Raw genomic sequence first — 288,358 nt, forward strand, 5'->3', positions numbered from 1 at the left:
ATTGTGATTACTAGTATAGTGAGAAAATATTAAAAAATATGAAGCAATATTAGTAAAACGTAAGAATTTATAGAATAATCTATGATGGCACTGTCTTAAATAGTCATCAGGAACACTTAGGCATTCCAAAATAGCTGAATTCTCTATACATATTTTGTAAGAAACAAACAGCTTTTACATAATATACAATGATATATTAGATATACAAGTTAACTGAAGTCAAGCCACAGAAGTTTCTTATGCTAAAGTTCATTGGAAATGAAGTTTTAATATCTTAAAATTAATTTGATGTTAAAGGAAGGGGAGAGGAAGAGGAAAATAGGAAGAGGATAGGAGATACTCCCGATACATTCCATACTCTCATATTAATAATCGATCGTACGCATTACTTCATATCGATATTTCTTTAAGTTATTACCAAAAATTTCAATGCTGTAAAATTTTGTATTATATTGTGCACATATACGAGGAATTGGGTAATTTTTTCGAATTTTTGTTCTACACGAGGATAGATAAAATAAATCAGATTTTCAGGTTGATCTAGACGGAATATGAAGATTTATTAAATTGGTAAGTTCTGGTGAGTCCAGACCATTATTTAGGATTTTAAACAATAAGATTTGATCAAAAATTAGACGTCGTATTTGGAGGGAGTAAAAATTATGAAATTTAATGGATTCGGTATAATTTGAGAAGTGTAAGTTTAGTTTATAATTTATGCGTTTAATTTTTTTTTTTCAATTCTTTCCATTCTTTCGATATAGGCTTGGTATAAAGGAGTCCAGATCGGTGTACAGTGTTCCAGGTGCGGGCGAATATATGAGGTGTAAAGGGAATATAGAGTGTTTATATTGTGGAAGGGTTTTGCTATGCGAATTATAAATCCCAGCGTTTTATTGGATTTGTTAATGATGTCATCAGTGTGTTGGATAAAGTTTAATTTAACATCCAGTGTTACCCCAAGGTACCTGATATATTTTACTTCATTGATGTGTGTGCCGTACAAAATATACAAAGGATATTTTATTTTTATTACGTGTAAATGTTAATTTATTGCATTTTGCGATGTTAATAACAAGTTTGTTTAATTCGCAATAGACAAAAAGACGATTGAGGTCCTCTTGAAGTTTAATGCAGTCGTTGATTGATTCAATAAATAAGTATTTTTTTTTATCATCTGCATATGCTAGGTAATTAGCATGTAAAAAACATTTGTGAATATCGTATACATACACATTAAATAATAATGGGCCTAAATAAGAACCTTGAGGTACACTGGAGGGCGCAGAGAAGATTATTATACAGCCTCGCAGCAGTCTAAAATGGGGATACCGATGTACCCTGAGTGGAATCCGAGCCTACCCAGAAGAAAGTTTGTTAGATATAGCAACGAACCATAGACATTCAAATTGATGTATCAGCCAATAAAGGAAAGAGTAGTTAAACCCTCCTGGTGCCAAAAATATGGTAACGTTCTTTGGCTTCAGCTGGTTGAAATGATACACAGATTTTACGTTAGGGCAAGTCTCCCAATCAAGATGTCTATGCCATGGATTATTGACAAAATTCAAATGGATGATGATTTAGCGAGCGGAGGATGGAACCTCGAACGTCTGGGTAGGAACAAATAGTTTTGAACCACTCAGATAATTAACCGCACAAGAGTTCCAACTGCTCGGAGTAAGTGGAACTGTGATAGAGGGCCGTTAACCTTTTTTTTTTTAAATATTATAGTTTTATACAGACATAAATTATCTTTTTTTTTCAGAGTTCGCATTCATTCACAGCGGCCCTTGCGATCCAAATATTGATAGTTAAAAACAATTAACAAAATAAAATCATTTTAGAAATTTCATATGTGTTTACACTGAATGTTTCATTTTATTGAAACAAAATTTATATTTATTATACTGGTATTATTTGATGAAATGACGTTATAAAACTTCTCAAACCCATTTATTGCAATTTTTCAATAAATTCATTATTATTTACTATTTTAAAAACCTATTATTTTTTAAATTGTGCTACTTCTTTTGACCACACTTTATAATCTCTATAGTGTTCTATTTAGTCATTGTGATTGATCGACACTCATCTACCACGATTATGGACACCGTAAATCTGCCTTAAACGTTAGCTGAAGGAGAAGTAATAATAAAATACAATCACGACGTCAAAGAACATTTATGGATTTAATTAGGACATAATAAATAAAATATTATATAGTAGTTATTTTAGTGCATTTTGTGCAGTACCTACGCCGCGTACATTTTTTTGACATGGCTACGCCAATGTTTCTTTGTTGGTATAAATTAAATTACTATTTCTTTTGTTGGTAGTTGTCAATTGTCATTCTGTATAGTGAAGTTGGTGACAGTAGTGCGACGAAGTTTGTGACGTGTGGTATATTAAGTATTTTTGTGAACTTAAAAACGTTTTTAATTCGTTTTATTTGTGAAAGTAAAATCATTTTGAGATACACAACTGATTTCCCCCGTATTTACATCGTTTTTGAACAATTCAAGGTAAAATCTAAAGATTTTAAGTTAAAATCTGTTAAAACAATATCCATGTTGTCAAGAATTTGACAGTTTTATTTCAATGTTTTATAAATAATAACATGGTTGTTTCTTTCTATCTGTAATACTTTATCAAAGTTAAATGTTTTGAGAACAATTGTGGTTAATTTAAAGCGAAATTGTGCAATTTGAAATGGTTTATTTCTTAATTTGCTCCACCGGATATTTGACAGCCATTATTTTGTTACTCCGTGGGTTTTCGAGTGGGATTTTAGTCGTAAATTTAACGTTTGGTAAGCTACCTAGCTATTTAGATTTGGATTCGTTAATATAATAGTTGACGATTGTGCGGACTTCACTTAGCCCTTGAAATTAATTGAATTAAAGTTTAATTTGATATAGTGGTGTCCAAGAAACCAAACAAAAACAACAGAACACATTGGTTGTTTTTGTTTTATAGAACAGATTTTATCATATTTAGTTATAATAGTTAGAATATCATACATAATATTATAGTATGCATATATTTTGTTTGTACTGCTCTAATCAAATAAAATACTTATTGTAAATTACTCGAACTTAACCTAAAAATTAAAGTAAACCATTCCTTCTTATGAATAAATTTAAGTTCACTGGCTAATTTTTTTAGCACAATTTTCGTGAAATATCACATCAAAAGCTTTTCACAAAGCTACCAAATAATTTTTAATTATTGATATAATAATTACAGCAATTTATGAAATAAAAGGTCAATTTAAAATGAAAATAAAATATTGGGTAAATATTCGGGATCGCTACACTTCATACGATTTAAAAAAAATTAAACCTTTTGATTCACGTTAATTATTATTCAAAGGCGACTATCTGCATTTGGGAAAACAATATTTTAATATTCTAATTTTTAATTACGTAAAATGAAAATTCGTAAAATGGGATGAAAACCGCTAACCCAATTTTCTTTGAATGGGATGACAACCATTTCCATTAATTTCTGACCACAATATTTTCATATCTGATACTACACGACGGGCTAGAAGAAACTTTATTAATAGCTTATTATCATTTTTTCATGCATATCAGGTAGGCACTATTTTGGCCGAACTCTGGAAATAAAATTAAGTAAAGTGTTTTTTTCAACAATCAATTAATGATTTTGTATGTAAAAAAACCTAACCTATAACATCCTAACATAACATGACCTAACCTTAACTAACCTAACTTTATTTTAAATTTTGTTTTAATTAAAAAAATATGTCTAAATACTTTTATTTTATTTCCAGAGTTCTGCCAAAATAGTACCTAACTAATTTGCATATAGAAATTTAGAACTATATTTAAAAAATTGGAAATGTTTATCCGAGACACTATCTAGGTTAAAAAACAATTATTTAGAAATTTGTGATAATTCAAAACTATAATGGTCGAGTTGATAAAGACGTTATCCCACTAAGACAGAGATATTGGGTTCGATTCCCGGTTGAGACCGTTATCATTTTATTTTCTGTGTCTTGTTCTGTTTCATGTATCGTTTAGATTTGTTAGTATTATTTTCTTCTTTAATAATATTTAATGTGTTTGATTTATTTTAGGCGAATGGTGTAATGAACAACCCAATAGGAAGACCCAAATTTTTGAGGCCAGGTAATTATTCGTTTTATTTTAACTGAAACTTTCCATATTCCTTTACAAAGAGCGAATGTTTCGACTATATAACATCCACTGTAGTGGTAAGGTTCTGGACATAATTAGCGATAGCCGCCACAACTTCATTAAATTTCTTGAATCTCTCGTTTTCACTTGACCCAAATTTAATTATCCCTCCTTTTTTCCTGTTGTTGTTTACATTCTTACAGCCTTACTAATAAAGCTTTTGTTCATTTTATTCAATTGATAAACAAGCATGTATGTGAAAACCTTACTCATAAACTAAAATTGTCTAAACTGATGTTCGACAGCCATAAAAGTTGTTAATATTGTTTATACAGCGGAAGAAGGTAGTTGATTCGTTGAATAACATTTTGGATTCATTGTTTGCGCAATATAAACTTTTATTTCTGATACTAGTTGTACCCCGCCAAGTGTTGCTGTGGCTCAGTCTTTATGTGCAGATAGAGAAACAATAGTGCGTTTTACTTTTACCTTCAACAGATGGCGCTGTTTTTCAAAAAAGCATGTTTTTACCTGTCTATAATATAGGTATATATAAACACATGCGTATTTTAATGCAACATTGTTTCAAAATTTCAAAGCGATCCGTGCAAAAACTTTGAACAAACGAACATTTATATTTTTATTTATTTACACATGCATAAGACATTTATGTTATTAAAAATCATCACTTTCACAGAATTCTTATAAAAGTCACGCGGTAACAGTCAATTAAAAAATAATATGTTCGAAATAACCTCACTTTGTCAGTCTGAAATGCAACATTTGCCAGATCTTACGGAGCACAGTTAAAAACATTTTTTATTAGTAACAAATTGAATCTGAGCTATTATTGTCTTTATTCAATGTATATCGAAAACACCATTCTGTATACATTTGAAATTAGTTTTTTAATTCTTACATATTGTTGTTAGTCCTCCATCATTGTACAAGCAACATTTTTCCACCATAATGATTGCAGTAGGAGGAATACAAATGTTGTCAGGTTATTCATAACTTGTCTTAAGTAAATAATTAATGACGCATTAATTCTAATTTATAATTTTGTCTTCCAGATGACATTGAAGACCTCGTATTGCCCATTACGGATGACTTGTCGCTCGGTCCCGATCGCCCCTTGGCCCCTGCAGTGCTGTACAACCGCCACTCTGGACTGGACTTGCAAACGCAGCGAGCGCGGCTGCCTATCGCCCGACGGCGGGATCATCTGCTGTACCTGCTGCAGAGGCATCAGGCGGTGGTGGTGATTGGGGAAACTGGGAGCGGGAAGAGCACGCAAATACCTCAGGTAGGATTCATTAATTATTATTAAAAAAAAACAGTTTTTAACATAAAAAACGTACTCTGCACATCTCACTAGGGCATTCCTGTATCAAGATGTGCAGCTTTACAATTATATCATTTAAAACAATACATATATGTAAACTTAATATAATAATAACATTAAATTTAAACCTAAAAAAGAAAAGTTTATGACACGGTCGTTTCGTGACCGGTAGACAAAAATAAACAAAATTTTAGTAACAAATGTACGAAAAATAAAAACAAAAATGTCAACAAAAGAAGCATTGGTAAGTAAGTTGACAACAATAATATTCTTCTGTTAACTAAAGTACAAGGTACCTGAGCTGGCTTATCAGACACAAGCATAGGGTAACCATACTAACAATTACAACATGGATAGTATGAATAATAAATTATAAGAAAAAATAAAATAACTAAATAAAAATAGGTAAATAATAACCGATAGGTAAGTAAATAATATCAATAATATTATATAAAAAAGTAAGTAAGTAAATAAATTAGCTAGATAATAATTAAAGTAAATAATAATACGTGAATTAAGTACATATATAATAATAATAATAAGTAGATAAATTATTGTTATTATTATTCACTTATTATTATAATAATAAGTAAATAGTAATAACAATAAGAAAATAATAATAACAAAAAGTTATTTTAGAAGTAAATAAGTACATGCGCAGTAAGTAAATAAGGATTGTATCGAAACATTATTATTCTTAGAATTAGTTAAACGTTCTTGAAAAAGCATTCAATAGCAATAGACTGTATACGCTCCACGATTGGTCGAAAGAATTCTGACGTCACATGTGTCGTGACTTGTACGTACAACGGATCACCTATGGTGCATCTCTTTCTATTACATGAGAGATGGTCGGTTTAGATGAGAGAGGTGTATAGGCCAAAGGTTTATTTGGGTTTGTCAAATATATGTACGTATTTGTTGTTATTATTATATGAAATGGATTTCTAAAGATACATATTCGTATAGTGCTTTATAATAATATGTTGTTTATTGCATAACTTAGAAGTTTTTATTATTATACATGTCACATAACATGTGATACACTTCAGGCCGCCGGCCGCCCAGAAAAGTCTCACAGTGAACTGGGCTGTAAACCGTTATTTTACTTTTGGTCTTTACTTTTCTGAGCGGTGGTCCTGAATTCGCGCGGGGAACGTCAACAAGTAGCGACGGCAATACCGTACAAGTACCGTACCGGGCGGGAAAAGCAAATATTCTAACTTAAAATATTAATTTAACTATGAAATCTTAATCAATTTTCTTTTTTTTTTTTTAATAACATCAATTCTAATAGACGGTTAACATTGGTAAAAAAATTACTGGAATTCCTTGTTGAAGAATTAAAATTTTTTCCATACAAAATGCTTAAGCGACGTGGTTTTCACAGTTCGAATGACGTCACACCACACCCCGCCTCTTACCGCTCGGATTCCTCTCGTTTTGGCGGGCTTAATAAAATTTAAACTTTGAGAATTAATTTAATTATGAAAACAAACTTTAAAAAAAAAAAAAAAATACCAGTATTTAAGTTTGAATGCGAACATTGATAAAAAAAAATAAAAAAAATAGACTCAACTTCCTTATTACATGAGCTAAAATTAAGCCTTATATAGTAAAAATCCCTTTCACTGCTATAACTGACGAGTACTGTCTTCCGTTGAACTCCAATATTTAGTCTAATTTCCATCGCCCTCTGTCGAAATCGTTTTCATCAGCGAACTTTGGAAATTTCTCCATCCTGGTGATAAGCAGCCACTGGTTCATCACCCAGTGAATTTAATAAATAGCATATTGGTTGTCATTGGCTTTTTGTGTTCCATGAATTCTGTACAGCTTCCTATAAGTGCATGTACACCGATACTCGTTTATTGACCTCCTCAAGTATCTCCAAATAGAATAAAATAAAGTCGCTATCCGCTTCTGTCTGTTTGTGCGCTTAGTTCTTCTAAACTACGCAACGGATTTTAATAGGGTTTTCACTATTTTTTTTATTTTTTTATTTATTCACATTTAAACCCGCTAAACTACTTATGTAGTTTGTCAGCAGGGACATAGAGACAACATTTATACATTCATAAGATACAATTTGAACGGTACATAATTACATAAATTGGTTACATTGCAGAAAAGTTTAAATAGTAGCATAAAAGCCTTATATAATAAGCAAGTAAAAATAAATGTATGAACAAATTAGTATTATCAACAAGTACATCAATAGTTTCATAAATAGAGGTAGGTAGTCAGGTATTACAAAATAATTGTTTTTCCATTTTCTAAGAATATGAATTCCATTTCAGGGGCATCAGTATAGATCATTATTATCCAATAACCATTTCCTTAGATTATATTTAACATTAGCAGTATACATGTTATTATTTTTAATTGTCATTGGTAATAAGTTAAACATTTTGGGTACTATATAGTTTAAAGTTCTTTCACCATATTTATTAGTACATTTCGGAACTACCAGTCCTTCATTTTGAGTGAATCTTGTGTTATGTTTATGGCAAACTCTTTCCCTATACAATGAATCAGACAATATAACATGTTGACTTACAATATTATAAAACAATAATCCTCTGACAGGTAAAATATTCAGAGACTTGTACATTAATTTAATGTTACTTCTGTGTTGATTGTCATATTTATGGATTAACAATTTTATAATGGAGTTTTGTAATGTTTGTATATAGCTTACATTAGTTTTACAAGAATGTCCCCAAGAAGTAATTCCATAACGTATAGTGGATTCAGCCAGAGATAAGTAGATTAACTTTAAAGTACTTATAGGCACAAAATATTTTATTTTATAAATCCTACCCACAATAGCTCGTAGACGTTTACAAACATTAGCAATTTGTACATCCCATTTCATGTAGCAGTCAATAGTAACACCCAAATATACATAACTTTTGACAAAATCAATGGTTTCACATGAACAGGGCTGTGCAACATTTTTATGTATGCAGGCAAATGTGTGTGTATATAATGAAGGAATTACATTACATCTGGCGTGTGGAGATCTGATGTGCATAATTTTAGTTTTTTTGGCGTTTATAAAGAGGCCTGCATCATGCGACCATTTCAGTAGGGCAATAAAATCATGTTGCATAAGGTTCATTGCAGTAACCAGATCTTCGTGCGATATTACGAGCGCCGTATCGTCTGCATATACAAAATGTTTAACAAATGAAAACAATTTTCTCATAATTGAGACATAAATAATATAAAGGGTTGGCCCTAGAATTGACCCCTGTGCAACACCTGTTGAGATATATTTTCTTTTGCTAAATTTTTTAAGAATTTTTACTCTTATTTGTCGATCAGTTAGTAAATTTTTTAATAAAACTAGCAGCTTTCCTCTAATTCCTATTGCCTCCAGTGTTTCTAATAGTTTATTTGTATCAATGGTATCAAATGCCTTAGAGTTATCTATGAATAAAACCAAAACTTGTTTTTTTAGATTTAATTCATAATTTATGTGATTTGAAAATTCCTGAAGCAGCATTTCCGTACTTTTTTTCTTTTGAAATCCATATTGGTTTGGATCCAACAAAGAGAAAGATTCTAGATATTTATTAAGTTTTATGGAAATGTATTTTTCAAGTATTTTTTCTAGGGCTGGCAATATGCTTATTGGCCTATAATTTTGAATATCTGTATGTTTGCCCCCTTTGTAAATTGGCCTAATGATGCTACTTTTTAGTTCATCTGGTATTACTGCTTGCGATAAAATTAAATTGATAAAGTGTGTTATAACAGGCCCTAAAATATTAATATGTGTCTTAATGTCAAACATTCGAATGTTGTCAATCCCTGGTGACTTTGAATTGTTTAATTTGCTAACAATAATATTGATTTCTTGGCAGGTAGCTCTGGGTAGGTACATACTATGTTGCACTTCATTCGGCCTGACGGTCGATGCTAAATAATCACATTTATGTATCATAGAGTTAACACTATTTGTAAAATATTCAACAAACTTATCTGCTACGGTTTCTTCATTATTCGTATTTAACATATATTTCGAGATTATTTCGTCACAACTACTTTTGGACTTGCGTCCTAATAATTTATTTATTTCATCCCAAGTTTTTTTTGTATTTCCAAAATAATTTTTGAATTTATTGTTAAAAAAGGTAGACTTACATTTAATAATTTCTTTTGTCACCTTATTTCTGAAAGTTTTATATTCCAATTCAAAGAATTGATTGCTAGGAAAATTCTTCCACCTTCTGTACAATGAATCTTTTTTTTTAATGTTTTCTAAGATATTAGAAGTTATCCAAGGTTTTATTGACAGAGGTCTTTTTTTGGGTTTATAATTCATAACGATTTTACTCTGTTCATACAAATTCTTAAAGTTGTTTTTAATTTTACTATATAGTATATTGCAATCTTGTTCCTCAAGCAAGGAGTGCCACTTAAAATTATGAATGTTTTTGTCGATTTTGTTTTGCGATAAAAACGAAATTCTTTCCCCGTGTTCTGGGGCTTCTTTCCTTGCACTATATTTAATATTAACTGCAGTTAAAAAGTGATCAGCTATAGTAATATTATTACATACACATGAGGAAAGAGAATCGCTTTGTTTACATCCACTGTTAAATCGGACAAATATGTGGTCTAAACAAGTACGAGTAACTTTTCCTGCTAAAACTGCTTCTCTAGTTACGTCACAAATACATTTGATTAAATAATTATCCGACATTATATTTTCATATGCCATAATAATAGGGTTTTGACAATTTAACAAGTCTAGATTAATATCTCCTATAAGTAAAACATTTTCTTTGGGGCTTATAGTATGCAGAATGGCAGATATTTCATTAAGAAATTGTGGTTGGCTAGAGTTGGGGGGGCGGTATATTGCTATGATGTTTAAAATACTCTTGTTTGGAAGTGTCATAGAGCCAAGCACACATTCAAAATGATTTGTTTCTATTGTTTTCTGTTGAAATGTGAATTCATTTCGAACATATAGCAATATACCTCCTCCAGATTTTTTAGTTCGGCAATAGTTGTAACAATTAAATCCAGGAATATTATACAGACAGACAAGATTCGGTGTTATAGCCGTTTCACATAACATTAACACATGAATATGCTTCCAACAAGTATTTAAGTAGACATTCAAAGTATCCCAGTATTTATAAATCGATCTAACATTCAACTGAACAATATTAATATTTTCCATATTGTAGTTGCTATGAAACTTTAGCCAATCACAGAAATTGTGAGTATTTTCGTAATCTACCTCGTCATCTTCTTCAATGTAATTAGACGCCATAATCAATAGTTGCAAAGTCCTTGGCAAGGGCAGCCTTGTAGGCCGGGCAGGAGTCCTTGTCTCCAGTCGGATGTGCAGCGGGCTTCCCAAATCTTGTACAGGTGGCGCAGACAGGCTCGGCGGCGGCTTTTGGGCAGTTTATCCGGGCGTGACCTTCGCCTGCGCAGTGTCCACATCTTTGCTGGTCCTTGCAAAACTTGAAGGAATGTCCGATCATTTAGAGATTTTCTTCCGAAAGGTTCACATGTATATTAATTATGTGTATATTATATTTATAGAAAGTAGAGAAAGTCGATGTTTTATAATAACGTCGTAAAAATATAAATTCGGGCGCTTACATTGCTAACGCATCAAAAAAATGTACTACAGAATTGTATATCTTAAAAAGGCCTACAAAAAGTCCACGATAACTCTCAGAAACGCCAGGTACACATCAGAAAAAAATAAAAATAAATAGTATTCAATAGTTTCTGTTTTGTTTTACAATATAAAAGAGAGAAAGTCAATGTTTTATAATAACGTCGTAAAAATATATTTTCGGGCGCTTACATTGCTAACGCATCAAAAAAATGTACTACAGAATTGTATATCTTAAAAAGGCCTACAAAAAGTCCACGATAACTCTCAGAAACGCCAAGTACACATCAGAAAAAAAAAAAAAATTAGTATTCAATAGTTTCCCTTTTGTTTTACAATATAAAAGGGTTTCGCTACATTTTTTGTATCTTATCTTCTTCCCCTTGTCTTATTCGGGTCAGGGACCACACTCAAAAAAAAAAGAAAATAAGTACGTTAATGGAGGGATTTTAATTTTATTTTTAGATTGATAAATAAAATTACTACATCGTTTTAAAATGAGACATCTTTGATTTGCTGCCAAAATGACATGTGTGAAACACCAAAACGTTCGTGAATTTGGCGGCATTGTCGTCACGTCGGCCAATATCAGTGATAGCCATCTTTATTTATTTATTTATTTATTTAACGCCTAGAGGGCTTTTACATGGTGGTAGTATAATTTTAATTTGACAGATTTGAAACATAAAAAATAAGAATAAAATTACATTTGATAAAAGCTATGTATATTTTATATCTTATATCTTACCAGACATTGGTGTTTTCTACGTCGTAATGACGTTGTAGCCAGTTGGAACCGTATCGGAATGCGCGGTTTTAGATAGTTTTTTTAAATCAATGATGATAATGAAAATTAAAAATATTTTAGTTGGACGACTGTCAGAATAAAAAAAATGAACTTTATATCGTCCGCATATTTTTAACATTATCCATAGTTTTGTGAAAATAACCCATTACTAGTGTTGAAAAAAAGACTTATTAATGACTTCACCATATTGAACAAATTACCATTAATAATAATCTATTAATCAACTCAATTTTGTTGATTAATTAATATGTGTGATATTTAACGCGTCGCATATCCTATAAATAATCGCTTACAATTGATTACTCGCAATTATTCATAACAAATTACTTACCACTAATTGTGTATACTTTACAAGCAAGTAGGTAATGTTGATTACAATTTTAAAAATTCAAACACTTGCCTATATTAAAGTAATGAGAAAGTTCCTACTTCCAATAATTTTTGATTGATTTTTTTTGTTCCTACATTGCCATTTTCTGTTTTTTATACGAATTATTCTTTTATGAGTTTTACCGCAGGATCTATGTTCTCTTTGAGATTGCTATGTGGAGTAACTATGCGTTGTTCATGAATTAGCTAGCACTTTTTGTCCGTATTCGTACGACTCCCGGTAAACTGTACCACGGGTCAATTGAACGATTACTCTTTTTTTTCAGGAGATATTTTAGGAAAATAGCACCATTAAAATTATCCAAGTATTAATTGTTATTACATACTAAGAGTCGTACAATCATTCATATGATTATGCTGGGAGCCATATTGGGGGAACTGTTGTTGCTTACACGCTTCCGTTCAATTTATTGAGCCGTCGTTCAATTTATTGAGCCGTCGTTCAATTTATTGAGCCGTCGTTCAATTTTTATTTTATTTATTTATAAATAATAATAATAAATTCTTTATTCCAGGATGTGGGGAGGTTAGTGCAATCCCACACATCCCATAGAGGATATAAGTACAAATAGTATTTACATATATTGAAATAAATAAAAAGAGATTGAAAAATTAAAAAATACATTACAACATTTATTTATATATGATACATTAAATCACCATACTAGGCGACTGCCTGTTTCATGGTGACCAATAGAAAATAGTTATGTCAGGTCTAGTTTGAACATATGAACTAAATATATAAACGTGTTGAAAATAGGAAGGATTACAGTAGAAAATTTACAACGGAAATAGAAAATATGAAATATAAAATAGAAAACAGAAAAACGAAAATAAAAATGAATAAAGAAGAAGAATGCTATTATAAAATAGAAAACAGAAAAACCAGAAAAATAATAAAAATCAGATTGAGTCGACTCTTTTAGTACATTTCATGCAGTGAACCGGTGCTAATATGAACAATCAAATTAATTATTCTTCCAACCACCTTCCATTGAAATACCACTCAAACCAACACAGCATTCCCACATGTATTCACAAAATCTCTAAATGAGAATTGAGTAAGGAAATTATTTTATTATATATGCGGAGCCAATGGATTTATGGCATACCCAATTTGAAAGGAGATGGGAAAGAGAAGGATTGGAAAGTATCTGGCTATCAGAACTGGTCACTAATTTTTATATGATTACTGCACATGGAGAAAAATGAGTATGGTTAATTTATTGAATGGTGTCCTTTTTCCTGATAAATAGAGTGTGTATCGGCACGTACCCGACAAACTTTAACCAGCTATTTCTTAGCACATTTGGAGTAAAAAATGTTATGGGCACTTTGCTGTCCGGTAACATTTTTTTTTAATAACAAATTTATTATTAATATTTTCACCACATGTCACCAATGTTTTATCCTTTGTCAAAGTTTGAAAACCCGTCTGGCAATATTTTGTTCGAGTTTCGTTGAATGATGTACGTACGTACCTACGTTGGCGCGCTTTTACAATCACAACGAAATGGCACGGCACCATTCGTCTCATTTTTAGCTATTATTATTTAGTGTGTACGAAAGAGCGAGGACACTTTTTGACACACTTGCTAATAACAGCTGTTGAACACGAGAAACAATGCAAATGACAGTGACGGAGTGTGGATTTTTTTATTTATTTTTTGTTTTTAATGGAAAAAAAATGTTACCGGACAGCAAAGCGCCCATAACATTTTTTACTCCAAATGTGCTGAGGAATAGCTGGTTAAAGTTTGTCGGGTACTTGCCGATACACCCTGTATAATGACAAAATGCCACAATATTAGAATTTTTACGAACACATTTCCGCCGTCCACATGACACATTCGCATTTTACTGATACTTTGTTAGAAAATCTGTCAATTCATTCGTTAAAGGTCTGCAGTCCCGTTTTCAATATATTTCAAGGAATACGGATAATTTGACTGAGACTTTTAATAAATTATACAATATTTATATCTGTAAGTTTTCTCTGTGCACAAGAGTCCCAACTGCTCGCAGTCAGTGTGACCATGAATTGGGGAGACTCGAGGAAGTGGTAAAGCGAAAGAGGACGGTTAATAAATACCCGAGAACAGTCTGTTGGCAAAATATAAACAAAGCTATTTAAGCGTCGTTTTGATTCTGTACGGTGGTGTCATACCAGGGCCATACTGACAGTATCTACTTGTACCACATTAAGAAAAGGTCTTCTAAAAATAATATCCCATAAAAAATAATAATAATTTCTTTAAAGAAATAATATGTATTTATGTCTTTACCAGGTTACGAACCCTCGACCTTTGTATCTCTGCATTTGTTATTGTGCTGTTTGATGTCTCACAGTTACAACTAAATCATATTTCTTATCAATTCCCATCATTACACAATCAGAATGCCAATGAAGTCATAACATTTTATTCTTACAATAGAGTTTTTCGACCCAAACCAAAGGTTCTCAAAATTTTACTATTAATTTTTATTTTTATTTATTTTAAACATTTTGTTTGCTACCCGGTTTCGCCCGAATTTCGATACTTTTCTTCCATATTCAACAGTAATCTCTAATCTCTGAATAATAATAATAATAATAATTCTTTTTTTTATCTTCTTTTCTTAGTAACATATAGAGATAATGATATCCTCACTGGGATCTCCCGTGCTGAGGATGTCATTTACATATTATAATTTAATTATAAGAAATTAATATTGCAACAAAGTAACATACGAATTTAATTATAAACATAAATCATGTACCTATTTTTAAATAATTTAAAAATAAGTAAGATAGTTTTTTTTTTGTATGGTTCAGTTTAGTAGATTCGGTTTAAAATAAAACAATGTTTAGTATAAAACAATGTGGCTATCCGCATCTGTCCGTTTTTGCGTTTAGTTCTTCTAAAGTACCCAGCGGATTTTGATAGGGTTTTCACTATCATTTAGACACAGACATAGGAATTAATAGACGAGAAGATAATGGCGAGGGGTAAAATCAACTGTTGAAGAACGAAGGGGGTAAGGCTGACTGTGATTCGTCAATAAATCAATCTGACAGTAAATAGGCATCTCGCATTATAATATCACCATTTAGTTCTTAAAAGTAAAATCTGCTTTTGAATGAATAGACATTTTTACATGGGAGCGCAAATTACTCGCCACGTTATGAACTAATTTGCGAAGTCCAAATTCGGCAAAGTAAATTTCTTCTGTTTGCAGAGTCGTAGTTAGTTTCAGAGTATTTAGTTAAGACACTTTTACAAATGTTTCATAATTTACTTACCCCAGTAAACAACGATGAGCACACTTGAGAATCGCTACATTGTGATGTGATAGTATATGTTTCTAAAACTGATCCATATAATACGGTGTGAATAAGCTTAAAATAAAGTAAAATAATGCTTACTTATGGAATGTAATACGAAAATTGGGTTTATTCTCTTTTTCACATCTATTTTTACAAGTTTTCATATCACAAGTCAACATTTTGCAGTGTTATTTCGTAAAATGAACCGATGATGCCTCGACCATAGTTCGCACAAGAATGATGACGTCACGTTTTCAAATTTCACTTGAGGCCATACGCGAGCACAGCCGGCTCCAATGGAACCGGTATGGGGAGTGGGGATAATACGCTTTTAATCACTTAGGGCAGGTCTACTAATATTCATATGTCTATGCATTTAGAGAATTTCTTCCGGAAGGTTTATATATATAATACATGCACATAAAATTTATAGAAAGAAGAGAAAAGTGGATGTTTTGTAATCAAGTCCGAAAAACAATATTTTTGGGCGTTTACAATTGCTAACGCTGGCTAAACCTTATGATATACGGAATTGTATATCTTAGAAAAGTCTGCGATGGTATATGTCTATCTCTTAAGTATAATCCCCAGCGACGCCGGCTACTCGTCAGCTTGTTGTAATATATGGAACAAACAACACCTCATCTTGCCTTTTTTTTTTGCAAATCGGTGGACATTTAAAAGTTCCATAGCTCATGACGTAAATGACGTTACAAGCTAAAAGCAGTTGCTTTGTGCCAAAAATTACAATTAGTCGGTAAAATATTTGTGCAAATTTGACGACGCTACAGTTCACCGTTGGAGCAAAGCAACGTCAACGCAAACTACGTTCAGTTCGCGATTATTTCCATCGTGAGCTGCGGAGTTTTGAAATATAAATTTAAGAGCTCAGAAATAACACGAATTTCTTAGTCTCACATTTTTCAATTGTTGTTCAACTTACGCAGACCCGTGAAAAATCACGGGGTATTATAATTACAATTTTGAATTTTCTGTTAAAACATTATATTATGGGTGGGTAGCTAGTGCCTACTTTATCGCTTCTGGGTGTGATGTATCGCTTAATTTTTAAAACGAAATTCATGAAAATATTTTGTTATTGGTAGGTACTTTATTGTTTGTCTAAATTATTAACGTGGTTATTTCCAATTTTGAAAATGACACTTAAATTTAAAGCAAATTCGATTTCATTGAACCAGAGTTACACGGACAGACACACAAACGAAATTAATATTTTGATGAAAAAAAAAAAAGATTTCAAGAGTGTATTATTTATTTATTTATTTATTCCATAAAAATGGAAATCAATAGAAAAATTAGTTTTTGTGTAAGCTGAGTTGTATTTTCAATCCAAGGCGATTTAAAGTATAGCTTACATTACAAGAATTCGGTAGCTAATATGGAAGGCAGTCAATGTAAATAATTCGGTTTGCCGCCTAACCTAAAATCATCATTTTCTATTTTATATGGTTCCATGATAACTCAACACAGTGACAATTCAACACACTTTTAAAAAGTGATATAAAGTCATTAAAAACGATGAAAAAACATTTTTTTAACCTAACCCACATAACCTAGTTAATAAAGTTTTTATTTCATCACTTTCCATGACTTTATATAACTTTTTAAAGATGTGATGAAATATCATTTTGATGATTTATCCGGTCACCACTTTATAGATAAATTGAAACGTTGCACGTTGCTTGAAATCATTTTTGCCGTGCTTAATGACCAGATCTGAATAGTCGGGTACTTCCCGACCTTCCTCTTTCCCTCCAGTCAGCCTCACAACATGCCAATTGTGGATGCCGTAGTCCCACTGGTTCGGACTGTTCACACACGGAGAAAATTTACTGATAAAAATATTGATAATTTATTAAGAATCTCTTCAAACTATTCGTGTTCCTGTTAAAAACGGGATTGTAGGCCATTAACAATGAATTGATAGGTATTCTGATAAACTAAGCAAAATACCAATGTTTTTTCATGATGTCCAAACACGTGTTTGTTTGTTTTTGCATTTCGTCATAAAATATTATTAAGACAAACGCAGGTGGATGAACACGTGTTCCGATAGAGGCTTGCAGTCCCGTTTTTTTAATAAATCAGCTCACTCATTTTTCTCCGTGTAAAATAGGCCGTATTGAAGGTCACAACTGCTATAAAATTACCGAATATAGAACACAAAATGTCACTTTAAATTGTATTATTCCCAAAACGCAACAAGGGTCGTAATAGTTAATAGGATCAAGGTCATCGCCGCTAGCTATAAGGTCAACAATAGGTCACGGTTGCTAGTGGAACCAATGCGAGACCTCATCACAGCGTATCCTTTTTAACTACGTGTTGACCTCTGTCTATTGCTTACTAGACCAGTGGGCTTGACGTTCTATAGTGGATTAATTATATAGCGTAATTTTGTGCTCGCTTCGTTGATTTCTTTATGGCAATGAAAAGTTAATAGACAATAATAATGATTTGCGAAATTTTTGTAGCGTTGTATTTGCGAAATGTCACCTCAAGGGCGCTTAAAAAACAACAAAATAACTGAATTTACGAATTAAGGCGATACACTACATCGTGTAATATTTTAAATTGAACCGCTATCAATAACAACCCTTACGCGTAGATGGCGATAAGGTTTAAATTCCCGCTTAACACCATCCGCCTGTTTTGATTTATGCAAGAAAAAAACATGGCCAAAAAGTGCCTTTTATTTTATTTTGTGGATGTTCAGGCATAAATATTTAATTTTTTTTCGATTATTTTATAAATAACTTAATTTACCACATTATACAATAAAATCATAACCGAAAATGTGTTCGTAAGTAGGAGATTTTGAAGCAGTGTTCATAGGCTTTATACATTATTTTTTCTGGGCTTATAAAAAGACTTATCTAAAAAATACTCGATTATTTCAAAGGCCAAGATGTATTCTACTCGCAGTATTTAATTAAAGCATCTGAAACATTTCTAGGCGACCAAATTTTCAAACCAAAAACACGTGATTTAGCATTACTACGTATGGCATCGCCTTAAGCTTTATTTTATTTTATATAAGCGTCCCCGACGTTTTTGAAAATAGTTTTTGGAAATCAGATGTAGACAATAATTTTCCTCTTTTTATTTTGAACAACGTCAAGTGTTCAAAATTTGATCAAGATGCATAAATGATTTAGTTGATAGTCCGGTATTGCTAGAATAGGAAATTCTCTTCACACCAAAAAACCACTTATTATTAATTATTCACATGTAGAAACGCTTCAGACACAAGAATACATAGTTTTTATAATTTTCAAAAATCATTTATTAAAGTTATAATGACTTTAAAAACAGGCGCGAACGAAATATTTCAATGCAGCTAAAAACGCCCGGTGATTGATCAAGCGTTCAAGGGCGAACGATGACGTCACTGTTGACCGGCCCGAGTAGATCCTGCAAACCGATGGCGGCGGCGGCGGCAAAGGTGTGACGTAGCACTTGTGACGTAGCGGTCAAAATGGCGCATGACCGTTTTCAGAGCCGAAATAGCACGCAATTATTAATACAACTACAAAAAATTTAAATGCATTAAAAAAAAAAGAAAAAAAAGAGGCACATAATAAAATAATTATCTTTCTTTAAATAAATTATTTACAAAATACACGAGAATTCCCTATTGATAAGCTTCCGGATTCAACAACGTAATACTAGAAGTCCGGATTTATTTCAGTGCAGAAATTCTGGGACTAACTACCATATGTATTCCTCTTTTCCCAGAATACTAATGGAGGGAATCAATTATACCAAGTCAGTGGAGATCTTCAATTTATTTTAAATGTTGTTAATGAAGCAATTCGGTTATGTACAATAAATAATGTATATTTCTTAATATTCATATTATGTAAAAGCACCGAAAAAGGGCGTTAATTAATAAATATATTAAATTAATAAACAATCTGCTTTTTAAGCGATGGAAAAAGGGGATTGGGGTGGTTTTACGAAATCTCGGTCAGGTCTGCAAAATTTCATCAATCTCGGAATAAAACTGTAGATTTGTATAAAAATAAAATCCAAGCCGCCCGCCATAGAAACACTTTATTAATATAGATAGGTAGATAGAAGTTAATAGCTGAAGTCCCCGGCGTTGCCCGTAGAGTTTTTAGAAATCCAATTTAGATAGTGTTTTGAAGGTATAAAACTGTAGATGTGTATTTAAATCAATCGGTTAATTCATTAAAATCAATCCACTCTTCTTTATATAAATAAATAGATTTGTTCCACAGACATAGGAATTAATAGACGAGAAGATAATGGCGAGGGGTAAAATCAACTGTTGAAGAACGAAGGGAGTGAAGCTGACTGTGATTCGTCAATAAATCAATCTGACAGTAAATAGGCATCTCGCATTATAATATCACCATTTAGTTCTTAAAAGTAAAATCTGCTTTTGAATGAATAGACATTTTTACATGGGAGCGCAAATTACTCGCCACGTTATGAACTAATTTGCGAAGTCCAAATTCGGCAAAAAAATTCGGTTCTATTTTGAGAATCGAATATTTCGTTTAAGTATTTAGTTAAGACACTTTTATAAATGTTCATAATTTACTTCCCAGCAACCAACCAGCTTTGTGTTTCGCGTCCAGACGTTTCTCGGTGTGATAGTATATGTTTCTAAAACTGATCTATATTATACGATGTGAATATGCTTAAAATAAAGTAAAATAATGCTTATATATGGAATGTAATACGAAAATTGGGTTTATTCTCTTTTTCACATCTATTTTTACAAGTTTTCATAGTACAAGTCAACATTTTGCCGTGTTATTTCGTAAAATGAACCGATGATGCCATAGTTCGCACAAGAATGATGACGTCACGTTTTCAAATTTCACTTGAGGCCATACGCGAGCACAGCCGGCTCCAATGGAACCGGTATGGGGAGTGGGGATAATACGCTTTTAATCACTTAGGGCAGGTCTACTAATATTCATATGTCTATGATTTGTTCTCTTTCTACCATTCTAATTCGCGTCATAGACGATACACTCATTCATTCTATTTCGCTCTTTATGCCGAAACCATCAAAGCGTCTTGCATTCTCTCGTACATTGTTTTACCACACATTCGGCTTAGGGATCTCACTTCAACAGCATTCAGGCCACTTTCGCACGGAGAAAACTTACTGATAAAAAACATTGCTAATTTATTAAGAAAGAGTCTCTTCAAATTATTTGTAATCCAATTAGAAACGGGATTGCAGGACCTTAACGAATGGATTGATACGTTTCCTTACAAACTTTTAGTAAAATACCAATGCATTATCACGATGTCGGAACATTAAATATTATATATAACGAATTGGTGTACATTATGAATACCAAAAAATATGCTTTAGATAAATTGAAGGTTTTCCTATCGCTTCGCTTGAGTAGAATACAAATGAAAAAATGAATTCCTCAATAAAAAATATAAATGCAAACTACTAAAAAAAATTTTTTTCTACAGAAATGTATGAACGCATACAGGAAACAACTTTTAAAAAATACAGTATTATAGCTAAGATTATCTGTGACAGTTTCACTTGATTAACTTTTTTGCTTTCTTATAAAATTATTTACAAAATAAATAAAAAACAGTTTTCTGCTTTAAATCGAACGTATCTAGACTCCGTTTGTCAAGCGATTTTAATGCCTATTACCTACGATATAAGGTATACCAAGAATATACACATTTTTGGCTTGTAGCTTCCTCTTAAGACAAACGCAGGCTCAAGAACACATGTTTCGATATTATTACGAATTACTAAAGGTTTATTGGGAAATGGCCTGCAGTCCCGTTTTTAACCGGTTTACCAATATTTTTAATAAATCAGCAATACTCAAATTTATCTTATGCTTGTTACATGAATCAAATATCTATCCACTGCAGACATATATGAAAATGCAATGTTATACGAAGCGATATAATTATTTAATAAATAAATTATTGTAATTTATTATGTTAAATGAGAATAGTTTGAGAAAGGCCTCTAAGGTAAACACGACTTGTTGACTAAACCTGTGCCGGTAATGTATGGAATAATAATGGCTAATGGTGTCGCGAGTCAGTGTCAGACACTGAATACTAAAGTTTCAGAAAACCACCGGTGATTTTGCTATCGCCAACAAACAATGACTGTAAAGTCAAGTAAATTGCTAATCACGTATTTACTTGATCACGCCATCTGCCTCAATCGCGTGCCTGATTTAATATATATGTTTATTTATTTATTGTATTCGCGAATGTTTATTAAATATATTCACAAAAAATATTTTTTTAAGTAAATAAATAATTTTATGATTATTAATGTTGTGTGGCTGACCATAGTGGAGAGGGGAAGATTAAGGGAAGAGAAAGGTTGAGAAGTTCCTAGTTAGTCAGATCTGGCTACCAAACACAGCCAAAGCCATTTCAAACACGTAACATTTTTTAAGCACGTAACATTGTTCAAGCACGTTAAATTTTTTAAGCAAGTTACACTTTTAAAATACGTAACTTTATTCAAGCACGTTACATTTTTAAAGCACGTAACATTTTTTAAATACGTAACATTTTTCAAGCAGCATTACATTTTTCGTGCACGTTAAATTTTTGAATTTCGTAACATTTTCCAAGCACGTAAAATTTTTCAGTATGTTACATTTTTCGAGCACGTCACATTTTTCAAGCACGTAAAATTTTTCAGTATGTAACATTTTTCAAGCATGTTAAATTTTTCAAGTCCGTAAAATTTTTCAGTATGTAACATTTTTCAAGCACTTTACATTTTTCAAGCACGTAAATTTTTTCAGTATGTAACATTTTTCAAGCACGTAACATTTTTAAAGCACGTAACATTTTTCAAGCTTGTAAATTGCAGACAATTAGACAGAGGACGGAGAATGCAGGAAGTCGGTGACGCCTAGAGACTGAAGTCATGACATCATCAAATGAATCTTATTTTAAAATAGATACTGCTCTGCTAATCTAAAATAAATATATACATATACATTCGCTAAACCTTGTATTAATTTTTACCTAATTCAGTCAGTTAACATTATGCGTGCGGCCCTTGGCTTGATTTATTAAATTAGGCAGCCCTCAGGCTAGCTCCGATTGGACAATGGACAGCCCTAGGTAAACGGTTATTATGGCAGTCGCGCCATATCACACGTGTATTCTCAGCGGACTCGGGTCAGTCGTATGATCTCCAGGGCTGGCACACAATACCAATGGGGTGGGCTCCTAATTTTTGATTTGACGAAAATGTGTTATATGAGTTAGAATAAATTTTTTGAAATGTCTAAAATGTCCAAAAATGACGAAGCTGCGAGCTTTCAAAGTGGACTTAGGTAAAAACATGTGCAATGGTGTCTCGTGACGTCATACGATTCACGATTAAAATGGCAGTTCTGCAGTACACAGTCGGTCATTTTTTAGCACTTAACTATGTGTCCGACAAAACTTAAGCAATAGACAGACAGCTTCTCTAAGATCAGCAGATCTAGATGTTAGTTATCGTTTAATCGAACTTTCTAGGTCAAATCGAGCCGTTTACTATGATCGTTTCGTGTAACATGCCCGCTCATCTGGAATAGACTTCCCTCAGCTCTTACTAATCTCCAGAATTTGACTGAATTTAAACGGGCTTTAAAAACAAAATTATTTAAAAAATCTTACCATTCATAAATCTTAACTTCTTTTCGATTTTTTATAATAAGCCATATTCTAAAAGTTCCGGTAGTTGTTTGGTTTCGGTTGCCTCCTTATTGTACCTTTTAAAATGTCTGCTCAGAAGATACTCATTTCTGAGTACAAACTGCCTCCTGTTTTATATTATGTTTTTAGTTTTAATATTATTGTTTTGTCCTTTCCTGTTGTTATTGTTATTCTGAGTTTTGTCATCACTTTATCTAAACAGTATATTTAGTGTTATAATATTAGATCTGTAGTGGGTAAGGCACACTGTAGGAATAATTTTAAGAACATGACCACTAATACTAAATTACCGTTTTTAAGTTTGTTATAGTTAAGCGCACTTGAAGTGAAATGACATTAAACTGCGCTGTATAAATGCCATGTTATTATTATTATTATTATTAACTATTCAATATTTTTTAAAAGTTTGGTCCTTAGCATGCTCTAATTAATATGATACGTACCTAAAGGACATGAAATTACTTTGTAGGAGACAACCTCATAAAAAAAATCCACATAAATGTAGCTTAAATTTTGTCGTAGTAGTAATTATTAGACATCGGGTTATTTGTGAACATGCATTATGCATTTTTGTTGTTTGTTTTTGGGGTGTTATGCCGTGTTGCGCTAACTCCTTCTTTAGCCGACGTTTCGGACAGCGTTGCAGTGTCCATCATCAGGGCAGATCCGGTAGATCCGAAGATGTGTGCATTATGCATATTTATTACGTAATTAAATCAATATGATTATTACAAAATAATTGAGATAATTTAATGAAATTACTTGTTTTAACCGACTTATCTTGCAGAAGAAATTGCGATTTGGTAGTTTTATAAAAAATAGTTAATGGCTTAATAGATGCACCTGACTTAACTAAGCCAATAACGTTCCGAGTACCAAATTGTAACACGAGATTTCCTGAGTTGTTTTTTGTTTATTCATCTACAACACATTATTTTATTAATTCCTCCGTCCAAAGGAAACACAAGGCTTGGAAATAAATTTCGTTCCGTTTATATTTTAATTTATTCCATACTAAAATGTAAATCAGAAATCTATTGTTTCTATAGTGCCAATATGGATTAATTGAATTTCAAATCCCGTTCGTGCAGCTGGGCATAAAAATATTATTACGTTAATATGAATGCATTATGTTATGTAATTGTTAAAATACTTGCTCTTCAAACAAGGAATGGTAAATATTTTTGTGTTTTCTGAGAAAACGGCAATCGAAACGGCCTTTTAGAATTATTGTGGCAACCCTTTTCGGTGGTTCGCCAACCTCGCTAAAGTGGCGTGATGGTTTTATAATAAATCTGTGACGTCACTACTCGTCTAGCCAAAGCCTATTGCTGCTAGATTTTTTATCGACACAGCGATAGGCCCGATCTACATGAACCTTATAAAATTTTGTATCTACGACATATTTATTATTACACTGTACCATTTTTTTGCTGCACTATTCTACTTATTCTAAATATCTAATTCTATTTTACTACAATAAAATCGCTATCCGCGTCTGTCTGTTTGTGAGCTTAGTTCTTCTAAACTACGCAACATATTTTGATAGGGTTTCACTATCATTTAGAGAATTTCTTCCGGAAGGTTTATATATATAATACATTAATTTTATATGTATAGAAAGTAGAGAAAAGTTGAACAACGCCGGGTACACGTCAGCTAGTTAATATCTAATTTAAAAAAAAAAAAACTAAAAATTGTATGGGAGTGTGGTTGTTTTTTTTTAAATGTATAAATTAACGTTTTTTTATATTAAATAAATACCCATGCATTACATGTTATTGCTTAAAATGTGGACACAACCACCAGCATCAATGTTACAGACCGCGTTACTTGGAAGAATTTACGGAATTGGGTTATTGAATCATCGAAAATACGATGGGTCTTAACTCTGTACCTTGTGGTACGCCGCGTCTGGTTCTCAAGTTTTCTCAGGATGTGGTTTTCCTGATAAGTGATAACGAGGGTCATCCTGCTCCTATCACAAGTTTATGTTTATTAACTTGCCGGAAGAACTGAGTTGCCGATTCCTGGTGATTAGATTATATTTGTATTTTGGTAAAACTGAGTGACAAAACGCTGTACAATGTGCTTAAATAAGTTAATAATAATAATATTGCGATGATTTGTTTACAATAAATATGTAATATATATCCACAATGATCACATTGCTCCATTATATTACTTATTAACGAGTAGAAAAACTATTATCAACTTAATGGCTAACAGATTGCATCCACCGGTTCCAGTCGACCACTAATACAAAACTGTATGTACTCGTACAATGCATTCAAACGTTGCTACCTTAGAATGTACATAATATATTATAGTTTATTTAGATCTTTAAAGGCAGATAATATACAGGACAACACTAACCTGTGATGTCAATTGAGATTAACACTGTTTAGTGTTTATTGGATAAATTTAGGTACAGTTCGAGTGCAGAGGGCGTAATTGGAACATATTTACTATACTACAACAGCCTATAGGTTGCTGAGAGGACAAATGCGTCGGATCCCCATCTAGGTGTCGTGGGTCCAGTTCCTTTGCTAGCTAAATCTTCCATCATGGTACAAGTAGTGTAGGGGAAGGAGATAGGGAGAGGAAGGTGGTGAAGAACCTGGGTCTTCAGAGGAAGCTACAAGGCAAAAATGTGTATATTATTGGTATACCTTATATTGTTGGTAATAGGCATTCAAATCGCTTGACGGAGTCTAGAAACGTTCGATTTCAAGCACAAAACTGGATTTTATTTATTTTGTAAACAATTATGAGAAAGCAAAAAAGTTAATCAAGTGAAACTGTCACAGATAATCTTGGCTATAATACTTTATTTTTTAAAAGTTGTTTCCTTTACGCGTTCATCTATTGAAAAAAAAAATTTTTGGTAGTTTTCATTTATATTTTTTATTGAGTAATTTATTTTTTATTTATATTCAACTCAAGCGAAACGATAGGAAAACCTTCAATTTATTCTAATCATATTTTTTGTTATTCATAATGTACACCATTTCGTCATAAAGATTAATCAAAATAGTGATTTCGCCTTCAGACCTGGTCATCAAACACGGCTGCGTTTCGATTCTGAACGGTGGAAAACGCAGACTTTACAGAAAAATATGAATTCTCCAATCATTCTATTGGCTTTTGATGGATTATTAATTTAATATATGATTTTGAAATGGATCGCAAATATGGCCATCAATAAATGTAACCCAATTTTTAATCCATATATCAATAAGCTGTTTGTAAATTTCTATCCACCTGTAGATTAGAAACGGCCCCGAAATATGCGACGCTCGGCCTTGTGTATTGGACTGAGTTACTATTGAATTTTCCCTTGCAAATAAAGTGGGAATCTTAACGACATAAGTGATGAAGTCGTGTAAAAACAATATTCGCCGCGCGGCCCGGCGTAATGTAAGGACATATCTTCGAATTTGCCCTAGCAGGCCTAGAAAATTGATCTTTCCGTGGGGTTTATTTTAATTATTTTTGATGAACGTATTACTAAAATCTCAGATGTTTCTAGAGGGATCCCTCGGGAAGTTACTAATTCATCGTCTATAAAAATATGTTCTGGTGCTTACCATTGATTTTAAAATGTTTTATAAAATTTTCAAACCGTTTTAGATAAAATATTTTAATGGTTAGGTACTGTTTTTATTGATCTTAAATATAAATAACTTACATCCGTAGGGATCGCTCTAAAATATATATATATACCTACATGTATTATCATTAAATGTGAGCCTAGTGCGAATTAGTGTCTTGTGTCATCTTAAATAATCATTTTTCGAAGAAAACTTCTTCTAACTGCTTTTCACTTTGTGATGGCATTATTTATTTTTTATTAAAACACAAATAACTTAGTTTACATCACTTTATTTCGATACAAAATCTCAACATGTTTCGTGAACCAAGTTCACATCATCAGGAGCACAAGTATACTAAAGTTATAATTAAAATTAGGTCTAGAAAGAAGAGGTAGAAGGAGCGGGGAGGGTTTAATAATAAAGATATTGATAGTCAAACTAAAAAATCAGATGTTTATAAACTCAACTGTAATGACTGTAATTCCTTTTATATAGGAAAAACTAATAGAAACTTTGAGATCAGAATTAAAGAACTTCTTAGGGCTTTAAAGGGAAACTGTGAATCAGAATTTGCGGATCATTTATTAAATAACGACCATACTTTCGATATTAATTCAGGTTTTAAAATACTACGTTCTGGTTACAAGGTATCTCAAATCAATAATTTTGAAATCTTAGAAATAAGAAAATACGTGAATATGAAAGCAGATATTATTAATAAACAAAAAAATTTTATAAACCCCATTTTAAATATTTTCCCAATTGCCCGGTCTTTCCCGTCTAATGACATTTTAATTCCTACTTTGAATAACCCTCCCCCACTCTTACCCCTCCCCGCTCCTTCTGCCTCTTCTTTCTAGACCTAATTTTAATTATAACTTTAGTATACTTGTGCTCCTGATGATGTGAACTTGGTTCACGAAACATGTTGAGATTTTGTATCGAAATAAAGTGATGTAAACTAAGTTATTTGTGTTTTAATAAAAAATTAAATAATCATTAAAAAACAAACCTATTTGATTTGTAACTAATACGGTTATGAGACGTATTATAGTAATAGCTGGAATTACCTTTTCCCGCGGCGATTACCTCATTAATTACCCTGTTTACGGCTAGAACTAGGTAATTAAGTTCTGCCTGTTATTTGTCTGAAGTAAGCGATGGACTGTGTCAATTTTGATGTATTTTTAAAAATCCGGTTATTAACTGAGTTTACAAGTCTATCGTGTTCCCATTCTGGCGTATTTTTTTACACTAAACAAAATATTATAATAACGGGGTTTTTCTTAAGGCGATGCCATACGTAGTAATGCAAAATAATGTGTTTTTGGTTTGAAAATTTGGTCGCCTAGAAATGTTTCAGATGCTTTAATTAAATACTGCGAGTAGAATACATCTTGATCTTCGAAATAATCGAGTATTTTTTAGATAAGTCTTTTTATAAGCCCAGAAAAAAATAATGTATAAGGCCTATGAAAACTGCTTTAAAGTTCAAAATCTCCTACTTACGAACCCATTTTCGGTTAAGATTTTATTGTATAATGTGGCAAATTAAGTTATTTATAAAATGATCGAAACAAATTAAATATTTATGCCTGATTTTTTCTTGTATAAATCAAAACAGGCGGATGGTGTTAAGCGGTAATTTAAACCTTATCGCCATCTACGTAAGGCTTGTTATTGATAGCGGCTTAATTTAAAATATAACACGACGTAGTGCATCGCCTTAATAATGATTTGATTAAAATTCATTCCACGTCTTCGATTCCATCTTCCGCTTATGTTAAGGCCATTTAAACGCCAAATTTATTCCAAGGCAAATAAAATAATAGAAATACGTCACCTAGCCACGGTTTATGTTAATAAATATTATTGATAAGATTTCGAATGGACAATAGAGTTGTCTCGCGATATCCAAAAAGTCCTATACACAAGAGGAATATACAATATGCAAATTATTAGATTTTCCCTAACATGAGATTTGGGTATCGTTTCAACCAGCTGGAGACAAACCATGTGACCATATTTTAGGCTCCAGGAGGATTCGAGAATGTTTTGAATAAACTGTGATATCAGTCGTGCATTGACCAACGATGAGCGCACTTTGAATTAACCTGACCATACTCATAAAAGTAAATGTTCGCTGACGCAAGGCAAGGCAAAGGTTTGCATCGCTGTTCATTGTGGAACTTTTCTGCGTGTTGAATGTTCGTTTTTAAACGAATCACCTGACGTAGTGTAGCTAGAGTTGAGCGAGGTAACCAAATTTGTAAGTGTCTTAACTAAATAGTGTGACAAAAATTCTCAAACGTGACATTTAAAAAAAAATATATTAAAGAAAATTGTAATTTTTAAAATTTTTCTTTTATTTGAAAAAAAGACTTTTTTTTAAAATATTTAATTTTAAAGAATTTCTGCTGTAAATAAAGCCTACACTTATATTAATAACTATAAGATTGTTTTTTTTTAAATTTTAATATCCTATCTGAAAGAAGGGCGCAAATTTGAAGCTTTACAAATCCTACAATTAATATATCCCGTGATTTTTCACGGGTTTGCGCTATTATCAATAATACATTATTGTAAATCCTTTAAATTTCAAACGAAATTCTTAAAATGATGAATTTATGAGATATATTTTTGTTTCAGATGCGGTCGTCGAACGCTCTGAGAACCATTCGTCAGTCGCGTTCCGCCGGTTTCCGTCGCGTTCCGTCGGGTTCTGTCGGGATCCGTTGGGTTCTGTCGGGTTCCGCCGGGTTCCGTCGCATTCCGTCGGTTTCTGTCGGGTTCGTGTGATTCGACCCTAAACGAAAAAGTTATGTGTTTCTTGACGAATTATAGTAAAATATGCAAGTTTCTGTCGCGAGTGGCCAAAATTTCGTTTACTGTAATGTGATGAAAAGTGTTTTAAATCTCAAGTGAATTTAGTTTTAATGATGTTTTTTTTATTGAGCTGTAAATCTTATTGGTATTTATATCAAAATATATTCCTTTGAAAGAATTTGTTTGCTGGTGGAGGACAGTTAAATAAAATACATAGTTTTGCTATTTATTTACTTTAACTTTACTGCTAACCAGTAGAACTATGACATCCGTAATTAATTAAGTATGTGAGGTTAAGATTGTAATTTTTTGTAGCTTAGTATTAGATGTTCTCTGCATTGCCCTGATGATAAAACCATCATTCAAGCGCCGTCTTGTTGAAAGTAAACGTTGTCCAGATCAATACCATCCAATTCCGGCCATAAAAAATCATTAATCATCTCTCGATAGCGCAATCCATTCACCGTAACTGTTGCTCCAGCCTCATTTTCGAAAAAGTAAGGTCCAATGACTCCGCCGGACCATAAACCGCACCAAACAGTCACACGTTGAGGATAGAGAGGCTTTTCAACAATAACTCTTGGGTTTTCCGAGCCCCAGATGCGACAATTTTGCTTGTTGACGAAGCCACCGAGGTGGAAATGGGCCTCATCACTCAAGATGATTTGCATTTGATTCACTCAAGTGAATTTTAATAATCAATGCGTTGTTGAAGCGTGTATCGTTCCATTTTTAATAATGGCGTAGTTTCTACTTGTCAAATGTGAAACAATGACAGCTTCAAAAGTAACATCTACCGAAATAGCGGGCTATTCAAAATAACACCTCTTATTGGAAAACCCTGTACTTTCATCCTTTCATTGCCAGTTCCATGCCTCACTTCCATACATCAAGGTAGGTACCAGCACTCCGTTGTGGACTGCTAACTTCGCTTCTTTGGACAATTTTTTGTTAGCGCCAACTGCGTTCAGTTATATAAGGTATACCAAGAATATACAGATTTTTGGCTTGTAGCTTCCTCTTAAAGTAAGTTAAGTACGTTCCTTAACACTCTGTATATATAGATATTATCTTTAATATCAAAATTCATTATTTTTTTTGTCATTTCGAGCAACGAACTAAGTATTAGATTTATCAGAGTACAATGGTACAATTTATATGAAGCCTTTCTATAAAGCGGTGACATAAATATTTTATACAGTTTGCTAATCTCATTAAGGCTTCTGTGCCACGTCCATGCCTCGGGATTTACATCATTTAACACTATACGGTATACGAGGGAGATAGTGCATGATCAAGTGAATGAAGAATAATAGGAAGGGTAAGCATGTGACGGTGGTATCGAAGACTTTTATTTATGAGGTATACAAAACACAAAATACAGACAGTTAACTTAAATATTTAAAAATTGCAAAAAAATAATAACGTCAACAAGACAATATCATTAACTCTTGACAGGCCAAGATGCCAAACAAAACGTCTCTAACCAATGGGGTCTTCCGACGACCCCAACATTTTTCCGTCTTATGGGCTTTTAAACTATAGAAATCCCAATTATTCAGTCAATTAAAATGATATGTCAAGTATTTAAGCTAATATAAGGAGGATAGTAATTTTGGGTACTACCTACTCCCCCACTTGGCTGCGGGATAGTTAAAGATGCGAAACAGAAAATACAGTAAAAGATTCAGTCGCATCTAGGAATCGGACCCAGGACCTCTTCCTTGCCGGAGAAGTGCTCTGACTACTGAGCTTATTCGACCATATCAACGTACGTGATTTTACTGTGTATGAAACAGTTAAAAATGACGTAAGTCGATATGGTCGAATTAGCTCAGTGGTCAGAGCATTTCTCGTTCGAGAGTCGTTAATATTGTCTGCAATGTATAAATATTACATTTTGAGGTTTTAGTCATTAAGTTATTCCAAAAAATAAAAACATTGAAGAATTATTACTAACCGTCCAATAACTTACCCTTACTAATAATATAAACGCATTTTATATTCGCCCGACTGATGAACAAAAATTTACCATAAATTTATGATTGTTTATCAGTTGTGTAAAATTAAAAAACACTTTTGTTAGTAAGGCCTGTTAAACAATAATATATAAAAAAAACAGGAGTCCATAAAGTTTGAGTAAAGTGAAAAGCAGATATTCGAGAAATTTCGTAGGGTAGTGAGTTTTGGGGGCTATTGCTAAACGTCCGAAATCTTGCCACTACAGTGAATGTTATATACTCAATACATTTGCAAAAGAGGTTGGGAGAAGCTTAAGTTGCTTCTTTGTAAAGGAATATGGAAAGTTTCAGGATTTATTAAAATACTGTGATTGCTATTGCTTTTGATTGTGGCAAAGAGTGAAGATTCTACATTTTGTTCCTTCTTCGTAAAGGAATATGTAAAGTTTCCGTGTTTCTTAATAGACTGTCATTGATATTGGTTTTGATTGTGGCGAAGAGTGAAGATTCTACATCGATCTACATTTTGTTCCTGCTTCGTAAAGGAATATGGAAAGTTTCCGGGTTTCTTAATAGACTGTGATTGATATTGGTTTTGATTGTGGCGAAAAGTGAGGATTCTACATGGTTTTACATTTTGTTCCTTCTTCGTAAAGGAATATGGAATGTTTCCGGGTTTCTTTTTTTTTATTTTTATTTTTTTTTTTATTGTGTTTATTTCTTGCTAGAGCAATCCCGATGAGTAACAGAACTCATTTTAGGACAGGAGGAACTTACAATTCATATGTAGGAGGTAGTAGGAACAATTTTACAACGGTATTTTGATATCAAATATAAGTTTCACATTCAATACAGCATAAAAATTAAAAATTAAAATAATGACACTTTAAGTAGAACAAACAACAATAGAAAACAAGTACAGAAAGAAAAAAAAAAACATGGATAAGATACAACAAGAAATGACAACACAGTTACATATTTTCATTTTTAAATGTAGTTAAAAAATATTCTTTTAAAGCATTGCTTTGCAATTTTTTATTGTGGTGGATGTGTTTGTACATATCTGGAAGCGAATTATATAGTGTATAGGCAATATAGTTCAGTGATTTTAACCCATATTTTGTAGTGTGTGTTTGAGGAATGCGGATTTTATTGTTATTTCGAGTATTGTGGTTGTGGATGTCTTGATTGTAAAGTGGCTTGATGTTGGTGTGAGTTGATTTTTGGGTAATTTGTAGGATGGTGCTTGTGATTTCATATTTAGGAAGGATTGTAATTGGAAGGATACCAGAAACTGAATAGATGTCCCTAACATGAGTGTCCCATGGAAGTTCAAACACATTTCTGAGAGCTCGGTTTTGAGCCACCTGCAGGTCAGCTATCAATTTCTTTGAGGCAAAACCCCAGATACAGCAGAGATAGGAAAGGTGTGAATGTACCATGGCATAGTATACTGAAGTTAGTAAAGGAATGGGTAGTAACCCTTGAAGCCTATATAGTACACCAGTTATAGGGGTAATTTTCTCTTTTATATGATTTATATGGAGATCCCACGTGAGTTGGGAATCTACGATCAGACCCAAATATTTTGTGTTCATTTTCTTTTCGAGGCAGTTGTCTCCAATTTTAATATCGAGGCTGAAATTTTTCTTGTTACCGAAAAGAATATAATGGGTTTTTTTTACGTTAAGAGTTAGTTTGTTTATTCTCAACCAGTTTGTGAGATGGGAAATATCAGCATTCATCTCCGTTTCAAGCTCCGCTAGGTTCAGTTTATTGTAAAAAATTACCGTATCGTCAGCATAAAGTTGTATAGTTCCTTTAATACCCCACTTTGTTATGTCATTCACGTAGATTAGGAATAGCAACGGTCCAAGAATTGATCCCTGTGGTACTCCACATGTTATTTAACTAATTCACTCATTTCTCCTCCAAATTCTACTGCCGAAAAGCGATTTGATAAATAAGATCGGAAAAGCTCCAGAGGTGTACCAACAATACCCAAATGCTTCAGTTTTTCGATCAATACGTTATGATCCACCGTGTCAAACGCCTTCTTTAGATCAATAAATATTGCCGCCGTAAAATCACCGTCATCTATATGTTTCTGCAGATTTGATATAAAATCGAAGGCTGCACATTTAGTGTTAGATCGTCGTCTGAAACCATATTGTTTTGACGTGAGAATTTTGTTGTGTTCGAGATATTTCAATAGTCTTTCTTTAATGACACTTTCAAAAATTTTAGAGATAGCTGGAAGTATAGAGATTGGACGATAATTTTGGACATTTTTTTTACATTCATCTTTATGTACAGGAATAATTTTTGCAATTTTTAGTTTATCTGGAAATATACCCTTTGATAGAGAGAGATTTATTAAGTGAACGAGGTCATCCACCAGTTCACCCTTGCAGTTTTTGAGAAGGAGAGAGGTTACACCATCGGAACCAGCTGCTGCTTTAGACTTAAGGTTAGATATGATCCGTAAGATTTCCTTTTTATTTGTCCTGATCATGTTAAAAGATTGTTTTGCTTGAGGTTCCGTGTAGATCGTATTTACATCAGTTTTTGAAGATTTTATGACTGATGCTAAACTTTCCCCAACTGAGAGAAAAAATGTGTTAAATGCAGTTGCAATCTCTTTTGGTCCCTTTACTTCTTTGTCATTTATGACTAGAGATTTACAAGCTATTGTTGGGTTTCGCGAGCTATTTGATAGAATGGAATTGATTGTTTTCCATGTTCGTTGTGGCTTATTAATGTTTTCATTAATCAATTTCGTATAATATTTAGATTTAATGTATCTTCTATAGTTGGTGACAGTATTACGAGCTTTATTTTTTTCTATTGTCAAAGGAATACTTTCTTGATTTTGTTTCCAAAGTTTAAATATACTATTTCGTTTTTTAATAAGTGTATCAAGTTCAGCATTAAACCATGGAGTATTGTTCAGTCTTTTGTCGCCTGTATTTGTTTTTACTTTTGTTTTGCTTGAATTTATAGCATTCTGGAGATAGTCAGCGAAATTATTATAATTTTTGTTTACATCATCAGACGAATGATCAAATTTACAAGTTTTAAGTGAAGTATTTAATTTTTGATAATTTATTTTGTAAGCATTTGTGAGGTTTATTGCGGATCTGTTATTGGGAAGGTTTTTCAAGGAATTTTCATAATCCAATATAAGTATATTGTGGTCACTAAGGGGATCATCAATGTTTGAAATTGTGCCGGAAACATTTGTCCTATTTGTAATGATGTGATCTATCAACGAGCTAGTGTTATTAGTTACCCTTGTGGGAAACATTGTGTTACATAGATAAAAGTTATATGATTTCAAGGTGTGAATATATCTTCGTGTAGTATCAGTGTCTTTTGAGATATCGATATTGAAATCTCCAAAAAGTAATGTGTCTTGTTTGTTATTGTTTAATATTATTTCGAAAGATTCAAAGAAATCTGTTATATTTGAGTTCGGCCTACGGTAAAAAACATACAAATTTAGAGGTTTAATACTTTTTGACGTGACTGTAATTCCTAGAAAGGTATTTTCGCTGCAGCATTTTTCGATCTTCTTACTGTTGAGTGTATTATGCATGTAGATGGCGACCCCTCCTCCTCGGTCCATCTCGCGGGAAGCAAAGATTCCAGAATAGTCAGCAATATTGAAAAAAGTTTCCTCTCCTTTACGTAGCCAGGTTTCCGTAATCACGAGAATATGTACTGTTTGTGTAATGTTTTTGAGGGTTTCTTCGATTTCGTCTATTTTGTTTCTGATGCTTCTAATAGACTGTGATTGATATTGGTTTTGATTGTGGCGAAAAGTGAAGATTCTACATGGTTTTACATTTTGTTCCTTCTTCGTAAAGGAATATGGAATGTTTCCGGGTTTCTTAATAGACTGTGATTGATATTGGTTTTGATTGTGGCGAAAAGTGAAGATTCTACATGGTTTTACATTTTGTTCCTTTTTCGTAAAGGAATATGGAATGTTTCCGGGTTTTTTAATAGACTGTGATTGATATTGGTTTTGATTGTGGCGAAAAGTGAAGATTCTACATGGTTTTACATTTTGTTCCTTCTTCGTAAAGGAATATGGAATGTTTCCGGGTTTCTTAATAGACTGTGATTGATATTGGTTTTGATTGTGGCGAAAAGTGAAGATTCTACATGGTTTTACATTTTGTTCCTTCTTCGTAAAGGAATATGGAATGTTTCCGGATTTCTTAATAGACTGTGATTGATATTAGTTTTGATTGTGGCGAAAAGTGAAGATTCTACATGGTTTTACATTTTGTTCCTTCTTCGTAAAGGAATATGGAATGTTTCCGGGTTTCTTAATAGACTGTGATTGATATTGGTTTTGATTGTGGCGAAAAGTGAAGATTCTACATGGTTTTACATTTTGTTCCTTCTTCGTAAAGGAATATGGAATGTTTCCGGATTTCTTAATAGACTGTGATTGATATTAGTTTTGATTGTGGCGAAAAGTGAAGATTCTACATGGTTTTACATTTTGTTCCTTCTTCGTAAAGGAATATGGAATGTTTCCGGGTTTCTTAATAGACTGTGATTGATATTAGTTTTGATTGTGGCGAAAAGTGAAGATTCTACATGGTTTTACATTTTCTTCCTTCTTCGTAAAGGAATATGGAATGTTTCCGGGTTTCTTAATAGACTGTGATTGATATTGGTTTTGATTGTGGCGAAAAGTGAAGATTCTACATGGTTTTACATTTTGTTCCTTCTTCGTAAAGGAATATGGAATGTTTCCGGGTTTCTTAATAGACTGTGATTGATATTGGTTTTGATTGTGGCGAAAAGTGAAGATTCTACATGGTTTTACATTTTGTTCCTTCTTCGTAAAGGAATATGGAATGTTTCCGGATTTCTTAATAGACTGTGATTGATATTAGTTTTGATTGTGGCGAAGAGTGAAGATTCTACAGTGTATGTGTGAGATGACGCCAGAATGAGATGATATTTCACAAAAATGGCGTAAATTCGTGTATTATTTATGAAAATGACAGTTACAGATTTTGGCAGAGCGCCAGTTTAGTGACTTTAGTCGGTTGAGCGGTTAATGTTTGTTATGGGAAACTACTATCGGAAGAAAAATTGACAAATAAATAATATTCTCCGGTTTACCCTTTTAACCAATGATTCGATTACATCAGGGCTATCCAAACTACGGGCCACGACTTGTTGAAAGTAAACGTTGTCCAGATCAATACCATCCAATTCCGGCCATAAAAAATCATTAATCATCCCTCGATAGCGCAATCCATTCACCGTAACTGTTGCTCCAGCCTCATTTTCTAAAAAGTAAGGTCCAATGACTCCGCCGGACCATAAACCGCACCAAACAGTCACACGTTGAGGATAGAGAGGCTTTTAAATAATAACTCTTGGGTTTTCCGAGCCCCAGATGCGATAATTTTGCTTGTTGACGAAACCACTGAGGTGGAAATGGGCCTCATCACTCAAGATGATTTGCATTTGATTCATTCAAGTGAATTTTAATTATTTCAATGCATTGTTGAAGCGTGTATCGTTCAATTTTTGTTAATGGCGTAGTTTCTACTTGTCAAATGTTAAAAAATGACAGCTTCAAAAGTAACATCTACCGAAATAGCGGGCTATTCAAAATAACACCTCTTATTGGAAAACCCTGTATAAAATAACTAGTTGACCCGCAATGCTTCACTATTGTTAATGTTTTTCTCGGATTGGTTCTACCTAATCCTCGAAACACGGTCATTTTTGCATTTCGAATTTAGTTGCTAACTCATTGACCCGGTCTGCTTTGAATTGCATCGAAATTTGTTTATGCGTTCCGTATTTGCTTTGGTAAATCGATATTTCGATTTAAAATATTCCTCTGATAGTGCTGCCAAAGGGTATTACTGCTTTTTTCTACATTTTTGTTGCGCGACCGATCGATGTATGACAAAACAACAAGATTTTACCGGTATTGCGGCCGGTATACGTAGTACGATTATGCGTAACGTTCTATACTAACCTGTTCCCTCCGTATTATCTATTATGAGTAAGATGGTTGAAGAACAAGCTTTTAAAATTTCAGCGATATCGGTCGACTATTTTTCGAGTTTTGCGAGCACAAACGTACGCAAGCTGAATTTTTATATATTAATATTTATTTTGCCTAATTTAATTGTTCTTTTACTAATTTAATTTTTCTTTTACTAAGCAATCAATCATCGATTTTTATACAGAACAAACGTCATCGTGTTCTAGTCTAATTTATTTGAAAACAGCTTTTTGTATCAAAACGTGTACAAGACCATTGTTATGGTGGCAGCTGGTTTAGAGTTTAAACATAAAAAAAAAACTTTTCTTATTGAGCATTTGGAAAATGGTAAAGTGACAAGTGGTTCGCTACGTTTGGCGACTTAGCAGGGGAATTTGGATTCATGTGATGAGAATTGTATAGGTCTTGGCGGCGGATGCTTCTGCCTGCATACTGTGTGGCGTGCCGGATTTGGAGAGACTGGTTGAGGGAGATCTTTTTATCTCACCTGCAGGACTCTCTCGACCCATCGCCTTGCATAGCAGTGGGAGGGATGAAAAACGTCTGTCACTCCTGGAAACACTGACCCCCAGATTCCTACCAACCCTGCAAACCCTCTTCCTTACCAGATCTTCCTCTCCTTTATTTCATTAAATAAAACATCCACACAGCATCCCCAAAGATGAGGGAAATTATTTTTCTCAGGGCCTCCTGTGCGGAGCTCATGTAAAAAAGATTAACTAATCTCTAGATTCCAGACAGTTATATTTGTGTCAGAGTTATTGAAGAATTATCCGTGCTTCATCTTTGTGCCTTAGGGTTCTTTTTTTTTTTTTTTTTTTATAGTGAATACCTCACAAGAGTCCCAACTGCTCCCGTCTGGAGCCAGTGAGACTATGGCATCCCCAAGTGGGGGATGTTGTGAGGCTGAAGGTAAGTGGGGAAGGGAAAGAGGAAGGTGGGGAAGTACCTGGCTATTCAGATCTAGTCACTAAACACGGCTAAAGCCATTTGGAGCAACGTTTCAATTCTGAATGGTGGTCTTACACCAGGGCGATACTGGTAGTATCTTCCACTCTGGAACGTGCCGCAAATATACTATATATTATTTTAATTAATTAATTGTGAAATAACACAAATTAATCAAATAAAATTTATTTGCGCACGCCGGGTTCGAACCCGCGACCTTCGGAATGGCAGTCCAATGCGTTACCACTGGACTATGCCGGCCGTCTGCTTTATATTTAAGATTTCTAATGCGACCCCTCAGTTAAATTGTTTGACCTGCCCTGATGTAAACGGCCAAAGAAATTGGTAATTTAGTAGGCAACATATTTGGCAGACTTCCATTCCGTGTTTTTGTATGGGAATATTGAATATTGTTATATACTTATCATTGGTCCGGAAGAAAAACGTCGCAAGTGAAAAAATATATTACTAATATAAAATTTTCAATTTAGTTCTTGCTATTTATTGACAGAGAGAATTTTCTTTGTTTTTTTTGACTGGATAGTTTTTTTTCACATTTTTTTTACAAAACCACCACAAATAGAAATTATATGACTTAGAAGCTAAATTTAGACTTTGTTTTTACCTATTTCCTAGCCTTTTTGTGCGCCCTTGAAGTGATATTTCATACAAAAAGGGGCATAATAAATTTTCGTATTTTTATTTTTATCACGTTTTTCATTTAATCAAATTGAGATCAATTATTTTTTTAATAAAAACGTCGCAAATCAATGTTCTTACCTTACCTACCTCACAGGAAAGGAAAAGATTATTAAAACAAAATTACTTGCTGAAGTCCTGGTAAGAACCACAACCAAAAAAAATATTCAAAAAGTATTAAGCCACAAATTTTGAATGTTTTACGATAATTTTCTGAAGAACTTAATTTGCCACATTATGCAACAAAATCATAACTACAAAGGGGTTCATAAGCAGGAGATTCTCAACTTTCAAGCTGTTTTTATAGACTTGATACTTTATTTTTTTCTGGACTTATAAAAAGACTTGTCAAAATTTTTTTCGATCATTTCAAAGGCCAAGATGTGTTCTTCTCGCAGTATTTAATAAAAGTCTCTAAAATATTTGTAAGGGAACAAATGTTCAAACCAAAAACACGTGATTTTCATTTATTTACTTCTTTTGTCTGTATTGGACAATTAGCATGTTTGATTTGTGTCGTTTTTCTTCCGGACTAGCAATATGATGGGCGAAATGATATATTGAAATTTCGTAGTTTGTGGATTACATTATTTACGTTGAGTCATCATTATGAGTTATTAATTGTAATCATTTTCCATGGACTATTGAAATCTCCCGAACTTTGGCAAGGAGTTATTATATTGAGCCAAAACTGCTCAAATCATCAGTGATTCAAATATAGAAGGGTTTTGAAATACCTGACTAATAAGGGCTATCATGAAATAATAAAGAAACATTTTTTGGAACAGCATCTGACCACCATTACAAATCTCTTCCGATATTGGCATATGTTTAATGTCTGATAACGGATAGCTTTATTCGGGCGCGCGCGTATTCCCCTAGAATAACTTAAATAATATTTTTATATTAAAGTTGTTTTATTAACTTAATATTTTAATAAAACACAGAGAAAATCTACTGATTTCAAATATTTCTAATTTATTAAAAATTTCTTCAAATTATTCGTATTCCTGTTAAAAACGGGACTGCAGGCCTTTAACGAAATAATTGACAGATTTCCTAATTAAAATTGTCTAAAGAAGCGAAGTTAGCAGTCCACAAGGGAGTGCTGGTACCTACCCTGATGTATGGAAGTGAGGCATGGAACTGGCAAAGAAAGGATGAAAGTAGATTGAATACTGTTGAAATGAGATCCCTGAGGCGTATGTGTGTTAAAACCATGTATTATCGTGTGAGAAATGCGGAGATCCGCAAAGAGTGCAAGGCTGATGTAAGCGTAATGAGTAAGATTAAGAAAGGGACGCTTAGATGGTTTGGGCATGTGGAGCGAATGAGCGAAGAAAGGAGTGTAAGGAGGATATATGATGCAAATGCGAATGGTAGCAGAAGTCGGGGACGCCCGAGGAAGACATGGCACGATTAAGTGAATCAGATACTCGAGTCGGGCCATGTCAAGAGTCAGAACAATAGAAGATGTGAATGAGGCAAGGAGCGTGTGCCAAGACCGAGTTGTTTGGCGGTCCGTCCTCTCTGCCCACCCCTGCGGGGAAACGGCGTGACGGTTGGTTAGTTAGTTAATGACGATGTCGGAACACACGTTCATAAAAATTCTGATATTTTCGCATTTCGTCATTATAATATAATAACAAGATAAACGCAGCTACATGTACACGTGTTCCAATATATTATGAAATTACTACAAATTTATCAGGAAATGGCATGCTGTCATGTTTTTAACAGGATTTTAATAAATCAGCAATACTCATTTTACTCAGTGTAATATTAGGTACATCGATTGGATTCTTATTTTTCTTTTCTTTTCTCTTTATAAGTTAATTAAATACTGAAAACTTAATTATTAAAAAAAATGTTTTCATCATAGACATTCAAATTAATAGACTTGCCCTAACATGAAATCTGGGTATCATTTCGACGAGTTGGAGGCAAACCATGTCACCATATTTTTGGCAAGAGGAGAGTTCAAGAATGCTTTGAATAAACCACGACATCAGTCATATATTGACCACCAAAGAGCGCACATTGAAATTACCAGACCAAGCTCAGAAATGTGTAAAGTTCACTAAAGTTAGGCAAAGCAGCGCTGTCCATTGTGGGACTTTTCCGCGTTGGATCTGAATGTTTGTCCTTAAACGAAAATTGAGTGAGGTGGGTAAATTATAACACTAGCTGACGTGTACCCGGTGTTGCTGGGGGTTATCCTTAAGAGATAGACATATACCATACCAGACATTTCTGTAAGCCTTTTCAAACTATACAATTTCGTAGTAGATTATTTTGATGTATCTCATAGGGTTTAGCCAGCGTTAACAATGTAAGCGCCCGAAAATATATTTTTTCGACTTGTTTACAAAATATCGACTTTTCTCTACTTTCTATAAATATAATATGCATGTATTATACAGGGTGTATCGGCACGTACCCGACAAACTTTAACCAGCTTTTCCTTAGCACATTTGGAGTAAAAAATGTTATGGGCACTTTGCTGTCCGGTAACATTTTTTTTCAATTAAAAACAAAAAATTATAAAAAAATCCACACTCCGTCACTGTCATTGGCATTGTTTCTCGTGTTCAACAGCTGTTATTAGCAAGTGTGTCAAAAAGCGTCTTCGCTCTTTCGCACACACTAAATAATAATAGTTACAAATGAGACGAATGGTGCCATGCCATTTCGTTGTGATTGTAAAAGCGCGCCAATGTAGGTACGTACGTATGTTATTCAACGAAACTTGAATAAAATATGGCCAGATGGGTTTTCAAACTGTGACAAAGGATAAAACAGTGGTGAAATGTGGTGAAAATATCAATGATAAATTTTTTATTAAAAAAAATGTTACCGGACAGCAAAGTGCCCATAACATTTTTTACTCCAAATGTGCTAAGGAATAGCTGGTTAAAGTTTGTCGGGTACGTGCCGATACACCCTGTATATATAAACATTCCGGAAGAAATTCTCTAAATAATAGTGAACACCCTATCAAAATCCGTTGCGTAGTTTAGAAGAACTAAGCGCACAGACAGACAGACGCGTTTTATTATATTAAATTTTGGACAAGTCCGAACTTTTGCTTACTCGATTTCGGATATGTAGTCAAAGTTTTTTACGCAGCTAGTAATTCGTAAGTAGTTTTTTTTTTCGAGGACCGAATGGTGATATTACAATGCGAGTTGCCTGTATACTATCAGCTTCATTTATTGAGATCTATATATGTTATTACATAAAACATCTTTATATCCTGTATCTATTGATTGTATCTTATTAAGATTAATAAATATTAAAAACAATGAAAACCGGTCTGCTATGTCTTAAGTTCAAATTATAGCAGCTGGCTGTGCATTACTTTCTTTGCGTAGTCACTTTGATAATCCGTGCAGTTTGGTCTTAGTGGATCTTAGATTTTATCTCCCCTTGTTTCTATTATCCATATTGTTATATAACCTGCTTTTTTACAACTCATCCAGTTAGACATCCCTTCCCGTAGATTCCGAAATAATGAATTGCTGTTCCACAATCAACATTCCACTAATTGTGGTTACCATTCTCCTTTGTCCAGAATGTCGAGACTTGTAAACTCACTGTCAATTCAAAGCATTGAATTTTTTGGTGTAAGCCTAAATGAATTACGACAGTCGATACGTAATGTGTAATTTTTAAAGCCCTTTAAACCTTATTCATGCACTGTAATTGTAATTATCTTACATCTGTACTTTTTATCTCTGTTTCTTATTCGTGTAAAAAATATTATATTGTTTATTTATATTTATTAATCTTAAGTTAGCTCACATCTTCGTGTGTGCTAATAGTTTTATAAACATATAAACATGTACATTGTTTGGCAAACATAATCTTTCTTTAAATATTTCAATAAAGTCACAAAAAAGAAACATTAATAATTGAGAAGACATATTTTCTTAATTCATTTTTGAACTTATTAATATTTTCTATCACAGCAATTTCCTTCGGGATTTTGTTATAGAGTTGAACGGCCTGGTACATCAGAGATTTTTGGGTGCTTGTTTTTTTTCTTGTTGGCAATCTAATTTGCTTAGAATTTGTCGTCCCGTGTCCGTGTATCTCGTTATTGTAATTTATTTTTCTTTTCAGTTCCTTAGACATCATCCCTAAGTTAATTTTATGTATAAAAAATAAGTACATTCAAATACACAGTTTGCTTCACCGTCAAAATATTCAGCTCCTTTAACATGTCTCTTATCCGTGTGTATATGTTGCGCTTAAGTATTATTCGCATTGCTTTATTTTGCAGTATGTTGATGGACTATTTTTCCATAAATAAATAAATAACCTATGAAGACGAATACGTGGAAGTGAAAATGACTATTAATTGCAGCCATGTCTAGACCGTATATTTGTCAGTTTGTTCAAAAGTTAGAGAGGAAATTAAACGATAAGGACAGTAAAAGGGCAACGTTACATTTCAATTTACCACTGCCATTTTCAAAGGTCATTTCCATGGTGACATTTATATCTACCACAAAATTTATAGTGAATTAATGAATACATTAATTTATTTATACGCCATAAAATGGCTTTTACAATAGATTGATTCATCTGATTATAAGCATACAGTAGTACACAGGTAAATATTAGTAATAAATTACAGAACAAGTAATGTGTGCACAAAAATATTATTGCAAGTGATACAGTTAAGGCGAAGCTTAATGCCAAATCACTATTTTGATTAATCTTTATAACGAATTGGTGTACATTATGAATACCAAAAAGTTGATTTAGATAAATTGAAGGTTTTCCTATCGCTTCGCTTGAGTAGAATACAAATAAAAAAATAAATTACTCAATAAAAAATATAAATGCAAACTACTAAAAAAAAATTGTTTCAATATAAATGTATGAACGCATAAAGGAAACAACTTTAAAAAATACAATATTATAGCTAAGATCATCTGTGACAGTTTCACTTGATTAACTTTTTTGCTTTCTTACAAAATAAATAAAAACCAGTTTTGTGCTTGAAATCGAACGTTACTAGACTCCGTTTGTCGAACGATTTTAATGCCTATTGCCTACGATACACGGTATACCAAGAATATACACATTTTTTGCTTGTAGCTTCCTCTTAATAGAAGTGCAGTGAGACAATTCATAATTAAAAGAAATATCTACTAGTTAAGTGTAATAATAGTTGAATGAATACTAGGTTTTTATAAGACCTGACATAAATCGAGGTATGAGGTGTTTATGATAATGAATAGTAATTATTACAAAGTAAATTCTATTAAGGTATAGAATTTTATAATAACAGAGAATGTTTTATTTGGACAGAATATTAATATGTATAAATAATAACAAAGTGACTTGTTAACATGTATAATCTAGCAAAATGTTATTATAATAAGAGTAATTAGTACGCTATATAAATAAAACGGCGCTATATAAATAATCCAATCATTATTATTATTAGTGAGTTTATTGTTACCTTCAAAATTATTTCTAATTGGAATAGTTGTGCAGGTATCGCAATTTGGCTTTAATAATTGAGGGCTGTCAGCGATTTAATTATACTTTTGGATAAGAAATAATAATTTTTAATAAAATAATACATTTGATAGCTAACACTATAAGATATCTGGAGTAACTAGTTTAGATGTAATAAAATATGATATTGGACCCACGCAGAATAATGTTATCATGCCTAACATTGATTATTGTGATTGAGGTATGTAATTATTGTAAAGTAAGAACCAGATAGATAAATTAAAGTTAACTAATGTAACCAATACTGAAATCAGAAACGCAATTGTATCCCTCAATGTTAATAAATCATCGGGAAATGATATAATCTCAAATAAAACAATAAAACAACTCCAAAATGAACTGACCTTCCCTTTGACATACTTGGTCAATCTGTCTATATCTACAAATGTATTCCCCTCATGAATGACGGCCGGCATAGTCCAGTGGTAACGCATTGGACTGCCATTCCGAAGGTCGCAGGTTCGAACCCGGCGTGCGCAAATAAATTTTATTTGATTAATTTGTGTTATTTCACAATTAATTAATTAAAAATTAATTAAAATAATATATAGTATATTTGCGGCACGTTCCAGAGTGGAAGATACTCTCAGTATCGCCCTGGTGTAAGACCACCATTCAGAATTGAAACGTTGCTCCAAATGGCTTTAGCCGTGTTTAGTGACTAGATCTGAATAGCCAGGTACTTCCCCACCTTCCTCTTTCCCTTCCCCACTTACCTTCAGCCTCACAACATCCCCCAATTGGGGATGCCATAGTCTCACTGGCTCCAGACGGGAGCAGTTGGGACTCTTGTGAGGTATTCACTATAAAAAAAAAAATAAAAAATAAAAGTGGTAACAAAAAGGATATATATAACTACCGACCCATAAGTCTCTTAAGCTCCTTTTCAAAAATCTTGGAAACTGTAATGAAGAAGCAAATTGTTCTTTTTCTTGAACAAAACAAATTATTATCACCATCCCAATATGGCTTTAGGGAAAATCTAAGCACCAATAGCCCGGAGTGAAAGAGGTCGAAAAAATTATTTCTTCGAATTTCAAAAATCCTATATCATTTAATGTTGCTGTAGATAAATAGCATGTGAAAAATATTTTTTATTTTTTTTTGACATATGATCTTCAGGTGGCGCAGAGGACCTGAAATTTTGAAAAAATGATCGATTCTAGAAATTTAAAAAAAAATTAAAACAAAATTATTATTATATTTAACATTATTATTTGCATTAAAATATAAGGAACATTAAGAAAATATATACTTTTTAATCATTTCAGCCTTCAGTCATGTCGTATGCGTATGGGGTAGCTCCCTGAATTCCAGAGGAAAAGTGTAATTTTGTTTCGAATTTCGGCATTTCTTTTCTCGATTTTATTCTTGCTCGAATATATCCATCGCGTGCTGTTCTTCCGCAAACAGCCAAGCTAGCTTCAGTGACCAGCTTTACACCTCTCTCGAAAGCCTGTGTGTGACAGGGAAAATTTTCAATCCGGATATTTATATCTTCGCTCATAATTTTGTCCCATAATTCACTGTCACCGTATTTTTTTTGTGAATGGTGGCTCGAATATTTTTTCTGTCTTCCAGTTTATCAAATCATAATAATCGTTGGCTTCGAAGTTTAGTTTTGGAGTCAAGAATGTCCTTACATTGTTCTCCTTTGCATTTTGTCGGGCTTTAAGAATTGTTCTTACTGCTAATTCTTTTATATGCTGTCTTTCGTCTTGTAGCATCGCTAATAAAATATTTTCAGAATGAGCGAAGAAAGAGTTCCTATTTAAATAGGAGCGTCTTTTTGAAGTGAAACTTCTTTAGGCGCGTAATGAATTTTCGGGGACGGAGTAAAACCGAGTCAGGATCGACACGAAAATGCGGGTACCCCCACCACCGCTCACCGTTCACTGTCCCTCTCTCACCATATGCGCTTGTTGAGGTGGGGGAGCCGCTCACGAACGTTCTCTCCCGACACGGGACAACAATCGATGCAGTTTTTGCACGATTCATTAAGGATTTAAGTGCTCATGTATATATCTCGCACTTTAGTTACCATAACCCAATTATCACGACATTAGGAAATGATATTCATGAAATTGACAATGAAAATGGCACATGATTGGTAAATTGTCATTGTAATTTCTTTGTAATTTTTAATTGTAATATTGTTATTTATGTAATATTGTATACTTGTGAATAAATTGAAAATTTTTGGAACTATACATTAATCGAACGTCATTCATCTATAAGAAAATATTAGAAAAAGCAAATCCATGCTTCGTCGTTGAATTATTTAACCTCTAATTTTCAAACTAACCTAAGAGAGAAAATAGAGATGATGAAATGAAAATAGAGAGAGAGGAATACTAGAAGTTTCACTTCTGTCTTGCGTAGGCTTGACACACCCACTTTTTTATCATACTAAGCACATGTTTCGGACCATCTTTACATGAAGTTTTTGTTTTTATGGTGAACCATATTGGCGCATACACTTTTATCACCAACGTAGCAATCTCAACCAGACTATGAGTTGGAAACTTTGTTGTTACATATAGTCTCAATATTCTATTTGCATAGGTTAGCCAACGAGAGTGTGCCAGCTTTCCTGGTTGCTTATTAGCCAAATCAGTTTTTACGCTGCCTTGTGTTACAGCTTGACAAATTTCATATAGATATTTTTGATCATTGCTTAGAATTTTCACGTCGATATCGGGTAAGACTTAATTTTATCAAATTTCACCACAGGGAGGTCTTCACAGTGCTGTAACATCTTGTCAATGACTCCTGCGAACTATTGGGACCTGAAATACTGCCATCCAAAGTATTAAAAAGATGACGCAGTTGTAATTCGTTGGCATGCAACAAACATATAAACCAGTGTAATGGTCTATTTTAATGTCTTTCAATCAATGCGTTTGTTCCATTCTTGAAGCCCGTGTTTACAGCCGTTCCATCGCATCCAATGGCTACAATGGTTGATAAATCTCCGAAGTGCAAATTTAAAAATTCTACAATTGAATCCTCAATAGAATTAGCGGTTCCAGAAGGAGGCGCGACGTGGCCAATGTACTGAGAATCTGGCTCGGAGAACAAAACAATATGTTCTTCAGTAATGGTTCTCCTGTGGTACTTGTTATCATGTTTTTCCTGCATAATGGTCTTGTCTTTCCGACCATCAAAATATAACCCACTTATTTTACCGTCACAACTCCCGAAGCTCGAAATCTGCCTTCTTTGCAACTCTTCTCGAACTTTTCGGCGCTCGCGTCGTAATTTACTTCTATCTATTACTTTTGAGAAATCTTGTTTACAAATAAAACCAATATCTTGAAGAACTGCACTGGCAATGGTTGATGCTGATCTGTCGGAGACACCAGTCCTGTCACAGGCAGTGGCAAGATTTTTTAATCGATGCCTCATCTGATTTGTTTGTGATTTCGATGTGGATGGCGTGGAGTATGCCGGAAAAAGTGTATAAAAGTCTGGATCTTGATTGCTGTCTGATAATCTTACACTTTCATCCGAGGTCTCTGAAGTCTCTGGTGAGGGGCTCAGAGGTTTCTCAACAGTCTTTTTTAGAAAGTAATTTATTTTGCCTCATCAGTCGTAATTGCCTACGCTCCAAAGCCTTGGTTGCCACTTTATCTTTTGAGCCGATATACATACATTTTGCGTCTACTTCTCTGATCTTGCAGGAATTCTAGCTCCTTCTTGGGTATTTTCACTAAACATTTACAAAAATCGACACAAATGCACTTGCAAACAGCAATATCAAAGAGATTTTTGGTTGCATCTTCATAAAATTCAGTTTTCTTTTTAGGTACTCGACATTTCTTTAAGCATTTGTACTTGTGATAATACCGGGTTAGTTTAGTTACAATTTGACGTTCAGTTACAATAGGAATAGACGCTTTATTCCACAACGTAATTAGATCAATTGCAATTATTTCACATATATCTTTCACAGAAGGATCTTTTCCATTTGATAACCACTGCAAGTCATTCTAATCCACAAATAATACTTTATTACATCCGAATAAGTTGGCAACACATTGTCTTTTAATTTTTCTGGGCCACCAAACATAGAACACATTGAATTTTTTCTTGTTTTAGGCATATTTCAAAGAAATCACAATCAAGTTTTAGCAGTTGTTCCAACGAACGTTTACTCCGCGCTAATGTCTGTTAATTAATGATTGACTGCAGCTGTTGTTACGCAAAATAGTGTCAAAGGGTGGGGAGAAGAGGGGTAAGTTAGATGGCTAAAACTAAAATACATTTCGTGACGTTTAAGCTGGATTAGATGATGTGCTTGTTTACTAACAAAATCTGAAAAAACACATTTTTTTGTAGAACTTTAGGGTCAGTGCGCCACCTGAAGATGAAGTTGGAATTTGATGATATTTTGTGTACTTTATAGGGTACTACCAAGGCACCCATTGGTAATATAGGAAAAACGAAATTTGAAAAAAAGTTTTTTCACTCCGCCCTACCAATGATGCCATAGAAAATCTAACAAGCATAGCCATAAAAAACATAGATGAAGGGAAAAAGTGTTTGGCTTTATTCATAGATCTTCAAAAAGCTTTTGACACAATAGACCATAAAATACTAAGCTAAAAAAAATAGGAATGGCCGAAACAACAATGAACTTATTAGAGTCATATATAACAGGGCGAGAACAACAAGTACAAATTGGCAAACAAAAGAGCAAACTACTATCTTTAAACTATGGCGTCCCTCAAGGAAGTGTACTGGGACCGATCCTATTCATTATCTATATCAACGATTTAACTAACCTTACCATTAAAGGAAACATAATCAGTTTTGCTGATGATACTGTTTTATTATTTCAAGAAGAAAATTGGACGGATACATTTAATGAGGCTGAAAAGGGGCTTAGTGCACTTCAAAATTGGCTTAAAATCAACTCGCTTACCCTTAATATAAGCAAAACAAAATATATAACATTTTAAATAAACGCAAGGAGCCAACCAATAAAATCACTAGAACTAAAACTACACGAATGCCATGGAAATAATATACAATGTTACTGCCCCGTCATCGAAAAAACACAAAACATAAAATATCTCGGAGTAATAATCGACGAAAATCTTAGATGGGACCTACACATCAAAGGTATTACGGAAAAACTCACAAGCCTTATATATTTCTTTAAAAATCTAAGAAACGTATTAAATAAAAAGGATATGAAAAAGGTCTACTACGTATTATGTCATTCTCGAATTGAATATGGAATCATAGGATGGGGATCTGCTACACATACGTACCTACACAACCTGAATACGATTCAAAAAGGAATCATAAAGACCATATTGAAAGTACCAATTAGAACGCCTTCAATTGAAATATTCAATTCCTTTGACGTACCAAATGTACAGCAAATATATGCCAAAAATATATTATTGAAGCTCTTCAAAAATAACAAATCCTCTACTAGACTGTGTATGCATAACACTAGATCGAACAAAAATGATATAAAAAATATTCCAAGTTATAAAACCACATTCGGACAAAGAAACTATACATACTTTGCAACAAAACTCCATAAAATCCTTCCCCAAGACATAAAACTAATAAAAAATCCTAATGAATACAAATCATTAATAAAAACATGGCTGAAAGAGGTCAATGAAAAAACCCTAATGAAAACACTAAAAACGATATAGAAGACACTAAAAACGACATAGAAGACACTAAAAACGACATAGAAGACAAATAAACCATATTTAAATAACTTTAGTCCGCCTCGGCACAGGACCCCCTAGTGAGGAGGACTAAGAAATACAATATTTTATACTTAATTTCACCATTATATTTTGTATGTAACAATTATTTTATATAGTCGCTAAAATAAAAAAAATAAAAAATATAGCCTTCTTATAACTATATTCAGTGCAGTTGAACACATCTACTACGTCTGAGAAAACATTGCCAACTGCATGTAATCTAGGTATAATTTAGTATTTTAATTGTACCCTTCAACTTACTCGTAATGCGAACCCGCAAACATGGTAAGTCAGCAAGTTTACCCAATTTGGGATGACATAGGCCCGGTATATCGGTTGATTTAAAGCTTGGTTTGGTTGGGATTTCGAGCTTAGCGCGGCTTGAGAAGTCTACATCAGGTATTACACGTATTGTCTATGATTTTGATAGAGAAATGTGCCTTATTTTTCTACGTAAAACCAAATTACTGTCGTGAGTGGTATATCTGTGCTCTCTGCAACAAAAATGTAATTTTTTTTAACACCTCCAGCTTTAAGGTCATATATGACCGAGCGTCAATATTTTATAAAATTATTTTAATCTTTTTTTCTATCATTCAGAAATGCGTACTTTTTAGATGTTAGAAAGAGAAATAATAATTCCATTGGATGCCATTAATAAAATCCTAAAAATAGCCAAATAGTCGCTATCGTAACAATCAGTTTAACTTTTAAAATTATTTACTTTATTTTATTATATGAACGAAATGAAAGTAACGTTTTTTTGTTTAAAAACAATTTTCTTACAAATTCCCCAAACAAAACAAATGTGTTTTCAAAATATCGAGTTCTCTCAATTTTTCACGTTTGATATTAAAATTTTATTATTTGGAAATAACAAAATTTATTTGAAATGCAAAAATCTCGAATGATGATATTTTATAGTTTCTAAAATGGTATTTCTTTTTATGACAACATCATACTGTCGAATTTGGCAGCCATCTCTGGTCTGGAGCCCCAAAATACCTGAAAAAAACCCTTGACTCTGTGCAGAAACGGGCGGTCCGTTTGATAGATTCCCCAATCTTAACAAACGGACTGCAATCTTTAGAGCACAGGCGTCAGGTAACAGGTATGCTGTCCTTGTTCTATCGGTATTACAATGGAAGATGCTCTGAGGAACTAGCGTCATTGATCCCTTCGGCACCGGTGCGTAGTCGGGATACACGCCAAACGCGCGCCCAACATTTGTACACGGTTGACACTTGTCACATGAGAACGGGTCGCTTCTACGATTCGTTCTTAAGTTCAACAGCTCGGCTGTGGAACGAACTGCCGGCCTCTGTGTTTCCTCCCTCCTACAACATGGGACTCTTCAAGACCCATGTTCACTCCTTCCTCTCCAAAAAAGACCCTCCACACAGCATCCCCAAAGATGACATAGGCCCCGAGGGAAATTATTTTCTTCAGGGCCTCCTGTGTGGAGTAAATATAAAAAAAAAAATTAAAAAAAAAAAAAATCAAAAATAATAAAAATATAGCACATTTAAAATACGTTAAAATATTTTATGGCCTGAAGGGTTAAGTCAGCGACCGTATTCACTGTTCAATACCAACAGATAATAGAAACAATAAAATATCTCCATGGCATGTCGCCGGGCTACGACCAAACTGCACCGACTATCAAAGCTATGCAATGAAAGTGATGCGTTTATTGTGTGGCCAGAAAGGGTGGCGGGGCGCTCCGCTATGCGTACATGCGAGATAGATTCCCCACCTTTCTCTTCCTCGTCTCCTTTCCCTTGGGGATGCCTTAGGTCCGCTGACTCCACTTTGCGGTATTCATATTTAAAAAAGGTAACGTAATGCAGTCTATTGTACAAATCAAACAAACTTATTAACATATCAAAAGAATCTTTCTTACGTTTTTCTTCTCAAATTTTCTATTTTTCTCGTAACTTTATGGTTAACTTGAAATCAATTTTCATTTCGACATTTGGACCGATTCCAAAATATGTGTATTAGGTATATCCCTTTTTTATTATTTTCTATTCTTCCTTCTTCTGTTTTTCTTTCTTTCCTTGCCTTTTATTTTTCTATAACTTCATAATAAATCTATTTTATACCGGTTTCTCTGTGGAAAATTCCCAGTTTCTTGAGCAGGTCCGAATTAAAAGAACTTTTATTTGAACCTAACAATGACATTACAAACTATAGACTTTTATTCTGATATGTTGTGAACCTCACAATGGCATTACAAACTATAGACTTTTATTCTGATATGATTTGAACCTTACAATGACATTACAAACTATAGATTTTGATTATGATATGTTTTGAACCTCGCCTTGACATTAAAAACTAAAGACTTTTATCCTGATATGTTTTGAACCTCACAATGACATTACAAACTATAGAATTTTATTTTAATATGATTTGAACCCCACAATGACATTACCAACTATATCCTAATATGATTTAGACCTCACAATGACATTACAAACTATAGAATTTTATTATAATATGTTGTGAACCTCACAATGACATTACGAACTATAGAATTTTATTTTAATATGATTTGAACCCCACAATGACATTACAAACTACATCCTAATATGATTTAGACCTCACAATGGCATTACAAACTGTAGACTTTTATTCTGATATGTTGTGAACCTCACAATGACATTACAATCTATAGACTTTTATTCTGATATTATTTGAACCTCACAATGACACTACAAACAATAGATATAGATTCTTTGTAGAGAAAGATACGCTACTTGTTGTGCTTTAGATTTAGTCTTCTCTGGTCGTCTTATCTCATCAGTCTGATTTTTTCGGTTTTGGGAATAAACAGCTATTACCCGTAGTTTCAATTTGTTCGCTTTTCGGAACAAATGGTCTGATGGAAATCGTTGTGTCTACATTACCGTCATAGTTAGAAATATGAACTGAACGGCGTTGGAAAGAAAAAAACACAAAGCTTTATATTAAAATATAGAAGTTGACCACAGAATAATTAAAATGTACACACTTCTATGAAACCAAAGCTTCCGACCGCAATTATAGGAAAATTTATGAAACTTTGTGAAGTTTTTATTAATTATTATTACATGAAACTACAAAAAGCGAGTTGGTGATAATTTTTATATTACAGTTGTCTAATAATTTTATAATTCATTTGTCTAACAATTTTATAATACATTTGTCTAATAATTTTATAATACATTTGTCTAACAATTTTATAATACATTTGTCTAATAATTTTATAATACATTTGTCTAACAATTTTATAATAATTTTTAATAAGTATTATTTTTTTGTTCGTTATTAGTTATTTAAGTACAGTACTCAGATGAAAAAACGTAGTAAAAGCATTTTATTAAAAAAATGCGTATTTTATCACCTTTTATAGTTTTTAGTTTTCGGATACGTTCAGAAATATTCCATTATTAGGATTTTATTGAGAAGCGAAAATACAAAAAAAAATTCTCCGACTTTCTGACAGCACCTTAAAGATATATGACGGTCAATATGCCAGAGGCCTGAGGGGTTATACAGCGTTCCATATTAGTTTAGTGTAATCGGGTAAGCACAGACATAGGAATTAATAGACGAGAAGATAATGGCGAGGGGTAAAATCAACTGTTGAAGAACGAAGGGGGTTAAGCTGACTGTGATTCGTCAATAAATCAATCTGACAGTAAATAGGCATCTCGCATTATAATATCACCATTTAGTTCTTAAAAGTTAAATCTGCTTTTGAATGAATAGACATTTTTACATGGGAGCGCAAATTACTCGCCACGTTATGAACTAATTTGCGAAGTCCAAATTCGGCAAAGTAAATTTCTTCTGTTTGCAGAGTCGTAGTTAGTTTCAGAGTATTTAGTTAAGACACTTTTACAAATGTTTCATAATTTACTTACCCCAGTAGACAACGATGAGCACACTTGAGAATCGCTACATTGTGATGTGATAGTATATGTTTTCTAAAACTGATCCATATAATACGGTGTGAATAAGCTTAAAATAAAGTAAAATAATGCTTACTTATGGAATGTAATACGACAATTGGGTTTATTCTCCTTTTCACATCTATTTTTACAAGTTTTCATATCACAAGTCAACATTTTGCCGTGTTATTTCGTAAAATGAACCGATGATGCCTCGACCATAGTTCGCACAAGAATGATGACGTCACGTTTTCAAATTTCACTTGAGGCCATACGCGAGCCCAGCCGGCTCCAATGGAACCGGTATGGGGAGTAGGGATAGTACGCTTTTAATCACTTAGGGCAGGTCTACTAATATTCATATGTCTATGCGGGTAAGCGTATCTTGTCATCTCAGTCACACCCGTTATGTAGAATGTAGTATTCGCCGCAACTTTGTTTGAAGTGTGCAAATGCTGCCCAGTCTTATATATATTTCTTTCATACACACATTCTTTGAATGTCTCTCTTTGTCATATATGAACAACGTTTCAATAAAAAAAATACTGGAAACATAACAGTGTTTCTTTATTTTTTACTGGAAACATAACAGTGTTTCTTTCTCTTTTTCTGGAAACATAACAGTGTTTCTTTCTTTTTTCTTAATTTTTTCAGCCAATAACGGGTCTAGATGTATTGTAATGTCATTGAATTTGAGATTTTCTTGTCCGAAAGTATTATCGTAATTTATTTTTGGGTTATTTATGCCGCGTTGCGTTTCTTCTTCTGACAGCGTTACAGTGTCCAACATCAGGGCAGATTTCTACATCTGTAATAACATACTTAACGCACACTGTAACGCGGTCCGAAAGGGTTGGCTAAATAAGGGGGAAGCGTAACACGGCATTATAACCCAAAAATAAATCACGGTAACTTTTGTTCCACTCGTTTCGAAGGACGGCAAGTAACAGGGTTATTTTTTTAACGTGAATACTGCACAAGAGTCCCAACTACTCCAGACACTCTGAAACCAGTGGGACTATGGCATCCCCAACTGTAGCATGTTGTGAAGCTGCAGGGAGTGGGAAAGAAAGGAGATGGAGAAGAGAAGGGTTTGTAAAGTTCCTGGCTTTTCAAATCTAGTCACCAAACACGGTTAAAGTCATTTCAAGGAACGTTTCGATTTTGAATGGTTGTCTTTCATCAGGTCTTTGACGGCTTCCGTGGTCGAGGGGTAAGGCTTTCGACTAACAATCCGAAGATCGCGGGTTCGAATCCCGGCGTGCGAAACTAAATTTTATTTTATGAATTTGTGTTATTTCACAATTTATTAATTAAAAATAATTGCGATACGTTGCCGATTGAAACATACTCTCAGTATCGCCCTGGTGTCAGAACATCGTTCAGAATTGAAACGTTACTTGAAATGGCTTTAGTCGTGTTTGGCGACCAGGTCTGAATAGCCAGCTACTCCCCCACCTACCACTACCTTCAGTCTCACAACATACCCTTATTGGGAATGCCGTAGTCTCACTGCCTCCAAACAGAGCAGTTGGTACTATTGTGCGGTTTTCATATTTTAAAAAAGGGCGATACTGAGTGTATTTAACACTCTGAACTGATTTGAAACCCAAAAAGCTGATCGTTTGTATAAATAAATTTATTAATTTTATTTGCAAGATAAAATTTCTCATAGTCTATATTATTCCCGGAAGTTTTATAAAACAAGGTATAAATGATCCGTATGAATAATATTATGTAATAATTCTTCTTCATCCAGAAGTCTGTGAAAAGTTCATGTGACACACATAACTTCCGATGCGAGACGCAAACTTAGTTCACAAATTCGGCCCCAAGCAACGAACGAACCCGAAATTGTTATTATGATTCTCTGTATCAGGGCTGTACGACCTTAATAATACGAGGTGAAAGTAATGATATAATGTGATTTGGCTGAATAAATCATTTTGCTTATGATCATTTTGTATACAATCATTTTGTATGCGATATTTTTGTATACTTTCATTTTGTGTACCGTCATTTTGTATACGACCATCTTTAAAAGGCTTTTATTTAAAAAAAATGCGTATTTTATTACCTTTTGATCATTTTGTATACAATCATTTTGTATACGATATTTTTGTATACTTTCATTTTGTGTACCATCACTTTGTATACGACCATTTTTAAAAGCCTTTTATTTAAAAAATGCGTATTTTATTACCTTTTGATCATTTTGTAAACAATCATTTTGTATACGATCATTTTTTATACGATCATTTGATTACGATCATTTAATTACGATCATTTTGTATACGATCTTTTTGTATTCGATCATTTGTTAACGATCATTTGAATACGATCATTTTGTATACGATCATTTTGTATACGATCATTTGTTTACGATCATTTTGTGTACCAATACTTTGTATACGATCGTTTTGTAAACGGTCATTTTGTATACGATTATTTTGTATACGATTATTTTGTATACGATCATTTGATTTCGATAATTTTGTATAAGATCATTTGATTACAATCATTTTGTATACTGCATTTCCCATATGATTATTTAATTACGATCATTTTGTATAGTACATTTTCTATAGTACATTTTCTATATGATCATTTGATTACGATCATTTTGTATAGTACATTTTCTATATGATCATTTGATAGCGATCATTTTGTATAGTACATTTTCTATATTTATTTATTTATTTACTAACGCCGATTATAGCGGCTTTTACAAAGAATAACAATTGTTTTACATATGAATACAGAATATACATAGATAAAAAATATAAATATTAAATACATAAAAGAGAACAATAGAAATAGTAGTATCAACATAAAAAAGTACAATGAGTAAGTAGGTTGTTATAAATACAAAACAACATATTATAAATGCCGGATATTATGTAATGAGTGTTAAGAAATTAATACTTTAAAACTGTATTTGATCATTTGATCACGATTATTTTGTATAGTGCATTTTCTATATGATCATTTGATCACGATTATTTTGTATAGTACATTTTCTATATGATCATTTGATCACGATTATTTTGTATAGTAAATTTTCTATATGATCATTTCATTACGATCATATAGAAAATACCCAACGAAAACTGAATAATATCTAGTATGTGTATGCGCTAGTTTATTTATTCTTTAACAACGCAATATTTCCTACAAATCGCCTAATATTATTGTAAATTCGTCTATATTTCTATTCTTGTAATATTTTCAAATCGTCCGAAAGCTTATAAATCTATCAATAAAAATTCCTGATTTAAGGAGACTCGTTCGCACACTGCCCGCGGGCCGCTTTCTGAACACCCCTGTCCTATGAACGCACTGACTTAATAATTCGTAAATAACCCAAACCCACGCTCGCCTTGCCTCAGATATCGTAATAGTAATTATTTTTAAATAGCAACACTCGACTTTGAATGTGACGTCACAATGTTATTTCGGAATGGAAACACTTGAGCTGTAAAAGTGACGTCATGATTTGTCACGGTTTTCTTTGAAATCGAAATTTTAACCAAAGCTTAAAATTTTTCGGGACAAAAATTTTAACACTCGGCGTTATGATATTCTACACTTCTTTCATGGTCAAACAACTATTTTAGTTATATTTAGATAATAAGCTAAGTAGCTTTGAGTTATCCATTTGACCGTAAAAAAATAGGCGAGACAACATATTGTTTGAGCCATGAGCTTTGGCGTGCTGAAATATGTACAGTGTGATTTTTCTGGGTCAACGCAACGAATTTTACTCTTGTAATTGGGAGGTTTAACTATCTATGGCGAAGCACTACGTGGTAATGCAAAATAACGTGTTTTTGGTTTGTAAATTAGAACACTAGAACACACATCTTCTTCTTTGAAGTAATCGAGATTTTTATAAGCCCAGAAAAAAATAATGTATCGGGTATATAAAAAAACTACTTAAATCAAAATCACCTACTTACGCACCCATCTTCGGTTATGATTTTATAGTAACTAACTAACTAACTAACCATCACGCCGTTTCCCCGCAGGGGTAGGCAGAGAATACGGACCGCCAAACAACTCTGTCTTGGCACACACTCCTTGCCTCATTCACACTCATACATCGTCTCATACATACTCTTCTATTATTCTGACTCTTGACATGGCCCGACTCGAGTATCTGATTCACTTGATCGTGCCATGTCTTCCTCGGGCGTTCCCGACTTCTACTAACATTCGCATTTGCATCATATATCCTCCTTAAACTCCTATACATGCCCAAACAATCTAAGCGTCCCTTTCTTGGCACAATTTTTGGTGATGTTTTTTTCTTGCATAAATCAAAATCGCTGGTGTTAAGTGGGACTTTAAACCTTATCGCCATCTACCTAAGGTGTGTTATCGTTAGCGTCACGATTCCAAACGTTACACGACGTGGTGCATCGTTTTAACTCTAATAAAATGAGATTTTATGTGTTGTTATTTCTTGATTTTTTTAAAGTTCTGTTATTAAATAAAATTTAAGGACAGATTTTTGAACAGAATTAACAGTAATTCACCAAATTTAAAAGTTGATTTTCAAGTTCTGTGAAAGTCCTATTAAATGTATGTTACTGTCTAAGTACTGTGAAACCCATCTTGAAATTATAATAAAACTTGAATTTTAAATTTTATTTGGAACCATTAATTGGATAACTAATACATAGCCATAGTTCATACCAAGTGGTATGCTACGTTTGGTGACTTTGCAGGGGTGGCAGGGATTGAGGTAAGGTTTGTCTAGGTTTTAGCGGGTGATGCGTTTACCCACCTACTGCGTGGCGTTTTGACCCGTCCAGCCGGACTCTCTCGACCCATCGCCTTGCGTCGGAGTGGGAGGATGGATTCATACATCAGTCACTCCTAGACACATTGAACTCCTGATTACTACAAACCCGCACACATTTTTCCTTCCCAGAATTTCCTATCCTTCCTTTTCCAAAAATGACCCTCATGACATAAGCCTTGAAGGATTTTTTTTCCTCACGGCATCCTGTATGGAGCCAATGTAAAAAAATATGTGTGAAATAACTCATTATAATTGTTAATTAAATTAATCTTCAATTTAATCTCAGATATCGCTATAATTTTACATGAAATGAATTTTAGTCGGCAATGTGGAGGCTATCAAATGCACAATTTTTCCCAAGCAGGCAAATCTAATCTCTCCGATTATATTGACAGATTATTATTACATTTGAATATGCCCAAAGTTAAATGTTAATTGAATAATATATTATCCTGACTTTAACTGCCCACTAAAAATAGACTCGGTCACTCAAATTACGGTCACCCTAGCTTTATGGTTTTACCATTTGAAGACGGAGCTGTCCAGTGACAGATAACCACAGAATAAAGAAAAACAGGAGAAATGACGTGTGGTCGTGTTTCGCCATCGAAAAGTATACACAAGCCAAAAATGTGTATATATTCTTAGTGTGCCTCATATCACCACGAATATACGTAACTAGCTGAGGTGTACCCGGTGTTGCTCCACTTTTATCTACTTTCTATAAATATAATCCAACACACCTAAATTTTTGAAGAATTTAAAGTATTAAAATTTAATGACCTTGTCCGAAAAAACATAATAATTCAAATAATAAAAGAAAAACAAAATTACAGCTTTTTAACTGAAAATCGTACCTACTCGTCAAAAACATAAACAGGGTTTTCCAATAAGAGGTGTTATTTTGATATTTTTCCCGTTAAAGATCAATGGTTTCGTTGCTTGTGTGGCACGTAGCGCCGTCTTGTTGAAAGTAAACGTTGTCCAGATCAATACCATCCAATTCCGGCCATAAAAAATCATTAATCATCTCTCGATAGCGCAATCCATTCACCGTAACTGTTGCTCCAGCCTCATTTTCGAAAAAGTAAGGTCCAATGACTCCGCCGGACCATAAACCGCACCAAACAGTTACACGTTGAGGATAGAAAGGCTTTTCAACAATAACCCTTGGGTTTTCCGAGCCCCAGATGCGACAATTTTGCTTGTTGACGAAGCCACCGAGGTGGAATTGGGCCTCATCACTCAAGATGATTTGCATTTGATTCACTAAGTGAATTTTAATAATTTCAATGCGTTGTTGAAGCGTGTATCGTCCCATTTTTATTAATGGCGTAGTTTCTACTTGTCAAATATCAAAAAATGACAGCTTCAAAAGTAACATCTACCGAAATAGCGGGCTATTCAAAATAACACCTCTTATTGGAAAACGCTATATTTCCAACACAAAAATGTAACACTTTTGCTCAACATCATTACATCTATCTAGGGAAAAAATACTTCAACAGCCTACCTGAAAACATCAGATGAATCGAAAACGATAAACACCCACTAAAAGCGACTAAAGAGAAGTTCTGTGTAAAAATACCACAATGATGAAACTATCTTCTTAATTAATTATAAATTTTAATTTTAATTTTTGTTCATTTACATATAGTATGTAATATTTAAATTTCCTTGAATCTTAATTACAAACATTAAGTTTTCGTCATCCTGATGCACAACACTCTTTTAAACACAAGCGCCAGCTTCTATAGAAAAGAAACATAAAAAAAACAAAAGCAGTGAAAAGTAGTTTTATGGATTATCTTAAATAACATACATTATTATACTTTCTAAATTGATTAATTATTTCATAAGTGAAACCCTATCAAAATCCGTTGCGTAGTTTAGAAGAACTAAGCGCACAAACAGACAGACTCGGATAGATACTTTATTTTATACTATTTATTAGAGATAGGCATGAAAATCGTTTGGCAAACGGGGTCTAGAAATGGTCGATTTTAGTTTTTTAAATTTATTTTGTGAATAATTTTATAAGAACGAAAAAAGTTAATCTATCATAACTGTCACACATAATTTTAGTATAAAATAGTATTTTCTTATTTTCGTTTCATGAAAAAATACGTTTTTTAGTAGCTTACGCTCGACATCGGTTTCCATTCAAATATACATGGAAAGCATTTCTAGTGTGTATCATCTATTCAGTGTAGATAACTGATAACTGATATCGCCGCCCCGCTCGCACTAAAATACTAGAGACTAGCTCGCTCTAATGATCTCCACGGAAACTAATTTACTGAATAGTAAAAGTTTCATTGTAAAAAAGCAAAGGTAAAGTTTTACTATTTTGATTCAATACACATAGATAATTGAAATAGCACTTTGTTTCAACTTAACGACTTAAAGAAACAACTATTTAAGTCGGTGGAGATGGAAAATAATGGATTTTAATTTTAATTTCGTAAATTTCAATGAACGTGTAATTTTACGCTTTCGGTTTACGCCATGTTGAATTTGGGTAGAGTAATATGACGATAGACAGTGATGCCAACCGTATATACACAATAATTTTGTACCATGAAGATGCTGGAGCTATGCGAAACTGGTCGGTTATAACAAATTAAATAAATAAAATTTCGTGGTTATAAACGGTTCCATGATAACTTAACACAATTATATTTCAACACACCTTTAAAAAGTGATATAAAATCATTACAAGCGATAAAAAGTAACTTATAAACGTAACCAATTTAACCTAGTTTTTTTTCGTCACTTTTCATGACTTCTTGGTTTCATTGTTCATATTTCATTTCATTAGTCAAAATTCACGTGGAATATAATTCACCTATTTGATCCCCTTTGTATAAAGTTCACTCTAACAAAATAGATAGAGTTCAGCACGAATTTCTTAGGTACGTATATTAGCTCAGAATTCCAATTGAATACATTGATTATGTCAGTTTGATGAATCAGTTGCATCTAATAACACTGTCTGACAGTAGAATTATGTCGGACCTGGTTGTGTTACATAGTCATTAACAGCTTAATTGACAGTCCTGCCATCGTTGCCACTATTAAATTCCATGTGCCGACTAGAAATACAAGACAAAATGTATCATTCTTCTGCAATATATACACAAGCAACTATCAGACACACTCACTAACCAATAGCACGCATGATCTGGGCAACATGCTTGGAGGTACTATTTATTGACTTCATTTATAGAATTGAGCGTAATCTATACACTTTGTTGAATCCTACAAATTATAGTAGCGTTGGCATAACTTAACTCTGTTATATCAAACTCCACCCGGGAGGTTCTCGAGAAATTATTTTCTCTCAGGTCCTATGTCATCTTTAGGGATTTATTTATTTAATATAAACGGTATAAATATACCATAAACAATGATAACATGTCACAGTTCAAATCGTAGAAATATTTTAAAAAAAGAATTACAAATATATGTGGCATTTGATTGTGAAATGACATTAGAGAGTAAGTAAGTAAGTAAACAAGAGATACAAGTACATAAGTTTCTATAGTGCAAATAAGGTAGAGTTAGATTAAATTAATATTGATTGAAAAGATTTGGTAGCATAGCCCTCTTGTACCTACCTTGCGTGCAGTTAAATAGATCTGCCACATCTGCGTATTTATTACTAACTTCACTAATGTTTTGTGAATGGTCCACTTTACGAGATGAAGCAGTGAACATGCGTTTTAAAAGGACAAACGTACCACAGCCGAGCTTTTGAACTCGAGAAGGAATCGTAGAAACGACCAGTTCTTTCACCGCTTATGATGCTATAGTTCCACTGGTTTCGGCAAATATTTTGCGTGGTACCTACCACAAAAATAATATATTTAAAAAAAAAAATCGAGGTATGTGGAGATCCGCAAAGAGTGCAAGGCTGATCTAAGCGTAATGAGTAAGATTAAGAAAGGGACGCTTAGATGGTTTGGGCATGTAGAGAGAATGAGCGAAGAAAGGAGTGTGTGGAGGATATATGATGCAAATGCGAATTGTAGCAGAAGTCGGGGATGCCCGAGGAAGACGTGGCACGATCAAGTGAATCAGATACTCGAGTCGGGCCATGTCAAGAGTCAGAAAAATATAAGAGTATGTATGAATGTGAATGAGGCAAGGAGTGTGTGCTAAGACCGAGATGTTTGGCTGTCCGTCCTCTCTGCCTATCCCTGCGAAACGGCGTGATGGTTAGTTAGTTTTAAATTTTTTTCAATAATTCATTAAATATTTACCTTTTTACTTATTGCCTTGTAAAGTTTTGTCAATTTTCTAGCTACTGATAGCAGCCTACTGATTTTCCTGCTTTTTATTTGTCAGTGAATTTTCCAGTATATCGCCGCGCGTTGTCGAGAACGCATGTCCAAAGCAAACATTTACCTTATCTTATATTTATCTTCGTAAAGATAAAAACAAACATTTATCTGTTATCTTAAGTATTAAGGAACATTGTATAATTTAAGTGTGCGGTGTATGCCTTAAGAATGTGATATTGAAACCGGTTCGTTGCCCAGAAAATATATTTAAAAAAAATTTGGAAAGAAATGTCAAAGCATTTCATTGTTTACATATAAAAATGAACGTGAATCTTATGTTATAAGTTTTAAGGAACATCGAATAATTTAAGTGAGCTGTGTATACGCGCCTTAAGAATATAATATCGAAAACGATTCGTTGCTCAGAAAAAATCTTTGGTTTTGAAAATTATTGTTATTATTGTGTTTAGTGAATAATAGCTTCGTTGTAACGTCTCTTTCCGTTACACGTGTTGTTTATGATGAAGAGGGAGAGGTTACATCGCAGTTTTCAGTAGCAAATTTATTTTCCGGGAAAACATCGAAATTTTATTTTATTTTTTTGTGAAAATTATTATTGTGTTTTGTGTTAAAATACATAAAAATTTCGGTTCCATGATAATTACTCAAAATGACAACTTTACACACCTTTAAAATAATTGATATAAAGTCATTAAAAGTGATGAAAATAAAAACTATTTTAAATAGTTACAAATGTAACCTATTTAACATAATTTTTGAGTCATCACTTTTCATAACTTTATAACACTTTTTATGGGTTTGTTGAATTGTCATTTTGATGAGTTATCCGGTCACCAAAAAAATCATATCAAATTTATGGTGAACGTATAAATCATCAAAATGATAATTCATCACATATTTAAGTCATGGAAAGTGATGAAACAATTTTTTTTTTAACTGGGTTAAGTAGGTTAGGTTAGGTTAGGTTTAAATTTTTTTTTCATCGTTTTTAATGACTTTATATCACTTTTTAAAGGTGTGTTGAATTGTCACTGTGTTGAGTTATCATGGAACCCAAATTTATACCCATGATAGATCCGTTGTAACTTTTCTCTCTTTCTCATAAACGACAAATTTAACAGAAAGTGAGATTACAATGTTAGACTAAACTATTTAGTTGAAACCAAAAACATCGAAAAAGGTTTTTTTTGTATTTGTGATATAATGTGAATTCTGAGTAGCTGAAGTTAAAACCACCCATTCCATGAAATTCTTTGCTTTTAAATCTCCTTTGAATAAAATAATAGCAGTTTTTGAGTCTAGCCTTAAATATGTGATCATAGTAAATATCAATTCATCTTGTTCAAACATTTTATTTTTATACTAGTGCACCTCGCAATGCTTCGCTATTGCTAATGTCTTATCTTCTTATCTTATTCTGGTGCAGACATATTGCGTTAAATATTCCTCGGACGTCACCGACTTTTTCTAGCATTCAAATCACTCTCTAAACACTCCTGACACTAAAAAGAACAAACTATGAAATTTTCAGCGATATCGGTTGACTACTTTTCGCGTTTTGAATTTTTATATATCAAAATTATATTTCGCAACAAAATGTTCAAGATTGCGTCAGTATCCGATATATCATGCAAGTAAAACAGTTTACTAGGATTAGTAAACATAAAATGATGATAGTTTTTTGTGGTTAGGATTTGTAAGGTTTGTTTAAGAGGAAGCTACAAGCCAAAAATGTGTATATTCTCGTTATACCTTATATCGTAGGTAATAGGCATTCAAATCGCTTGACAAACAGAATCTAGAAACTTCGATTTCAAGCACAAAACTGGCTTTTATTTATTTTGTAAATAATTTTATAAGAAAGCAAAAAAGTTAATCAAGTGAAACTGTCACAGATAATCTTAGTTATAATACTGTATTTTTCAAAAGTTGTTTCCTTTATGCGTTCATACTTTTCTATTGAAAAATATTTCTTTTGTTAGTTATAACATTTATATTTTTTATTTAGTAATTAATATATTTATTTGTATTCTACTCAAGCGAAACGATAGGAAAACCTTCAATTTATCTAAAGCATATTTTTTTTTGTATTTATATTGTACACCAATTCGTTATAAATATTAATAAAAATAGTGATTTGGCACTAAGCTTCGCCTTAATAATTATTTCTATGAATACGTAAAGCAAACAATGTAAAATTAATTTGATTTATTAGGTAGGTACTACAATATATTATTTTATGTATGCATAAAGTAAACAATGACACGATGTCGAGGGAATTTATAAATTTTCTTGCTGTCGAAACCGGTTAGTTGAGTAAGAAAACAAAGTAATCATATAATGTGCAATTTTGTATGCATACATTTTTTTAATGTGATTACCGCACAATTGTTGCAACTGGGACCATTGCATCCTCTTTCGGGGTATGTAATAAAACTGCTTGTTGGGGAAGATAAAATTAAAATCGAGTAGTTAAAGTATCATGTTATTACCGCAGGGGTAGGCAGAGAGGACGGACCGCCAAACAACTCGGTCTTGGCACACACTCCTTGCCTCAATCACATTCATACTTCTTATTCTTATAACATTCAAATTCGCGTTATATACTCTCTTAAGGCGAAGCTTAATGCTAAATCACTATTTTGATTAATCTTTGTAACGAATTGGTGGACATTATGAATACCAAAAAATATGCGTTAGATAAATTGAAGGTTTTCCTATCGTTTCGCTTGAATAGAATACAAATAAAAATATAAATATAACTACAATTTTTTTTTTCAATAGAAATGTATGGACGCGTAAAGGAAACAACTTAAAAAAATACAGTATTATAGCTAAGATTATCTGTGACAGTTTCACTTGATTAACTTTTTTGCTTTCTTGTAAAATTATTTACAAAATAAATAAAAACCAGTTTTGTGCTTAAAATCGATCGTTTCTAGAATCCGTTTGTCAAGCGATTTTAATGCTATTACCTACAATATAAGGTATACCAAGAATATACACATTTTTGGCGTGTAGCTTCCTCTTAACTAACTAACCATCACGCCATTTCCAGGGGTAGGCAGAGAGGACGGACCGCCAAACAACCCGGTCTTGGCACACACTCCTTGCCTCATTCACATTCATCCATAGGTACTCTTCTATTATTCTGACTCTTGACATGGCCCAGCTTGAGTATCTGATTCACTTGATCGTGCCAGTGATCACTTCTGCTACCATTCACATTTGGCTTGTAGCTTCCTCTTAAGACTCATTTTTTACACATACCCAAACCTTCCAAGCGTCCCTTTCTTAACCTTACTCATTTACGCTTATATCAGCCTGTATCCTTTGCGAATCTCCACATTTCTCATACGATCATACATTATTTTACCACACACACGCCTCATGGATCTCATTTCTACGGCATTCAGTCTATTTTAATCTTTTAGGGCCTCCGTGGTCGATGGGTAAGGCATTCGACTAGCAAAGCTGAAGGTCGCTGGTTCAAATCACGGCGTGCGCAAGTAAATTTTATTCGATTATTTTGTGTTATTTCACAAACTTATATTAGCAACGGTTCCATGATATTTCATCAAAATGTAAATTCAGCACACCTTTAAAAGGTGATATATAGTAAAAACAAAAGTGATGGAACAAAAACTAGGTTTAATAGTTACTTGTGTAACCTATTTTACCTAGTTTTTGTTTCGTCATTTTTCATGACTTTTGGAGCTGTGTTGAATTGTCATTTTGATGACATACCCGGTCACCATTAGCAACATTCCAGGGTGGATAAAACTCTCAGTATCGCCCTGGTGTAAGACCACCGTTCAGAATTGAAACGTTGCTTGAAATGGCTTTTGGCCGTGTTTGGTGACCAGATTCGGATAGCCCGGTACTCCTCCAACCCTCCTTCCCATCTCCTTCCCCTCCCACAACCTTCAGCCTTATACATACCACAATTGGGAATGCCTTAGACTGTCCGGTTCCAGACGGTTTGGGGCAATTGAGATTCTTCTGCTGTATTCACATAAAATAAATCCTTCCTCTGCCAGTTTCATGCCTCACTCCCATACATCAGTGTAGGTACCAGCACACCATTGTGGACTGCTAATACACTGATAGTATCTACCACTTGTTATTGTTTGCCTGAAAATATACTACAGGGTTTTCCAATAAGAGGTGTTATTTTGAATAGCCCGCTATTTCGGCAGATGTTACTTTTGAAGCTGTCATTTTTTGACATTTGACAAGTAGAAACTACGCCATTAATAAAAATGGAACGATACACGCTTCAACAACGCATTGAAATTATTAAAATTCTCTTGAGTGAATCAAATGCAAATCATCTTGAGTGATGAGGCCCATTTCCACCTCCGTGGCTTCGTCAACAAGCATCTGGGGCTCGGAAAACCCAAGAGTTATTGTTGAAAAGTCTCTCTATCCTCAACGTGTGACTGTTTGGTGCTGTTTATTGTCCGTCGGAGTCATTGGACCTTACTTTTTCGAAAATGAGGCTGGAGCAACAGTTACGGTGAATGGATTGCGCTATCGAGAGATGATTAATGATTTTTTATGGCCGGAATTGGATGGTATTGATCTGGACAACGTTTACTTTCAACAAGACGGCGCTACGTGCCACACAAGCAACGAAACCATTGATCTTTTACGATTGAATATCAAAATAATACCTCTTATTGGAAAACCCTGTGCATGTGTTTGCAAACGGATGTGTTGAAGTGTTTGCGTAATATCATTCTATGTAAATCATAGTTTTAGATAATATTTAAATTATATTTTGTCCTTTTAGTTCATATGTGATTCATTTGGCTATTTGGCGTTTTACAACGAATTTTAGTGGTTATGTGACGCTTTATTCGAGTACAAATGAGATCCCTAAGGCAAAACGTTGTGTGATCGTGTGAGAAATGTGGAGATCCGCAAATAATGCAAGGCTGACGTAAGCGTAATGAGTAAGATTAAGAAAGGGACGCTTAGATGGTTTGGGCATTTAGAGCGAATGAACGAAGAAAGGAGTGTAAGGAGAATATGTCCGAGAAAGACATGGCACGATTGAGTGAAGCAGATAATTGAGTCGGGTCATGTCAGGAGTCAGAATAATAGAAAAGTATAAATGTGAGGCAAAGAGTGTGTGGTGTGATCGAGTTGTTTTGCGGTTCGTCCTCTCTGCCTACCCCTGTGGTGAAATGGCGTGATGGTTCGTCAGTTAGTTTTCTTAGACATTCTGTGCTAAAATTCACTGAACATGCTGAAATACCTAGAAGTGTAATATACCAATTTTAAAGAAATTCTATGTCGTCATTCTGCATGGGACCTTTCGTCTCACAGGTCCCAGATAGACCGATTAAGGCGATGCCATACGTAGTAATGCAAAATCATGTGTTTTTTGTTTGAAAATTTGGTCGCCTAGAAATGTTTCAGATGCTTTAATTAAATACTGCGAGTAAAATACATCTTGGCATTTGAAATAATCGAGTGTTTTTAGATAAGTCTTTTTATAAGTTATTTAAAGTTCAAAATCTCCAACTTACGAACCCATTTTCGGTTATGATTTTATTGTATAATGTGGTAAATTAAGTTATCTATAAAATGATCGAAAAAAAATATATTTATGCCTGAACATCCACAAAATAAAATAAAAGGCACTTTTTGGCCATGTTTTTTTCTTGCATAAATCAAACAGGCGGATGGTGTTAAGCGGGGATTTAAACCTTATCGCCATCTACGTAAGGGTTGTTATTGATAACGGCTCAATTTAAAATATTACACGACGTAGTGCATCGCCTTAAATTGATTATCTCTTCAAGAAAATTTTGATGTTCATTAATTTCACCCGATGTAACGTAATATTGACATTACTTCTGCCTCTTAGACATGCCCATAGAACAGTGTACGAAAGTCAAATCAGACGAAAAATTTATCAAATTATCGTTAAACTCAGTTATGTTGTTGATTTTATCACAGTTGATAATTAGATGGTTTGAACATGTAGAGCAGATTGTCAGGAGAATTTGAGACGCGCAAGTGAATTCAAGATACTGTCAGTATCGCCCTGGTGAGGTGAAAGACCACCATTCAGAATTTAAACGTTGCCTCAAATGATCCTCCCCTCTATCTTCAGCCTCACACATACCCCAATTTGGGATGCCATAGTCTCATTGGCTCCACACGGTTGGGAGCAGTTGGGACTCTTGTGCGTTATTCACATAAAACAATGAAGGTATGACACCATCACAGTTGACGAAAGTAGACATTCTGTAGAATCTATTTTTTAAATCTATTAGAATTTCAAGTTTGTTTTCGGTAATGAATGAATGCAAATCTTGGTAGCGGAAAATAACCCACTTCCTGACTTTCGATAGAGCTAAAACTCGGCAGATATACTTCGTTGTCGATGACGATGCATGGTGGCAATCACGCACGCACGGACATATATTCATTTTTCTAAAATTCGAAGAGATTAAAGTACTTAATTGACGAAATATATGTCGGTCTTACCAACTTGGGATTTGGGCTGGTTGGTAGCGCGGTTGATTTCGATCACCAGATAGGAAGGTTCAAACTACATTCAATTTTTTAAGACATTTATAAATGTCATAGGAAAAAAAAACAATTTTTCGAGTTAAGTTTTCGTTAACCGGATAAATCATCACAATGATAATTCATCTTTAAAAAGTTATATAAAGTCATGGAAAGTGATGAATCAAAAACTTTATCAACTGGGTTATGTAGGTTTGGTTAGGTTAGGTTAGAAAAAAAAAATCATCGTTTCTAATGACTTTATATCACTTTTTAAAAGTGTGTTGAATTGTCACTGTGTTGAGTTATCATGGAACCGATTTTTCGCATTAAAATATCTTTTGCGTCAAAAGCATTTGCAATGTTTTTTTTAATTGTGGTTTATTGGTTTCCGCCTAGTGTAAATATATAGTCGCAACATATTTACTGTTGTCTGTTTGCATGCTACACAAGTTTTCTTCTGTCTGGAGCCGGTCATTGACGTATACTCAGGTGCTCTTTCCATCATATACGTGCCCATGAAAGTAAATTTAATTTGATAAATTGGTGTTATTTCACAATTTATTTATTAATTAAATAATATATACCTATGATGTAGAATATTTGCGGAACTTTATACAGTGGAAGATACTCTTAATATCGCCGTGTTGAAAGAACAACATCCAGAATTGAAACGTTCCTTGAAATTACTCGAACGCACTTGGTAACCAGATCTGAACAGCCAGGTACTTCCCACCTTCCTCCTCCCGTTCTCCTACCCTCCTCACTACCTTCATTATCAAAATATAACCCAATTGTGGATGACATGGTCTAACTGGCTTCAGAAGTTTGGGTGCATTTGGGACTCTTAGGACGGGTTGTTTCGGAGAATCTGAACAATTCATCAAATTTCAACGTTCATTTTCAAGTTCTGTGAAAGACTTTTTCAAGTTCTGTTTTTATTTCAGTTTTGTCAAGCAACTAGCCTACAATGATATAAAAACAGAACTTGAATAAGTCTTTCACAGAACCCGAAAATGAACGTTGAAATTTGATGAATTCTTCAAATTTTCCGAAACAACCCGTCCTTACTCAAATATAAATAAATATTTTTTTAATTATCATGAGGCAATAATAAACACATGTTTGGCTATTTTTTAATTATATTATGATATAATCACTTAACAAAAATTAATAATAAAAATGTGCAACTAAACTCGAAAGATAAATACATTTTCGTCCTATCGGGTTATCAGTTTTGCCCGTACTGTAGTACTGTAAGCCCACGGTAACTGATAAGACAAGTTACGTACTATTTTTGTATTGGTTATAATTCCACGTTATTTTTTACAGCTGTGTACCCAATGAATTTCAGAATGAAGTTGTCAGATGTTTTAAAAATTGTAACTTTTTTTTTTAATTTCTTGAAGTGCGCTGTACCTTAGCGTTCGGTTCAAAAACGTATTCTTTAAATGGCTACCCTTTTCTATTCGATGACAGTTGGCCCCCGTCAGTTGGCCCACGACAGTTGGCCCCCCGACAGTTGGCCCCCGACAGTTGATCCCCAAGACAATTAATTCCTTAAAGTGTTCTGTATCTACCCCGATTTAAAATAAAACCGATGTTCAGCAGACATACTTTAACAGTCGGTTTATATACGTATTCTTTGAATGGCTACCCTTTACTATTCAATGACATTTGGCCACCGACTGTTGGCCCCCCGACAGTTGGCCCGCCGACAGTTGATCCCATGACAATTGATTCCTTAAAGTGTTCTGTATCTACCCCGATTTAAAATAAAACTTATGTGCAGCAGACATACTTTAGCTGTCTGTTAATACGCGTATTATTTGAATGGCTACCTTTTTCAATTCTATGACGGTTGATCCCCTGACGGTTGGCACGCCGACAGTTAATACCCCTGACAATTGATCCCCAGACCGTTGATCCCTCTGCAAGTTGATCCCTCGAACATCCTTTAGGTGATCATGTGTCCTAGGGATCAACTGTGCGGTGGGTCTACTGTCCGGGGATCATATTTCGTTTCGGTCACCATACTTTTCATAAACGGTGCTACATTTTTTGTTCGATTAGTATGAACATTATGTGTCTTGTATTTTTACAATGTCATTTGATATATGTCACAATCACAACACAAGGAACATTTTCCGCTTACTGTGGTGGTAGTAGGAGATTTTCATATATTGTCAGGTTATTCGTAACCCGGGAATGTATGTCTTTCTTTAATTCATATATATTTAAAATGCGTTGTTTATCTTCTACAATGGGATTATATGCAAGTGCATACTAAGAATGATAACATTTTTTTACAATCACAGGTAACAATTTTTTGACAGACTTGTCTTGAAACGCACTCTGTCTCATTCACATTCATAATAATACAATAATATATGTTTTATTATCTTGCTTTTTTGGAACAAATGGAGATAATGATATCCTAACTGGGATCTCCCCTCTGATGATTTCATTTACATATTAAAATTTAATAGTATGAATGAATCAAGTAATTTCAAATATTATTATTTTTAATGATTTAATAGACGAGGTTTTTAAATATAACGTATTGTTTTAAAGCAATAATTAGTAGCCTGAAACACCCATATAATTAAAGAGAAAAAATTACATGCCGCCGACTGGAATTGAACCCGCAACCTTCTGATTGCCGGTCAGCTGCTCTACCAATTGCGCTACGTCGGCTTATTCAAAACCCGCCAAATTATTCAATATGCACATGTATTTATGAATTTGAGTTAAAAACCACTACGTAAATTACCATCTCAACACAGGCGTTACACATCTAGTGAGATGGGCAATACGTCACTATTGTAACTAAATGTAATATTAAAATAAAATAAATAAATTCTGACTTAACAATCCGTTTTCCCAATGACAAGTTTTTAATCATTGGCGACTATAACATGCCCAATATCGAATGGAATAATCAACAAATGCCAAGTAATAGAGATCAATGCGCACTCGCGTTACTTAACTGCTTATCTTTTGCAAATTTAACCCAATTTAACCATTTACCTAACAAATACGGTCGAATTTTGGACCTCGTCTTTTGTAACACTTCAGTTAATGTGTCGCTTGCCGACCACCCATTAGTTAAAGAAGATGCTCATCATAAATCATTGATTGTAGAACTAGAATTTCCATCCACTACTGCAACCCTCTCAACTCCTCGAACAATAAAATTATTCCATAAAGCAGATTATGCAGAGATCAATGAGAGACTGAAAGAAACCGACTGGTCAACCGTTATAAATGCACCAGATGTAAATACAGCGTTAAATTCGTTTTATGTTATAATTGAACAGATTATCGAAGCGTTTATTCCTAAGAAAGTTGTGAAATCTGGAAAATACCCACTATGGTACACGGCAGCCTTAATAAAAATAACAAACGAAAAATTAAAATTCTTTAGAAAATGGAAGCGCCATCGAAACCCCCTTGATTATCTCTCATTTTCATTGCTTCGCAAAAGGCAAAAAACAGTCGCTTCAGCAGCTTACAAAACCTACATTTCTACAATAGAATCCGGTATACAGCACAATGTTAAAAAAATTTGGTCCTACGTCAATTCTCAAAGAAAATCTCCTGCCATCCCTGATCATATGATTTACGGTGAAAAAACTGCTAATGACAGTAGAGGAGTAGCCAACTTATTTTCTGAGTATTTTGGATCTGTATTTTCGAATGCTCAACCTGCACATACAAGCAATGCCAGTCTTTGCTCTAATTCAAATAGAATAATCAACTCAATCGAGATCAATGAAGACATCACATTCAAATACCTCAAGTCCATTGATATCAAAAAGGGACCAGGGGATGATCAACTTCCAGGGATTTTCATAAATTATTGTAGTAAACAATTGACACCCCCCATTTTTGTTATTTTCAAACTATCGCTATCCGAAGGAACATTTCCCGACAAATGGAAAACAGCCCTGATTACCCCAATATATAAAAATGGCAGTAAAAATGATGTCTCGAACTATCGACCTATATCCAAATTACCGATACTAAGTAAAGTATTGGAAAAAATTGTTTACGATCAATTATATTCTATTATCTCACCCTCACTCTTAAATAATCAACACGGCTTCATGAAAAATCGCTCAACAACTTCAAATCTTGCATTTTTTACAAATTTTCTTCATGCTCAAATGGATATGCGATGCCAGGTAGATGCCATTTATACGGATTATTCTAAAGCATTTGACCGTGTTAATCATTATATTCTTTTACAAAAGTTATTAGGTCTAGGAATTCACGGTGACCTCTATAGATGGATCGCATCATACGTCAATAATCGGCACCAAATCACGGTTGTCAATGGTTTTGCATCTTGCTTAACGGAAATCATCTCAGGTGTGCCCCAGGGATCGCATCTTGGACCACTCTTATTTAATATTTATATAAATGACATTTCCGTATGCTTTAAAAATAGTTACTTTGTTTTATACGCGGATGACATGAAAATTTATAAAGCTATACAGTGTTTATCCGATTGTATGGAATTGCAAAGCGATCTTGATAATTTGTGCGTATATTGTGAATCAAATTTATTGTCCTTAAACATATCTAAGTGTCACTCGATTACATTTACTAGAAATAAAAACAAAATCATCTATCCATACAACTTGAATAACAAACCTTTACAACCTATGTCTACGTGTAAAGATCTAGGTGTTTACTTAGATAGCAAATTAATTTTTGACAAGCACATTGAACACATTATTTCTAAATCCTACAGAATGCTAGGTTTCTTATTAAGAATATGCAAAGTTTTCAAAAGTGCTAAGACTCTGAAAATTTTGTTTTGTTCATTGGTCAGAAGTCCACTGGAGTATGCTTCCACAATATGGAATCCTCAATATAAGGTATACATAGATTTAGTAGAAAGTATACAGAATAAATTTTCGAAACATTTACTCAAGAAATACAACAATACTACAAATAATATGTTAACTTTACAAAAAAGACGCACATTGTCAGACCTGTTGTTTCTACATAATCTGCTAAATAATAAAATAGATAGTCCCGAATTACTATCCGTCATTGGTTTAAATGTTCCAACGAGGCGTACCAGGCACACTACACTATTTCATATTGAAGCCAACAATACCAATGCAGCAAACAACTCAGTAATTACTCGCGCAATCACAACATACACCCATTACGAAAAATTACTACATTTAGACATCTTTCATGATTCCTTTCTAACATACAAAACTAACTTATTAAATTTCTTAGCATGACAAATTTCAAAAATATTTTCACATCATTTTTCAAAACTCCTATGTATTAACAGTCAATTACAATTCGTGAGCTTATTATAATTCTTATTTTCAATTCATTTATTATTATCTATCCACACACTTCCTTCCTTTTATAACAATCTCAGGCGAAATTACGTAATGACATTTTATGGACATACGTAATAGGTACTACAACTATGTAATAACTAAAAAATTTCTAACTGTATCTTATTGTACTGTGTATGTCTTAAATAAAAATAAATAAATTTGTAATTCAACAATTATTGCTGGATTTTTCACTCGAAAACAACCAACTTTATTTTTACATGAATGGCATTGATAATGCTAAATTTATTCAATTTTAAATATATTGTTGTGATTTTTGAATGAGAGTGGGATTTTTCTGTAGAGTTTAATGCCGTATTATAAGAAGCTTTTTTGCCCAAATGTTATATTTGTAGTTGCTTGTTGGATATGTTGGACCTGTGTAGATCCCTAGATTCCTACCACCCTTATGCCTTTTTCCTTCCCAGAACTTCCTCTCCTTTCTTTCCTTAAATATACCGTCCACACAGCATCCTCAAAGACATAGGCCCTTGGGGAAATTGTATCTGTTGACCCTGAGATGTAGTGTTTGTTGTTATTTCCTGTGTTTAGTGTTTATGAATTGTAAAGGAGTACTGTTTTAGAATAGAGTTGGTTAACTGGCGTGATTGTTGAAGATTTCGTCAGTGCTAGTTCTAACAGGGACTTTCAATTTAATTCAAAAGGTTTTAATTAGCGAATTCCGGATTTTGTCTTGTGCGCCGCCCCATCCAATGATAACCGCATTCTAAATTTTAACAGTGATTGGCAAGGAGCCACGTAGATCTTGATTTAGGACGGGTTGTTCCGCAGAATTTGAACAATTCTTCAATTTTCAAAGTTAATTTTCAAGTTCTGTGAAAGATTTTTTTTCAAATTCTTATATTATTTCAGTTCTGTCAAGCAATTAGCCTATAGTGATATAATAACAGGACTTGAATAGGACTTTCACAGAACCCGAAAAGGAACGTTGATGAATTTTGAACGAAATTTGATGATTTGTTCAAATTCTCCGAAACAACCCGTCCTAAGTTTTTTTTAATGGTGAACCATGCATTTTCAAGTTCTGGTTTCTTTCCGAGTTTTTACATCGTCCCATCGTAGTCTTCTGTTATTTTGACTCTTGACATGGCCCGACTCAAGCATCTCGTTCACTTGATCGTGCCATGTCTTCGTCGGGCGTCCCCGACTTGTTCTGTTATTCACATTCGCGTCTAATGTTCTCCTACACTCCTTTCTTTCATTCCAACGTGTGAACGTGTGGAACATGTGCAATGGATATTAGGTGAGGTTTCACGAGTGTTTAGATTGAGTGAACACGAATAAATGAATGGTTTAGGACAGTTACTGTTTATTATATGTTTGCGTATAGAATATGTCATATATTGAGTTTCGTCGACATCAAGTATGAGGAGGTATATAGCCAATGCTTTACTTTTATAAGGCCATTATTAATTTTATGTGTTACTGTTTGCCATGATTCATATTCAAATATTAATACTGTATCATCTGCAAATGATAATATCTTACCTCTAATATCCACGGTACACAGTGTGTTGATGTATATAAGAAATAAAAGTGGGCCTAGTAAAGTGCCTTGAGGTACCCCGTAAGACATAGATAATTTTTGCTCATATGTATTTTATCAGAGTTTGTTGCGATCGGTTCGTAAGGGTACGTATACATTTGCGAACCGAAACGCGAACCGTACCACGAATTACGGGAAAGAAACGAATCAACTGCAAGCGGCTTTTCGCGCCATTCATGCTTAGTTTCTTTCCCTTAAATTGAGGTTCAGTTCGGCAGTTCGGATCGCAAATGTATATGTAGCAAAAGATAGTTTTCAAACCATGAATAGGCTACTCCTGTTATTAAGCAGTAAGGGATGGGAGATCGTATCAAATACTTTTGCTAAAACGAGAAAAACAGTAAGTGGTTTGCGACCAACGTCAAGATTATGAGAGGTGAATTTGGTCAGAGCGGCTATTGCATCTGAAGTACTGCTACCTTTTCAGGAGCCGTATTGATCCGATAATATATTGTTATCCTCAAAATAGATATTGTTTATATAGATATAATATTTGTTTGTATAGATGTAATATTTGTTTGTATAGATAGATAGAATATAAACAAAGGTAGATATAACTGAAGTCACCGGCGCTGACGTTATATTATATTTATTTTATTTATAATTTATCCCTCCGCTCTTGGATAAATAAATTCATGTAAATAAGTCGTCTAAACCTGGCTCAACCACAGTTCGATAATGGCCTTAAACGCCGAAACAGCTGTTAAGGCGAAGCTTAATGCTTAATCACTATTTTGATTAATATTTATAACGAATTGGTGTACATTATGAATACCAAAAAATAAGCTCTAGATAAATTGAAGGTTTTCCTATCGTTTCGCTTGAGTAGAATACAAATAAAAAATAAATTACTCAATAAAAAATATAAATGTAAAGTACTAAAAAAAATATATTTTCATTAGTAATTTATGAACGCGTAAAGGAAACAACTTTAAAAAATACAGTATTATAGCTAAGATTATCTGTGACAGTTTCAGTTGATTGACTTTTTTGCTTTCTTATAAAATTATTTAAAAAATAAATAAAAACCAGTTCTGTGCTTGAAATCGGACGTTTCTAGACTCTGTTTGTCAAGCGATTTTAATGCCTACTACCTACAATATAAGGTTTAAGAAGAATATACGAATTTTCGGCTTGTAGCTTCCTCTTAAGATAATAAAAACTAAAATTCTTAAAAACTTAATAATAACATAATTAAGTTTGATTTACATTAATAAGAACATTAAATTGAGTTCTTCGAATTTGATTGGGGTATGTTGTCAGACTTTGATGTGGAGGGGAGGTGATGGGAAAGAGTAAGGTTAAAACTTCAGATCTGATCACCAATCATGGCTAAAGCCATATAAAGCACCTCTACGATTCAATCCTGAATGGTGACGGTGCTTCACTCGAAAATATAATCATCCAAAACGAATTCTCTTCTAAAAGTAAAATCTATATCTGACTTCAGCGGCAACAATTATTATCTCAAGAAAGATCTTCCGCGGAACATAAATTTCTCGCGAGAAACTTAATATCTGAACTTATTTACGTCACAGTTATATTTGACTTAACTTCGTATTTATTTAAACTGTAGATTTTCCTAGAATCGTAACCGAGTATATTTCAGGGCAGACAGCTAGACGAATGTTACTAGAAGAACCTGGCTGTTAAAATCTAGTCATTTGTTGTTCGGTTTAACCCTTTAGTGGCGTAAGTATATTTGAGAATTCACAGAATGTAAAATTTGTTCTTACTTCTCTATAGAGTAAATAAAAATTGACGGTTTTCGTTTTACAATTATTTCTGGCAGTACTGGCTTTGTGCTCTATTTTATTTCATTGTGTTTCAAGTACTCTTTCAGGCGATGGCCATGTTTTTACACGGTGTCCGGAAACTAGTACCTAGTACCAGCGGGCAACTGGTAAATAGCATTGATTAGCAGAATTTCCATCGAGAAAAGTCTCGTCAAATTTTAAAGATGTTTATAAACAAACTGTTGAAGTGAAAGTAATTTGAAATTATTTCAAATATTATTAATTTCACAAAATATTTTTTACAATTTATGACGATTTTGAAACAATTATAACCATGTACATTCAGATTTAGAATAATGCTTCAAATTCGTGTTTATTTTTTTTTTTGTAAGCAAACATCAACGTCCAAAGAAAAAAAACGACAAACTGGTCTGTGATTTTCCTTTTCTATTAATTTTATGTAATATAATTCCACGTAATCAGATACTTGCCAAGCGTTATATATAATCAAAACAAGTTGCCATAGAATATGATGTAGAAACATTAGGCCAGTGCAATTAGCGATTCGCGATCGAAGTAATTCCGGTAGTCCCAATTTTTTTATATGTTATATAAACTGATCCCCTGATGTAAAATCTGAGTTTCCGACCTTGGCGCACCTGTGCTCGCGCCGCCATTTTGAAAAAACTGGCCGAAATCGGGCCAAAATCTAGTTTTTCCCAAATATCTCATTTCCAATGCAAATTTCGGCTAAAGTATTTGAACAAGTATAATAGAACATAAAATAACCTACAACTTTTGTGAAAACAAATTTCTTCTATCTCTAATAGGTACCGAGGTAGAAAGTCGTAAAGGTGCGTATATTTTTTAAAAAACAAGTTTTTTGCGCGAGTAGGTTTGGTTTTTTATAAATACCTCGTTTCCAGTACAATTTTGTGAAAAATTTATTGATAATAATTTTGTAGAAAATAAAATTTCGTTAAAGAAATAGGTATATAATTTATATTTTTTATCTCTATTACGTATCCAAACTCTAATCCACCAAAACCAGGCCAAAAATTGAAAAGAGGTTAGGTGTTTTAAACTTGGCATTCCTTGATTTTATTTTTCTTTAACAATTATTGTTCTATGAACATATACGTTGACAACAATCGTCATGCCTGTGTCAGACCTAGCTATAAATATAGTAGATAGACTATTTCAGCATATCGGTCGCCATACATTCCCAATGGGAAGACCACTAAAATAGGCCAAGCCACTACATTTGTGCTCGCAGCTTGGTCTGACATGCCTATCAACGTAATCACAACATACATTTAAGATTATTAATACAATTAAGATGATAAGGTACATAAAAAAGATAAGGCCCAATTTTACCAGTCCAGCCCAGAGAATCATTTGATATACTTCTTAGTATACATTATCCAACGCCATAACCATAATTAACGTCTCATTGTAAAAAAAAATTATGACATAATTATTTTTTTTTTTTTTTAAGACAACTACATTTTTTATGTAGTTCATTGGCTGGATTCCACAGAGGTTCTCTTATAAAAACAGATGCAATTAATATTTCGTCCATTTTTCTCTTCAAAAATGCATCGCGCCTAGTGACAAAAAACCAACACGTTCGTTCACTTCGATACCCGCAAAGCGACTAGCATAGCGACTAGCTAGACGCCAAGCGCGCAGTGCGGCCAGTCGCGAGTGTTCTAGAACGTTTGTTTTACTAAGCTACTCGCTAGGTGACTCGCTAGACTCTAGGCGCTAAGCAAGCCGCCTGCCTGTGCGGACGTGGCCTTAAGGTTTATCATAGCCCGCCTCACTAGGCTTAGCCTGTGTTGAGGCAGCTATCTACCAAGTTTATTATAGTACTATAACGTACCTACAATTATATAAAAATACGAACACTCAATAGTTAGGTAGCATCAATATCAAAACATCATTTACCAAGTTCTTTTGTAGTCCTAATAATGTACCTACAATTATTTGAAAATACATACAATAATTAGGTTGCATCAATAACTGCGAATTTGGATGAGTGCACCGGTTAAGGCCCTATCATTACTTTTGATCCAAATTTTTACGCTATCATTGAAATTTTTTTTGCGAATGACATGTTTTTATTTGATCAGAAAGAATGTTGTAAAGTCTTGACGCAAGATATCTAAAGTTTCGTTGTCCAAAAGTAGTATGCGTTACAGGAATTTGAAGTAAGTCTTTGTTATTGCTTCGAGTATAGCGAGTATTAGATCTTTTTTCGTAGTATGTATGTATATATAGACCGGTCAGTGGTTGAGTGGGCATAGCGCTTGGGTCTCACCCGAGCGTCGCGTGTTCGATTCCTCGGCTGGCTAAGTCCTCCATCACAACACAAGCAACATTTTCGGCTTTCTGTGGTGGTAGTAGGAGATTTTCCAACATTGTTGGGTTATTCGTAACCCGGGAATGTTTGTCTTTCTTTTAAAAAAAAATAAAAAATATTTGTGTATAGGTGAGTGAGTATTGTTTTTGCGTATGTCTGCCGAACATCAAACACATTCATAATATTAAAGATTAAATTCGAGTCAGTAGTTAGAGGAAGCCTAAGAATTAGTTTTATAATAGCTTTCTGTTTTATGCAATAAGTTGTGCATGAAGTTTTCCTATCGCTCCCCAAATGATATATAAAATGTCCCCCTAAAGCACTTTTAACTCTTGATCGTCCCACGAGTTGCTTAAATCGGCCATGGGCGATATTACCCAGTTTGGGAGTCGCCGATTTAAGGCAGAGCAATACCAAGTAACGCAAAATCATGTGTTTTTGGTTTGAAAATGCCTCAATTTAATACTGTAAGTATAACACATCTTGGCATTTTTATAAGCCCAGAAAAAAATTAAGAATCAGGCCTATAAAAGCGCTTTGAAGTTCAAAATCTCCTATTTACGAACCCAATTTCGTTTATTGTTTTATGTGGCGAAATAAAATTTTACTTATGAACTTAGGATATTTTAATTAAAAACTGCGACCAGAACACACCTTTGAAATAATCGAGATTTTTATAAGCCCAGATAAAAAGAAAGTTTCAGGCCTATTAAAAACTACTTTAAAGATAAAAATCACCTACTTAAGAACCCATCTTCGGTTATGGTTTTATCGTATAATATGGCAAAATAAGTTCTTTACAAAATGATCGTAAAACATTTAAATATTTGTGCCTGAATATATAAAACATATTTTGGCGATGTTATTTTCCTGCAAAAAATCAAAATAGGCGGCCGGTGTTAAGCGGGAATTTAAACCTTATAAATTATAAAAATGCAGAACATCTCTTTAAATAATGTCGTCTCGCTTGACAACAATGAACTTAAACCCTTGCATATAGAAAGAAAGGGCCTTAGTTTAAATTTACTTAAACAATTAGAAATCAATAAAAGAACCAATGACCCTAATATTACATTTATTAATCAAGTAAGGAAAATTATTTATTCCCCTCTTCTAAGTATGTTCACAAAACCTAAACAATATAACACATTTAAATGAATTAACAGCAGCCACATCATTATTAAACAATTAAGATAACATTCTCAGGTTCTCCTAGTGAGGTGTTCACGTAACATACAATATCACCCACACACAGTTTTACCTATATCAACCTATGTTCTTTATTTTTTATACCTTTTTTCTGTACTTTTTTCTCTGTACTACAATATAAACCACTGTAATCATTTGTAAAATGTGTATTCAAGAATAGACATAAATAAATAAAATAAATAAACATTAATATGGGGAAAACAAACTCCGAAATACCCCCACAGGATATGAAATCTATTGTCACAATTATTTTATCAGTAAATCGGTTTAACCGGTAATAAATCATTTTAAATTGGAAGGGGTAAAATAGAATCATATAAATAAGTCGTCTAAACGTGGTTATAACCACAGTTTGAAAATGGACTGAAGAGCCGAAACAGCTGTAACAATAACAAAAACCAAGAAATACTTGCAGAACTTAATAATTATATTATTACATTTAATTTACATTAAATTTAAAAATAAATAAAATGGAGTTCTACGAATTAAACACAAAAACAATAAATACATAAGAAGTGTTATTGTTAGTGGCCCGATTCCAAATCCCCTGAGATGATTTTTTACGAAAACGTCGCTGTAGAAATGATCCAATCATTATTATTATTACCCCAAATATGTACAAATTTCTATATTGGAATATTATTTATTATACATCAGTGAGAAATTAACGTGTATGGAACGATTTACATTATAAATACCACGCTATATAAAATGTGTCTGTCTAATGTGTATAATATTATTATTATTTGAGATGAGTCTGCTTTTATGTAGTTTATGCGCCGCAATTTCTCATACGTTTTCCGCCATTGCTATATTTCAATGACTCGTTAAGACGAGACAATAACTTAAAATAAAGTCAGAATCTTAGTGAAGAAGCATTGCACACAAAGATTTGACGTGCGACCCTGGTGTATTGGGTTATTGGTTACTGCGCTTGAATTTGCCCTAGAATATCTCTAAATTAAAGTGGGAATCTTATATATACATAATAATTTTATGGGAAACCAAAAAAGTTAATCAAGTGAAACTGTCACAGATAATCTTAGCTATTATAGTGTATTTTTTAAATGTTGTTTTCTTTACGCGTTCATACATTTCTCTTGCAAAAATATTTTTTTAGTAGTTTGCATTCATATTTTTTATTGAGTAATTTATTATTTTGTTTGTATTCTACTCAAGCGAAACGATAGGAAAACCTTCAATTTATCTAAAGCATATTTTTTGGTATTCACAATGTACACCAATTCGTTATAAAGATTAATCAAAATAGTGATTTGGCATTAAACTTCGCCTTAACGACATAAGTGATGAAGTCGTGTAAAAATAATATTCGGCGCGCGGCCCCAGCGTAACGGACGGGACCTACGGTCGACTTTGCCCTAACAAGCCTAGAAAATTGATCTTTTAATGAAGTTTATTTTAATTATTTCTGATGAACGTATTACTAAAATCTCAGAAGTTTCTAGAAGGATCCCTCGGGAAGTTACTAATTCATCATCTAGAAAAATATTTTTAATTATTTCTGATGAACGTATTACTAAAATCTCAGATGTTTCTAGAAGGATCCCTCGGGAAGTTACTAATTCATCATCTAGAAAAATAAAATCTAGTGCTTACCGCTAACTTTTTAAAAACCTTTTACGTAAACTATCTTAATGGTAAGGTACTGTTTTTATTAATAACTTACATTCGTAGAGATCGCTCTATATCTATAATATTATCGTTGCGAATTCGTCGGAATTAATTATAATGAGAGCCTCGAGCAATCCCCCGTTATTAGAGTCTTGTATCGCCTTAAGAGGAAGCTACAAGCCGAAAATGCGTATATTCTTCTTATACCTTATATTGTAGGTAGTAGGCATTAAAATCGCTTGACAAACAGAGTCTAGAAACGTCCGATTTCAAGCACAGAACTGGTTTTTATTTATTTTTTAAATAATTTTATAAGAAAGCAAAAAAGTTAATAAAGTGAAACTGTCACAGATAATCTTAGCTATAATACTGTATTTTTTTGTTGTAAGTTGTTTGCTTTACGCGTTCATATTTATAAAATTATGAAATATTGAAATGAAATTCTTTTTTATAAAATTATTTACAAAATAAATCAAAACCAGTTTTTTGCTTGAAATCGAAGTTTCTAGACTCTTGTTTGTCAAGCGATTTTAATGCCTATTGCCTACGATATAAGGTATACCAATAATATACACATTTTTGGCTTGTAGCTTCCTCTTAAACAAACCTTACAAATCCTAACCACAAAAAAACTATCATCATTTTATGTTTACTAATCTAGTAAACTGTTTTACTTGCATGATAAGTCGGATACTGACGCAAACTTGAACATTTTGTTGCGAAATATAATCTTAACATATAAAAATTTAGACTGCGTATGTTTGCGCTCGCAAAACTCGAAAAGAAGTCAAACGATATCGCTGAAAATATTATAGTTTGTTCTTCTTAGTGTCAGGAGTGTTTAGAGAGTGGTTTGAAAGGTGTAAGAAGTCGGACACGCCTGAGTAATACTTATAGCAATTATTTAATCTTAAATAATTGTGTGTTTAATTAAAGTTGTTTCCTTTACGCGTTCGTACATTTCTATTGAAATTTTTTTTAAAGTTTTATACATTTATATATTTTATTGAGTAATTGATTTTTTTTTTTTATTCTACTCAAGCGAAACGATAGGAAAACCTTTAATTTATCTAAAACATATTTTTTGGTATTCATAATGTACACCAATTCGTTATAAAGATGAATCAAAATAGTGATTTAGCATTAAGCTTCCCCTCAATGCAGTGAATGCAGTCTCTCGTGTGTAGGAGGAACGGATAATGTACGCAAAATGATTTACTGATGAATGATGTTAGTAACTTCAAAGTCATCGCGTACCTCAGTTGGACAGGGTTCTAGCTTCACTTTACCTCGTTATGAGATATGAGGTGTCAAAATTTTCTTATTGACTATTTACCTTTATATATATATTTAAATAGAACGTATTATACTCGTAACTTAACATTATAGGACATATCTAAACGTGCAGATAGAATCATATGCAACCAGTTAGGGCATAATAATTAATTGTATGAGGTTCTAACTTCATTTTCCTGATGCCATTCCAAGATAGGGTTACGTTCTAATTAAATATTTTCCTAAAATGCTTTGAACAAGAATGCACCTCAAAATCAGAAAAAAGTTAAATATATTATAATAAATGTTTTTGATAACTTTGTCACCTTAGAACATAATAAGGCAAAGTTAGAACCCTATCCAACTAAAGTGAAGAACTACACTACTGCGCCCCGTAAAAATAACCAACTGTTAGATACAAACAAAATGTTCAAAGTATGTTAGAACCTCGTAAAATAAATGGAAACTTTAAAAACTTGATGTTAGAACTTCGTATATGGAAATACAACACAGATAGCTCTGAAAGTTATTTTGGTTTTACCAATGAGCAAAAGAATGGTTTTGCATAATATTGTCAATTTTGAAAAAAATGTCAATTAGAACCCTGTCCAACTGAGGTATCTGTAGCGATATAACATAAAACATAACATATATATGATTCATGTAGTTGTGAATGATGAATACTTGGTGAAAATCTTTGTAAAGTTTGTTTGAGAGTTCAGCGAAATATTAATTTTGGAGTACTGAATGAAAAGTTGTTCAAATTAGCGAAAAATACTTTTACAGAATTTGAACAATTCGTCAAATTTCAAACGTGATTTTCAAGTTCTGTGAAAGTTCTTTTCAAGTTCTATTATTATTTCAGATTTGTGATACAACTGGTCAATAATGATGTATTAACAGAACTTGAATAGAACCTTCACAGAACTTGAAAATCAACTTTGAAATTTGAAGAATTGTTAAAATTCTGTGAAACAACCTACTTAATTAATAACATTTCAAATGAATTTCTGACTTTAAAACTAATAATTGTTTTTTTTTATTACAACAGTTTCACATTTAACATTAAAGTAAATAAATAAAAATCAGAAGTATAAATAAATGATTTAAAAATAAAGTGAAGTAAAAAAAAAATAAACATGCTATTCAAACTTGTGATAACAATTGAAAGACGTAATTGTTTGAATAGCCATTGTTATAATACGTCTCGTCGCGTGTGATAAATTGTATTAACCACTGTTCATTGAAAAACAGTGCCGTGTCTTGGCCTCTGACGTGACTAGTGAGACAAGATGACCGTAATCTATTGTTTGTGAAGAACCAAGTGTTTGTGTAGTCAAGAGTTGCTACAGTTTCAAGATGATTGGCCCATCTTCCCACATCAGCAAGTTCTTGCTGAGTCTCTTCTTCCTGCTTCTCGTCTTCTTTGTCTTTATGGATGTCAACATGATTTTGAGGATCCAGAACTATCCAATAAGCAGAGATAAGCAGAATGCTCCGACCAGTTCAGAACTGACAGGAAATTGGACTGCCTACTCCAATGGATCCAAGAAAGACGACCTGACAGAGCTTTATAAGAATCTGCAAGAGTCTGTCAGTCATTCAGTATATTCTTCCACGCAGCAAAATTTGAAGAAACCTTTTGAACCACGAGAATACGAGCAAGATACTTGGGTTACTTGTGATATTAATCCATTATGTTACCCCACCGTAAAAGCTCTAATGTTGGATCACACGAATCACTACATCTTTGCTCCAGTAGTGTCGATCTTAGATAACCTAATTGGCATATCAGCAAGAATGCCATACATCACACCAAATTTGATATCGTATACTCACGTTGGTATAGCGATAATTGCCGGTAAACTGATTTCCATCGATTCTCTGGCTTATAGAAGGCTCGGTGTTGTATTGTTCCAAGTTAGGACATTGCTGGATGATTTGGACGGTCATGTAGCGAGAGCAAGAAAGCACGTACGCGGAGAAAGGTCGGAAGTGGGAACAGCAGGATTTTACATTGATGGATTCTGTGATCTTTTAGGATGCATCTGTCTTGTTATCGGCATCTTTTGCTTCTTGAAAAACAATCCCCCTAGAAGAGGCTACGTGAAAGTACACACTGTATTACCCCATTACAACGAAAACATCACAACGAAAGAAGCCACAGACACAAATGGAGAAGTTGGCTTTGTGTACAAGCCTAAGGTATCAATGGAGAGGATGTTGAGAAAGCTCTTCCTGTTTTCTGGTCAATTATTGGTATCGTCTATGGCGTGGAATCGCTATATCGATATCTACCAGCAGACTTTGGAGCGAGAAGAATCAGAGATCAGCGAAGCCCAGCTGCAAAGACAGACGATTGCCTTTCGGTCTGGACTTTTCTTCGCAATTTCCTGGCTGTGGAAGATAGTCAACGTCCACAGCTTTCTTCACTGCATCGTTTTCGCCATCTTCTGCGACAAGCTTTGGGAATTTTTAAGATTCATCCAATTCGTCGGTTATGGCCTGTTGGTTGCGTCTATAGGACTGACCGAAATGCACGTTATAAAAGTGCAAAGTTATGTTTTTAAATTGGTAAATAGTCAGGCACCATCGTAAAGTGAGTTAGTTCATTTACAAATACATTTTAAGTCTCTTTTATCAAAGGTAAACGAGGCTTAGTTTTTATACTACTCTTTATTTCGTATTAGTTTTTTGTTACTTTCTTTTGTAAGTGAATCGATTGATTTTTTAAATATGTTTTTTGTTAAAACTTTGTGATGAACAATTTTAGTAGTATATTTTCTTTACTTGAACAAATGTTTCATTTTTATATTTTTAAACAGTTTTCGAAGTGGAATGTCGTCGTGATGAATAGTAGCGATGATTGCATATTATACTTAATCATTTGAGAAGATAACATCAGCAACTTTAAATGAAAATAAACGGTCGCTACTAGGACTCGAACCCAGAATCTTTAGTCTTTGTCTGGCGTCTCTAGCAATTGATCTATTTCCATACTCTATCACGTTTTCGTTGAAAGTTGTTGATTATCTACGTCGATGTTTAAATAATATAACAATGAGGTTTGTAAGCTTCAATGTGTTAGTCTTAATAAATTGAATACTGTACTGTTGATTTTTTATAATTTTTTTCGTGCTTTGATGAAGGACATCAGAATTGGTCGTTTGCAAACAGTGTTGTTATGACTTGCCATGATTCTAAACTGAATTTAAATGCAAAAGTTATACTTTTGTTCTGGAGATAAAAAGGGTGCTTCCGAAATGGGACGGCATTTTAATATATTATTATTAGTAGTTTAAACAAAATATAACCGTTTGGTTTATCGGACAATTTGTTTTTTGAAAATCGAAATTGTTGTGATGCTTTTTGAAAGCAAAAATTAAACTGGCCAAAATGAACAGTATCATGAATATTTTTTATCGATTGTTATTTACAAATATTCAAACTAAAATCGAAGCATTTTTTAGGAGCGCCATTATTTAATTTCCTCAGTGTTTCTTTTCCTTGTCAGATAAAATATATTAATTATTTTAAAATATTAATATTATTTTGACACGGTAAAAACATCTGATACTTGATAATTTTAGTTTGGTTTTTCATGATAACTAAGCAAATGTAATAATATTTATTACCTAGAGTATTTTCTTGCCAATTTAGTATTTTAATATCAGTTTTTTTCTATAATTTATTTTTAACTTAAATTCCCTGTTGCTTTCTATTTAAAATAATGTTTTATTAAATATGATAATATTTCAAATTTTTTCCGATGCAGGATTTATTCTATTAATTAAAATGATGCATTTATTCCTACTGAATAGAATAAATTTTTCTCAAAATATCTTTAATAGAATCAATTTTTCAACTTTAAAAAAATCCTAAAAATTTATTTAAAAAAATTTTCTTCAATTTATGTAGCCAATTCATTTGTAACTCTCTCAAATTTTAATTTTCTACTAATTATTATTACAAAACTAAAATATCTACATATTTGTAAATTGTATTATGAATATATAATTAAGTAATGTTTGTTAATATCATATTACATTGAAAAAATGTATCATTTGTCTTTCGTCAATCTTTAAAGAACAAGTTTAACTGTAATATTTACATTAATAAACGAAAATCCACCTCTTTTTACGACTTTTAAATAATATTTTAATTTTTTTATTTAGGTATGGCTTTAAAGTTTTGAGAATTTTTTTTTACTCCGAATATTTAAATTTTTTTTTGTCATATTCATCTTATCCTCTGCATTTTTGGCGTGTCCGTAAGTCTGATGTAAGCTCTATTTCCACTTAATTATGTTGTAATAGATCAAACATAAAAAAATGAGAAATAATATTTTTGAGCTGATTGGCCTATTGGGGTCGAAAATTCTTATATAAATTGGCAAAAAATATAACACCTCCAGGGATTTTGTTTTCAGTGTTTTTAATGTATTATTTATAAGTCGCTGTTCATTGTTTTATGTAACATCACTCGAGAAAATCATTGGCAGAGCCTGGTTTCTGTTACGACGAAAAAATAAACTTTAATTTGATAAGTTTTAAGTACATAATTATTTTGCCTTGTTTTTAATATTTCAAGGAAGTCTAGAAATTTAATGAAATGGATTTTTTTCTATGGCAACACCGAGTAACATCGATTTTAGAACAAATTTTAATACGTTGGTGTGTGAGGTTATGTTTAACTCCCGATTATAACAGATGGACATTTACCGAAAAAAACGCCAATTTCAAAAATATTATTATTATTTTTTTTTATAAGTGTGTGTTTCTTTCGTTTTATTTACATTTTAATATCCACATAGCACAGGACGCGTGAAAAATTACGGGATATAAAAAAATTGCCACGTCCGAGAATCGAACCCCGATCAACTGCAGACCATAATGCCACCAACTATTGTAAGAACGGCGGCATAAATTCATTTAATGTACCTAATAAGAATTATGTATTTTAGAATGTTATCACATCACATCCGAAATTATATTGTTTAATAATGAGTGGCTTCTTTGATGTTAAATTAAAAAAAAAATACAAAAACAAAAAAAGTTTGAATATCAAATTTCTCAGAATATTATCATCACTTTTCGGGTAGTACCTACACTAATTTGTGAACCGTTTTTTTATTTTAAAAGTAACATCCTTTTACTTTTGAACCATCTTGGTGTTACCATTTAGAACCATTTAAACGACCGCTCCGGCCTAATTGTTTTCTAGACTTTCTCGAAGGACTATAATTACTGTGACGTACCTGTTTTTCGGTCTGGCAGAAATGCCCTCAGACTGTACCTAAGGTTTAAAGTAAAAATAATTATTAATACTTAATTAAGCAACACTGTACAAAAAAATGTTGTTACATTATGTTATGTTATGAATATTACGAATGTCTATACTTAATATTTTAATGTAAAAAAATATGGTATTTAATTATTATGTTACTATGTACAGTCGAAGTATGCGACACTTAAAATAATCAATCGGCCCTACTTGTAAAGATGTTTTTTTAAAGAAATAGTTGACTGAAAATTGCCAATAATTTTTTTATTGTACGTTTTAATTTTTTTCATGTAACGGCCGTTGTCACAAATCTAATTTAGCGACCGCTGAGCTATAATTTGGCTTAAGAGGAAACGCGAGCGCCGAGAATTTTGAATAATAGGTATTTTACAAAACTGTCGATGTCCCTTGCCCCCGAATACTGAGCGAAAGGGGCAACTACACTTTTAGACTTATTATACCTAAATTAAATTGTAAAAATTGAGGTTTTGTATTCCCCTGTTTTCTCCTTCAAAAATGGATCGATTTTTAAGATTTTTTTCACCAACTGTATCAAAAGAAAATTTTCTATGTCTTTAAGTTATGCTTTTTTAAAAATACACATGTCAAATTTGTATGCTGAACGTCTGTTGATGGCGTTAAATACTAAGCAATTTTAATTATTTTAAGTAACCTGTCAAATAAGCAGAACGTAGGGCTTGAAAATTTGGCAATAGTTTCAAAATCCAATTTTCAAAATAGGGGAATACGTTTGTATGGACAAAACGCCTCTCGAGTTTCCTCTTAAAACGATGTCTTGACAAAAAAATTTAAAGCAAATTGTGTTTTCAGTTAGAAAATTTGATGACTCAAATTAATATAGATGGTTTATTAATACTGTGAGTAGAACACGTAATCTTTTACTTTGTTTTAACTGGTAATATTAACAAGATAAGTCTAGAAAAATGAAAGTGATCGGAAAGCATTTTAATATCAATTGGTGTAAAATTAAATGAAATATGGGAATATAGGTGTATTATTGCCACCAGCACAAGCACCAGACAATTTGACTTTTATCGGGTTATTCATGCATCGCATTTATCATTAAAATGTCAGTATCCTTGGATAGTTAGTTGGTTGAGCCGTTCTCAGCGTCGGGTTCCCACACAAAAGTCTGTGTTCAGTCTTACCCAGCTAAGTCCTCCACCATTGTACAAGATTTCAGCTTATGGTGATGAAAATAGGAGAAATTCAAATATTGTCAGCTAATTCTTATCTTCGCTGTTCGTCTTTCTTTTCGGCATTGCCAAATATCCGACACTTACTTAACCATGGCTAACGATAGATTGCATTATAGTACTGTGTCGATCGTGATCGACCCGATCACGAACCACAGATGATCAATAGGGTCACTATAAAAAAAAGATTCGATCATCCGTGATGGTGTGACGAGCAACTATAGATATATGGATTTTGTAAACCGGGCGTCTCGAATCGTTCTTGCGACAGAAAAAAATAGATTGTACATATCTGAAACTGAAATAGGCTATTGCTGGTGTTCCAGCCAGAAATCGCAGTGACAGTCCATTTCAGATTAAGGCGATGCACTACGTCGTGTAATATTTTAAATTGAGCCGCTATCAATAACAACCCTTACGTAGATGGCGATAAGGTTTAAATTCCCGCTTAACACCATCCGCCTGTTGTGATTTATGCAAGAAAAAAATATGGCCAAAAAGTGCCTTTTATTTTATTTTGTGGATGTTCAGGCATAAATATTTAATTTTTTTCCGATCATTTTATAAATAACTTAATTTGCCACATTATACAATAAAATCATAACCGAAAATGGGTTCGTAAGTAGGAGATTTTGAACTTTAAAGCAGTTTTCATAGGCCTACACATAATTTTTTTCTGGGCTTATAAAAAGACTTATCTAAAAAATACTCGATTATTTCAAAGGCCAAGATGTATTCTACTCGCAGTATTTAATTAAAGCATCTGAAACATTTCTAGGCGACCAAATTTTTAAACCAAAACCACATGATTTTGCATTACTACGTATGGCATCGCCTTAACCATATCTATTTCGGTTTCGCAAGAACGAGACTCGAGACGCCAAGTCTGCACAATTTATATATCTATGGTCTGCGTCAACACGCCGACATTTTTTCTATGTTCAAAAGTGCCCGATTAAAGATCGGATATTTTTGACCCGATCACTTTGCCGGTGGATCGCGATCAACCTGGGTCATATAAAATGATCGATCGACATATGGCTAACTGGTTACAACGGCCTATTATGTGAAGTATTTTTATACTATACTATATTTTATACTACGAGTGCGTGGCGGTAGTTCTAACTACTATTTTTGATATCTAGTTAAATCACTATAATGTTATATTGACGCTATAAAACTAATTATTTAATTAACCTATTTTTTTGTTTTCATACAATTGCCATTTCATTTATTTTTCTTTTGTTTAATTTGATTATCTCAATATCACTTATTTGGAGTTGTTACTGTATTGAAATGGTAATGATGTAACAAACAAAAGTAATTATTTTTTTAATGATAAACTTATGTTTATAAGACAAGGTTTTTATGCATAGCACAAAGGATAACAAATTATTATAAGCATTTATTACTCGCCTGAAATATACCCATACAAATTGAAAATATCTCCCGTGTAAAAATAAATAAATAATATTTCAAAATATAATAAGCAGTAATTGTCAGTTAAAGTACTTGTACATATTGAATTATTTGGCGTGTTGGGAATAAGTCGACGTAGCTCTGTAGTCCAGAGCACCTGACTGGACATCAGAAGGTGCGGGTTCTATTCCCGTCGGCGGAATTTATTTTTACTAGGGACATATTTTCAATTTGTATGGATATTTCACGCGAGTAATTTATGCTTATAATAATTTGTTAAAACTAAGTAAAATCAGATTTACATGTTTTGGTCGAATATTTAAAAAAAAAAATAGTTATACGTGGTTTATTTAGATTTTTTGTTTCCAACAGTAAATAAACTCTTAAAAATAAATTTCAAAGCATTATAAATTTAGAAGGAGCATGAAGTAATAAACAATGTTAGTTTAAAAGTTCTCTAGATTTTAAAGTTTTCAAATTCAAAACAAAGTGTGATTTTTTTTGCTTAAACTTTTTGGTTTACCTTGTTGATGTAAAATAATTGCGATATTTTCCATGTTTTTTTTTGTTCTTGAAAAAAAATAAAACATTAATATAATTAATATATTTTTATGTTTAGGAATTAATTTTGTATAACGATTTTTGATTTGCCGCCCAAACGACATGTTCGTTTTTATTCGTGGATTTGGCGGCGTTGACGTCACGCCGGGTGACAGCCGTCTTACCAGCCAGTGGCGTTTTCTCTGTCATAATGACGTTGTAGCCAGTTGGAAACATTTCGGAATGTGCGGTTTTTTTCAAATCGTTAATTATGAATGAAAGTATAAAAATTACACATTTTTAGTACAATTATCATAATCAGAAAATAAAGTAAATCTTCCACATAAGTTAACGGCGTTCTTAGTTTGCGAAATACGCCATTATTATTTATTTGAGAAATTGAGTGAAATAGAGTGCACGTAATTTCGATTTTATATTTAATTTTTATCAATTTATTTATAATTTCATCATCTCGAACGGGTGTGTACAATCGCTTAAAATAATAATAACAAGATAATTTTTTATATTTTTGTTGAGAGAATTGTTTAAAAAAATTTAACTTAATTTGAAATTGTGATTTTTTAAATTCATGAAAATATTATTTGATTTTTAAGTCACTTTTGTGTTTTATAAAAACATGAAAAAATACAACCTGTGTCTTCCAGATATGTTTTTTTATATTTTTAAAATTTTATATAAATTTTTTTTTTTAAATACATTCTTATTTATACTTATTATTTTATAAATTCCCGACGTTCCGATGCTAATACGTGTATTTCTAGTATTATTGAATATAAAATGATTTATTTTAATTATGTGTACAACGTGTCGAACTAATTTCTAAGAATTATTAAATTATAAATTTAATTTTTTTTATTTGTACGCAGAAAAATATATTAGTACGTTTTAGTTGCGTCAGAATAATTTGTATTTTTTATTTTATTTTAATGTATTTCTTCAAAAATGTACAATAACAAACTAAATATGTTACCGTGGAGTTTAAGTTTAGCGTGTGGATGGAATTACTGTAAATATGTCGGGGTGGTCCAAAGAAACGCTAGCATTTACAAATGGAACGGTTTCTGAAAGAAATGTATGTATATTATAATGTGTCAAACGTTTTCCGAATGTATTCACGAAATATGTTTTAAATTAATGCACAATATTATATATAAACATACAGCGTAATTTCACTCGATTGTTATATATAGGGTGTCCGGGGGTAAAGTTCGCTAACTTCAGGGGGTGATTCTACTTGGTACAAGTAAAAAAGATTTTTTTCGAAATTTCAACGTTTTAAGGTAGTTTTTAGGTTAAAAAAGTTGTATTGTTTGTATGGGTATATAAATATTTTTCTATATTTGTGTTTTGGAAAATAAACATAAGAATTTAAAAAAAGTTTTTTTTTTACTAACCATTCCGGACATCCTGTATGCAGTATTTCATGCTGCGAAACAAACCAATAAATGTCGATATAAAGCGATGCTTAGTTTTTTTCCTACATATTTAAATTTTTTTTTTTTAATTGAACGTAGCAAAACGGTTTTAAACCAGGCTCAAGGCCGGCTTTACCACACCAACGTTGAATGGGCGTGCGAGAATCTAATTAGTAAGAGAATGAAATGAATATATACGTATACAACAGACTTGCCACCGAAGTAAGCTTTTTTTCTGTTGTTTCTGGCTTTCACCCTTCAAGGTGTCCTAGGCCATCGTTTTAAATTATGAAATAGAGGGAGGGTGAATTAATATATCAATTTTGTTTGATTGGGCTTTTTCAAAATTATATGGAAGATTGTAGTAGAGTTCAGACTTAGAAGAAAGGATATTTGTTTAGAGAGGCACAGCCGAAAATATGTGTTCTAAAGTTTCCACTTCTATACTACAGAATGTTCAATCTGAGGAGTCAAGCACGTGAATTTTAAAAGTGTGAGAAGAAACGGAACAATGTCCAATCCTCATTCGAATAAGTGAGGAAATTTAATTTTTGGAGAAATGGGGGAATTGTTGAAACCACGGTTTTGATGGGGTAGTCTTTTGTATTGAGGCGCAGCAGGCAAGGCATTGGATTGACTAGAAATGTGCCAATACTCTGACCAAACATTGCGGGATCTATCTTTGAGGATGGACGAATATATCTGATAGAGAAATGTGGTTTACGAGGGTAACAATAGGGTTGGATACTCCATGTATTGCCGATTAATCCGCAATATCATTACGCACGATCTTTCTTATTTTTCCATTTCTCCTGTTGAAACTCATCTGCCACTATCACACATCAAAATCCTTTCTAGAGTGGATAATCTGTTTCACAAAAGTCGAAAGGTCAACAATGACGACAGTAAAAGATAAGTAATTTTTACCGTTTTTTGCGTTTTACATTTGATTTTCCGAAAACAACATGATAATCCATAATATGTATTTATTAATATCTGTTATTTAATCCGTGTCGCCTAATTAATATTGTAAATTGTGACAAGTTTAAAATCAATTCGCCAGAGTATAAAATCGTTGTTCCTTATCATGTGAAGGTTATCTAGAAAATATATTACATAGTGATTGTCTTTAAAAAAATCTATTTTTACAATGTTCAATATTCGTCATCCGTCCCATTTTTTCTTATAATTTGTATTATCTAATTCAATTTTAATTCGTGTCAGAAATATGTCTGCAGTTCCAATTTTTACAGAGTGGTTAAAAAAGGTTTTGTATTGTTCCGACAACTATGAATTATTATTTTTTCTGCCAAGTTTCGTCTTATTTCTATGGCAAGTATCCAAGTTCCTTCAATAAAGGTTTTTTTTTAAATTAATTTTTTTTTTATTAAAAGCGAGACGGTTTACACGTAGTTCCCAGGAGCACTTAGGCCATAGGCCCATTGTGCTATCTCCCACTTTACCTCAATCCTTTAACAACAACCCAGTCCCTTTAATAATGTTCACCAGGATTTTCATTGGGTATGTGGCTATGTCTTCTGGTTCTACTGTTTGTCTCCCCAGGTATCTGAGCCTAGTTCCCACCAGGGCAGGACATTGGAACCATAGGTGAATTGGAGTCTCTTCATCCTCTTCACATTTCCTGCATCTATTGGTGTTTTCCACTCCCAATATCTGCATGTGTCTCCTGAGATGGCAGTGTCCCGTTAGTAGTCCTACCAGTTCCCTCAGCGAGTTTCACTCCACATCGAGTAGTTTCTTGGTTCGTCTAGGGTCTGGTCCTTTTACGAGTACTTTGGATTGTCTCATTCCAGGTGCCCTCTCCCATTCTTTGCGGTGCTGGGATTTGACCAACCTATCAATATGTAATTTAGTGTGGCAAGCTGTTACTCCTACGGCCTGCTCGGATCCTACAAGTGGTGCTTTCGCCCCTTTCCTTGCTAGTTCATCAGCCCGCTCGTTGTCCTCAATACATCAATACCAATAAAGTTTATCAGATGTGTCAATGTGTGTTTGGTCTATTTCCTGGTTCCACAACATGGTTTTTATTTATTTCTTTATTTATGCTTTTCTTTTTATATAATAATTAATATTATTACTAGACAATTTACAAAATAACGGTTATTTGTGAACAGGTTCTGCTGAGAAATTATTTTTACGTGTGGCAGCTGTTTCGCCTTCTGAAATCATTACACAGTTTGATTATACCTTCAGAAGGCGAAACAGCACGCGTAGAACTTTTTTATAAATAATCATTTTCATTTCGTTAATTGAATATTGATTCTATATAAATAAAAATGTTAATGTTCGTTTGTTCAAAACCTTATATCTCCGAAAGAAAGTTCTTCACCATTTGCTTTGATAATTTGTCACAACGTTGCATTCGAATACACGTGTTTTGACACCTATATTATATAGATCTCACCTGTAACAGTTAAAAACGTTTTTAAAAAAACAGCGCAATCTGTTGGACAAACATGCTTTTTTGAAAAACAGCGCCTTCTTTTGGACATAAAAGCAACACGCGCTATTGTTTTTCTATCGACACAGACAGACCGAGCCATAGCAACGCGTTGTGGGGTACTGCTAGTTTTTAAATAAATATTTCGAGTATCGCGAAAGATTTATACGAAATTACTTAACCTGGATATGAACAAAAAAGAAACAAGAAAGACGATCAGTTTCTATCTAAATTAAGGAGCTGGATGCAATAACAATGGAAAAAATGTCGTTTAGGTCAGTTTTACTCTGGATAGACGATCAGTTTCTATCCTATCTAAATTGAGGAGCTGGATGCAATAACATCGGAAAACATGTCGTTTAGGACAGTTTTACACTAGATAGATGATCAGTTTCTATCTAAATTGAGGAGCTGGATCCAATAATATCGGAAAACATGTCGTTTAGGACAGTTTAACACTAGATAGATGATCAGTTCCTATCTAAATTGAGGAGCTGGATGCATAGCAATGGAAAACATGTCGTTTGGGACAGTTTTACTCTGGATAGACGATCCGTTTCTATCTAAATTGGAGCTGGGTGCAATAACATCGGAAAACATGTCGTTTACGACAGTTTTACTCTGGATAGACGATCAGTTTCTATCTAAATTGAGGAGCTGGATGCAATAACAACGGAAAACATGTCGTTTAGGACAGTTTTACACTAGATAGATGATCAGTTTCTATCTAAATTGAAGAGCTGGATGCAATAATAACGCGCACAAGCTTTTTGCTCCCATCGCTTTTAAGGTATCTCAAATCCCTTCTTACACAGACGGAGTTACAAGTGAATACCACGCATTTAAAAAAAATTTGAATGTTTTTCACTCAAAACCACAATAACAAATTATTATAAGCAATAATTAGTCGCCTGAAATATCGATACAAATTAAAAATATCTTCCGAGTAAAAATAAATGCCGCCGACGGGAATTGAACCTGCACCTTCTGATGTCCGGTCAGGTGCTCTGGACCACTGAGCTACGTCGACTTATTCCCATTCAATAATTAAATTTGACCGGTCGGTGGCCGAGTTGACATCGCGCTTGGGTCTCACTCGGGCGTAGTGTGTTCGATTCCTCGGCTGGCTAAGTCCTCCATCACAACACAAGCAACATTTTCAGCTTACTGTGGTGGTAGTAGGAGATTTTCAAATATTGTCAGGTTATTCGTAACCCGGGAATGTTTGTCTTTCTTTAAAAAAAAAAAAAAAAATTTCACCTGTAAACAATATTGTTATCTTTGTGCTATTCGTAACAACAAACCTTGTCTTATAAACATTAGTTTATCATTAAACAAATAACAAAACTACAATGTTCATCATATGTTATTATTGCATCCAGATTATAAATAATTTAGCGAGTTACCTAATATTTACAACAGTTATGAGTAGGTACATTGGAATATCCCATTTTTGGTCTATTTTTGCTGCAAATAAAATACAACTTTTTTTTTTTGATTTTATTATTGTTTTTGCACCTAAATCGGTAGATTAAAAAAAAACAAATATTCCGTCGCATTTTTCTGTTATCGTTTTATCCGAGTAGGATTTTTCTTGGTTTATAACTAACGTCAATCATTTTTTATCGATTAATTTGCTGATAAAATTATTTTGCTATCTATATCTAAATTCTGATAAAATTGTTACATCAGTAACCGCTGCGTCGATTGTTTTAAACACAATTCTCTTATACCAAACCTCTCAAAACGAAATATTCTAAAATCAATGAAAGAAGAGTGCAATCATCGGTTTTGGAATTTTGGAAAACCGTTTCAACAAACTTATGCGGGCGAAAACAAGGGTCCCATTCGAGAAAATGGATTTTGTTTTAAATAGCTATATTTTTTAAAATAATACAAACCTATATGTTTTTACATAGTTCTCACTACCAGTGGCGGCTCGTAGAATGCTAAGTTCGACATCATTTATTTATGTTGTTTAGTCCAAAACGAGTATTTATTATTTTTGAAAATTAAATTTTTTAAAATGAAGATTTTCAGGATATTTCAGTATGACCGTGCGCCGCACAAATTTCCTGAAAATCTTCATACAAAAAACTGAATTTTCGAAAAAAAATAGAAAACGTTTTCAGCTACAACAACATTAATAATGCAATTTTTTGAAATATTAGCAATCTAGTACACAGAGAAGACACGAGCAGCCACTGTTCAACACACCTCAACTATAAAATTATTGTCTGAAATTAAAGCCTACCTTTGTGATTCGACCAAAGATATTAGAAGAACGAGATATGCTATGTTGTCTGCCGGACCGTAGCCGGAGTACTACCTTATTAGGGTACTTTGAACGGTATCGGGACGTGTACGCACAGAAATCTGTTCTCTGTATTAGTGCGGATACCTTGGCGTAAGCGAAGGTGTGCAGTAGTATTGGTGAACAAAACCGGCGACACTGGGCACAACAATTCCACACAGTATGAACTGCTCATAGCACATTTCGTTCTTCTAATATCTTTGGATTCGACTCTATAAAAAGTCAGAGTCTGCGTTGGGACATTTAGTGATGTTTTATTTGTAAAAAAATGTAAGTATTTTATTGCACAATTTTTATTTTTGTCGATTTTGATCAAATCATTACAAAAAAGCTTCCGCATCTCCGATGCGATACTTGCAAGGATGACACGTTCTTCATGCCTAAAAATAAAGTTTCCTTTTGATGAAATATTCTTCCATACAAAATACAAGAATTTGATGATTTTAAAATACGTATGCATATAGTTGGGACCCTCACAAAGAGATTGATATAAAATATATATAGAATTGTCTGACAGCAATGCCCAAAGATATTAGATTCTAATATCTTTGGCAATGCCTTATACAGCCATTCAAGTAGGACCGACGTAGAAGGTACAACTACCCTTCTCGTAGAAAGCGCGTAGAAGGCATTTATTTCCAATTAGCAAGGGTCATTCTTCAGATAAAAAAAAATATTTTAATCTAACTTGGTCATTTTGTATATTTTATTATACAATTTGTCCGGAAACCAGTGTTACAAGCAGAAAAATGGGGAATCTACAGTATCTACACCACAAGAATCTAACTCAAAAAACATAATATTTTCAATTTTAAAGGTAATTTTTTTTGGAGCTGTATTTATGCTTTTTAAAAGACAATTAAAATGGCTGATATAAAACTCCCTAGAGGTTCCATGCTAACTCAACACAGTGAATATTCAACACACCTTTAAAAAGTGATATAAAGTCATTAAAAATAATGAAAAAAAAAAAATTATTACCTAACTTACTTAACCCAGTTAATAATGTTTTTGTTTCATCAATTTCCATGACTTTATATAACTTTTTAAATATGTGATGAATTATCATTTTGATGATTTATCCGGTCACCCTACCTAGTTATTGATTTTTTCTTCATATTTGAGATAAAAAATTCTTTGCACTCGAAAACAAAATCTCAATAAGTTATACTACAAAATCGACCTCAAATGTGACGATGTACTTATATGATTCACCAGTTTCCCGCTTATAACACTAGTTTCCGGACACCGTGTATTTCTGTTTAGTGAGAAAATCCACCTTTGTTAAAAATTGTTCATTACACACAATTATACATGTCCATTTTAATTCGTTTTTATATATCTGTACATACGTATATATATATTTGAAATTTATTATAATAAAATTGTAGCAGGTTGCCTATAAGTTTGTAAGGTGTGTGGTTTTCCTTAAAGTATTGAAATTTTATCAAACTTCCAAATTATATTACATTTAATATTGTACCTATGTTTTTGTTAGAGTTGTATGTAAAAATATTTTGTATTAATTAACAATAATTTCGTTAACAATGTGATACTTCAATAAATATTCGATAAGTTACCTAAAGTGTTTTATTGATATTTTTTATTATGTTCATCAATGTTTCATCAGAAGAAGTCGGGGACGCCCGAGGAAGACATGGCACGATCAAGTGAATCAGATACTTGAGAGGCGTAGCTATAGCTTTCACATGGGGGCTGATGGGGAGAGTTGTAACCCCCAAACCCACCTTTTGTATGCGCCCTTGGTACGAATGTATATGACTATGTTGTGAGATATATACTTTCAAAGTTAATTGATTCCAGCACTTCAAAAAATATTTACTCCAGACGGAAAAGCTGGCAGTCCATAATGGAGTGTTGGTGCCTACCCTGATTTACGGCAGTCACGCATGGAACTTGCAGAGGAAGGACGAAAGTAAACTGAATGCTGTAGAAATGAGATCCCTGAGGCGTATGTGTATAAAACAATGTATGAAATGTTGAGATTTGCAAATAATCCAAGGCTTATGTTAGCGTAATGAGTAACATTAAGGCGAAGCTTAGTTAAATCACTATGTTGATTAATCTTTATAACGAATTGGTGTACATTATGAATACCAAAAAATATGATTTAGATAAATTAAGTTTTTCTATCGTTCCGCTTGAGTAGAATACAAAGAAAAAATAAATCACTCAATAAAAAATATAAATGTAAACTAGGTACTAAGAAATATATTTTTTCAATAGAAATGTATGAACGCATAAAGGAAACAGCTTAAAAATACAGTATTATAGCTATGATTATCTGTGACAGTTTCACTTGATTAACTTTTTTGCTTTCTTATAAAATTATTTACAAAATAAATAAAAACCAGTTTTGTGCTTGAAATCGAACGTTTCTAGACTCCGTTTGTTAAGCGATTTGAATAACTATTACCTACAATATAAGGTATACCAAGAATATACATATTTTTGGTTTGTAGCTTCCTCTTAAGAAAGGGATGCTTAAATGGTTTGGGTATGTAGAGCGGATTAATGAAGAAAGGGGTGTAAGGAGAATATATGACACGAATATGAATTATTGAAGTAGGGGACGCCCGAGGAAGACATGGCACAACCAAGTGAACCAAATGTCTGAGTGAGAATAATATAAGGGTATTTATGAATGTGAATGAAGCAAGGAGAGTGTACCGAAACCGGGTTGTTGGGCGGTCTATCTTCTCTGCATACCCCTGCAGGGGAATGGTTAGTATGACACGTTAATTTTTGGAAATACAGGGTGTATCGGTAAGTACCCGACAAACTTTAACCAGCTATTCCTCAGCACATTTGGAGTAAAAAATGTTATGGGCACTTTGCTGTCCGGTAACATTTTTGTTCCATTAAAAACAAAAAATAAATAAAAAAATCCACACTCCGTCACTGTCATTTGCATTGTTTCTCGTGTTCAACAGCTGTTATTAGCAAGTGTGTCAAAAAGTGTCCTCGCTCTTTCGTACGCACTAAATAATAATAGCTAAAAATGAGACGAATGGTGCCGTGCCATTTCGTTGTGATTGTAAAAGCGCGCCAACGTAGGTACGTACGTACATTATCCAACGAAACTCGAACAAAATATTGCCAGATGGGTTTTCAAACTTTGACAAAGGATAAAACATTGGTGACATGTAGTGAAAATATGAATAGTAAATTTTTTATTAAAAAAAAATGTTACCGGACAGCAAAGTGCCCATAACATTTTTTACTCCAAATGTGCTAAGGAATAGCTGGTAAAAGTTTGTCGGGTACGTGCCGATACACCCTGTATATTTATTCAACGTGAAACGTCCCATCTGTCCAGTGAGACTATGGCATCCCCAATTGGGGTATGTTGTGATGCTGAAGGTGGGGAAGGGAAGGAGATGGGGGAAGTTCCTGGCTATTCAGATCTGGTCACCAAAGAAAAAAAAATCCCATTCTGAACGGTGGTCTCTCACCAGGGCAATAATGAGTATATCTTATATATGGTAACCGGTTAAATCATCACAATGATAATTCATCACATCTTTAAAAAGTTATATAAAGTCATGGAAAGTGATGAAACAAAAACTTTATTATCTAGGTTATGTAGGTTAGGTTAGGTTAAAAAAAAATTGCTTATATAATGCACTTGCATAATGTGGATTGACTAGATGATCATTTGTGGAAAAGTGTGTGGAAGGGTTTAGTTTTTCCTATGGGGAAGATTTAACCCGGACATAAAATCGGAAAAAAGTAAATTAATTGAACTACGCAACAGATTTTGAAAGGGTTTTCACAATAAATGGTGGCCGGTTACATCATCACGATGATAATTAATCACATCTTAACAAAAAGTTATATAAAGTAATGGAAAGTGATGAAACAAAAACTTTATTAACTAGGTTATGTAGGTTAGGTTAGGTTAGGTTAAAAAAATATTTTTTTTTTCATCGTGTCTAATGACTTTATATAACTTTTTAAAAGTGTGTTGAATTATCACTGTGTTGAGTTATCATGGAACCCTTATAGTATATAACCCTTGAGGTGATTTTTCACGAAAACGGCGCTATGTAGATTAGCCAAATATTGTTATTATTATTATCTTCCACTGTGAATAAAATAGAACGTGCCTCAAATATACTTTAACTGTATTATTTTTAGTGAATTAATTGTGAAACAACTCGGATTAATTAAATAAATACTACTTGAGGACGCCTGTATTTGAACCCGCCACCTCCGGATTTGTAGTCGAGAGCCTATGGCATACTCAATGGCGGTATTTTGTGAGGCTGAATAGAGTGGGTGGGTGAAAAAGATGGGGCAGAATAAGGTTGCGAAGTACCTGGCTATTCAGACCTTGTCATCAAACACACCTATTGTCATTTCAAGCAAAATGTTTCTATTCTGAATGGTGTTCTTTCACCGAGGCGATAGTAGGAATATCTACCACCTGTTATTGTGACCAGTCTTGGTTTTTTAAGTGTCTGGGAAAAAATTGAACAATACTATACTATAGGTTTATGAATTCAAACACGTAAAATAAACCGTGTATGTACAATAAACCACATCAATGTATCTGTGGAACCGTAATTGTAAGAAGTTATGGTTTTCGTTGTCAAGTCAACGTGAAGGCGATACAATGGTTAGCATCTCGGAACTGTTAAACCTATAGAAATGGCGTTATGGGCGTGTCTGGTATATATAAAGTAAGGTCAAATAATATCATTTGCATCTTCTTCTCCTTGACCTATTATATTACTTCGCCAAGGTTTCTCCAGGCGTCCCCATCCCGCGCTACTTGCAGCTTCTGGAGTTGCTTTGCCCGGTATTTTGTCCTGTGTCTTGTGTCATTTATCCCATATCCTGTGTCCTGTGCCCTGTGTTTTGTATCCTGTTACCTTTGTCCTGTGTCCTGTTAACTGTTACCTGTGTCCGTGTCCCTTGTCCCTTGTTCCTTGTCCTGTATCCTGTTACCTGTGTCCGTGTCCCGTGTCCCGTGTCCCTTGTCCTGTATCCTGTATCCTGTACCTGTTACCTGTGTCCTTTGCCCTGTGTCTTTTGCCCTGTATCCTGTTACCTGTTACCGGTGTCCTGGGTTCCTGTTACCTGTGTCCGTGTCCAGTATCCGTGTCCCTTGTCCCTTGCCCCTTGTCCCTTGTCCCTTGTCCCTTGTCCCTTGTCCCTTGTCCTTTGTCCTGTATCCTGTTACCTGTGTCCGTGTCCCGTGTCCCGTGTCCCTTGTCCTGTATCCTGTATCCTGTACCTGTTACCTGTGTCCTTTGCCCTGTGTCTTTTGCCCTGTATCCTGTTACCTGTTACCGGTGTCCTGGGTTCCTGTTACCTGTGTCCGTGTCCAGTATCCGTGTCCCTTGTCCCTTGCCCCTTGTCCCTTGTCCCTTGTCCCTTGTCCCTTGTCCTGTATCCTGTTACCTGTGTCCGTGTCCCGTGTCCCGTGTCCCTTGTCCTGTATCCTGTACCTGTTACCTGTGTCCTTTGCCCTGTGTCTTTTGCCCTGTATCCTGTTACCTGTTACCGGTGTCCTGGGTTCCTGTTACCTGTGTCCGTGTCCAGTATCCGTGTCCCTTGTCCCTTGTCCCTTGTCCCTTGTCCCTTGTCCTGTATCCTGTTACCTGTGTCCGTGTCCCGTGTCCCGTGTCCCTTGTCCTGTATCCTGTATCCTGTACCTGTTACCTGTGTCCTGTGTCCTGTGTCCTGTGTCCTGTTACCTGTTACCTGTGTCCGTGTCCCTTGTCCTTTGTCCCGTGTCCCGTGTCGTGTGTCCTGTGTCCTGTTTATATTATATTAAGTAATTAGATTAGGCTAGAATGTGTGAAGTTTGGTTTGGCTATGTTAGGTTAGATTAGATTAGACAAGGTAAGGTTAGTTTAAATTAGTTAAGTTTGGCAAAGACAATAGAAACACTGTTATTATGGCATGGAAGCACGCCGACTGTCGCCGAACTATGACCGAAGTGCATGACTATGGCCATCAAAGCGGCTGTGCAATGAAAGGTTTGCATGTTTAGCGTGTTTAGTAGAATGGATGAGCCCACCTGGATGCCTAACTCCAATCCATGGTTTAGTGGATTGGCTGGTTACAGACGACACTTCTAGCTATTATCCATCCAGTGTAATGGAGTTTGATGGGCGTTGACAGCCAGTGTACTTGTCAGCCCTAAGTATAGCAACATGGTCTTGATTCACCGCGGGTCGTAATCGATTTTGTGATTAAGTTGTTTCCAATGTATTCACGATTATACTTATTTATATTGTGGACGTCATTAGTCTACAAAATGTAAAAATAATTGATGTGACTTACCCCCCATCGCTTTGGCAAATCTATGTTTTATAGATTGTAACGCCCATTTATTTATACATGGTCAGCAACGGGGCGCCACTCGCAGCCTAGCAGACATATAAGACGAGTAAGGGTTTCCAGTTGCAATGGCAATACTACTTCCGCGGATCCATCGAGGAAGAAAACATATACCTGAACTACAGGGTTTTCCAATAAGAGGTGTTATTTTGAATAGCCCGCTATTTCGGTAGATGTTACTTTTAAAGCTGTCATTTTTTGACATTTGACAAGTAGAAACTACGCCATTAATAAAAATGGAACGATACACGCTTCAACAGCATTGAAATTATTAAAATTCACTTGAGTGAATCAAATGCAAATCATCTTGAGTGATGAGGCCCATTTCCACCTCGGTGGCTTCGTCAAAAAGCAAAATTGTCGCATCTGGGGCTCGGAAAAACCCAAAAGTTATTGTTAAAAAGCCTCTTTATCCTCAACGCGTGACTGTTTGGCGCGGTTAATGGTCCGGAGGAGTCATTGGACCTTACTTTTTCGAAAATGAGGCTGGAGCAACAGTTACGGTGAATGGATTGCGCTATCGAGATGATTAATGATTTTTTATGGCTGGAATTGGATGGTATTGATCTGGACAACGTTTACTTTCAACAAGACGGCGCTACGTGCCACACAAGCAACGAAACCATTGATCTTCTACGGGAAAATTTTCTTTGAATATCAAAATAACACCTCTTATTGGAAAACCCTGTATTAGTTAGGTCTTAAGTTCGAATTATTATTTGACATACTCCTGCATAAGATACCGAGACGTTATATGTAAATATACAGGCTGCTTATGTGGAGGGTATTTTTAGCAAATGAAGGAGAGGAGATATGAAAAGGATAAAGTTATGAGGGGTAGCAATCTGAGAGTCGATTTGTCCAGGAGTGACAGACGTATGAATCCATCCTTCCACTGTGGTGCATGGAGGTCAAGAGAATCCTGCTGGAAGGGTCAAAAGGTCTCTCTCGAGCCAAGACTGGACCTGGACAAACCCCACCCCATGAACCCGGGCACTAAAGGTGGGTCCTTTGAGTACTTTTCGTTACTGGGTAAAGAGAGTACAGGTACAAACAAAATAACGGTTACAAAATACTCAAAAGTATTTTATACCGACCTGAAGATTGATTAAGAATAAGTAATTTGTTAACTGTACTCACATAATTTCTACCCACAGATTCCCCACAAATTTTCTACGAAAAATTGATTCCCCGAATAATTATGGCTACGGGGTGGCTATGAAATTCCCTGTCGAAAAATTCCCTACATTTTTCAAAAATGCCGGTTGAAAATACCTATTAAAAGTACCCATCAAAAATACCTGGTAAATGTACCTATTAAAAAGACCCATCAAGTTACCTATTAAAAGTATCTATCAAAAATACTTGGTAAAAGTACCTATTAAAAATACCCATCAAAAGCACAACCTTGTAAAAGTACTGTTGTGTTCGTACCAACAGGTCTCCAAATCGTCTTGGAAGGAGTTTATAAATAATGGTTCTTTTAGTTTAATCAGGGATTTATTAATACTCCGCGTATTATAATGGTGACTCGATAGTCGACCTAACTAGTAGCTGGCTAATTGTAATCTGAGACAGTAAGTTTCTCTGAGAGCCTTACCACTGGCCCTGGCGACTACTGGCCACTGGCTCCGTCTTGCGGACTTTCACGCAAGCTCTATGCACTGCCATCTGTGCGTGCATCTAGGAAGCTCTTCCCAACAAGTACCTACCTATTAAAAATATTTAGTCGCAGTATAAAATACTTGTGAGTATTTTGAAACCAGGTATTTTGGAGATTTGTCACAAGTACAAAGTCGCGCATTAAAATACTCGGTACTTTTACTGGGTGCCATAAATACGCCTCACCTCTACCGTTGGTTACCCTCCTCCCCAAAATGTGTGCTGTGCGTTGTGTGTACTGTCTGAACAAAGCTTATTGCTACGTAGTAACAGGGTACACGAACAAGTTGCCGTGCAACTCCGGGCAGCACCAACAACAGCTGTCAATCGGTATTTTCAATCTATAAAGCTACCTGTCAGAAATACAAACATGTCACGTTGATTGGTAACACGGGACAGGTGGGAACTTACATTGTATTTTGTAGTAAATTTAATGAATGACAAGGATTTTTTTATCTAACTAGTGACCACTTAACTTCGAGTGGTAAATACTCTCAGTATCGCCCTGGTAAAATAATTCATAATCAGTTACTTCAAATGGCTTTGGTGAACAGATTTGATTAGCCAGGTACTTCAATACCTTCGTCTTTACTTCTCTGAAACATCCCTGGGTTTTCAGATGACAACATTTGAATTCCCTTCACTAGCGTCATTAGATTGGGAAAATGTGGCTTGTGCAGTGATGGAGGCTAGCAGAGGACTGAACCCATGATGCCCCAGTGGGAATCCGATACATTTGTCAACACAGCTACTATCTGTATCTTGTTTAGACTTTCAACTTAAACCAAAAGCACCCTGGAGACCCTGAGGAGATATGACCGAAAGGGACAGAGTCGAATTAGCTCAGTGGTAAAACAAAGCCCCGGCAAGGCTGAGGTACTGGGTTCAATTCCTAGATGCTGCCTAATCTATTTCTGATTTATCTGTTTGAATTTTTCGTTTGAGAGTGGTTAATATTGTCTTCGATGATTAATAATTACAATTTGAGGTTTTACTACTTAGGTTATTAAAAACAATGATCCTAGACTTTTTATTTATTTATTTATTAACGCCCTTTATCGGGGCTTTTACATGAGAATATTAAGAAATATACATTATTTATTGTACATAACTGAATTGCTTTATATTTGTTTAAAGATAAATTGAAGATGTCCACTGAATTGGTATAATTGTTTCCCTCCATTAGTATTCTGGGCAAAGAGGAATACATATGGTAGTTAGTCCCAGAATTTCTGCTCTGAAATAAATCCTGACTTCTAGTATTACGTTGTGGAATCCGAAACCTTATCAATTCTTGCAATACCGGACTATCAACTAAATCATTTAGAATTATATAGAAATACCAAGTCAGTGAAAATTCTTCTGTCTGACAATTTGAGCATATTCATATAATTTAACTGAGTGTTGTAGTTCAACATAATTGCTGGAATACATATTGTATTAATACCCTTCTAGAAAAGTCAATAGATGTCGCATATTAAAATAAAAATTGAAATACGAATCCAAGACACTATCTAGATTACGTTTAGTTCGGGAAGCATTTTGCAATCAAACATAATATAGCACACAATAAAAATATGCGTTAAGAAAATAAAGTAAATAATATTGGTAGTTCGAAGTATGATATAGTTAAATATGTCCGAAAGAGACATGGTTGAATTAGCTCAGTGGTAGAGTAAAGCCCCGGCAAGGCTGAGGTTCAATTCCTAGATGCGGCCGAATGTTTTTCTGTTTTTTGTTATACCCCCTTAGGGGGTATTTCACTATGTCGGGCTAAATATCTGACTAGATATCCGTTGGCTGGCTTTAAAGATCAGAATAACTTCGTTATTCAACGGCGACCGTTTCACCATTGTTTCCGAGCTTCCGGATAGATAACACTCGAAATAGTCTGGCAACATCGCAAAATGTTTGCAGTTACTCCATCTACTGCCACGGCTGTCATGCGTCACAGTCCGCACACCGCGAAGTGTGCATTTTTTTGGTTATGTTATGTTGATTATCAGGTCATTTTAGATAGATTCGTGTCGAATTAATACATTGTTTCTTATTTTGAACACAATCAAATAATTCAGGATGGATCATACAAGCATTCAAATTCATTCAACAAAATTCGACTCACTTCTCCGCTGTCAAACTCGGAATGTTTTGACGCCATCTTTGATTCGAGGAATAGCGCCTAACGTGAGGTTCGAGCACTGATTAGTCAAATCGAACTTTAACCCGAGCGTTAGCGTTATTCAGATATAGTGAAAACGAAAAAATGACTAATCCGCGGATTAGTGCTTAGTCAGAACATAATCAGAGATAGTGAGTCGCTAATATTGTCTTTCATGATTAAAACATAATTTCCCTAATGACCTTATTTCTCATATTTATGGATGCTGTGTGGAGGGTAATTTTGCGGAGAGGAAGCAGTTAACATATGGGTCTTGAAGAGAAGAGAAGAAATAGCTGATAAACTGATGAAAGGAATAATTGAAAGCTTTTACTAGATTCTTTCTCTTTTAATAAATATACACATTCAGCCAGCGTATGTTTGGGCTCGCAAAACTCGAAAATTTAGTCAACCGATTTTGCTGAGTATTTCAAAGTTTGTTCTTATTAGTGCCAGGAGTGTTTAGAGTGAGATTTGAATGTAGAAGAAGTTGGACACGTGAGGAATACTTAACGCCATATCTCTGCAACGGAATAAGATACGGAGTCGAATTGAAGTCTATGTAATGTAGTTTTTTATTAGTAACATTGTGGTATACAGTAGTGAATGCTGGAAGAAGTCGGGAACGCCTGAGATAGACATTAGCAATAGCGAATCATTGCGGGGACCACTAGTTATAAATAAAATATGTAACTAGGTTCAATCGATAAAGTACGATATTGGCAGTATGTAAACTTGCTTTAATATGTTTTTTTATGGATCGATCAGTACTTTTATGTAACGCTGGGACGTACAGTACACTTTGAGTGACACATAGACAGTATGTCAGTATTTAAAATGGTTATTGATTGTATTTTTAATTTACCAAAATAACCCTTTGTCAACTTTACAATACTGTAACTGTCAAATGTCAATCCAACAAAGTGCTTGGTTTGGGTTGGAAATTGTTCGAAAAGCTTCTTTTCTTTTATAGAGCCTTATTTTTTGACAGTAATAATTCACCAATTTTTTCTGCATATTAAAGTTAGCATAGCAACACACTTGGACTGATTTTTGAAAACATTGTTTTCGAGTATTTAATTGAAATAACGACAGTAAATACTTTTTATTATTTTTTAAAAAGAAAGACAAACATTACAATATTTGAAAATCTCCTACGTCTGGGTAGGAACTAGACGCGATACCAATTCAGACACTGACCGGTTGTATGTCCGTCCTGTGTAACTCAGGTTGAATGAACTTTAGGATTTGCTTTGAATTTAAGTGTTATTTCAAAATTGGAACTGTTTGAAGAATTCAAGCAAGCTGTAATGTAATATTTTAAACAGAACATTATTTTAAGGCGATGCACTACATCATGTAATATTTTAAATTGAGTCGCTATCAATAACAACCCTTCCGTAGATGGCGATAAGGTTTAAATTCCCGCTTAACACCATCCGCCTGTTTTGATTTATGCAAGAAAAAAACATGGCCAAAAAGTGCCTTTTATTTTATTTTGTGGATGTTCAGGCATAAATATTTAATTTTTTTCGATCATTTTATAAATAACTTAATTTGCCACATTATACAGTAAAATCATAACCGAAAATGGGTTCGTAAGTAGGAGATTTTGAACTTTAAAGCAGTTTTCATAGGCCTTATACATTATTTTCTTCTGGGCTTATAAAAAGACTTATCTAAAAAACAATCGATTATTTCAAAGGCCAAGATGTATTCTACTCGCAGTATTTAATTAAAGCATCTGAAACATTTCTAGGCGACCAAATATTCAAACCAAAAACACATGATTTTGCATTAATATGTATGGCATCGCCTTAAATAAATGATTTAAGTCACTTTACTGATATATTTTCACGGTACGGAGGTACCGAAACCGGTAGACAGTAAAATAAATTAATAAAGTGACTTAAAACCAAGTATTTTCGTTTCATTTATTTCAAATGTGTTTGCTCCTTTTGAAAAAAAAATCAAAATTAATTGCCATTTTCAAAATTGGAACTGATTTGTCTAGAATTCGGATTACCCGTGATTTTCATGGGTCTGCGCTAGTATATACATACATATTTCTTGGTTCAATGATAATTCAACACAATGACAGTAATAATAATAATTGGATTATTTGTATAGCGTTTTCGTGACCAAATCACCTCAAGGGCAAAGGACACACATCAATACTCATTATAGTGATTTGTTTTTGGGGTATTATGCCGTGTTGCGCTCCTCCTTCTTTAGCCAACGTTTCGGACAGCATTGCAGTGTCCATCATCAGGAAAGATCTAAGTTTGTGGTGGTTACTTTAGGCCGTGAAAATCTCAAATCATACCAGCAATACTCATTTTTCTCCGTGTGTTTGCAACATTTTATAGGTTATCGTCTTACCCAGGAGTAGTTGACAATAGCTGATGATCTTATATCTCTACCGTTTCTTCTAGTATTACATCTCAAATCTCATCCCTTATCTGATGCCTACCCCTACCTACCTTACCCTCGCCAGACTAGGGAGCCCCTTGACATCATTTCTGTTCAATTCAAAAATCTTCCTGTGACGATACTCACTCTACAATCTATACTGCACATCTACAGTCATCTAGAATACAAAATTGCAGATGCTATCGGAATCTCCCTGATATTATTTCATCATTTTTATTTTAGTTTATTTAGGAAACATACAGTTTTACAAAACAAAAAATTGAACATAATATATAGAACATGATTTAAACCAGTTAAGTTCCATTTATAATATTTATAAAAGCAATAAAGTACATATTCTGTGTGAAAAATGATTAAAAAGAGAATACTAAACAATGCAGAAGCAATATTTTTAACTTAGGTACATAGTAAGGTTAATTTGATTTTAAACTATTTAAGGGTACAGTGGAAAATGTCAATATCGCTTAAGGCATCATAAGATTTGCAGATACGCCCGAGCAAGGAGTTTTGTGCGTATTTCGATTTGAAATGTTGTATAATATAAAATAAGGTATTTGATCTGGTATTGCGTTCAGGACAATGAAATGCAATCCTTTCTAACAGGGCTGGGGAGTCAATGAGGCAGTTCGCAATTTTGTACAGAAACAGTACGTAAAATTTTTTTCTTCGTTTGTAAAGAGTAATAGGATTACATTGATAATTTTCAAAACGATACGACAGGTGTTTCATAAATTTTGTTTGAATATTTTCAATTCGGTTAATATAAGTTTGGTATTGTGGATTCCAAATGACAGATGCAAATTCGAGATGAGATCTCACGTATGCCATATAAAGTAGTTCAAGTGTAAAATGTTTATTGAATGGTTTTGTGATTCGTAGAATGAAGCCCATTTGTTTGTAGGCTTTTTCTAAAATGTTTTCAATATGATCTTTAAAAAGTAATTTCGAGTCAAGTAATTCTCCAAGGTCTCTGATTTTTTCTACTCGTTGGAGAGGGACATGGTTTATTATTTATTTGACATTTTCACGTCTTATAACTTACAACTAAAATTTATTATTACCCTAGCTGACGTGTACCTGGTATTGCTCGACTTTTCTCTACTTTCTATAAATATAATATGCACTTTGATAACTCAACACAGTGACAATTCAACACACTTTAAAAAAGTGATATAAAGTCATTAGAAACGATAAAAAAATTTAAACCTAACCTAACCTAACCTACTTAACCCAGTTAATAAAGTTTTTGTTTCATCACTTTCCATGACTTAATAAAACTTTTTAAAGATGTGATGAATTATCATTGTGATGATTTATCCGGTCACCATTTATGATATATAGTGATAACCCTTTCAAAATCTGTTGCGTAGTTCAATTACTTTACTTTTTTCCGATTGTATGTCCGGGTTAAATCTTCCCCACAGGAAAAACTAAACCCTTCCACACACTTTTCCACAAATGATCATCTAGTCAATCAACATTATGCAAGTGCATTATATAAGCAAAATAAATACAAAACAATACAAGAACAACACGATAACTCACCAGAGATCAAATGGGAAAATAATTCACCGACTCCAGATATTTTCATATCAGAGGGTTCGGCTCGGTAGAACTCCTAACAGGGCCTATAAATCCTACTGATCCTCAATATAAATATTTTAAAATCTTTCGTTATCCTATATGTATTCAAAATGACCGACTTTTGCATCTTTGTATATATTTTTTTGAGCGATCTAATACGCCAAAATTTTGAATGAGAGAGCTAGGTATAATGCCAGTAGCCGAAATAACGAATGGTAATATTTTTATAGTCTGAGAATGCCAAATTCTTTTTATCTCATTTCCTAAATCTGTGTATTTTCTTATTTTTTTCATTAACAGAGCTTTGAACATTATAGGAATTTGGAATAGCGACATCAATGATATAAGTTATTTTTTAAATGTTGTCATGTAAAACTATATCGGGTCTTTTTGTTATTTGTTTTTGGGGTGCTATGCCGTGTTGCGCTAACTCCTTCTTTAGCCAACGTTTCGGACAGCATTGCAGTGTCCATCATCAGGGCAGATGTGTTATTTGTTATCAAAATAATACATCTGCCCTGATTATGAACACTGCAATGCTGTCCAAAACGTTGGCTAAAGAAGGAGTTAGCGCAACACGGCATAACATCCCAAAAACAAATAACAAAAATACTTTTGGCCGTGAAAATCTTAAATCATATTTATATCGGGTCTATTATGACTAATCGTTCGGTCTGTTAGTATAGTTTTATCATAATATATTTTATAAAATTCGTTTTCTAAAAATGAATTTGGTTCGTATTCATAATATGGTACTACATTACGGCAGTCAATCAAGTTATGTTTAATTACCAAACTTGGGTGAATTATTTTAAAAACTTGATTGTGCCTAAATGTATACTCGGACGGTGCTAATATAGAAAATCTTAGTGATTTATAACTATTAACTTAAATCTAAAACTTATTACAACTATCCAAGACTTATAAGTTATAACATTAAAAACTATTACATATGATCGTGTCCCCGTCTTATTACACAGAGAAAAATGAGTATTGCTTATTTATTAAGAATCTCTTCAAATTATTAGTAATCCGGTTAAAAACGGGATCATTAGCATTATTGAGTGTATAATTTTTAATTAACTAATTTTGAAACAAAACAAATTAATTAAATTAAATTAAGATGGTTTAGATAATACCTTAGTGATATAAAATACTGTTAATTTATTAAAAATCTGGTCAAATTATTCGTTTTCCTGATAAAAACGGGACTGCAGGTCTTTAAGGAATGAATTGACATAGTTCCTAACAAAGTATCAGTTAAAAGCGAATTTTTTATGAGGACGGCGGAACACGTGATGGTACAAATATTGATACTGTCGCATTCCATCTTGTTATTTATTAGGAAAATAACACGTGTTCTTGATATATTCTGAATAACTCATATTTTATATGCAAATTAGCATGCTATCATTTTTGAACAGGATCATTTTTCTCCGTGTACCTACTTGCACACGCCGGGATTTGAATTCGCGACATCCGGATTGCAAGTCGAGAGCCTTACCCTGAAAACACGGAGGCCGACTAATACTGGCATTTGACATTAATAATAAATTGATGCTTATTTTTGGAAAATTCAAAATCAATTGGGATTTAAGTTCATAAACGCGTCATTATAAAACGGACGTTGTTAACAGGAAATCCGGTGTACTGTACAGGATGTTCTGTTTATCATGCAAACTAAATAATGTTGTATTGAACATAATTATGCTTCTCTGTAATGTCCCTCAATAAAATAAGGGCTTAGAGTTGGGAGCAGAAGGGGATGGGAAGTACCTGACTATGCAAGTCTGGTCAACAATCATGGCTAAAGCCATTTCAAACACACTCTTGCTTCATTCACATTCATTCATTCATATCTTAGATGGATACCTCACATCAAACAAATCACAAATAAACTTCTCAAAAGAATACATATTTTCCTAAAAATAAGAAACATATATAAAATAAAACAATTGAAAAAAATATATTTTGCACTTTGCCAATCAATAATAGAATATGGAATTATTGCTTGGGGAGGAGCAACGAATTCGGCTATCAATTACATAGAAACCGCACAGAAAACGATCTTAAAGGTAATACTAAAAAAACATAGACTGACTGATACAGACCAAATATTCAACAGCTGTGACGTACTAGATATACGCCAATTATACGTTAAAGTACTACTAAACTACATTTTTGACAAAAAATAAATTTTAACACACACAAAATAACACTAACAGACCAGTTAGACAAGCGTACAAAGAAAACATAAAAACTCCGATAGTAAATTCAAGCTTTAAACAAAGACACTACCAATACCATGCTATAAAAGCTTTCAACAGTGTAAAACATGAAATTAAAATTGAGGAAAAAAAAAAAATTCACACACAAAATTACAAAATGGATTAAGGAACGAAAAAGACAATATTACCAAAATGTCATAGCATAAAATAAAAATAAAACCTACACGTAACACACAAAACCAATATAAACACACATCACTCACAAACACACAAGATTATTTTAAATGTTATTATTTTAAATATATTATTATTTATTTTTTAATATTAAATGTATTATTTTCTCTTTAAATGTATTATGTAGATTATATTTTCATATTATAAATTGAAGGCCTCAGCATGGGCAAGCCACCCAGTGAGGCCTACATTACTGGAAAACTTAAAATGTAAAAAATATTGTACCAAATAAAATAAAATAAAAAAATTCGTCATCTCATACATGCCCTTCTATTATTATATTACTCTTGTCATGGCCGGACTCGTATTTGGTTCACTTGATCGTGCCATTTCTTCCTCGGGCGTCCCCGACTTCTACCATTCACATTTGCGGTATATGTTTTATTTTTTTACGTGAATACCTCACAAGAGTGTCAAATGCTCCCAACCGACATGTTGTGAAGCTAAAGGCAGTGGGGAGAGGAAGGAGATGGGGAATAGGAAGGCGTGGGAATACCTGGGTATTCAGATATGATCATCAAACATGGTTAAAGCTATTTCCAGCAATGTTTAAATATTTAATGGTGGTCTTTCACAAGGACTATACCGAAAGTACCTTCAACTTTGCAACGTACCGCAAGAATACGAAATATACATAGACATATGAATATTAGTAGACCTGCCCTAAGTGATTAAAAGCGTATTATCCCCACTCCCCATACCGGTTCCATTGGAGCCGGCTGGGCTCGCGTATGGCCTCAAGTGAAATTTGAAAACGTGACGTCATCATTCTTGTGCGTACTATGGTCGAGGCATCATCGGTTCATTTTACGAAATAACACGGCAAAATGTTGACTTGTGATATGAAAACTTGTAAAAATAGATGTGAAAAAGAGAATAAACCCAATTGTCGTATTACATTCCATAAGTAAGCATTATTTTACTCTATTTTAAGCTTATTCACACCGTATTATATGGATCAGTTTTAGAAACATATACTATCACATCACAATGTAGCGATTCTCAAGTGTGCTCATCGTTGTTTACTGGGGTAAGTAAATTATGAAACATTTGTAAAAGTGTCTTAACTAAATACTCTAATAATAATAATAATAATAATTGGATAATTTGTAGAGCGCCGTTTTTGTGAAAAATCACCTCAAGGGCGCTGTACAATTTGTTTCCTAGGATCTACATTTGTTATTTAGACCAACTGTGCCAACACAAGTTTCGTCATCCGTTCAGGTATGTGTCTGCGGCCAATATAGCGCTGACATGTGTCTGCTGCCAATGAAGAGCGCTGACACAACATCTTCACATAGATAAGAAACCTTGGCAGCACCGCTGTGACGTTCGACGAAGACAGAAGATGGAGACTCTGCTGCAAGAATCCTAGGTAGCGAAGGAACTGTACCAGCTGCTGCAGCGAGAGGGACTACCCCGTCCACCAACTGTGCCAGCACGAGGTTCGTCATCCGTTCAGGTATGTGTCCGCTGCTAATATAGCGCTGACATGTGTCTGCTGCCAATAAAGAGCGCTGACACAATATCCTCACATAGATACCAGACCTTGGCAGCACCGCTGTGACGCTCGACGAAGATAGAAGATGGAGACTCTGCTGCAAGAATCCTAGGTGGCGAAGGAACTGTACCAGCTGCTGCAGCGAGAGAGACCACCGCGTCCACCAACAGTGCCAGCACGAGGTTCGTCATCCGTTCAGGTATGTGTCTGCTGCTAACATAGCGCTGACATGTGTCTGCTGCTAATAAAGAGCGCTGACACAATATCCTCACATAGATAACAGACCTTGGCAGCACAGCTGTGCAAAATCACCTCATCCTAGTCTATTTTAGTCTCTCTAGTCACTTCCTAGCCATTCATGCCACTTAGTGTATCCTCTCGACCCTTTTAGACTCTTTCCTGGCTCCAATACCTAAATAAAATCCAGCAAAAAAATAATTACAATTCTTTCAATTGTCGTGATCCAACGATTTCACACCTCTGTCTCAGACCTTTAGGGCTCGCTTATCGCAGGCTATCATAAGCAAAATCTTGAACCAAAGTCAAAATGAAGTGTATGTTTGTCATATGTAACAAAATATATAAACAAAAACAGAAAATAAAAACAAAAACTTTAAATAAAATATGGCTTATCTGTTTTCTAGGTAGATATCCTCGATTGGAGAGGTCCCGTAAATCCCGACCCCACTTGACACTTGAGGGGTCAGGTATAAAATCTTCGACTGCATTGAGAATCTTTGTTCTAGCTTCACTTTCAAAATTTAATCGGTTTAAAATGCTATAATAATTTCAAATTCCGGCTAAACCGTAGAAGTTACGAGCATTTCGCGAAATAAGAAGGCAAACACTATATAAAACACGGATGCTGAACATTTTTCAGCGATCTCTTAACAAGGGAAACCTTCTGAAAGGATTAAACAAATCGGAGCGGTTAAAACACGTCCGCTCTCGGTCGATAATTCTGAAACTAACTACGACTCTGCAAACAGAAGAAATTTACTTTGCCGAATTTGGACTTCGCAAATTAGTTCATAACGTGGCGAGTAATTTGCGCTCCCATGTAAAAATGTCTATTCATTCAAAAGCAGATTTTACTTTTAAGAAGTAAATGGTGATATTATAATGCGAGATGCCTATTTACTGTCAGATTGATTTATTGACGAATCACAGTCAGCCTTACGCCCTTCGTTCTTCAACAGTTGATTTTACCCCTCGCCATTATCTTCTCGTCTATTAATTCCTATGTCTGTGGAAATACACTATTTTAAATTAATACATTGTGAAATAAAACAAAATTGATCAAATAAAATTTACTTGCGCACGCCGGGATTTGAACCCGTGACCTTCGGATTGCTAGTCGTGAGCCTTACCTCTCAACCAATTTTGGTTCTACGCCATAATATTTATTTATCTTTTGTTTTATTTATTTATTACTAGTTGACGTGTATCCGGCTTTGCTAGATTTTTCTCTACTTTAAATAAATATAATTTCCATGTATTATATATATAAACCTTCCGGAAGAAATTCTCTAAATGATACTGAAAACATTATCAAAATCCGTTGCGTAGTTTAGAAGAAATAAGCGCACTAACAGACAGACGCGGATTGTGACTTTGTTTCATACTACAGGGTTTTCCAATAAGAGGTGTTATTTTGAATAGCCCGCTATTTCGGTAGATGTTACTTTTGAAGCTGCCATTTTTTGACATTTGACAAATAGAAAAATGGAACGATACACGCTTCAATAACGCATTGAAATTATTAAAATTCACTTGAGTGAATCAAATGCAAATCATCTTGAGTGATGAGTCCCATTTCCACCTCGGTGGCTTCGTCAACAAGCAAAATTGTCGCATCTGGGGCTCGGAAAACCCAAGAGTTATTGTTGAAAAGCCTCTCTATCCTCAACGTGTGACTGTTCGGTGCAGTTTATGGTCCGGCGGAGTCATTGGACCTTACTTTTTCGAAAATGAGGCTGGAGCAACAGTTACGGTGAATGGATTGCGCTATCGAGAGATGATTAATGTTTTTTTTATGGCCGGAATTGGATGGTATTGATCTGGACAACGTTTACTTTCAACAAGACGGCGCTACGTGCCACACAAGCAAAGAAACCATTGATCTTTTACGATTGAATATCAAAACAACACCTCTTATTGGAAAACCCTGTATTTAGAGATAAATCACGTAATATTTTTTTTTAAATTTATTTTTACTCGGGAGATATTTTCAATTAGTATGGAAATTTCAGGCGAGTAATTGATGCTTATAATAATTTGTTATCCTTTGTGCTATGCATAAAAACCTTGTCTTATAAACATTAGTTTATCATAAACAAATAAGATAAAAGTTTGACTAGTCTATAGTTAGTAATAAGACATATAATCGTAGAAATGTGTCATTCTCATACAGCGCCATTGTGGTGATTTTTGTGCAATATTTTGGCAGCGTCCCTTTATAAAGATAACTGAAAAATTATAGCTGTTGCATACATTTCAAAAACCTGCTATTTTCATGGTAAATTTCGTTTCGCTTAAGGCCCGCCCTGTTTGCTCTTAAATATATAATGTTCTCCTCATATTTATATGTAAACATTTCATTATTATTATCGATTAAATTACTTTTTTTTAACTCGGCAATCACACTAATGGCTCTCACTGTTTACTTATGAACAACTTATGGATTTTTACTGTTTGCCCTGTCTGTTTGTTTGCTTATGGGACGTTTGTTGTTAATATTTAATGTCGCTAAGCACAAATCACTGCATCACAGTATAGATATATTTTCCACTGAAGAGAAAAGCGAATGAAAGTGAGTTGTGGGCGTGTCACTGTATCCGAAACAACTCGATTTTGCGTAAAATTAATGTGAATACCTCAAGAGTCCCAACTGCTTCCGGATATTGAAATCCAATTGTGATTCTGAATGGTGGTTTTTCACCAGGGCGATGCTGATAGTATCTGTTACTTTGGAACATGCCGCAAATACACGGTTTGGCAATTAGAGGGTTATAAAACCTTTTTTTGCCAAGTCTACGCTGTGCCCCATTTGAAAAAATTAAAACTGCTGATATTATTAATGCACTGTTTCTTGAACTGATGATCCGTTTGATTGGCCCTGTCGGAGCCCTAGGAGTCTAAAGACCTTTTGCAAAGAAAGTCTTCCTCTGTGCTGAATCAATTTACCCCTGAAATACGTCCCCCACAACACTTATCACGTAATATATAAAATCATCTAGAAAAAAATGTATTGTCGACATGATTTTTCTTTCAAATCGGCGTATATCATAAAAACTAACTAACCCTCACGCTGAAGGCAGAGAGAATGAACTGCCAAATAACTCGGTCTTGACACACACTCCTTGCCTCATTCACATTCATACATCATCTCATTCATACCGGTCTGTTATTCCGACTCTTGACATGGCCAGACTCAAGTATCTGATTCACTTGATCGTGCCATAACTTCTTCAGGCGTCACATTCGCGTCATATGTTCTTCTTACAATCCTTTCTTCGTTCATTCGCTTTACATGCTCAAACCATCTAGGTGTCCCTTTCTTAATCTTACACATTAGCTTTGAATTCTTTGCGAATATCCACATTTCTCACACGATCGTATTTGGTTTTACTACACATACGCCTCAGGGATTTCATTTCTACATCATTCAGTCTGCTTTCATCCTTCCTGTGCCAAATCCATACCTCACTAGGCCCTAAAGAAAATATGCCTATGTTATCTTTGGGGATGCTGTGTGGAGGGTCTTTTTATGGAAAGGAAATCTGCGAAAGTACCAGCCTTCCATTGTGGACTGCTAGCTTCGCTTCTTTGTACAATTTTTTGTTAGCGCCAACTGCGTCCATGCATTTACACTTCTTTCACTTCTAGGGATCTTCTGTTCGGTGGTTGTAATGTTTGTAGGTACGTACGTGCGTAGGTATGTCCATTATCTAATGAAGGAAATCGTAAAGACTTGTAGGTACTAACTTATTCAGGGGAGATCGGGGTGCAAAGCGCCCATAACATTTTTTACTCCAAATGTGCTGAGGAATAGCTGGTTAAAGTTTGTCGGGTACTTGCCGATACACCCTGTATAATACAAGAATATTATATTTATTGTAAGTAGAGAAAGCTCGAGCAACACCGGGTATACGTCAGCTAGTATTTAAATACACAAAGTACCTGTTACGTGGAAGGTATCATGTTTATTAAAAAAATATTGTTGTTTTCAATGGAAACTTGAAAGGATCGTAGCTCTCTCTCTACGAATGATATTTTGGGTGGAAGATATTGCAGTTGACTATTATAATATTCGAATGTACCTAATCAATGCATATTTAAAAATGGTGGATTTCTTCTCAGGTTAATCGAGCAATCAAACTGATTGTAACAGAGTGGTAACTACTTTTAGTATCGCCCTGGTGAAAGATCACCATGGAGAGTAGAAACGTCGCTTGATATGTCTTTAGTCCTGTTTAGTGACAGGATCTGAGTAGTCGTAGTATTTCTCCACCTTCTTTGTACGGTACTCGTATAAAAAATGATAATTTTTGTAATACTTATACATTGTGAAATGAATTACCAAAATAAAGGTTTATAACGTAAAATAAGCTAGCAGCTACTCTAGTACGTCAATCAACAATAAATTACTGCTTGTTATATTTTTTCACCTGTAAACAACCAACTTTATTTTTGTAGGAAAGGCTTTGTTAGTGCTAAATTTCCCACTAGATGGCGTCGAGACATATTATATCTACATTTGTTGGTGAAATATTTTGACTTGTCAAATATTATTATGTTTTTAAAATAATAAAGTTATTGTGTTTAATATTAAAAAAATAAACTTCTTTGGAAAGAATTCATTTTCAGTATTATATTTTTTAAACTAATTTAATACAGCGAAAATTATAGAATTATAGCTACGAAACGCACATCCAATTATTTAATGTGACTTTTTACCTCAGTGGCAACTTGCCTCTATCTCCCCCACAGTTTAATGTTGTGACCCATTTGTTCCTGTCGCACTTAAGCCCCCCTCGCGATACTAAAAATACCCACTCGGCCACTCTCACTACTGTCCTCACTGTCCCCACTGTCTCCTCCAGGGTAGGCAGTTAGGCAGTTGGACCCAGAACGGACATGATAACAAGTAGATAACTGGGTAAATCGATACATTTTAATTTGGCTAAATGGTCAAATATGGTACTTTTATCAAAATTATATCGAAATGAGTTAGTGAGTTCATGAATAAATGACACTTAGAATCCCGGCGTGCGCAAGTAAATTTTATTTGATTAATTTGTGTTATTTAACAATTTATTAATTTAACGAATAATTATATAGAATGTTCCAGAGTGGGTAGATACTTCCAGTATCGCCCTGTTGAAATACCACCATTCAGAATCGAAACCTTGCTTGAAAACCAGAAACCGTTAAAAACCAGATCCTTAACAAATAAAACACTAAACATACCGATAACACACCACACACGGACAAAGACACTTTCAATACTACGCTACTAAACTGTTTAATTGTATGCCCATTACTCTGAAGCAACTACTAACTGCAAATACATCCGAAAACACTCACAAAAAAACATATCACAGCCTGGATCAAAAACCATGATATTTTATTTTTTCAAAACATAATAACTCCAAACCAAACATAACTAAACCATAAAACGTGTATAATAAATAAACACGATTTTCGAGATTTTACCAACTATACTCACACTTACAATACAAATATATGCACTTACATATATGTTAATAAATATTTTTTAACATATTTATTATGAATATTCAATTTACAAAAACCAAAAAAAAAAAAAAAAAAAAATTAAAACTTATAAAAAAAAAAAACTTTCTTCTACAACACATAAATACTTGTCACACCTATATATAACCACATAAACACCTCAGCACAGGTTCTCCTAGTGAGGTGTTCACGAAACATACAATATTACTCACAAACAGTTTCACCTTCTCAAACCTACCTTACACACAACGTATTATAGTTATTAGTTTGAAATATATCATGTACAAATATAAATAATTATGTGAACACTGTAAATATTATATAGAAATAAAAAAAAAAAAAAAAAATAAAAAATTGGTTTTAGCCGTGTTTGATGGCTACATCTGAATATCCAGGTACTTTCCCACCTTCCTCTTCCCTATCTCCTTCCCCTCCCCACTATCACTAGCCTCACAACTTAACCCATTTGGTGATGCCATAAGTCTCATTGGCTCCAGACGGTTGGGAGCAGTTGGGAGTGTTGTAGGGAATACAAAAAATAAGGTTAGCAAGACCACCATTCACGTATTCGAAACATTGCTTGAAATGGCTTTAGCCGTGTTTGGTGACCAGATCTGACTAGCCAGGTACTTCCAAATTTCATTCCCATCCCCACTTCCTTCAGCCTCAAAACATACCGCAATTGGGTTACCATGGTCTGACTGCCCCCAGACGGTTATTTTTTAAATTTTTTTTTATATTAACTTCACACAGGAGGCCCTGAAGAAAATAATTTCCCTCAGGGCCTATGTCATCTTTGGGGATGCTGTGTGGAGGGTCTTTTTGTGGAGAGGAAGGAGTGAACATGGGTCTTGAAGAGTCCCATGTTGTAGGAGGGAGGAAACACAGAGGCCGGCAGTTCGTTCCACAGCCGAGCTGTTGAACTTAAGAACGAATCGTAGAAGCGACCCGTTCTCATTTGACAAATGTCAACCGTGTACAAATGTTGGGCGCGCGTTTGGCGTGTATCCCGACTACGCACCGGTGCCGAAGGGATCAATGACGCTAGTTCCTCAGAGCATCTTCCATTGTAATACCGATAGAACAAGGACAGCATACCTACCTGACGCCTGTGCTCTAAAGATTGCAGTCCGTCTGTTAAGATTGGGGAATCTATCAAACGGACCGCCCGTTTTTGCACAGAGTCAAGGGTTTTTTTCAGGTATTTAGGGGCTCCGGACCAGAGATGGCTGCCAAATTCGACAGTAGGGCGCACTTGCGATTTGTACAGGGTCAGCAGTTGTGTACTATTAAAGTATCTGCGGGCCCTGTACAGTACGCCCAGCTTCTGAGAGGCCAACTTTACTCTGGCTTCGATGGAGCCCCCGTACCTGAGCTGGTCACTTATAGTTACACCAAGCATATCAATTCGAGATGTGTTGTAGGCTCGGTAAGCTGCGTTTTTTCGTGGAACTGCTTCGGAGCATTGTCGACTGAACCACGGCTTTGAGCCCACACCAGTTTCTTTAGTAGTCGATTGTATGAAGCCATCCATCGCCGATTTGATGACTTCACCAATCTCCTGGGCACATCTTGTAGGGTCCGAAGTCCGAAAAAAAGTTGGGAGTAGTTGTGCAGAAATTACAATAAAAATAATAATTTAGTTTTGTTGTTATTTTCAGTATCTGGTGGAGGCTGGCTACTGCCAGCCCGGCAGTTCGGTGCTAGTCACTGTGCCACGCGTGGCGGCAGCAGTGACTCTAGCCCAGCGCGTTGCTTTGGAGCGCGATACAATATGTGGGGCCGAAGGAACCGTGGGATACGCAGTCAGCTTTCAGAGTCAGTACGGAACTTCCACGCAGATCAAGGTAAGTTCTTCTTCATTTTTTGTTTTTCCAACTGAATTTATTTATATATACGCCTAAAAAGGCTTTTACATAGAAGTGATACATGATGCAGTGTACATAGGAGAATATGTATTATACAGGAGATACTGACAGTAAATAGATGTAATCCATTGTAAAGAAGGTACAAAATACACAATTTTAAAATTGTGATTACAAGTATAATGAGAAAATATTAAGGAATAATTAACAAAAAAATACTAAATGAAAAAACTATACAGGGTGTATCGGCACGTACCCGAAAAACTTTAACCAGCTATTCCTTAGCAAATTTGGAGTAAAAAATGTTATGGGCACTTTGCTGTCCGGTAACATTTTTTTTTTAATAAAAAATTTATTATTCATATTTTCACCACGTGTCACCAATGTTTTATCCTTTGTCAAAGTTTGAAAACCCGTCTGGCAATATTTTGTTCGAGTTTCGTTGAATAATGTACGTACGTACCTACGTTGGCGCGCTTTTACAATCACAACGAAATGGCACGGCACCATTCGTCTAATATTTTTACTATTATTATTTAGTGTGTACGAAAGAGCGAGGACACTTTTTGACGCACTTGCTAATAACAGCTGTTGAACACGAGAAACAAGGCAAATGACAGTGACGGAGTGTGGATATTTTATTTATTTTTTGTTTTTAATGGAAAAAAAATGTTACTGGACAGCAAAGCGCCCATAACATTTTTTACTCCAAATGTGCTGAGGAATAGCTGGTTAAAGTTTGTCGGGTACTTGCCGATACACCCTGTATATGAAGCAATATTGGTAAAATGTAAGAGTAACTTATAGTAAAAAAGGAATTACAAAAAACTACATATAAGACAAAACATTAAAACTAATTTAACATTTAATCTACTCTAATTTGTAGGATTCGACAAAGTGTTTGTACAGATTATGCTTAATTCTATAAATGGAGTCCATAAATAAATCAATAGCACCCCCATACTTGTTGCCCAGATCATGCATCCTATTGGTCAGTGAGTGTGTCTGATAGTTGGTCATGTATGTATTGTAGAAAAATGTTAAATTTTGTCTTGTATTCCTAGTCGGCCCTAAATTTAACAGTGGCAATGATGGCAGGACTATCAATTAAGTTGTTGATGACTCTGTGTAAAACAACCAGGTCTGAAATAATTCTCCTGTCAGACAGTGTTATTAGATGCAATAGATTCATCAAACTGACATAATTAATGTAATCGATAGGAATTCTGAGCTTAAAATTTACGTACTTAAGAAATTTGTGCTGAACTCTTTCTATATTATTGTCCGGAATTGGAAAATAATGTATATAAAAACCTTGCTATTTAATTCTAATCAAAATTAATATTTTACTTATTTAGTATGGCGGCCATCTTTAATGTCGATAGAACTATATAACCTATAATTATAGTGATTCATTTTTGAGGTATTATGCCGTGTTGCGCTGCCCCCTTCATTCCGGACCGCATTACACTGTAATGCTTTCCGAAATGTTGGCTAAAGGAGTTAGCGCAACACGGCATAATACCCCAAAAATAAATTACTATAATACTTTTGGCTGTGAAAATCTCATATCTTATAACCCATAATGAATAGTAAAAACGGTTTTTAGACGATTTCTATTTCTTTTTTAATAACCCAAATTAAGAATCTAAAAACCTATTTTGTTAAATTGGTACTTATTTTGGTACACTAGTTTGGGTTTTTTAAAAAGAAACATTGTTTTTGGTAATTATGAGTAGGTACTAAGAGTGTGGCACAGTTGTAATTAGATGCCATAGTGCCACTGGCTCTGGATAGTTGGGACTCTTGTACGGTAATCACATAAAATAGCGACATCTAAGGCTTTTCTTTGCGATAAAAAAAACAATTTTAAAACTTTATGGAGAACTTTTGCTTAGTCATGCAATCGGTTATCTTGCTTCCAGTTTGTGACCGAAGGCATTCTCCTTCGAGAGATGTTCTCCGACCCGCTGCTGACGCAGTACTCCTGCATCATGCTGGACGAAGTGCACGAAAGGAATCAACTCACTGACGTCATCATGGGATTGGTAAAGAAGATATTAAAGGTATGTTTTCATGTTTATCGTTACATGTTTGTCTTTTATATTATCTGGATTCACGCCGTTACCAGTTTGTAACCCGGGGTAAATGGTTTGTAACAGGGCAAATAACGTTAGTGATCATTAATTATCTCTGTGGGTATACAAGAAGGGTATACTTTGCATGATGATGTCGTCTCTCACCCTGCATGTCTTGAAGTCCCGAAAACCCTTCTGGATGGAAGGAGAAAGGTTCTTCTGATTACCTCTCACTCCAGAAGATAGGTGCAAACTTGAGTGGCAATCGGCCGACGTGAGAAAGGTCCATCTCGTGCACGACCCCACTGAGAGACAGCCTGAATATTCACTGCCTCGTAAAGTCTGGTCTGCCATCAATAGGATAAGATCCTTTCACAGCGTCTGTGCCCACATGATGCACAGGTGGTGCCTTAAAGAGTTGGCGATGTGTGAATGCAGTGCGGTGCAGACCACCGAACATGTGGTTAAAGAATGTCTGCTGCATTCATTCCCCCTCGGGATTGATGAGGGCCTTAGGCCGTAGACCGGCTCATTGACCTAGACGTTGTTCCTTCTGATCCCCCCACCATACAAAAGAAGAAGAAGAATGATCTCATAACACACTGTTATCCTTGTTTCCTCTTTGTGAATGAATGACAAATTATTTTTAGCTGTGTTATAAACGATACCTATTCATGGTAAATTAGTAATTATAATTTGATTATTTATACATCACCGTTTTTGTGAAAAATCTCTTAACTCCCACCTGAAGTCCACTGCTCTCTGCACAGAAGTGCCGAGTTCTCTCAACTCAAGTGCATTCCCGCTTCCCCTCCTGTTTCGTCTCTCCCCCTCGTCCGTAGTTAATCATTCCTTTGATTTTTGCATTAGCGCTTATTGCTGTTTATCATCGATCACTTTGATGATCCTTCTGATCGCACGTGACTAAGGCATGGTTTAATGTGGTGGTGTGTCCTCTATGATTTGTAGTCATAGGGATGCTTGATTAATGGAGGATATGGGCAACTCATAACAATGTATACATACAATGTTATAATTTTCCAGTTTGTGAAACAAGCAATCCGGATGTGGTTACGTCGTAAAGATATATTATGTCTATGCCTAGTGAAGGTATTTAGGTTACCTGAAAACAATCCACGTTTTCTGTGTAGGCCAAATAAATAACTGAGGATGCTACTAAAGGTTCACATCAATTTTGAAGCAAGATAACATTTTTTAACCTGTATTGTTTTATGATTTCAGAAAAGAAAACATCTCAAACTGATCGTATCCTCTGCCACCATGGACGCAGAGCACCTCTGTGACTTCTTCAATCTCAGCAGCAGTAGCAAGAAGAAGGGAAAGGAAAAGGTTGGTGGGGAGAAAGAAGGCCCCACTGCCGCCATTCTGTCAGTGGAGGGGAGAATGCATCCTGTAGATGTATTTTATAGCAAAGGTAATTTTAGTTTTTGTTTTATTGGCAGTTTTTACTGTATCAAACATACCAATTTAGGTTTTCTGTGCGTACATCAGTAATTCCAGCGTGAAGTCTGGTTCACAAATTTGCTTTCAATTCGAGTCTTTGGAATCGGTTGTGTGAAGAATTCAGATAAAGAACCTACCGAAAAATTGTCAAGAATTCAGAATCAAGAAAGAGGGGAAGGGGATGGAGAAGAGGACGGTGGGGAAGTACCTGGCTATTTAGATCTGGTCATCAAACACGGCCAAAGCCATTTCAAGCAACATTTCAGTTCTGAATGCATGTCTAACATTATGAAAAAAACACAAATTGAACCTTGCTAGTCGAGAGCCTTACCCCTCGACCATGGAGGCCGTCTTATTAAAATACTGACTGAAGTCACCGCTGTTGCCGGGCTTTACGCAGAGTTTCTCGAAATCTAATACAGACACTGATTTTCATCCTGTTTTCAGTCAATCTCTGAATAAAATCGTACATTTGTATTTAAAAAAAAAACCACACCACCTGCCACAGATATATAAATTTCCATGCCTCAATCGAATGTTTCTTCCATTACTGTTTTCCCAATATTATTATGGTTCAATTGATTGTTCTGCCAATATTGACAGTGTTCAATACATTGTACTGCCAAGATTAACTATTAGCTGTCCAAACACTGTTAAAAAAATGTTTCACCAGTTATGACACCATAGAATAAAGAATAACACAAGAAGTGCCTTGTGGGCGTGTTTTGTGATCCAAATATCTGCCTAATCGAGGCTTAAATTCCCAATACAAAATTGTGTTTACAAAATTCAAATGGGATGGAGATCTACGATGTCAAGCGAGTGTAAGTGAGACTGAGCGCTGAGCTATTTGTTTTCATTTGAATTTATATGGATGGCACTTCTAGTGGTATTCTTTATTCTATGTATGACACAGAGCAATTGAATATTACCCCAAGGTTACCAAAATTTACGTGGTTCTATGGAATGTTCTGCCAAAATTTACGTGGTTCTATGGTATGTTCTGCCAAAATTTACGTAGTTCTATGGTGTGTTCTGCCAAAATTTACGTGGTTCTATGGTATGTTCTACCAAAATTGACACAATGCCCTGCCAGTACCCATATTAATAAACTCCCCAGGCTAATTTGTTCGTTTTTGGAAAATATGATAGAAATCGTTGTGCCTCACTTACTGTGTATGTGAGGAATATGAACATTGTTAGAAAGAGAAAATACCACACTTTATATTCAAATCTAAAAGGTAACCAGAGAAGAATTAAAATGTAAACTTTTATGAAACCAATGATTCTAACCGCAATTTGAGGAAAAAATATGGAATTTTGTGAATTCAATACTACTTATATTTATATAAAATGATAAAAAAATGTGGCGGCAATAATCAGTAATTTTATTTCAGTTTTTTTTTTATCATTATCAGTAATTTTATTTCAGTATTTTTTTAACATCATCAGTAATTTTATTTCAGTATTTAGACGAAAAAACTTAAGGTGACCAATTTTCTAAAATTTTTAATGTTTGATTTAGAAATTAGATGTTGATTTTTATGTGAAAAAAAAAGTGTTTTATGTATAGTGAGATGCAATAAATAAATAAATTGATGTGTTATAAATAGTACATTAGAATTTTGTATTTTATTGTAATATTTTTATTTCCAGAGCCAGTACCTGACTACATAAAGGCAACAGTGGACACCATCATTAAAATTCACGAGAAGGAACCTTTCGGCGACATCTTGGCTTTTCTCACTGGACAGGCAAGGAACATTCCACCATTATTCCTCCGTGCCAAAATCAATATTTTCTTTATTAAACGTGATGTTATATCCATTTACCATCTCTTAGAAGACTACAATAAGTTCATCGCTGGCGGCCATCTTGAATCCAAAATGGCGGCCTACATGAATGAAATAAAATTTGTAATAGGAATTGATACTTGCCTTATATTTTATTTATCCAGGATGGAGCTATTTTCGATTACCGTATCTTAGAAGAACACAAAAAGCTTATCACTGGCCGCCATCTTGAATCCAAAATGGTTGCCTACATGCATGAAATAAACTTTGTAATAGGAATTGATACTTGCCTTATATTTTCTTTATCCAGGATGCAGCTATTTTCGATTAAGTACCGTATCTTAGAAGAACACAAAAAGCTTATCACTGGCAGCCATCTTGAATTTAAAATGGCTGCCAATGAGAATAACATAAATTTTTTAATGAATTTTGACATCTGCCCCTTGTTTTATTTGATGTTGTTATTTCTCCCTTTTCCCTTTATTCCCCTTAGAAAACTATTAAAAAACTGACTGGCGTCCATCATGAATCCAGAATAGCGACTACCACAACGACTTGTTCGTCTTGTGTTATTCTAGTTCAATGAAGTTAAATTTGCTTTGAATTTAAGTGTCATTTTCAAAATTGAAACTGATTATGTGAAGAATTTCGACAAGCGAAAAAGTACCTATTTGTGTATATATCTGTAATAATATGTTTTAACAGAAAGTCATTTTCAAAATTGGTTAAGAAATTTAACTATCCCGTGATTTTTCACATGTCTGCTCTAGTTGACTTATAATAAAATATTGTTACCTCTTATTTTCTGTAATCAGGATGAAGTTATATCAGCCACCCGTCTCCTGGAAGACTATGCAGCCGACAACAACAAGCGCGTCACGGGCCGCCATCTTGAATCCAAGATGGCTGCCTACGAGTTGTCAGTTTTCCCGCTATACGGTGGGCTGCCGGCCTACAAGCAGCTGAAGGCGTTCCAGAGTGTTAAACAGGGATGCCGGAAGGTTGTCATAGCGACTAATATTGCCGAGACTTCAGTTACCATTCCGGGCATTAGCTACGGTTAGTTATTTATTAAATTTGTTAGTATTTTAATTTTTACACTAACTTCACACAAGAAAGAAATGAACTTGAGTCTTGAAGAGGCAAATCTTCCAACGCCGAGCTGTTGAAAATGACGAATGTCAATTGTGTTTGAATGTTTAGCGCTTGTTTGGCATATGTTTCCCGGCTGCGCCGGTGTGGAAAGAATCAATGACGCTAGTTCTTTGGAGCATCTTCCATTGAAATACCTCTTAAACAAAGACAGAATTCCCATCCCACGTCTGTGCTCTAACAAGTTTGTTAAAGTATCAAAAGAACCTCCCGTTTCTGTACAGAATCAAGTGTTCCTTTCAGGTGTTTTTGAAATTCGTGTTCATATCACGAAATGAAAAACAAAAACCTCAAATCTAAATAACAATGTTGTATCACCGGCGATACTTACAAATGTTGTATCACCAGGGCGATACTTACAAATGTTGTATCACCAGGGCGATACTTATAAATGTTGTATCACCAGGGCGATACTTACAAATGTTGTATCACCAGGGCGATACTTATAAAAATGTTGTATCACCAGGGCGATACTTATAAAAATGTTGTATCACCAGGGCGATACTTATAAAAATGCTGTATCACCAGGGCGATACTTATAAAAATGTTGTATCACCAGGGCGATACTTACAAATTTTTGCATAAACAATTAATAAATAAATTAAAATTGAACTTTTTTAACTTTGTTACCACTTTATGTGGTGATCTGCCGTGCCGATCACTCAGATAATTTGTAAATAATATACGGTTTGATACTCCATATTATTTGGTTTATTTAGTATTTATACAAATGGACAGTATTCGAGATGTTATTGCAAAGAGAGGACGAGTTACAACAGACACGCCTTTTTATACGTCTCGGTCATGCTGTCTCACTCAGATATGCCTGTCTCTTTCATACCGACAGACATACGTTCACCACATCCCTCCACACTTAAATCAGCAGACAGTAACACAACATGATTATCATAATAATAATTATAAAACATACATACACATATTTAATTATTATTTTACAACATTTTCTTTTTTTATTTATAACCATGTTGATTCGGGAGTTGACTGCTGCTTATTATGATTTCTCTGTCCTTGGTCGAAGGCGCTCCTTCCAGTTCCCCGACGTTGACGCCACGGGTTCACTGGAGCTGGAAGGAAAAAGAGGGTCACCCGTTAGATTGTCATCCGAAACAAAGTCGGAGACATCGTACTCATCGAACGATAGCCTCCTCGTCTCAGACTCAGGGATTAAAATACTAGGGTTCTTTTCCCATGATACACACAGTTTGGATAATTGATCAAAATGTCCTTTCCAGTACATGATTTTATCATTCAATTTAACCTCAATTAAATATAGTTTATTTCCCAAACGTTTATGTACTTTCCCTGGTACCCACTTATCATTGTTTTGGTCTCTAAAATCTCTAACCATAACTTTCTGATTAATCTTAAAATTCGTAGATACTTTGTTATTCCTTTTATAATAGAATTTCTGATTTTCCTGACATTTTGACATTTTCATTTTGGTATCTTTATCAATCACATTTTCCTTTACCTTCCCCCCTCTAGGTATAAAATTATTCAAATTTGACCTTAACCTTCTACCAAACATTAGAACTGCTGGCTCTAACCCTGTTGTACAGTGTGGTGCATTCCTATAATCTGTGAGAAAACATTCTAACTTCTCATTATAACCTGACTGAAATTTTTTTTCTAATAATATTTTCTTTAAAAATTTTTTACACGTTTTGACTGCATTCTCTGCCAATCCATTTGATTGAGGATGATTTATAGGTGTTGTTAAATGTTTAATGCCATTTAACTCGCAAAACTGTTTAAAGTCTGCTGACATGAATGCTGCTCCATTATCAGAAACTAAGGTTTGTACACTACCGAAATAACTGAATAATCTCTTTAAGATTTTAATGGTATTATCTGAGTTAGGTGAATTTACTTCCACGCAATTCAACCATTTTGAGGTTGAATCTATGATTACCAAAAAATATTTATTTCCGATAGGCCCTACGTAATCTATATGAACCCTACTCCAAATTTCTTCCGTTATCGGCCATGGAGTTAACTCACTCTTGGGTTGTGATGGTTGAATTTCCGCACAACTTCCACACTCTCTAACTAAAAATTCAATTTGACTGTCTATCCCTGGCCACCAAAAATAGCCTCTAGCTAGCCCTTTCATCTTGGCAATCCCTAGATGAGATCTATGCAATAAGCTTAATATCTTATCCCTTAAACTTATTGGAATTACTAACCTATGGTTCCAGAAAATACAATCATCAATTATTGATAAATCGTTCCTTTTTATCCAATAAATCCATTTGCAATCATCCTTATTGACTTTATTTGGCCACCCTGTTCTAAGATAATTTTTTATCTCTAATAATAATTTATCCGTATTAGATTCTGCTTTAACTTCCTCAACATCTATTGGCATCTCGCTATTATTTTTGAATAAACACAAAATTCTTGAATCGAAGTTATTATACTCCTCAACAGGATCTCCTACAGGTACGCGAGATAAGTAATCCGAACAATTTAATGTTGATTTTACGTATTGAACTTTATAATTGAAAGATGAGAGAATTACACCATAACGTTGTAATCTATTACAAGTTAAAACAGGAATTCCTTTTTTTCACCAAAAATTCTACATAAAGGTTCATTATCTATTTCTAGAATAAATTCCCTTCCGTAAATGTACTCGAAAAACTTCTTAAAAGCAAACACAATTGCACAAGCCTCGAGGTCTAAAATTGAATATTTCTTTTCCGCTTCTGTCAGTTTACGAGAAACAAAAGAAATAGGTCTTTGTAAATTATTTTCATACACATGTAACAATGTTGCACCCAAACCTTTCGTTGAGGCGTCCGTAACTACCTTCAAAGTAACATTTGGATCGTAATGTGCTAACACTCGATTATCACATAAAATTAATTTTATTTTATTAAAAACATTTACGCAATCTTGATTAAAATCAAAATTCGTATTTTTTTTCAATAATTTGTGCAAAGGATCTAATAACATAGACATATTTGGGACAAAAGATCGGTAAAAATTTACCATTCCTAAAAAACTGCGTAGCTCTGATAAATCTGTTGGTTGCGCGACTTTACTAATTGCGTTCGTTTTATCTTCCATAGGTTTAATCCCTTCCTTCGAGATTTCAAACCCTAAGAAACATACCGATGAAGCGTTAAAATTGCACTTTTGAATATTTACGCACAAACCGCAATCTTTTAACCTATTAAGAACTGCATTTAAATTAGCATTATGTTCCTCTATCGTTTCTCCTGTAACCATAATATCATCCAGGAAAACCGCTGTTTTCTTCAAACCTTGTAGACATGAAGCTATAGTTCTACAGAATATTGCCGGTGCACTGTTAATCCCAAACACTAGCCTAGTGAATTTAAATAATCCCAAATCACCGTCTTCTGGCTCCGTCCGGATTCCTGGTCGTCCTTCTCGTCCGCTCACCACCGCCACGCCTTCCCGTGTCGGCTCCCGGTACAAGCTGCCTGGATCCGTTTATCCTCCGGTTTCTCGGCTGCTGATTCCTTGAGCTCAGCGCCTTGAATCTCCTTGCCAGTTCCTTGCCTTGATACTCCTTCAATGTCCGATACTGTCCGTGAAGCTGCCCCCAAATTATTTTTTTTTATGCGAAAATAATCCCTTCCGCGGTGCTCGGTGGGATTATAACCAAACTATGGTTCTTTCAGCTGCGCCTACTGTGGTTCTTCCTCCAGGAAGAATTTAACGGCTGTTCAGCTTCCTTTTTTTTTGGCTGCTCCAACTGTAGTTCTTTCAGCTGCGCCTACTGTGGTTCTTCCTCCAGGAAGAATTTAGCGGCTGTTCAGCTTCCTTTTTCGGCTGCGCCAACTGTGGTGATCTGCCGTGCCGATCACTCAGATAATTTGTAAATAATATACGGTTTGATACTCCATATTATTTGGTTTATTTAGTATTTATACAAATGGACAGTATTCGAGATGTTATTGCAAAGAGAGGACGAGTTACAACAGACACGCCTTTTTATACGTCTCGGTCATGCTGTCTCACTCAGATATGCCTGTCTCTTTCATACCGACAGACATACGTTCACCACATATAGGTCGACCGATTTCGGTTGCATTTAATCTTCTTCAGGAAAATGGAAATATAAACTAAATAAAATACAAGGGACAATTACAAGGTAAACAGAAGGAAACGGTCAACCTATATAACTCAAATAAAGTGGTTTAAAATAAAGTAACGAAAAAATCATTTATATAATGTGTTACGTAATGCAAATAAGCAATAGTTACGGACTCTCAAAATGCCGGAGAAAACCCTATTAGTTTTTAGTTCCAACCCGCGCTGCAAACAAACGAGCCCGCGGCTATGACCCGTGACCCACAGAACAAAACCAACGCTCTTAGAGCTCGGGCAAGTCAATTGTTGTGCCGAGAGTTCCCGCGTCCTACTCGAACGCTTTGTGCTGAGGCCTCCCGCAGCATCGCGGTTGCCCCATTCAAATAAGATGGGAATCTTATTTGAATAAACCAAGGACGTAGCCGATACCAGACGACAGGTAGACCATTTTTACCTGCCTGGGCGACTCGAGAGATTGCCTAAATCACGACCAATGCAATATGCAAGATGCATGTGAGTTCGCTATTAACCTGTTTTCCCCTGTTGTGTCGTGTCTTGCGGTAATATTAACTTCAGTACCCCGGAGCCCAGGGAGAAATTAGATAGGATAATGCTAAGATGTTTATCACCTATGTTTTGTGTTGTTTAATACTACTAATATCTGTTCCATATTGTGACGCCATGTACTGCTGGATGTATTAAACCCGATGTATCACAATACTTCTTTCATTTGGTAACTGAATGCGACGTGAACCCTTTCTAGCAAAAGGTAGGTCCAGAACCATAAGTCCGATTGACGATCCACGCCTGAACTTGAGTAGTCCATCTCGCCAACCTACAGAGCTGGTCACCGGCCACTGTACACCCCCCCCTCGCTGGGGGCCCTCAACCCCCTGAACTAGCAAATGTCAAGCCACAAAGTGTTTGCTTTCTTCAATAATTCGATAAAAATTATAATGTACACAGCAGACAGATGGTTAACATAAAAAAATTACAAATAATAAATACCAACTGTGTGGTGTACAACCATTGTTATTATGTATGTAAGAATTAATATGTAACCTGCGAATGTTTGTCTGAAACAACAACACAAAAATAAGTTTGTGTTAAGTGAAGTCAAGTAAAAACAAGAGATTCGAGAAATTTATTAAAGTTCTGGAGGCTATCACTAAATAGGATAGCCATAAACTGTACCATTAACACATTTCTGGCGGGTATTTTTTGCGCTGGCGCTACGCTGTCTCCGGGCGAAAATAAAGGTCTCGCGCGAATTTCTTTAATTTTTTTAAAATCACTAATATCTTTGAAAATAATTAAAATATTTTGATAAAAATTTCTACGTAGACTTTTATTTACTGTGTGTTCCTTTGAGAACTGTCAAAACGTGATAATTTTTGTGTTATTTACGAGTTTTGCTAAAAGCTTCATAACTCACGTTTTGGGAAACGTAGCCTCATTCTAAAAAATGTTTTGGAAAGATTATGAAATCCACTATCGCATTGTGTTGTTATACGTAAATATTTGCGTTTCTAAATATACATTTTATGAAAACGTCAAAAATATGTAAAAATCGCTGACCATTATTTCAAAGCCGTGAAAAATGTACTTTTTTCTGAGTGTCATAAAGAAATAACACTTTATATATTGAAGAAATATAATTAAAAACTATTAGTCACCTCAAAATATTAACCGTCCAAACTAAAATATTTTTAATAAATTATTTAGAAACGCAATAAATTATGAACGAACAAGATGACAGATCCAATCGGCTTAGATAATGCACCTCTACGTTCCATAGATATTCTTGAATACAGACGCGTAGCGTTATTCATTATCGATACTCTGTTTTTTAAATCATAGCAATCCGTATACTAGTGATGGAAATAAATCGATTTTTGTAAAATCTCACGCGTTTACGTGAAAAGACGTTCTAATGTCTTGACCGCTATAATCATATTTATGTCTTTTGACGTTCTAATGTTCTGAGTGGTTAAACGAAATTATTATTTCAAATACAACTCAATTAATCTTGTAATATGTTTATTACGGTCTGTCATCGGTATCGCCCGACATCTCTCGCTTGCTTGCACATAGGAGTCGAGTGGGGCGGAACAGAGATAGAGATTGTAATCGGGTTTCACGGTCATAAAAATCCTCATTCCAGGAATTGAATTATTACAATAACAAATAATATACTATTCTTTTGTTGAAATACCGATGTAAACGAAAGGCACGAAGATAAATATAAAAAGAAAACTTGAATTACGATTCGATAATTATGTACATATAGTTGGGACCTTTACAAAGATATTGGTATGTAATATTCATGTAAAATCATTGAATAATTCCGTCTTTTCTGCCATTGAAATGAAACCGGCGCAAAAGGTAGAACTACCCTTCCCGCCTTTAAGCATCAATCGACCGAACGGGTAGAAATACCTTTCCCCCCCGAAGTGTGTTAATACTTTAACTACACCTTTTAACATAATTATAATCTGGTAAGATTTTAATTTTTAACTAAGTAAATACTATAGACTAAACGTTGCCACACACTTAATTGATAAGTTGGCATTGTATTGTTTTTATCCTAGTATATCTGCTACTGCATAATATAGACCTCATGTCTCTATTCTGAATTATGTCCATTCTTTTAACTAGTGTTTTATTGCTCAGAAAAATAACACTTGTGCAGTAATTCAGGTGAGATCTTGCCACTACAGTGTATGTTATATAGTCGACACATTTGCATAAGATGTTGGGAGAAGGTTAAGTTTATTCGGAAAGGAATATGGAATGTTTCTGGGTTCATTAGTAGACGATGGTTGATTGATTTTCTTTGTGGATGATAATAATATACATAATAATCATTATTATTTTACATATTTATTTGCAGTGATTGACTGTGGTTTCCACAAGGTGCGCTACTTGGACCCCAGTGCATCCTTTGAGAACTTGATCCTGTGTCCCATATCGAAGGCCAACGCCATCCAGAGGGCAGGCAGGGCAGGCAGGGTTGCACATGGGAAATGTTACAGGTACATTTCTAGATATAATTATTATTGAAAATATCCATTTTGCTCATCTTCTTTTTGATTTGTTGCTGACGATTGTGACCCCCACTCCAATTGAGCTGGTGGAAAAGGTTCTACCACTTCTCACGGTACTGCACTGCATGGAGAGCCACCGATACCGACTTTCTGGATATGATACATGATCAGAGATTTGCTTTATTTCAAATAAGTCCATTTCAAATGGAAATGCAAAATGCAAAATGGGTATTTTCCATTTTGCATTCTTTTGCTTTTCTCAAAGCATTTTCCATTTTAAATGCTTTTTTGCAACATTCTTCCTACTATCTCCACTCATCTTTTTTTCATAAGCCACAAATATCAGTCGGTCCTCAACCTCGCTATGAGAGATAATTGACATTTGTCAAGTTGCTCCCTGGTAAGAGCCCTGGATATTGAGTGATACCATTACAAAAAATACTGATTCTAATACTGAACATGGGGCCATGACGCTGTAATATTAAATAGCAGTTTCTATGTTTTTACTTTGGCAACATGTCAACATTAGTCCCGCGCAAATTTTTTGTGGTTTCATAATCTGTAGTCGTGGTGTTTTTGGATTTACCAACATGTATTATGTTTGTTCTACATTGATGTCCATTATTAAATGACAAAATTGTTTGACCTGAGAAACCATTTTGCATTTTCAATGCATTTTGAAAATAGGTATTTTGCATTTTGCATTTGAAATGCTTTTCTAAAAACCATTTTGCATTTTGCATTTTCAAATGGAAAAGTTTTGACCCATTTCCATTTTGCATTTCAAATGGTTTTGGGTACCCATTTTGCACATCTCTGTACATGATCAAGCATTGCTTTCTTTAGCTAGCAAAGCTAAATAATAAGCTTCTTCGGGTTCGAATTCCTGGTTTGGCGAACAATGTGTTCAAAGTATTGTTTTTATAATTTTGGAGGCGGGTATAGGTATCGGGAACCATTCGTTGGATTTACTATATCTAAGCCAATTTGTTTGTTATATAACTTGTCAATATCATCTGCTACTTTTCCAGACTCGTGGAAAGTTTCTTATATTAGACCTATTTTCAAATCAGGCAATAAGTCGAACGTAGAAAACTATAGACCCATATCGATATTATCCCATATTCCTAAAATATTTGAGTCAATAATCACGAAGAAAATCACACCTATCTTTAAAAATGTACTGATCGAGGAACAGCATGGATTTAGATCTGCTAAATCTACTACTACTAACTTACTATCCTTTACCAATTCCATCGTCAATGGTCTAGAAGATAACTCACAAATAGATGTTCTATATACCGACTTCTCTAAAGCTTTTGACAAAGTAAACCACTCAATCCTTATGGCCAAACTATATGCTATCGGTATTAGAAACCCCTTGCTATTATTCTTTAATTCTTATTTAAGCAATAGAAAACAAAGAGTTAAAAAACAACTTTGTGTCTACTATTATTGAAGTAACGTCCGGCGTACCTCAAGGAGCACATCTAGCACCGCTTCTTTTTAACTTGTTTATAAACGACATTATTAGTATTTTTTCTCATACACGCTTTTGGCTTTTTGCAGACGACAATAAGATTCTAAAGATAATAAAAAATCACGATGACTGCCTTCTTTTCCAATCGAATATCGACTCTTTCAATGATTGGTGTAAAATTAATTGCTTGAAACTAAATGTCGATAAATGCAAAATTATGTCCTTCTATATATCAAAAAAACCGATTGTCTTCGAATACAAACTTAATAATATTTGCTTAGCAACTGTTACATCTATTAAAGACCTTGGTGTCTCTCTTGATAGCAAGCTTTCTTTTCGGGATCACATAACTGCAATCGTTAATAAATCCCTCAAACTACTTGGTTTCATCACTAGAATCACTTCGGACTTCAAAAACGTAAATACCCTTAGAACTCTTTACTGCTCCTTGGTTCGCCCCCATCTTGAATATGCTTGTGTTATCTGGTCTCCTTTTTAAGCTGTCCACATTCGACGCATTGAATCTGTTCAACATCGGTTCTTAAGAGGGATTGCTAGGAGGCTAGGATTAGAAAAAGGCAAATACTCATATGATGAAATTGAACTAACTCTAAACCTCTCTCCTTTGGAAGTCCGTCGGTAAAGAAATGACCTCATTTGCTTCTTCAAAATTATAAATGGTATTATTGATTCACCTACTCTACTGCAACTCATTCCCTTCAATATCCCCTCGCAAAGACTCAGAAATAATGAACTGCTCTTCCTCAACCATCATTCGACAAATTATGGATATTATTCACCATTGTCCAGAATGTGTAGACTGGTCAACTCAAGTCAAAACCTTAACTTTTTTGGGATAAGTCTAAATGATTTTTGCCAGTCGCTAAACAAGTGACGGAATATTAAGTGTCCTGTGGTCCTGACCCACGGCGTATTCTTGACTTGATTCGACTTGTCACTTTATTTTCTAATATTATATCTACCATATGTCTTTGCTTTCATGTACCTTTGTCTACTCCTGTATTTTTCATTTTACTTTATTATTGTTATTATTTTGTAATTTGGACGATGTCCGTTAATAAATAAATAAATAAATAACCAATACCTCTGCTGAGGTCACCCCAAGTGGCAAACTACGGCCGATGACTTAGGAGGGGTGCCTGGGTTCATGGAGTGAGGTATGTCCAGGTCTTGGCCGTCACCCACCAGCTGTGTGGCGGGCCGGATGGGGAGAGGTCGGTTGAGTGAGATCATTGGACCTCTCCAGCCAGTCTCTCTCAGCCCTTGCAAGCCTATTTCTTCTTCCGTAATGGATATTTTAGCTCATCTGGATGTCATTATTCTCCAGCATCACATTTCTAATGCGTCTATCCATTTCATTTCCGTGACTCTAAATGTACTTATTTTGTCCACACCATATCACATTGATAAAGGACTCACTATACTAAGTTATATTTTGTACTATCATTGCTTGCGTTTAAAATATCTTTTTAATAAATTTTAACAAACTAGTCTTTTTATCAAAATCTATTTTTTCATTGCTAGTTTGAAAAGTCCTATGCAATTGTGTAATTTCTTTATCGTGATTAATTTTTGGGTTATTATGCCGTGTTGCGCTTCCTCCTTCTTTAGGCAACATTTCGGACAGCTTTGCAATGTCCATCATCAGGGCAGAAGTGTAGTTTGCGGTGAAGTGTGTATTTATAAATTATATGGAGTGTTACACGTGTTAATCCTCTTAGGGCCAGTATTTCAGTATACATAATAATTAGTTAAATTAATGTGGTTTTTGTGGCGTTTTGTTTTGGTGTAGCTGTCAAGTATATATATCTTATTATTAAATCTAGATACCGGATACCAAGAACTACAGGGTTTTTCAATAAGAGGTGTTATTTTGATATTCAATCGTAAAAGATCAATGGTTTCGTTGCTTGTGTGGCACGTAGCGCCGTCTTGTTGAAAGTAAACGTTGTCCAAATCAATATCATCCAATTCCGGCCATGAAAAATCATTAATCATCTCTCGATAGCGCAATCCATTCACCGTAACTGTTGCTCCAGCCTCATTTTCAAAAAAGTAAGGTCCAATGACTCCGCCGGACCATAAACCATACCAAACAGTCCCACGTTGAGGATAAAGAAGCTTTTCAACAATAACTCTTGGGTTTTCCGAGCCCCAGATGTGACAATTTTGCTTGTTGACGAAGCCACCGAGGTGGAAATGGGCCTCATCACTCAAGATGATTTGCATTTGATTCACTCAAGTGAATTTTAATAATTTCAATGCGTTGTTGAAGCGTGTATCATTCCATTTTTATTAATGGCGTAGTTTCTACTTGTCAAATGTCAAAAAATGACAGCTTCAAAAGTAACATCTACCGAAATAGCGGGCTATTCAACACGCTTAACACCTCTTATTGGAAAACCCCGTATTACGCTGTATTAATATTAACAGTTAATTAATTTTAATTAACCCCATTGTTTGTATTAATATTAACAGGGTTTTTATTCGCCACTCTATTTATGCATGCTTAATGCCTTTTGGGTCTTTCCAGGACTTCAGGAACAAATCCAAAGTAATGGCCAGTTTCAATTAATACTTAAACATCTGCCCTGATGATGGACACCACACTCTGTCTGAAACGTTGGCTAAAGAAGGAGAAAGCGCAACACGGCATAATAACCCAAAAATTTATCTTGAAAATACTTTTGGCTGAGAAAATCTAAAATCATTTCTTATAATTTCTTGTATTGAATGAGCACCGTTTGATCATTTCATGCCTTGCCTCAAATAATTTTGAGAGGTTATAAATCTAATATCGTTGATATTAGTATATGAGCTCACCCATAGATGGCCCTAGATTAGTCTCTTAGGTTACCCATAGGTGGCGGAAGTTGTCGAGAATAATAAAATGATAGATGTAAGTCAGATGCAAGTCTTGGATGAGAGTCACTAGTTTTAAGTAAGTAGTTATAAGCCTAAGTCGTCAGTGTAAGCCTTAAGTCACTAGTTATTATGAATCCCAGTTTTAAGCCAGTTAAATTTATTATTCAATTCATATATTGAATAATAAATTTACAAATATTATTATTAGTAAATAAGGTGAGAACCTCAAGGTCAGGGTCCAGATTATTCCAACCGCCTGCTAATTTAGATATCAGAGCCCATTGTACAAAGTGTTTTGGTGAAACCGGAGTTTTTATTAAGAGTTTGAGATAACGCCGTGACAACAAAATGTATGTTTGATTGCAGATTATATTCAGAAGGAGAGTACGAGAAGCTCATGGCCAACGTGCCACCAGAAATACAGCGAACCGATCTGTCAGGAATCGTGCTCCAGCTCAAAGCCCTCGGAATTGACAATATTCTCAGGTTAGTCTTTACGAATCTCCGCATTTATAACACTGCCTCAGGTATATCATTTCTATAGCATTCAGTCTATTTTCATCCTACCTCTCTCAGTTCCTCGCCTCACTTGGTGTACTGTAGTACCTCCCAACATAATACATATTTGCCTTTCTTCTCCAAAACACGCTTATTAACCTTTCCTTATCTGTGATGTGTATTTACGACACATTGCTTCTAATAACTTTAATATCTCTATAAATATAATATGATTTAAGATTTTCACGGCCAAAAGTATTTTTGTTATTTGTTTTTGGGGTGTTATGCCGTGTTGCGCTAACTCCTTCTTTAGCCAACGTTTCGGACAGCATTGCAGTGTCCATCATCAGGGCAGATGTGTTATTTGAGGTTGTGTTAAAATGTGAGCTTATGTATGAGGTTGTGATACCGTGTTGCCAGCTCCAACCCTCTGAGCTAACATTAACGTATCATTTTTTTTTTTTTTTAAATATTTAAAGTGGTTTTCTTCGTTTAGCTCTGGTGTAGCCGTCAATTACCGGATACCAAGAACTATTGAGCTTAGCTCCATCGTCTCTATTAATGTTTACGGGATTTTTATAAATTTCAATGGCTTCCGTAATCAGCCGTGCTCTATAAGTTTTGGGTCTCCCCAGGATTTCAGGAACAAATCCAAAGTAATGCCCGGTGTCAATCAAATGCTCGGCAATTGCCGATTTGTCAGGGTGGCCGAGTTTACAAGCTCTGAAGTGTTCTGAAATCCTTAGAAAAAGTATTAGCCGCCCGAGGAGTCTTAGGAAGATTAGGTTGCTAATTAAAAAAAACAACCTGTAAAAAAACCAAGTTCTTTTACTTTAGTACATCTATTTTTTTAATAGATTTTTTTTTTTTTTTATACTTCCGACTTTATGTCCGGGTTAAATCTTCCCCATAGGAAAAACTAAACCCTTCCACACACTTTTCCACAAATGATCATCTAGTCAATCAACATTATGCAAGTGCATTATATAAGCAAAATAAATACAAAACAATACAAGAACAACACGTCAACTCACCAGAGATCAAATGGGAAAATAATTCACCGACTCCAGATATTTTCATATCAGAGGGTTCGGCTCGGTAGAACTTCTAACAGGGCCTATAAATCCTACTGATCCCTCAACATAAATATTTAAAAAATCTTTCATTATCCTACATGTATTTAAAATGACTGATTTTTGCATTTTTATATATAAATTTTTTGATAGATCTAATACGCCTAAATTTTTAATGAGAGAGCTAGGTATAATGATATATATATAAAGATTAAATATATATATATATTGATTTAAAATGATAGTATTTAAAAAAAAATAGTTATAATTTTTTTTTTTATGAACCTTCTTCCGCAGGGTCTGGAGTCAACAACTGAGCCAAATCCCGTTGGGTAGGACTGAAATTTATTTAGAATATATATTAACTGCTGCAACGTCATCAAATTTCAGAGAAATGCGTATATATCCGTATATGTCTGCGTTTGTACGCGTGATAGCCACCAAAAGTTAATTGTCATCAACAACGAGTCTATCTGCCGAGTTACAGCTCGATTGGACGTCTAGAAGTGGGTTAATTTCAACTTCCAAGATTTTCATTAATTATTCAAACATGAAAACAAAATCGAATTTCAAATAGATGTATTTAAAAATATTAATAGTCTGTAAATTGTTTTTTTGGTTTTCTGAAAATTCTGTATTTTGTTTATTGTCTATTGCAGGTTCCCCTTTCCTTCCCAGCCCCCGGCCCGCTCTATGCTCTCAGCCGTAGAGATTCTCTATGCCCTGGGAGCCATAGACAAGAGGGGCTCCCTCACCTCTCCCCTCGGAGAACAGATGGCCGAGTTACCCCTGCCGCCTTCCCGAGCCAAGATATTGTGCAACAGTGGTGAGTTTCATTTTGGGGGATGCTGGTTGTGGGTCTATTTAAACCTTATAGTAGACACTGGCAGATTCTCACTCCAGAAGATAGGTGGAAACTTGAGTGGCAAACGGCCAACGTGAGAAATACCCACCTCATACAGGACCCCACCGAGAGAAAGCCTGGGTTCTCATTGCCTCGCAAAATTTGGTCCCCCATCAATAGGTTAAGGTACTCCCGTAGCCGCTGTGCCCACATGATGCACAGATGGGGCCTTAAAGAGTCGATGTGTGAATATGGTGCGGCGCAGACCACCGAACATGTGGTCAATGAATGCCCGCTCCATTCGTTACACGGCGGGATTGATGAGATTCCCCTGGCGACGCCTGAGGCCCTAGAATGGCTCGCAGACATAGAAGTCCCCCTCTGACTCCTTACCATACGAAAGAAGAAGAAGAATAGCAGTTCAATAATAGTAAGACAGTATTTATAGCAGTTCAACAATAGTAAGACAGTATTTATAGCAGTTCAACAATAGTAAGACAGTATTTATAGCAGTTCAACAATAGTAAGACAGTATTTATAGCAGTTCAACAATAGTAAGACAGTATTTATAGCAGTTCAACAATAGTAAGACAGTATTTATAGCAGTTCAACAATAGTAAGACAGTATTTATAGCAGTTCAACAATGGTAGGACAGTATTTATAGCAGTTCAACAATAGTAAGACAGTATTTATAGCAGTTCAACAATAGTAAGACAGTATTTATAGCAGTTCAACAATGGTAGGACAGTATTTATAGCAGTTCAACAATAGTAAGACAGTATTTATAGCAGTTAAACAGTAATAAGACAGTATGATAAACTCTATGGGTTCACTGAGGAAACAGGTTACGCCTGTATCATTCCTTCCAGAGGAACGTAATATGTTCCTTTAACCCTTTGTTTTACAAAAGGGTATTTTCCTCACTGGGTTAGCTGATCTCGAAGCAGACAGTTTACAAAGTGTCGCTGGAGTCAGTCCTGCCAGAGGTAACCAAAGTAAGGTAACTTATTTTCTAGAGCAAAACATGACCTTTTATCGGTCACCACAGCTGTGACATCCCCTCCCGGGTTCACATCTGTAAGCCAGAGCGGCGGGGTGAAAACATTAACCAATAGCATCCCTCACCCTAATCAGTAAGAGACGAAGCGATTCGGGAATGAGAAAGTATGTATTCGATCGAAGAACTAATCAATACACGCTCGAAATTTGCGTAATAACTAGACGGTTTGCTATACGCCTGTATAATTTCATCCTGACACCATGTACTAAGTACTATTATACTAAGTACTATTATACTATGTACTATTGTACTATGTCCTATCGTACTATGTCCTATTGTACTGTGTACTATTGTACTGTGTACTATTGTACTGTGTACTATTGTACTGTGTACTATTGTACTGTGTTCTATTGTACTGTGTACTATTGTACTGTGTACTATGTGCTATTGTACTGTGTACTATTGTACTGTGTTCTATTGTACTGTGTACTATTGTACTGTGTACTATGTGCTATTGTACTATGTACTTATTTATATGGAATTTGTATTATTATTTATTACTTTGAATTTTTAATGGCAGGAGAGTTTGGCTGCACCGACGAGATCCTCTCCATAGTAGCCATGATGCAAGTTGAGAGTGTCTTCATCAAACCAGCCGGTGGTCAGCAAGCTATCAACGCCAAGGTGGTCAAAAGAAATAACTTTGAGGTGGGTTACATCAACAAAATATCCTTTCTGTTCCTTCATGAAAAAAACATTTTAATTCACGACCACCACCCCCGTTTTACTAGTGGTTTTGTATACCGGTATTCATTTTTTGCCTTACCATGACATTATATAATATTTTTATTCGTTAACTCCACACAGAAGGCCCCGATAGGAAATTAGTTCCCTAACCCTTTCAGACCTGAAGAAGAAAAAAAGGTGTTTTTCAAGAATTTTAATAAAAAACACAATAAACCCATAGATTAACATGTTAGCTACAATAATAGCACAGCGAATTACTTAAATAATTTTCATTTATAAATAACTTATGAGGCAGAGGTTTCCTTCGTTGTTGACACAACATTTTGACAGCTTGTAATGATGCCCCTGGCGACAAATTTCATTGCTATGAAAATTGTACACATTGAGGACACAGGACTCGGAAAATTAATATGCGTATCAAATTTTCCATTTCCACCCAAAATTTTTAAATAATACTCAAAAAATTCCATTTAAGAAAATCCTGGAAGATTTCCATCTAAACATAGTTGGGAAGTAATAATGTAATGGTTTATATTCCATTCCCTTATCCTGAATATGCTACGTAAAAAATTACTCCTGCGGAGCTTTTCCGTGTCTTTGTGAATGTTATAACAATTTTTCCACTCCCTTGGCTCTCGTTACTTAACTCCTACAGTTGGGGATGCCATTGTTCCATAGTCTACGAGATTATTGAGGAAGTGGGTCTAATGTGCATATTAGATACTAGAGAGTTTCTTTCGAAAGGTTTATATATATATATTTCAAGCATATTATACTTATAGATATAAGAGAAAAGTCTCCAAGCAATGCCGGGTATATGTCTCAACTCAAATTACTGATAATGAGAAAAAACACACATTTTAATTCCTCTGTGGTTAACTTCAAGATTTGCATATAAAGTGTGGTGTTTTCTCTTTCTGACTCCCTTTAGATCATATTTCTCACCATTTTAGATCATATGAGATGTTTCCAAAAGTGAACAAATTGACTCTACAAGTAATAGTTGTTTGTTCCCAAAACCGAATAAATTTATATATTATTTTTTGGGTTTTAAAAAAATACACTGAGAAAATAACAAGTTGACTGATCACCACCCGACAGAAGTTTTGCAGTGTACCGGACAGACGAGAAGAACTGCGTACAACATTATTCTCTTTAAATGCGCACAAAGATATCTATGTAGTAAAGCAGGGAACAGGCTATCGTTTGAGCTAATATCAGAATGAATGGCCGATAAAACCTTTTTTCCACCCGTTTCATCAATTATAAGCTTAAGAATTTTTCCTATAGGTTGGTGAAGGGGATCTCATCACACTTCTCAACGTCTATGACGCCTTCAAGAAGCAGTCGGACCTGGCAGAGTCCTCGAGAAACCGAAAGCAGTTGAAGACCTGGTGCCAGAAGATGTTCTTGAACTGCGACGCTCTTAGGAAGGTCTGCGACATCAGGAACAGCCTGGAGAAGCTGGTCACAAAGAAATTCGGAATTGCGAATAATGAAAAAGCACTTGACGGAAGTAAGTTTAAATTTTTTTAAAGGTTTTCTTTTGGTTTTACGGCCTTACATGGACATTTAACATGCTTCATGTGGGCGAAAACAAGGGTCCCATTCGTCAAAAGGGATTGTCTTTTAAACTTTGCTATATATATGAAAATAATACATATATTTTTACATAGTTTTCACCACTGTAAAATTATTATTAGAAGAATGTAATACTAATAAATCAAAACGAAACATGATACAGAACAAGACACAGAAAATAAGAAGATAACAGTCACAACTAGGAATTGATTTTTATTGCTGCCTGGGGAACCATTTATTGGATAACCAACACCCCAGTTATAGGTCACCCCAAGTGGTTTGCTACGTTTGGTGATTCAGCAGGAGTGCCCGGGTTCATCGGGTTAGGTGTGTTAAAGATGCGCCTGCCCACCAGCTGCGTGGTGTGCCGTATCAGGAGAGGCTGGTGGGAGACCTGTCTAACGGTTTTTCTTGACCCATTGCCTTGCGTCGCAGCCAGAGGGACAGATCATTCTTCCGTCACTCCTGGACACAGATCCCTAGATTCTTACCCACCCCTCTTGCCTCCTTCCTTTCCTTAACCCTTAGGAGCCGGAGTCCTGCAATTAGAGTGTTGACATTATGCATTCATTTTTCCCTTACTTCTACAGGGTTTGTTAACCTCTCAGAAAAGGACTTTTATTTACTTTGTGTTCCTTTGCGAACTGTCAAAACGCGAAAATTTTTGTGTTATTCACGAGTTTTGCTAAAAGCTTCATAACTCACGTTTTGGGAAACGTAGCCTCATTCTAAAAAATGTTTTGGAAAGATTATGAAATTCACTATCGTATTGTTTTGTTACACGTAAATATTTGCGTGTCTAAATATACATTTTCTGAAAACGTCAAAAATATGTAAAAATCGCTGACCATTATTTCAAAGCTGTGAAAAATGTACTTTTTTCTGAGTATCATAAAGAAATAACACTTTATATATTGAAGAAATATAATTAAAAACTATTAGTCACCTCAAAATATTAACCGTCCAAACTAAAATATTTTTAATAAATTATTTAAAAACGCAATAAATTATGAACGAACAAGATGACAGATTCAATCGACTCAGATAATGCACCTCTACATTCCATAGATATTCTTGAATGCAGACGCGTAGCGTTATTCATTATCGATACTCTGTTTTTTAAATCATGGCAATCCGTATACTAGTGATGGAAATAAATCGATTTTTGTAAAATCTCACGCGTTTACGTGAAAAGACGTTCTAATGTCTTGACCGCTATTATCATATTTACGTCTTTTGACGTTCTAATGTTCCGAGTGGTTAAACACAAAAATCAAGTATGGTATTGTCTTCATGTTGGCCTTAACAAAAATGTTATTTTATTTTATATTATAGAAATAAACAGTACATGATTTACAGAGATGAAACAATATACAGGTATAAGATACTTCATGTTGGGTACCTGTGATATGTCTGCTAGGTGGTATGTTTATTCCTTTCACCAGGTGACGTGTGTAGTAAATAGGTGTGTGTATTGTATAAGTGAGTGTTTGTGTGTGTGTGTGTGTCTGTATGTATGTGCATTGAACAGTTTAAATTATTGACATGATGCCACATTTGAATTTGGGCAGTGAATCTGAAAAAAATCTCAATGTTAGAGTTTAGACAAATATTGTTTAGAGTATGAAGAGCTCGGTTAATTGGCGAATTAGATGCTGCATTTGTTTTATAATTAAGCGTGTGGAATAGCACTGTATGTCGTGTACGTCTCAAAGATATGTTAAAATTAATAAGGGACAGAAGTTTGGTACAGTCAATTTTATTGTTCTGTGAATAAGTATTGAGTCAGCCGTTACTAGTCTTTGCTGCAAAGTTTCAAATGTACGTTCAAAGTTATTGTTGAATTTGGAAGTAATATGTTTTATAAATTTGTTTTGGATACATTCTATACTGTCTATGTAAAGTTTGTATTGTGGATTCCAAATTGGCGATGCATATTCCAGTGTACTTCTGACTAATGCGAAATATAATATTACGATTGTACGTGGATTACTGAATACTTTACTTACACTTAGCATTATTTATTGAATATTCTTGCCGACTCCTACGGGTTAAATAGACCCTCTACACAGCATCCTAAAAGCCCCGGGAACCATTTATTGGATAACCAACACCCCTGCCATCGGTCACCTCTAGTGGTTTGCTAGAATTGGTGATTCAGCAGGAGTGCCCGGGTTCATGGGGTGAGGTTTGTCTACTTCATGACTTTATGTCACTTTTTGTAGGTGTGTTGAACTGTCATTTTGATGAGATTTGTAACTAACATGGTATTATATAGTGTAGACCTGATATATGTTACAGCACAAAGCGTTTGCTTCTTTCCATAAAAAACACCTGAATTCAGTTTACTGTCCGAGAAATCTTTTTTAGCACAGGAATTTGGTTGCTAGTTTGGAGAGGGATAAAGAAGAGAGAAGACCAGAAACCATATATTTTCTGATCAAGACGAATTAAATACTTATTTCTACATATTTTTCAATTGCAGTCAAGATGGAGAGAATACTTCGCTGCCTTAGCTCTGGCCTCTTCATGACAGCAGCGTTTCTGCATCACTCAGGATGTTACCGTAGTCTAACCGGCAACCAGACTGACCTGCATATCAGCCCCAACAGCTGTCTGCACAACGCTCAGCAACCGCAATGGTAAACATAACCTCACTTTATTATTTTATTAAGGTACACTGTGCCATTCTCCATTTTTTATCATGTTTTCACAGTTTTTCTTAAGTCGGTTCCTCGTTGCTGAAGATCGTGACCCCTACTCCGATTTCCATGGAGGACGAGGCTCCACTCCTCGCAGTTCTGCGCCGCATGGAGAGATAAGGACACTGACGTACCAGGTGCTAGTAATTCTTGGTCACTCCTGCGCATTGGTGATTGCTCCTTGCTCTGCTTCTCCTGCCTTTCTATGAGTTTCTCCAAGTTGGAGTTCTCAGTTTGGCGAGCATCGTGCCCAAAGTATCTTAAAACACGTTGAAGGCTGACATTTGACATTCACGAGATTTCTCTACTTGATCAGTGTGACTACTACCCCTGGCTCTATCCTACTGACTTTCTTTTGGATATGCTCCGAATGAATCATCTCCAGGTCAGAAGGGATGTACACATTGCTACGCATTTCTTCAGACTGATTCGTGGATGGTTTGAAAACTCGGTCATCATGGAGATTATTCATTTCTATGTTCCCGATGGTTATCTACGTCACCCACAGTGCAAACTGTTCTATCTCCAAGCCTACAGGACTAACTTGCCAATCAAAGAGCAATCTTGGTGTTGAACAGAATCAATTCGGATATCGACATTTCTATCATCAATGAGCTGCCTTTAAAAGGCAAGCTCTGTTATTACTGTTATAGTTTATATACCCACTGTCTATACAGGGTGTTTTTTTTTCCACACTAAAATATTTTTCCAAAGAAGAATATTTATTTTCCAATACAAACAATTCTACTTTTTTTTTTACCTAAAAACTGCCTTAACGTATTGCACTCCGATAGCCAATATTCTGGCTTCTGAGCATTTGGTTGCTAGCTCCGAAAGCCAAAATAGTGGCTTTCCCAGGCGGTAACTTTGAAGCTCTGTTTTCCCCATTTACCGATAACATTATGTGAATTTTATTTCACAATGGTGTACACAAAGGATTAAATATTCCTTAAAATGTATTCATAGTCAAAATACATTAAAGGATTAGCTTATACAGTGTTTCTTAGAATTTTTGGCTTTTTTGACCTACTTTGTGTTTTTCTGTGTGCCGTTTTATTTGGTCAGTCTGTATCGGTACATTGTTCGCGGCGGAGCTCCTCCTACTGTGGTGACCATTATTCTGTGAACGTTTCAAAACTGAAATAACATTAAATATTTTTAAATATATTTTTATCGTCATGGATCAATTTAATGAATATTTCGAAGAAAGTAATGATTACAATGTGTTTAGTAATATTAACGAACAAAGTGAAATAATAAATCAAAGTGTAAATAATATTGAATCTTCATTGAATAATGCTTTTGAAAACATTGAAGACTTCCAACCTGACTGTGATGACGACCTTTTGATATTTGATAACGTTGACTCTATTGTGAATAATTCTATGCTAAACGGTAACGAATCAGATAGTGGAAGTGATATCGAAACGCGACCAAGTAAAAGAAGGCGAGTTGTTTTTTCTGAAAGTGAAAGTGAATCAAACAGTGATAACTGGGAAATTTTAAGTAATTTAAGGATTTGTTTTAAAACTTGGAAATTTTAAGGATTTGTTTTAAAACTTATAATCCAAACAAACCAAATAAATGGGGCATCAGGATATACATTTTGGCGGATTCGGGATCTGGTTATATTTATTCATTTGTTCCGTATTATGGTGCCGTAACCACGAATAGGTTAATTAGACCTGATCTCCCATTTACTTCAAGAATTGTTTTACACCTATACAACAATTTATTAATTTCCATTCCTGAAGCTGAAGGCTTTCACATGTTTACTGACAGGCTATATACAAGCCCGCAATTAGGAGAGGAATTGATGAAGTTAAAAACTCATCTAACTGGTACAATAATGACGACTAGAAAGCATATTCCATTACCAGTAAAAAATGCTAAATTGAAGTCAGGTGAAACGATAACATGTGTCAAAAACAATGAATTGCTTCTTGCTTGGAAGGACAAGAGAATAGTTACAGTATATACCAATCATTATTCAAACGATTTTAAAATTGTAAGAAGAATAATGAGAGGTGGCGAAGAAGAAACCATAATGAAACCGAATATGATAATAAATTATACAAAATATATGGTAGGCGTGGATACTGCAGACCAGTATACTGCAGCCTATCCATTTTTGAGGAAAACATTAAAATGGTGGCGAAAATTATTTTTTTGGGGTCTTGAAGTTTCTGTTGTTAACTCATATATTTTATATAAGGAAAAACAAAATGAAAAGAAACTTAAGGCTATGACACATCTTGAATTTGTTGACAAACTTATCATTCAATTAGTCGGAAATCACAGAGGAGGATTAAATAGTACTAAAGGCAGACACTGTCTCGATCCAGAACAAAGGTTGGATGGAAAATTACACATACTAATGCCTCAAAATGAAAAAAATGTCGTGAGTGTATAGTGTGTTCGGATAAAAAACAACGAAAAAGGACCATATATTTTTGTAAAACTTGTGACAATAAACCTGCTATGTGCGTTGGAGTGTGTTATGAAAAATATCATACCTTAAAAATTTATAAGTGATTAATTTTAATATGAAAATTGACATTTATTTAAGTTACATTATTTATTTAGGTTATTTTATTTTTTTCAAATGTGTGTAAAACTGTTTACACTTGTCTCTTCAAAAACACCGTGTATCTGTTGAGATTCTTCTACCTACTGGTCCGCCTTCTTATTTTACCAGCTCCACCTCCTGGGACGATCTATCTTTTGTTTTCGGTGCCATTTTCAAGTAAGTAACACCAACTAATCCAAAACTAGAGCCAATGAATTCTTTAGGAGGGTAGATATTCCCGGAATACAAAGACCTAGTAAACCATTGATTTACAACCTTTGCCGGACAAGCAATAGGGTGCTCACGAAAACATCCTTACAAATATATTTCAAATCTTTCGAACAAAAAAGACACCTCTTTTACGAAATAAGTACCTTCAATTTTGTAAGAAATATATTACTCATAATTTAAATGTTTTACTAATTATCTTGACTTTAAATAATTGTGTTTTGTGACTTTTTTCGAATAATGTCGTTCTAATATATTATCCCGCTGCAATGGTCACCATATAGGAGAAACAGGTTGTCCAAAAAGAATGAGTAAAATAATGTATTTTTTTAATCTTCTAAGGAAAGTATGTTTATTTTTTTCAACCCCAGAGTAGACTACTGGTCATTAGCGAATCCAATAGGAGTGCAAAGTGTTAAAACGTTGGAATTTCGAAAAAAGTTACTTATCTTTTCTACTTCTAAAATCATGTAGAATCACCCCTCGAAGTTAGTGCACGTTACCCCCGGACACCCTGTGTTTATGTAACAATTTTTCTTTATAAATTTATTTAAAAACGTATCATAGAATGGACACATTTCTGCGGTTTTGTGCGTTTTGATAGGAACCCAGTGAAATATGTACAGTTGACCAGACTCTTTAATTTTCCAGTGCAGTCACAGCCGCTGTGATGAATTAAAGCTATGATGATGTGTTGACACCCATTCATAGCATTAATTATTTAAAAAATAGCCTTTATAGCTTTAATTTAGCGTTTTCATAGCGTTTATAGCTAAATAGGATAACGTCAAGGAATAGGAGTCGGCAAGAGGGGAAAAACAATTAAATTAGCAAAATCACTTGAAACATGTTTATTGTATTACATATTGATTGAAACTCAACAGGGCACATGTTTCTACAGTAGAGTGTGTCATGTTCATTCTACGATCTGTCAATAAAAGATTATAGCGACTAAAAAATCTCTTTTATTATCGCTAAAAACACCATTTATCGCTTTAATTCGCGAAAATATCGTTGTCTGTTATCTGTGAAAATGGGTGTCTCTAATGATGAGCAAATTGGTCCTAAAGGATTCTGAATTGTGTGAATGTCCTCTTAATCTGTTTCTCTATGGCACATCTGTGCTGAACCAGGCGACTCTCAATGACGGTGACTGGCTGAATAACCTACGTGTCCCACTTTGACCATCACCATATGAAGACGAACCGGGGTTGTCGTTAAGTGTTTGGCAATGTTTCCCGTTACCACAAAATGGTATTCAACTCCACAGGTAGCTGCGCCTTCTTCCCATCAAGGCTGGACATTTGGCACCATAGAAGATAGGAGTTTTTCTACATCCTGTTGACATTTCCCCCAGCTATTAGTGTTTGCTTTCTACTCCCAACAGGAGAACATGAGGCGTATGTGATGTGGCTGTGTTGTGTTAACCTTTCCTTATCTGTGGTGTGTATTTACTACACATTGCTTCTAATAACTTTAATAACTCTATAAATATAATAAATTCCGGGTTCAGATTTTAGGTATTCCTCCGTTATACATTTATGCACTGAATTCAAAAATAATATTTTACATAGTTTTCAAATTCAGAGATTTTTGTTAAAAATCGGAAACAAATACACCAATACAATCAACCGTGTGATACTGCTGCGCGAAGAGTGTGCGAGGAAATGACACGCTATTGATGTATCGCTTTAGTTCGCTACGCGGAAACATGAGAAATTCACACTTCCGCAGTTGTATTTTGATTTAGACCATTGATACCTACGACCGCACAGCTGTGTGTGTGCCAGCCGCCAGCCGCCAGCCGCCAACCGGTTGGACGCGGACCGTCGTTAGATGTGGACACCTCGCATGTTTTTTTAGCATCTGCCGATGGTTTTTTCATATTTTCAGCAATTAAATTACAATTATTATCACTTTTGAAATAAAATATAATAAACATAAGCGATTAGCTATGAATATTCATATTTTTCCGATATTAAATAGCTTATTTTGAGATGTGTATTGACTACACAACACCGGAACGCATGTTTTTTTTTAGCACAGTAAGGGAAAGGTTAATAGTTCTACTATCATTTTCAATAGTTACTCATCTTCCTTCAATATCAGAACAGATATTTGATATGGAAAGTATTTGCAGAAGATTATTGCAAGTTTTCAGCTGAACAATTAAAATTCAGATGGCAGCTACCTAACCTTTCAGAACTTTTTCATAGCTGATGTCATCACTATACAATAATTATATTGATATTTTGATAAACATAATAATTTAATATGATATTTTGTTTCAGGGTTGTATTCTGCGATGTCCAGAGCTCATCCGATAAAGCTTATATGAAAGATATTGTCATCACAAGAAGAGAATGGCTGACAGAATTGGCTCCACATTTTTACAGAGAAAATTAATAAATGTTGACTTTAATGTTACAAAATTCGCAATGATTGGTTAGTTGGGTATGGGTACCGCCGCCCCGAGAACCGTTTATTGGATAACCATCACCCCTGCCATAGGTCACCCCAAGTGGTTCGCTACGTTTAGTGACTTAGCAGCGATGCCCGGGTTCATGGGGGTGAGGTTTGTTTAGGTCTTGGCAGCGGATGGGTTTGTTCACCTGCTGCGTGGCGGGCCGAATCAGGAGAGACTGGATGAGGAAGACCTTTTAATCTCTTCAGCCGGACTCTCTCGACCCATTGCCTTCAACCGCAGTAGGAGAGATCGATTAATGCGTTTGTCATTCCTGGACACATTGATCCCTAGATTCCTACCCACCCCTCTTACCTTTTTCCTTCCCAGAACTTCCTCTTCTTCCTTCCCATCAAAAGACCTTCCACACAGCATCCTCAAATATGACATAGGCCAGGGCCTTTTGTGTGGTGCTAATGTAAAAAAAAAGAAAAAAAAGTTGATTGAGCTGTCCAAAGTTATGGTTTTCTACCAAGGCGTCGTGAGCTCAATCCTCTTTTAGCTAAGTCCTCCGACATTATGGTAATAGGAGGAATTCAATTGCAGTACCTACTACGTACTACCAACGTGGCAGAACGAAACAAACAGAAACATATGCGATAGTTGCTAGAATACACACAGGAGTAACCGAAATGTTCTAAAACAACAATAATGAACCCTCATCATCGGTAAAATAATGGTCAGCTCTAACAAGGCGAGCTAGACGGTTTTATTGTAAGTGAGTATGTAAGAGTACGATAACCCAACTCGTCAGTGTACTTGGTTTGGCTTGTACGAAGCTTGATTTTGTGCTTTCAACTAGTAAAAATAACGCCAGATAATATTAGTTGTTGGATAATCGATCGGCGGATTTCTGTATTGTCAGGTTATTCGTAATCTGAGAATGTTTGTTTTCCTTTTTTTTTAAATTATCAAACGAAGAAATAATAGCAATGAACCAGGGTAAGTCTCGGTGGACAATAAAGTGACAGGTGATAGAATACAAACCTTTAGGAGCCGGAGTCGTGCAATTGCAGTGTTGAAGAATTGTGCCCATGCACGTCACGAAGCCGATTCCAATTGCAGTGTCAACCTTGTACATTCATTTTGCTTTTGGATATTACTTCAACAGGGTTTGTCAAACACAAAAATCAAAAGTCACTTTATCAAGTAAGGTATTGTCTTCTTGTTGGCCTTAACAAAAACTTATTTTTATTTGTTGAATATTCTTGCCGGTTAAAAATGTTACCTTAAATAGGTTACCCTGTATTTAGTATTTACTTTCAAAAATTTTATGTTTCATGTTTTCCAGTAATTTGAGTAATTCTTGATGTTTTTTTCTCAAAAAAAATATTCTTGTATTTTACTGTAAAATTTTTAAGGAATCAAATAAACACTTTTTGTTTCAAATGTATGTATCAATATCCTGTTTTCTGCCTTTGTTTGCCTAGTGTGAGCTGTGCCAATTTGTAATGATCTGCTGCAATAACTTGTGGAGGACTGGATTCTCTTTGAATATACTTAGTATTCTTCTGGCAGAAATTACATAGTGGATAATCTCGTGTCATAAAATGATGGGTTGATTTAAAATAATACTGGAGTGTAGGCACACTTTTTACTCTTCTTTGTCGCACTACTGGTACATGTTACTTAGAACGAAGCTACTGGTAAAAAGACACTAACCAAAAGAAGACTAACTAACTAACTAACCATTACGCTGTTGCGGAGAGGACGGACCGCCAAACGACTCTGTCTTGGCACACACTCCTTGCCTCATTCACTTTCATGCATCGTCTCATATATACTTTTCTATTATTCTGACTCTTGACATGGCCCGACTCAAGTATCTGATTCACTTGATCGTGCCATGTCTTCCTCAGGCGTCCCCGACTTCTGCTACCATTCACATTTGCGTTGTATATTCTCTTTACACCTCTTTCTCTCCATATTTCTCAACCCATTTATACCAGTCGGCATAATCATGCTATCTCTTTAATACATTTAGACATAGATTCATTACATCCCTCCACACTTAAACCAAAAGAAACCACAACACAAACATGACTACACTCAATATTGCATTATAATTGTATGTAAGAATGCCTCCATTTGTTTACTGGTGTAATGGAGCGGAGTTATTAGTATCGTCCTACAGGGCAGACGGTGCAAAATGGGTTAACATTATGAATTATTGTTACACCCATAGACATATGAATATTAGTAGACCTGCCCTAAGTGATTAAAAGCGTATTATTCCCCACTCCCCATACCGGTTCCATTGGAGCCGGCTGGGCTCGCGTATGGCTTCCCGTGAATCTCGAGAATGTGACGTCATCATTCTTGTTCGAACTAGCGTCGAGCTATGGTCGAGGCATTTTACGAAATAACACGGCAAAATGGTGGCTTGTGATATGAAAACTTATGAAAATAGATGTGAAAAAGAGAATAAACCCAATTGTCGTATTACATTCCATATGTAAGCATTATTTTAAGCTTATTCACATCGTATAATATGGATCAGTTATAGAAACATATACTATCACATCGAGATACATCTGGACGCAAAATACAAAGCCGTTTGCATAAGAATCAGGGATGTGCCTTTGCCTTTTGCGCTTTAGGTACCACGTGTTAGGTACGCGCTTGTTTCGTATGTACGGTACTGCTGGAACGAGAAGGAGTGCATATCACGTAATGCGCTAGGTTATACCGAGTGGCGATGTGTGATAGAAAATCATGTTTTTTGTTTTTAATTGAAAAAATGTCATCGGAAGGCAAAATGTTGTCCAAATTTTTACTCCAAATACTCTTAGGAATCGCTGGTAAAAACTGTGTGTATATAATTTCATTTGTTTTTTTAGTTGTTTTACTTTTCTTTCTTAAAGATTTCAATATTTTATTATTAATAGGAACATAGCGGTTGTGACAACCCTCCAACATTGGTCGAATGTAGCGATTCCCAAGTGTGCGCATCGTTGTTACTGGGAAGTAAATTATGAACACTCATAAAAGTGTCTTAACTAAATATGTACCTAAACAAAATATTCGACTCTGAAAATAGAAGAAATTTTTTTTGCCGAATTTGGACTTCGCAAATTTGTTCATAACGTGGCGAGTAATTTGCGCTCACATGTAAAAATGTCTATTCATTCAAAAACAGATTTTACTTTTAAGAACTAAATGGTGATATTAAAATGCGAGATGCATATATACTGTCAGATTGATTTATTGACGAATCACAGTCAGCTTTACCCCCTTTGTTCTTCAACAGTTGATTTTACCCCTCACCTTTAATTTCTAGTCTATATATTCATATGTCTGTGGTTACACCACTGTTTACTCCTGTCAAATTACCTATCTGTAACTTCTGGTATCCTCTTCTATCATAAGTCAACTATCATCAGGGCGTCTTTAACCTGCGAACTGCAGTAGCTCAATTACCAAGCAGGACTACATGTGGACCAGCCATATAAGTTTAAAACCATGAGGTTTTTTGAGTCCTGCACTTCTGCATTCCTGAGCGGCAGATACTCTCAGTATCGCCGTGGTTAGAGACCACTATTCAGAATCAAAATGTTGTTGGTTCAAATAGTAATATTTATAAATAGTCATATTTGGTGATCAGATCTGAATAGTCAGGTGCTTTTCCATTTATTATCCTTCCAGCCTCACAACATGCCTCAATTGAGGATGTCGTAATCCTACCACCTTTGAGATAATAATATATAATTTGATAATTTGTTTGACACTTCTCATAAGAGCGCCCCTGTCGCTTAAGTGTAAAACGGTCACGGTATCGTCACCCAGTTGGACAGCTTTGTGAGGCAGGTTAAGGTTAGGAAGGGATTTATTAATGTGTGTCTTGAAGAAGCCCACATTATATGAAGGAAGAAAAACCAACATCAAATGTGAACTGATGTTCTGCTCATGTCCGTTGAGTATCGCAAATGCTGCCAGCTCCTTCGAGCAGGCTCCATTCAAATACTTGTAAAACAGACTCAGCATGCCAACATCGTGTCTGTGCATTAGAGATGGCAACTGATCTGTTAACAACGGATTGTCAATCAGACGAGTCTTACTATTGTTCATTATTTCAACTCAAGGCATTGCTTAGTTCAAGCATTTGATTCACTTGATCGTGCCATGTCTTTCTGGGATATCCCTGAACCTTTCTTCCATCTACTTCAGCGTCACAGGTAGGTACACAATATTTAATTAAAAATAGTAAAAGAATGTTTAAATTTTCAATGTTATTTTTTATTTTATACAAATATATGTAGGTGGTATAATGTTCACAGCCTAGATTAACATAAATAGGTAGTTAAATTTTATAATATCATTTTGATTACCCTACATATTATTACAAACAAACTAATTTAGTTGTTATATCTTTAATAGGAAGAATGCCAAAGTATAAAGTAATTCTTTTGCATTAGATTGTTCTAAAAAATACAGTGGACAAACACAGTTTAATATTTTAAAACACATAAAAAAATATCATGAAAAATGGAAAAATAAATCTTTACAAGAAAATAAATATAATATATATTATAACTACTATTTTCACAAAAATATATTGAATAAATATTTTTCACAAAAAATGCATGTTGAATTGAATGAATTCTTTGCGAAAATATAGTTTAAGAATGATTTATAAACAATTTTAACAATGAATTGACTTAAATAATGTTGAATATACTCTTTTCACAAACAAGGACAGTTGAATATACACATTTGACAGTAAATACAGGTAAAATAATAATAGCCAATGGAATTTTTCACAAAGAATGATAGTTGAATAAACAGTTTTCACAACATTATACTGAGCATATCGTTTTCACAAATAATTATTGCATATCATGTTAGGTATAAAGTTCAAATAAATAATAGAAAATTAAAAACATCAGAAACTTGTTATAAATCGGTAGAAATTGGGTATTCGGGGGCTTAATATTATGTGTTAGGGTGCGTATAAGCACGCGAGCCGAACTGCTAAACTGAACCACGACTTATGGGAAAGAAACGCCCGGCTCGCGCATTTAGTCTCGTGTCTATAGGCATTATATATAGTACCTACTTACCTACATCATGTTTTTACAATTGTTATATTTTTATCGTAAATGTTCAGATTAAATAAAATACCTTTACACCTAGCATGATATAGATATAAATAATATACATAATACATAAGCAAAATAATATAATTTATGGATTGCTTTATAAGACAAGTAGTGTCTCTTGACATTTGTATAATATTGGGATGTACTTGGTACATGGTCAGAGAATGATTAGCCATTGATATAAATATCTTGTGTAAATAAGAAAATATGTCACTAATTAATTGTTTTGGGTCATGCTAAGTGCTACTCTTATAAACAATTCCTTGACCAACTTTTCTGATTGTAAATAGAACATAAAAAATAAACATATTTGCCATATTTGGCAAGAGAAAGTTTCTAGGTAGCACTTAATTAATTTGCATATTGTCATCAAATGGGCAATCGGCGCCATTTTGATTTTTTTACATTTGAAAATTACTTGTAAAACGCCAATTCTAGGTCCTTTTCGGCTTTTGGTCAAATTATGATCAGCTGATAAGCATAATAACATGATAGTTGTGTTTATTGGGACCTTTAAAATGTATTAAAATAAACCAAAATGGCGTCGACTGACCTTTTTATGACATTTAATTTTATTCAAACATCCCAACCTAAGACAAGAATTTTATAGGAAAATATTATAATACATATTTGAAAAATTTGTTTGTTTAATTCACTTGAAAGTTTAGTTAAATTTGATAAAAGTTTAATTATGAGTTTCGAAGTATATTTTTGTTATCTGTATTAAATGAATAATAATTCTTATTATAATGTTTGATAAATAAAACACAAAAGAAATAATAACTTTTTTCGACACTATTTTAGAGTTTTAAAAATAATTTATAAGAAAGTGTAAATTTTCAAAAACAAAATAACATCTAAGAGACAATTTTAATATAAAATTCACAACAGAGGAACTTTTTACCGTCAGGAATAAGTATGAAATACATTTTTGAAAAAATGTCATCATTTCAGTCGTGATTATAATTTTTTTTTTTTTTTTTAAATTTTTATATTCTAAATGATTTTGTGAATGAATGACTATAAAATGTAATGAAACTATGTTATTTCGAAAACGGCGAAAACATGTTTTTGTAAACAAAATTGTTGCTGTTTTTATACAAACTTAAAAAATAACACAACAAAAACAAGACGAAACTAGGCAAGTATAAGCAGAGATCTGTTCAAAAAATGTTGATCTGAATTTTTCTTGTTGATAGAAATGAAATATGAAAAAGAGTGTTTTCGTTGGGTGAAAAAAAAAGCGAAAAATTCAGTTTGTATTCTTTTGTACAAACCTCAAAATTAAACTTAGTTTAAAATATTTCTAATACACTAAATCGAATAAATGCACGATTGCTGCCACATAGTAATAGTCCTTATATGAAAATATCAATGTTGAATATTTGATGATAAATCCAATAACGGATGATTTTAAGTAGATTCTCAAATTTTTGACTTTTTGCAAATGGTAATTAATGTATGAGATTTTGGAACGCTGTTCCGGTTATTGAAAGCTTACTAAATATTATTGAAAATCATTTAAAGCTGTCTTGGCACACTCTATTTGCTTCGTTCACATGCATACATACGCTTCTGTTATTCCGAACTTATAATGCGACTCTCGAAAAACTATGCTTAAAATAGTTGAAACGCCATTACGTTTCGGTTCGCAAATGGATACGTAACATTATATAGACACAAATCTGTATTTAATCACAAAATAAACACAATAAAATCGAGCTTAGTTCCGGTTGGTAAAATTGTCGAGTTCAATCACTGCATAAATAATTATATATTAAATTTATAAATCATTATTATTGTAATTATATCAATTAATTGTGCAAGTTTGCCCATGTAATTGAGAGGCTGGGCGCAAGGTTACACATTCTTGACATTCCTAACAAGGTTAATTGCTTTAAGATAAACCCTATTACACCAATAATAACAGTAATTACTGCTGCAAGTGATGGAATGTAACAGTCATTTCACTGAAACGACCGTGAACGTGATATTAGCTTTGGATGCAGCCGTCGGATGAGTGTCATCATGCAATTATTATGAAAACGGAGAGGATGGGTGGCGTACACGTTTTTTTTAGCCGGAACAACAGTCTATTTTTTGATAATAAAAAAATAATGTCAACTCTGGGAATGGCATACGACAGATCATCATATATAGCTTTCTAGAGCTCCTGTTTTATGTCAAATAGCAACTCTGGGAATGGCATACGGCAGATCATCATTTATAGCTTTCTAGAGCTCCTGTTTTATGTCAAATAGCAACTCTAGGAATGGCATACGACAGATCATCATATATAGCTTTCTAGAGCTCCTGTTTTATGTCAAATAGCAATTTCCTCATAGATGAACTATAATTATTTGTATATTTGTGGGAGTTCTCAAATAAGTAAACAAAACCAAACTACCGAAATTGAGAGATGAAGATTTGCTTTAAAAAACTTTGCTATATCCTCGAAAACAAAAATTACATTCTTTAAAAATTGTGTTTAGCAAATGTATACCTACTACCAGTAATGATGAGGTTTGGAGTTCTCAAACTGACTGACACTATGAATGTTGTCTCAATATTAACAACACGACTATGGATAAAGTCATGCTAGGTAAATAGTCTTGAAAGATGGAAAGACAAATGAGTGAATTAATAACTAAACATAATCAAGACAAATGTGATCGATATTATCATCACTTTCTAACATCGATCGGAATATTGTGGACATTTAGTTTGGACATTAAGTAAGGACTGTTGGAGTAGCACCATAAATAAACCACTCTCAGTTGCACGTCCCACAGGGACCCACTGCCTTGTACAGTTTTCGGATGTGTGAGACAAATTCAAGGGAGGTCTATATATATGCAAAGCTGGACTGAAATAATTGGTATAATGATGTGTCAAAGATGACAAAGTTCACCCAATATTACAACAAGAGAACTGAATTTACAACAGGAACAAAATGGTTTTGCACAGACTGTTTGGGTCTTATCAATGCAGCACCCTCTTCAATGTTTTGATTTATGGATTTGACGTAAGTAGAGTTTAAATAAACACTGAATTGTTATTTATTAATAGACATAACATTAGATAGGAGTACGTATCATTTACTACGCTCATGTTTGTGGATCGTAGTAAAATGCGAACTGGTTTTCGAGGCTATTTTAAAATTTGCAAATTGTGGTGGTTTGATATTAGAAATGTAAATATACATTGCGGAAAATTTTCATATGTTATAACACGGAATTTATAATTCTGACTAAACATACCGCATTCTCCCAACACCGACAGTATTAAAAATATTCTAAACTGAGAAAGCAGACTTAGATGTTTTGAATTTCACTAAATATATATCTTTACCTCAGAAGTAAAAGGTCGGTTGTCCAGTTTTTTTGTGAAAATGAGTTATGTCTTAGACCTTTTTAGTTTTTTCAGTATCTACAAAGAGGTATAAAGACGGTTGTCCTACGACAATGTGAAACTAAGTTAGGTCAACATAAAAGTACTGGTACATATCCCCACAATGTCCAAAGGAAAAAATACTATTTCCTGTCAGTATGTTTTTTTTTTAAAGAAAGACAAACATTCCCGGGTTACGAATAACCTGACAATATTTGAAAATCTCCTACTACTACCACAGTAACCGGAAAATGTTGCTTGTGTAGTGATGGAGCCAGTCAGCCGAGAAATTGAACACACTACGCCTGGGTGGGGCCCAAGCGCGATGTCAACTCGGCCACCGACCGGTCAATAATATACATAATATACTTATTTTAAAATGATTGATTGAAATGAAAATGTCGATTCGATATTAGATTCTTAACTAATAACCCACTTTGAAGATATTTTTTCGGTCATAAATGTCTAACATTTAAAAAAACGATTATAGGAACAACATTTAGCTCAACCTTAAATTAACTTAAATAAAAGCACCTACAAATTATGAAGATAATTATGTTTGCTATTGGAATTAAATATCATTGGATCAATTTGTACTGAATTCATTTTTTTCCATATTTTTATACTCTATGCAGCGATTGAATTTAAAACATTTCACACCCGGAAGGTAATCTCCTCATTTGTAGGTATCTTAGTTTACACCTGGTTTTACTTCATCTAAGAAATTTACGAACCGGAGCGCCGTTCTGGCTATATTCAAGCACTATGAACGCAAAAGCCGCATATTGTTATTGGTGCTTCACAATAACAATAATTTTTGATGAGATGACGAAATTGAACAATATTTTTTTCAGACTAGCGTTTTACTAATTTCATTTTTTGTATGGGTGTGACGTGAAAATATTAACTAAATAAATGCTCTAAAATTAGTTTTAATAAAAAAACCCTTTTTTACGTCATCACTTTGTACACATCTTTCTTCTTTATCTCCTTACACTACTTCGCATACTTTTCTCTCATTTAATACCATTATTCTCTCATTATTTCATCTTGTTCTTACATCCTCTACACTTCTTTATTATTCTACTTTATCTATAGTTTAAAAAATGTCGATTTTTTGTGTTGAAAATCGAATGTTTTTTGAATTACTGGTCAAAAGTCACGGATGAACTTTGTAAGGTATTTAATATTTGTGATTTTTAAAAAATTATTTCATATCTTTAGAAGTTATATTAGTTTGATATAAATATAGTTAAGGATACACTAAGGGCCGGTTGTTTCATAACTACTTAACTACAACAGCGCAGTGGTTAAAATTCGAGAGATGGTAATATTTCTGAAAAGTTTAAACTTATGTAATTTTATTTTCTTTTATCCCACAGAAAAATATAAAATACTTATTGCAAGCTCAGATAAATGTTAGGTATTTTATCGTACCAGTTTATTAATTATGGATCGGTAAGTACTATGTAATATTAAATTAACATTAGATCTCAAATGATTTTTCTTGGTTGCTTTAATGATTTATTTAGGTACTTTAAATTTCAACCACAGCTGTCATTAAACGATTGGCCTTTAGCATTAGATAATAAAGTAGATTTTCTTGACACAATAACTGCAGTGAGACATATTCATAGCTAGATCTATGTATTCCATCTTATCATGGTTATTTCTTACCCTAAACACCCGGTGAAAATAGTAGCAACTCCTGGAATCAGTTTGAAGTATTCACCAGCTGTTTAGTAGATTCCAATCTATCATGGTTACGCTTTATCCTTGAGTAATTTGCTGGCGCTGGTATGGAATGCTGCGAAGATCAACGGATTCCAAGCAATCACCTCTGGTTATTTCTTAGTAAATGTGTGGCAGTAATCCAGAAGTTACATAAATAAATGTTGCACAGATCACTTCCAATTTGTCATCTATAGTTACGCTTATCCATGAGTAATTATCCGGCACTGATATGAAAGACTGCGCAGATCATTGGATTCCAATCTATCATCTCTGGTTGTTTCTTATTAGTATATACTTTGAGTAAAGGTATGGTATAATGTAACCTGAAGTTTCATGGAAGCTGGATGGTGCACATTTCAATGTATTCCAATCTACCATCCATGGTTATTTCTTACTTAAAGCACCGTTTAATTCGTTTGCACTGGCACTGGTTTAAAGGTAGAAACTGGACGCTTGATATGGGCTGGATTCCAATTAATAATCTATATTATAGTGTGTTCAGAAGTTACGTATATACTGGATGTTGCATATTTCAATCTTTGTTGATCACTGATTTCTTTGAGCTGGACGCCGCACTGTTCAATGAATTCCAATTGATCATCTATGATTATTTCTTACTCTGTATTCTGAGTAAAATTCACTGTGGTACATGATATGTCCAGAAGTTACGTATTATATATTCCAATCTATCTTCGTTACGCACTGAGTGATTTCTTTGAGCCAGTAATAAGGTAGAAACTGCCCGTTTTGGAGTTCAATGGATACCAATCTATCATCTATGATTATGTCTTACTCTAAGAACTGAGTGGATATATGTTAGCGTGTCCTGGCGCCGTCCTAAAGGTAAACACAGACGCTGAGGAGTTCAATGGATCCCGAAGTAAACGTACGCCCTGCACCAGCGGATGGCATCTTCTTTATCTTCACAGCACATCGGGTAGGCGAAGTTGGACTTTGTAGCTTTGGCGCACCTTTGACATAGTTCCAGTATTTCGCTCTGCAAATAAAGAAAAACAGGTTGCTATAGTTATAGTTATTGTGGAAGATTTGAGGCTTTACAAAAATAGCGAAATACATCAAATACAGCTACAACTAGAGGCGATACTGCGTACTAATATCTCGTTGAAAGTTTTCGATAAGCGAACTTCTATTAGGCAGTAATTTAAACGTTAAATAAATATAAATTAATATAGACGGTGACAGATTCCGCTATAAGTTTAAAGCGTTTTATACAATTGTGTATTGCTTGCGATACAATCCCATATAGACCTGTCACAGTTAAAAAGATGACGTGTTATAAGGATGGGCTTTGTCGATATGTGCTGTGATCTGCTAGCCAGGCTATATTTGAAAATTATGCGACCCCCTCTCCTACCTACTGCAGGAGAAGGGGTCAGAACAATGTAAAGAGCGCCGTAATTACGCGGCTGTCATCTATCAAAGTGAAAGATCTTATACAAAGAAATGATATTCCGTGGCAGTTCCCAAATTGATCCGACCCCCTCTCTTGGGGAAGATTACATCGTAGGATATCAGCCCAACATAATGTGTAATGTCACACCTAAAGGATATTGCAACTCACGTCATGTGCGCACTGCGTCATCTGGTGGAACTTCTTCACAAAGGTGTCGTCGGGGAGGGTCCAGGTGGGTCTTGCTTCTCCGGCTTCTATATGAAGCCACACTACTAGAAGAATCAGCAGGACGCTCATCTGTAAACAAAGAAAAATTGATGTTTTAAAACTACTATAAAAATTATTTCATTTTAGTATATTTTCAATTCAGAACATAACTTTTCCAATTTTATAATTATTAATATTATAACTCGACCAGTAAAAAATAAAGTTTTTTTTCTTTCTATAATATATCTATCTAGTGTCGGTAATATGGTAAAGTTAGTTTTAGTGATTTGTCATAGGTGGAATTGCATGTACAGCAAGTGATGCGCGCGCGCGCCAGGATCTGAACGGTTCCGATTGACATTTCCGAACCTAAGCCGATCGTGGGGAGCAAAACGCAATCGTTCGTGGATATCCCGGAACATGCTAGATCATGATGAACTAGAAACAAGATTACAGGCTGTTTCTTGATAAACTTTTAGCAAATTCGCAATTGTGACAGTATATTGGTATCTCTAAATAGAATAAAATAAAGTCACTCTCCGCGTCTGTCTGTTTGTGCGCTTAATTCTTTAACGCAACGGAGTTTGACAGGGTTTTCACCAAAGATATTAGAAGAACGAGATGTGCTATGCGCAGTTCGTACTGAGTGGAATTGTTTTGCCGAGTGTCGCCGGTTTTGTTCACCAATACTACTGCACACCTTCGCTTGCGCTAAGGTATCCGCACTAATACATAGAACAGATTTCTGTGCGTACACGTCCCGATACCGTTCAAAGTACCCTAATTAGGTAGTACTCCGGCTACGGTCCGGCGGTCAACATAGCATATCTCGTTCTTCTAATATCTTTGGTTTTCACCATCATTTAGAGAATTTCCTACGGAAGGTTTATATATTTATTTATTTATTTTGTAAGAAACAAACAGCTTTTATATAATATGCAGTGATAGATATAAATATACAAGTTAATTGAAGTCAAGCCACAGAAGTTTCTTATGTTAAAGTGCATTAGAAATGAAGTTTTAGTTTCTTAAAATTAATTTGGTGTTAAAGTAATATATAATACATGGATATTATATTTATATCTTATGATTAAAAATTGTAATTATGTAGGCTACATTATATAAGCACCTACATGCAGAGGCTGTATTCCAATAAGCACGTAGCTACCGCCATATTGTACTCACATAAAAATATTAATAACATTACAAAATTACAAAATGTTTGCATGCATTCAATGTACACTTACAAAAATACGCGTGAAGACAAATCGTAGCGCCGCGCGTACCCTACCGAACGCCCTACTAAAATGTGTCAAAAGCAGGAACTAAGTATGCAAAATGACGCACATGTCATATTCAAATATTGAATAGTGAGTAAAATGAGTATTGCTGCTTTATTTAGAATCTGTGGATGCCACTGCCTGCATGAAACAATACCGTCAACATAAAACAATAATAAACGAAACTTGTCAACAATTTTTATTTTTACTATTCTTCAATTAATTGATAATATAATATTCCGTTTGTTTTTCATAAAATTGATAAACACTATTCCGAGAAAATGTATTATTTTCAAGAAAAGGTATTTTATTGACCTGGCAAACGTCAACTTTGTATGTTTGTTTTGAATTCTGCACAAATAAAATAGGTATATCGTGCTATACTAATACCGAGAACTTAAAAAAGTCACGTAATTTGTTTTACATTTAAAATATTCAATTACTGGAATTATTTTAATTTTTTTTTTATCTGTTATTATTATCGCATCTTCAACTCTTCGTGTACCGGGACTATATTATAGGGGTGCGCTAGCTGATTTTATTTATGTAATATCTTAATAGTTTTTTGCTAAATGATACTTTTGTAAATTGTACTGTGTTCCCAGATAATGCGTTTATTTATTTATAATAATGGTATTAATCTAACATAAGTAGTTTCCTCAGAATAGCTAGTTATATTTGGAAGAGAGGTTAAGCCCCCGCATTCCCAATTTCCTCAACACACGAGACACGTAAGAGGTTAAGCCCCCGCATTTCAAATTTCCTTAACATACAAGACACGTGAGATGTTAAGCCTCCGCATTACCAAGTTCCTTAACATACAAGACACGTAATAGAGGTTAAGCCTCCGCATTCCCAATTTCCTTAACATACAAGACACGTAAGAGGTTAAGCCCCCGCATTCCCAAGTTCCTTAACATACAAGACGCGTAAGAGGTTAAGCTCCCCGCATTCCCGATTTCCTTAACATACAAGACACGTAAGAGGTTAAGCCCCCGCATTCCCAACAAGACCTTCTCCTTAGGAGATTAAGCCCCCCGCTTTCCCAATTTCCTTAACACACAAGACACGCAGAAGTTTAAGCCCTCCGCATTCTGAATTTTAACCGATTTATTTTTGAAGATAATATCTGTACATTCGTAAAGCCGAAAGAGTAATTATTTGAAATTCCCTCGATAGAAAAAAAACCGCAAAGTAAGCTCCGAAAATTGTTAAAAAACACGTTTTGTTTTTTTGAAACTAATCGAGGCCACCAGAATCTTTCAATTTTGACACGACCAAAACAATCAAGTTGTTTTAACATTACGCAATTCAATTTATCTGACTATTCTACGAAACAGTATTTAATAAGTTTTCCTGTTTGTGCAGGTGTTTTAAAGATAGTCCTATCAGAAGTCTGTTATTTTTTCCACCTGACCACGAAGCACAAAGAATGTCAGAGTCGCAAAATAAGTACACATTTATTGACCTGTTGATCGATTGATCGGGTGTTTTTGAACTATAATCATCCATATTGTAGCAGTCAACAAATCAAAGTCCGTAATTTCTTCTGAGTGGGCAATAAAACATCAACACACCAATTGAAAAAGACAACCTCTGTCGTATTATCAACACCAGACGAACCCATTTTTATTAAAATAGTCATTTATATTGGCACATCTATATATAAATATGATTCCCACGGACAAGGAGTTTATTATTGTGAATCATAAATGTTAGGAATCAGAATAGTATGCTCTCATACTTAGGAACATAGAAGCATTATTTTAAATGCGAATATATATAGGCATTCTCAAAGTCTCTGGACAGACTATTGGGGTACATAGATAGAGCTAACATTAGCGTTCAAAATATGGGCCAAAAACATCGGTTAATTGGCCTCTTTGAGATATCACAGGCTTCAGTTGGTTTCGAGCGCTAGCCGGGTATGGGTCTCCAGCAATAACTTAAAAATGCCGACATGTACACTAAGACGCTGTACAAGCCGTTCTGGAAAGGTAGGAAAAATAATGGTGTAATATACAAAAGTCACACATCTTCGAAAATAAGTTCCCCTAGCCAATTATTTAATAACCTCTTGTCAGATAATAGTTTCATTTCATAAACCATACAATTTTTGAAGTGAAACTTCTTTAGGCGCGTAATGGATTTTCGGGGACGGAGTAAAACCGAGTCAGAATCGACACGAAAATGCGGGTACCCCCACCACCGCTCACCGTTCACTGTCCCTCTCTCACCATATGCGCTTGTTGAGGTGGGGGAGCCGCTCACGAACGTTCTCTCTCTTCTCTTCTTTCCTCTCTCTCAGACACCAGCGAACTGCGCCACGCCAAGCATCAGCTGCTTGGTTAGTATACTGCGTCGTGAGTGTAATACGAGTGAAATACGTAATTGATTGTGGTTCATACGGTTAATTTGAAAATAGAGAGAGAGGAATAAATTAAATTTGAAAATAGAGAGAGAGGAATACTAGAAGTTTCACTTCTGTCTTGCGTAGGCTTGACACACCCACTTTTTTTTATAAAAGTGTTGCATACACACTAAAAAAAAAAAGGTGTGCACTTTCTCTTTACAGGTGACACAACTTGTGTCATCTTACTGGGCTATAAAAGGAGCAGTGTAAGTCAAGGTTCAAAAGTAGGTCACTTATTATCCGAACGTTAAAGAGGACAAACGTGAATAATTCGCTCTAGAAAACAACCCCTTAAAATGGACACCACTGCTGACGAAGCCGCTCAAATGGTGGCACTACTGCAATCAGTGTTGCTCGGCAACTAAACTTTTACCGTTTTACCGTTCGACGGGTTTTCAAACGGTTTCAAGAGACTGGTGGCTTCATACAAAAAAAAATCGTAATAATCATAATAAATATTTGTTTAAATTGGCTATTTTAACCTGCAATGTATAGAGTGAAGGACTGCAAGTACCATGACGTTCGGGTGATTTGTCGGAATTGGCTTGTCTGTCTCTTTTGCTCTGCGCTCGGTCAACTGAGCACCATGGAGATGGTAGCTCACCGCTTGCTGTCGGCAAGCTATCCCCACACCCCTCCTACCCACTACCAGTGATGTTCAAATACGATCCCTGTTTTCGGTTAATGTTGCTAAGAATGCTTACTCTATTGTAATGCTTCAATGGGACAGATACAGTATTTAATCAATTTAAAGTAGCCCTGATGGTGGACACCAATGCCGTCCGAACTTTGGCGAAAGAAGGAGAAAGCATAACAGGGCAATTATTCGCAATTATCAAACCCAAAAAATAATCACGATATAATTTAGAAGTTCTTCGCTGAAAATCCGAACATTGGAAATTGTGTTAGCTAAAACAGAAGCAACACCAAAATCTTAGTTACATTACAAGGAACGCTAAAGCACGATTAACCAAGTGATAATCGAGTATTCGATTAAAACCCCTCTGGGACCGATAATTTATCCAAAATTTGATTATCAAAACGCTTAACTGATATCATTTCTTTGCTTTTTTTCGTAGCGTGAAAACATGGACATAAATAGTTATACTACGAAAACGACTCCAAATATGAAGTGAATTTATCAGTTGCCCGATTGTACCAGTTTGTACCACTAGTTTGTATAGACGCATTATCAAAACACCCTGGATCGACATGTTGACTCATGTAAAGGCTTTTTGTAAAATAATCAAATATAGCGAAATATTATTGTGCTGAAAAAAAATTAAGACAACTTTAAAATATTTGGTCACGTCGTTAAAAGCGACCAAAACAATTTTACTCATTTACGAAAATCAAGGGAAGTTTATAGAAGACGTGAGCAAGTATAGCCCAATACGACGATATAGGTTCTAACTTACAAAGGTTGGGATTTATAACTAGATTATCAAGAAATTTCAACAATATTGAGTGCATTGAACTGTTATATTTTGTTTTTGTTAAAAGCCAATCAAATCTTGAGTACAACAGTTCTCCCGTCTGGAATCCGCATTATAATATTCATATACAAGCTATTGAAAGAATTTTTAAGTTTTAAAATGGGCATTCCAGCAAATTTGTTGAACTACAACACTCATTTAAATGATCCGAATATTATGTAAGACAGAAGGATCTTTACTGACTTGGCATTTCTTTATAAAATTTCAAATGATGCATAAACATGCATTGATAAGTTATTAATAGGGAATTCTCGTGCATTTTGTAAATAATTTATTTCAATAAAGATAATTATTTTATTATGTGCCTCTTTTTTTTCTTTTTTTTTAAATGCATTTTCAATTTTTTGTAGTTGTTTTAAAAATTGCGTGCTATTTCGGCTCTGAAAACGGTCATGCGCCATTTTGACCGCTACGTCACAAGTGCTACGTCACACCTTTGCCGCCGCCGCCGCCTCGGTTTGCAGGATCTACTCGGGCCGGTCAACAGTGACGTCATCGTTCGCCCTTGAACGCTTGATCAATCACCGGGCGTTTTTAGCTGCATTGAAATATTTCGTTCGCGCCTGTTTTTAAAGTCATTATAACTTTAATAAATGATTTTTGAAAATTATAAAAACTATGTATTCTTGTGTCTGAAGTGTTTCTACATGTGAATAATTAATAATAAGTGATTTTTTGGTGTGAAGAGAATTCCCTATTCCATAACGTAATATAGTAAGTCGTAGCTAATTTCGGTACAGAAATTCTGTGGCTAATTAACACGTGGAGAGAAATATGTAGTTATGTTGAGTCAATGGACATGTTCAATCCATCACAAAATAAATGCAAAAGATTGTTGCTGGGGCAGTTATATTATTTTCATGTAGTGTGTACATGATGCATTGTCATCGACAACGAGTTTATCTGCCAAGTTTCTGCTCGATCGGATGTCGGGGAGTGGGTTAATTTCCACTTCCAATATTTCATGATATCAGTATGATAAATAAAAAAATGGTGGAGTAAACAAGCAATTAAATAAATATACAGAGCTAGGTAGAATTTATGTGTTCACGAGGAAGTATTTGAAAAATAATTTGAACAGCCAGGTTCAAGGAAGGTTCACATCTTGTTTTGCTGCGATATCATTTAGTGTCCAGTTTTTGTTATGTTTTTTTTTTGGTAGCCTTGCATTCTGTTTTCAGTTGAAATACTGTTTTTTTAATCATTAGTATCATTAGACAGTGTTCTCAAGGTAAAGGATGCGCTGTCTGGATATAAGTCCATAAAGAAAGAATTTTTATTTTTTTTCAAAATGTTTCTGGCTTTCGTTCTTCAAGAGTGTTGCCACCGCAAGCCATCATTTCATATTATGGAGAGAGAGAAGAAGAAGACTTACATATTATTTTTGTTGGCAAATTTAAAAAGTATAAAGAAGATTTGAGTCGAATTCAGACTTATAAGAGATGAGATGTTGAATAGATGGGAGGCAATTTTAGATAAGACTTGATAGAAGAGTGAATATTTGTTTAGAGAGGGACAACCAAAAAATATGTGATATAAAGTTCCCACTTCTAGACTACAGAGGGTACAATCTGGAGAGACAAACACGTGAATTTTTAAAAATGTGAAAAGGAACGGAATAATGTCCAATCCTCATTTGAATAAGTGAGGAAATTTATTTTTTTGAGAAATGAGGGAATTGTTGAAATTACGGTTTTGGGATAGTCCTTTGTATTGAGACATAGCAGGCTCCCTTGGATTAACTAGCAATGTGCCAATACTCTGATCAAACATTACGGGATCTATCTTAGAGGATGGAATTTATTTATTTATTTACGGACAAATAGACCATTATCAATATAATATTTTTTACACGAATAAGAAAAAGAGATGGCAGTAAAATGAGAGCATATATAAATGACGAGCAATGACAATATACATATAATATAAAAAGTACAGATGGAAGACAATTACAAGTGTTACAAGACAATTACAATTACAATGCATGAAAAAGGTTTAAAGGGCTTTAAAAATTACACATTACTAGACATCGGATTATATGCACTAACAAAGTGCCAAAATAAGCATGCAAATATGCACTAAAAAAGGCCGAAATATGCACTAACAACTCTTGATTTGCCCAAAATATGCACAATGCAAAATCAAAAAACCATTTATATTTTTATTTATTTTAATTAAAGACCGTACAAAAACAGCGAAATATTCTTAAAATTATGCATAGTTTTTGTGACAATATACAACTAAGTATTTTTCCAAATTTTCGAGCTCAAATTTGTGACGTTTGTCACCCAGTATTAATTTGTACGCCGAAAACGACCTCTCTACGTCAACTGACGTCATTGGACAAAATTTAAAATTTGGCGCCATTTCTGGAGATATCTGTTTAATGTTCTTCATATCTTCAAGACTCGGGTTTTTAAGCAAAATAGAGTCTAAATTTTTACGAATCTTTTCTGATATTGAATTAGGAAGGGCGTTGGCGAGTTCTATCATTGTTTCCAGTATTTCTATTGCTTTAATTAGAGGAAGGTTTTTTGTTTCCAATTTTTTTATGGTATCTGGTAACTTGTGGAAATGTGTTGAGATGAGGGCGATATTCTGTTTAATGGATGCGTCTTCAAATGCTAGCTTGCTTGAATGAATTGCAATGGCCTCAGAACTGTCAAATTGCCCAACTACTTGTTTTACGGCCTCAAATTTTTCAGCATAGAATAATACTGCCTTTAGCCAAGTACCCCATCGAGTAATTATGGGTTCTGGCGGCAATGCTAGATTTGGCAATTATTGCTCTTTATAAGACTGCACACGCACCGTCACGTTTTAAAAACACTTTTTTTGTAGAGGAAATCAATTTATTAACATTCCCATACTCTTGCCGTATCTCTTCTGCAAGGCGATGAAACCCGTGAGCTAAGCAGGTAATGTGTAGTAAATTTGGATAAAAAGGCTTGGCCAGCTTTCACCATGTATGACGCAGCATCAGAAACAAACATGCAGATTTTTTCATCAGATGGTACCTCCCGCTATTAAACGAAATATGCACGATTTGGGAAAAAGGGCTGAAATATGCATTAACGTCGTAATTAGAGAGTTATATGCATTTGCATATGCAAATATGCAAATGCATATAATCCGATGTCTACACATTACGTATCGACTGTCGAAATTCATCTAAGCTTACACCAAAACATTCAATGCTTTGGACTTGACGATGAGTTGACAAGTCTCGACATTCTGGACAAAGGAGAATGGTAACCATAATTAGTCAAATGTTGATTGAGGAACAGCTATTCATTATTTACTACGGGACGAATGTCAAATGGGGGAATGTGGTTTACGATGGTAACTGTAGGGTTGGATTAAAGAAAGAATTCGTACTATTGTATTCCTTCTAACGAAGGTTGAATATCCGCATGTTGATTGGCACATGTTTGGCAAAATGTTTTATCATCTCTTGATTACATTATATTTTTTTATAAGCTATATAGCTATTTTGGGGAAACTACATAGGAAATAAAATATGACATTCTTTCTGCTTTTCGTGAACAAGCTTCCCAAGTAGATGTATCTTCAAGTATTCATCGTTCATAACTAATATCTACCCAGTGTTTTCATATCCCCTATTTAAAACAACTTCACAAGAGATGTCAATATGTCAAGATGCCACAAGAGAGATAAATATATAATGTTGTACCTATTTGAACGATTTGAATAATAATTGTGTCAATATCTCAGGTCTGTGAAAACTATTAATGCTCTTATTCAGTTCTATTTATATCTCATGACGCTTGTACCAATCCCCCCCCCCCAACTGCTCAAGTCTGACACCGACTTATCAACTAGCAGGACTATTAAAAGGACACTGCCACCTCAAACACACATGACACACACACAGCTGTTAGGAGCAGATGCGGATCTAACGGTCAGCATTTCATCAAATGCTGACTGGACTTCTTTACCCTATTGGAATTAAGGAACGAGCACAGGGCTCCCGGCCTGATGGAGGCCTGGAACTCATGCCCATAGACAGGTCCGAGAGGTGCCCGAGCAATCACAATACTAACCTAATGTTTAAAGCGCTTGAGATGATTGGCGGCCAGTGACCGATATTTTCTTTGTAACATTTACCCCACACAAGATAGGAAATACGTTCCTTAATGCATAATAAGTCAGCAATGGGGCTGTTGTGAAAACGGTTTAAATTGAGGACACATGACTCAGAAAATAATACCTATATGAAACTCTGCATGGGGCCCCAAAATCGATGTTGAAAATTAACAATGAAATTTGGTGAATTCGCCAAAAGTGTTATTGCATAAAAATCACAATCAAAATCAAAAAGTTTTTGCCCATCTCCCCTTAAAGAGCTTCTTGGTTGTGTTAAGTGCCTGTATTTTGAGTCTTAGATCCGTCCCTGGTTGGGAGTGAAAAGCAAACACTAATAGCTGGAGGAAAAAACAGTATGAAGAAATATATATATATCCATCTTTGGCGCCAATGTTCTGCCTTGATTGGAAGATGGCCCAAATATCTGGGAACCACAAGACACGGCCAAACACGCAAGGACATCGCTGCTGAACAGCATTAAAGGGACTGGCCTACTGTCAAAGGAACAAGGTTGCACATGGGAGATAGTGCAATGGACCTATGGCCTGAGTGCTTACGGTAGCTATGCAGAAGGTCTTTAGCAACTTTGTTACCATACATGTCATTGGTGTCATAATAATTCGAACTGTAGAATTTATCCTGATAACCCGGCTTTGGCGACATCGGAATACATCTCGGCGTATAGATTTAATGCTTTCTAATTTAATTATCTTGCATTTAATATCATCTGTCCTAGATTGTGCAGTTGTCAAGTATTTAATTCGCTGTAATTAAGTTGTCTGTTAATTATTTATTCAAGGGAAATAATCAAGGATTGTTGTGTTGATTTGCATTTATCAAAAGGTAGAACTACCCTTCCCTAAGAAAGAGTTTAAGATAAAGATATCTATCGAATGAAAAACCTGTTTTCGCACATTTTCAAGAGTTTTTATCTAGGTATCAAGGGACTCTAGACCAGAAATGGTTGCCAAACTCAATAGTGTGGCGCAAATATGGCATTCAACCTTTGGTGGAATCAATTGGAGCAGAAAGATGAGGATATGTTATCATCAAATTAGACCAAAAATCTTGCACAAAAATTCATGAACCTTTAACATCTTATGTATAATTTTGTAGGTACTATTACGAAATATTGCATTATTTGTATACAGAAAAAAATATTTTTACTTGCTCTTTGGCCTCTGAATTATCAATAGGCCTATTGAAAACAAAATATTTCACAACTAAATGAAACAATCAAGATGTGTCAGAAAAAGTAACACCAAACAAAATAATTTAATTGCCGACTACTGTCAAAAATTAGGCCTAAATTGACGTGTGTTGATATTTTATTTAAATTACGCATCCGTAAACAAAAATATATTAATAATCTCTCAAATAAATATTTTAACATTTTTTCCTAATAAGTACATGCTACCCGGCTGTGCCCGAATTTCGACACATTTTTTTTCTAATTAAATATTATGTACTAGAATGCCAAGTCAACAATATGGTTTTTGAGTAATTATCAAAGTTAATAGTCAACGTTTTTTTTATTAGTTATGCCACTTTCAAGGGTTAACTTCCTTTTCAGGGGCTTTTACATAGTGAAGAGTTTTATAATACACTGGCTGACTTGCACTGGCCGGCGTTGCTCGTATACTTATAAAGTTTTGAGCACAGACATAGGAATTAATAGACGAGAAGATAATGGCGAGGGGTAAAATCAACTGTTGAAGAACGAAGGGCGTGAGGCTGACTGTGATTCGTCAATAAATCAATCTGACAGTAAATAGGCATCTCGCATTATAATATCACCATTTACTTCTTAAAAGTAAAATCTGCTTTTGAATGAATAGACATTTTTACATGGGAGCGCAAATTACTCGCCACGTTATGAACTAATTTGCGAAGTCCAAATTCAGCAAAAAAATTAGGTTCTATTTTCAGAGTCGAATATTTCGTTTAAGTATTTAGTTAAGACACTTTTATAAATGTTCATAATTTACTTCCCAGCAACCAACCAGCTTTGTGTTTCGCGTCCAGACGTTTCTCGATGTGATAGTATATGTTTCTAAAACTGATCTATATTATACGATGTGAATATGCTTAAAATAAAGTAAAATAATGCTTATATGTGGAATGTAATACGACAATTGGGTTTATTCTCTTTTTCACATCTATTTTTACAAGTTTTCATAGTACAAGTCAACATTTTGCCGTGTTATTTCGTAAAATGAACCGATGATGCCTCGACCATAGTTCGCACAAGAATGAAGACGTCACGTTTTCAAATTTCACTTGAGGCCATACGCGAGCACAGCCGGCTCCAATGGAACCGGTATGGGGAGTGGGGATAATACGCTTTTAATCACTTAGGGCAGGTCTACTAATATTCATATGTCTATGGTTTTGAGGTTGTGTGGCCTTTTTAAGATGTACAATTCCGTAGTACATTTTTATATAAACCTTCCGGAAGAAATTATATAAATGCTAGTGAAAACACTATCAAAATCCATCACTTAGTTTAAAAGAACAAAGTGCAAAAACAGACTGACTCGGATAAAAACTTTGTTTTATACCATTTAGAGATTTCTGAACTGCCTCAATAACAATCTTTTGTATTTGTTTAGTGATAAATTGAAGACGTCCACTGACTCGGTATAATTATTTCCCCCCATCAGTATTCTGGGCAATGAGGAATACACATGGTAGTTAGTCTCAGATTTTCTGCACTGAAATAAGTGCCGACTTCTAGTATAACGTAGTGGTTCTTCTTCTTCAACCTCAATCTCATCAATCCCGCCGGGGAATGAATGGAGCGGGTATTCGTTGACCACATATTTAGTGGTCTGCACCGCACCGCATTCACACATCGCCGACTCTCTAAGGCCCCATCTGTGCATCATGTGGGCACAGCGGATATAGGAGCACCTTAACCTATTGATGGCGGACCAGGTTTTGCGAGGCAATGAGAAGCCAGGCTGTCTCTCGGTGGGGTCCTGTATGAGATGGGCATTTCCCACGTTGGCCGTTTGCCACAAGTTTCCACCTATCATCTGGGGTGAGAGGTAATCGGAGGAGCCTCTCTCCTTCCGCCCAGAAGGGCTTTCGGGACTTCAAGCGGCATGCCGGGTGGGAGACGACATCTTCGTGCAAAGGTATTGCGTTTTTTTGCAGAGCCTTCTTGTATTCCCTTAGTGTTGAAATTCCTCGCCTGATGTTTGGCGGAGTTATGTTTGCAAGTACGGGGAGCCAAGGGAGAGGGGTAGATTAAAGTTCCGCTGATGGAAAGTTGTCGCAACTGTTTTCGACCCATTTGGCTTTAGTCGCCAATTAAGGAAATATTCTTCAAAACATAACATAACGTTAATGTTTGTTAGGTTGTAACATTTTATTTATATTCTTCCTTCCCGTGTCTATAATCCATATATTAATACTTCTTTTGAAGTCGGTTATTTTTTTATAGTTTATATTGAAAGAGGGAGGATATTAAATAGTTTTATGGAGAATATTTCAAATTTCTTTTCCCAAAAGTAGTTTTAGTTGTAGGTTGGTGAAATGTATCTTGTAATGAGGATCTACTGTTGTTGTGGATCGACTCGAGTTTGTGTGTGCAAAATTGTCTTGGTTTTTGAATGCATAAATTAAAATATCTTTTGAATATAATTGTTTCAGATACATTACATTCAGGGAATTAAAAACATAGTCTGTAGGAATTCTGATGGGGACCGTAAGTATAATTTTCAAAATTGCCTTTTGTGCTGTGAGGACTGAAGAATGCAATCGCATGAACTTCCCCATCCGATATGACCATAATGTAGATGAGATTGGCCTAAGGCGTAATAAAATTTAATTAGTTGTTCTTTACCTAAAATGTTTCTTATTGTTTTGTAAAAATATGTTAGTTTTTTTTAAATTTGTTTCTTATATTTTCAACTTGGGAGTTTCAATTTAGGTTTTGATCAATAATTATTCCTAGGTACTTTATCATTTGAATTTGAATTTCAATTTTGGGCAGTTGCAAGGATCTTCTTGGTTCATGTTTAAACAATTTTTATGTTTAGGTTTGTATTAGGGTTATCTGTCAGTTTATTATGGGTTTTAAATTTAATATATTTAGTTTTTATGTCATTTAAGGTTAGTGTATTTGAGTCAAGCAATTGCTTAACCTTATTCATCCTTACTTCAGCTTTTTCGAATAAAGTTTCCCACTACTCGATATACAAGATATCTTTCGTGTTGTCAGGCCCCACAATGTAGTTTTATATATATATATATATATATATATATATATATATATATATATACTGAAGAAGATCTGAAGGACAATATTTCTATTAACCTCCTATGCCTAATATTGGCCTCCTATGTTAGGTTAATGTAAAATATATATATATATATATATATATATATATATATATATATATATATATATATATATATATATATATATATATATATATATATATATATATATATATATATATATTTTACATTAACCTAACATAGGAGGCCAATATTAGGCATAGGAGGTTAATAGAAATATTGTCCTTCAGATCTTCTTCAGTCATCTTTTGGGATGCTGTGTGGGGGTCTTTTTTAAGGAAAGGAGGGAGAGAAAGTTCTGGGAAGGTAATAGTTATGAGGGTTGGGTAGGAATCTAGGGCTCAGTGTATCCAGGAGTGACGGAGATAAGAACATATACCTACTACTGCGGCGCAAGACGATAGGTCGTGAGACCAGTTGGAGAGGTAAAAGAGTCTTCCCAAACCGGCCTCTCCCGATCTGGCACCCCACGCAGTTGGTGGGCAAGCACATCCTGAACACACCTCACCGGATGAATACGGCACCATTGGGGTGACGTATGGCAATTAGATTAATATATAGCATATTATTTTCATTGGTTTTGTTACAAATAATACAAATTTTCGTTGACAAAAGTGAAATTAAATTGAAATTAACAAAAGCAGAAGTTAATGTTTTACCGCCGTTAAATTAATATACATATCTACTTATATCCCCCCATTTGATTTATTTATTAGTGTCAAAGGTCGTATGATCACCAAGTACAGAACAATCGAGATGAGAATAAGGCGTGGTTCCAAAATCAGATTGATTCCTTTCTACTACTACTTCCTGTTTAAGGCTTATCTAGATTTGTTTATTCCAATGTAAAACATATATCAAATAATAGTAAAACAATTACTAAATTATTTGTGTATTTTTACTATGTTCTTAATTTGTATAAACATTGTGATGATAACGAAAATTGTGTTACAGAAAATAAAACATCATATTGAGATAACTGTTACACAACTAAAATACTAAATCATAAAGATACTTATGTGTGGACAAGATAAAATTTGGTTTATGATGCGTTATGTATTCTCGTGAATTGATAGAATATTGGGTTAACTACCTACCCAAAAAAATATAAATAATAAAGATTTTTTTGAAAGGAAGATTAAAATACAAATATTTGGATTGATAAAGAAAATTATGTCCTGAGGACAAACTGCTGATTATTAATTAATGAAGACTATATTAGCAATTCCTAAACGAAAATTTGAAAAATAAAAATAAGAAAAAGATACGCACGTCACATCTAGGACTTGAACCCAGGACCCTTGCCCTGTCCCGGCAAGGATGCAAGATAGCCGACCACCAACAAGGCTTCCCTGCATACGTTTTTTGATATAGATTAATGCATACCGTAGAGTCTAACAGTATTTTCTTGATTTCCTCTTTTCCTATTTACTTCTCCTATCGGTGGTTGGTTGCCATTAAAGCAATATATATTCTGCAGACTACAGATTGGAATGTAAATATTTTAACTGTACCAAGCACCGATCCTTGGGGAACACCTAAGTCTCTCAAGAGGCTTCTCTATAACACGGGTTATGATCTGGCGTTGTTAGACCTAAACTAAGGTGACTCCACGGTGTAGAGTTGTAGAGACAAACACCTTATTACTGGACAGACAGACAAAAGTCTTTTATCTCTGTAGTACGTGGTAAAGAGCTCTAATGCTTGTATTATCTACAGTCGTAACATAAAAACAACATTATTATTCGGTCAAAACTATAAAACACCGTGATTGTGGACGTGAGTCAACTTTCAAAACTTGGTAAAGAAAACCAAACCAGTGAATTTGAGAGAAGGAGATTTAGAAGGGTCGACTTCAACAAACTTAGCCCTACAAAAAATCAAGAAGATACGTCAATACCTAGTACTTACATTTAGATCTCAAAAATGCACTGTAATCAAGAACTGTGAGATGAAAAAGGTCACCATATAAAGAACCATGGGATGAACTATGCTAGGTATCTCCTTGCGAGAGAGATACTATTGAGTTGATAAGGAACAAGTCAGCCGACATCATAACAATTGTGAATAAAAAGTAATGTTTTCATCGATAAAATAAAATAATTCTCACGCCTACCGATTACCAAAGTAATTACTAATAACATTAATTACAATATTTTATTACAGTGTAATAAACTGATATATTATTTATACAGTAGTAATTGTAACATTTTACAATAGTCCCGTGACGCTTTTCGGAAGCGTCGATAAAATTAGTAGCACGATAGAGACATTAATTCATAATCGTATGCGAGGAAGGAGATAACTTTTGCCCGCTGCTAGAACTATTATCAAAAAGTTTTCAGTGAGTTAGATAATAATTAGTATTGCTGTATTTTACTATCAATCTTATGACTTCTATTTTTCTACCATTCACGAACAGTATTTTGATCAGTTATTTCGTAATCTAATTGAACAAGAAATCTAGCTAAAGATTTTTGGTAAATTTTTCTCATACCATACTAAGGTTGACCCAGTGTTAAATAAATAAATTGAGAATGCCTAAAAAATGGTAAATAAATGAGAGTGGCTGAATTTGCAATTATAAGGATGCAGGATAGGAGCGCCTAGTCGAAGCGACACGATTTGTCCACCGACCAGAATTAGACAAGGGGAAGAAGATGAATAAAGATGAGAACATAGATAGAGAGAAGGATAAATGAAAGTCACTTGAAAATATTGTATAATAGAAAAATCCCTGAAATTGGCAATGAATAATTCTTGATGGATATTTTAAATCCAATAAACATAATTTCCCAATCTAAAAAGGCAATCTTAAGAAAACCGTCAACATTTTCTTCTGAAACCCTCTTTACTTTATTCACTGTACCAACTGTAGATAAAATGTATAAAAATATTCAATCATACAATTTTTTATAGAAAAACTGTTCAATAACTCACAATCCATATCAACTCACTTCAATAACTCTATTCGCAAGGAAGAGTTGTTAGAAAAAATTTGAACAATTCATCTAATATAAAAGTTGTTTTCAAGTTCTGTGAAGGTTCTATTCATGTTCTGTAATAAAAAGGTCCCGGGTTCGAGTCCTAGATGTGACCGTATCCTTTTCTGATTTTTCTGTTTCAGATTTTCGTTTTAGAAATCGCTAATTTTGTCTTCAATAATTAAATATAACAATTTGAGGTTTTACTCAATAAAGTTATTCCGAAAAATAAATATTCATCCTAGACTTGCAGAAAAGTCAATAGATGTCGCACATTAAAAAATAAAAAATAAGATAGGTTTATCTAAAAAGACGCTGTCTAGATTGCATTTAGTTCGGGTTGAATCCTGCGGTCATACATAAAGATAGTTGCCAGTAAAAATGTGCGGTAATGAAGACAATGTTTGTAGTTCTTATTCGAAGTATGATACAGTTAAAAGTGACCGAAGGGGATAGGGTCGCATTAGCTCAGTGGTAGAGCGGTGCCCCGGCAAGGCAAGGGTCCTGGGTTCGAGTCCTAGATGTGACCGTATCCTTTTCTGATTTTTCTGTTTCAAATTTTTTTTTAGAAATCGCTAATATTGACTTCAATAATTAAATATTACAATTTTAGGTTTTACTCAATAAAGTTATTCCGAAAAATAAAAAATAAATATACTTTTTATTATTCTAATAATTATTACAAGTGCTTCAATTGTTTTAAGTGATAAAATGATAAGTGGGTGTGATCCCTCCGAGTATCAAGTCAACCTTTGTACTTTTACGTAAATCATTTAAATAATTATTTATACGAACGCATGAATATCTATTAAATACCTACTAATAAATAGGCTCGTCTAATATAATGATTTATATTCGTATTATGGATGCGAAATCGGCTAAATAATGGAATAATCCACTGTTAGCGCTCAGGTAAAACTAATATTTATTTTAAAAATGGTCTCAAATATACAATTTTAATAAAGCAGTTGTATAATTTTATCGTCCAAGAGAGTATCCGCATTTCTTTATCGTGTCTTATTGACATTACCTCTTTCATGTATTCTACAATCAAACTTAAATACGGTATGTCTGTTGATATAAACATATTGTATAATGATACTAAAAATAAAGCGAAGTAAAATCAGCAGGTCAAATTTTATGATAAGAAATAACGGTGGACCAATGGAGCAGCCCTGCAGGATACCAGAAAAGAAGAACCGGGAACATTTTAAAACAATACTTGGAGTTAATTGAAAATACCTTGGGTAGGTATATCTTATTTATAAAATATATTCGGCAGAAATTGAAGACCATAGAACAAAGAAGAACACGATAAACGCCTCGTGGACGTGTTTCGTGATTCGAATATTTGTCGATTCGGAGCTTAAAATTCCAATAAAAACTGTGTTTACGAAATTCAATGGATGGAGATCTACGATGTCAGGTGAATTTAAGTGATACAGATCACTGAGGTATCGGGCTAAATGGAACATTTGTTTCCATTCAAATTTGAATAGAGGCCCTTTTAGTTTTCTCCTTTATTCTATGTTGAAGACGAACATATATTATTACTACAAATTTTAATTACCTTATCTAATGAATAAGTGATTTATACTCTTAATAACAACATTATAATTACCTAAGCGAGCATTGATTAAAGTTTATTTAGGTGAAGGTATTATTTTAACAATATTTTGTTGTAAACCAATTAATATACAAATGTTTGCCTCATTATAATGAAGTAATTATTATTGATAATTAAAAACAATGCTTTTATCTCGAGTAATTACTCTTCTCGTATTTAATAATATTATTTGACGTAACTTTACCGGTTGATTTTGACGACAAAGTTGTTGACAAGTCATATAAATGTCGATAACATGTACGTGAGAATTCATTAATTTGTGATATAATATGGGCGTAACTGCAATGGACTTACGCTCCTTCAGATACAAATAAAAATATAAATTTTGACAGCAATGAATTTTATTGATACTTACTTTTGTGTACTTACGCTCCTTCAGATACAAATAAAAATATAAATTTTGACAGCAATGAATTTTATTGATACTTAGGTACATATTTTTCTTAGGTTTAATCACTCATGCACCGAGGCCAAAAACAATATAGCAAGTCTGTGAATTGAAGGAAGAAAATGTGATTAGACCATTTTCTTAATTGGGCAAGAGTAACAAGAAAGAACTAATGATAACATATTGTAATGAAGAGTGTGTAGGTTGATTTGTACAGGTGTTTATTCAAGAACAGACTAATGATCTGAGAGGACGGAACAGGCATATACATATACCTTTATATAACATTCTCTCTCGCTTGCACCCACCCCCTTTCATGCACACATTACAGGAAAGGTGAGAGAAAAGTTCAAAACAAAACGCTCACAAAAAAAAGAAGCAATCAAAATACTCGAGGAGAAATAAACATTTAAAGAAATGAAATGAGACGATGAAAAATATGGTCTACTTTAGAGAGGAACCTGGAAGTAAGAGATAGAACGGTAAAAAAGATATGTCTGGAACAAGTTTTCGGACTTGGCGGAGTTAAAAAAAATAATTTTAATTATGTCGTCATAAAGACAGACGATAAATTCGGCATAACAACTCAGATAACGCGATGATTCCTTCAAAAAAGTCGACGAATTGACGCGGAATCAGACACAACAGGGTTGTCCATTTTAAAATTAATTTTTCTTTTACGATGTTTTAAATGTAGCCTTCGTGGAGTCATGGTAAACATGGTAAACACTTGCAATGAACCCAACTACTAAATTACCAGAGATCGTTGTAGGCCTCAATAAGTCGAATCGCGTAGTGGCTTGAAGCTTAATTAAAGGACTCTCAATTGTGTGAATGTGAACTAATTTAAACCATAGAACATAATGTCATAGAAGAATGTGTATTGTTCAATCCACAACCTTCCCGGAGGCTCATGTATGCTGAACCAAATGACTTGTGATGCCGTTGACTGACTGAAAAACCCCAGCACTTTCCTAAACCATACGAAGAAGAAATATATTATAAACGCAGTTGAAAAATACCTATAAGTCTATCAATGAAATTATGTCGATGAATTTAGGTAAATTTATCGAATATCAATTCTTTGAAATCAATTTTTTGAAGGAGATATTTTTCGAATAGCAGTTCTTCAAAATACACATTTTTCGTAGTCACAATGCTTAGAATACCAAAGTCTACGAATTATTCGGCTGCTTTTGTGAACAAATTACATATCAGAATTATACGTACGTTACTTGTGCTTTAACCCTTAGAATCCGACTAGCTGCAATAGCAGTTCAGTGAAAACATGAGTACCTTCATGTGCTCTGCAATGTGTAATGTGTAGAACTATGTTTTACAAGTTTTCAACGCATCTCAATACTGCCCAAAAAAATTATTTAGTAAAATGTTGATATTGTAGATAATAAAATAATCGAGGTTTATATTAGTATCATCGATGACATATTATGGAAGTTGATTCCGTGTATCAACTACTCTATATTTGCAAGGAAGTGTTTCCTAGTATTGGACGCAAAAAAATGTTTTGTTTATTTTTTTGATTGTCCACCGAGATTTACGTTTTTGACGGTGGTGAAGATTTCTTAGAAGACAGGGCAACTGATTGTTGGTATTATTATGTGGAGCATCCAGTTTAAACCATTGTTGCAATGATAATCTTGCATATTAAGTAATAAATAATGTTGAGAAGCAGTTTTCGCAAGATTACGTAAGCAATACAGCTTTTATCGAAGTTTTAAAAAAATGCGCAAAGCGGTGTATAATTTAATAAAAGATACACGACAAGTGAACCGTACTTATCTGGAAGAAAAAACTCGTGTAAGATGTTAACCCTCTCCTTAAGTATATACTTGTTACAAATCTCATATTATTTCGGATTTCATTATAAATCTTTCATTTCAAAGAAGCTTGTTTTGTATTGTGATAATACCACGTACATGGTAAACCTCAAATTAGGTTCAGATATAAGCGATCACTGAGAGAGTTATTGGGTTATCAACAGGAAACTGTCACCTCACACATTCCTGATACATGCAGCGGTTGAAAAGAAAATACTAATAGCTGTAGGATATGTGAAGAGGTTGAAGAAACATCCTTTTATCTGTGGTGTCAACGTCCCACCTTGATAGAAAGGAAGGAATACCTGGGCACCACGCTGTGAAACCAGGGGGCATGACAACCTATTGGCAACCCTAGAGAAGGAACTGTCAGAAGAATAAGGAAAATATTGAAGATGGTAATTCATCTTATGGAAAGGTCGTCTCCATATCAATAATAAGAACCAGCAATATAGTGTTATAAAAATGAACAGGAAAAAAAGAACGGCATTTCGAGAAAAAATACTATCTACCTATTTAAATTGGGCATGAAAGGGGGAGGTATGGCCAAAAGGGTTAGGTTAGATTATAGGTCTTAGGTGTTGGCGACTGAGAAAACCCTCACAGGAGCTGTTTCGTTTGGCCGAGTTGAGAGTTTTAACAGGATGGTCAGCAATTTCCTTGGGAATTAGATTTACACTGATCTTCTAGAAAATATATGTTTTTATCGCAGAGCATAAATATGATTATTTCTACTTAACCCCCATCGTATTTCAATATGGCTTATCATGGTCAATTATCATTCTTAGATTTTCCGTGTTGCGCTTCACTTTCTTAAGCCAACGTTACATTGTCCATCATCAAGACATATGTCAGATGGATACTGTAACGCTACCAGAAGCATTGGTTAAAGAAGGAGGAAGCAAAATATGGCAAATCACCAAAAAATAACTACGATTATCCCGTTATACTTGGCCGTGAACATCTCAAACCTGTTGTTCATACCTGGCTGTTAGCTTTTATTTTGTATCAGCACTTCTTCGCGAACGTTATTCCATAGATTATAATGCACAAGTACTTAATTTGCAACGGTACTGCGCAAAACTGTAATGAGGAAGGTGACCGCTACTGCTAGGACGAGTTGCACGTATGTATCTAGCTTGCAACCTTTGTCCAGTACGGTGTATACAATAATGATCGCCTACGTATCCATCTTCATTTGGGTTTATCACTTTGGTGTCATTATATCACAACATCGGCTTACTTGTTCAGGGAAATTTTGCTCTTTAATGATAAGATTGTGAGCTTTTGAGCTAGACAAGTTAATTTAAAGACTTTTGAAGGGAGAGGTAAAAGGTTTCGCGTCCTATTTAGGTATAATGGCATTTCTATTTTGGGCAGTAAAATCACAGTGTCCCCATTTCATCGCTTTGAAAAGTCACCTCCAGGTGTCTCTGTCCTGGGCTATTTCAGCGGCCTCTGTTCGTTGCTGGCCAAGTCTATCATATAGAATTGCTTTCATCAATTTTGTTTGGTGTGGCCAACTTGATGTCTTCCCTTTGGATTTGTAGTATATTCTGTTAGTATGTTCTGACGTAATGAGTGCATAAACTAAACAATCTTTAGTTGTTACGTGAAGCTTACGAGATATGTTTACGCGGAGGTCTGGGCTTACTTTCACGAATGCGTGGCATATTGCATTGATTCGAGGTAGATCGTACACATTGATATAGCAGCCGGTAGAGATTTTAAAAATATCATCAAAGCATTGACAACATCGTAACCAATACCATCTAGGTCTATTTTAACACCAGAATCACTAGTTGTATGGAAAATATTTTAATAGTTAACTATTTTTAATACAGGTCATAAGTATAAAAGATACATAGATGAGCAGTTCTTTCAAAATTCTCATCTGGACCGACCGCTACTTAATTATATTATACAGGGTGTCCGGGGGAAAAATGCGCTAACTTCGGGAGGTGATTCTAAATGATGGATGAAGAAAAATAACATTTTTCGAAATTCCAATGTTTATTTTCTCATACAAACAAATCAAATTTTTTACCGAAAACTATCATAAAACTTTGGAATTTAAAAAAAAAGTCATTTTCGTTTTTACTTGTAGTATCGTGTGGAATCACCCCCCCCCCCCGAAGTAAGTGCACTTTACCCCTGGACATCTTGTATTTAAATTAATATTTCATCTGATAGGGAGAGACTACTAAGTTTAACAAACATTTAGACAACAAAATTTGGTAAAGACTATGAGCATGTCTCAGAAATTGCTAAATTCGATTTGAAATAGGACTGGGCAAGCCATCTTGCTAAGGAATTGAATTGTTAGAAACTCTCTGCTTAACCGGACAAGGAAAAGCTATTATGAAGATCACAGCAGAGATGGAATGACGGCTAAAACGCTGGGAAAAGCTAAATGGAAGGCTATGGACCAAAATTGTAAGTATGAAGCAAAGTTAAAACGAAAAAATGTACCAATTACTAAATGGAAATCTTAATCATTGCTGGAAGGGTAATTCTTTAGCAATTCTGAAACGGCGACAGAATTATTGTAAAAAGGTTTTACGCAATCTAAGATTTAATCGAAAACAGCCTAAACATCTGAGTTGCAGATCTGCAGCCTCCAGCCCTAACATAAATACCTTTCCTTTGGATAAAAACGATCATTCAGTTTGGTTAGTCACTTTAGCCAAAAATCCGGAACAAAAACAGTGTAAAACAGGCACACAAACAGAGGCACATAACAGAGCTGAGGTATTTAGATACCTAATGGATTTTGACTGCGCCTTAATTGTCCGACTTATAGCCAATAGCCAACATGAACACACAGGTATGAGATCCAATCAATTGATTTAAATCTATGAACAAGGTTGTGCTTTCGTAATAAAATTTAAACGATAGAAAATTACAGGTATCCTTTATATTTCCTTTCGTGAATTATTCATTTATTTAAAATGTTACGTTCAATTTTAACTGACCATAACAATGGATAATCTATTTCTATAAATTTTATTTGGAAAGGATTAAGTTCATGATTAGACACAATGTTTTCCGTGCATCTCTCGTCTCTCTTATAATTCGGGTTTCTTTTCGAGTATATCTCTCTCTCCTTAACTCGCTTCTCAAGTTCGTTTAACAATTATTAATTAATTCAATTTTTGAAGTATTACTTTTCGTCGTACGTACCATAAACCTGGAAGATAGAACGATGCTTTTGAAATGCAGATAGTATTGGCGCATCCTCAAGGGCTCAGTACAGATAGGGAAAAACGTTAAACTTCTTTATGGCTTTTAAAGAAAGCTAAACAAATATCTTGGTCGCATGACGACAAGCGACAAATACAAAAGCACCTGAAAATCAACTTGAAGATTTTTGGAAAAGGTGGTAACTTCAGTCTAAAAACTTGGCATGAATTAATTCCCGTCAATGTTCCGGGTTGTTAACTGCAAGGTGAATAGTACCCTGATGATAACCAACTTCCGATAGGATAACAAATTTAAAGAACTTTAACTTACCGCGGAAACCCGCCAATAGTATGTCCCTTGTGCCATTGCAGAAAAATTTTGTAGCGTGATATTCCAAATTGGAGAATCTTCGGATTTTGCAAACGAATTTACAAAATTTTGTCACTTTTGTCCAAAAACAACACTTTTAAAAAAAAGTTGATACGAAAAGGTTTTTTTTGCACTTGAAATTATCACAATAATTTTAATATCAAAATGATCGTTTCGTATTTTTATAATCACTTTTTTGAAAAACTCAGTAATTTTCGTAAATTTAACTGATTTGAAATGTTTCAACCGTTTATTAGAAAAACAACTGTCAAAATCCTTTTCGAATTCGCGCTCGAATGTAAAATCAAAATGGCCGACAAGCTAGCAGCTGTGAACTGACAATGGGAATGGCCGGCCGCTTGAAGGAAACGACTTTATATATCATTTTAACATGTGTACCACGCGTGCTGATAAGCAGCAAGCTACTTAACGCTCACAAATATAAATAATTATAATACGGAGAGACTACAGACATTCAATTAGACTTACAAATTATCATTATGGATATACATGAATATTGCTGTCTGGTAAGGAGATGACAAACAACAGCTATTTAGTGTTCTGGTTTGTTTTCTGATCTATTTTAGTATTGCACTACCGTGTTTGGTGTTCGAAATTAGCAATTATCCTGTTCCTTGTAAGACTAAACAATGGATATAATACGATAAGCAAACTGAAAGAGGGGTAACGGCAATATATTCTATTAACGGATTAAGTAAAAATAGGCTAGCAGTTCACAATGGAGTACCTAGGTACCGATAGTCCCGTGAAAGTAAAAATGTGCGGGGCTAGCAGTTCACAATGGAGTACCTGGGTACCGATAGTCCCGTGAAAGTAAAAAGAAACTCCTCAGAAAATAATTTTCCTCAGGGCCTATATCATATTTAGATAAGCTGTGTGGAGGAAGTTCTGGGAAGGAAAAAGGTATGATGGGTGGGTAGGAATCTGGGAGTCAGGAGTGACGGACGTGTGGATCCATCCATCCCACCGTGGTGCAAAACGATGGGTCGATACAGTTCGGATGGATAGGTCAAAATGTATCCCTTAACCAGTCTCTCCGTTGTGGCGGGAGGTGGACAATTGCATCATAGACAAACCTCATCCCATGAACCCGGGCACCCTTGCTAAGTCACAAAACGTAGCGAACCACTTGGGGGTGAACAATGGCAGGGGTGTTGGTTGTCCACCCGCCTCACAAACTGATATTGAAAATGAGCTGTTGAACTCAAGAACGAGTCATAAACGACCCATTATCATGTGACAAATGTCAACCGCCTGCAAACGTTGGGCTTGTGTCCGGAGTATTTCCTGACATTGCACCGGTGCCGAAGGTATCAAAAACGATAGTTCCTCGAAGAATTTGCCATTGAAATACCGGTAAAACAAGGAAAGCATTCCCACCTGACGTCTGCGCTCTAAATCTATCTAACGGACCACCCGTTTCCACACAGAGTCATTGTATTTTGGTGCACCAGACTAGAAGTGACTGCCAAATACAACAGTGGGACGTACATGCGATTTTTAAAGTAACTGTCAAATAATTAACCAAATCATTATCAGGATTACTTGTTCTAGTCGGGACCTTGTCCTAAAGCCATTGCTTCGACAAGTCTAGGCCAGGCGTGCCTCACCTGTAACGGCTTTCGTCCACTACATGCCCGGCCTCTCTTCACACTGCTTCTGGAGTTACTTCTCCCTACTTAATCTGAGGCGACTAACGGGACGTCTTCCCTTTGGAATATCCGATAGTACTCTGTTAATGGTTGTTCAGGCATTCTGAATACGTGTTTATTATTAGAACGCACTATCTCATTAGTCATCCAGATATGGATGGGGTAACGCAATGGGAAGTCAGTCCATCACTTGCAGGGGATGTCCAAAATTTTAATTTCCCTAGATTTCAGAATTAGTTTGTACGAGGAACTCGAGAGTAGTCAGAGGAGGAATAATTACCACATTTTTTTAGTATCCAGCAGGGCGGTGATTTTCTCAGAATATTTTTTAAAAAAATTCCTAGAATTTTTCAACATTTTAGAATTTCCTAAAAATGTTGTGTTTTTTCCCTAAAAATATTTTGGGAAGAGCAGGGCAGGAACTGATTGAGCGTTGTTAGTTTTTATATCTTCTTTCTTTAGCCTCTTTTTGGCTATTCTTGGCTCTTCTTGGCCCGTTTTGTCTCTTCTTGCACCTTCTCGTTCTTTTTTGTCTTTTAACTTTTTCTCTTTATCTTAACAATATTTTTTCAGCAACACCAATTGGCGAAGATGAGATGTAATCCAATTACATAACTAACAACATGTTTGCACTCGCATACTGCTACTAATACTATACGCCTGGACATTAAGGGTCTAGAGTCGTTTTTATTAAAGGTATCTTCCTTTTTAAATAAATGAATCATAGAAAAAAATCTGTTTCCTTATTGCCTCTTTTTGGTTCTTATTGATACTTCTTGCATCTTCTCCCCCCTCCCTTGCTTTTCTTGTCTCTTCTTGACTTTTATTACTGTTTATGGTTTTTATTGCTTTCTCTGGCTTCCTCTAGCTTCTTCGTGCTTCTTCTTGGCTCGAATTAAGCCATATATACATGTCATCACGCTATATAAAATTTGGACGTGGCATATACGTATTATATGTTTGGGAGACACACAACGCTATAATCTTCCTCAGGAGAAGTGGTCAAATCTATTGGGGAACTGCCGCCCAATCTCATTTCTTTGTATGTCATTTTGACAGTGACAGCAGCAGAATTACGGCGCTCCGTAAATTATTCCGATCCCTACGAGAGGAAAGGGGGTAGCATAATTTTCAAGTATAACCTGGCTAGCAGATCACAACGCATATTGTCGCCACGCACACACTTACGAGTATAACACATAATTTTTTTAGGTGTGACAGATCTGTTTGGGATTGTATGGTGAACAAAATGGAGTTATATAAAACGCTTTGAACGTATAGGGTAATATGTTACCCCCTTTATAGTTAATTTATTTAAAAAATAAAATAATTTTAACTGTAAAAATTTATTGCAGTCATTTAAAAAATATATTTTGTTTTTTACAAAAAAAAAATAATAATGAAAGATGAATTAGACTATTTCAAATTCATTAAACGTTAATTTTAATGTTACCTATATATCTTTTGGGGTTTGGAGGGTTTTTCTGTATTATTATTCAAATGACCGCAAATTAATAATCGTTAAACATTTTAATTGACCGAAATACATAAATAAACCTAATTATATTATTAAAAAAGGTATGTGTCACATTAAAAATACATTAAAGAGATAGAATATTTTATGAAATTCTATAAAATGTATTTATTGTTTGATATAATCTTGTATCTACGCGAAAACCACGACGAAAATATTACTAATAATTAAAATTAAGTATTGCAATAAATAACCCTTTAGTTTGCGTTTAATTCAAAATAATGGTGTGAATATAATTTCTGGAATTCTTGGTAAAACCATAACCCACCGATATTGTTATTTTCAAGTTAAAAATTGTGAAACTTTGTTGGGCAGGATTTGTAGCAAGGATAGAAGACAGACTACCACCAAAGAGGCTTATCTCTGGAGGAGTGTGGGTTTTAGGGTTCATCATCCCGCAATCCCGAAACCCTGCAATCTTGAAATCCCGCAATCCTGCATTCCCGAAAACAGCAATCCCACAATCTCACAATCCCGCGGGATTTCTGCAATATACACCTTTATACCTTTAGTTGTTAGAACACACCTTCTAGATAACTATCCCACAAGCTAGCGCGAAAGGAGAGAGAGCGTTTTCAGCTAAGTTCGTTTTCTGTCTAAGTTTCTTCGTTTCTGTCTAAGGACGGATGGTTTCGGAGAATTTGAACAATTCATCACATTTCAACGTTCATTTTCGGGTTCTGTGAAAGTCCTATTTAAGTACTGTTACTATATCATTATAGGCTAGTTGCATAACAGAACGGAAATAATAACAGAACTTGAACAAATCTTTCACAGAACTTGAAAATTAACTTTGTTTAAATTTTTTTTTAAATTGTTCAAATTCTGTATTCTTAAAATATTTATTACGTTTCGTTTTCAATATGTTGTTATTATATTATTAGTACAAAATATACTAATACCAAAGATAATTGATTTCAAATTACTAAGGAGAGTCCTGTCAGTTACAGCTACGTTTTGATATTTTTTATTTTTTTTATAAAGATCCACATAGTTTTTTTGACTTTTCAGTAATGTTTTTAATATTTATAGTAATAAAGATGATTCATTCAAATTATAAAAAAAATATTTATCTAATGTTGGCATTATTTTAATTTGACAGCGTTTAGTAAAAATCCCGCGATTTCCGTGGGATTTCTGAATTCTATCCAGTAATCCCGCGGGATTTGTAAAAGGTAATGGATTTGCAAACAATAGTTGGTGACTAGAAGTTGCAGAGGAGAACAAAACACACCATTAGTAAGGACTCCGGATATTTGTAGTGTCCTCACAGCATTTTATGGTCACTTCCCGTTCGCAATTCTTTGGAAGATTTTTAGAATTAGCCTTTTCCGTTTAAGAGGAAGCTACAAGCCAAAAATGTGTATATGCTTGGTATCCCTTATATTTTAGGTAATAGGGATTAAAATCGCTTGACAAACGGAGCCTAGAAACGTTCGATTTCAAGCACAAAATAGGTTTTTATTTTTTTTGTAAATAATTTTATAAGAAAGCAAAAAAGTTAATCAGGTGAAACTGTCACAGATAATCTTAGCTATAATACTGTATTTTTAAAAAGTTGTTTATTTTACGCGTTCATACATTTCTATTGAAAAAATATTTTTTAGTAGTTTACATTTATATTTTTAATTGAGTAATTTATTTTTTATTTTTATTATACTCAAGCGAAACGATAGGAAAACATTCAATTTATCTAAAACATATTTTTTGGTATTCATAATGTACACCAATTCGTTATAAAGATTAATCAAAATAGTGATTTAGCATTATAATATTATAATAATAATAAGTGTTTTATTTACTTTTTTTGTGTAACAAATAGATATAATGATATCCTCACTGGGATCTCCCGTGCTGAGGATTTCATTTACATATTATGTATAATTTAATTATAAGAAAATTAATATTACATCAAAGTTACAAATAAATTTAATTATGAACAAATATCATGCAATATATATATATATATATATATATATATTATTGCATGATATTTTTTATTTATCATGCAATATATATATATATATTATTGCATGATATTTGTATATGTATTTTTATAATAATTTTAATAAATATATATATATTTTTTTTAATAAATATATATATTTTTTTAATAATTTTAAAATAAGTAAGATGTTTTTTGATATATATATATATATATGAAGTGTTTTTTGGTATAGTTATATATATGAAATGTTTTTTTGTATAGTTTAGTTGATTCTGTTTTAGTCTGTGTTTGATTTCAGTAAATTTTCTATTTCAGATCTTCCTATGTTAAGTATCCAGCATTTTATTTCAGATTTAAATGTTAAAGTGTTGAGGTTTTTGAGTGTGAGTGGTATTTTGTTGTAGAGTTTAATACTATGATATAAGAAGCTTTTTTGCCCAAAAGTTGTTTATTAGTAATTATTTGTTGGATAAGTTTTTGATCATGAGATCTAGTTTTTTTTATTTTATTTTATTTTTATTTTTTTATTTTTTATATATCTATTCAATAATATTGTTATTGGGTTCATAAAAACAGTTTATTTTTAAACAAGTTCTGCTGTGTAAATAAATGTTAAAAATAAACTGTTTTTATAAACCCAATAACAATATTATTGAATATATAAAAAATAAAAAAATAAAATGGAGTTCTACAAATTAAACTTAATAACAATAAATAAATGAGATCTAGTGTTTCTATTGTACGTGTTTGTTGTTATTTCTTGTGTTTTGTGCTTATGAATGTAAATGAGTATAGTTTTAGAATATAGTTGTTTAATTGACATGATGTTAAGATTGGTGAAGATTTTGTTAGTGCTAGTTCTTACAGGAACTTTCAGTATAATTTTCATTATGGCTTTTTGAGATTTAATTAGTGGATTTAGTATGATTTTATTTGCACTGCCCCATCCGATAATACCGTATTCTAACAGTGATTGGCAGAGAGCCATGTAGATTTTGATTAAGTCTTTTTTAATGAGCACATTCCTGATAGTTTTGAAAAAATAACTTAGTCGTTTAATTTTATTATCTTAATAGCTAATGTGTTTGGTCCATTTTAAATTGATTGGTCCATTAAGCTTCGCCTTAAGGTTGTATTCATTTCAGTTACAATTCCGGTTGAGATTTAGTTTTTTTTACAAAATTTCATCTTATTTGTGACCGACGGTTTCATCATTTTAAATATCTATTTATATTTAAATGTTCTATTTTTTTTCAAACGTCTCAGTTTTTAATAAGGTGACTTGGAGAGTGTGAGTATTTCAGACTAGCTCAAGTATCGGTGCTCCATAGAAGCCCGAGTACATCTGGTTTACAAAAAAATCCTCTACACAGCATCCCCTAAGATAACATTAGGCCCTGTTTAGTCTGAGGCGGGAAACTGGACGTCTCATCTCTGTTGAATAAGAACATGATTGATTGAAAAATGTTAAATGTATGTTTTTAAGTTCCAAATAAAACAATGTTATGTTTGAAGATACTCGTAATATCTGTACATTTGTTTTGCCGAAACGTTAATTATTTGAAATTCCCTCGATAAAAATCGTAAATTAAGCTCCGAAAATAATTAAAAAAACGTTTTATTCTGTTATTTAACCTTCCAGCGGGCGCGTTGAGAAATTTCCCTTGAGTGGGCGCTTGTCGTAAATTTTACGTCATCAAATTTTCTCCATGTAAGTGGTGTTTTCTTTATACAAACGTTAGGGAATTTCTTTAAGGGTATGAAAAATCGTAATAGGCAGTACTTAAAAAAAAAATATTTGACTTTCTTAAAAAAAACGAAGCAACACTCTAAACATATTAATATTTCAAAACAAAATATTGTATCGACCTATTTAGTCAGAATCAATATTCTCATCCTTACAATTTTTACAAACCACCTCAACTGAAGAATGGTTCTTGCATGTAAAGGACTGGCAATGGCAACACTTCATTGATGCTGAGGATCTTTTCTTATCCAGTGCACATAACCGACAAACACCGCATTTTGGAAAGCTTCTGTTTTCTTCTTCAGTTATCGGTTCAACTGCCCTACCGTAATTCACTTTGAGAAAAGCATTTATATCTTGCGGTAAATGTTTGACATTTGATTTGACTCTAGCATAGCTCGAAGCTCGATGCTTACAACTAAGTCGCAAGAGTGGGGGAAGTGATAAGGCGCGTTTGTCGTAAATTTTACGACAGCGCGCCCGCTGGAAGGTTAATATGTTATAGGCATGAAAAAATCTTTAAATGCAACTAAAGCATTTGTCGAGAGATTTTTGCTCTATTTCAAGCGAGTCGTGTTTCATTAAATATTTTCAGCGTTTTCGCTTAATTATTTTCGTTTTTTTTTTTAAATATTAGCGCGCTCTCTCTAAAATTCGTATTTAAATATCTCAATTTCAAACCATCTTTGAACGCTTACTACGGAGCCTTTACACTGGCCGTCTGCTTTGATTTATGCAAACAATAATAACACCATCGACCACCATAACACGGGCATGTGCCTAGCATGGTTGTCGAAAAATCCTCAATGCATGTAACAAACAATCTCAATGAATAAAGAAACTTTAAAAAAAATCTCCAAATTTCATTTGGTACCGCCGCCCCGAGAACCATTTATTGGATAACACCTCCGCCATGTCACCCCAAGTAGAGACTTAACAAGGATGTCCGGGTCCACTGCGTGGCGGGCCGGATCGGGATACACCGGTTGAGGAAGACCCTTTGACCTCTCCAGCAGGCATGTGTCGAACCATCGCCTTGCCCCGTAGACCACATACCAATTTATTTTTCTGTAGACCTGCCTGCCGAATATTGAATTTTCATAAGTCTATTAACGTGAAATGTGATTATCATTTATTTTTTTGCAAGAAGATTCCCTTCCCTTGCCTGCCCAACAACCCAGTGGTGATATAGTTCTCCTGTCTTTATACTGTGGAGATAGGGGCTCCCTTGTGAGGTGTTACATAAAATTAAATTGTAGTCAATAAAGAAGGATATATTTAAGGCGATGCACTACGTCGTGTAATATTTTGAATCGAGCCGCTATCAATAACACACCATACGTAGATGGCGATAAGGCTTAAATTCCCGCTTCACACCATCCACCTGTTTTGATTTATGCAAGAAAAAAACATGGCCAAAAAGTGCTTTTTATTTTATTTTGTGGATGTTCAGGCAATAACTTAATTTGCCGCATTATACAATAAAACCATAACCGAAAATGGGTTCGTAAGTAGGAGATTTTGAACTTTAAAGCAGTTTTCACAGGCCTTAGATATACATTATTTTTTCTGAGCTTATAAAAAGACTTATCTAAAAAATACTCGATTATTCCAAAGGCCAGGATGTATTCTACTCGCAGTATTTAATTAAAGCATCTGAAACATTCCTAGGCGACCAAATTTTCAAACCAAACACAGGATTTTAAATTACTACGTAATGCATCGCTTTAAACTATTATATTATTTATAACTGGCATATCTTTCTAAAGCTAGAAATAGTGCTTCTTACGATATGTTCTTCTTGTCATTTTCATTGTTCCATTTCTATGATCAACAAAGTTTTGAGGTCTGTGTGAATTACTATTCTTTTAATGATAAATTAATGTTTATAAGACAAGGTTTTTATGCATAGCACAAAGGATGGTAAATTATTATAAGCAATAATTAGTTGCCTGTAATATCATCCGACATAAAAAGGCGCAGGTTCAATTACAGGAATTTATTTTTACTAGGGAGATATTTTCAATTTGTATTGATATTACATGCGACTAATTATTGCTTGTAATAATTTATTATCCTTTGTGTGAGCTACATTTAAATTTCGAATGTAGACCAAAACGTCATTACTAAAATTCGCGCCTTCCGATGTGCAATGTTTGGTTTTAATATATTAATTCTGACAAAAAAAGAACGTAGATTCAATAAACAATTTACGAAAGATCAAATTAGTAATTTCTTTGCCTACTATTAGTATTATATAAACTGTGTTATTTGTTGTCTCGTGAACCCCCAATTTTTTCTCGCTCTCAAGACCCCCAGCAACCAGAAATCGACCCCTGGGGGTCCATATACACCACTTTGAGAACCTTTGGTTTTAATCAGAGTTTTTTTTAAAAGAATCACCTAATTTGCGCACAGAAACAAGATTATACAATAAATAATATAATACAAACATTTTATTCCTAATTATGTCATTTTATGTATAATTAATGAGGTAAATACATTTTTTTATTATTATAATAACCATTTGAAATCCCCGAACACTGTCAAAGATTACAACAATTGGTCATTAAAATATTAAATAAACTAACTAAACAACTAACTAACCATCACGCCAGTTCCCCACAAGGGTAGGCAGAGAGGACGGACCGCCAAACAACTCGGTCTTGGCACACACTCCTTGCCTCATTCACATTCATACATCGTCTAATACATACTCTTCTATTATTCTGACTCTTGACATGGCCCGACTCAAGAATCTGATTCACTTGGGCGTGCCATGTCTTCTGCTATACTCCTTTTGTCGCCTATTCGCTCTACATGCCCAAACCATCTAAGCGCCCCTTTCAACTATTTACCTATAATAAAATAATATAAGAAAGATAACCTAGTCTGGAATGAGATGAATATTTTTAGCAGAAGACAAATAATGTGCTTCAGCATTATGTACGCACTGAAGGTGATATTTCTCTAAGATAACACAATACAAAATCAACCTCTACAAGAAGAAGCTATTTTAAAATATAATATTTGTATTTATTTTTCGGAATAATTTTATTGAGTAAAACCTCAAATTGTAATATTTAAATATTGAAGACAATATTGGTGATTTCTGAACGAAAATCTGAAACAGAAAAATCAGAAAAAGGATACGGTCACATCTAGGACTCGAACCCAGGACCCTTGTCTTTCCGGGACACTGCTCTACCAACTGAGCTAATGGGACCCTATCCCCCTCGGTCACTTTTAACTGTATCATACTTCGAATAAGAACTACCAACATTGTCTTCATTTTTTCATTTTTTCACCGCCCATTTTTTTATTGGCAACTATCTTTATGTATGATCGCAAGATTCAACTCGAACTAAATGCAATCTAGACAGCGTCTTTTTAGATAAACCTATCTTAAAAGGGTCCCATTAGCTCAGTTGGTAGAGCAGTGTCCCGGAAAGACAAGGGTCCTGGGTTCGAGTCCCAGATGTGACCGTATCCTTTTCTGATTTTTCTGTTTCAGATTTTCGTTTAGAAATCACTAATATTGTCTTCAATATTTAAATATAATATTTGTATTTTGACGGCCTCCGGGGTCGAGGGGTGAGACCCTGGAACAGCAAGCCAGAGGTCACTGGTGCAAATTCCATGAAAATTTCATTTGATCAATCTGTGTTAAGTCATAATTTATTAATTTAAAATAATATATAGTAAATTTAAGACACGTTCCAGAGTGGATGATACTATCAGTATCGCCCTGGTGTAAGACCACCATTCAGAATTGAAACGTTGCTTGAAATGGCTTTGGCCATGTTTGGCGACCATATCTGAATACTTCCCTTTCCCCTCCCATTGCCTTCAGGCTCACAACATACCACAATTGGGGATGCCGTAGTCTCTCTGGCTCCAGACGGTTGGGAGCAGTTAGAACTCTTGAGTTTTTTCACATAAAAAAAACAATCTTCGACCTACGTAATTTTCGACCCTCTTGGATCGGCAAGTTTATCAATTCAAAGTTTTTTTTGTTTTGACTGAGGATTGAACTTTTCTCGCAGGGGACTGCATATTAAACTACTGTGAACTTTTAAAATGTCTTTTAAAATTACAAAATAATATATTTTTATTTTTCGGAATAACTTTATTGAGTAAAACCTCAAATTGTAATATTTAAATATAGAAGACAATATTAGTGATATCTAATCGAAAATCTGAAACAGAAAAATCAGTAAAGGAAACGGTCACATCTGGGACTCGAACCCAGGACCCTTGTCTTTCCGGGACAGTGCTCTAATGAAGACAATGTTAGTATGTAGTTCTTATTCGAAGTATGATACAGTTAAAAGTGACCGAGGGGAATAGGGCCCCATTAGCTCAGTTGGTAGAGCACTGTCCCGGAAAGACAAGGGTCCTGGGTTCGAGTCCCAGATGTGACCGTTTCCTTTTATAATTTTTCTGTTTCAGATTTTCGTTTAGAAATCACTAATATTGTCTTCAATATTTTAATATATTTTTTGCTCTAACTAAGGATTGAACATTCCCCCCAGGGACTTGGGTCAACCGTGCTAACAACTACCGATTGGGTAGGACCGACATTTATTTTGCATATTAACTGCTATTATGTCATCCAATTTCAGAGCATTAGGAAGTATGTTTACGAGAGATGGGAAGGCTGAAAGAGATATTGTAAGAAAGGTAAATGCAGGTAATTCCATTAATGGAGGACTGAACGCAGTTGGCACTAACAAAAACTGTTCAAAGAAGTCCACAATGAAGTTCTGGTACCTGCCCTGATGTATGGATGCGTTGCGTGAAACTGGCATAGAAAGGATGAAAGTAGACTGAATGTTGTAGAAATGAGATCCCTGAGGCGTATGTGCAATAAAACGATATATGATCATGTGAGAAATGTGGTGATCCGCAAAGAATGCAAGGCTGATTGATGTATGTCTAATGAGTAAGATTAATAAAGGGACGCATAAATGATTTGGGCATGTAGTATGTAATGTGAATGGTAGCAGAAGTCGGGGACGCCCGAGGAAGACATGGTACGGTCAAGTGAATCAGATACTTGATCGTACCAGGTCAAGAGTCAGAATAATAGAAGAGGTATGTATGAGACGATGTATGAATGTGAATGAGGCAAGAAGTGTGTGCCAAGACCGAGTTTTTTAGCGGTCCGTCCTCTCTGTCTAAAACACGAAATGGCGTGATGGTTAGTTAGTTATTTTTTAGAGCAATTCGCGTGTGTTTGATTGCCAACAAAAGTTGATGGAATGCATTGTCATCGATAATGTGTCTGTTGAATTTCGGCATTCGATAAAGAAAACCAAATGGAAATTCAAATAAACGCATTTAAAAAATATTATTTTTTAATGAAAAACTATTGTTTTTTAATGCTTAGCAGAAAACAAATCAAATTATTATGAGCAATAATTACTCAATATATTATAAGCAATATTAATAAAGAATATAATAAGCAGTAATTGTTGATTGAAGTACAGGTACATATTGAATTATTTGGCGGGCTGGGAATAAGCCGATTTAACTCAATGGTCCAGAGTACCTGACATGACATCAGAAGGAGCGGGTTCAATTGCCGTCGGCGGCATTTATTTTTACTCGGGAGATATTTTCAAATTGTATGGATATTTCAGGCGAATAATTATTGCTTATAATAATTTGTATTTAAAAATGTTCGTGTTTCAAAAACTCAACTCATTCATGTTGGTACGCCCCCGCTGACCGCTTTCAAGTCACAAAGCTGTGTTTTGGGACCAATGAGACGAGCCGATACAGTGAACTCGTTGATAACCTAAACTTCTTGTCTGTTGGAGGCAGATTCAAAATTCACTTGTAATAAATAACTTTATTTTATATATATTATATATTTTCCTCTATTTCTGAAAATCAAGTAAACGTATAAATACGGTAAATACTCAAAAATAATTGTAAATGTTTTCCCCTTAAAAGGAGAAAAATCGATTTTTTTAATGCACGGAAAAAAACTTTATGACATAAAATATTGCAAAGAAAAACGGTTAGATAACTTAGAAGCAGTCCCATCTTAGACATATTCTCATTTCACCGGACGTTCCATCCCCACCTCTCCCCCACTCTTCGCATGCATTTTCCCCTTTCACCGTGCGTTCCTTCCCCTCCTCTTACCCCACTCTTCTTAGGCATTTTCCCCTTTCATCGTACGTTCCATCCCCTCCTCTACCCCCACTCTTCTTAGACATGTTCCCCTTTCACCGGACCTTTCATCCCGTCATCTCCGCCCCACTCTTCTTAGGCATTTTCCCCTTTCACCGTACGTTCCATCCCCTCCTCTCCCCCCACTCTTCTTAGGAGTTTTCCCTTTCAACGTACGTTCCATCACCTCCTCTCCCCCCACTCTTCTTAGACATGTTCCCCTTTCACCGGACCTTTCATCCCGTCATCTTCGCCCCACTCTTCTTAGGCATTCTCCCCTTTCACCGTACGTTCCATCCCCTCCTCTCCCCCCACTCTTCTTAGGAGTTTTCCCCTTTCAACGTACGTTCCATCACCTCCTCTCCCCCCACTCTTCTTAGACATGTTCCCCTTTCACCGGACCTTTCATCCCGTCATCTTCGCCCCACTCTTCTTAGGCATTCTCCCCTTTCACCGTACGTTCCATCCCCTCCTCTCCCCCCACTCTTCTTAGGAGTTTTCCCCTTTCACCGTACGTTCCATCCCCTCCTCTATTCTTATACATCTTCTATGAAATTATATTTTACTGTGAAAAAAAAGTAGGACTTGCGAAAAATGTTATTTATCTTTTTTATTCTACTTTCATGTAGAATCACTTCAAATTATTCGCAAGCCGGTTAAAAACGGGATGACGAATGAATTGATAGGTTTCCTAATAAACTGTTAGTAAAGTACGAACCTATTATTATGATGTTCATAAAAACCATAATATTTCCAGGCAAACGCAGTGCATGAAAACTTGTTCCAATATATGTTAATAATGCATTTAACGTTTATCAGGAAACGGCCTTCAATACCGTTTTTAATAGGATTACCAATAATTTGAAGAAATTTTTAACAAATTAGCAATAATCACTTATCTCCGTGTGGCCTATATTTTATAATATAAAATACAAATAAATAAAGTAGCTCATATTCGTATTTAGATATTTGCTAAACATTTTGATTAAAAAAAATATATTATTGATGAAGAAAATAATACTAATAAATGTAAACGAAACAAGAATGACACAGAAAATAAAAAGATTAAAAAAGAAAAAGATAGAAAAGGCCACAACTAGGAATCGAACCCAGGAGCTCTGGAGTTACAGGGACGGGCGTCTTAACATTCAAAACAAGAAAAAGTTGTATTTTGGTGTCAAATTCAAACGAAAGTTTTCTGTGAAAAAAGGCCGCGTAGCCGTTTTTCTCTGGGATTTCTTCAATCGGTTCAAAATGATCTACTTAAAAACCTACGTTCCTTCTAGACCAACAGATTTAATTTTTTTCTTCGTATGGTGGAAGAAAGTCGGTGGAGGGCAACGGGAGTATGATTGAGGCGAGTTCGGTTAAAAAATATTACGTAGGTAATAGGTATGCCTGCAAATATTATGTTAAGTTGGTATCATATTTGGTTTACATTAACCCCACACAGGAGGTCCTGAGGAAAAAAAATTCACTCAGGGCCTGTCATCTTCAGGGATGCTGTGTGGAGTCTTTTTTTAATGAAAGGAAGGAAAAGAAGGAGAGGAAGTAGAGGAAGGAGAGAAAGGAGAGGAAGGAGATGAAGGACAGTAAGGACAGTAAGGAGAGGAAGGAGAGGAAGGAGAGGAAGGAGAGGAAGGAGAGGAAGGAGAGGAATGAGAGGAAGGAGAGGAAGGAGAGAAAGGAGAGGAATGAGAGGAAGGAGAGGAAGGAAATGAAGGACAGTAAGGACAGTAAGGAGAGGAAGGAGAGGAAGGAGAGGAATAAGAGGAAGGAGAGGAAGGAGAGTAAGGAGAGGAAGGAGAGGAAGGAGAGGAAGGAGAGGAAGGAGAGGAAGGAGAGGAAGGAGAGGAAGGAGAGGAAGGAGATGAAGGACAGTAAGGACAGTAAGGAGAGGAAGGAGAGGAAAGAGAGGAAGCAGGGTTGGGTAGGAATATAGGAATCGGTGTGTCCAGGAGTTCCGGACATATGAATATATCGCTCCAACTATGGTGCAAGGTTATGGGTCAAGGGAGCAGTTGGAAATGTCGAAGGGCCTCCGCAAACAATCCTCTCCCGATCTGGCTCAACATGCAGGTGAATGCATCATGCACCCTGAACACACCTCACCCGATGAACCCGGGCACCCCTGCTAAATCACCAAACGTATCGAACCACTTTGGGTGACCTATGGCAGAAGTTTTGTTATCCAATAAATGGTTCCCGGGGCGGCGATACAATTATAACTAATTAATCAATTTTATCGAGTCAGTAGGTGCATTGACTAATTAGTTATAATTGGTCAATTTTCAGACTCGATAAAATTGACTAATTATTATTAATTTTTGATAAATAAATGTGCAGGATTTATTTTTAAGCTAATCAACTTGGAAATTCTCGTTGTTTTGTTTTAAAGTTGGATACACACGGCAGAGATATTTGGCCCGTTACGATTTGGCTGAATTCATTTGGAGACGGAGCAAATTAGGAGGCCACACACGATTGAGCCGAGGGCCGAGCGAAGTTTCATGGTTTCTGTATTTTACATTGCATGTGCATTTTATCTCGTTTCTCAATACATTTTATTAAGCTTTTGTTAATCCATAGTTGTAAAGCTTTATTTGTTGTTGTTTTTTGTTTTATGGCTCCGTGTTTTTTTATTATATTTGTAAGAGTTTGTACAAAAATTTCCATTGTAAAATTTACGTCTGATATTGATGTTCAGTTTTGGTTCAACATGTTTTCATTAATTTTATCAAAATTTACGAGTGTTTCGACATTTTTTATGTTATTTTCTTTGACAATTTTCGTCTCTAAGGCCAGCATTACGGGGAAATGATCGGTGATAGCTGTATTGCAGACCATAGCATTGATTTGTTTACGAGATCTTACCATAATGTGGTCTAGGCAGGAATTTTCCCGTGTTGGTAGAAGAATTTTACTTTTCAGGCCTTTCTCCGCCATGAGTATATTGTAGTCTACAGTATTTGGAGGGTTTTCGTTCAGCAAATCTATATTCATATAATATATGAATAATTATTCTCTTACAGTTACATTTTGAACGTAATTTACTTCTGAGAGTACTGAATTTAAGGAATTTAAAACAGTCCACACTTTTCTGAAAGATGGTGAACGGTATACGGCCACAATATTTATATCATTTCCCATTTTTATTAATAAGCAATTTCCTTCTGCAAAGTTAGGCTCTTTAACAGTGAGTTTTGGTTTTTTAAAAAACCTAAACGATTACTTCATCAATTTGACTATCATTATTTTCAGTGTGATATACTTTATAATTAGGAATTTATTTTGGTTGTATCTTTCTTTTAGCGAGCACTCAGTTAGAATAATAACATTAAAACTAACATGAATCCTCTATAGTAATACAATGAAGTCATTAAAATTGGGGTTTATACTTCAGATATTTAATTTTTTTAATTTCAGAGAAAGTGTTTGTTTTCTGTGAAGACTTTAACACACTGTTCTTGACTTTCAAAAGACATTGAATTTCCGTATTTTATGGCTTCAATTTCCTTATTCAGATCTTCAAGTCCATTATGTTCCATAGTCGGTTCTTTACTGGGCTCTCTCTTCCATTTTTTTTCCGAAGGGCACTGTCTACTATTTGCTTTTCGCGAGTAAACATCTTTGTTGGTAGAAATTTTACTACAATTCCAACACTTTGTTTCTGAATCATCGTTCTTTTTCAGGCATACCATTGATTTGTGTTTGCCGGTGAAGTGGAGACACTTGTATTTTATAGCATTGCAGATGGAAGAGGAGTGCCAGAATCCTATGCACTTGAAGCACTGGACTACTAGAGAAATCCTTCACGTGCAGGGTGTATGTACCCGATATTGATACGGCCGAGACTTAGTAGTGCTTTTCTTATATCATTGACTATTAGTACTATATTTCTTAATTGGTCATTTCGTTATTTTTTGGTTTGAAGGATCTTCAAACAGCCTTTTGGGTTTCGGCCTTGGATTATTTCAAAGATAAGATCATTTTGTCGAATGATCATATGGAGGATTTCTTTATCTTTATACCAGCTTGACTCGGTGGATTAAGCGGAGACAACCGAGCCACTTGAAATTCCCCACAAACGATGAGTTTTGGCTCGGCGCTGTGTTATCTGGTTCGCTGGCTCTGCCGTGTATGTCCAGCTTAATCTTCGTCTAGAATAGTTTCGGTCAATTAGTGTTGCTATCTTTGCCAGGTCAGGGGGGCTGTGCTTAATAGTTTAAAACACACATTGTAAACAACATATTGTTGCAGAATAAAAGAAAATATGTCAGTTCTTTAAATAGATTTTGAGGGAATATTTAGATAAATTAATCGAATTCGATTAGTTAGTTAAACAATGCTATACGTAAGTTGATGACACTGCTCGTGTCGAAATCGGTAGGTAGCGAATGTATGAAAAAGGGCATATTTATAAATATTAAAAGTAGCAAGTGTCAAGGAGTCAATTCAATCTCGCGTCGGTACGAAATCAACAAATCCCTATTTAAATATTTTGCAAAATTTTCTAAAAACATGAATTTCGGAATAATTTGTATTTCGTAGTGGTGACCCGTTTGCGATTACGCAAAGCAACTAGGCATATAGTTGTCCTAATTCATAACTGTCAGAACCCACCAGCCAATCACAGGCCGTTTAAGTCTCTTACAGTTTTAATCACTTTAAATGGCGATTTTATTAATTCTGATCTGTTTGTTGATCTTCGTGAATATATGTTTTTATATCAATACAAGTTTCCTATTCGCACTGTAAGTTGGCGGAACCAAGATCTCAGAAAGAGAAAACACCATACATTAAATGGTACACATATATACATATACATACATTCAAAACTATAACTTTTAACCGTAGAATAATTAAAATGTACAGCTCCAGGAAACCAAAGGTTCCGAGCGCAATTTGAAAAAAAATTATGAAACTTGAAACTTCAAAAAGTCGGTGACAATTACGTTTAAAATATAACTGTATGATTAAAATTTGCTTTGAAATTTTTTTATATAAAAGGATTATTTCTAATAATAAAAATTGAAAACGTATTTCATCAAATTTTAAAAACAGTTTTTATTTTTCGGATACGTTCTGAAATGATCATTTTTTTGGATTTTATTGCCATATAGATATATTTTGACCTTCTGACAGAATATGTCAGAGGCCTAAGGGGTTAAGTTTCATATTCGAATTGTGGTCGAAACCAACAGCCAGATTTGTTGAAAAAATATACATAAATGTTTGATATTTCCAATCATATTTGAAATATACCGACACAAAGTTGCTTGTATTGACATTACTACATAGGAGCTTCCAGTGGAAACTTTATAGCATGGTAATCGTGCAGAAAGACATTATTAACCGATAACCTGAAAGTATATAATATTCAAATCATATCATATTTTTGCTCTCATTAGCAAATAATTAAGATAATTAAATGACATTTTTTATCTCAATGTATTCAGTTTATCGCCAACAACACAGATATTTCAGTAAAACCAATTTTAAAAGCACAGAAAAAAGATTGTGCTTTATATTGATATTAAATAGTATACCATGTTATGTAAGGCCTTAAATTATATTAATTCGCTTTTGAGAACAGCTCATATGGTTGCTCATAGAAATCGTTCTGTCATGGTTAGAAATATGATCTGAAGGTGCCAGAAAGAGAAAACACCACGCTTTATATTCAAATATAGAAGTTAACCATAGAAAAATTATAATCCTATCTCTGCTGTATCTGGGGCTTTGCTTTAAAGAAACTGATAGCTGACCTGCAGGTGGTCAAAAACCGAGCTCACAGTGATGTTCTTGGTCTTGGGACACACATGTCGAGGACATCTATATCCTTCCAATCACAGTCCTTCCCGAACATGAAGTCACGACCACCATCCTACAAATTACCTAACAATCAACCCATACTAATATCAAGTTACTATACAATCAAGACATCCACTACAATACTCGGAATAACAATAAAATATGTATTCCTCTAACACACACTACGAAATATGGATTGAAGTACTTGAACTATATTGCCTACACACTCTATAACTCTCTTCCAGATATGTATAAAAACAGTCAGCATAATCCAAAAATTCAATGTAAGGCTTTAAGAGAATTTTTTTTTAAATCATAAAAATTAAAATACGTAAATCTTGTCTTCTTGTACTTTGTTTTGTTTCTTTCTCTCTCCTTTTCTATCCTCTGTATTTCTAAACGAGCATAATATATTTTTTTTAGGGTAAATACTTTTAAATTTTGACACAACGAATACGTTTGTGTTTTTATAAACCTATATTACATAGATGTCACTCCTGTGACAGGTAACATGATTTTTTGAAAAACAGCGCCAACACGTGCTATCGCTTCTTTATCTGCACAGATAGCTGTGCCACAGCAATGTGTGACGGGGCACAGCTAGTTTTTAATAATAAAATTAAACAGCGTGTAGTATAGTGTATCAAATTTCAATTTTTTAATTTTTTACTATTGGATACGTTCAGAAATTTAAAAAATTATCACGGGTTGTTCGGCAGAATTTAAACAATAATAAAATTTCAAAGTTAATATTTAAGCTCTGTGAAAGTCGTATTCAAGTTCTGTTATTTTATATTCTAAAAGGAACTAGAAGGAGACCTTAATATTCACTAAATCTCCGACTAGTCCTGGGTCGATCGATCATTTTACACGACTTATTGGCGAAGTGATTGGGTTAAAACTATTCTTTTTTATATTTGTATAAGAAAAGTGTCTGCGGCGAACGGCGTGGACTTGACTTTTACAAATCTACAGTTTTACTTCAAAACAAGAGGAAGGTTACTTTCTACACTATACTCACCCCCACCACCAAGCCATCCCCTATCCGCTTTTCCACTCAACCGTGTCGTCGTTATGTAATTATATAAATAATGTATACTGGTTTTAGTTTTTATTTATTTTTAATTGCCGGCAACCCGGGCGTTTATTGAAATAAGATAATAATATACAAACAAGTCACTAGAAGATTTCTGTTCTGAGGCGGGTACATATATATGCTTACATATTCACATACATACATACGTAGGCATATATTTATGTATCCGTATATATACCTTTTAATCAACATATACACATTTATTCATAAACATACATACACATATATGTACACATACATACACAGATACAATCACATACGTATACTTATGTAACATAAGTATAAAAAGTTTAAATAAAAATATTTAAAAATATTATAATAAAATCATAAATCTAAAAAAAATAATTATATATATATATATATAAAGTAATTAAATTGGTAATTGCCAAAAGGTTAACATGGAGTGTACATAGTGTCATAAAACCAAAGATCTAGTAAGAATTATTGGTAGTTGCTAAGAGGTTATTATGGTATGTAAATATTGTCAGAAAACCAAATATCTAAAAAGAATTATTGTAAATTGTTACAAAGTTTTCATGGAATGTATATAGTTACATAAAAAACAGGAATTTCGTAGGAACTCTAAATTCACATAGATGCTAGCGTCTAAATCTAAAAATAATAACATATCAAAAAATAATTTAAACAAAATTAGTAGGTATTGATAAACTAAGCATGATGGTGGAAATTATATTTTATCTATACTAATTGACTTTCAAAAAGCCTTCGATACAGTAAGCCATGACATACTTCTCAAGAAACTCGAGAAAATTGGTGTAGTTGGTCCTGCTCTTAATCTATTCAAATCATATCTTAGCAACAGAAAGCAATTCGTTAGCATCAATAATCAAAATAGCAACCACCTACCAATAAACTACGGAGTTCCGCAAGGATCCATACTAGGACCACTTCTGTTCCAAATTTAAATAAATGATATCTCCCAATTAGATTTAAACGGTGATATTTTTTTATATGCAGATGATACTGCAATTTTCTACTGGGGTAAAGATTTAAACATCTTACTAGAAAATGCACAGAGTGACTTAGACAAAATTAACAGTTGGCTCCAATCAAATATATTAACAATGAATGTTAAAAAAACAGGATACATGATTTTAAGCTCAACTCGTAAAATAATTCCTCCTCATGTACCCTTAAAAATTGAAAATAACAACCTGCAAATCCTGATACAGGAGAAATATCTTGGGCTGTGCATTGATAAACACCTAACTTTTAAACAGCATATTCAAGATATTAAAGATAAAATCACCCCTTTAATTAGCGTATTCAGCCGGATATCATATCTGTTACCAAATAAAATTAAAAAAGGTCTTTATTATAGCCTCGTACACTCACATTTAAACTAATTGGTTGAAATCTGGGGAAATACATGTGAAACATATATAAACGAACTACAGGTAACACAAAACAAAGTAATCAAAAAGCTATTTCACTTCAAACCTAGAACATCAACAAAAAAATTATATATCGAAACAAAACTATTAAAATTAAAAAATATATATGAATATAATACATGTCTCCTTATTTACAAAATAAATAATAAACTCATACATACAAATACAGAACTCATTAAAACGTCCCAAGTACACACACACTTTACACGGCAACACGATAAAATACATTTAAACACCATATATACTCATTATGGCAAGCAATCCATTGGTTACGAGGGAAGCAACATATATAATTGCCTCCCAGACGAAATTAAAAATGAAAAAAAGTAGAGGTACATTTAAAAAAAATTGTTCAGTTTTATGCTCAATCAACAAAACAATGAAAGTGTATAATATCGGTGTGTAATATATTTATGTGTAATATATATGTTATTTCTAGTCAAATAAGTGAAAATGTAATTTTCTTTTTTCACAATAAAAAAAGCATGCGTAAAACATAAGCACTATTAATAAGAAAGAGTAAATCTCTATAAATGTAAATAACACATGTACGTAAATAGAGAATGGTAATTAGACTAAGAAGGGATTACTAATAACTTACGGATGCATGCTCTTTTTTGTGTAGCAACCCATGTGTTGAAATCTTTAAGCAAACTTTTTGGTTTTTTTTAAGTGTTGCAATAAGTGGTTTCTTTTAGAAAGGTGTTGAAAATGCGAGGTGCTAGGAAGGATTTGTGGTGTTGTGATGATTGTGAAGTTAGATGGTTATTCTGAAATAGATGAACAATGATCGCCTATTTTATATTTCAGGTATCTATCATCCCTTATTTTCTTTCTCATTAATACATCATTAGTCGCTCACTCCGCCCACCATGTTTGCTGACTGAGCTGACAGGTCGTCGACCAAATGATCAAATCTTTTTTGAAAAGGTGACCCGGTCGTTCACGAAGGGTTAAAATGATCGGATCGATTAATCGGATTCATTAATTTAATAATCACTTGTTTATTAAACATTTAAAAATGTACACGTGTAAACATGAAAACATCATTAACAATTCCATCACAGCTATTTTTATATTATTGATTGAGGCGATTTTTATGAACAATATTGTTGCGGGGTTTTCTCGAGCGGAAATGGCTTATATTGTACCTACCTATCTAGGATTTTATCTCAAATGACATTAAACTTTTCACCTCATTTTTTAGTTAAATTGTCTTACTCCGTGGCTGGCTTGTTTTCACCTCATATCTATTTAAAAAGTTCGTCTGGAGGTTATCCCATATTGAAGCGACCTTTTCTTAATCTACAGCATAACGACCCTACTATTAATTGATTAAATTAACTATAATTTTATTTTAGAGTGACTCATAACTCGTCTAGGATCCACTGCAAAAGACAAATTGGGAATATGACAATCCTAATTATTGGGGTGTTTATTTTAGCGCGACTCATAACTCAACTAGGATCAACTGCAAGACACACATTGGGAATATGACATTCTTAATTATTGGGGTGTTTATTTTAGCGTGACTCAAAACTCAACTAGTATCAACTGCGACAGTCACATTGGGAATATGACAATCTTAATTATTGGGGTGTTTATTTTAGCGTGACTCAAAACTCAACTAGTATCAACTGCAAGACGCACATTGGGAATATGACATTCTTAATTATTGGGGTGTTTATTTTAGCGTGACTCATAACTCAACTAGGATTAACTGCAAGACACACATTGGGAATATGAAATTCTTAATTATTGGGGTGTTTATTTTAGCGTGACTCATAACTCAACTAGGATCAACTGCAAGACACACATTGGGAATATGAAATTCTTAATTATTGGGGTGTTTTGTGTGGTTGAAGAAGACAAGGAAGAAGAAGGTTGGAAAGTACCAGGCTATTCAGACCTTGTCAATAAACATAAATGAAACCATTTCAAGCAACATATCGATTCTTAATTGTGATATTTTACCAGGGCGATACTAACCACTCTAAATACAATGTGTCCTGCATAACTTTAGTTCCATGAAGACTGGAACTCGGATTTACTTTGAATTTAAGTTTGATTTTCAAAATTGAAACTGATTGTGTGAAGAATTCCGACAAGCTTTGAAGTATCTACCTGTAATATCGTTGATGTTAGTGTAATAGTTCACCTATAGATGGCACTTGTAGTAGTCTATTAGGTTACCCATAGATGGCCTTAATTGTCGAATATTGTAGAAACCGAGTATATAATAAATAAGGTATTTTACCGAGAACTATCGGGGGCGGTTGAGATTGATGAAATTTTGCACACTTGACCTTCAAAACAGGAAAAAGGTCACTGTATACCTGCGGTTTTTAAAAACTACTCCTTCTTTTATTCCCACCCCTCAAAGCAGAATTTTGATTCTTCTGGAAGCAATTTTGCACGCATAACGATCAAAATACGAGTAAGAGGAAAATTATAGTCGACATCACTGATTTAGATAAACTCTGTCTAAAGCTCGGGTAACGCCGGAGGCTACTAGTTATATTTATATACAGATACTTCAGAGCTTTAATTAAATTATTAGTCACAACAGTAATATGAGTTAACAATTAATATTTATTGATCATCATTTTGTAAATAATGCGCCGCGTTTCTGTTTACGTCTAAATCGACAAAATACATCAACAATATTATTAATACATCATTTTATCGGAGAGTGATCGAATACTACGCCGTAGGTAAGAACAAATCACATGCTCTCTGAATGCATTGTGTTTTGAGGGTTGAAATTGGAAGAGTTAGTATTTCATAGTACAAGAAAAATAGGACATTGAGCCAGTCTATGGCTTCTTGCGTCGCCCTGTGGATCTCATCAATCCCGCCAGGGAATGAATGCAGCGGGCACTCACACCGAGTCGACTATTTAATTGCCCCAGAATCCAGGCTGTCTCTTAGAGGGATCGTGAGATGGACATGGACCTAGTGAGTATCGAAAATTATACGCAGTTTTTAAAGCATGAAATAACGTTAAACTGTTAACCCCAAAATGTAACACTTTTAGTAAAACGTGTAGCGGTAACATAAAATAAAATAAAAACTAGAACATTACTAAATGAAAGGCAAATTGCTAAAACTACATTACACTAATGTATAATTTGTAGAATATAAGATAGTGCTGGTATAGATTACGCTTAATTCTATAAATTGTCAGTAAATATATCAATAGCACCCCACAAACTTATTACCCAGATCATGAATCTTATTGGTTAGTGATTGTGTCTGATAGCTAACTGGTTATGTATGTATTATAAGAGAATGTTACATTTTGTCTGGTATTCCTGGTCGGTATATAGGGTTGCCAGATGCCCGGTCTACAAAATTTTGGAAAACCGTCAATAGAATGTCCGGTTTTTGCCTCATATATACCTCACGAGATAATTTACAGACCAAAATCAAAGGGGTTTATGATTATCAAAGGAACCTTTGATTTTCGACACATTTTACCAACAAAAATCAATTCGGTTTTTTATCTGGACCCTATCGGTATATGGAATTTAATGGCAGTTTTTGTTCCATCACAGAAAATCCGTATTTTTTTGAAAGACTATAATCGAGAAAATTGGCACAAATTTACATTCTGGTGCTTCTGGCAAAGGTAGTCCAGTCGTTATGTAAGTGACCTTGGACTTGAAATTTTTTGGACCGATAGATATATAATTACGTCCGACTTTTTATCAGCATTATTGTTTTCGAAAACACGGAAACAATTATATTATATACAGCGGCAGCAGTGACAAACGTTTTAAAAGGGAATAACACTGTGAAATTAATACAGGTCACTGTGCTCTTAAGGATAGAACCTTCTTAAGGCATTTTTATAAAAAAGCACAACTGGAATACGAAACTATTCTGTTATTTTTTGTTTTTTCGAGCAGAGGCAAAGCCTGAGGGACTGATGTCACTGAAGTAGCCCATGGCATGGAAACATGAGCGGCGACTTCGGTTCTAATTTAACCTCAAAATTAACGACTTTTTTTCGTTACCTGTGTTTCCAGTTCTCTCAGATGACGGCAGAATATTGTCCTTAACTTCTCAAACGCCAAAAGTACCCATTGGAAACGAAAAAAAATGTATTTGTTGAGTGCCGGCGTATCCAATTCTTTCCAAATGCTTGAGCCAATACTACATTACTACTTATTTGACATGTCTTTCGATATGCACATGGTATCAAAATACCGAAGTAATTACATCGAATTACAAGTAATTAAACGTATCTAGATGTAATTCCACATTCTAAAGATTGATTGATCTATCCGCATGGATATTGGAGTTAATCAAACGTTTTGCTTGTAAGTTCTGCAAAGAATTAACGTAACTTTGGTTATTTTTATGAAAACTTTAAAGAATTATCGGAGAAAAGAAAGGTTCATTATTATTTTTATTTTTTTTTATTGAATATATAAACACATTACAATAATTTACAAATGTAGATATTTCGAGGCTGATTGCGAAAAAATTAGAAATTTTTAACAAAAAATTGCCCAACTCAATTGAGAAATTATTTCTCGTGTTTGAGTTGGGGAGTGTTGTGAGTCATTATGGTTTATAGGTTGTAAAATTTCACTAGTTGATGTAGCTAAAAATTAACAAATAGCTATAAAACTAGATGATAAATTTGATAACACTATAAATTAAGAATTATTTATTATGAGTTTATGAATATGAATATAATATATTATGAATTATGAGTTTAAAATAGTGGTTTATTATTATTGGCAAAAAAAATAATTTAACGGTAGGCTAATATGATTTAAGATTTTCACGGCCAAAAGTATTTTTGTTATTTGTTTTTGGGGTATTATGCCGTGTTCCGTGTTGCGCAACACGGCATAATACCCCAAAAACAAATAACAAAAATAACGGTAGGCTTTTCAGTTTTTGTAAGGCAGACAAAAAAATTAATTATCTCTTAAAATCTAAAACCAAAAAAGTTTCCAATCTTTAAATTTATATTTCGAAGTGTTGCACCCCACATTTTTATCGGCACGTAACAATAAATTATTATCAAAGGCCAACCATATAATATCTCCAAGTCAAGGTCTTGAATTTTATCAAAATTTTATTTGGAAATAAACAAGAATCTTTCTGGATTTCTGTAAACAGACGTCTGATAAAATTAAAGTTTAAAAAAATATATATTTGTAAGAGGAATCATTATAGATATCTTCAACAAGTCAACATTATTTGCTCATTTACATTGCTTACGGAAGTATTCTTCCTGAGCATATTTGGAGTAAAAGTAGATGTCAATTTGCTCTCCGATGATTTTTTTACACTTTTAAAACAAATAAACAAAAAATGTCCAACGCCGCCACTGAGCACACATCCCAACGGATCACGTGATAGGCGCTCTGTCTTCTTTTTACGGTTCTGCTGGGCGAGACGGAGTGCATATCACGTGATGTGCTAGGATGTACCCAGTGGCAACGTGTGATGGAAAAATATATTTATATTTTTTAAATGACACAGCATAGTGACAAGCTGATTTTTACTCCTAATATGCCAAGGAATCGCTTCTTTAGGTCAACGGTACATGCTGATACACTGTGTTTCTGTATATTGATATTCTACGATTTCCTGTCCTTTAGAGTGCTGGTCTTTGTAGAATTTCTGATACAGTAATTTAACAAATTCTTTGCGGGAAACGAGAAAACTCGTCATACGCCTTTTTACAGTAAGACGCGGGAGACGAGTTTACTCGTTTTGTTTGTGGTAAGAAGCGGGAAACTTGTAAACAAGGGGTTCTAAATGAGTGCTGGGTCATGTGTTTTATATTGTCGGCGGTACCCGATCTTTCTACCTGTCAATAGAATGAGTTTGAAACACAATAAAAAAATTAAAAAAATTAAATCGTTGTCACGTATGTTCTGCTCACAAATTACGCAGTGAAACGCGGTACATGTGCAAGTTTTGCAATGTGCCCCTGCATAAAGGAAAGTGTTTCGAAAGCACACACTGAAGCACTATGAGGTTATAGTTTTTTTTATATGTATTGAAAATTTCTAAATAATCTTGTAATTTTGTATGAATAAATTTCGATATGTTATTTCGATTGTGAAATACTGTTTTTTCTATGATTCCCAAGAAAGTAGAAAGTTTTGGTTCATAAAAAAAGGAATTACACATACATTGCTAAGTAAATAAATAGAGACATCTTTTTAAAGTAAAACATCGTAAAATATCAAATTAATCATAAGATATGAATATTTTGTGGAAAGTCTAATTTTGGCGCTAAAATTAAAAAAAAAACACCCGCGCTTCGCCCCCAATTTGGCGGTAAAATGCCCGACCATAAAGTGTTAACAAATACAAACGATTAAGGCAGTAAAACTGAGGCAAACTGGAAAATTGAGGCAGTTAAAAAAGTCAACCCCTAAACAAAAGTCTTTTTAGAAAAATACATCTATTTTTATTGATGAATTACCGACCGACTTTTATTTTTAAAATATTTGATTTTTTATTTATTTATTTAGGAAACAAACAGTCGTACATTAAAACACTAACAATAGGCATTCGTATATTCCAGAACAGTAAAGTTCCATTGAGTTAATTTATAGATTTATTATTTGTGCGTTGTATAAATTAGTATAGAAATACAGTTTTCGCAAGATTATACTTTTCAAAAAAATAAAATAAACTACGGATAATGATGTTATAATTTTAAGAAAATTAAAGTATTTTTTGTATGTTATTACAACCAAAAGTTGATAGAATGCATTGTCATCGACACCGAGTCTATCTACCGAGTTTCAGCTCGATCGGATAATAAAAAGTGTGTAAATTTCGACTTTCAAGATTCCACTTATTTCATACATTCATTCCAGGAAACAAAAGTGAAATTAAAATAGATGTATTTTAAAAATTAACTCGTAAAAAAATTGTGTTTTTTATTATAATACATCTAAATCTCTGTTATACTAAAATAAAGTCACTACCTGTCTGTGCGCTAAGTTCTTCTAAATTACGCAACGGTTTTTGTTTTCACTATCATTTGGAGAATTTCTTTCATGCATATTAAATTTATAGAAAGTGGAGAGAAGTTTAGAAACTCCGGGTACACATCAGCTAGTCTATTTTACAATATGTGTTATTTGGTGACCGAATAAATCATCAAAATGATAATTCATCACATCTTTATAGGTTCATCACATCATTCAAAGTTATATAAAGTCATGGAAAGTGATATTTTTTATTAACTGGGTTAAGTAGGTTAGGTAAGGTTAGGTTAGGTTTAATTTCTTTTTTCATCGTTTCTATTGACTTTATATCACTTTTTAAAGGTGTGTTGAATTTTCACTGTGTTGAGTTATCAGGGAACCGTGTTAATTACTGTTTGGTATTGTTAATTTCGCGTGTCTTTGAACGTTTTTCTTTTTTACGGTTCGACTGAGAATTGAAGATTCCTACCCAGGAACTGGCGTCGACAACTTTGGCAAACTTGCCAAATGCCGACCAGGAAGGACCGACATTTATTTCGTATATTGACTGCTGTAATGTTATCCGATTTAGGAGAAATGCCTGAGAAGTGGGTCAATTTCCGCTTCCAAGGTATGAATTAATTCATTATTAATTCCCGCAAACAAAATAAAAAAGAAATTTTTCAATAGGCCTATACTGAGAGTCACTACCAGTCTAAAACATGCCGAAAATATAGTACTTATATTATTTTAGATAAATTAAGTGCGAATTAAAACATAAAAATTTTCATAAATCATTTTTTTTGTATGTTTTTATTAGTTATAAAAAATAACATATTAGTTGTATGAAATTGATGCACACTTTACACTACATCTAAAACTTATTATTTGTATGACATTGAGACAAACTTTACACTACATCTAAAACTTATTATTTGTATGACATTGAGACAAACTTTACACTACATCTAAAACTTATTATTTGTATGACATTGAGGCAAACTTTACACTACATCTAAAACTTATAATTTGTATTACATTGAGGCGAACTTTACACTACATCTAAAACTTATTATTTGTATGACATTGAGACAAACTTTAGACTACATCTAAAACTTATTATTTGTATGACATTAAGGCAAACTTTACACTACATCTAAAACTTATTATTTGTATGACATTGAGGCAAACTTTACACTACATCTAAAACTTATAATTTGTATGACATTGAGGCAAACTTTACACTACATATAAAACTTATTATTTGTATGACATTGAGGCAAACTTTACACTACATCTAAAACTTATAATTTGTATGACATTGAGGCACACTTATATTATTACTACATCTAAAACTTATTCAGTATAGCATTTTTGCATAATAATTGTTTAATAATTAAAAATTTGTGTTTTCTTTTTAACAATAATTAAAAAAAGGTTTTTTTTTGCTTTATAATTGTTTGATAAAATTAAAAAATGTTTTTTTGCATAATAATTGTTTAATAATTAAAAATTTGTGTTTTCTTTTTAACAATAATTAAAAAAAGGTTTTTTTTTGCTTTATAATTGTTTGATAAAATTAAAAAATGTTTTTTTGCAAAATAATTGTTTAGTAATAAAAAAATGTGTGTTTTTTGTATAATTATTAAAAAAATGTTTTTTTTTGATAATAATTTTTGGATAGTTAAAAATCGTTTTTTTTGCATAATAATTGAAAATAATTCGATATTTGTTTTTTTTGTGCATAATAATTGTTTAATAATAGTTTTTTTTAAAATAATAATTGTTAAGTAATTAAAAATTTGTTTTTTTTTGCAATAATTGTTTAATAATTAAAAAAATGTTTTTTTTTGCATAATAATTACATACAAACCGCGACATCTATTATTAATCGACCGCGATTAATTGGCCATCAGATAGTCGTCTATAGCCCTCCTTTAAGCTTTAATTTCTACCAAATTGTTTTTAGTTTGCATAGTAACATGTTTTCATGGGCTTGTTGGCGCTATTTACATACCGTATATCTCATTTACAAATACTGGTTGCCCCGGTTTAGTAGATACGTCTAAATTAATAATACGGGTTGATACATATTTGAATTGCCTAAAAATATGCTTCCCTATATCTTTAAAATTTCAATTCCCTATATTTCTACCACCGCAGACAAACCTCAGTGTGTTCTTGTTGTTGAACGCAATGCACGTGTTCCAATGTTGTTCGAATATAACTCTAGTTCAGCCTTAGAAAGCCCTCAATCGCCCACGATCGCGCGTATCGTGAACCCCGTGGCAATTAAAATGTGATTATAATATCATTCTGTGACGCATTGAGAAGCAAGTAGAGGACTAAATTAAGTTTGTGGCATTTTCCGCTACTTTGCTTCCTTATCCCTACATGCAAATCAATATCATTATCGCATCGCAATGAACGAAAATTACTGAACAAGCGCAATTACATACATGCAAAGCCGCTTTAACGGAGAAAATTCAACTTTGGACTTGATTTACTCGACAACGAAAGCTAAAATAAAAAAAATATTTATACCACACAAACGACTGCAAATGTGATTTAAATTCCCCAGTTTCACGCTTGTCCCACCAGTTTCCATATACTACGTATTACCAATGATATACAGGGTTTTCCAATAAGAGGTGTTATTTTGATATTCAATCGTAAAAGATCAATGGTTTCGTTGTTTATGTGGCACGTAGTGCCGTTTTATTGAAAGTAAACGTTGTCCAGATCAATACCATCTAATTCCGGCCATAAAAAATCATTCATCATCTCTCTGTAACTGTTGCTCCAGCCTCATTTTCAAAAAAGTAAGGTACAATGACTCCGCCGGACAATAAACCGCACCAAACAGTCACACGTTGAGGATAGTTGAGAAAAGAGAGGTTTTTCATCAATAGCTCTTGGGTTTTCCGAGCCCCAGATGCGACAATTTTGCTTGTTGACGAAGCCACCGAGGTGGAAATGGGCCTCATCACTCAATATGATTTGCATTTGATTCACTCAAGTGAATTTTAATAATTTTAATTCGTTGTTGAAGCATGTATCATTCCATTTTTATTTATGGCGTAGTTTCTACTTGTCAAATGTCAAAAAATGACAGCTTTAAAAGTAACATCTACCGAAATAACGGGCTATTCAAAATAACACCTCTTATTGGAAAACCCTATATGTATATTGGACAATGAACAATAACATTAAATTTGTCTGACTAGAAAATCTACCAATGAAACAATTCTACTCTTAGAAATCATCGATGATCTTGTCTAACCCCATTGTACTAATCTTTAGAGAATATTTGTTATTATCTTTAGACATAATAATAGATAATTCATAGGAAGTGCAATTAAGCTGACTATCAAAAAGCAATTAGTCACATGAACTATGAACTTAATATTGATGTGCTAGTTATACCAAAATATTATAGTATTATGGAAGTTATTTAATGAATATATATGTTTGAATTATTTGAAATCTCTCTCCATCGTAACTCTTCTCAATTTCAAAGTGCATTAGTAATTATAGCAATCGATTAGCAAGCACGTGCTCCAAAGTAAATATTATATATAAATATACAATTGGGTCCGGGAGACTTGAACCAGTTTTCAGAAATAAATATTTTCTGACACACTCTGCAGATCTTAATTTAAACAGACAAGAAGAATGTACCAAACTTTATGAAACATCGTTATTTTTAAAAATTAATTATTTTAATGAATGTTTAATAAAATGTGTGTTTCAGTAGTTTTACTATAGTGGTTAGATGAAAAAAGTAAGGTGATTTATTTTTAAAACATTTTTTTATGTGTGCATTTTAATTATTTATTTGATTCTAATGTACACAATTGAAAGCGTATTTTATAACCTTTCTAAAACTGTTTTTAGTTTTCGGATATGTTTAGAAATATTTTAATTATTTGAATTTTATTGCAAAGCAGAAATATACATAAATTCAGACAGAATACGCCGAAGGCTTGGGGGTTAAAAATAATCTAAACAACATCAATAACTACCATTGAAATAAATACTAAGATGCGTAATGTTCATACTAATCGAACAATAAAAATGGCACGTGGCCTGAAATGGCTACAAATAACATCATACATAGCTAAATGAACGGAACGTATTAGAAAGAGAAAGCCACAACGATTTGTGTGAATTAATGAAATAGCTACAAATAACATCAATCATAATAATAACTGCAGTGTTTATTTTGTAATAATTTCCTAGGCTACATTCTCAACAAATTAGTTCATATGTATTTTTATCTTATCTCTAAATAGTATAAAAAAAGTCGTTTTCCGCGTCTGTCTATTTGTGCGCTTAGTTCTTCTAATCACCCAAACGATTTTTATAGGGTTTTCACCATTAAGAAAATTTCTTCCGAAAGGCTTATTTTATAAGGCATTATGCAAAATCTTAAGTTATTCTAGTTACAGTGTATTCCAGCCCGATGAATGTGAGGCATATACTATTTTTTATAGTTAGAGTGTATTCCAGCCCTGAGGAATGTGAGGCATATACTATTTTTTCTAGTTACAGTGTATTCCAGCTCCGAGGAATGTGAGGCATATACTAGTTTTTCTAGTTACAGTGTATTCCAGCCATGATGAATGTGATGCATATACTAGTTATTCTAGTTATAGTGTATTCTAACCTTGATGAATGTGAGGCATATACTAGTTATTCTAGTTACAGCGTATTAAAGTCCCGATGAATGTGAGGCATATACTAGTTTTTCAATCCAAAGCAACGGTTTTTCAATATCGTGTATAAAGCGTTTTATTCAATTTAAATTAAATGTTTACAATGTTATTATGTCTATTGTTGTCTACTGATTTGGAGAATTCTATTATATAACTTCGGTCTCAGATAGGTATACGTATATACTCATTACTCATTAGCAACGCGTTTAAACACGGGTTTACTTACAATACTTATTGCATGATATAATCACGTTAGATTTTGCTATGCCTCTTCAATATAAATTAGACGCATCGAAACCACTCCCTTTAATGTCAATAGTTCACTCATTAGCTTACCAATAATGCATACATAATTATACTAAACACCGGTAATAACCAGTTTAATTTAATTACAAATCACAAACTATTTTTTAACGTCAGAGATGAGTCTGAGAATAGTATATTGCCTATCTAATGTGATACAATAATAATGATTTTGTTTAAATGCACTTTGATTAGATTTTCTTACTTCAGCACGAGTGTCAGCGATGAAAATATGATGCAAAAGCATTGAAATATGGCTTCATTTCTACGTATCACAAAACCATTCACTTGAACTATTATTTAAGACGTATGTAAGATATCGTCTCGAAATTATTAATATTTTAATTGCCGAGGTTGAATGCCAACAATGCCGTACACCGACTTTTTAAAACTTAGTTTGCCGGAGATAAAATGCCAATCGCCCGCCGTACACCGACTTTTTAAAACTTAGTGTGCCGGAGATAAAATGCCAATCGCCCGCCGTATACCGTCTTCTTAACCCTTAGTTTGCCGGAGATAAAATGCCAATCGAGCGCCGTACACCGACTTTTTAAAACTTAGTTTGCCGGAGATAAAATGCCAATCGCCCGCCGTACACCGACTTTTTAAAACTTAGTGTGCCGGAGATAAAATGCCAATCGCCCGCCGTATACCGTCTTCTTAACCCTTAGTTTGCCGGAGATAAAATGCCAATCGAGCGCCGTACACTGACTTTTTAACACTTAGTTTACCGGAGATAAAATGCCAATCGCCCGCCGTACACCGACTTTTTAAAACTTAGTTTGCCGGAGATAAAATGCCAATCGCCCGCCGTATACCGACTTCATAACCCTTAGTTTGCCGGAGATAAAATGCCAATCGAGCGCCGTACACTGACTTTTTAACACTTAGTTTTCCGGAGATAAAATGCCAATCGCCCGCCGTACACCGACTTTTTAAAACTTAGTTTGCCGGAGATAAAATGCCAATCGCCCGCCGTATACCGACTTCTTAACCCTTAGTTTGCCGGAGATAAAATGCCAATCGCCCACCGTCCACCGACTTTTTAACACTTAGTTTGCCGGAGATAAAATGCCAATCGCCCGCCGTATACCGACTTCTTAACCCTTAGTTTGCCGGGGATAAAAAGCCAATCGCCCGCCGTATACCGACTTCTTAACCCTTAGTTTGCCGGCGATAAAATGCCAATCACCCGCCGTACACCGACTTTTTAATACTTAGTTTGCCGGAGATAAAATGCATACTGACTTCTTAACCCTTAGTTTGCCGGAGATAAAATGCCAATCGCCCACCATATACCGACTTTTAAAAACTTATTTTGCCGGAGATAAAATGCCAATCGCCCACCGTACACCGACTTTTTAACACTTAGTTTGCCAGGGATAAAATGCATAACGATGCACAAAAACACTACTCAACTAATTATTTGATAAAAAAAAACATATTTAAACTAATTAAAACCCCCATTAAGAGACAATCGTAAAAAAACATAAAATCTCCGACGTCAAACACAAGCTTTGGACAAATACCAGGCAATTAAAGCATTCTACAATCTTTCATTCAATATGAATGAAACCACAAAAAGGCAGTATTCTAAAAAATTCTAACAAACGAATAAAACAAATGTAAGTAGTATATAATACCAATACAAAACACATATTATACAGGATGTCCGAGGGTAAAGTGCGCTAACTTCGGGAGGTGATTGTACAAGATGGTAGGAGTAAAAAAAGATACATAACTTTTTTCGAAATTACAATCATTATTTTCCCATACAAAAATATTTTTCCAAAGAAGAATTCGTATTTTCCTAGACAAACAATTCAATTTTTTTAGCTAAAATTTCCCTTAAAACATTGGAATCTCGAAAAAAGGTTTTTTTTCCCTGTACCATCATGTAGAATCACCTCCCAAAGTTAGCGCACTTTACCCCCGGACACCCTGAAATACTTCATAATACTTGCCGCCTTTACTATCGTATTTAATTTCAATATATCAGCTCATATTATTTTTTGATTGAATACTAGTTGTACTCCGCCACGCGTTGCTGTAGCTCAGTCTGTCTGAGAAAATCATAGAAAAATGATAGCGAGTGTTGCTTTTGCTTCCAATGTGATGCGTTTTTTTTTTAAAGCATGTTTTACCAACAGATTAAGCTGTTTTTCAAAATAGTTTTTACCTGTCACGCGCATTCGAATCCAACGTTGTGTCAAAATTTAAAAGCAATCGGTGAAGAACATGGAGATTTAAGATTTTGAACAAACGAACATTTACATTTTTATTTATATAGATTACTAGCTGACGCGTACCCAGCGTTGCTAATAGGAGATAGACATATCAAAGCATACTTTTCTGTACGCCTTTTTATGATATACAATTCCGTAGTACTCGTACATTATGTTAATGTATCTCATAAAGTTTAACCAGCGTTAGCAATGTAAGCGCCCGAAAATAATCTTTTTACTTTCTTTGAATATAATATGCATATTTTATATATATATATACCTTCCGGAAGAAATTTTCTAAATGATAGTGAAAACCCTATCAAAATGAGAAGCGGATAGCGACTTCATTTTATACTATTTAGAGATTAAGAGGAAGCTTCAAGCCAAACATGTGTATAATCTTGGTAAACCTTATATTGTAGGTAATATGCATTAAAAACGCTTGACAAACGGAGTCTAGAAACGTTCGGTTTCAAGCACAAAAGTGGTTTTTATTTATTTTGTAAATAATTTTATAAGAAAACAAAAAAGTTAATCAAGTGAAATTGTCACAAATAATCTTAGCTATAATACTGTATTTTTTTAAAGTTGTTTTCTATATGCGTTCATACATTTCTGTTGAAAAAATATTTATTTTTGTAGTTAACATTTATATTTTTTATTGAGTAATTTATTATTTTATTTGTATTCTACTCAATAGAAACGATAGGAAAACCTTCAATTTATCTAAAGCATATTTTTTGGTATTCATAATATACACCAATTCGTTATAAAGATTAACAAAAATAGTGATTTGGCATTAAGCTTCACCTTAAATTCTAAAATAGGGGCCCCAGCACGGGAAAGCAATCAGTGAGGCTCGCATTATCAAATATTGTTTTAAAATATGTTAAGTCATTGTATCTAATAAATAAAAGTAATAGCGATAATAATTGAATTAGCACTGCTATTAATATACACGTGCTAACTGAAACGTGTTCTATCCCAATTATTCATACAATGTCAGCATGTTAGTGCAGTACCTTAATAATTATATATTTAAGACGGAGAAAATCGCTAATTTATTATGACTAACGTATTATTTATAGAAACAGCGAATTGTATCGTGATTCTTATGGACGTTTTACAGGATGCTTTTTTTACAAACCGATTCCCATATGGAAACTACATCGAAAAAAATGAAAAATCTTTGTTTTAGACCATAATTTTATATCCGGGTTAAATCTTCCCCATAGGAAAAACTAAACCCTTCCAAACACTTTTCCACAAATGATCATCTAGTCAATCAACATTATGCAAGTGCATTATATAAGCAAAATAAATACAAAACAATACAAGAACAACACGTCAACTCACCAGAGATCAAATGGGAAAATAATTCAACGACTCCAGATATTTTCATATCAGAGGGTTCGGCTCGGTAGAACTCCTAACAGGGCCTATAAATCCTACTGATCCCTCAACATAAATATTTAAAAAATCTTTCGTTATCCTACATGTATTCAAAATGACCGACTTTTGCATCTTTATATATAAATTTTTTGATAGATCTAATACGATTATTATTAAATTATTCTTACGATTTTATTCAGAGTTACCATTAGAGAAATAAACAGACGGCAGTAAATCGTCAAAAATGCCAAAAACTCGGTAGTGAAATGCAAAGGGTTATTGTAATGTCTATTAATTAGCACTAAATAATCAGATTCCTTGCGTAGTGAATTGTGGTAATCTTCAACGGTTCGTCGAGATTAAAGGTTATTTGACATTAATTTATTCTGTCAGCAGCGGGTGGCGATTGAAGCCGGCTAAGTTCGGAACACTTCGGAACCATTCGGATTCTGGAGTGCGCGCGCATCGCTTGCACACCCCAGCGCTATCTGTTGTAAAATGAAATAACTAATTTAACTGACAATACAGTTCAAGATGCAGTTTTAGTCATTTTAAAGTTACTTCCATAAAAAAGTTACAATAAAGTATATTATTTAATGTGGCAAAAGTATAGAGCTGCAATTTTAATACTTTGAAGTGAAGAAAAGATGTCACCTTATGCCATCTGAAAAAATGTGTTTACCGTGATGCGGCCAAATAACAAAGTTGAAATATATCTTTTAGCCATAACAGATATAGGTGGAGTAAAAAGTTAACTACAGGCAACTTATGAAAATATTAGATATGGCAAAATATTAAATCTGCTTAAAATGTCAAGTAACAATAAAACCGTAATATGATAAAAAAATAATAAAGATATTGTTTTGGGATACTAATTGCACATTTTTCATACATTAAGCTTGAAATGAGCATTGATAATAACTAATAACCCTGTCCAAGTATCCAATCGATTCCAAAACTTTGTTTTTACTCTCCTGTAAAATTGTGTCAACAGCAGGTATAACTCTTTTACATATGACTACCGAACTATAAATCACATTGCCGTTAAAAAATCATCAAAAACACTCGCAAAATTAACAATATCGAACAGTTATTCATGTTCACCAGTTGTATTTAGTCTATGTAATAAATAAATATTATATTATTTTAAACAATATTTTAAATATATGTACTCGGTGTTGCTCCACGTTTCTCTTTCTATAAAAATAATATTCATGTATTATATATACAAGCCTTCCGGAAGAATTTCTATAAATGGTAGGCAAAACCTTATCAAAATCCGTTGCGTAGTTTAGAAGAACAAAGAGTACAGACAGACCAACGCGTGTAAACGAAAAAAACATGGATCATTTCCACATAATGTAGTTACGTAAAATAAAGACAGACAAAATATATCAAATAATTTTCGCCATCTTATTAAACTGTACAAATATAGGTACGATAGTAAAAACGTCCCTTTTTCATCCCGAATTCGTAACACATGAAAAGAAAAGTATGGAAACTGAACAAAAAAAAGGATGGTGTAAAACGCCCATTATTCCATAAGTTATTTACAATGTGTGATCATTATATCCGGTTATGATTGTGTACAGTAGCACCTCGGTTATTTGGATTAAATGTGGATGAAAACGTTCCGATTAAAAAAAAATAATTACTAAGCAACTAATTTTAACGCCATTTCCCCGCAAGGGTAGATTAGGTAGGGGATACACATCTATTTTTCAACAACCTTTTAATTAAAATCATGATGAAAGAGAAAGGGGCCTTTTTGGCCTGCAGCTCGGTGTGCCATTATTTCAAACAGTCAAAAACGGGATAGTCGTAAAACTCTGCCTTGGCACACAGTCCTCGCTTGATCCAATATATAACGTGTGTTTTTTCCGAATAAAAATAACAGGAGACAATCGTTGCTACACAAATTAGTTTGAGTTTTTATTAACAGGTTTTTGAACTGTTTTTATTTCAAAATTTTGTAAAAACTGTTTGTGTATGCTGCGTGTAGATGGACATTTAAATATGAATTTGATACACGTCATTTTGACGAACGTTAGCTATGTATGGTTAAGTAAAAATCGATAAATCTTTGGAGCATCAAAAAACTTGTGTTAGGCTACAAAGCGCATTGAAAATTCTGGAGATTATTTTCCCAACTATGCTTGGGGCGGTCTACAATGATTCGGTATTTTCCGTGTATTATTTTTAAACATTTTGTTCACTCCCGTAGTCGAGTTTTGACTGTACTTGCAACTAGTTAAACCCATCGATTAATTATATTAATAATTCTGCACGTGGTCATTAAAATTGCATGTTTACAAATTGCTGTTTATAGGTTTTAAAAGTAGGACTTTGGAATTTACACAAATTATACTCTTTGCATGTGAATATTAAATGAATGATGTTTTGTTACAAAGCAATGACCTTTTGTTTTGCGCACCAATTCACTGTAACGTGGATGTCTCTTGTTGAGTCCACGATAGATGTTTAGTCTCTCATACAGCCTCCAAAGGATTCGCAAACTCCAACAGGTCCGAGGTCTTTTAATTAATTAATTTTTTTAAATTTATTTATTCATTTTCGGGAAATCGACAGTTTACATTTAATCAGTTTGTACATAAGTATTATATAGTAAAATAAAACCAATTATGGATTTCTTCCTTGTGACTTTACCTCTACTGAGACAGCATAATATGGAATAAGTAATTTAAATAAATTATACAAAACAAAGATTATATAAAACGAAAAATTTACAAAACAATACATCTATATCCATGAAGGGAGGTTGTAGATATAAATCAAATCATAATAGAGATATAAACAACAGAAAGATTAGCATTATTCCCAAACTATCAGAGAAATATTCTTTTATTTTTCCTCTTGTATTTGGTAAGTTCGCAACTGAAAATATCAACCTTGGATAATACGCTATTGTAATTATTGCATGGTCTGTTCAGGCAAGAATTTTGCTTAGAGTTCGTTTTGCTTTGATCAACCCTGAACAGGACACAAGAGCGTGTTGATAATCTGCTTCATCTTTGAATGGACGGATATCGCGAGTGGGTATCAACTTGGGAAGAAATACCTCGTTTAATGTTTCAAATACTACTTTTAAAAGGAATCCTAATGATAATTTAGTCTCCTTTAACGTAAGAAATCTTAACAATTTGCCTTCTATCATTATGCTTGGTCTTGGTGTAACTCTAATTTTCAATTTGGGAGGTGAGTTTGAGTACTGCCAACCATTTATTGGATAACCAACATCTCTGCCATAGGATACCTCAAGTGGTTCGATACGTTTGGTGATTTAGCAGGGGTGCCCGGGATCATCGGGTGCGGTGTGTTCGGGATCGGGATAGGCTTTGGGGAGACCCTTTGACCTCTTCAACTTGTCTCTCAATAACTTCTTGCACCGTAGGGGGAGAGATATATTTATATGTCACTCCTGGACATACTGAACCCTTGATTCCTACTCCTCATAACAGTTTTCCTTCAAAGAACTTCATTTTCTTCGTCTCCTTAAAAAGACCCTCCACACAAAACCCCCAAAGATGACATAGGTTCTGAGGGAAATTATTTTCCTCATCCCCTCCTGTGTGGGGTTAGTGTAAAAAAAAGTGACCAGCTCTGGAACTCTAGCTGAGAAAAATGATCCTGTTAAAAAAATTACGGCATGCTAACTTCGTGATAAAATATCTTAATGATTCAGAATAGATCGAGAACACGTGTTCTTTTCCGAATAGATATCATGACAGAATGCTACAATATAAGTTTGTCAGTATCAATATCAGTGTTTGTATGAACACGCGTTCCGCTGTCTGCATGAAACATTTGATTTTGACTGATACTTTGTTACGAACTCTTTCAATTCCTTCGATATAGGCCCGCAGTCCCATTTATAACAGGAAAACGAATAATTTTACCAGATTTTTAATAACTTAACAGTATTTCGTATCAGTAAGTGTTCTTAGTAAATAGGTATATGAAAAAACCTGCAAACACGAAAATTAAATAAAGGACGGTTTCATAAAATAAATAATAATTTCTGTGCATATTTCCGAAGAATCCATGGATTTTATACAATATAAAAAAAGTTTTTCATTACCACGCATCGAGCATAAACAATTATTCAAACATTTAACCCAACTATATTTACACGTGACCTAAAAAGAAATTTAAATATAGAATCGGCTCGTTTTTTCATTGGTGTTTTCGTTACATAAAATTTCATCATATTGACGAAGTTTTAATTTACGAATTTGTGCTCAATTGTTTTTATGTTTTTATTCGTCTATTTGAATTACAATCTTGTTTTATTGATTGATCGAATGAATGAATTAAATCAAATCTTGGAAGCGGAAATTAACCTACTCGTTGTCGATGACAATGCATTCTGTAAGCTGTTGTGTAATTCTGTGACGTGGCTACTAGCCGACCCAACAGGTCGAAAATAATGAAAAAAAATCTTTGTTTTTTCGATTTTAATTTTCTTTATTTTTTATTCTTTTCTGTATAATTATTTAATGAAAAAAATAACGTTTTTTATAAACAAGTTCCGCTGTATAGTTATTATTATGCGTGACAGCAGTTTCGCCTTGCAAAGGTAGTATCAAACTGTGTTGAGGCCACTTACAGAGTATCTAAAAATGCTAAATAGATACAATTTTTTTTTTGACAAATTGCTTGTTTTATTATTACCATCAAAACGACTTTAGCGCTTCACCACAGTAAATATTTTTATTAAAGGTCACGGGATAGACACCAGATCGGGAAAGACAGGTAGGTTGAGGCAGACCCTTTGACCTCTCCTGCTGGACATTCTCGACCCATCGCCTTGCATCGCAGTTGGGGGGATGGATTCATAGTCACTCCTGGACATACTGATCCATAGATTCCTACCCACCTCTCTTACCTATTTGCTTCCCAGAACTTCATTACCCTAGAAATACCCTCCACACAGCATCCCCAAGATGACATAACAAATTATTAAAAGCAATAATTAGTAATTCTTCTGATGTCCGGTCAGGTGCTCTGGGCCACTGAGCTACGTTGACTTAGCACGCCAAAGGTGCGTGTTCAATTCCCGTCGGCGGCATTTATTTTTACTCGGGAGATATTTTCAATTTGTATTGATATTTCGGTCGACTATTTACTGCTTATAATAATTCGTTATCCTTTGCTATGCATAAAAAACCTTGTCTTAAAAAATAATGAAAGTATTTTTATTGTTATTATTTATTTTAAATATAATGACATTTAAAAAAGCTGTCTTTGAAAAATACGTGATGTTTTGTCTATTGGTTTGAAAAAGCACAACATACATTTATGTAAGTTGACGATTGAAAGTATTTGGGGTCACAAAGTTATGTTCTGCTAATCACACCTTATTGCTATCTTTCTAGAAAAGGTCAAAACAGCTTTATTATTCCTTTTAATGATTTGTTTTGCAAAACTTTTATGTCAATTATATATTTATTGTTCAATTTATTAGCTTCGAAAGTTCATATTAATTTGTCGGCTTGATTTCAAATCAGAGTTCTTGTACAGGGCTGGCAGATTCTTCAATATGACTAGCTGCTAGTCCTTTAAACATCTTAAGTAAGCCTAACAATTGAATTTGTCAGTCACCTCTGGGCTGGAGCCCTACATACTTAATACACCTACTTGATTCTGTGCAGGGAAGAGCGGTTTGTCTGATTGAAAATCCATTGTTAACAGACCGATTGCCATCTCTAATACACAGACGTAATGTGGGCATGCTGAGTCTGTTCTACAGTTATTTTAATCGAGCCTGCTCAATTGAACGCGATTGATATTGGCTTCATGAGAACCGGCCGTTTCTTCGACTATATATAAATCATCAAAATGATAATTCATCACATCTTTAAAAAGTTATATAAAGTCAGGGAAAGTGATGAAACAAAACCTTTATTAACTGGGTTAAGTAGGTTAGGTTAGGTTAGGTTTAAAAAAAATATATTTTCATCGTTTCTAATGACTTTATATTACTTTTAAAAGGTTTGTCCAGTTGTCGATGTGTTGATTTATCATGGAACCCTGTTTTTCCTCCTACAAGACCCGCATTAATAAATCCCTTCCAACAGTCCCTACCTTAACCCGCCTCGCAAATCTGCCCTACCGGGTGTTGACATATTTCTCCTGCACACTATACAGACAGGGTTTTTAATCATAAAGTTAAGAATTATGAAAATGATAATAGTCTTGTTATTTTTTCTGTTTATTTTGAATTGTTAGTCATTCTTCTCGATTAATAAGTTATTATATAACCCGACGACCAATTCCGCGAAACTATAAAAAAAACGTTAATATTATCTGCATTAGTAAGATAAGTGTTTCTATGCGACAATTTTAAATCATTGGTCAAACAATTTATCAACAAAATATTATGCATTAACCCAGGGGTCCCCAACCTTTTTGTACTCTTCTCTTCTCACATTCTAAAATATCGGTAGGGTGGCGGGCACCACCTATTTTTAATCGACAATCTCGGGGCAGCAATCGCAATCAAAATGACAACAACGCAGTTCCAGGCGGGGAATGCTATTTGCACATCACTCCTTGTACACGCCGAAAACCCGAAGTGAGCCGATGATCGCCGAACCGATCGGGACGGCACGAGCACGTGACTACGGTCAGTTTGGCTGTCAGGGCCATGCTAATTGCTTTCACTGACAGACAAAGCTGAGTCATGTGCCATGTGTTTTGGCGCCTTCAGCGTTCATCGGCTCAGTTCATGGCGTTCGTTCACTTCGGGTTTTCTGCATGTACAAGGAGTGATGTGCAAATAGAACTCTCCGTTCCAGGCTAGCATGAAGAGTGCAGTCTGGTTCGCCGATAGACAGGTTGCGACTACTGTCAGCAAAGAAACCACTCATTCATACAATATCTCAAACATACGAACGTATTTAATAAACCTAGGCACTCAAAAAAATTAAAATTCTAACAAATAAATAAAAATAATTCACATTTTAATTAATGTTTATGAATAAATTATTTCACTGTCGAATAGTGGCGGGCACATACGAATCGGGCACGGGATTGGAAACCCCTGCGATTAACCCATTGAGTGTACGGATTTCTTTAGGTATGATTTGAAAATAACCCAAAATGTTTTATTTTCATTAGGAGCAAATATTTTATATAATATTTCACGTCCAGGAAGTTGGTCTACAACACTACTGTAGCATCCCAACTGAATTGCCCGAAGACTAAATGCTATAGAAATGAGATCCCCGAGGCGTATATGTGGTAACACCATGTACGATCTTGTGAGGAATGTGGAGATCCGCAAAGAATGCAAGGCTGATGTATAAGCGTAATGAGTAAAATTGATAAAGGGACGCTCAAATGGTTTGGACATGTAGAGCAAATGGTGTTTGTAGAAGGTATGACACAAATGTGAATGCTACAAGAAATCAGGGACGCGACATGGCACGATGAAGTGAATCAGATTCTTGATTGGGGCCATGTAAAGAGTAGTATAGAAGAGTATGTATCAGACGATGTATGAATGTGAATGAGGCAAGGAGTGCGTGCCATTACTAAGTTGTTTGGTGGTCCGTCCTCTCTGCCTACCCCTGCGGAGAAACGGCGTTAGTTAGTTGAAAACTAATTTTGCTAGTACATAGAACAATGTCAATTTATTGAAAATTGGTATCCGGAGCACAGAAGTTGACAGAGTAATATCACATAATTTATAATGTGGAATTTTATTCAAATGCGTGCTCCGTTATTCACCCGTTACATAATAAATGCATGTGCTCCTGGTATGATGGTTATGTGGTTAGTTTATTTTTTATTAGTATTAGTTAGTTATTTTTCTGTGCAAACACAAGTTAAAATAATGGAAATAATTCAGAACAGCATGGAGGTTTTAATTGTACTGTAGCAGATATTTTTTTTTTTTTTTTTTTAAAAGAAAGACAAACATTCCCAGGTTACGAATAACCCAACAATGTTTGAAAATCTCCTACTACCACCACAGAAAGCCGAAAATGTTGCTTGTGTTGTGATGGAGGACTTAGCCAGCCGAGGAATCGAACACGCGACGCTCCGGTGAGACCCAAGCGCTATGCCCACTCAACCACTGACCGGTCAATACTAGGATAAAAACAATGCAGCGCCAACTTAATATTATTTAAGTGTGTGGCAATGTTTAGTCTATAATACCCTAATATTTATATAAGTTAGAAATAAAATGTTACCAGATTTATAATGTATTAAAAAGTGTTAGTATTAATAGTCCATGGCCATCCTACGAGAAGCTGCAAAGATTTTAGACTTCCAAAGACAAATTTATCGGCAACACAAAACAATGTTTATTATAGAGGTTTTATAAATGTTCAATGAACTTCTCTTTAAATGTTATGTCAGCTAAAAGTCTTGTAGTTTTTCGTGGGTCATGTACGCAGGTAATAGGGCTAGTCCTTTTAAAGGCATGTCATTGGGTGTTTAGGGATGTATATTTTATGGGATGTGGAATTGCCAATAGCACAAGAGATGAATATATTTTCTAATTCCCCACAAGTTTCTTTACCTTCAAAATTAAAAAAAATTCCATTTGAAATTAACATAATTTTTTTTGTTAATCAATTAATTTACGGATTTTCTCTTTTTTTCAGGTTTAATATGTATATTTTTTTGTAAATTTGCTGCTAACGAAAACGAAATTTAGTGCGTTCTCGCAATTATTATATAAATATTATTTTTTTTATGGTTGGATAATCAAGAAATCCCCAAAATCCCCGCACTGTCCTTACAAAAAGGTTCTCCCCTCAAAAAATTTGGGGAATTCTCCACCTGATTCTCTGATTTTGTAGACCACATATTTAAATTACTGTACAAGCTTAACAAAATAGGAATTATAGATAATGCCAAAATGTGGATAGAAAGTTTCCTGAACTCTAGAAATCAATATGTAAAAATAAATAACATTCTCAGTGAACCGAACACAAGTGACTTTGGAATACCACAAGGCACCATATTGGGCCCTCTTCTATTCATATTATATGTTAATAATATCTTTAAATTACCATTAACAGGAAAACTCATTTCATATGCAGATGACACTGCAATTATATTTCAAGCAAATTCGTTGAATGAACTTGAAATAATTGCTAACAATGATATCAATACGTTAAAAGAATGGTTTGATAAAAACTTATTAACATTAATTATTGAAAAAACATATTATATAATTTTCAGTATAAACCAAAAAAACCCTTTTAATACTTTAAATATTAAAATACATTAAAAAAAATGCACATCAAAAAAATCTGCTTGCCAAAATAATGACTGTTTATGCATAGGAAATAAAAATAAAATGAAATATTTTGGTGTAATAATAGATAGTCACATTAAGTGGAAAACTCACATAAACAATATCATAAATAGATTAAGAAAACTCATTTACATATTAATTTATTAGTCTAAGAAATATACTTAACTTAAATATTCTTAAAAATATTTACTACGCTCTAGCCCATTCAATAATACAGTATGGTATCGTTGCATGGAGGGGAGTTTACAAATCATCACTTTTACCGCTGGAAATCACTCAAAGGCTGTTAATAAAAATTTTAATAAAAAAACCATCAGACTACCCAACCTCACAACTTTTCCAAGATTTTCAAGTCCCATCACTAAAAAATACATATATAAAAAATACGCTGCTTCAAATCCATAAAGATCTCTATAAGAAATCACACCATGCCATGGTTCGTGTCGAGAGCAATAGGCAAAATACAATGGGTCGCTTATGCACTCCATTAATGCACACCAGTTTTGCACAACACTATTACACGTACACTGGAGTGGTGTGGTTTAATCAACTAACGACAGAGATGAGATTAGAACCGGACTTTAATAAATTTAAAAATAAAATAAACTTCACTACATTAAATAATTTAACGAATTAGAATGACGATGATATCTCACTATATTATTTTATAAATTATTGTATAAAAAAAAAAACTAAAATCTCTTCACTTTATATGTTTTTATGATTCTTTTTTTCTTCTATTTACATATGTATGTTAAGTTTTTTTTCCCTTTACACACGAGTTTTAGACTTATGTAAAGGTAAACATGTTAATTTTTATTGAAATATGTTCTCTTATTATGTAAATTTAAATAATTATACTGTATTTTATAAAATAAATAAAATAATTAAAAATATATATATATATATTACTCACTTATGGCTGTTTTACATGACACCTTTTTTCATCCAGTTTTTTAATCGGGGTGAAAAAAGGGACGTGTTCTATTCTGGTAGTTGGTATTACCGATTTTTGTACATTTTAAGATGGTGGACATTATTTGACGTCTGCCACCTGTCACTGTTGTGGAAATGTTGCATGTATATTCAGTTTTATATTTAAAATATTAGTAAAAGGAGATTATAATATCTCTTTATTACTCTTTGTGAGTGTGTATTACTGTTAGGTATTAAAATTTAGTTTCTGCCATCTCTCTTTATTTTACGTATTCACGTAGTTTTTATTAATGTTGCATTTGATATATTTCATATTTAAACTATTAATAAAAAGTTTAAGTATTAACTACAATATGTATTTATTATTGTTTGTGAGCGTGAATTGCTGTTACATTTTCTAAATTTCGCGTGTATGTTTGATGACTTGACATTTTGTTTAGAGGAAATAATACACGAGAACTTTACATAAGTTAACTCATAGAATAAAGAATATCTACGAGTTAAGGCGAAGCTTAGTGCTAAATCACTATTTTGTTTAATCTTTATTAATAATCGGTATACATTATGAATACCGAAAAATATGCTTTAGATAAACTGAAAATTTTCCTATCGTTTCGCTTGAGTAGAATACAAATTAAACAATAAATTACTCAATAAAAATAAATAAATGTAAACTACTAAAAAAAATATTTTTTAATAGAAATAATGTATGAAAGCGTAAAGGACACAAATAAAAATACATTATTATAGCTAAGATTATCTTTGACAGTTTCAATTGATTAACTTTTTTGCCTTCTTATAAAATTATTTACAAAATAAGAAAAAAACAGTTTTGTGCTAGAAATCGAACGTTTCTATACTCCGTTTGTCTCCGTTATGCGTATTACCTACAATACCTATATGGTAAACCAAGAATATACACAATTTTGGCTTGTAGCTTCCTCTTAACTTGATAGTGTAACATACTTTTTAATTGATGAATAGAAACAGGTTGAGTGGTTTATTTATGGAAACATGGTTGCGAGAGCTATTGCTTTGATATTTGCGCAGCTGTGTTTTGGTAGTTCTATCTAATATGTTATACGAATATCGTACCGATCAAGATATGATGGATCAGGTAGGTAATTTTTCCAAGGCATATGTACATATAAAATCTTTATGACAAAGGTTCGAGGACGAACGTGTAGACAAAAACATCGATTGGATAATGACATAAATACACCATTCTTGGTAATAACAAAGCACGTGTCAAACCTCATGATGATTTCATGGTTGCGATACATAGTTATGTTCAAGGTGCTACCATTTTTTGACGATTTACTACCGTTTCAAAATATTATTTCTTCTCTAATGGCAACTGCTTATATGTAATTGTAAGTATGAAAATAATGCTCGTGTAAAGCGAAAAATGTTCGTGTGGATTGGTATGAAAAAAAGTATCGTGTAAAGCAGTCATTAGACTGGTTGCGATCAATCAGCAGTTCCGTCGTACCAACCTTACGATGTGTTTTAATGAGATGGTATTTTAATCGTATTCTTCAAATTATGATTTATATACTCTACCATAATTCTACCTATACTTGGTAGGTACGTCACGGAAATCGCATGTTTTTTTATTATCTCTCTCTCTGGTTTTAATCCTGGGATTGGTTTGCAGAAATTTCATCTAATCTCCTCTTCCATTCTTCCCTGTCTTGTGCGGCTCTTTTGACTTCTGCATATGATGAGCAGCGCACGTCCACCAGCAGGTCCTCCAGGTACTCTCGGCGTGGGCGTCCCCTAGAGTTGGTCCCCTCGGTCATACCCTCTATTATGACATGCAAGAGGCCTTCTTGTCGTATAACATGGCCGATCCATCTTGCACGCCTTTCGGACAAGGTCCTGAGCAGGTGCCTTCCTCCTTCGATTCTTTGGAGAACCTCCTCATTTGTAACATGGTCTCTCCAGGAAATTCCTAACAGTCTTCTATAGGACCACATCTCAAAAGCCTCTAGTCTCCGTTTATCTCTTTCGGATATGCACCATGTTTTTGCTGGTTCTTGGGATGCCACTTGGACCTTTAATGTGGTAGTTTCCCGTTTTTTTCCACATCCTATGCCGTTGATCTCGAAGGTTCTTCCGCCTTTGGAGATTATTTACTTCTGCAGGACAAGAGAGTGCCCTAGACAACAGACGCCTGGTAGGGCGAAAGTTGGTGTTCAGCTTATTCCGGCCAACGCTCGGTCCCTGTCTATATTTGCCGACACGAGGTCGTTGCTCACTCCCCACCACGAGAAGGAAATAGATCAGGATTTTCCTTTCCTCATTAGCTATTACGCCCAAATAGTTACGATGCTCAAAAACATCCAAATAATCTCTAAATATACGTTTTTTTGTTGTTTGTTTTTGGGGTGTTATGCCGTGTTGCGCTAACTCCTTCTTTAGCCGACGTTTCGGACAGCGTTGCAGTGTCCATCATCAGGGCAGATCCGGTAGATCCGAAGATGTGGCTAAAGAAGGAGTTAGCGCAACACGGCATAACACCCCAAAAAAAAAACAAAAATGCTTTTGGCCGTGAAAATCTAAAAACTTACCTGTCTAAAGATACGTGTTTACATTGTGTAATGTGTTTTCATAGTTAAATTTTCCATCATTAATATTTTTTACAGGTATTTAAGTTAGAAGATCATCGTTAATAAACAAATAAATGTACTGCAATTCCTCCTTACACATACCATTTTATGACATTTTGAAATTGAACGAACCAAGTGGGGACGCCCCGTTTCACAAAATCATAAGGAAAATTCTATTACAAATTCTAAGAAATTATTGCACAAATAAACACATCAGGTTTGAAATACATAAGATCAAATAAACAACATCTCTGCGAAAGTTCAAATTCCATTTAAAACCCGTATTAAATCACCAATAATTTAATTATTCTTGCTTTAATTGGGATAGAATTATTTTTAGATGTGGTTTTTTAAATATTTAAACCACTTTTAGTCCAGAGCGTCGGTAAACAAAGCTGTTAGAGATAGCTTTTGACACCAGCAGATATTGAAGTTTCATTTCGAGGGCAAAGATGAGACTTTAATCAGGAATTCACTTTTAAATTAGCATTTAATAATGAAGATATATTATATTTCCTACAAGCATTACCAGTAAGTTTTCAGGAAGCAAATAAATGGCCTTCGTAGCCTAATAGTCTACGTGCTACACAGCTTATTTCCAGTCCAGAAGATGCAAGTTCGATTCCCGAACAGACACTGCACAAATAATGAAGTATTTTACTTGTGTCAGTTATATCAACCGATTTATAACGAGTTTCTCGTTAAGGCGAAGCTTAAGGCGATGCCATACGTAGTAATTCAAAATCATGTGTTTTTGGTTTGAAAATTTGTGTCGCCTAGAAATGTTTCAGATGCTTTAATTAAATACTGCGAGTAGAATATATCTTGGCCTTTGAAACAATCGAGTATTTTTTAGATATATATCTTTTTATAAGCCCAGAAAAAAATTATTTAAAGGCCTATGAAAACTGCTTTAAAGTTCAAAATCTCCTACTTACGAACCCATTTTCGGTTATGGTTTTATTGTAGAATGTGGCTAATTAAGGTATTTAAATGATCGAAAAACATTTAAATATTTATGCCTGAACATCCACAAAATAAAATAAAAGGCACTTTTTGGCCATGTTTTTTTCTTGCATAAATCAAAACAGGCGGATGGTGTTAAGCGGGAATTTAAACCTTATCGCCATTTACGTAAGGGTTGTTATTGATAGCGGCTCAATTTAAAATATTACACGACGTAGTGCATCGCCTCCTAAATCACTATTTTGATTAATCTTTATAACGAATTGGTGTACATTATTAATACCAAAAATATGCTTTAGATAAATTGAAGGTTTACCTATCATTTCGCTTTAGTAGAATACAGATAAAATAAAAAATTACTCAATTAAAAATATAAATGTAAGCTACTAAATTTTTTTTTTAATAGAAATGTATGAACGCATAAAGGAAATAACTTTTTTAAAAATACAGTATTTTAGTTAAAATTATCTGTGACAGTTTCACTTGATTAACTTTTTTGCCTTCTTATAAAATTATTTACAAAATAAATAAATACCAGTTTTGTGCTTAAAATCGAACGTATCGAGACTTCGTTCGTCAAGCGATATTAATGCCTATTACCTACAATATAAGGTATACCAAGAATATACACATTTTTGGCTTGTAGCTTCCTCTTAACTCTTTAAGTTTTTAAGTTCCCAAAAAAAAAAATATTTTTGAAGATAATAGCTATACATTTATTATGCCGAAACGTTAATAATATAAAATTACCTAAATTGAAAAAAATCGCAAAATATGCTCCGAAAATTATTAAAAACAGGTTTTGTTCCATTATTTAATAAGTTATAGGCATGAAAAAAATCACAATGTATCTTTAAATTTAACCAAAGAATTTGTCGATAGATTTTTGCTCTATATCAAATGAGTTGTGTTTAATTAAACATTTTCGATTAATTATTATCGTTTTTTGTTTTTTAATAAAGCGAGCTCTCTCTAACATTCGTATTTATATATGTATTTCCCTTTCAAACCATCTTTGAACTTTTACTACGGGGCCTTAAGATGACATGGGCCTTCTACATTCATGACATTAAATTTAATTTGAAGCCAAAATTCTTGACAAAACTGAATAATTATTTTTTTAAATCAATTAACAACTCGGTCTTGGAAAACAATCCTTGACTCATTCACCATAGAACGCTTGTGTTCTTATCGATGTTGCTACTAATAGCTCGAATCTACGTGTAATAATAAATTTATAGAATCAAATGAATTTTCATCCATCTATCGTTTCATTTTGTTAAATCTTTATCACATCAGTTTTCTATGAAACAAATTAATTTCGAATCTGTAATTGTATTTATCATTTGTTAAATCGCTTGGAAATATGTAACACAGATGTCGTCAATGATTTGAGATAATCTCGGATTTGTTTCATTCTATTTAATATAACTCTTATCGTTTTTAATTTTATACCTGTTATTAAATGTATTATTACAGAAACAAAATTGTTTTTTATTGTATATTTAAAAATCTTTCATTTTAACATTCATATAATATTTAAGTACATAGATAACAAGACAGGAAGTATTTTAAGAATAATAATAACAAATAATAATAAAAGTAATAATATTAAAAAATATATGAAAGCAATCACTTTGTTGTTTGACATATTTAATAAAATAAAACAATTATTTTGTTTAAAACCACGATTTATTTATTAATTTATTGACCGAGCGGTTTCGTTCAGCTCAAAAATCATCAGAGTGAAAATTAATACAAGTATTAATTATTTTATTTTATAAAAAAATAACAGTAATAATTATTATTAAAAAAATATTTTAATAATAATAATTCACCAAAGTTTGGTAATTAAACATAACTTGATTGACTGCCGTAACATAATACCATATTATGAATACGAACCAAATTCATTTTTAGAAAATTAATTTTATAAAATATATTATGATAAAACTATACTCACAGACCGAACGATTAGTCATAACTCATAATAGACCCGATATAGTTTTACAAAATTAAAAATAATAACTTATATCATTGATGTCGCTATTCCAAATTCCTGTAATATTCAAAAATCTGTTTCTGAAAAAATAAGAGAATTCACAGATTTAGGAAATGAGATTAAAATAATTTGGCACTCTCAGACCATAAAAATATTACCATTTGTTATTTTGGCTACTGGCATTATACTTAGCTCTCTCATTCAAACTTTAGGCGTATTAGATCTATCAAAAAATTAAAATACATGTAGGATTACGAAAGATTTTTTAAATATTTATGTTGAGGGATCAGTAGGATTTATAGGCCCTGTTAGGAGAGTTCTACCGAGCCGAACCCTCTGATATGAAAATATTTGGAGTCGGTGAATTATTTTCCCATTTGATCTCTGGTGAGTTGACGTGTTGTTCTTATATTGTTTTGTATTTATTTTGCTTATATAATGCACTTGCATAGTGTGGATTGACTACATGATCAATTGTGGAAAAGTGTGTGGAAGGGTTTAGTTTTTCCTGTGGGGAAGATTTAACCCGAACAGTTTAGTGTCATTCCACTTCAAGTGCGCTTTACTCTAACAAACTTAAAAAATGGTAATTTAGTATTAGTGGTCATACTGGTCATGTTCTTAAAATTATTCCCACAGTGTGCCTTACCCAATACAGATGTTTTATTATAACACTAAATATACTATTTATACAAAGTGATGACAAAACTTAGAATAACAATAACAGCAGGACAGGACAAAACAAGAATATTAAATTAATTAATATTCCGCCATATTGTCTACCAGTGTTGACGTATTTTGACAGCTGCTTCAATTTACCTAGCTTTAACAATCATAATACTAGAAAATCAAACTAAAAAAGTGGTTAACTCGTCTAATCAGGATAGTGCGCGTTGGGAAAGTGAATTTTTTATCCCACAAATTATCTCGCTAAGGCGGAATACTCGTCATTATTCTGGTGTTTGTACCACAAAATACAATTCAGTGCAAAAGTGACCCGATCATTATATAAACACAAATAACCTATCCCAAAGGCGTTTTTAGCGTCACAAAGGCTCTGCCATCTCTCATACAAGAAACAAGCATTGTGTCGTTTTTTTCTTTTTGTGTGAAACTTTGAAAAACTACCTTTAAAATGAATACACTGTGCTCCATCTGTAAAAAAAACATTGACACCCCGTCAGACTTCATCTCATGTTGTATCTGCGACGATAATTACCACTTCATTTGTGCCGATATCGCAGAGACCTCACGACGAGGAACTAAGATTTTACAGTGGCGCTGCAAACTTTGCACAAAAACACAAAAAAACTCAAAAAAAAATACGTCTGAAAAAAATCTAGAACTGACATCTATCGAGAAACCTAATAAACAACCTTCATCAACACCAAAATCTACAATTGCCGCCTCATCATACGCCAGTGTGAACTTACCACCAACAACCACAGATGGCACTAGTAATCTGACAATCGATCTATTTTTAACTGAATTCGCAAATTTCAAAGACTCAGTTAATGAATCTGTTAGGAAAAAATACGATGCAATCCTGCTCCAAAATAATATAATATTAAAAACCATTCAAAACATATCTCAACAGCAAGAAGATTTAAAATATCGAATAAATAATTTGGAAAAACTACATGAACAAGTAAACTCAGCCTTAAATTCAAGACTTGAGGTCTTAGAAAAAAAAAGCAAAAAAATAAAGAAAATGAAATAAAAATTTGTCTCTTGACAGAACGAAATGAAGACCTAGAAAAAAGAATAAAAGCGATCGAGATTGACCAAGAAAACAGGAACAGACGAATCAACAGTACTTGTTTGGAACTTCGAGGGCTTCCAGAATTCAAAGAGGAAACATCACAAACCTTAAAAGACATTATATTCAACACCAGTAAAATAGTAGACTGCCAACTAAATACAAATGATATTTATAATATATATAGAGTATCACAAATAAACAAAAATATTCCTCCAACAGTTAAACCTAGGTCAGTGGTAATTAACTTTAATTCAATACCGTTAAAAGAGGAGCTCCTTAATGCTATAAAAAATATAACAGGTCTTGCGAAAAGATTGGGGACAAACTAAACACGGGAACAATCGGATTGTCTGGCCCCATTACACCCATATACGTCTCAGAACTCCTCACGTCTAAAGGCAAACGGCTTTGGTATCTAGCTCGCCAACGTGCGACGGAATGCAAATATAGGTACGTCTGGACGAAAGCAGGTCTAATCTACATGAAAAAAGATGACTCTTCTCGACCTATATTAATAGACTCAGAACAAGCTATACCGAAGCTCTGACTACCTGCTCTTTATTCTGATTATCGTGATAAAACTACTGACTACCGCTTTATATCGCCATTTCATACTCTATTACATAACAGCACTATATTATATGAACACCTAGGTTTTTGCATAACTCCAATTTGTACTGGAACAATTTTAATCCTAATTTTAACTTTAATTTTAATCTTTATTCTCTCTAGAATGGTAACTACACTTATTATAAGATTATTATTTGATTTATTAGTAATATTACTAATAATTCGGCAAAAGAGAACTCTAATCAACATATTTTATATAACCCAGATATTACTTATTTTTCATACTTATACTACTTTTTACTGTCTTTTGAAAGAAAAAATGCCACACACCAACTACATACGTTATTTATTTCCTGGATTTTATTTCAGATATTATTTCTTACTCATGTATATTTTAATTTTCCTAATTACATCATTTTGTTTACAATTTTGTCGCTACATATTTCGTACTACAAGTATTTATATGATAATAAAATACTGTTTTATAACTTTACCCAGAAAACAACAATTAATTTTTGAATTCTAATGGTAATAAACGATCTTCAACATGAAATCGATAGTATCTTAGTGCCAAATACTGAAATAATTTTTGAAAACATTAACAAAATTATGCAATTTAATTGGGAATCTAATAGGATTAATATTGTTCATCAAAATATTAGAACGATGGGAAACTTGGATGATTTTCTTATATTTTTGGAAGAAATAAAAGCTGTGGTAAAGTTCCATGTACTAATTCTCACTGAATGCAGGTTAAATGATTCATACATAGCCAAACAAATTTCAAGCTATAACGAATACCATACAACATCGCATATTAACCAAAATAGCGGAGTAGTAGTATATATCGACAACACATTAAATTCCTTAGTACAAGAAATAAACATAAATCAGTGTAATTGTTTAAAAATCAACATTAATGAAAATTTAGGTATCCTAGCTATCTACCGATCACCATCGTTCAATGACATCCAAGATTTCCTGGAAAATCTTATTGGCGAGTTAAAAAAAACTAAGGATTATGCACAATATGTACTGATCGGGCATATGAATATAAATACTATAGGAGAAGTATTGCATAGGCAGTCCGACGACTACTTATGTGCTATGGCTGAAAGTAACTTTATTTCCAATATTAATTCTCCAACTAGGGTACAAGGTAGCTCTAGCTCATGTTTGGATCATATATATACCAGAAATATAACAAATTCAAATGCATTTGTAATACATAATACAATCACTGATCATTACACCACTGCAATCAGTATCCCAAACTCAACACCCAAAAAACATAAAATTAATCACAAACAGATTATCGATTATGAGGCTTTATTAAATGATCTTAATAATAAAAATTGGGAATATGTTTATAAAGAGACTGAAGTTAACAATGCTCTTAACTATTTTATTAATGAAATCAATACATTCATAACAAAACACACAATAACTAAACGCATTCCATATAGTAAAATACATCTCACACCATGGATTACCAACGGCATTGTTAAATCTATACACAAAAGAAATCACCTTCATAAAATAGCTAAACGAGACCCATTGAACGATACTAAACAGCAAAACTATTACCGATACCGTAATATTTGCAAAACCGTTATTCGCAAATGTAAAGAGCGTTATTATAAATTCTTACTTGATAAGGATAATTCCAGCAAAAACATGTGGAATGTTGTCAGAGACATAACTAAAAGTAAAAGAAATACCAATGCATCTGTAACTGAATTAAATACCGGAAATTTGATTATAACTGACAATCAATCAATTGCATGTCATACTAATCAATATTTTGCATCTGTTGGATCAAATCTAGCAAAAAAAAATTTATTAGAAACCCAGAAAACGGAAGACTCTTTAGCATCGACAATTGAAACAAAGGAACAATCTTTTTAATTTAATATTAAACCAACTACTGTAGAAGAGGTCTTAAAAATAATCAACGGCCTTAATACTACACATGCAAAGGGTCCAGATAGTCTAAATACACAAATACTAAAAAAAATTAAAAATCAGATTTCTGCTCCGCTATCATATATTTACAACTTAAGTTTTGCATCAGGAATATTTCCTGATCACTTCAAAAAATCAATAATTGTCCCAATTCACAAAAGTGGACCTAAATCTCTTGTAGAAAACTATAGGCCAATATCACTATTAAGCGCGATATCCAAAGTCATTGAAAAGCTTTTCAAAACTAGGTTAAACGAATATGTGGAGAAACATAACATTCTAAGTCCTAACCAATACGGCTTTCGGTCGGGTAAGGGAACGGATGATGCCATCGCATGTCTCACTGAAACTATTGCAGGGAATATGAACCATGGCAAGAAAACTATTGCCCTTTTCCTGGACCTGGCCAAGGCATTTGACACTATATCTCATAAAATTCTTTAACAGAGACTTAGAAATATAGGAATAAAGGGAAAAGCTTTTCAATGGATAGAAAGTTATATATCTAATAGATTTCAACAAACCAGAATTAACGAGGCTATTAGCACTTCACTAAAATACACTTTTGGGGTACCACAAGGAAGTACACTTGGGCCCCTTCTCTTTATTATATACATAAACGAACTTTGTAACCAACACATTGGTGGCAAAATTATCACGTTCGCTGACGATACAGTTATTTTGTTTGAAGGAGATGATTGGATAGAAACACACCACCTTGCGAACACAGGTATAAACAGAGTAAAACAGTGGCTAGACAGTAATTTGCTTACACTTAACATACAAAAAACAAAATATCTCACATTTAGCGCTACCCTTGCAGGTCAACCCAAAACACCTCATCACCTCACAATACATAATATTAAGTGTAGCCTTGGAAATAATAACCATACTTGTAAATGCGGAACCCTTGAATGTGTTAAATCTATTAAATATTTAGGTATAATAGTGGATAACCATCTTAAATGGAAACAACAAATTGAAAACACAGCTAATAAAGTGCGCAAGCTTATTTATATATTTATAGCATTGCGGGAAATTATAAAAACTCAAGACATTAAAAAAATATACTACGGGCTCTGTAACTCCGTCATAACCTACGGTTGCATTGGATGGGGTGGAACAGGATTAACAATATTATACCCGCTACTGAAGGCACAGAAATCCATTCTACGCGTCATTATGAAGAAACCCTTCAGATACTCGAGCGACGCTCTCTTCAAGGAGTTTAATGTGCTTGATGTTCGACAGTGTTACATAAAAAAAATAACAATCTGCGTCCACAAAAATAAAAACAAAACGATAACAGTCGATCATAATCATCACACCAGAAGTAAGAGCAGAAACGACCTTTCTATTCCAACTAGCAATACTGCGGCTTATCAAAAAGTTTTCTCATACCTGGGACCAAAAATATACAACAAAATCCCCTCTCATTTTAAACTATGTGAATTATCAGCCTTCGGTACTAAAATTACTAAATGGTTATTAGATTTAGGTAGGACAGATTCCGAAAAATTATTAAAAACGTAGTCTGAGTTGATTTCCTCGATTTTGTATTTTGTATTTACCTAAAAAATATTTTTTTTATTTTTCTTTCTTACATTGATATATTATATTTTTATTTTATATTTTACATGTACCTATCTGGATTTTATTGTTCATTACTGCTAAATTGTATTTTCCTAAAAAAATATTTTCTTTCTATTTTTCTTTCTTACATTTATATGTTATATTTTAATTTTATTTTATATTTTACATGTACCTACCTGGAATTATGTACACGCAACCTGCCAATTTGACTGTCCTAAAACGGGAAACTTCCTAGTTGGACAGTCAAAGCTTCCTTTTATATTTGTATATCTTGTATGTAATAAATGTAATAATAATAAATAAATAAATAAATAAAACTAAAACATAATATAAAACAGGAGGCAGTTTGTGCTCAGAAATGAGAATTTTCTGAGCAGACACTTTTAAAAGGTACAATAAGGAGGCAACCGAAACCAAACAATCACCGGAAGTTTTAGAATATGGCTTATTATAAAATATTGCAAGGAAGTTAAGATTTTTAAAATAATTTTCTTTTTGAAACCCGTTTAAATTCAGCCGAATTCTGGAGATTAGTAAGAGCTGAGGGAAGTTTATTCCAGATGAGCGGGCCTGTTACACGACAAGAGTGATCATAGTAAACGGCTAGATTTGACCTAGAAAGTTCGATTAGACGATTACTAACATCTAGATATGCTGACCTCAGAGTAAGCTGTCTATGGCTTAAGTTTTGTCGGACACATAGTTCCGATATATAGGCTGGCGCCATTCCTTGCAATCTTTGAAGGTCATTAAGCAGATCTTAAACTCTATTTTTTACTATTAAATAATTTATTAAAGTACGCTTCTTGATAATTATGCTTTAAAATAGTAAGATGAATATTTTGTTTGCGCCTGTACATACTCAATATGAATACATAGTTTTGTCCGTGGAAAAACTAAATTCCTTTGAAAGGCATACAAATCTAATATTGCATACATGATGTAATCAAATGTTGTATTTGTATGCGACTCTTAAAAGAATTAAGTTGCTATGCGGACAAATCATTTTCATATTGCGTATGTACCGAAAAATTCGTCTTAATATTAAAAATCGTAACTTGCAAAAAGCGTATTTTAATAAAATAATTAAATTAACACCATCTATGAACACGTAGATTATAAAGAACGTCGCTTTTAACCTTAACGACCTAACGTACATTTTGTACACATATTTTTAATCAAACATTTATGTTTCATTATTTGATAACGTCTAATTCAAATATATACTAATCCAAGATTCTCATCTTATGTAGATGTTATTTTTTTCTGTTATCTTAAATAATTATTGATATTCTGGCGAAACCGGCTTGTAATAAGGTCACCATAATATGTTGTGTTCAACTCACTCGTAAATAAACACGTAGCTAGTTGCTAGGCAGACAAGGACAAACATTACAAACAGATAATATATCTACGTTTTATGTTGGTTTTGCTATGTCAACTTTAACATCAGCTGTTGGAGTCAACAATATGAATAAATATTTCCTAGAAAGGTGATCAGATACTGATTTAATAGAAAAACATTAAGTCACCAATTATACTGTCCACCATCATGTGTAGATTGTAAAGAAGTATGCTTATCTTTGTAGAAGTGATACCGTAAATCCTTTCATAGTCCAGTGTAACCTTGTTGCCTGAAAGGGGGATCTTGCGTCAAATCCTGTAGTTCTGATTTTTTGAGTTGTTAATGATGTTGGTTCAATAAATAATCCAAGTTTTCGATTTCAAGCGCCTAACACAACATTGTCAAAAATTATTATTATTTTTTTTTTACCTTTATTCAGTTTTCGGCAATTTTAACCATGAAGGACTAGTTTTTTAGTCAAACTAAGTATACTTTTTTAAAGTGGACTGAATTTAACACAATTTTATCCTCTAAGCATCTATGTAGACTCGATAGTTTCCGAAACACAGCTTTCCAAAATTTTAATTTTTTCGAAATCGGGAATTTTTCAGCAATATTTTGTTATTCTGTGGGATATTCCTGTAGGCCTATTTTCTTCGGGAAATAATATTACGGTATAATCGGCAAACTGATATATATTATTTATATTTCTTTTGAGATTCATGATATCATTTATATATATACATTTGTTCTACCTCAATTTTTATATGTTTTTACACTTGTAACTTAGTTCAGCTTTTAGATTTTAGACCGGTGTGGGTCCAGTGGGTCCCACTCAGGCGTAGTGTATTCAATTCCTCGGCTGGCTAAGTCCTCCATCACAACACAAGCAACATTTTTAGCTAACTGTGGTGGTAGTAGGAGATTTTCAAATATTTATTTATTTATATTTATTTATTTATATATATATATATATATATATATACGCCTAAAAAGGCTTTTACATAGAAGTGATACATGATGCAGTACAATAAGAGAATATGTATTATACAGGAGATATTGACAGTAAATAGATGTAATCCATTTTAAGGAAGGAAAAAAAATAACATAAAGTAAAAAAGAAATTACAACAACATTACATATAAAACAAATCATTAAAACTAATTTACCAAAGCTACTCCAATTTGTAGGATTCAACAAAGTGTTGATGTAGATTATGCTTAATTCTATGTATGGAGTCAATAAATAAATCAATAACACCCCCATACTTGTTGCCCAGATCATGCATCCTATTGGTCAGTGAGTGTGTCTGATAGTTGGTCGAGTATGTATTACAGAAGAATGTTATATTTTGCCTTGTATTCCTAGTCGCACATGTAGTTTAATAGTGGCAAGGATGGCAGGACTATCAATTAAGTTATTAATGACTCTGTGTAACACAACCAGGTCTGAAATAATTCTCCTGTCAGACAGTGTTATCAGATGCAATTGATTCATCAAACTGACATAATTAATGTAATCAATAGGAATTCCGAGCTTAAAATTTACGTACTTAAGAAATTTGTGCTGAACTCTTTCTATATTATTGGAGTGAACTTTATATAAAGGGGACCAAATAGGTGAATTATACTCCAATTGACTTCTGACTAATGAAGTATAGAGGGTTCTCATACAATCTATGGACTTAAAAACGGTTAAAGTTCTGCAAAGGAAGCCAAGCATCTTTAAAGCCTTATTAGTTATATAGTTGATGTGTTCAATGAATGACAAGTTTTCAACGAATATTACACCCAAGTCACGAATATGTGATACTGGTATTAATTTAATATTATTTAATGTATATTCATGTAATATATTATAACGAGTTTTGGAAAATCGTATTACTTGACATTTCTGAATGTTCAAAAATAAAGCATTTTGTTCACACCATTGATGAAGTTGTTCTAAATTACTCTGTAAAATTTGACAATCGGATACATTTTGTATTCTTTTATATATTTATAAGTCGTCAGCAAATAGCAGAACTTCTACATCATTAAATTGGTCAACAATGTCATTGATGAATAATAAGAAAAATATTGGGCCGAGGTGGGACCCTTGAGGAACCCCACTTGTGGCCTCGAATATATAAGATTGTACAGAATTAATCTTAACACTGAGCACCCTATGGCTAAGATAACTAACAATCCAACTCAATAATTTACCTTTGATGCCCAACGATCGAAGTTTATAAATAAGTATGATGTCGAACCTTATCAAAAGCTTTACTAAAGTCAGTGTATATACTGTCCACTTGTTGTTTGATACCCAGAGATTCAGATATGTAATTTTCATAAATCATTAAATTACTTAAGGTAGAGCGACCTGTGATGAAGCCATGTTGGTTAGGAACAATAATGTTGTTGATAGGTTTTACAATGATATCTAGGACTAATTTCTCAAAAACTTTCGGTAAAGCAGACATTATACAAATTGGTCTATAGTTTAATATATCTCTTTTATCTCCTTTTTATGAATAGGGGTTAAATAACTCTTTTTCCACTGAGCTGGAAAAGAACCAGAACTTAAAGAATTGTTAAAGAGTTTATAAAGAGGATATATCAGACTACTAACACAGGTTTTGAAAAATATTGGAGGAATACCATCCGGTCCAGCAGATTTATTGCTATCTAATTCTTTTATGACTTTTTCTATAGATTCTTTTTTGATGAAACATTGGCTTAGATTTAATACCTCTTCCACTAAAATATCGGGAATCGTATTGACACGAATATCTGTGTCGTAAACACTTTTAAATGAATCAGCAAATAGGTTAACTATACCTTCTATACTGTCGGCACATTTTTCTTTTAAGTACATGTTATTGGGAAATCCACAATCATTTTTTTGTTGACTTTTAGAAAAACTCCATAATTTTTAACATTTTGGTGTACCTCTTTTTCAATTAGGCTTACATAATCACTATAGCATTTAATTGATAATTCTTTACACTGCTTACGTAATTTAGTAAAAGTTATGTAATCATTAGGATTTCTGGTATGTTTATATATTCTATGGATATGATTTTTATAATTAATATGTTTTTTTAATTCCCTCGTAAACCATTTGGGATAGTTAGATGGTGTGAAGTTGACCCTAGGAACAAAGCGCTCTATCGAGGTATTTAAAATTGAGTAAAATTGTTCTAATTGATTATTTAAATTATTTTCGTTGTCTAAAAATGACCAATCTACCGAGGTAAGGTACTCATTAATATTATGGTATTCGGCTTTGGAGAAATTATACGATGTGGTAGTTAGGTTTGGAGATCTTCCAGACATATTTGTTATGATAATATCTAATGGTGGATGGTGTTTATCTAGAGGCAATAATAATTCGTCAGATTTCTCAACCACTATTTTTGAATCACTTGAAAACACTAAATCTAACACATTCGATTATTAGAATTAGACACATTGTTTGATTGAGTTAGTCCTAGGAATATGGACATATCACGAATTTCACTGGATTTAGCGCACTGTAATTCAACTTCGTTTGTGGCAGATCCGATGTCATCTTGGCTGGTCCAGTTCGGCAGATTATAATCACCAGCAATTATGAATTTTGCTTTCGGATATTTGAATTTCAGCATTTCTATGTCCTCATTGTGGTTTTTATATATTTGCAAATCCGATGCAGGTGGGATGTAGACACAACCTATAATAATTTTACTATAAGGTATGTTGAGCATTACAAAAGTGTGTTCAACATTTGTGTGCTTGACCGGTAGTCTACAGGATGAGATATTTTTAAACACACATAACATCACGCCTCCTCCGTTAGACTTTTTGCTCGAATTAGGACTTCGATCAAGGCGATAGATAGTATATTGATTTAGGCCTAATTCTGACGAGCCGATATCTGCATTTAACCATGTTTCAGTTAATAATAAAATGTCATATGAGAAGGTGGGTGAATTCCTTTTAAGTTGTTGCAATTTCGTACGGATTCCTCGAACATTTTGATAATATCCATTGATTCTTAAGAGTGTGTTATGTTTGTTTATCAGTTTTTTGCGTGGCTTTTGATAATTTTAGGAATTCCATTAAAATGTTTGATTCGCAAATCAATTTCACCCTTTTCTTTTCTCTCCTCCATTTCCTTCCAGAGGTCAGTCAAATGTTCTCTTTGTTGGAGGGTCCTATCCGGTTTCATTTTTATTCCATTAGGCAAAGTATTTTTACTAAAGAATAAGTTTTGCCAGCTTAGGGTCTTCAAATTCGACTTTAATGGGCCTGATTTTGTTTGAAATTTTACTACCAAGCCTGTAAATTTTTACTTCTTCCGGTTTGAACTCGCTATTTATTTCAATAACGATAGTTAAAACTTTTTTTTTTATCTTCCAAAATATTCTCCATGCTTGAGTTGGAACTAGACTCGGGAACGTTAAGTAAAATCACGTTCTTGGTGCGGATCTTGCGTTCCTCTATCTCTGCGAGTATATATTGTCAGGTTATTCGTAACCCGGGAATGTTTGTCGTTCTTTAAAAAAAAATTGTTACTTAGTTCTGATTTTAATATTTTAGTCTACATTTACTAAATACTTAGTTGTATATTACCAATTCAACAATCTGTGAACATTTATAATTGGTCTGTTTCTTTTCCATCCCCATATTGTATTAATATTAAGACAGATTATGTTCCTTAAAATAAATAAATATATATAAAAAATAGAATTGGTCCCAGTACACTTCCTTGGGGGACTCCATAGTATAATGGAAATATTTTACTCTGTTGTTCGACAATCTGTATTTGTTGTTCTCGCCCTGTTTTTAATGACGTCAATGGGTTCTTCACTAGAAATAAGGACTAATTATACTTACTTCAGGTACACGGATACGCCCACAACGCACTTCTACCAGTTTATTTTTTTGGTTTGGTCAACAATGTGAAATTATTTATAAAGACATGATGTCATTCAGTATAATTAATCTTTTTATTTCATTAAATGCCTCTTTTTGTTCCTTTCCCAATGTTTACCAGTCAATTACCGGGTTTTCCGTATTATCAAAAAATATTTGCTCAGGAAAACCGGTATATACGGTCCACACACATTTCAGACTCATAAGAGATTGGCCCTCGCGGTAGTAAATATAACATTGCTGATTATTGTTCGCAAATATCCAGAGCCAGTGAGACTATGGGATCCTTAATTAAGGAGCTGGATCTCGGAGTAGTAATTTATGAAAATCTTAAATGGGACACATACATCAAAGGTATAATCACAAAAATCTAAGAAATGTGGTAAAAATAAAGGACGTGAAAAAAGTCTAAAACGCATTATGTCATTCTCGAATTGAGTTTGGAATTATACAAACATAACCTGAATACAATAGTAACTATTTAAATATTTAATAGTTTTGACGTACAACAAATAAACGCAAAAAATAAACTATTGATACTTCTAATAGATTTTATTCGACGAGACGACCAGCCAACGACCATACCATGTTGAACACACCGGTTCTCGTCCGATCACCGAAGTTAAGCAACATTGGGCGCGGTCAGTACTTGGATGGGTGACCGCTTGGGATCATAGCGTGCCGTTGGCCCTTTTTTTTAGCGCATTTGAGGTGATTTTTCACAAAAACGGCACTATGAATTTATCCAATTATTATTATTAAGAATGGTGGTTTTTCACCAAAGCTATATGAGAGTATTTACATCTCTGATACACAAAATTAATTAATTATTGTGAAATAATACTTATTTAATAAATTACATTTTTTAAATTCGAAAACGTGACCTCCAGATTTGTTGCAGAGGATCGTACCCCTTCACCACGAAGGCGACCGATATTCCTTTCCTTTTCAAATTCCTTTCTTACTAATTTAATTTACTTATTCCATATTATGCTGTCTCAGTTAAAGTCACAAGGAGGAAATCCATAATTGGTTTTATTTTACTATATAATACTTATGTACAAACTGATTAAATGTAAACTGTCAATTTCACGAAAATTAATAAATAAATATGGCGTTGTGATAAAGAGCGGAGGTTGCGTGTCTTTTCAGAAAGATTTGTTATGGCAAATTCAACCGTAGGTCTGTCCAATACATCAGGGCCGCGCGTCGCTTGTTTTTGTGCACGGCTGCTCCACTTACGTCGCACAGTGGACTGAAAATCGCCTTCATAGACATAGAGACTTGAATTTTCAAGGGTATTTTTTTGGCTAGAAATGGATTCCGCTGATCATTACTATGCTATGAAATTTCGTACGAAGCAATTGCGTGTACAAATGAAGGAGTTATGCTTAAATGCTTTACATATGAGTATGCTTTGTCTAGTTTACAATATTTTATTTACACTGCAAGCCTAAAAGCATTTAAGCATTAAAATGAGTCATCAACATTCAAAAGTTTTTTTTTCAACTTTGAGGATTTAAAAAAAAAACCGCATGTTGCGCCACAATACGAAGTATGTCAAAAAAATACAAATAAATAGTAGTATATCTGTGTGTAAGGATAGAATGGCCAACCTTATGATTCCAGAGATAGCCTCATTTTTAATGTCATTGCCATACAAATTTTTCTTAAAAAAATGATAACTCCTTCATTTGTACACGCAATTGCTTCGTACGAAATTTTATAGCATAGTAATGATCAGCAGAATCCATTTCTAGCCAAAAAAAATACCTTTGAAAATTCAAGTCTCTATGTCTATGAAAGGCGATTTTCAGCTCACTGTGCGACGTTAAGATTTTGGCTTAACTTTAGAGTATTGTCTCGTCGTAAGAAATCATATCTATAAGTACCCTCTGTGAGTATCTTTACTCTAGAAAGAAAGTAATATACTTATGGGATAAGATTCGATAATCTTATACTTCTATCTAAAAGAAACTAGAACAATACTATTTGTGTATAAACTGAGTTTTTATAAGTGAATTGTTCCAACATAAGTAATCTGTTAAAATCCAGTATAAATAAATTCCTGCATATTGTGAGAAAAATTAAGGCTTGGATGAACCTGACTATTCAGATCTCGTTATTAAACGAGATTCTGCTTGATTGTCTATTACCAGGGCGATACTGATAGTAATCTTTAATCGAATCATGTTACAAAAAAAAAACAACACCAGTATACTATATGACTTTAATATCAAAATTTTATATCCAAAAATACCCAATTATATAAATGTAATATTAACTAAACCGACAAACGATAAAAAATGAGATATATTTGAGGCATTATGCCGTGTTGCGTTACCTCCTTCTTTAGCCAACGTTTCGGACAGACGACGTCTCAAAAATACAAATAAAATCATTGAAGAAGATAATATTAATAAATCTAAATGAAACATGAAACAGAACAAGATAAAGAAAAGTAAAAAGTTAACGGTCTCAACTGGGAATCGAACCCAGGATCTCTGTAAAACCAATGGCATGTTGAGACCGTTACCTTTTTATTTGTCTTGTTCTGTTTCGTTTAGATTTATTAATATTATCTTCTTCTTTAATGATATGTTACATACTTCGGATAATACCTACAAACATTGTCTTCATTTTTCTCACCGCACATTTTTATTGGCAACTATCTTTATGTATGATCACAAGATTCAACCCGAACTTAATGCAATCTAGAGAGTGTCTTTAGATAAACATATTAATAAAAATAAAAATAATTTATTATTAAATATTCTAAGTATGATGCAGTTAAAATATGACCGAAGAGTCCCATTTAGATAGGGTCCCATTAGCTCAGTTGGTATAGAGGCGCCCCAGCAAGGCAAGGATCCTGGGTTCGAGTCCTAGATGTGACCGAATCTTTTTCTTAATTTTTTGTTTCAGAATTTTGTTCAGGGATCGCTAATATTGTCTTCAATGATTAAATATTACAATTTGAGGTTTTACTCATTAAGGCGATGCACTACGTCGTAATGCAAAATCACGTGTTTTTGGTTTTAAAATTTGGTCGCCTAGAAATGTTTCAGATGTTTTAATTAAATACTGCAAGTAGAATACATCCTGGCCTTTGAAATAATCGAGTATTTTTTAGATAAGTCTTTTTATAAGCCCAGAAAAAAATTATGTAAAAGGCCTCCGACTTACAAAAAATCTCTTACTTACGAACCCATTTTCGGTTATGATTTTATTGTATAATGTGGCGAATTAAGTTATTTATAAAATAATCGAAAAACATTTAAATATTTGTTCCTGAATATCCACAAAACAAAATAAAAGGCACTTTTTGGCCATGTTTTTTTCTTGCATAAATCAAAACAGGTGGATGGTGTTAAGCGGGAATTTAAGCCTTATCGCCATCTACGTAAGGTGTGTTATTGATAGCGGCTCGATTCAAAATATTACATGATGTAGTGCATCGCCTTATGTTATTCCAAAAAATGTAAAAAAAGAGTAAAATAGTCAATTATTAACATTCTTATTTTAGTTTTAGTTTGAATTTGAATGTGTGACCCAAGGATCTTATCGTGAGTCATCAAAGTCACTATAGGGTTCATCCAGTGTTGTTTATATCAGTGGTTGTCTATTATATTTAATTTTAAAATCAATATGTCAAACTTCAATATCTCGCAAGTCAATACTATGTTATATCAATATTTGATCTGCTCACAAAGTTTTCAAAGTTTTTGGAAATAATTATTTGATTTGATAATTACTAGTGACAACTCACGGGATATGACTTGACTTATAAAGGTGGAAGCAGAGATTTTCATTTCCTCAAAATCAACAAATATCACAAATTTCAAATACAAGGTGTTCAGAAACTGGCAGTACAGACGCAAAACCGCTGAATTATATAGTTTCCAAAAAACATTTTTTTTTATATCTGAGCATTTCTGTGGCTCATACTTTTGCCTGCATATTTCAGCGTTGTTCAAGATACCGCACGGTAGAACTGATGATCTAGCACAGCACATCATGACAAGAGGACTGATGCTATTGAATGAGAGTTCTAAAATAGTATATGTCTATATTTAATTAATAAATTAAATAACCCGCTGGTACCTACCCTCATGTATGTAAGTAAGGCATGGAACTGACAGAGAAAGTAGACAAAATGCTGTAGAAATGAGATCATTGAGTAAAACCATGAATGATCGTGTGAGAAATTTGGAGATCCGCAAAGAGTAATTGAAGTGATAAAAAAAGGGACGCTTAGATGGTTTGGGCATGTATAGCGAATGAGCAAAGAAAGGAGTGTAAGGAGAATATTTGTCGGGGACGCCCGAGGAAGACATGGCACGATCAAGTGAATCTGATACTTGAGTCGGCCCATGTCAAGAGTCAGAATAATAGGAGAGTATGTATGAATGTGAATGAGGCAAGGAGTGTGTGCCAAGACAGAGTTGTTTGGTAGTCCGTCCTCTCTGCCTACCCCTTCGGGGAAACGGCGTGATGGTTGGTTAGTTAGTTTATAAATAACCTTAAAATTCTTTTGTAAGGATGTTAAAATAAGAAGTCTTAAACGGATGTTTAATTTGTTGTACAATATAAATAAATAAATAAGTATAAAACAACATACCCCAGCTGGTGTTGCCATAGTTCCGTTGCCTCTGGACAGTTCGAGCTCTAGTGCAACATTCACGAAAAGAATACCGAATGATATCAGTTGCTTGAGCGTAGCGAATGTTTGCTTTATCTCGAGTGTTCTGCATTTTGCCTGTCTGTAAATTTGTATTTATTTATTTATTAGATGATGTCTACCCGGCGTTGCCCGAGGATTTATATATGGTTTGGGGTTAAGTTTTGTGGATGTGAGGCCTTTTTAAAATAGGTAGGGTTGGGCGGGGCTAATTGAACCAAGGGGCTAGTTGGGCCACGCCAATATCTTCGGAACCGAAAGACTTACGAAGAATACTGAACATGTTCTAGCAAGCTAGAAGTGTGGGGACCGCGCCACCAAGCATTCAGTAGGCACATGGCATCCGTAGCGTGTGTACGGGGATTTTGTGTGATTTTTGCTCCAAAAGTAAAAAAAGAAGTTCGACTGCTTATTTGAAAATAGATACTAAGGGAAAAGATACCAAGTCAAGGTAAGTCAATTTGAAATTGGTGTTTACTCAAGTATATCTTGTCAATTGTAAAATTGTAATACATTTAGTGGTATATGAGTTATCCGATGAAATTTGTAATAAAACATGGGTGGGGCTAATTGAACCATTTGGTTCAACTTGCCCCATTCAGATTCCTTACTGTAATTTTATACGTAGTGCATTCATTTCACTCATCAATAATACCGATTTTTTTAAACTGTTCTAGATGCGTACACGGTATACCTACAACAGGCAAAGACAATGTTTCTCCCAATATCAACAACAATACTGTAGCATCTACATCTAGAAGTGGCGTTTACTTTTTACCTGAAACCGTTAGACCATTTCCAAAGGCAGGGCCTAAAAACAGCTGCAAACAGCGAGGAAGAAAAGAAGAGCTGCTATTTTAACAGACACTCCTGAAAAGGATTCTCTTGCCCAAGAGCAATCTAAGAAGCAAAAGACAGGAACAGATAAGGCAAAAAAAGAAGGCAACTAAGAAAAAACTCGTCACATTGTCAGACTCATCATCCGAAAATTGTGAAGAATCTGCTTGCCTAAGTTGTGATGAGATTTATTCAGAGAGCTTTCCAGGAGAAGAGTGGGTTCTGCTATGGATCTGTTCTGTTCTTGTTCTGGGCACGCCAAAAGTGCACATCTGGAACTATTCCAATGTTTATTTTCCGATTTTATCGAATACCTGTTTTATTATACTCGTTTTTTAAATAAAATAATCGTTACCTAATTCTGTATTTTTTAATTATTTCAATAAATTTGCTTAAATAAGTCAATTTGTTTTATAAAACCATGTGTGTGAATGATAATACATATTTGACACTATATTGTTCAACAAGCCCCGTGGGGTGGTTCAACTAACCCCACCTATGAGGCAAGTTGAACCATTTCTCCTTCTGCGTGAAAATTAAAATATCTTCCATAAGATCAACGTATTATATCATTTCATGAATAACATTATAAAACCAGATAATGAAGCTATCTTAATAAATTGAAAAAACAAAAATATCTATAAGAGTTTCGAGTCTGGGGTCAAATTAGCAAAATCATGTTCAACTAGCCCCACCCTACCCTACACCATTATGATCTTTTAAGGTTTAGCCAGCGTTAGCAATGAAAATATTTTTTAACGACTTGATTACAAAACATCAACTTTTCTCTTCTTTCTATAAATGGTATATGCATGTATTATATATATAAACCTTCAAGAAGAAATTCTCTAAATGATTGTGAAAACTCTATCAAAATCCGTTGCGTAGTTTAGAAGAACTAAGTCCACAAACAGACAGACGCGGATAGTGACATTGTTTTGTACTACTCGTATTTAGGGATTGCTTCTAGTTATACATAAATGATAATTATTCTCATAAAAATCAACCTCACTTGGACTAAGCCTGTGTCGAAGATAACAATTTACATTTGAGTGAAGCAAACATAAAGAGATAACTACAAAATATTACAAGAAAAAAGAAAAAAAATGTGTTACGTGAGTGGCCAGAAAGGCAATTTGAGAGTGAATTGTTCGATTGTAACAATATTTGAACAACAAATAAATAATTGATAATTTTATTTTATTTTTATTTTATTTTATTTTTATTTTTTTATTTTTTTTTATTAAAACACAAATAACATTGTTAACATGTGATTTTACATTGTGATGTAAACAATGTTATTTGTGTTTTAATAAAAAATAAATAATGCCATCACAAAGTGAAAAGCAGTTAGAAGAAGTTTTCTTCGAAAAATCATTAATCATTATTCCCAAGACGAAACAAAGTAAATATAAATAAATGTGTGTGTGCTCACAGTGTGGTCAATGCTCCCAAGATGGTAGCCGTTTTGGATAGTACATTTTAACCCCGCCAGGGTTCACATGAGCGTTACGAGCATCTATCAATCGGAATAATCAATATCACGCGAGATCTACCACTGCTCACAAAACTACTAGCACTTTCCTGGACCTAAAAAAATGATAAAAAAACTAACAAAACAATTTACTGAGTTAAATGAAGGTTAAACGATGAAAAATACGGGAAATGATATTAAATGGGACAATAAACATATTACTGTTACTGACAAGTAAGAATCAACACCGGATGTTTAAAAAAATATTGCAATTTTGATTTTAAAAGGTGGTTTCAAAAGGTTTTTGGTTTGAAAAAACTAAAAATATTAAAAAAAAATAATTGATGACTCTGTGGAAATGCGATAAGCTCATTGGCCCAGGACCAGAGTTCACGGGTACGAAACCGGACATATATGTGCAAACACATCAGAAGGTGCGTGTTCAATTCCCGTCGGTGGCATTTATTTTTACTCGGGAGATATTTTCAATTTGAATGGATATTTCAGGCGAGTAATAAGTTCTTATTATAATTTGTTATCCTTTGTGCTATGCATAAAAACTTGTCGTATAAACATTAGTTTATCATTACAAAATAGTAACTTATTTTCATTATAAAATAGTAACTTATTTTCATATACACATTCACTTGGGCCAGACTTTCTTCCAGTATTTTTTTTAAAAGGATGTGTTGAATTTTTAAAAATGCCACTAAGTTTTATATTCAACCTATCTTTAGATACTGGTGTATTTCCTGATTCCTGGAAAGTCTCAAAAATTTGTCCCATTTTCAAAAGTGGATCAAAGACATCTGTCGAAAATTTCAGGCCAGTAGCAATACTTTCCGCCCCGGCTAAGTTATTCGAATCGATAATTCATAAACATGTGCTGTTTCAAGTAGAGCCTTTCTTAATATCGGAACAGCATGGGTTTAGAAAAGGTCGATCAACAGATACTAACCTACTGGTACTCACAGATTATGTTTCCAAACCTTTAGATAAGGGCTACCAAGTAGATTGCTCATATAATGATTTCTCGAAGGCATTTGATACCGTAAACCATGACATATTATTGAATAAATTGTAAACTATAGGTTTTTCTTTACGGTTTCTCATATTCTTTGCAAGCTATTTTACTGGAAGAAAGCAATTTGTATCTCATGGAATATTCATGTCAAAATTATTCCTTGTACTCTCAGGCGTTCCACAGGGCTCTAATTTAGGACCGCTCCTCTTTCTAATTTTTATTAACGATATTACAGAAAATATTCTGCATTCCAGGTCACTTCTTTTTGCTGATGACCTAAAACTATTCTTGGAAATTAAAACTTTAGAAGACTGCATTCGACAATCGGACATTAATAGAATTGTTGACTGGAGTAAACGGAATCGGATCGAATTCAATGTTTCTAAATGTTTCATTCTTTCTTTCACAAGGGCACGTCATACTTGGTTTTACCGGTATACCATGAATGCCCGAAGTTTAAAACGTGTCTCCACTATGAAAGATCTTGGCATCATGTTTGATAGTAGGCTGACATTTCATACTCATATCGAAATGACGTGTAGTGCTTCACTGAAAATGCTGGGCTTCGTCCTACGCACTGCGATGAATTTTAGAGACACCCGGGTTCTCCAAGTGCTATACATTGCGTTGGTTAGGAGTAGGCTTGAGAGTGGGTCGGTGGTTTGGAGCCCACATCAGGTGAAGTATTCCCTCATGTTGGAGAGAGTGCAGAAGAAATTTCTGAGATTCCTCTACCTGAGGGAGTATGGCTACTACCCGTGGCTCTATCCTACTGACTTTCTCTTGGGCATGCTCGGTATGAACCATCTACGGGTCAGAAGAGATGTGCATATTGTATCACACTTCTTCAAACTGATTCGTGGATGGTTAGTAAATCCGACTATCATGGAGAGTATTAGTCTCTATGTTCCTGATGGTTATCTCCGTCACCGACAGCATAGACTGGTTTATCTCCCGGCCTGCAGGACTAACTTGCCTGCAGGTCATGCCGGTGGGGAGAGCAGTCTTGCTGTTGAACAGAATTAATTCGGATATCGACATATTTAGCAGCGGTGAAGCTGCCTTTAAAAGGCAAGCTCTATTGATGCTGGTATAGTTTATACACCACTTATTATGTAATACCATTTTACAAATATACTTAAAAACGAAATAAAATGTATTTTTGTAATGTTTTTAAAGGAATAAACTAATTGAATTGAATTGAATTGAATTGAATTATATTTCTTGTGTCTCACATATAAAATAAGTAATGATTGGATTGTTTCCATAGCGCCGTTTTCGTGAAAAAATTATCTCAAAGAAGCTTCGAAGATGGTATGAGAAAAAATATAAGAAAGAGTATTTATCGATGTATTTTTAAATGTAAGTATGTTAGCTGTAAGTTTCTACATATGTAAATATTAAGACAGGAGTTATAGGCCTTAGTCGTAAGTCACTAGATATAAGTTTTAGATGTAAGTCACTAGCTTTAAGTCAGTAGTTACGAACCTTAGTCGTAAGTCACTAGATATAAGTCTTAGATGAAAATCACTAGTTATTATGAATTCTAGTTGTAAGCCAGCTGTATCTATTATTTAATAAATATATTTGTACAGCGAACTTGAGGTGATTTTTCACGTAAACGGTGCTATTTAAATTAGCCAAATATTATTATTACTATTTCAAACCGAATTCTTTCTAAAAAATTCCGACCTCGAATTCGATTTACAAGCAAAATGAAAGTTATACAACGGAATAGATTCCAAATGTTGATTCAACAGTTTCTCGCTTGTGCTAATATTTTCCAGACACCGTGTATAATTCCATTCTCATTTTATGGCTCTATATGGGCCACTGGAATCAACTGTCAATTTTCAATTGTTAATTATGTGAAACATTTTTCCAACTACTATTATAAATCACAAAAGAAAAATAACCTTGGCATACCTGAAACTATGTGCCACAAACTGAAAACTTCCTGTAAAATTCATTCAAATGTCATTTTGTTCGCAAACTTTTTTAAGGATATGTATGAGGAGATTTTGAAATTTTTTAATTAATTTAATAAAAGTAATGAAAAATTTCGCTAAATTGCCGAATGCCGCAACGTGTATGTTTTTAACGGTTACATGATAACTCAACACAGTGACAATTCAACACACTTTTAAAAAGTGATATAAAGTCATTAGAAAGATGAAATTTTTTTTTAACCTAACCTAACCTAACCTAACCTACTTAACCCAGTTAATAAAGTTTTTGTTTCATCGCTAAGTAGGTTAGGTTAGGTTGAAAAAAAAAATTTCATCGTTTCTAATGACTTTATATCACTTTTTAAAAGTGTGTTGAATTGTCACTGTGTTGAGTTATCATGGAACCGTTTTTAACTATTCGTAAATCTGCGTACTGTGTTTAAAAAGGATTAGTTAGTTGTTTGTATGAGCATGTTTACCTTCTCGTTATAGGCACTAAGTAAATTGTTGTGTAGTGTTTTTATGCCTAGAAATAGCTCATTGTAAATATGCCCATTAAAACAATGATTTTGTAGAAGTCTACGCATTTGTTTAGTAGACAGTTTCAGATGCCTATAACAGCAGTGCATCCACATATCACAATCGTCCTGCTGATAGAACGCAAGTCAGTATCGAAACGCTGGCTTTTGATGCGTTTAATGACGAGATCTTATTAGCCAGGCACTTCTCAGCCTTCCCCTATTCATCTCCATCGCACCCCCATTAATTTCTGCCTAACAGCATACCTCATTAAATGAAAATCACGTACTCTTACTTGCTCATTTTTCAACATAAGCCACGCATAGGAGGCCATAAGGAAAATAATTACCACTGGGTCCTATGTCGTCTTTGGAGTTGCTGTGTGGAGGGGTTTTTTAAGGAAATGATGTTCTGGGAAGGAAAACAGGTCTGAGGGGTGGGTAGGATTCGGATAGTCAGTGCGTCAAGAGTGATCAAGGTATAAATCTATTCCTCCTACTGTGGTTCACGGTAATGGGTCGAGAGAGCCTGGCTGGAGAGGTCAAAATGTCTCACTCAATCAGTAATGCAGTAGGTGAACCTCACCCCATAAACCCGAGGGTCCCACGATAAATCAACACACTTTTAAAAGGTGATATAAAGTCATTAGAAACGATGAAAAAAAAAATTTAAACCTAACCTAACTTACTTAACCCAGTTATAAAAGTTTTTTTTCATCACTTTCCATGACTTTATATAACTTTTTAGAGATGTGATGATTTATCATTTTGATGATGTATCCTGTCACCGAACCCGAACACCCCTCCTAATTCACTAAACGTAGCGAGCCACTTGGTGTGACCTATGGCAGAGGTGTTGGTTATCAATAAATGGTTCCAGGGATGGCGGTACCGACACCCGCATCTCAAATTGTAAGCATCTTGAACTCTTGTCCGATATTCACATTAAAAAGAGCCATTCACGAATTGACGATCAACGCAATTATGAATATTCTACACGACATTTGAACGTTTGGTTAATTTTTGATAACGCGTATCAGCTCTGATGATTAACACTACTTACTGTCCGAAACGTTATATCAACTAATAACCGTAAGACGTCTTATCACCCAAACATCAAACTAAAATGATGAATGTATTTTTTTCTTCGTAAATTCATCATACTTTTTCACACCCAACTATTTGTAAAATATTGAGAATCTCTGATTCGTACCTACCGCTAAAACGAACAGATTATTTGGTATATAAAACCAAATCAGTTGGAATAATCATCACAAATCACTTGTGCTACAATGAAGGCTGTACTATCATTCTCTCTGTGTAAGTACAATTTATTATTTATAATATTATCATTATTTTTCATTAATATTTATTTAAACATATGTCTAGAATTCTAATTTAAATACATTGCTAAATGATAAAAATTTAAATAAAAGAAATACACGTTTAAAACATAGAATTATTAATTAATTAATTGATTCAGATTTGGAAAAAAGCGCTTTAATTAAACAGATTTGAGTTGTGTATATTCTTGGTATACCTTATATCGTAGGTAATAGGCATTAAAATCGCTTCACAAACGGAGTCTAGAAACGTTCGATCTTAAGCACAAAACTGGTTTTTATTTATTTTGTAAATAATTTTATAAGAAAGCAAAAAAGTTAATCAAGTGAAACTGACACAGATAATCTTGGCTATAATACGATACTTTTTAAAGTTGTTTCCTTTTCGCGTTCATACATTTCTATCGAAAAAAATATTTTTTAGTAGTTTGCATTTATATTTTTTACTGAGTAATTTATTTTTTTATTTGTTTTCTACTCAAGCGAAACGATAGGAAAACCTTCAATTTATCTAAAGCATATTTTTTGGTATTCATGATGTACACCAATTCGTTATAAAGATTAATCAAAATAATAATTTGGCATTAAGCTTCGCCTTAAAAGAAATATCAACTCCACTTTAGCAACAAATCTTCTAATAAAAGGTAATTGAGATTAAAATGGCAAATGTAAAATCGATGTCCAGAGTTTTTACTGTAATGTCCACTGCGTGCAAAGTACAAATACGTCCACGTTAGTTACTAGATTAGCATCAAAATCTCATAGAATGCATTGTCATTGACAAAGAATCTATCTGCCTAGTTTCAGCTCGATTGGATGTTGGGAAGTGGGTGAATTTCCGCTTCCAAGATTTGCATTAATTCATTCATTTGTTCCCGAAAACAAAAGTGATATTCAAATAGATGTATTTAAAACCAAAGCCACGTCGCCTGCCACAGACATTCTTCTTTATTCAATAGAGAAGATGAAATATTAAAATAACATACAACAGTTAAGTTTTAACAGCATCAGACAAAAAAAAAAAAACACTTGCTTATTCATTAATTTTTTTTTATATCTGTTGATTTATGTTTTATATACGCCTAACTAACTAACTTTCATTATTATTATTACTGAGATATGTTATTATAGCCTTCTTGTAGCTATATTCCGTGCAGTTGAACCGTTTTCTACAATTCCTGCGAAAGTGTATTTTATTTTATTTTTATTTAAGAAACAAACAGTGATTTATATATTTAGCATAAACAGCAATTTTTTACAATATTAGACCAATAATATTCCATTAATTCTAGTCGTTGATTCAATATTTGTACCTTTACAATATATTTATAAATGACAAAGAAATATAAAGAATAAACATTATAAGGATTTACAAAATGTTATAAAAACAATTATAGACAGTTAGTAGTAATACAGTTTTCGCATGATTATAATAAAAACAATAAAACAAGCTAAGATGATAGGATTATTTCATAAAATAAAAAATTAAGTTATCAGTTTATATGTTTTCAAGTTACACTTGAAAACGTCTACATTTCTAGAGGCATTGTGAGTTTTACAGATACGTTCTATTAAAGAGTTTTGCGCATTTTTATTTTATTTTAGTGTTGCCAACTGCAACACTAAAATAAAATAAAACCTAATACCTTTAGGTACAAGCGAGTATAAAATTGACTCAGTCCTGATATTATTTAAATATTGAAGACAATATTAGTGATTTCTAAACGAAAATCTGAAACAGAAAAATCAGAAAAGGAAACGGTCACATCTGGGAAACGGTCACATCTGGGTCCCAGATGTGACCGTTTCCTTTTCTGATTTTTCTGTTTCAGATTTTCGTTTAGAAATCACTAATATTGTCTTCAATATTTAAATATTACAATTTGAGGTTTTACTCAATAAAGTTATTCCGAAAAATAAACCTGATATTATTGTTGCAATTAAAAATAATGTCGTGTCATTTTAGTGTTTGTCGCTTTCTATGCAGAAAAAATATTTCGAAAATATTTCCAATAATTAATATTAATTGGTTGGCCGAGATATAAGCTGATGGACTTAATAAAAAATATCTAATATAATTCCTATGTACTTAGTTAGTCACCGATAACAATAGATCGATACATCCTTATCAAATATTGACTTATAACCTTATCAGTTTATATCTATGAGGTGTTTTTGGGTTATCATTGTTTGTTATATAATGCTGCGAGTCGTAAACTAAACAAAATAATTAATTACATTCTGTGGGCTCTATCATGAGTTATTATGCCGTTTTGACAGCCTCCGCGGTCGAGGGGTTTGGTTCTTGACTAGCAAGCCGAAGATTCAAATCAAATCGGGATTGATTTTTGTTATTTCACAATTTATTTATTTAAATAATATAAGGTATATTTGCGGCACGTTCTAGAGAGGCAGATACTCTCAGTATCGCCCTGGTGTAAGACCACGTAGCTTTCAACGGCGTTAGCCGTATCTGGGGTTCACGTCTGAATAGCCAAGTACTTCCTCACCATCTTCTTGCCCATCTCATTCTGATCCCCGCTATCTTCATACTCACAACATACCCGACCAAGTGGGATGCCATAGTCTCACTCGCTCCAGACGGTTGGGGCAGTTGGAATTGTTGTGCAGTATTCAAATATCATCCTTTAAAAATTATGTTTGTTGGGTTGGTCAGAAAACTTCCCACTCTTCTTTACAAAAGGCGTTTTTGAGTGCTGACTCTTGAACATTCACGTGATAATGAAGGTTCTATCATCTCCAGGCTTCCTGTTCGTGGCCGTCCTGGCCGTGGCTTCCGCCGACGATGACTGCCCAAAGATCTGCCCTCTCCTGCTGGAACAGCACTGCGCTGAGGACGAGGCAGGCAACAAACAAACCTTCAACAACCTCTGTCTGCTGAAGACAGCCAATTGCGTGGATAAGACTAAGAGTAAGTAATAGTTCTGAATGTCTGTCTGCTGAGGAAAGTCAATTGCGTGAATAATACCAGGCGTAAGTAATGATTCTGAATATCTGTTTGCTGAGGAAAGCCAATTGCATGATTAATACCAGGAGTAAGTATTGATTCTGAATATCTGTTTGCTGAGGAAAGCCAATTGCATGGTTATACCAGGAGTAAGTAATGATTCTGAATATCTGTCTGCTGAGGAAAGCCAACAAAACCACAGCATTAAAAGCAAGAATACCAAGCCAGTAATTACTTCATTCTATCAGAATCTTGTCTTACCTGTGCAAGTTTTAAGATAATCTTAAATTATAAAATTGCGGAAAAATAAAGATTTTATGACTAAATTGTTTGGTATAGGTAATGACTTTTTCTGGAAACAATACAATTTATGCAACTCGATATGAGTGCAGATCCGGAGAGTTGTTCCGGACTTTAAGCCAACGATTGATTCTGTAATAGCCAACCTCCGATAGGAGAGGCCGTGATGAAGAAGTATTGATCTAATATATATATACCTTTAGCTAATATCTTCTTTTCTTACATTTCAGATTTCAAGGTCGTGAGTCCTGGTGCTTGTTAAAAACAGGAGGAGACGGATCTACACTTAAATGAACATAAATCCTCTTTTGGCAAACCTGTATACTACATTATAACTTTTATATAAACTTGTATTTACTTTTGTACCAGATTTTTTTACCAGTGTTTCATAACATTTCATTCTTAATAAATTTACATCCGACAAATATGTTTTATTTCTTTATTATTTTGATCGCAGCGTGTTAAATCGATTATATACCATTAGTGCCACCTGTGAAGTTTAGGTTTTATTATTTATGAAAGGTTCTCGCCTCTGCTAGTTACTTGCTGTTAAATCGCGTCGGTAAGAACAGTTCCTGTATTGCTGCCGGTTGAAGTTGACATTGTCAATGTGGGTGAACACTTTTTCATATAAAAAGATTGGGTTCCTCTAAAACCCTCTCTTGCTCAAAAACAATCAAAGGTTTCACCTTTCCTAAAGAACCACAGGAACCGGCCTGTATCTAATGTAATTTACCTGTAAAAAATGTCGATTCATGTTGTGTGAAAAAGTGTCTATTCATTGTAAATAAAGTGATTCAGATTGTGTCTCAAAAATAGCGGTGTTTAATAAGGACCCTGCAATTAATAACAATTTCTGAAGGTTATTTTTTATCCTAACACTGTACAGCACAGGTGTAGAGGTGTACAGTTGCATGCGACATTTTATTCTAGGTTTTATCTCTTCCAATTATTCGGTTTAAAAACGAGATTGCAGGCCCTTGACGAATGATTTAAAAAAAAAAAGTTAAACCGCACAAGAGTCCCAACTGCTCCCAACCGTCAGGAGCTATTGAGACCATGGCATTCCCATTTGGCGTATGTTGTGAGGCTGAAGGTAGTGGGGAGAAGAAGGCCATCTCGTTCTAGTGTGAGGAAGTACCTGGCTATTCAGATATCGTCACCAAACACGGCCAAAGCCATTTCGAGCAACGTATCAATTCTGAATGGCGGTCTTACACCAGGGCGATACTGAGAGTATCTTCCACCGGAGAGGCCTATTTTACTAAAATTTTATCAGGAAATTGATAGGTTTACTTGTAAAATACGAATGTGTTATCACGATGTCAGAACACGTGTTCATAAAAATCATAATATTTTAGCATTTCGCCATTATATATTATCAAAGCAAGTGCATGAACACGTGTTCCGATAAATTATGAATTTAATAAAAGCATATCAGGAAACGGTCTACAATACCGGACTACCGGTCTACCGGTGCAATACCGTTTTTAATCGTTTTTTAATTACCAATAATGGAATTATTGAATAGCAAAAGATTAAAATTACCAATACTCAATTTCTCCGGCGATGCACTACATCGTGTAATATTTTAAATTGAGCCGCTATCAATAACAATCCTTACGTAGATGGCGATAAGGTTTAAATTCCCGCTTAACACCATCCGCCTGTGTTGATTTATGCAAGAAAAAAACATGGCCAAAAAGTGCCTTTTAGTTTATTTTGTGGATGTTCAGGCATAAATATTTATTTTTTTTCCGATCATTTTATAAATAACTTAATTTGCCACAATATACAATAAAATTTTAACCGAAAATGGGTTCGTAAGTAGGAGATTTTGAACTTTAAAGCAGTTTTCATAGGTCTATACATTATTTTTTTCTGGGCTTATAAAAAGGCTTATTAAAAATTCTCGATTATTTCAAAGGCCAAGATGTATTCTACTCGCAGTATTTAATTAAAGTACCTGAAACATTACTAGGTGACCAAATTTTCAAACCAAAAACACATGATTTTGCATTACTACGTATGGCATCACCTTGATTTTTTATGAAATGAAATGAAACTACACTGCGTTATATAAATCCCATGTTATTATTATTGCTTACATTGCTAACTATAATATTTCCACTTTTTTATTCTCGAATAAAATTTTTATAATGATTTACAATGTGCCTCTTTTATTTGCATTTTTATGGCATTGTTAAAGACACACTAGTCAACGTTGCGTCGGTGAAAACCATTTTGCCAGCCAGTTACGTTTTTGGTTTTGTTATTTTCTTTATAGTTCCTACACGCCAAAACCATTCAAGGATGTCCTTCTGAATTTTATCCATTACTTATTTTGTATTGCGGCATATTTTTGAATCTTTACATTTTTATACGAAAAAAACTTACCGATAAAAAATATTTCTAACGTATTAAGAATCACTTCAAATTATTCGTGATCCGGTTAAAAACGGGTCTGCAGGCCCTTAACGAATTAATTGATAGGTTTCCTATTAAAAATTCAGTAAAAATAAATGTATTATCGCGATGTCGGAACACATGTTTAAAATATATTAATTTTTCCCATTTTGTCATTATATATTATCAAGGCATGATGCAGGTGCACGAACACGTGTTCCGATATATTACGTATATATAATTACAAGTAAGTGTAACAGGAAACCGGTTTTAACCGTAAAACGAATAATTTGAAGAGATTTTTAATATAAGCAATACTAATATTTCTCCGTGTAGCACGGTTACGATTTTAACATACGTGTGCCTCAGGGATCTCATTTCTACAACAATTAATCTACAAAATTTTAACCTTCGTCTGCCAGTTATCCAATCACTATTATACGTTTCCTCTCTCCTGAAGAACCATCACCAAGTCTCTAAGAAATATTTTCAAGTGTTTTACTCAGTACCTACTAAATTCAGTTTTTGCCAGTGTTAAGTTTTGCTTGGAAGGAACTTGTAAATGATAACACATCAGAAACTTTAAAATGACTCTTGACTTTTATTTGCTCTATCCCCAATTACATTGTGAATATCAGGAGATCCAAAACTACCCAAGACAGACCAAGGAGTTTGTCTTTACTATTAAAGCGTTAGAGAAAAAGAGAAGGTACAATGAAAATCAAATCTTTTTATAATCTGCTTGGGAGTTTGCACCTACCGACATCTATGCATGATTTCTACAACTAATTATCTTGGTTACATACAATTCAATTTTATCTACTTGGAGAGGTGCGAGTCCTAGATAAAAACTTCATTATTCAATTTTAAACAGCCAGTAATAAATTCCTTTCGTCAGCTCAGATTTGGAAATAAATTCCTTTCTGAACTTGGCTTCAAACTTCACTACAAACTTTCACCACACTCGCCGAGACTGAAACGTGGACAAGTGTACCCAGCCTCCTACGCATATACAGTAATTGTACGGACGGTTAATTGTCTCGTACATGTGGTTTGTATGTTTAATGTTAGTAATTACCGGACGGCGTATGTAGTGCATTATAGTGCATGTGTATGTGTTAGTGTATTTGTGTATATGTGTGCGCTTTGAACGGTTTATATTATTGACATGATGCTACTTTTAAATATGGGCAGTGAATCCAAAAAACATGTCGATATTAGAGTTAGACAAAGATTATTGATGGTATGAAGAAGAACGCGGTTGATTGGCGAATTAGATACTGAACGATGACGTAATGTACGACCTTTCGCTGGGACGACTATATGTTGGTTCTTTTTATAATTTTTTTTATTATTAAGAAAAAAATATTGTCAGGTATTTATGGTTGATTAAGATATAAATAACGAAAAGGTTAGAAGAAAGTTGAATAGAATGGGAGAAAAGATGAAAAAAAATCTGAAATAATTGAGAAACTAGATAGTTTATAATTTTTTCAGATCATAATGATATAGGGATAAAGTTTATCTTAAGTAGACGGAAAAATAAGGAAAATCGTATTCAAATAAATGGTTTATTTCAAAATATAAATTGGTTGAACATGCTTTCAAAATAATCAATATAATTTATTTTTTTTAATTTGTTTTTGGAGTTTTGCAGTTTTGAATTTGGGTTTAAATTTGATTTCCTCGTATTGAATACATACGAAACTTTTACTGGAACCTGCTACTATTTGTAGTAATACATTCACCTTCGTAAATTGGTTCGTAATCTGGAATAAAAATAATAAATTAATAATAATTAATAAAAAACATTAAATAAATTCAATGTAAATATTTATAAGCTTATAAAAGAGTATATAATTTTAAAATGTACGTTTTACAAAGACAATGTTTTATTCATTAGAATAAGTTGTATACAAAAGTTAAACATAGATTAACACTGGGAGAGGGCTGAAGGGAGGGGCGAACCCAAATCAGCATTAGAATTGATTGGGAATGAACGAGGTGGGAGTGGGGCATGTTAATTAGGGAATTACAATATTATGGTCGATACAAGTGGAAAATTTGTTAAGTAGGGAAATATTAAAATTTTTATTTTTTTTATTTGTGTCATGCCGGCGCCAGACATGTGTTCAAATAAGTGAACACTTATTTGAAGACTTTGCTCACACATTTGGTCACTTATGTGTGTCTCTGCCAGATATGTGTTCAAAGATTTGATCACTTCTTTGAGCTCACAGTTTTCAAATAGACCTCACATAACATGGACGACGATTTGGTCGACACAGTTTGCTTATATTATTTATGTGCTAGTAATTATTTATTACACGTGCGTACATTACATTACATTACTACACTACATTACTCCAGGCGTCATTAATGTTATTTCTGTTTTTATGCCCTTTTCGTTTTGGGTCCCATATGTCAGGCTCTCCTTGTAATAATTCAATGAATTCAAACACGCCCTCATTGTTCCACTCCATCGATAGCTCGCTTGGTTATGGCTTGTTTGTGTACGCACGCGGCACGACAACTCTCCACGGCGACGCTCGCGCTACTGGGCTTCGCGCAGTGTGGCAGGCATGCAAACATTTTGACTTTGATCCCTTTGATGTGCGCCAAAGAAACCGACACGGAACGGCAAAGCGCACTTAAGTGCGCAAATAAGTGAACACAGTATCAAATGCCCGTGCCACACATGTGAACACTTATGTGAACACTTCTTTGAACACATGTCTGGCGCCGGCTTTATAAATTATGATATATCGGCTGTTTAAGAATTCAACAATTTATGAGGTAACTTTGGCATTACCTACTTTAAATATAAATACAATAAAATAAAATAAAAAAACCTCTTGGGTAGAAATTTTAATTATGTCCAACAAATTTGTGTCATAGTGTAATTCGGTTTAAATTAAAATGATTTTTATTTTTTATTAACAAATCATTTTTACTTTATAAAAGTAAAACAAGACGCCTCCGTCTGTTGAGACGGGTCACCGTCGTTGAAAAAAAACAATTATGTCGTTTTCACAGCAAGTTTAAAAACACCACATTTAAAAAAGAAATGGAAAATTTCATCAAATATATTTCATCAACAAAAAATAAAAATGCCTTAATTTTGTATCGTAATTTTTTTCGTGTACAAAAAAAACAGTAAAAATTCTCTGGCGCTTCCCTACACCAGGTAACGTTTTTTAAAATGTTGCAATTGAACAGTGACATATATTTTAATTTAAAGTGTCTGTCGGCTAAACCCCACCACACATTGTGTAGGTATATATTACCGTGAATCACGCTTTGAACGAAATAACTTCATGAAAGAAACACCCCTTCCCAGTCTAACCTTTTTTACCGTGCTGACACGCGTCAACTTCGGCGGAACACTTTTCACTGAAGGTCTTCCAGACTCCGTCTCCTGTGTAGACGCAAATTGGGTCCCATATTAAGGGACATGGTATTAAACACGGATCGTGCTTTTTTTCAGCCGTTCCCGGGGTCACCAGAGCCATCAGGGTCATTATCATGCCAACTGTACAAAGGTTTCATATGCGTTACATCATTATATTGTATTAAAATGCGTATTCTCAGGCAGAGCGAATCCACGCCATCATTGACCATGCGAAAGAAAAGTACGTAACGAATGCGAAAATACCATAATAACCTATAACTACTGGATTGCTTTTGATAATATAAATGCGCCAATTTAAATGCCTCCGATTGCTTTATTGAAAAAAATTGCAAATTATTTCGTGAATCGGAAAAATATTTATTTTAAAATTTTAGCCATTCCTGCGTCTATTATTTTGCACTATAAACGAAGCTATTTTTATTTATTTAATATTTGAAAAATATTTTTTTTTTACATAGATAGATACAGGATATTAACAAGATGTAAAACAATAGAAATTAAGGTAGCCTTTCCTCACCATAAAGAGACAATGCTCTTGTGTTTGGTGAGGGAATTCTAGTTCAATTATGTACATGTTAGTTATGGTAAATAAATTATAAAGAAACAACACAAGATTTAAACAATATTACTTCTAGATGTAAGTAGTGAACGTATTTTGGACTTATAATAGTTTAAGGTAATTTTTTAATTTAAGGTGACACAATACCCTGATAACGTGGATTTGCCCCGACGCTCACATTTTAATTATTTTTGATGAGCTTATTACTAAAATCTTAAATGTTTCTAGAGGGATTCAAAGGGATGCAAGTTATATATATTTAAGATTAATAAAAACAGGACCTTACCATTAAATATATTATGTAAACGATATGTACATTTTATTAAATGTAAAATGTTGTAAGATAAGCGGCAAGTACCAGATTTTATTTTTCTAGACGATGTGTTGCGGCGTGAATGGACTGTAATTGCGGTATTTGTGATATTGTTTGATTGACTTACCACTATCTCCAAGCTGTCGGCACCTTCCACTTTGCTCTGCTTTAATCACCGGTAGGGTAATTGTTAGTATTGGAGGAGGTCAAGGAAAGGAAATAGTGATATTGGATTTGCGAAATGGTTCAATGCGTTATAGATTGCTATTTTTATGCACTTTTCACGGCGTTCTTTGCGGTATAACATTTGCCGTTTATAGCGCGGCGCGGTGGTTTTAATAACTCAAGATAGGTTATGCGGAAAACGGTTGTACTTGCGGCGCGGTTACTTAAACAACTGACTCATATAGGTAAAAGGCGCGGAACGCGGGTGGGAAACAACAGAACCAAATACTTTGCAACAATAACTGGCCCGAGCATGCCCCTTGCCTTGACCAATGGTCAAAGTCACTAATACAACAAAAGAAACACGTTATGAAAGGATTCAATAAACAATACTGAACCCGCGGTAGAACTAAATTCTAAATTAACTAAATCTAAGATAACAATATTAAACTTGTGGTAGATCTAAATTAACTAACTAAATCTAAGATAACGTTAAAGTTATTGTGTAGGCAGGGGACAGAGTTTAACGACTGCCCTGCGATATGTTCCGGAGTTAGTCTTAACGTCCGCAACGCGGATCACCCCATCTACGCCGGGGTGGACGTTTACCACTACGCCAATAGGCCATTGTAGTGGTGCGATATTGTCACTCTTAATTATTACCACGGTGCCTTTCGTTATTGGATTCGAATTTGTATTCCATTTCTGACGCGATTGCAGCGTGTTCAGATACTCCATTCGCCATCGATTCCAGAAAGTCTGGACGAGACGATCGACAAGATGTTTTCGTTGCAGCAAATTTACTGGCGCATCTGACAAATCAGCAGCGGGTAAAGATTGTAATGGAGTGAGCGTTAAAAAATGCGCGGGTGTTAAAGGCAATGGAGCCGAAACATCGGTAACGCTGAGCACTGATAATGGGCGTGAATTTAGAATAGCTTCAATCTGATGAAGAACCGTTTGCATCTCTTCGTATGTGAGAAGAGATGTACTCACAACTTTATTTAAGTAACATTTAATGCACTTAATGTTACTCTCCCAGATCCCACCGAAGTGGGGTGCTTGTGGAGGATTCATCTTCCACACGATACGGTTTTCCAACAAATTTTCTGAGAATTCTTTCTTGTAGTCCGGTGACTCTAAAAGTTCGAATAAAACCTTCAAATGCGATTTAGCTCCTACGAAATTTGTCCCATTATCAGAATACATTACATTTACAGGCCCTCGACGGGATAGAAAACGTTTGAACGCGTTGAGAAAGACTTCGGTCGAGAGGTCTGAAGCGAGTTCAATGTGAACCGCGCGGGTCACCAGACAGATAAATAAGCAAATGTATGCCTTTTGGCTTCTAACACCCCGACGTCTATGCGGGATTATTTGAAGCGGTCCAGCGTAGTCGACCCCCGTGTGCAGAAAGGCCTTAGCTTCGCGGACGCGGAAAGCGGGTAAATCTCCCATTATTGGGAATTGCGGTTTGGGATTGACTTTAAAGCTTGTATTGCACTGATGCACGCGTTTCCGAATCAAATTGCGCGAAGAAAGTATCCAAAACCTTTGCCTCAACAGAGACATAAGTAAGGTGGGTCCCGTATGCAAGTTCTTAGTGTGGTAATAATCTACTATTAAATCAACTATATGATCATGAGCGGGTAATAAAATAGGATGACGACTATCAAATTCGAGTTCGGCGTTTCTCAATCTGCCTCCTACTCTTAGGAGACCGTCCTGAATAAATGGATTTAATTTAGCAAGAACTTGCCGTACTTTCTTGCCGTCGTTCACTGACTTCATATCATCGGAAAAATGTACTTGCTGAACTGCCTTTATAATAGCGATTTCTGCAATGTCAATATGGCTTAACTCAAATTTACGCGGCAATTTCCTAATGAAGCAAAACACGTAAATGACAATTCGAATCAATTTCGACCACGAATGAATGCGAGAAGCCAATGTGCATAATAAAGGTGACACGATTGTCTTGAGACGATTATCGGTTTTAGGTTTCATTTCGGGTGGATCAGCTACACGAGAGCACAAGCCAAAAGTAGTTGGCTGTTCATACTGATTGGGTTTCAATTCCGGTAAATGTTCTGAATTTGCGTGCTTAAATGGTGAAATAGGCCACTCGAAATGCTGCTGGCAAAGCCATTTTGGACCATTCCACCAAATGTCATTTGCTATCAATTGCGATGGTAGCATACCTCTTGACAGGCAGTCGCTAGGGTTATCAGCACCTGCGACATGATAAAAATGACTACTGTTTAAATTTTCGTGTATTTTTTGTACACGATTGGCAACAAAGGGTTGCCAGCGGTGAGGTGATGAATGAATCCAACTTAAAGTTACAGTCGAATCAGAAAAGGCAAATGTTGAATGAATAGTAAACCTAGCGGAGTAATTATCAATTACCTTTTTTAACAGGTGCGATAACAATAATGCAGCGCATAATTCTAGGCGTGCTAAGGAGACGATTTTTAGCGGCGCTACCTTTGATTTTGCGCAAACTAATTGAACCTTAATTCGGTTATCAGGAGTGGTCACATGAGCGTATACCACTCCTCCATATGCCTTTTCGCTGGCATCCGCAAATCCAACAAGCATTAACGTGCATCCTTCCGTGACTCCTATATGACGTGGAATACGAATCGACGATATTGACGGCAATTCCGCGTTGAACTGCTGCCACTGTTGTGATATCCTTGCGGGTGGAATTTCGTCCCAATCGATTTTCAAATTCCACAGCTCCTTTATTAGAAGCTTGGAGAAAAAATTCAATTTCTGGCCAGATAAACCAAAGTTGACCGCCAGTTACTTCAAAACTATGGATCGTACGTTGTATATTTGTGTGCACGTCGGCAAGGAGTTACTCCGTATTGCTTCAGACGCCGCCAAAGTTCCGGCCTATAAGGTTGTCTGTCACCCGGCCCGTTGCTCCGGTTATTTCTTTTACGTATTTTTTTTATTTAATCAAACGATTACTTTGAAATCTATTGGTGAAATTTTCTGTTTTTTATAATTTAACTTCTTCCTCAAGTGAGTAAAGGTTTTTTGTATGTTTCACCCAAAGATATTAGAAGAACGAGATATGCTATGTTGGCCGCCGGACCGTAGCCGGAGTACTACCTAATTAGGGTACTTTGAACGGTATCGGGACGTGTACGCACAGAAATCTGTTCAATGTATTAGTGCGGATACCTTAGCGTAAGCGAAGGTGTGCAGTAGTATTGGTGAACAAAACCGGCGACACTGGGCAAAACAATTCCACTCAGTACGAACTGCTCACAGCACATCTCGTTCTTCTAATATCTTTGGTTTCACCAATATAAAAGAATACATTATTTTTTTTCAATTGTTTATACTTAAAATATGTACAGTGGTCATGTTTCAGATAAATTTGGACATTGTTAAAAAAATATGAAAATAGTTTATTTAGTAGAAGTTTTTTTAATTCTTAAGTTTCTTTATTTTAATAATTAAATATTACCTTAAATATTTTTTTTCAATAAAAAGTTCCGCTGTTATGTGTGGTTTTTATTTGTAATTGTCACGCCTAAAATGATTATCAAGTAAAACTTATTTCATATAAAAAGTATTTCAAATATAATAATTATAAACAATGAACTTTCTTTTTACATACAAATTATATTTTTTGGCTTTCAGTCACACCAATTTTTGGGCACTGAAAAATTGGAACTGATTATGAAGAATTCAGACATGCCATAAATACCTAATATAATATTTTAACAAAAAAATGCTTTACTTTAAAATGCAAACTGATTTTTCAAGAATTAACTGGGTCTGCCCTAGTATAAGATATTATACAAAGTGACCGGCATAAAATTTTCGAAATTCGAAAGTTTTTTTCCATAAAGCAAAAACTCTACATCGAAAGTTTTTCTCCATACAGACAATTAGACATATGTTACCTATAAAGTACCTAAAGACATTCGAATATTAAAAAGAGTTATTCATCTTTTAAGTTGGCCCTTGGCACTTGGCCAGCCGGCTGACAACCAGCGGCACAGAATGTTATAGAGTGCCCCTTCACTAGAATCGCTTTCCTAGTTTAATTTATTTACGCCCTTTTTTTATATTAACTCCACACAGGAGGCCCTGAAGAAAATAATTTCCCTCAGGGCCTATGTCATCTTTGGGGATGCTGTGTGGAGGGTCTTTTTGTGGAGAGGAAGGAGTGAACATAGGTCTTGAAGAGTCCCATGTTGTAGGAGGGAGGAAACACAGAGGCCGGCAGTTCGTTCCACAGCCGAGCTGTTGAACTTAAGAACGAATCATAGAAGCGACCCGTTCTCATGTGACAAGTGTCAACCGTGTACAAATGTTGGGCACGCGTTTGGCGTGTATCCCGACTACGCACCGGTGCCAAAGGGATCAATGACGCTAGTTCCTCAGAGCATCTTCCATTGTAATACCGATAGAACAAGGACAGCATACCTACCTGACGCCTGTGCTCTAAAGATTGCAGTCCGTTTGTTAAGATTGGGGAATCTATCAAACGGACCGCCCGTTTTTGCACAGAGTCAAGGGAAGACCAGAGATGGCTACCAAATTCGACAGTAGGGCGCACTTGCGGTTTGTACAGGGTCAGCAGTTGTGTACTATTAAAGTATCTGCGGGCCCTGTACAGTACGCCCAGCTTCTGACAGGCCAGCTTTACTCTGGCTTCGATGGAGCCCCCATACCTGAGCTGGTCACTTATAGTTACACCAAGCATATCAATGGAAGGCCTGTTCGGAAGATTGCTTCCGTTGAAGGAGACTAGATTATCAGTTAGATCCCTTTTAGACGTAATCAGACAGGATTGGGTCTTTGAAACATTAAATTCGACGAGATTATTTTTACCCCAGGAGGAAATACTCTCGAGATAACCGTCCATTCTCTGCTTCAAAGCCCTCCGAGCCGTTGGAGTTTGTGTGCCCTTTGGGGGCTTGTCAAAAAAAAAGCTATCATGAACTGTACTGTCATCCGCGTAACAATGTATCGGTGCACATGTCAAAAGGTCATTGATGTGCAACAAAAACAAAGTCGGAGACAGAACCGATCCCTGTGGGACGCCAGCATTTATAGAGTGTGAGGATGAGGTGAAACCGTCAGGAACTGCCTGAATCGACCTATCCCTTAAAAAGTCAGCAATCCACGTACACAGGGATGCGGGAAGTCCGTAAGAAGGCAATTTGTTGACAAGTCCTCGGTGCCAGACCCGGTCAAAGGCCTTGGATATGTCTAGTGCGACCGTTTGGGTCTCACCGTGACGTTCCAGGCACCGCCCCCAAACATGCGACACATACGCGAGAAGATCACCGCACGAGCGGTTCCGCCGGAATCCGTATTGACGGTCGTTGATAATTTTGTTCTTCTCGAGGTATGTGAGCAGTTTGTCGTTGATCACACGTTCCATCACTTTGGACAGAACTGATGTGATCGCTATGGGGCGGTAGTTGGCCGGGTTGGAGCGGTCACCTTTCTTGGGAATAGGGTGAATGACCGCTTTTTTCCAACCAGAGGGCACAGTGTCACACTTCAGGGACATTTTGAAGAGCTTTGTCAAAACTGGAACTATTTTACCGCAGCACACCTCTGCAATACCAGGGCAGGTATTCCATCAGGTCCACTAGCTTTGTTAACATCGAGCCCCCGTATAACGTGGAGTACATCCCGATGCCGGATCCTCACCTTTTTCATATAGAAACCGCAGTGAGGAACCGACGGCGGAACAGCGCCTCCGTCATCGAGGGTCGAGTTTTCCGCAAACATTTTCCCTAATAAGTTAGCCTTTTCGGTGGCGGTGTTTGCTAGTGAGCCGTCAGGTCTGGTAAGAGGTGGCAAACTGGGTTTGCAAAAATTCCGACCTATTGAGCCCGCAAGGGACCAGAATGCTCTGCTGCCATGCGGGTAGGCAGCCAGCTTTTTGCTGATCTGCAGGTCATGTTCAAATTTTGACCTTTGAAGGTACACCCACCCTGTCCCACCCCGGTATAGGTGACTTATGGTCACCCCTTCGGAGCTCTCGCATGAATCTAATTTTTTTGAATAAAAGGCTCTACAATTTATATAAATGAAGCTAGGCCTTCAAAGTCCCCGCATACGGTGTTATGAAGCGGTATGCAAGCGCTTACAAGTACTAAACTAAGGACAACACAGAAAAATAAACAACAAAAAAATCAAGATTAAGTGTCAGGCAGATAGTTGGTGGAGGGGACCCACACTCCAGTACCTGTAAACACATAAAAGTAAAATAAACAAAAGAGTGAAGGGGGAGTTTCGCCGAACCACGACTGGCAGTCCTGTTGAGAAATTGGTGGTGGTTGGGGCGACTGGTGCAGGTCAGGACTTCCACACCCCTTAACCGACCACCCGGTGGTGCCCTGAAGATAAGTATTGGAAAAAGAGGGATAAAACCCTAAAGAACCTAGGGGAAAGAAGCGTCAAGAGGTCGGAGGCAGGGTGGAGGTTACCCCAGCCCGCACAGTCACCCCTCTGACCACCAACGCTCATCAGGGGTGGCGCAGGTGATTGGCGGAGTCCCCCGGTAAGAAGGAATAATAAGAAGCTCCAGTCGTGCATGCGGGGACGAGGCCCGTTATCCAACCCCTAATGGGGAAAATAAACAAAACAAAACAGACAACGGAGTTCAGTTCTCGCCTGTAAACTCGTTGCTGTTACTAAAAAAAAAAGAAAAGAGAACCGGAAAAAATACATGTAAAAAGAAGAGAAAATAAGAGGAAAAATGAAAAACAATAATCAATCCAAAAAGTGCCACATAAGGGCAACGGTAAATAAGTAAAAACAAAAGTAAAGGTGTAAAAATAAGATCTGCATGGTCTGTAAAGAGGACAGTAAGTATTGAATAAGATAACAAAGTAAAGTAAGAGAGATAATTAGTAAACACAGATATATAAGAGTGCTTACAGTGTCTGTAAAAAGAAAAACAGTGTGTTAACCTTAGACAGGGAAAAAGAAACATATGAAAAGAAAACAGAAAATAAGAATTAAAAAGTACAAGACAAGTTAATTAAAAAAAAAAAAAAAAACAAAATATAAACGAATGGAAATCATCTGCAACAGCTGGTACAGTAAAAAAAAGAAATAAGATAAGAATAATAAAATAAGAAAAACAGAATAGCATATACAATAATGAAAGAGTTAAAAATAATAAGTCATGGAGCAGGAGCAGTACACCGGGGGTTCCCAATTATTACACTAGTCAACGACTCTAAGCACAGGCCATCTCTCAACCCAGATCCTAGTAAACTTCCTCAAACATTCGAAATTCACACTGTTAGAAACAAGATCGGTGTTCCACACCGGTCTAATGGGGACATTCAGACCGTCTATCATTTCGTCTCTGGCATCCTTCAAAATCTCACAGTGCCACAGAATGTGATCGGCCGACTGGTAATTATTGCCACAAGCGCAATTGGGGTGGGTGGACAGGGCAAGGCTGTGAAGCCTTCCCCTGAATTCCCCATGTCCTGAAAGGAGTTGCGTAACGTGATGGTCCAGTTTGAGGAAGGCCCCTTCCATTCTGAGTTTAACTGAAGGGAAGAAGGAGAAGGTCCATCTTCCCTTGCTCGACCTATCCCAACGGACCTGCCACTCTTTGAGCGACAGGTCCCTCATCGTTCGGAGCAGTCCTGGGAGAGTTCCTGGTCCACCCGGTGTCAGGAAGACACCAAGGTGGTTGGCCGGGGATCCACGGATTAATCGCTGCTTTGTTAACACCTCCCTAATTTCTAGATCGATTGGTAATATACCAGCCAAAATTGGCAAAGCGTCCGAAGCAACGGTTCGATATGCCCCAGATAGTGCCAGCAGGGGAGTGCGCTGACCCCTAGTGAGAGCAAGAAGTATTAAACAGTTATCCAGGCGATGCTCCCAAACAGAGGCGGCATATGCGACTTGCGCAACATATACCCCCTTGTAGAGAGCGTGCAAAGCCGGTCTGCGAAGTCCCCACTCTGCCGTGGAGA

At 34.2% G+C, this 288,358-nt stretch overlaps 4 protein-coding genes and 1 pseudogene across 4 annotated transcripts; 4 read left to right on the top strand and 1 right to left on the bottom strand.

The window, feature by feature from the left end:
- Positions 1 to 2,361: 2,361 nt before the first annotated feature.
- Positions 2,362 to 158,872, top strand: LOC149409718 (putative ATP-dependent RNA helicase DHX35). Its single transcript, XM_089649727.1, has 15 exons — positions 2,362 to 2,525; positions 4,109 to 4,160; positions 5,243 to 5,475; positions 125,740 to 125,925; positions 127,869 to 128,009; positions 129,264 to 129,456; positions 131,142 to 131,239; positions 132,094 to 132,337; positions 139,410 to 139,551; positions 144,296 to 144,415; positions 146,160 to 146,326; positions 147,926 to 148,053; positions 149,383 to 149,608; positions 152,159 to 152,315; positions 157,464 to 158,872. The coding sequence occupies exons 2-15, from the start codon at positions 4,121 to 4,123 to the stop codon at positions 157,576 to 157,578; spliced, it is 2,190 nt and encodes a 729-aa protein (XP_089505853.1). The 5' UTR covers positions 2,362 to 2,525; positions 4,109 to 4,120; the 3' UTR covers positions 157,579 to 158,872.
- On the top strand, positions 86,540 to 88,966 carry Cpes (Ceramide phosphoethanolamine synthase). Its single transcript, XM_089649516.1, has one exon. It carries the CDS (start codon positions 86,836 to 86,838, stop codon positions 88,072 to 88,074), a length of 1,239 nt encoding a protein of 412 aa, XP_089505642.1. The 5' UTR covers positions 86,540 to 86,835; the 3' UTR covers positions 88,075 to 88,966.
- Positions 158,873 to 161,994: 3,122 nt separating the features above from the next.
- On the bottom strand, positions 161,995 to 193,804 carry LOC149409720 (uncharacterized). Its single transcript, XM_089649487.1, has 3 exons — positions 193,435 to 193,804; positions 169,442 to 169,570; positions 161,995 to 168,856 (listed from the first exon to the last, which is right to left on the bottom strand). Exons 1-3 carry the CDS (start codon positions 193,468 to 193,470, stop codon positions 168,725 to 168,727), a joined length of 297 nt encoding a protein of 98 aa, XP_089505613.1. The 5' UTR covers positions 193,471 to 193,804; the 3' UTR covers positions 161,995 to 168,724.
- A 65,188-nt stretch (positions 193,805 to 258,992) lies between these two features.
- On the top strand, positions 258,993 to 259,111 carry LOC149409721 (5S ribosomal RNA; annotated as a pseudogene).
- An 11,054-nt stretch (positions 259,112 to 270,165) lies between these two features.
- Positions 270,166 to 273,931, top strand: LOC149409722 (vasotab-TY1-like). Its single transcript, XM_089649532.1, has 3 exons — positions 270,166 to 270,224; positions 273,012 to 273,179; positions 273,746 to 273,931. Exons 1-3 carry the CDS (start codon positions 270,197 to 270,199, stop codon positions 273,775 to 273,777), a joined length of 228 nt encoding a protein of 75 aa, XP_089505658.1. The 5' UTR covers positions 270,166 to 270,196; the 3' UTR covers positions 273,778 to 273,931.
- The last annotated feature ends 14,427 nt before the right edge of the window (positions 273,932 to 288,358 follow it).

The sequence above is a fragment of the Hesperophylax consimilis genome, chromosome 30 (assembly GCF_061612785.1).
Source record: "Hesperophylax consimilis isolate HC1 chromosome 30, BYU_Hcon_1.0, whole genome shotgun sequence".
Taxonomy (NCBI): Eukaryota; Metazoa; Arthropoda; class Insecta; order Trichoptera; family Limnephilidae; genus Hesperophylax; species Hesperophylax consimilis.

Coding starts and splice junctions, on each gene's coding strand:
- LOC149409722 (XM_089649532.1), top strand. CDS start 270,197: ATGAAGGCTGTACTATCATTCTCTCTGT. Junction 270,225..273,011: donor TGTACTATCATTCTCTCTGT/GTAAGTACAATT, acceptor TATCATCTCCAG/GCTTCCTGTTCGTGGCCGTC. Junction 273,180..273,745: donor TTGCGTGGATAAGACTAAGA/GTAAGTAATAGT, acceptor CTTACATTTCAG/ATTTCAAGGTCGTGAGTCCT.
- Cpes (XM_089649516.1), top strand. CDS start 86,836: ATGATTGGCCCATCTTCCCACATCAGCAAGTTCTTGCTGAGTCTCTTC.
- LOC149409720 (XM_089649487.1), bottom strand. CDS start 193,470: ATGGCACAAGGGACATACTATTGGCGGGTTTCCGCG. Junction 169,571..193,434: donor ACTATTGGCGGGTTTCCGCG/GTAAGTTAAAGT, acceptor CTTTGTTTACAG/ATGAGCGTCCTGCTGATTCT. Junction 168,857..169,441: donor TGACGCAGTGCGCACATGAC/GTGAGTTGCAAT, acceptor CTTTATTTGCAG/AGCGAAATACTGGAACTATG.
- LOC149409718 (XM_089649727.1), top strand. CDS start 4,121: ATGAACAACCCAATAGGAAGACCCAAATTTTTGAGGCCAG. Junction 5,476..125,739: donor AGAGCACGCAAATACCTCAG/GTAGGATTCATT, acceptor TGTTATTTTCAG/TATCTGGTGGAGGCTGGCTA. Junction 129,457..131,141: donor AGATGTATTTTATAGCAAAG/GTAATTTTAGTT, acceptor TTTTATTTCCAG/AGCCAGTACCTGACTACATA.